This window comes from Quercus robur, chromosome 6 (genome assembly GCF_932294415.1).
Source record: "Quercus robur chromosome 6, dhQueRobu3.1, whole genome shotgun sequence".
Classification (NCBI taxonomy): Eukaryota; Viridiplantae; Streptophyta; class Magnoliopsida; order Fagales; family Fagaceae; genus Quercus; species Quercus robur.
In genome coordinates, this window is record NC_065539.1 from 45,846,362 (window position 1) to 46,134,719 (window position 288,358).

The 288,358-nt window shown below is 34.3% G+C and overlaps 13 protein-coding genes across 66 annotated transcripts; 3 read left to right on the top strand and 10 right to left on the bottom strand.

Moving 5' to 3' along the window:
* Window positions 1-7,270: 7,270 nt before the first annotated feature.
* Window positions 7,271-143,591, bottom strand: LOC126689032 (phylloplanin-like). Of its 47 annotated transcripts, XM_050384028.1 has the most exons (5): window positions 143,441-143,591; window positions 128,417-128,447; window positions 66,705-66,737; window positions 66,429-66,591; window positions 51,200-51,507 (listed from the first exon to the last, which is right to left on the bottom strand). In XM_050384028.1, exons 1-5 carry the CDS (start codon window positions 143,525-143,527, stop codon window positions 51,378-51,380), a joined length of 444 nt encoding a protein of 147 aa, XP_050239985.1. In that variant the 5' UTR covers window positions 143,528-143,591; the 3' UTR covers window positions 51,200-51,377. The 47 variants fall into 47 exon arrangements, 38 of the variants coding, with proteins under 38 accessions (XP_050239999.1, XP_050240002.1, XP_050239966.1 ...); XM_050384043.1 differs by lacking the exons at window positions 51,200-51,507; window positions 66,429-66,591; window positions 66,705-66,737; window positions 143,441-143,591 and adding exons at window positions 22,797-22,931; window positions 120,462-120,532; window positions 128,108-128,270 and having other exon boundaries at window positions 128,384-128,578; XR_007644403.1 differs by lacking the exons at window positions 51,200-51,507; window positions 66,429-66,591; window positions 66,705-66,737 and adding exons at window positions 43,348-43,497; window positions 127,950-128,270 and having other exon boundaries at window positions 128,384-128,447.
* Window positions 143,592-148,273: 4,682 nt separating this feature from the next.
* Window positions 148,274-149,641, top strand: LOC126690261 (probable 3-ketoacyl-CoA synthase 21). The gene has a single exon (XM_050385381.1). The coding sequence runs from the start codon at window positions 148,274-148,276 to the stop codon at window positions 149,639-149,641; it is 1,368 nt and encodes a 455-aa protein (XP_050241338.1).
* A 3,675-nt stretch (window positions 149,642-153,316) lies between these two features.
* LOC126689035 (eukaryotic translation initiation factor 2 subunit gamma-like) lies at window positions 153,317-159,196 on the bottom strand. Of its 2 annotated transcripts, none has more exons than XM_050384048.1 (9): window positions 159,032-159,196; window positions 158,111-158,330; window positions 157,893-157,954; window positions 156,855-156,967; window positions 156,672-156,774; window positions 155,784-156,011; window positions 155,479-155,697; window positions 154,681-154,941; window positions 153,317-153,929 (listed from the first exon to the last, which is right to left on the bottom strand). In XM_050384048.1, exons 2-9 carry the CDS (start codon window positions 158,214-158,216, stop codon window positions 153,627-153,629), a joined length of 1,395 nt encoding a protein of 464 aa, XP_050240005.1. In that variant the 5' UTR covers window positions 158,217-158,330; window positions 159,032-159,196; the 3' UTR covers window positions 153,317-153,626. The 2 variants fall into 2 exon arrangements, with proteins under 2 accessions (XP_050240005.1, XP_050240006.1); XM_050384049.1 differs by having other exon boundaries at window positions 158,111-158,240; window positions 159,032-159,193.
* A 1,747-nt stretch (window positions 159,197-160,943) lies between these two features.
* LOC126689036 (UDP-glucuronic acid decarboxylase 2-like) lies at window positions 160,944-169,134 on the bottom strand. 2 transcript variants are annotated; one of them, XM_050384050.1, is made up of 7 exons: window positions 168,381-169,134; window positions 167,241-167,387; window positions 166,551-166,630; window positions 166,177-166,260; window positions 165,960-166,034; window positions 162,331-162,423; window positions 160,944-161,384 (listed from the first exon to the last, which is right to left on the bottom strand). In XM_050384050.1, the coding sequence occupies exons 1-7, from the start codon at window positions 168,976-168,978 to the stop codon at window positions 161,175-161,177; spliced, it is 1,287 nt and encodes a 428-aa protein (XP_050240007.1). In that variant the 5' UTR covers window positions 168,979-169,134; the 3' UTR covers window positions 160,944-161,174. The 2 variants fall into 2 exon arrangements, with proteins under 2 accessions (XP_050240007.1, XP_050240008.1); XM_050384051.1 differs by having other exon boundaries at window positions 167,241-167,383; window positions 168,377-169,134.
* Window positions 169,135-170,829: 1,695 nt separating this feature from the next.
* LOC126689038 (protein pleiotropic regulatory locus 1) lies at window positions 170,830-179,476 on the bottom strand. The gene is made up of 17 exons (XM_050384056.1): window positions 179,256-179,476; window positions 179,124-179,148; window positions 178,925-179,030; window positions 178,155-178,236; window positions 177,654-177,716; window positions 176,962-177,046; window positions 176,484-176,576; window positions 175,842-175,905; window positions 175,638-175,723; window positions 175,450-175,551; window positions 175,240-175,323; window positions 174,860-174,920; window positions 174,652-174,718; window positions 174,426-174,503; window positions 171,717-171,781; window positions 171,362-171,439; window positions 170,830-171,260 (listed from the first exon to the last, which is right to left on the bottom strand). Exons 1-17 carry the CDS (start codon window positions 179,387-179,389, stop codon window positions 171,088-171,090), a joined length of 1,446 nt encoding a protein of 481 aa, XP_050240013.1. The 5' UTR covers window positions 179,390-179,476; the 3' UTR covers window positions 170,830-171,087.
* A 1,933-nt stretch (window positions 179,477-181,409) lies between these two features.
* On the bottom strand, window positions 181,410-190,137 carry LOC126689037 (putative E3 ubiquitin-protein ligase LIN-1). 4 transcript variants are annotated; one of them, XM_050384052.1, is made up of 17 exons: window positions 189,243-190,130; window positions 188,926-188,998; window positions 188,441-188,707; window positions 188,240-188,316; window positions 187,013-188,125; window positions 186,486-186,627; window positions 185,369-185,614; window positions 184,999-185,293; window positions 184,229-184,350; window positions 183,636-183,755; window positions 183,360-183,491; window positions 183,163-183,285; window positions 182,765-182,875; window positions 182,547-182,693; window positions 182,348-182,473; window positions 181,881-181,997; window positions 181,410-181,761 (listed from the first exon to the last, which is right to left on the bottom strand). In XM_050384052.1, the coding sequence occupies exons 1-17, from the start codon at window positions 190,034-190,036 to the stop codon at window positions 181,744-181,746; spliced, it is 4,023 nt and encodes a 1,340-aa protein (XP_050240009.1). In that variant the 5' UTR covers window positions 190,037-190,130; the 3' UTR covers window positions 181,410-181,743. The 4 variants fall into 4 exon arrangements, 3 of the variants coding, with proteins under 3 accessions (XP_050240009.1, XP_050240010.1, XP_050240012.1); XR_007644412.1 differs by lacking the exons at window positions 181,410-181,761; window positions 181,881-181,997; window positions 182,348-182,473; window positions 182,547-182,693; window positions 182,765-182,875 and having other exon boundaries at window positions 183,636-183,760; window positions 189,243-190,135; XM_050384053.1 differs by lacking the exons at window positions 181,410-181,761; window positions 181,881-181,997; window positions 182,348-182,473; ... (1 more) ...; window positions 182,765-182,875; window positions 183,163-183,285 and having other exon boundaries at window positions 183,404-183,526; window positions 183,636-183,760; window positions 189,243-190,137.
* A 10,965-nt stretch (window positions 190,138-201,102) lies between these two features.
* On the top strand, window positions 201,103-201,582 carry LOC126690262 (stigma-specific STIG1-like protein 4). The gene has a single exon (XM_050385382.1). The coding sequence runs from the start codon at window positions 201,103-201,105 to the stop codon at window positions 201,580-201,582; it is 480 nt and encodes a 159-aa protein (XP_050241339.1).
* Window positions 201,583-212,529: 10,947 nt separating this feature from the next.
* LOC126690263 (uncharacterized) lies at window positions 212,530-213,375 on the bottom strand. The gene is made up of 2 exons (XM_050385383.1): window positions 213,263-213,375; window positions 212,530-213,067 (listed from the first exon to the last, which is right to left on the bottom strand). Exons 1-2 carry the CDS (start codon window positions 213,373-213,375, stop codon window positions 212,530-212,532), a joined length of 651 nt encoding a protein of 216 aa, XP_050241340.1.
* A 4,057-nt stretch (window positions 213,376-217,432) lies between these two features.
* Window positions 217,433-218,260, top strand: LOC126689039 (uncharacterized). Its single transcript, XM_050384057.1, has one exon. It carries the CDS (start codon window positions 217,620-217,622, stop codon window positions 217,977-217,979), a length of 360 nt encoding a protein of 119 aa, XP_050240014.1. The 5' UTR covers window positions 217,433-217,619; the 3' UTR covers window positions 217,980-218,260.
* A 6,408-nt stretch (window positions 218,261-224,668) lies between these two features.
* LOC126689040 (chaperone protein dnaJ 49) lies at window positions 224,669-227,742 on the bottom strand. 3 transcript variants are annotated; one of them, XM_050384058.1, is made up of 3 exons: window positions 227,594-227,742; window positions 226,053-227,436; window positions 224,669-225,170 (listed from the first exon to the last, which is right to left on the bottom strand). In XM_050384058.1, exon 2 carries the CDS (start codon window positions 227,102-227,104, stop codon window positions 226,055-226,057), a length of 1,050 nt encoding a protein of 349 aa, XP_050240015.1. In that variant the 5' UTR covers window positions 227,105-227,436; window positions 227,594-227,742; the 3' UTR covers window positions 224,669-225,170; window positions 226,053-226,054. The 3 variants fall into 3 exon arrangements, with proteins under 3 accessions (XP_050240015.1, XP_050240017.1, XP_050240016.1); XM_050384060.1 differs by having other exon boundaries at window positions 226,053-227,395; window positions 227,594-227,680; XM_050384059.1 differs by lacking the exon at window positions 227,594-227,742 and having other exon boundaries at window positions 224,669-225,117; window positions 226,053-227,587.
* Window positions 227,743-240,826: 13,084 nt separating this feature from the next.
* Window positions 240,827-243,026, bottom strand: LOC126689044 (desiccation-related protein PCC13-62-like). Its single transcript, XM_050384065.1, has 3 exons — window positions 242,707-243,026; window positions 242,188-242,413; window positions 240,827-241,204 (listed from the first exon to the last, which is right to left on the bottom strand). Exons 1-3 carry the CDS (start codon window positions 243,024-243,026, stop codon window positions 240,833-240,835), a joined length of 918 nt encoding a protein of 305 aa, XP_050240022.1. The 3' UTR covers window positions 240,827-240,832.
* Window positions 243,027-247,269: 4,243 nt separating this feature from the next.
* Window positions 247,270-249,440, bottom strand: LOC126689041 (desiccation-related protein PCC13-62-like). Its single transcript, XM_050384061.1, has 3 exons — window positions 249,121-249,440; window positions 248,630-248,855; window positions 247,270-247,661 (listed from the first exon to the last, which is right to left on the bottom strand). The coding sequence occupies exons 1-3, from the start codon at window positions 249,438-249,440 to the stop codon at window positions 247,290-247,292; spliced, it is 918 nt and encodes a 305-aa protein (XP_050240018.1). The 3' UTR covers window positions 247,270-247,289.
* Window positions 249,441-268,319: 18,879 nt separating this feature from the next.
* On the bottom strand, window positions 268,320-272,790 carry LOC126690264 (MDIS1-interacting receptor like kinase 2-like). The gene is made up of 6 exons (XM_050385384.1): window positions 272,122-272,790; window positions 271,317-271,845; window positions 270,883-271,161; window positions 270,520-270,765; window positions 270,117-270,392; window positions 268,320-268,690 (listed from the first exon to the last, which is right to left on the bottom strand). The coding sequence occupies exons 1-6, from the start codon at window positions 272,788-272,790 to the stop codon at window positions 268,320-268,322; spliced, it is 2,370 nt and encodes a 789-aa protein (XP_050241341.1).
* Window positions 272,791-288,358: the final 15,568 nt, after the last annotated feature.

Genomic DNA, 288,358 nt, shown 5'->3' on the forward strand with positions numbered 1-288,358 from the left:
AAAAGAGATATTGAGCTGTAAAAACCTGTCGCACATTCTAGTATTCGACTAGGAAAAAGGGTAAGCGACATTATATTAAAGTGAATGTTTATTCAAAAAGCCAAAGGCTAGTTCTTTAAAGTGAAATATCATATATCACTCTCACAATGAGAGGTAATTGTCTCAAAGGATCAAAAAGATCAAATGTTATGATTAAAAGTGGAGTCAAATGTGAAGCTCCAAGATATGTTATCAAGTTTTGTGGGAGGTCATATATACATATTTCTATAATTGAGATGGATCACATGATCTAGTGCTAATTGTGTATGCCTTGGTTGAATTGATCATTGAAGCTTCACATTAGACTAAGGACTATCTCATTGTTGATATCCACACACAACACACAAGTTTATGTTCAATAAATACCATAATCATTTGTGTGATTGTACTTGATGAAATGTGTTTTCACATGCTCAATCTTTGTTAATTCAAGCACAAAAAGGTTTTTGAGTGTTTTAGGTGTTTTTGAAAAGTATTTTGTTTAAAAAATCTGAAAATTTCAAAAATCCTTTTTTGCCCTGTTTTGGCGACTCAGTCGCGGGTAAGTCAAGTCGCGAGCCTCAGTCGCCTCTTCGCGGGTCATTTTTGGCGACTTGTTCGCGAGTGGAAGGTCCAGTCGTGAGGGTTACTCAGAGATTTTGGCGGCTCAGCACGCAACTCTCTCGCGGGTAGACCTTCCAGTCGCGAAAAACACTTAGAAATTTTTTTTCAAACTTTTATCTTTGAGTGTTTTGGCAGCTTGAACTGGCGACTTTTTGACGACTCTCTTCAGTCGCGAAAAACGCTTGTTTGGCAAAAATAAGGGCAGTTTTTAAATCTTTTTCAGTTTTTCCCTCGAACTTTTGTGACTATTCATCTTCTCTCTCAACTGTCTCCTTCCCAAACACTCCGTGTACCCATTTTCAAACTCCATTGTTGCTCCATTTCTTCTTAAAATCATCTAGAAAAGGTATGGGTCTCGTTTTCCTCATCTCATTTTCCCTACTTAATGAATGTTTTTCTTCCCATTTGGATAGATTCTGTACTCGAAGCATTCCACTCTTTGTTTGATAGGTTTGGCTAGTTGTGTTTGTTGTTGATTTCATCCGTTTTCATGTTGATTGGTTACAATGTGTTTAATCTTTGGTCTGTTATTTGCCTGTTGTTGATTCTCAAACTCTTTTGTTAGATGGGTTTGGTATTTTTGTGACTTGCTCCTTTCACTTGTTTGTGTGTTGTAGTTGGCTTACGGCATTGGTTTACTGTGTTTTTATGATAACATAACGTGTGGATGATGGCATCTTGAAAGTATTCCTTTAAAACAACTTCTTTTTCTGAATGTTGTGTCTCACAGCCATGTGCTCTAGTTTGGGTGCTCTGATCCTTCATTTTGAAATTTTATGTGGTCTGTTTTATGCTATCCGTTCTTAATGTTCGAATGCTGTCTTTGTATGCATATCATGGTCACGGTAGACTGTCTAATTGACAGTTATTTTGGAATTTGTGTCTCTCTATGCTTTATTATTCTTTCACCATTTTGCTGCACCTGTCGTATTGTGCACTTTAGTATTGTTGGTGGTTTGTTTGGGTCTAAACTGTCTTAAGTTAGCATTTGTGTATTAATTTCTCTGGTTTTCACTCTTATTTGCATTGAATCATGTTGATATTTATCTTGTCTGGTGCTATTTTTGGTTCTTTGCTGTGGGCCTATTCTCTTGCAGATGTCTCGTCGATCCTCTAAGGGTAAAGACATTGTTGCTGACGATCCAGCAACCCCAGTTGCTAAAAGGACTCGACTCTCATCACAGTTATCTCAAGACTCCAATGAGGAGAGGTTTAGAACCCCGCTTACCTCACACATCTACTCAAACATCTTTGACAAGTCAACTCCTATAGTGGAGCGGGTGGTGGAGTTTAACACCTTAGGGACCACTTTTATCCCTCGAATCTTTGAGACACGAGATTGGGCAAACTTATTTGGGAACTTTGTAGATCCAATGGATGAATTGGTTAAAGAATGCTTCTCCAATGCAAGTGATCTTGGAGCTGAACATATTTTCTGGGTCAAAGGAAAAGAGTTTGGCATTTCCCCAAACTCCATCGCAAATGTTCTCGGCATCACTAGACCTCAGAATGTGGATCTAACTCCGTACGATGATCGAACTCCAGTGATTCAAGACATTCTACAAATCCTAGGATCCGATCATGAAGTATCCAATACAGGAACATCCATCAGCACCGCAAAGTTTGCACCAGAACTGACCACATTGAAGTTGATCATGTTCACTAATCTCTACCCACTGTCCAACACTACATTCATAAATCTTGGGAGAGCTCTATTCCTTTGTGATCTTATTACAGGAGCCCCCATTGATATATGTGCTCACATCTTTTACACCATGAGGAAGACCGCGGTTCGAACTGCAGCTCGAGGAATTATTCCATTTTGCAGTCTCATCATGAAGCTCATTCTTCGTGAAGGCATTGTTCCTCCCACCGATGGAAAAATGTTGACCCGTCAGCGTCCTATTTCCATGTACACTCTTCAAGCTAGCAGAAGTCACTCCTCTAAAATACCAAAGAGTGCACACATCTCTCCGGTTACTCCATCTGCCCCTGAGTCAGAGACACCTGCACATACCACACCTACTTCGCATGCTATTCCTGAAGTTCCACAAGCTAGCATTCCGTATGCACAGACTGATCCTCAAATTGATAGAGTGGGTAGTTTACTTGAAAATATTCAGAAACGCATTGATGAGATGGTGACATTTCTCTACTCCACAAACAACCATGTTCAAATGCGTCTCGAGACTATAGAGAATCAGCTAGACGCTATTCAACAAAAGTTGGACGACAGCCTTTAGCTATTCGTGCCAAAAAGGGGGAGAGCATTCAGTAAGGGGGAGAAAGCTCAAAGGGAAGTGTGCATAGAGATAGGGGGAGTACACACATACTCTTGTTTTAAGTCTTAACCTTTAAACTTATAGGTTTATATTTTTTTTTTTGTTTATACGAGTTGATACACTGTGGTTTTGGTGTATTTTTGTTTCTAACTCATAACTTACAATCTTGGTTTAATCTTTTATATATATTGTTGATGTTTTTCAAGATATATTGGGTTTGTACCCATGTGCTTATGTAAGCTTTTAGGGTTAATGTTTTTATGCATATTCTGTAGGCCTTATGGTTTGTACCTTGCTTAATGCAGCCTTTTATGCTTTGTTGAAATTAGTACTTCTATCTAAATGTCTTGCATTTTGATTTATGTACTGTCACTCTTGTGCCCTTGTAGGATTGTTCCTAGATGCATATACTTAGTGTATTATGCATTGGTTGAGTATTTGGCATACAAGAGACTTGCATTGAGCTTGTTAGCTTGTATGTCCTAGTGTTCATTCCAAGTGTGAATGAGCATTGTGGTCACTACCTTGTAGTAATTACTTGGTTGATCAAGCCATGTTTTGTTTCTTAACTCCATCTTTGCTGGATCACATACTGCCTGTTTCATATGCATTTCACCATTTTCTGCTTACAATGATCATGGTGTATTGTTGTGTTTCAGGAGTTTTATGTTCATATGATTTAAGTGCTTCACAGCTTCTAGAGTTAGGTGTGAGTGAGTTTTGCTCAACTGTTCTCAACTCACATGTTAAGTCTAGAGTCTGTTTTAGGGTTTTGTCATGAAATAGCCAAAGGGGGAGATTGTAAGGTTGAATTTATTCAACCATCTAATTGGCTTTATTCCGTGCCAAATTTACTTGTATTTTAACATTTAGTAACCCTGTATTTAGGTGGGCTTGTTGTAAGGGTAGTGAGTGAGATAGTGTGAAGTTTGCTCAAGAGTGTGCAAGAAAACAAAGACTCGCGGCTTGGCCTCACGGGTGACTCGCGGCTGCAAGCCGCCAGACGCAGCACACGTGCCAAGCATGCCAGAAGGTGAACAGTCATGCTAGCTGGAGCACTACAGGACAAAACAGGACAATTGGCCATACGGTTATCTCGCGATTGGATCTCGTAACTTAGTCAAGTCGTGAGGTCAAGCCGCGAGCCACCCTTGTTTAGTAAATCCTGACGTTTCACATTCCTCTCTTACTCCAGTATAAATACCCCTTTTACCCACAAATGAAAGAGAGCTTCCAGAGAGAATTTTAAGAGAGAAACCCTAAAGAAAAACAAGATTGATTCACCCACAATCTATACATTAGAGTCTCTTCAAATTCCTCAACTCTCTTCCTCTCCATTGTTAAATCCTTGGGAGGCATTTTGCCAAACCTTGTTCTCACCATATTCATCACTGTGAGAGGGCTGTTTGGATTTCTGGGAAGCAGTTAGGAAGGAATCAATCTACATTGGTTGATGCTACGGTCTAGTAGCGGAATCCGGGAAGCTAGAAAAGAAAAAGGTTTGGCGCAACCTCGTTGGAGCAAGAAGCTTGGAGGGCTTAGGTGCACTGGGTAGATTAGGCTTGGAGGGTCTATTGCTGTCCATGTATCCCAACTATATTTTCTAGTGGATTGTTTACCGCTTGGAGGGCGGCGGAGAGGTTTTACCCCGAGGGCTTCGGTTTCCTCTTCGATAACCATCGCATGTTGTCTTTGTGTTTGCATCTTCCTTCCCTTTTATCTTTGCCTTTTTATCTGCTGTGGGTTGTGATTTTAATTTGGCTTAGATAGTTTTTCCAATTCCATATTATAGCTTATGTTAATTTTTCGCACTCTAGTTGTTTGACATAATGCTTGAATTGGTTAAGTTGTAATTTAGGGGTCTAAACGTTCAAGGGTGTTTATACACATATTTGAACTTTCAAGGTTTTTATGAAACCCGCCCTGAACTCGGACCCGAACCCAACCCTGACCCGATTAAAATTAAAATTACCAAAAAACCATTTATATATATATATATATATATATATCTATATATATATATATATATATATATATATAAACTTATAAACCCTACCCTCACCCTCACATTTCACTCGGTCGCCCCATCCAATTTCCCTCACTTTCCTCTCCCACTGTAGCTCAATCTCACCCACCCTCAAGCTCTGTCACTGCCAACCATCGCTCGATCTCACCACCGGCCCTCCACCATTCTTTTCTCTCACATTTTCCTTTTCTCCAAACACCACTTATACTTTCTATTTTCAACACATGCATTAATCTTCTTCTCTATTTTTTGGATTTTTTTTCTTTTTTTAGCGATTAATTGTTCAAGTTTTTGCTAATCAATGACTCCTCCATCGGAAAATTGTGCTTGCTACTCAAATTTGAATATGAGAAAATACGCATTTTTTTTTTTGCTTGGGCCATGGTATAGGCTTCAATTCCATCCTTTTCTTTTATATGGCCACGGATTTTGCCCAAATCTAACCTGGCTAGACAAGGAGGGTTTGTGGCCTGAAAAAAGAAAAATTAAAAAAAAAAAAAAATTGATAGGCCACAAATTGAATGACCCCTTGTGATAGAAATTAATTAATTAATTAGCCAAGTTATTAATTAATCAATTTATCATGCAAAAACGTGGTAGCACAAACAAATCTCCAATAAACTAATTATGCAACAGAAAAATAAATAACACGGTGATTTGTTTACGAATGGGGAAAACCTAACAGCAAAAACCCCACAGGGTGATTTTCTTGTCACCACTACCGAAACTCCACTATTATCACAACAAGCGGTTACAAGTAAAGGAATCCCAAGTACCTTACCAACCTACAGTTGAACCCTTACACCAATACCCAATTGGACATGTTTTGTAGAGACAATTCCCCTTTCTGATGCACGACTCCCAAGTACGTGACTAATCAATTGCACGGATCCCTGTACGCAACTTTAATCACCAACTAACTAGGTTGTTGGTTGCAAAGTTATTCAGTTCATCCACACGATGAAGATCAAGAAGATGCTTGGTCACAAAACCCTACGGTGCACATATACAGCAACTTCTTCAAGAGAAAGAGATGAACTAGGGCAAGAACTTCGTCTTCGGTCACAATTTCCTTATACAGAGTTTGCTTAACACTTGTGCAACTTGTGAACCGTTTGACGGCCTTTAAAACAATCCTTTTATATGTCTAGGGTTAGGAGAAAAGAAAGCCCAAAGACATATTCACAGATCCCAAGAAAATCATATTTGAATTCTGAAATTCTTAAACCTCGACAGATAGGAGGTGTCGAGCACACCAGTTTTTGAACAACTTTCTTAAGCTCGATAGATGCAGCTGTCGAGCCAGCTGTCGAGCTTTAATGAATTTGCACTATCAACTTGTTTTCTTGGACAAACATGAAGGTTTCAACACTTGATCTTGAAACATGGTTTCTTGAAGTATTTAAACACATCCTAAATCTACCCAAATACGAGTACAGTGCGTTTTGTCAAAGGATAAGCCAATTACATAAAGTAGTGGCATATGTTCCTAACAAATGAAACACATATGTCCTAACAAAAAAAACTTGTTTATTAAACGAGCCGAGTTCAGGTAATGAGTACAAGTCCATGGAGCGGGTTCGGGTATAAAGAAACCCAGCCCGAACCCAACCTGTTGGCATTACCATTTCTGGTGCAGTCGACTAATAAAATTGTGCATGTCGCCCTGGGGATACAACAACTCAGCCACCTTGCTGATTATCCTTACAAGCCTACACAGCTTGTAGAATAGCTTTTCTTTTACCCAAAAATATAGTATATCGAAGGATATCTTATTTTCATGAGATTCGAATTTTGATTCAGCAAAAGTGTAGGTAGTTTTCTTTTTTACATGAAAATCGTGCCCATAAGAAAATTGATTTTCTCATCTAAAATCGGACATGTTGGCTGCATATTCATATTGGTTGAAGAAACATACAATAAAGATCAAGTTTATTTGGGTTTTAAATTTACTTGATTGTTGTTATAATTATCTTTAAAATGGATAGTAAATAGTAATTATATTGAATCATAATATATCAATGCCAACGGTAACATAAAAAGTGTACAAACTCAACCAATTAAAGATGATGGTTTAAAGCAATGAATTAAGATTGAATAATAGAAAAACGTTAGCCACTAACGTTTACTAGGCAGCCAACTCATAACAAATGGTTAAAAATAATAATAAATATAAAATATTATGATTTTTACAAAAATAATCCAACACTTAACCCCGTAGTTTACCAAATATTCTAAACGCTATAATTCTTTCCGGTTAAAATAAGTTTTGAAATTAAACTTTTACTTCCTTCATACAATAATACCAAAACGAACACCATCAAAAAGGCTTTTTGCCAATTAACATAGCCTTGATTATCATATACAAGTCAAACGAAATCCACAACGTAGTCCATATTCATTTGAAGGACATTAAAGGCTTTATTAATTATATATGGCGACAGGAGTACTCCTTAATTAGGAAAGGAGTTTACAGATTGGATGACAATCTTCATAACATTATTAAAGAGTTGGAAAGGAAAATACTATATCATTGGTTCAATTGACCTTATTCATGTAAATACTCTTCTATTCCTCAAGTTGAGGAACTGTAACGGAACCCAACTGGCCCAAAGGTGAGAACAATACGGAGCCCTAAAACACTGCTTCTAATGAACTGTATGCGCGATTCCAAGACTCCCACAGGAGGAAGCGTGGAGTTGCAGGTGGAGAGGGGTGTTGTAACCACTAGATTGCAAAGATTCAAGGGTACTGTTGGAAAGAGAGAAAGTCGTGTAGAATCCAAGGAAAATGAAAATACTCCACTGGCATTGGTTGTTGTACTAGCAACCACATTTCCAGCTCCACACCGCAGTTGTACTTGAGCATCTAGAAGTAAACATAACAAAACAATGGTGAGATTGAAGTACCTTATTAGCTGAGACTAATGTGTGTAGTCATGGTGCATTGGACTAACTGTAACAAATTCAGAGCAAACTTACTTGGGAAAGGTGGGGTGGCAGTAACATTCGCACCTAAACTGCAAGGCACAAAAGATGGCTGGACCTCAACCACAACAATAGTGCCTTTAGCTATTGGAAGTGCGAATGCAGCAATCATTACGGTAACAAAGAGAACTAATTTCAAGGCAATTTCTCAATCACAGTGTATTGCTCTATCGATAGTCGAAACTAGCTTGCAGTAGAAATGCCGGCCATTCAACCATTTTATAGGATAAGTGTGGCCAAGTTGTAGCCGATTTTTCTGACATAAATCACGAAGCTAGAGCTCTCTGTGCAAGTCAAGAGAGATAATAACTCTCTTGTTGTATGACATGAAGTTCACCTTCACCATGGATTCGAACTTTGTGGGGTTACACCTACTAGCAGGCAGCTTGATATAGTTTAAGGCTTAGTGCAATAAATTTTAGCGGAATTCCTTTCTTTCTTTCATATTTGAATTGGTAGCATGTTCATTAGTTCATGTTCATCTTATGCACAAATTAATTACAAATTACATATATATATATATATATATATATATATATATTATCACAACCTTCATAATAATAGTGAGTCACTTGAAATTCTATATTAACTAATATAACAAATATATTTATATATTGAGCCATTTAAAGCAATTAAAGACAAAATGTTATGTGGAAGTTTGTTAATATTATTTTATTATCTTTAATTATATATAATAAGTGAATAAAAATATATATTTTTTATCAATTTTTTGTTGACATGTGAGAATTTCATTAAAATCTTGTGCTATATTTTTTATGATGAGTAAAAATTTATCAAAAAATCCTATTTGAGATTCAAATAACAAATTTATCTCTATTTCATAAGTTTTTATATTAAAATTGATATTTTCTTGTAAACATTTATAATTAAAAAGAGTTTCAAATAAAAACGAACTATCTAGAATATAAAATATTTGAATGCAAGAGACGTAACCTTGGGATCCACCCCATTGAACGGGTTGAAGAAGTACGTTAATATCTCAATAAAATCAACTAATTATATATGCCCTCGTACATCGAGGGCTTTACATTGTATTACCCACTAATCTATTTAAATGTAAAAATAAGGAAATAATAACAACAAAGTAGTATATACATCGATATAAAACATATTGACAACAATTTAGGATCAAAGATTTGAATCTAATCTAGAGACCAAGTGATGCCATGGCCTTACCAGCCCCTAAGATTTTTTTTATTTATTTATTTATTTTTTTTTTTTTTGAATTGGGTTTTTAGTAAAAGTATGTAGCCTATACTTTGGAGACTTGTAAGTAACTTCCTCTCAAAATTTTAATTGGTCCCAAGAGGCCCAAAAAATATAAATAGCCAACTTGCCCATATGTAGTGTTTCTATATTGAAGGTAACAACTCATCTAGGACCACCAATGCCTCAAGGACCTCAACACTACCATAAATATGGGTTAGACAAAAGCTCTGACTTTCGTTCCTATAAGCATGCCCTCTCTTGGTGGAATTAATTTTACGAAAAGGAAGATTTCAAATTAATCATTATCAAAAAAAATATATATATACAAAAGGCTTAAATTTTTGAGTTTGAAAATATGCCATTTTTTTGTATTTTTTTTTTTTTTAGTTAATTTACTGAATTCAACTATTAGAATAAGAATTTGGAAAAATTATGAAAGTGAAGGCTAATTATGTTTGTATGTTTTGGTGTTGATGCAGTGAAAAAAACGAGGAATAGATTATTATATAAAAATTATCTCTTTCTCTTTTTGTAGTTTTGGTGAGTAAAACATAATGTTGTGAGTTTTGATAGAGTCAAAATGAAAATACTATTCTTGAATCAATTTTTTTAGTTTTTGGATTTTATCAAATTTATATCGGACATTTCCAACGGTTGCTATTTATGTTATCATATCATAATGAGATGAATGAAAAGAAAATTTATAGAAAATGTGATGCAACAATTAGATCAATAATAAAATATTAGAAACAATTAAAAAAAAACTACCAAAACAATTAAAATGTTAAAGAAATGGAGTTTATGACATATAAATGGGACAAAAAAGAGTAATGAAAAGTGGGAAAAGTTTAGTTCCAAACTTGATTGGAGATACCTTTTTCAACTTATTATGTGACAATTTATAAGACTATCTATGTGTATTACTTAAACAAGCCACATAATATATTAAAAGAGCATGTGACAAAAACTACACATGAATGGTCTCTTTAACCGTCATATAATAAGTTAGAGCAAAATAGCTCCAAATTAATATGTTTGGAGCCAAACATTTTCCATGAAAAATTTATATGAAAAATAAGATGGAAGAGAAAGAACTGTTGGAAGAATATTGCTTGGGTCCAAAAGAAGAGGGGGAGAATAAGAGTGAAAATGAGAAGAGGAAGAGTTGTACAAAATGTAATTGGAAGAATATAAGAAGTCATGAATGAAAGAATTGAAGAAAGCCTTGAGGGAATGGATTTGAAAAATCAAATATAAGTTCAAATTTATAAGAATTGAATTACACAAAGTTTATAAGTTCAAATTTTACCAAGTTTTTTCAATTTCATAAAATTTTATATAGTAATTTGAAAAATAATTATCAATGGACAATAAGATGATAATCTAGTTATAGAAAATTTGAATATAACATTTTATATAATCCTATTTTGCTTATAAAAATCATATTTATGATAGCTATGATCGAAAGAAATATACTCAATCAAAATATATCCAAAAGCAAGGTAGGGCTAGGGGGTCAATTTTAGTTATTAGTTATTACAGTTTGCAAGTCTTCCCTACATATATAATGTTATTAGATATTTTTCTTTTTCTTTGGTGAATATTCTTTATGCCTTCCTTTTTGATATAACAAATACACTATTCTCATTTATGTGTCTATGAATGTTTAAAATTTATAAAAGGAATACAATGGTAGGAAAAAAATTGCAAGAAGCAAAGTTTTAATAAAAGAGGAAAAAATATAAGAGCATTAGTGTTACCATTTCAAAGGTGATAAGAAATAACGATAATAAGATCTCAAATTATTTGTGTAATAATTATCATGGTTTGTGTCGATTGATATGTAATTTTTTTTTTTTTGGGGGTGTAATATAGCACCTTAAGAACAGTGCTTTTATAAGACACTATAGATAATGTATTTATATGGACACTCACAATAGTATTTTAACATGTGCTATTGAGGTTTTGAAGTTGGGCAAATTTGTTTATGGTTTCTAGGAATGTGCTATACTAATAGTACATTGGCCTATTTTGGTTTTTTTTTTTAGTTATTTATTTTGGGCTTAGTGGTAAAAACCCCAAGAGTTCAACTCTTATTAAGTTTTCAAGCCACTAGGTTTAGGTATTAGTCTTCTATCTATATAAGGCTAATGATTTTTATTTAAGAGTAGAAGATTGAATTATCTAAATTTTCAGAAGCTACAAAGTTTAATGAGCTCTAGCTCAACTAAAAATCTCCTCCCCTTATAAGTTCTGGGTGGGGAGAGAGAGAGAGAGGGTGGGGGGTGGTTTAGTTGATGTTGTGCATTGTTATCTTGTATTAGAATATGTCTACCATTCCTATAGATTCATTTTTGAATGTGAATGTAGCTTTGTGATTCCAGGTAGCTTGTCTCTCCCTTAATTGAAATCAGATACCAAAAGATGCAGTCTTTGTATAGTAATTGCAGTAGATCAAGCTTGCACTATATATGATCACGTACATGGTCTCAAGTTTTCTATCGGTTTCTTGCTATTTCTATATGTTGCAACTTGCAAAAGAGATGGTTTTAACTACAAGAACTTATATAACTGAAAAAAAAAAAAATAAAAAAAAAACTTTTAATAACTCAGTAAACCAATTTTATCATAACTCTTTTAGAGCGCCTAAGTGCCAAACCTATAGATGCTTACCCTGAAGCTTTTCTCCATAGTCACCGATCCAAATCCATAATCCCCATATGCCCAACAGATATCACCCCAGATGATGAAGATGAAGTAGAGACCCCTGCAAACCACAGACACCCACATCACAAAAAATCAACCACAAATGACTAGTCAGAAAGGTACACCCACAAAAAAAAAGAGACCTTTCAAACTATAGAATGAAAAATAAAAATATGGAGAATAATATATAAAGGACTACTAGTGCCGTTGGAACATATTAGTGCCTTTTTCCTCTCCTGAGAATGACTACAGAATTTTTGGAAGACACAATCGTTGAAATCCTCCATCTCTAACTAAACCCTTGATATATTTTAGGCCTGTATCTAAGTATCCCATAATTTCTTCAGATTTGGAACTGATCCTGACCATCTTCAATTTCATGTCACCTTGAAATCCTATAAATTGCAAGTATGAATTATACAATTATACTATTGTTTGATTGCTAGAGAAAGAATAGAATATTTTCTTTTGTTTCTCTGACCAGGAAATGAGTTTAATTCTTTTTTGTGCCCGTTGTCAGTTTTGTACTTATCTCCTTTAAAAATCCAATCATCGACACCATTGTGGTTATTGGATTTTATTGTGTTTTCTCCACTTTGGAATTGAACTTGCTTCAACCAATTTTTGGCTTGTTTGAGTATTTATAATTTAAAAGTAATTAATCAATACTATTTGGCTCTAGTGACTTACGACCATGGTTGTTGTATAGAAAGGGTCTTTTGCTCAATTTGTCATTAAAAGTTTAAGTCTACCACTATACCCTTCAACCTATTTGCCAAAATCTTAATTATGCATTTGTACACTATGTTGTAGCAAAATATATGCCTAACATTTGCCATGTAGGATGGACTAGATACTAATCAAGAAACTTGAATTAAGAAACTTGGCATGTCAAATTTTATAGTCCTCACCACAAATTTTATCTAAAGTGCACCGTGAGTTAATTGTCCTCCTCTCTTGCATTTTATCTTATGTAGAAAATAGGTGTGGAGGTCCTTCTTAAGCCATCTAGCCTAGGAAAAAAATGAAAAAAGAAAAAAAAAAAAGGGCTATAGTCGCGTTTAAAAACTCTGCTAAAAATATATCCTATAGCCACATTTAAAAAATGCGGCTATAGTTGTCACCTATAGCCACATTTTAAAGGCAGCTATAGCTTTCACCAATAGCCACGTTTTAAACACAGCCATTGGTCCTAGCCTATAGCTGCATTTGAAAAAGTGCGGCCATAGACCCCTCAGGCATACAGTCACAGGGTTTAGGCCACTTTTGAAAACGTGGTTTAAAAAAACGTGGCTATAGGCCAAATCGTCCTATAGCCACGTTTTTATGAGCTATAGCCGCGTTTTAAAACGTGGCTATAGAAATTTTTTTTGTAGTGATGTTATACACAAATTAATTACAAATTATATATATATATATATATATATATATATATATATACACATTATCACAACCTTCATAATAATAGTGAGTCACTTTAAATTCTAAATTAACTAATATAACAAATATATTTATATATTGAGCCATTTAATGTAATTAAAGACAAAATGTTATGTGGAAGTTTGTTAATATTATTTCACTATCTTTAATTATTTATAATAAGTGATTAAAAAAAATATATTTTTATGAATTTTTTGTTGACATGTGAGAATTTCATTAAAATCTTGTGCTATATTTTTTATGTTGTGGGTAAAAATTTATCAAAAAATCCTATTTGAGATTCAATTAACAAATTTATCTTTATTTCATAAGTTTTTATATTAAAATTGATATTTACTAGTAAACATTTATAATGAAAAATATTTTCAAATAAAAATGAACTATCTAGAATATAAAATATTTGATTGCAAGAGATGTAACCTCGGGATCCACCCCATTGAACAGGTAGAAGAAGTGCGTTAATATCTGAATAAAATCGACTAATTATATTTGCCCCTGTATATCGAGGGCTTAACATTGTATTACCCACTAATTTATTAAAATGTAAAAATAAGAAAATAATAATAATAAAGTAGTATATACATCGAAACAAAACATGTTGACAAAAATTTAGGATCAAAGATTTGAATCTAATCTAGAGACCAAGTGATGCCATGGCCTTCCCAGCCCCAAAGAATTTTTTATTATTATTTATTGGGGTTTATAGTAAAAATATGTAGTCTATACTTTGGAGACTTGTAAGTAACTCCCTCTCAAAAGTTAAATTGGTCCAAAGAGGCCTGAAAGTTCAAAAACGTGTACAAAACATCTTTGAATGTTTAGACCCCCAAATTACAACTTAACCAATTCAAGCAATATGTCAAACAACTAGTGTGCGGAAACTTAACATATGCTATAATATGAAATTGGTTAAAAACTATTTAAGCCATAACAAAATAAAACCACAGCAGATAATTAAAAGGCAAAGATAGAGAGGAAGGAAGATGCAAACACAAAGACAACACGCGATGTGTTATCGAAGAGGAAACCGAAGTCCTCGGCGAAAAACCTCTCCGCCGCCCTCCAAGCGGTAAGCAATCCACTAGAAAATACAGTTGGGATACAAGGACAGCAATAGACCCTCCAAGCCTAATCTACCCAGTGCACCTAAGCCCTCCAAGCTTCTTGCTCCAACGAGGTTGCGCCGAACCTTTTTCTTTTCTAGCTTCCCGGATTCCGCTACTAGACCGTAGCATCAACCAATGAAGATTGGTTCCTTCCTAATTGCTTCCCAGAAATCCAAACAACTGGCTCACAGTGATGATGATGGTGAGAACCAGGTTTGGTATAATGCCTCTCAAGGATTTGACAATGGAGAGGAAGAGAGTAAGGGAATTTGAAGTGACTCTAAGGTATAGATTGTGGGTGAAACAATCTTGTTTTTCTTTAGGGTTTCTCTCTCAAAATTCTCTCTGGAAGCTCTCTTTCAATCGTGGGTAAAAGGGGTATTTATACTGGAGTGGGAGAGGAATGTGAAACGTCAGGTTTACAAAACAGGGGTGGCTCGCGGCTTGACTAAGTCGCAAGATCCAGTCGCGAGTTAACCGTATGGCCAGTTGTCCTGTTTTGTCCTGTAGTGCTCCAGCTAGCATGACTGTTCATCTTCCAGCATGCTTGGCACGTGTGCTGCTTCTGGCGGCTTGCAGCCGCGAGTCACCCGCGAGTCCCAGCCGCGAGTCTCTGTTTTCTTGCACACTCTTGAGCAATCTTCACTCTATCTCACTCACTACCCTTACAACAAACCCACCTAAATACAGGGTAACTAAATGCTGAATTACAAGCAAATTTGGCACGGAATAAAGCCAATTAGATGGTTGAATAAATTCAACCTTACAAGGCCCAAAAAATATAAATAGCCAACTTACCGAGATGTAGTGTTTCTATAAATAGCCATTTAATGCAATTAAAGACAAAATGTTATGTGGAAGTTTGTTAATATTATTTTATTATCTTTAATTATATATAATAAGTGAATAAAAATATATATTTTTTATCAATTTTTTGTTGACGTGTGAGAATTTCATTAAAATCTTATGTTATATTTTTTATGTTGAGTAAAAATTTATCAAAAAATCCTATTTGAGATTCAAATAACAAATTTATCTCTATTTCATAAATTTTTATATTAAAATTGATATTTTCTTGTAAACATTTATAATTAAAAGTAGTTTCACATAAAAAGGAACTATCTAGAATATAAAATATTTGACTGCAAGAGCCATAACCTTGGGATCCACCCCATTGAACGGGTTGAAGAAGTACGTTAATATCTCAATAAAATCAACTAATTATATTTGCCCTTGTATATCGAGGGCTTTACATTGTATTACCCAAAATTTATTTAAATGTAAAAATAAGAAAATAATAACAACAAAGTAGTATATACATCGATATAAAACATGTTGACAACAATTTAGGATCAAAGATTTGAATCTAATCTAGAGACCAAGTGATGCCATGGCCTTCCCAACCCCTAAGATTTGTTTTTTTTTTTTTTTTTTGAATGGGGTTTATAGTAAAAGTATGTATCCTATACTTTGGAGACTTGTAAGTAACTTCCTCTCAAAAGTTAAATTGGTCCAAAGAGGCCCAAAAAATATAAATAGCCAACTTGCCCATATGTAGTGTTTCTATATTGAAGGTATCAACTCATCTAGGACCACCAATGCCTCAAGGACCTCAACACTACCATAAATATGGGTTAGACAAAAGCTCTGACTTCCGTTCCTATAAGCATGCCCTCTCTTTGAGGAATTAATTTTATGAAAAGGAAAATTTCAAATTAATCATTATCAAAAAAAAAAAAAAAAAAATCTTGAATACAAAAGGCTTAAATTTTTGAGTTTGAAAATATGCCATTTTTTTGTATTCTTTTTTTTTTTTTTAGTTAATTTACCAATTTCAACTATTAGGATAAGAATTTGGAAAAATTAAGAAAGTGAAGGCTAATTATGTATGTATGTTTTGGTGTTGATGCAGTGAAAAGAAGGAGGAATAGATTATAATATAAAAATGATCTCTTTCTCTTTTTGTAGTTTTGGTGAGTAAAACATAATGTTGCGAGTTTCGATAGAGTCAAAATGAAAATACTATTCTTGAATCATTTTTTTTGGTTTTTGGATTTTATCAAATTTATATCGGACATTTCCAACAGTTGCTATTTATGTTATCATATTATAATGAGATTAATGAAAAGAAAATTTATAGAAAATGTGATGGAACAGTTAGATCAATAATAAAATATTAGAAACAATGAAAAAAAAAACTACCAAAACAAGTAAAATGTTAAAGAAATGGAGTTTATGACATATAAATGGGACAAAAAAGAGTAATGAAAAATGGGAAAAGTTTAGTTCCAAACTTGATTGGAGTTACCTTTTTCAACTTATTATGTGATAATTTATAAGACTATCTATGTGTATTACTTAAACAAGCCACGTAATATATTAAAAGAGCATATGACAAAAACTACACGTGAATGGTCTCTTTAACCATCATATAATAAGTTAGAGCAAAATAGCTCCAAATTAATATGTTTGGAGCCAAACATTTTCCATGAAAAATTAATATGAAAAATAAGATGGAAGAGAAAGAACTGTTGGAAGAATATTGCTTGGGTCCAAAAGAAGAGGGGGAGAATAAGAGTGAAAATGAGGAGAGGAAGAGTTGTACAAAATGTAATTGGAAGAATATAACAAGTCATGAATGAAAGAATTGAAGAAGGCCTTGAGGGAATGGATTTGAAAAATCAAATATAACAAAAAACAAAAAAAGTTGCTAGTGGATTAGAGGAGATTCCTTTAGAACGGTTCGTTTGAAAAAATTTAGTGATCCTTTTTTCTTTCTTTTTTTAATCTTCGACTCCCTGAAAAAATTCTCGTTCTATTCTGCCCTTAATTGCCTTTTTGGGGAAATATTGGAGCTCTAACTCTATTTGAGGCTCATTGCTAGATGTACCCAGATCAAATTAATTGGTTTCTTACGTGGTCATTGATAACTACACCACTTCCAAAAGTCGTAAAACTTGTTTTTTCAACTCTTTTCTATGATCTCATGCTGTAGCCACATAAAGTTGCTTCTTATTGCGGACATTCGTTGTGGAATATGCATGCAGACCGTCACAGATTTGCATTGGCTAAGTGATAGGCCACAAACTGAATGACCCTTTGTGGTAGAAATTAATTAATTAATTAGCCAAGTTATTAATTAATCAATTTATCATGCAAAAATGTGGTAGCACAAACAAATCACCAATAAACTAATTATGCAGCGGAAAATAAATAACACGGTGATTTGTTTACAAATGGGGAAAACCTAATGGTAAAAACCCCACTGGGTGATTTTCAGGTTACCACTCTCGAAACTCTACTATTATCACAACAAGCGGTTACAAGTAAAGGAATCCCAAGTACCTTATCAACCTATAGTTGAACCCTTACCCCAATATCCAATTGGACTTGTTCTGTAGTGACAGTTCCCCTTTCAGATGCACGACTCCCAAGTACGTGACTAACCAATCTGGTGCGCGGATCCCAGTACGTAACTTACTCCTTTGCACAAATCCCAGTACATGACTAACTCCACAGCAACCTTTGATTGTTGTAGTTGATTTGCAGCAGCTTCACATGGAAACACCAATAAGATCTTCAATGTTGGTGCAAGAGATTTTGCTTGGTTACAGAACCCAAAGGCCTACAAGAAATGCAGCAAGAACTCTTTCTTCTGTAGGTGGAGGTTAGGGTTTGAAAAAGAAAACCTTATGAAGCTCTCTAGGTTTTTTTTTTTCTTTTTCCCACCTCCTTTAAATAGGGGCTTAATGGGCTCTCCTATTCTAAATAGGTTTATACAAACCTTGAGTTTTCCTAGTCCAATAAGTATTATACAAACCCATAAACAAATAGCCTTTCAGAATAAAAACATTGCTGGCTATTATCTGAAAACCCGTAAGCTCGATCGATCGAGGTATCTGTCAAGCTTTAATGAATCTCGACAGATTGAGATTCTATAGAGCAAGTATCGAGACCTGCAGATTTGCACTTTTCTTGAGTAGTCCTTGAGTAGTCTTTATGTCTTCAATTTAACCACTTGTAATGATTATCTTGAACCTACTTTGATTTACCAAAATACAAGTAAAGTGCGTTTTGTCAAAGGATATGCCAATTGCATAAAAATATGTCCCCAACAATCTCCCCCTTTGGCAATCCGTGACAAAACCACAAGAGTACATTGAATGCCCTAGAATACATTCTACTCAAGATTACAGAATAAATAAGCCTAGTGGAAAAGATCTAAACCTTGGAAGTTGCTGCAAGAAGAAGGTTCGGAATCTTGACTTGGCTTTAACTTGTCTTTCCTGAAAGGCACTAAACAGAACACATCAAGGTTCCATGTGGAAAATAATGGCAAGTTAAATAAATAAGAAACATGTGTATAATGAGAGAAAAGAAACAACACATGTGAGATAAAGAGTGAAACACATACATCATCATCAAATATAGAATCAACTCATGATGTACGTAAATGGTTAGAACACCAAAAGATACACAACACAAAAAAATATCAATATCAATGTGTATCAAACTAACTCTCCTCCTAAGTTAGTTACATCAAAAACATTCTTCCCTTTAACATGAAGTTCTCCCCCTAAATTTATTACTCCCCCTGAGGAAAGACATTCAGTTCTCAAATTTCTTCCCCTTTTTGACACGATTGTCAAAGGGCATAAAAAGCCAAAGGACATGACGGAGACAAACAGAAAACTAACAGAGAGGGAACGAGGAGAACAAGGAACCATAGACCTACAAGAAAAAGAAAAACAAGATGCTATGGACACAAAGGAAAAAAAAAATGCAAAACGAAGAAAAATGAAATGCATGCAAGGGAATCTCAATCGATCGAGAGGTGGCGAGACAGGTGTCTAGCATAATAGATGTCGACAGATGCAACTGTCGAGGATCTGTCGAGGGACAAATCAACAAAAGGCTAAAAGGATCTCGATCGATCCACTAGGTATCGAGAAGCTATCGAGGAGACAGGAGCTTTCTCGATCGATCCACCAGGTGTCAAGAAGCTGTTGAGATTGCGATAAGAAAAAGCTTAGAAGCTCGACAGATAGCTAGGTATCGAGGAGCTGTCGAGCCAGCTTTTTTAAAAACAGTTTTACCTTTGTCTATCCTAGCAATATTAGCCTTCAACTCTTCATTATTCCTTTTAAATGGAGGAATATAAAAATCCTTTTCTTTTGAGTTAGGCTCAACAAGAAGTTTGGCACTAGTTAATTTTTCAACTTCAATTTTCGATTCAACTAGTTGCACTTCCAAACTTTTAATTTTGTCCACCTGAGATGAAATTTGATTTTTAAAATTCTCGTTCAAATTTTTGGATTCATCCAATTTTGCAATCAAATCATCTTTTTCAAGCTTGATCTTTTTAAATTTAGCTTTTAATTTTGCAGAATATTCAAGCAATTTCATACAAAAATTATAAAGCTTGCAATAGGCATCTTGAATATCATCATCATCATTCAACATAAGATCATGCAAATCAAAAAAATCAAGAGTTTCCTTGACAACAGGGGTCAATGGATCACACAGCAAAGATTAACCCTAATCAAAGTGTGCCCAATCTGATACCACTTGATAGGCCACAAACTGAATGACCCTTTGTGATAGAAATTAATTAATTAATTAGCCAAGTTATTAATTAATCAATTTATCATGCAAAAACGTGATAGTACAAACAAATCACCAATAAACTAATTATGTAGTGGAAAATAAATAACTCGGTGATTTGTTTACGAATGGGGAAAACCTAACGGCAAAAACCCCACCAGGTGATTTTTAGGTCATCACTCCCGAAACTCCACTATTATCACAACAAGCGGTTACAAGTAAAGGAATCTCAAGTACCTTACCAACCTACAGTTGAACCCTTACCCCAATACCCAATTGGACTTGTTCTGTAGTGACAGTTCCCCTTTCAGATGCATGACTCCCAAGTACGTGACTAACCAATCTGATACGCGGATCCCAGTACGCGACTTACTCCTTTGCACGAATCCCAGTACGTGACTAACTCCACGGCAACCCTTTGATTGTTGTACTTGATATGCAGCAGTTTCAAATGGAAACACCAATAAGATCTTCAATGTTGGTGCAAGAGATTTTGCTTGGTTACAGAACCCAAAGGCGTACAAGAAACACAGCAAGAACTCTTTTTTCTGTAGGAGGAGGTTAGGATTTCAAAAAGAAAACCTTATGAAGCTCTCTAGGTTTTTGTTTTTCTTTTTCCCACCTCCTTTAAATAGGGGCTTAATGGGCTCTCCTATTCCAAATAGGTTTATACAAACCTTGGGTTTTCCTAGTCCAATAAGGATTATACAAACCCATAAACAAATAGCCTTTCAGAATAAAAACATTGCTGGCTATTATCTGAAAACCTGTAAGCTCGATCGATCGAGGTGTCTGTCGAGCTTTAATGAATCTCGACAGATCGAGATTCTATCGAGCAAGTATCGAGACCTGCAGATTTACACTTTTCTTGAGCAGTTCTTGAGTAGTCTTCATGTCTTCGATTTAACCACTTGTAGTGATCATCTTGAACCTACTTAGATTTACCAAAATACAAGTAAAGTGCGTTTTGTCAAAAGATATGCCAATTACATAAAAATAAGTCCCCAACACTAAGAAATACTACTGCATGAAGAGATCAATGCTAGTGTGGACATGTTCATTTTGAATTTGTCGAACTTAAAAAAAAATATATATAAAAAGTAACTCACAGTGTAAATAAGTAAAACCGCTTATATGTTGTTATGGCCTTACGGAATAGGCAAGGAGCAGTATTTAACAAGTAAACCAGATATAATCCGAGGAAACACTTGTAATCTTGATAAGTTAAGAGAATGGGAAATGCTAACGAATGTCCTTAGAGCATTGGTTAATAATCCATTTAAAGAAAGTTTTTATGGGGAAAAAAAGAACAATTAATATTTTGAGAATTTTTTTCATTTCCCACAAAAGTGGTGTCAAAACTTTCCTAAAATAGATTATTAACCAACGCACTAGGGGCACTCGTTCGCATGACCCTGAGAGTATTATTTAATATTTAACAAAGTAAACACATTTATAATTTTTACACTAATTCCCAATCCATCTTTATATGTACATCATTTATTACGGTCCATATACAAACATACTCAATTTCACACTTAATCTCACAACATATATAATAATGAATCTTTCATTACCCAAACCAATTTATTTATTACTTTGTTGAATTACATACATAATTCTTTATTACTTTGGACCCCAGCAAAAGAATTACAGCTAGATGTGACTTTGAGCATTGATACTTTAAAAATTTTAGCCACATATGAATCCAGATTGCGATCATTTAAGCAAACTTTGAGCATTTTTTTCCCTTTGATCAATATTGCATATGCTGACACAACACAAACTCATTCAATCCAATCCACACAATCTGAGACTTTCATAATTTATGTGAAATTTTTTGGGGAGATAATAATTTTTCGGTTAAGTAGTATCCTATATGTTACATTAAGGTTTCAACTAGACTATTCTCAAAGTCTTCTCCCCCCAACTAGTGATATTAGAACTAATTAATGATATGGCAAGATTATTGAAGTGCCATTCATAGTTGGAGTAGGAACAAGATGCGTGTTCTTAGAGTCTACACAGTATTTATCACACAAGGCATGCCCACAAAAGCCCATCCAAATTATCTTCAAAAAAATACCCAACAAAATTGAAAGTTCAGATTTATGCTAAAACACAAGAGCCTATCTAGACCCCCAAATAAAAAATATGGCTAGATTAATTTTACTCTAACTTAAACTAATTACGGAACAAGAGTAAATCAGTGCAATGAAACGATAACACTACCCTAAGCCATATTCAACAATAAAAAGAAAGCTTAAAGAGTAGGGAAGAGAGATGCAAAAACAAGATAACGCCAAGACGTGTTATCGAAGAGGAAACCGAAGAACTCGACGAAAAACCTCTCTGCGACCTTCCTAGTCAAAATCGATCCATTAGAGGATAAAGTTGAGCACACGAATAACAAAAGACCCTCCAAGCCTAGTCTTCCCCATGTATTTGAGCCCATCAAGCTTCTGCTACCAACGAACTTCTCGGAGTCTTGTCTTCTCTAGCTTTTCGGATCTTACAATTCAGCCCGATTGCATTGACCACTAAATTGCTCCCTCTAATACTTCTTAGCAACACCAAAATCTCACTTACCACTCAGAATGGGTGTGGTAAGGGTTTGGGCTAACAACCTCTCAAGGATCTAGAGATGGAGAGGTAGAAGTTGAGGAAAACAACAAGAAAATGTGCAGATAATTGTGGGCCCAACTATCTCTAACTCTCAAGTGTATTTGCTAGGGTTTTCTCTCTAACAGATTGGATGACAATCTTCATAACATTATTAAAGAGTTGGAAAGGAAAATACTATATCATTGGTTCAATTGACCTTATTCATGTAAATACTCTTCTATTCCTCAAGTTGAGGAACTGTAACGGAACCCAACTGGCCCAAAGGTGAGAACAATACGGAGCCCTAAAACACTGCTTCTAATGAACTGTATGCGCGATTCCAAGACTTCCACAGGAGGAAGCGTGGAGTTGCAGGTGGAGAGGGGTGTTGTAACCACTAGATTGCAAAGATTCAAGGGTACTATTGGAAAGAGAGAAAGTCGTGTAGAATCCAAGGAAAATGAAAATACTCCACTGGCATTGGTTGTTGTACTAGCAACCACATTTCCAGCTCCACACCGCAGTTGTACTTGAGCATCTAGAAGTAAACATAACAAAACAATGGTGAGATTGAAGTACCTTATTAGCTGAGACTAATGTGTGTAGTCATGGTGCATTGGACTAACAGTAACAAATTCAGAGCAAACTTACTTGGGAAAGGTGGGGTGGCAGTAACATTCGCACCAAAACTGCAAGGCACAAAAGACGGCTGGACCTCAACCACAACATTAGTGCCTTTAGCTATTGGAAGTGCCAATGCAGCAACCATTACGGTAACAAAGAGAACTAATTTCAAGGCCATTTCTCAATCACAGTGTATTGCTCTATCGATAGTCGAAACTGGCTTGCAGTAGAAATGCCAGCCATTCAACCATTTTATAGGATAAGTGTGGCCAAGTTGGAGCCGATTTTTCTGACATAAATCACGAAGCTAGAGCTCTTTGTGCAAGGCAAGAGAGATAATAACTCTCTTGTTGTATGACATGAAGTTCACCTTCACCATGGATTCGAACTTTGTGGGGTTACACCTACTAGCAGGCAGCTTGATATAGTTTGAGGCTTAGTGCAATAAATTTAAGCGGAATTTCTTTCTTTCTTTCATATTTAAATTGGTAGCATGTTCATTAGTTCATGTTCATGTTATGCACAAATTAATTACAAATTACACATACATATATATATATATATATATATTATCATAACCTTCATAATAATAGTGAGTCACTTGAAATTCTATATTAACTAACATAACAAATATATTTATATATTGAGCCATTTAATGCAATTAAAGACAAAATGTTATGTGGAAGTTTGTTAATATTATTTTATTATCTTTAATTATATCTAATAAGTGAATATAAATATATATATTTTTTATCAATTTTTTGTTGACGTGTGAGAATTTCATTAAAATCTTATGTTATATTTTTTATGTTGAGTAAAAATTTATCAAAAAATCCTATTTGAGATTCAAATAACAAATTTATCTCTATTTCATAAGTTTTTATATTAAAATTGATATTTTCTTGTAAACATTTATAATTAAAAATAGTTTCAAATAAAAAGGAACTATCTAGAATATAAAATATTTGACTGCAAGAGCCATAACCTTGGGATCCACCCCATTGAACGGGTTGAAGAAGTACGTTAATATCTCAATAAAGATTTGAATCTAATCTAGAGACCAAGTGTTGCCATGGCATTCCCAACCCCTAAGATTTTTTTTTTTTTTTTTGAATGGGGTTTATAGTAAAAGTATGTATCCTATACTTTGGAGACTTGTAAGTAACTTCCTCTCAAAAGTTAAATTGGTCCAAAGAGGCCCAAAAAATATAAATAGCCAACTTGCCCATATGTAGTGTTTCTATATTGAAGGTATCAACTCATCTAGGACCACCAATGCCTCAAGGACCTCAACACTACCATAAATATGGGTTAGATAGAAGCTCTAACTTCCGTTCCTATAAGCATGCCCTCTCTTTGTGGAACTAATTTTATGAAAAGGAAGATTTCAAATTAATCATTATCAAAAAAAAAAAAAAAAAAAATATCTTGAATACAAAAGGCTTAAATTTTTGAGTTTGAAAATATGCCATTTTTTTTATTCTTTTTTTTTTTTTAGTTAATTTACCAATTTCAACTATTAGAATAAGAATTTGGAAAAATTAAGAAAGTGAAGGCTAATTATGTATGTATGTTTTGGTGTTGATGCAGTGAAAAGAAGGAGGAATAGATTATAATATAAAAATGATCTCTTTCTCTTTTTGTAGTTTTGGTGAGTAAAACATAATGTTGCGAGTTTTGATAGAGTCAAAATGAAAATACTATTCTTGAATCAATTTTTTTGGTCTTTGGATTTTATCAAATTTATATCGGACATTTCCAACAGTTGCTATTTATGTTATCATATCATAATGATATGAATGAAAATAAAATTTATAGAAAATGTGATGGAACAATTAGATCAATAATAAAATATTAGAAACAATGAAAAAAAAAAACTACCAAAACAATTAAAATGTTAAAGAAATGGAGTTTATGACATATAAATGGGACAAAAAAGAGTAATGAAAAATGGGAAAAGTTTAGTTCCAAACATTATTGGAGTTACCTTTTTCAACTTATTATGTGATAATTTATAAGACTATCTATGTGTATTACTTAAACAAGCCACGTAATATATTAAAAGAGCATATGACAAAAACTACACATGAATGGTCTCTTTAACCGTCATATAATAAGTTAGAGCAAAATAGCTCCAAATTAATATGTTTGGAGCCAAACAGTTTCCATGAAAAATTAATATGAAAAATAAGATGGAAGAGAAAGAACTGTTGGAAGAATATTGCTTGGGTCCAAAAGAAGAGGGGGAGAATAAGAGTGAAAATAAGGAGGGGAAGAGTTGTACAAAATGTAATTGGAAGAATATAACAAGTCATGAATGAAAGAATTGAAGAAGGCCTTGAGGGAATGGATTTGAAAAATCAAGTATAACAAAAAAAAAAAAAAAAGTTGCTAGTGGATTAGAGGAGATTCCTTCAGAACGGTTCGTTTGAAAAAATTTAGTGATTCTTTTTTCTTTCTTTTTTTAATCTTCGACTCCCTGAAAAAATTCTCGTTCTGTTCTGCCCTTAATTGCCTTTTTGGGGCAATATTGGAGCTCTAACTCTATTTGAGGCTCATTGCTAGATGTACCCAGATCAAATTAATTGGTTTCTTACGTGGTCATTGATAACTCCACTTCCAAAAGTCGTAAAACTTGTTTTTTCAACTCTTTTCTGTGATCTCATGCTCTAGCCACATGAAGTTGCTTCTTGTTGCGGACATTCGTTTCGGAACATGCATGCAGACAGTCACAGATTTGCATTGGCTAAGTGATGGGCCACAAACTGAATGACCCCTTGTGGTAGAAATTAATTAATTAATTAGCCAAGTTATTAATTAATCAATTTATCATGCAAAAATGTGGTAGCACAAACAAATCACCAATAAACTAATTATGCAGCCGAAAATAAATAACACGGTGATTTGTTTACAAATGGGGAAAACCTAACGGTAAAAACCCCACCGGGTGATTTTAAGGTTACCACTCCCGAAACTCTACTATTATCACAACAAGCGGTTACAAGTAAAGGAATCCAAAGTACTTTACGAACCTACAGTTGAACCCTTATCCCAATATCCAATTGGACTTGTTATTTATTAGACTTTGCTTGCTACAAACCTCCTAACTCTTATAGGCTACCCAAGTCAAAGTTCCTAGAGGCTGTCTTTCTTAATAACATGGATCCTGACTGGATTGCTTTCTAGATGAAAATCTTAGAAAAATCAGGGTTCAGTGAGGAAACTTGCATTCCTCCTTCACTTGCTCGAGTACCAATTAGAAAAATCTCTCCCAAGAACAGTGTTTCCGACGTACTGTAAGGGCGAGGCCAAGCTTTCCACAGAAGGAAGAATGGCGTTGCAGCTGGAAAGGGGAGTGTTAACCACTAGATTGCACTTACTCAATTGTATTTGGAGAAGAACTTGGGAGGATTCGGGGGAATTGAAAATATTCTGGCGCTATTGGTTGTTGCACTAGCAGCCACATTTCCAACTCCATATTGCAGTTGTACTGGAGCATCTAGAAGTAAACATAACAAAACAATGGTAGAGTTGAGGCGTGGACCATGTCCCTGTCTTCAGATGAGACACATCGTCTATATTGTTGATGTTTTTCAGGATATATTGGGTTTGTACCCATGTGCTTATGTAAGCTTTTAGGGTTAATGTTTTTATGCATATTTTGTAGGCTTAATGGTTTGTACCTTGCTTAATGCAGCCTTTCATGCTTTGTTGAAATCAGTACTTCTATCTAAATGTCTTGCATTTTGATTTATGTACTGTCACTCTTGTGCCCTTGTAGGATTGTTCCTAGATGCATATACTTAGTGTATTATGCATTGGTTGAGTGTTTGGCATACAAGAGACTTGCATTGAGCTTGTTAGCTTGTATGTCCTAGTGTTCATTCCAAGTGTGAATGAGCATTGTGGTCACTACCTTGTAGTAATTACTTGGTTGATCAAGCCATGTTTTGTTTCTTAACTCCATCTTTGCTTGATCATATATTGCCTGTTTCATATGCATTTCACGATTTTCTGCTTACAATAATCATGGTGTATTGTTGTGTTTTAGGAGTCTTATGTTCATATGATTCAAGTGCCTCACAGCTTCTAAAGTTAGGTGTGAGTGAGTTTTGCTTAACTGTTCCCAACTCACATGTTAAGTCTAGAGTCTGTTTTAGGGTTTTGTCAGGGAATAGCCAAAAGGGGAGATTGTAAAGTTGAATTTATTCAACCATCTAATTGGCTTTATTCCATGCCAAATTTGCTTGTATTTCAGCATTTAGTAACCCTGTATTTAGGTGGGCTTGTTGTAAGGGTAGTGAGTGAGATAGAGTGAAGTTTGCTCAAGAGTGTGCAAGAAAACAGAGACTCGCGGCTTGGTCTCACAGGTGACTCGCGGCTGCAAGCCGCCAGACGCAGCACACGTGCCAAGCATGCCAGAAGGTGAACAGTCATGCTAGCTGGAGCACTACAGGACAAAACAGGACAACTGTCTATACGGTTATCTCACGACTGGATCAAGTCGCGAGGTCAAGCCGCGAGCCACCCCTGTTTTGTAAATCCTGACATTTCACATTCCTCTCTTACTCCAGTATAAATACCCCTTTTACCGACAAATGAAAGAGAGCTTCCAGAGAGAATTTTAAGAGAGAAACCCTAAAGAAAAACAAGATTGATTTACCCACAATCTATACATTAGAGTCTCTTCAAATTCCTCAACTCTCTTCCTCTCCATTGTTAAATCCTTGAGAGGCATTTTACCAAACCTTGTTCTCACCATATTCATCACTGTGAGAGGGCTGTTTGGATTTCTGGGAAGCAGTTAGGAAGGAACCAATCTACATTGGTTACTGCTACAGTCTAGTAGCGGAATCCGGGAAGTTAGAAAAGAAAAAGGTTCGGCGCAACCTCGTTGGAGCAAGAAGCTTGGAGGGCTTAGGTGCACTGGGTAGATTAGGCTTGGAGGGTCTATTGCTGTCCATGTATCCCAACTATATATTCTAGTGGGTTGTTTACCGCTTAGAGGGCGGCGGAGAGGTTTTACGCCGAGGGTTTCGGTTTCCTCTTCGATAACACATCGCGTGTTGTCTTTGTGTTTGCATCTTCCTTCCCTTTTATCTTTGCCTTTTTATCAGCTGTGGGTTGTGATTTTAATTTGGCTTAGATAGTTTTTCCAATTCCATATTATAGCTTATGTTAATTTTCCGCACACTAGTTGTTTGACATAATACTTGAATTGGTTAAGTTGTAATTTGGGGGTCTAAACGTTCAAGGGTGTTTATACACATATTTGAACTTTCAATTGGTATCAGAGAGGGTACATTTTTATTGGTTTCAATTCCATTGTGTGATCCTTGACTCCCTATTGAGATGGATCGGTCTCAATCCCTAAATGCACCTTCATATTTTGATGGTAGTAATTATGCTTTTTGGAAGGTTCGCATGAGAGCATTTCTTTGCTCAATTGATGAATCAGTTTGGGATGCTGTTGAGATTGGTTGGACCAGACCTGAGGCAGCCAAATCCACATGGGATAAGGCAGCACTCGCTGCATCTAATGCTAACAGTAAAGCACTCAATGCTATTTTCTGTGGTGTGTCTCCAGATGAATTTCACAGGATCTCCCACATTACCGTTGCCAAAGAAGCATGGGAGATATTGGAAACCACCTACGAAGGCACGAAGAAAGTGGAAGGCACGAAGAAAGTGAAAGACACCAAGTTGGAAATGCTGACCACTCGGTTTGAGGAGCTCAAAATGAGTGAGGATGAGTCCTTTGACTCTTTCTATGGGAAGCTAAATGAGGTGGTTGTCAGCAAGTTCAATTTGGGGGAGAAAACGGAGGATTCTAAAATTGTAAGGAAGATCCTTCGATCATTGCCGGAAAGTTTTCGTACTAAAGTGACAGTGATTGAAGAGAGTAAGGACCTTGATGACATCAAAGTCCAGGAACTAGTTGGTTCTCTTCAGACTTATGAGATGTCGCTGCCCAATCAACGGAAGAGTAAATCTCTTGCTCTTAAGACCATTAATGAGAAGGTAGAAGATCTAGACTCATCGGGAGAAGATGTGGTTGACAAAGATGTTCCATACCTTGTTAAAAATTTCAGAAAGTTCTTGAAATTCAAAAATAATGGCAAATTTGATGATAAAAGAAAATTCCAAAGTTCTGGAAGGGAGAAAAGGGAATTCAAAAAGAAAGATGGAAAAGAATCCCAACCTACACAAGGTGTCACTTGTTTCGAATGTAACGGGCATGGACACTTTAAGAAAGAATGTCCGAATTATTTGAAATCGAAAGGCAAAGTGTATGCCACAACATTGAGTGACTCGGATTCATCCAACTCAGAATCTGAAGAAAGCTGTGATGGAGAGGGGAACTACTCAGCTTTTATGACTATTGCTCATGTTGAGTCTTCAGACGAGTTGAATTTGCTTGTACGAGATTTTGGAGAACATAGTGATGAAGAATCACTGGGAATTGTTGAAGAATCAGATGCTGAAGAAGATGAAAGCACAGCCAATCTTTAAGAGAATTATAACTCACTCTTGGAGAAGTCGGGTGAGTACACAAGGGTGGCCAAGACTGCTGTGATAAAAATGAAGAAGGCAGAGGAGGACTATAAAAGTCTCCTAATCCGATATAGGGAGGCTAAATGTGAGATAGAGACACTGAATGGTGAGCTGTCAGAAGCTTACACAAAAGTGAGATTTCTTGAGCAAGAGGTTGTGCAAGCAAATGCTAAAATAGAGAGGGTCACCACCAAGAAGCTAGATGATGTTATTTCATCTCAAAAGAGTTTTTCAGACAAATCCGGATTGGGATATACCGGAGGAAGTAGCTCATCTGGAACTGTCACTAAAGAAGTGAAGTTTGTAAAGGCTAAAGATCCAGTTGAAGTTGACCTTACTGCTGAGAAGCTCAAGATGGAGGAGAAGAAGAATGTGGAGAACCAACGGTTGTTGAATCCCCGCAATCAGTATGTGGGCAGGTCTGAATCTCGTGCTAAGTCTCGTCCACGACCACAAAGAGGTCCTAGATCAACTTATGTGTGTCATCATTGCGGACTTCAAGGGCATACTCGAGCAAATTGCCAAAAGCTGAGAGCAAAGAATAGTGCAACTCCTCAAAGGTCAGGAGGACCTAGAAATGATAGAAGAAATTGGGCAGGTGAACAATCTAGAGATCAAAATGGTGATCCCGGAATGATGAACGTGATGAAGATGATTGGTGCATTCACCAACTGCTTGGAAAGCTTCTCACGAAGGTTTGAAAGCCCTAACTCCCGTACCCAATCCTATAAGGAAATCACCCCAAACGCAAGTGACGTGTGGGTGAAAAAGGGTACTCATGCATAAGCATTACAACATGTCCATGCATTAATACTTCCTATACTTTGCGACGATGTTTGTTTGTTTGCTTGTTGTTTTTGCCGATGGTTGTTTGCTTGTCTACTTGTGCATACTTTTAATTTTTTGTTGTTGTTTTTGATCAATCTTTTTCTTCTAGTGTCAAAAATCCAAAAATCACATAAAAATTAGAAAATCAAAAAGTTTGATTGACATTGTTGAGCTTTTGTCTCAAAACTTGTTTTGCCTTGTACCTTTGTGCTAATGGCTTTGTGCATTTTCGAGCATTACTTGTTTCTTTGCACTCATATCACTGTGGGAGAAATTTTGAAATCTATGTGATTGTTGTAAATAGATCTTCAAACTTGTCATGAATGATTAGTGAATGGTTATGTTGATCTTGAGACATGCATAGACTTGTGTCTATATATCTTCCCACTCTTTATTTTTGTTTTTGCTAAAAAGAGCTCACCAAATGTAAATCTCCAAATGAAAAGAGATATTGAGCTGTAAAAGTCTGTCGCACATTCTAGTATTCGACTAGGAAAAAGGGTAAGCGACCTTATATTAAAGTGAATGTGAAAGTTCAAAAACGTGTACAAAAACACTTTTGAACGTTTAGACCCCCAAAAATTAACTTAATCAACACAAGCAATATGTCAAACAACTAGTGTGCGGAAACTTAACATATGCAATAATAAGAAATTGGTTAAACAACTATCTAAGCCATAACAAAATTAAACCACAGCAGATAATGTAAAGGCAGAGATAGAGAGGAAGGAAGATGCAAACACAAAGATAACACCCGATGTGTTATCGAAGAGGAAACCGAAGACCTCGGCGAAAAACCTCTCTGCCACCCTCCAAGCGGTAATCAATCCACTAGAAAATACAGTTGGGATACAAGGACAGCAATAGACCCTCCAAGCCTAATCTACCCAGTGCACCTAAGCCCTTCAAGCTTCTTGCTCCAACGAGGTTGCGCCGAACCTTTTTCTTTTCTAGCTTCCCGGATTCCGCTACTACACCGTAGCATCAACCAATGAAGATTGGCTCCTTCCTAACTGCTTCCCAGAACTCCAAACGACTGTCTCACAGAGATGATAATGGTGAGAATCAGGTTTGGTATAACGCCTCTCAAGGTTTTGACAATGGAGAGGAAGAGAGTGAGGGATTTTGATGAGACTCTAAGGTAGGGATTGTGTGTGAAACAATTTTGTTTTTCTTTAGGGTTTCTCTCTCAAAATTCTCTCTGGAAGCTCTCTTTCAATCGTGGGTTAAAGGGGTATTTATACTGGAGAGGAGAGGAATGTGAAACGTCAGGTTTTTCCAAAACAGGGGTGGCTCGCGGCTTGACCTCGCGGCTTGACTAAGTCGCGAGATCCAGTCGCGAGTTAACCGTATGGCCAGTTGTCCTGTTTTGTCCTGTAGTGCTCCAGCTAGCATGACTGTTCATCTTCCAGCATGCTTGGCACGTGTGCAGCTTCTGGCGGCTTGCAGCCGCGAGTCCACCCGCGAGTCCTAGCCGCGACACTCTGTTTTCTTGCACACTCTTGAGCAAACTTCACTCTATCTCACTCACTACCCTTACAACAAACCCACCTAAATACAGGGTTACTAAATGCTGAATTACAAGCAAATTTGGCACGGAATAAAGCCAATTAGATGGTTGAATAAATTCAACCTTACAATCTCCCCCTTTGGCTATTCCGTGACAAAACCCTAAAACAGACTCTAGACTTAACATGTGAGTTGGGAACAGTTGAACAAAATTCACTCACACCTAACTCTAGAAGCTGTGAAGCACTTGAATCATATGAACATAAACTCCTGAAACACAACAATACACCATGATCATTGTAAGCAGAAAATTATAAATGCATATGAAACAGGCAATATGAGATCAAGCAAAGATGGAGTAAATAAACAAACCATGGCTTGATCAACCAAGTGAACACCATAAGGTAGTGATCACAGTGCTCATTCACACTTGGAATGAACACAAGGACATACAAGTTAACAAGCACAAGGCAAGACACTTGTATGCTCAACACTCAACCAATGCATAGCACACAAGGCATATGCATCTAGGAACAATCCTACAAGGGCACAAGAGTGACAGTACATAAACCAAAATGCAGAACATTTAGATTAAGGTACTGATTTCAACATAGCATAAAGGCTGCACTTAAGCAAGGTACATACCATAAAGCCTACAAACTATGCAAAAAACAAAAACCCTAAAAGCTTACAAAAGCACATGGGTACAAACAACAAATAACCTGAATAACAGCATCAAAATATATTAAATTTTAAACCAAGAGTATAAGTTAAGAGTTAGGAACATCTATACACCAAAACACAGTGTATCAAAACCATAAGTTTAGAAGATAAGACTAAAGACAAAAGTATGACAAAAGTATGTGTGTACTCCCCCTATCACTATGCACACTTCCCTTCCTTTGAACTTTTCTCCCCCTTACTGAATGCTCTCCCCCTTTTTGTCACGAATAGCTAAAGACTCTCGTCCAACTTTCGTTGAATCTCATCTAGCTGATTCTCCATAGTTTCGAGGCGCATTTGGACATGGTTTTTTTGTGGAGTAGAGAAGTGCCACAAGCTCATCAACGCGTTTCTGAATATGCTCAAGTACACTGCCAACTCTGTCAGTATGAGGAGCAGTTTGTGCTTGCGGAATACCAGCCGATGAAGCTTCAGGAACAGCACCTGATGCAGATGTGGTATGTGCAGGTGTCTCTGAGTCAGGGGCAGATGGAGTAAACGTAGAGATGTGAGCACTTCTTGGTGATTTAGAGGAGTGACTTCTGCTCGCTTGAAAAGTGAACAAGGAAATGGGACGTTGACGAGTCAACATTTTACCATCTGCAGGAGGAATAATGCCAGCACTAAGAATGAGTTTCATGACGAGACTGCAAAATGGAATGATTCCTCGAGCTGTAGATCGACACGCGGTCTTCCTCAAGTTGTAGTAGATGTGAGCACATATATCAATGGGGGCTCCTGTAATGAGGTCACACAGAAATATAGCTCTCCCAAGATTGATGAATGTAGTGTTGGACAGTGGGTAGAGATTGGTGAACATGATCAACTTCAGTGTGGTCAGCTCAGGTGCAAACTTTGCGGTGCTGATGGAAGTTCCTGCACTGGATACCTCATGATCGTGTCCTAGGATTTGTAAAATTTCTCCAACCTCTGGATTTCGTTCATCATAGGGAGTTAAATTCACATTCTGAGGTCTGGTGATGCCAAGAAGATCTGCGATGGAGTCTGGGGTAACACAAAACTCTGTTCCTCTGACCCAGAAAATGAGGTTAGGTCCAAGATCAGTTGCATTGGAGAAGCATTCTTTGACCAGCTCATCCATTGGATCATCAAAGTTTCCGAACAAGTTTGCCCAGTCTCGTTTCTCAAAGATTCGAGGGATGAAAGTAGTCCTTAAGGTGTTGAACTCTACTACCCGTTCCACTATAGTGGTTGACTTGTCAAACACATTTGAGTAGGCGTGTGAGTTAAGGGGAACTCTGAATCTATCCTCATTGGGATCTTGAGATGCCTGAGATGATAGACGAGTCCTTTTAGCAACTGGTGTTGCTGGTTCGTCAGCAACAATGTCTTTACCCCTGGAAGATCGACGAGACATCTGCAAGAGAACAGGCCAACAGAAAAGAACCAAGCAACAATACCCCACAAAAAGATTGTCAACAAGATTCAGTGTAAACAATATTTCAATATATAAACACAAACTGAAGATAGTGCAGACCCAACCAAAACTTCCAACAATACACAGAAGCACAACTAATACGTGTATCAAACTTGGTGAAAGTGCACCAAGACAAAGATAGACGGCACAACTGACAAAACTGTCATTGAGACAGGTTAACTTGACCATGATATGCAATAAGATACAGCATTTGAACATTTAGAGCAGATAACATAAATCACTCCATCAGAGGCATGAACATGGGGAAAATATTTCAATCATGAAGAAACCAAACATCCACACTGAAGCACGTGGATGAGAGACATACATTATGTTATCATAACCACTCAGTGACCAAAACCAAACACCAACAACAATACTCAAGCAAATGTAATGAGTAAGTCAAATAGACGCCAAACCCATTTCAGAAAAGATTCTCAGAAACACTAATAGGCAAAAATCAGAACAATGAAAAACACATTATGACTGCTCAGCATGAAAATAGGTGAGAACAATATCACACAAGACACTCCATACCCATTTCACATAGAGATAAGTATAACGAATACAATACCAGACCAAACAGTAACAGAAATATGCAGGAAAAAGAAAATGAGATTGAGAAAGCAAAACCCATACCTTTTCTTGATGATTTGGATAAGAAACGAAGCACCAAAGGGGTTTGAAAAAATGGATTCACGAAGTGTTTGGGAGGAAGAACAGTTTAAAGAGAAGATGAACAGTTACAAAAGTTCGAGGGAAAACTGAAAGAGGTTTAAAAACTGCTCCTGTTTCTGCAAAACACGCGATTTTCGCGACTGGATTAAGTCGCCACACAGTCGCCAGCTCAAGCCGCCAGAGCACTCAAGAACAAAATTTTGAAAAATTTTTCTAAGTGTTTTTCGCGACTGGAAGGTCTACCCGCGAGTGAGTCGCGAGCTGAGCCGCGAAAATCTCTGAGTGAACCTCGCGACTGGACCTTCCACTCGCGAACAAGTCGCCAAAAATGACCCGCGAAGATGCGACTGAGGCTCGCGACTTGACATACCCGCGACTGAGCCGCCAAAACAGGGCAAAACTGTATTTTTGAAATTTTCAGATTTTTCAAACAAAATACTTTCCAAAAAAAACACCTAAAACACTCAAAAATCTTTTTGTGCTTGAATTAACAAAGATTGAGCATGTGAAAACACATTTTATCAAGTACAATCACACAAATGAGTATGGCATTTATTGAACATAAACTTGTGTGTTGTGTGTGGATATCAACAATGAGATAGTCCATTGTCTAATGTGAAGCTTCAATGATCAATTCAACCAAGGCATACACAATTAGCACTAGATCATGTGACCCATCTCAATTATAGAAATATGTATATATGACCTCCCACACAACTTGATAACATAACTTGGAGCTTTTCATTTGACTCCACTTTAAATCATAACATTTGATCTTTTTGATCTTTTGAGGCAATCATCTCGCATTGTGAGAGGGATGCATAACATTTCTCTTTGAAAAACAGGCCTTTGGCCTTTTTGAATGAACAATCACTTTTACTATAAGGTCACTTACCCTTTTTCCTAGTCAAATACTAGAATGTGCGACAGGCTTTTGCAGCTCAATATCTCTTTTCATTTGGAGATTTACATTTGGTGAGCTCTTTTTAGCAACACAAAAATAAAAAGTGGGAAGATATATAGACACAAGTCTATGCATGTCTCAAGATCAACATAACCATTCACTAATCATTCATGACAAGTTTGAAGATCTATTTACAACAATCACATAGATTTCAAGATTTTTCCCACAGTGATATGAGTGCATGAAAACAAGCAATGCTCGAAAATGCACACAGCCATTAGCACAAAGGTACAAGGCAAAACAAGTTTTGAGACACAACTCAACAAAGTCAATCAAGCTTTTTGATTTTCTAATTTTTATGTGATTTTTGGATTTTTGACACAAGAAACAAAAAAAAGAATGATAAAACAAAATAAAGAAATATTCACAAGAGAATAATCAAACAACCAAAATCAAAAACAACAAGCATACCAAACAAACATAGTCACAAAGCATAGGAAGTATTAATGCATGGACATGTTGTAATGCTTATGCATGAGTACCCCTTTTCACCCACACGTCACTTGCGTTTGGGGTGATTTCCTTAAAGGATTGGGTACGGGAGTTAGGGCTTTCAAACTTTCGTGAGAAGTTTTCCAAGCAGTTGGTGAATGCACCAATCATCTTCATCACGTTCATCATTCCGGGATCTCCATTTTGCTCTCTAGATTGATCACCTGCCCAAGTTCTCCTATCAATTCTGGGTCCTCCTGACCTTTGAGGAGTTGCATTGTTCTTTACTCTCAGCTTTTGGCAATTTGGTCGAGTATGCCCTTGAAGTCCGCAATAGTGGCACACATAAGTTCCTCTAGGACCCCTTTGTGGTCGTGGACGTGACTTGGCACGGGATTCAGACCTGCCCACAGACTGATTACGATGATTCAGCATCCGTTGGTCCACCACATTCTTCTTCTCCTCCACCTCGAGCTTCACACCAGTAAGGTCAGCTACAACTGGATCTTTGGCCTTTACAAACTTCACTTCTTTAGTGACATTTCCAGTTGAACTACTTCCTCCGGTATATCCCAGTCCGGATTTGTCTGAAAAGCTCTTTTGAGAAGATATAACATCATCTAGCTTCTTGGTGGTGACCCTCTCTATTTTAGCATTTGCTTGCGCCACCTCGTTCTCAAGAAATCTCACTTTAGTGTAAGCTTCGGACAGCTCACCATTCAGTGTTTCAATCTCGCATTTGGCCTCCCTATACCGGATTAGGAGACTTTTGTAGTCCTCCTCAGCCTTCTTCATTTTTCTCACAGCAGCCTTGGCTACCCTTGTGTATTCACCCGACTTCTCCAAGAGTGAGTTGTAATTTTCTTGAAGAGTTGCTGTGCTTTCTTCTTCTTCAGCTTCTGATTCTTCAACAATTCCTAGTGAGTCATCATCACTATGTTCTCCAAGGTCTTGAACAAGCAAATTCAACTCATCCGAAGACTCAACATGAGCAATAGTCATGAAAGCTGAATAGTTCCCTTCTCCATCACAGCTCTCTTCAGATTCTGAGTCAGACGAATCTGAGTCACTCAAGGTCGTGGCATACACCTTGCCTTTCGATTTCAAATAATTCGGACATTCCTTCTTAAAGTGTCCATGCCCGTTGCATTCAAAACAAGTGACACCTTGTGTGGATTGGGATTCTTTTCCATCTTTCTTTTTGAAATCCCTCTTCTCCCTTCCAGAATTTTGGAATTTTCTCTTATCATCAAATTTTCCATTATTTTTGAATTTCAAAAACTTTCTGAAATTTTTAACAAGATAGGCTACATCTTTGTCAACCACATCTTCTCCCGATGAGCCTTGATCTTCCACCTTCTCATTAATGGTCTTTAGAGCAAGGGATTTACTCTTCCGTTGATTTGGCAGCGACATCTCATAAGTCTGCAGAGAACCAACCAGCTCCTGTACCTTGATGTCGTCAAGATCCTTGCTCTCTTCAATGGCTGTCACTTTAGCACGAAAACTTTCCGGCAATGATCGAAGGATCTTCCTTACAATCTTTGAGTCCTCCGTTTTCTCCCCCAAGTTAAACTTACTGACAACCACCTCATTTAGCTTCCCATAGAAAGAGTCAAAAGACTCATCCTCACTCATTTTAAGCTCCTCAAACCGAGTGGTCAGCATTTGTAACTTGGTGTCTTTCACTTTCTTCGTGCCTTCATAAGTGGTTTCCAGAATCTCCCATGCTTCTTTGGCAATGGTGATATGAGAAATCCTGTGAAATTCATCTGGAGACACACCACAGAAAATAGCATTGAGTGCTTTACTGTTAGCATTAGATGCAGCAAGTGCTGCCTTATCCCATGTGGATTTGGCTGCCTCAGGTTTGGTCCAATCAATCTCAACAGCATCCCACACGGATTCATCAATAGAGCATAGAAAAGCTCTCATACGAACCTTCCAAAAAGCATAATTACTACCATCAAAATATGGAGGTGCATTAAGGGATTGAGACCTATCCATCTCAAAAAAGGGAGTCAAGGATCACACAATGGTAATGAAACCAAACAGCAGTGTACCCACTCTGATACCAATTGAAAGTTCAAAAACGTGTACAAAAACACTTTTGAACGTTTAGACCCCCAAAAATTAACTTAACCAACACAAGCAATATGTCAAACAACTAGTGTGCGGAAACTTAACATATGCAATAATAAGAAATTGGTTAAACAACTATCTAAGCCATAACAAAATTAAACCACAGCAGATAATGTAAAGGCAGAGATAGAGAGGAAGGAAGATGCAAACACAAAGATAACACCCGATGTGTTATCGAAGAGGAAACCGAAGACCTCGGCGAAAAACCTCTCCGCCGCCCTCCAAGCGGTAATCAATCCACTAGAAAATACAGTTGGGATACAAGGACAGCAATAGACCCTCCAAGCCTAATCTACCCAGTGCACCTAAGCCCTCCAAGCTTCTTGCTCCAACGAGGTTGCGCCTAACCTTTTTCTTTTCTAGCTTCCCGGATTCCGCTACTACACCGTAGCATCAACCAATGAAGATTGGCTCCTTCCTAACTGCTTCCCAGAACTCCAAACGACTGTCTCACAGAGATGATAATGGTGAGAACCAGGTTTGGTATAATGCCTCTCAAGGTTTTGACAATGGAGAGGAAGAGAGTGAGGGATTTTGATGAGACTCTAAGGTAGGGATTGTGTGTGAAACAATCTTGTTTTTCTTTAGGGTTTCTCTCTCAAAATTCTCTCTGGAAGCTCTCTTTCAATCGTGGGTTAAAGGGGTATTTATACTGGAGAGGAGAGGAATGTGAAACGTCAGGTTTTTCCAAAACAGGGGTGGCTCGCGGCTTGACCTCGCGGCTTGACTAAGTCGCGAGATCCAGTCGCGAGTTAACCGTATGGCCAATTGTCCTGTTTTGTCCTGTAGTGCTCCAGCTAGCATGACTGTTCATCTTCCAGCATGCTTGGCACGTGTGCAGCTTCTGGCGGCTTGCAGCCGCGAGTCCACCCGCGAGTCCCAGCCGCGACACTCTGTTTTCTTGCACACTCTTGAGCAAACTTCACTCTATCTCACTCACTACCCTTACAACAAACCCACCTAAATACAGGGTTACTAAATGCTGAATTACAAGCAAATTTGGCACGGAATAAAGCCAATTAGATGGTTGAATAAATTCAACCTTACAGAATGTTTATTCAAAAAGCCAAAGACTAGTTCTTTAAAGTGAAATATCATATATCACTCTCACAATGAGAGGTAATTGTCTCAAAGGATCAAAAAGATCAAATGTTATGATTAAAAGTGGAGTCAAATGTAAAGCTCCAAGATATGTTATCAAGTTTTATGGGAAGTCATATATACATATTTCTATAATTGAGATGGATGACATGATCTAGTGCTAATTGTGTATGCCTTGGTTGAATTGATCATTGAACCTTCACATTAGACTAAGGACTATCTCATTGTTGATATCCACACACAACACACAAGTTTATATTCAATAAATACCATAATCATTTGTGTGATTGTACTTGATGAAATGTGTTTTTACATGCTCAATCTTTGTTAATTCAAGCACAAAAAGATTTTTGAGTGTTTTAGGTGTTTTTGAAAAGTATTTTGTTTAAAAAATCTGAAAATTTCAAAAATCCTTTTTTGCCCTGTTTTGGCGACTTAGTCGCGGGTAAGTCAAGTCGCGAGCCTCAGTCGCGTCTTCGCGGGTCATTTTTGGCGACTTGTTCGCGAGTGGAAGGTCCAGTCGTGAGGGTTACTCAGAGATTTTGGCGGCTTAGCACGCAACTCTCTCGTGGGTAGACCTTCTAGTCGCAAAAAACACTTAGAAATTTTTTTTCAAACTTTTATCTTTGAGTGTTTTGGCGGCTTGAACTGGCGACTTTTTGGCGACTCTCTTCAGTCGCGAAAAACGCGTGTTTGGCAAAAATAAGGGCAGTTTTTAAATCTTTTTCAGTTTTTCCCTCGAACTTTTGTGACTATTCATCTTCTCTCTCAACTGTCTCCTTCCCAAACACTCCGTGTACCCATTTTCAAACTCCATTGTTGCTCCATTTTTTCTTAAAATCATCTAGAAAAGGTATGGGTCTCGTTTTCCTCATCTCATTTTCCCTGCTTAATGAATGTTTTTCTTCCCATTTGGATAGATTCTGTACTCGAAGCATTCCACTCTTTGTTTGATGGGTTTGGCTAGTTGTGTTTGTTGTTGATTTCATCCGTTTTCATGTTGATTGGTTACAATGTGTTTAATCTTTGGTCTGTTATTTGCCTATTGTTGATTCTCAAACTCTTTTGTTAGATGGGTTTGGTATTTTTGTGACTTGCTCATTTCACTTGTTTGTGTGTTGTAGTTGGCTTACGGCATTGGTTTACTGTGTTTTTATGATAACATAACGTGTGGATGATGGCATCTTGAAAGTATTCCTTTAAAACAACTTCTTTTTCTGAATGTTGTGTCTCACAGCCATGTGCTCTAGTTTGGGTGCTCTGATCCTTCATTTTGAAATTTTATGTGGTCTGTTTTATGCTATCCGTTCTTAATGTTCGAATGCTGTCTTTGTATGCATATCATGGTCATGGTAGACTGTCTAATTGACAGTTATTTTGGAATTTGTGTCTCTCTATACTTTATTATTCTTTCACCATTTTGCTGCACCTGTCGTATTGTGCACTTTAGTATTGTTGGTGGTTTGTTTGGGTCTGAACTGTCTTAAGTTAGCATTTGTGTATTAATTTCTCTGGTTTTCACTCTTATTTGCATCGAATCATGTTGATATTTATCTTGTCTGGTACTATTTTTGGTTCTTTGCTGTGGGCCTATTCTCTTGCAGATGTCTCGTCGATCCTCTAAGGGTAAAGACATTGTTGCTGACGATCCAGCAACCCCTGTTGCTAAAAGGACTCGACTCTCATCACAGTCATCTCAAGACTCCAATGAGGAGAGGTTTAGAACCCCGCTTACCTCACACATCTACTCAAACATCTTTGACAAGTCAACTCCTATAGTGGAACGGGTGGTGGAGTTTAACACCTTAGGGACGACTTTTTATCCCTCGAATCTTTGAGACACGAGATTGGGCAAACTTGTTTGGGAACTTTGTAGATCCAATGGATGAATTGGTTAAAGAATGCTTCTCCAATGCAAGTGATCTTGGAGCTGAACTTATTTTCTGGGTCAAAGGAAAAGAGTTTGGAATTTCCCCAAACTCCATCGCAGATGTTCTCAGCATCACTAGACCTCAGAATGTGGATCTAACTCCGTACGATGATCGAACTCCAGAGATTCAAGACATTCTACAAATCCTAGGATCCGATCATAAAGTATCCAATACAGGAACATCCATCAGCACTGTAAAGTTTGCACCAGAGCTGACCACACTGAAGTTGATCATGTTCACTAATCTCTACTCACTGTCCAACACTACATTCATAAATCTTGGGAGAGCTCTATTCCTTTGTGATCTTATTACAGGAGCCCCCATTGATATATGTGCTCACATCTTTTACACCATTAGGAAGACCGCGGTTCGAACTGCAGCTCGAGGAATTATTCCATTTTGCAGTCTCATCATGAAGCTCATTCTTCGTGAAGGCATTGTTCCTCCCACAGATGGAAAAATGTTGACCCGTCAGCGTTCTATTTCCATGTACACTCTTCAAGCTAGCAGAAGTCACTCCTCTAAAATACCAAAGAGTGCACACATCTCTCCGGTTACTCCATCTGCCCCTGAGTCAGAGACACCTGCACATACCACACCTACTTCGCATGCTATTCCTGAAGTTCCACAAGCTAGCATTCCGTATGCACAGACTGATCCTCAAACTGATAGAGTGGGTAGTTTACTTGAAAATATTCAGAAACGCATTGATGAGATGGTGACATTTCTCTACTCCACAAACAACCATGTTCAAATGCGTCTCGAGACTATAGAGAATCAGCTAGACGCTATTCAACAAAAGTTGGACGACAGCCTTTAGCTATTCGTGCCAAAAAGGGGGAGAGCATTCAGTAAGGGGGAGAAAGCTCAAAGGGAAGTGTGCATAGTGATAGGGGGAGTACACACATACACTTGTTTTAAGTCTTAACCTTTAAACGAGCCAAGTTCAGGTAACGAGTACAAGCCCGCGGAGCGGGTTCGGGTATAAAGAAACCCAGCCCGAACCCAACTTGTTGGCATTACCATTTCCGGTGCAGTCGACTAATAAAATTGTGCGTGCCGCCCTGGAGATACAACAACTCAGCCACCTTGCTGATTATCCTTACAAGCCTACACTGCTTGTAGAATAGCTTTTCTTTTACCCAAAAATATAGTATATCGAAGGATATCTTATTTTCATGAGATTCAAATTTTGATTCAGCAAAAATGTAGGTAGTTTTCTTTTTTACATGAAAATGGTGCCCATAAGAAAATTGATTTTCTCATCTAAAATCGGACATGTTGGCTGCATATTCATATTGGTTGAAGAAACATACAAAAAAGATCAAGTTTAATTGGGTTTTAAATTTACTTTATTGTTGTTATAATTATCTTTAAAATGGAGAGTAAATAGTAATTATATTGAATCATAATATATCAATGCCAACGGTAACATAAAAAGTGTACAAACTCAACCAATTAAAGATGATGGTTTAAAGCAATGAATTAAGATTGAATAATAGAAAACCGTTAGCCACTAACGTTTACTAGGCAGCCAACTCTTAACAAATGGTTCAAAATAATAATAAATATAAAATATTATGATTTTCACAAAAATATTCCAACACTTAACCCCGTAGTTTACCAAATATTCTAAACGCTATAATTCTTTCCAGTTAAAATAAGTTTTGAAATTAAACTTTTACTACCTTCATACAATAATACCAAAACGAACACCATCAAAAAGGCTTTTTTCCAATTAACATAGCCTTGATTATCATATACATGTCAAACGAAATCCACAACATAGTCCATATTCATTTGAAGGACATTAAAGGCTTTATTAATTATATATGGCGACAGGAGTACTCCTTAATTAGGAAAGGAGTTTACAGATTGGATGACAATCTTCATAACATTATTAAAGAGTTGGAAAGGAAAATACTATATCATTGGTTCAATTGACCTTATTCATGTAAATACTCTTCTATTCCTCAAGTTGAAGAACTGTAACGGAACCCAACTGGCCCAAAGGTGAGAACAATCCGGAGCCCTAAAACACTGCTTCTAATGAACTGTATGCGCGATTCCAAGACTCCTACAGGAGGAAGCGTGGAGTTGCAGGTGGAGAGGGGTGTTGTAACCACTAGATTGCAAAGATTCAAGGGTACTGTTGGAAAGAGAGAAAGTCGTGTAGAATCCAAGGAAAATGAAAATACTCCATTGGCATTGGTTGTTGTACTAGCAACCACATTTCCAGCTCCACACCGCAGTTGTACTTGAGCATCTAGAAGTAAACATAACAAAACAATGGTGAGATTGAAGTACCTTATTAGCTGAGACTAATGTGTGTAGTCATGGTGCATTGGACTAACTGTAACAAATTCAGAGCAAACTTACTTGGGAAAGGTGGGGTGGCAGTAACATTCGCACCTAAACTGCAAGGAACAAAAGACGGCTGGACCTCAACCACAACACTAGTGCCTTTAGCTATTGGAAGTGCCAATGCAGCAACCATTACGGTAACAAAGAGAACTAATTTCAAGGCCATTTCTCAATCACAGTGTATTGCTCTATCGATAGTCGAAACTAGCTTGCAGTAGAAATGCCGGCCATTCAACCATTTTATAGGATAAGTGTTGCCAAGTTGTAGCCGATTTTTCTGACATAAATCATGAAGCTAGAGCTCTCTGTGCAAGTCAAGAGAGATAATAACTCTCTTGTTGTATGACATGAAGTTCACCTTCACCATGGATTCGAACTTTGTGGGGTTACACCTACTAGCAGGCAGCTTGATATAGTTTGAGGCTTAGTGCAATAAATTTAAGCGGAATTTCTTTCTTCCTTTCATATTTAAATTGGTAGCATGTTCATCAGTTCATGTTCATCTTATGCACAAATTAATTACAAATTACACACATATATATATATATATATTATCACAACCTTCATAATAATAGTGAGTCACTTGAAATTCTATATTAACTAATATAACAAATATATTTATATATTGAGCCATTTAATGCAATTAAAGACAAAATGTTATGTGGAAGTTTGTTAATATTATTTTATTATCTTTAATTATATATAATAAGTGAATAAAAATATATTTTTTTATGAATTTTTTGTTGACATGTGAGAATTTCATTAAATTCTTGTGCTATATTTTTTATGATGAGTAAAAATTTATCAAAAAATCCTATTTGAGATTCAAATAACAAATTTATCTCTATTTCATAAGTTTTTATATTAAAATTGATATTTTCTTGTAAACATTTATAATTAAAAATAGTTTCAAATAAAAACAAACTATCTAGAATATAAAATATTTGATTGCGAGAGACGTAACCTTGGGATCCACCCCATTGAACGGGTTGAAGAAGTACGTTAATATCTCAATAAAATCAACTAATTATATTTGCCCTCATACATCGAGGGCTTTATATTGTATTACCCACTAATTTATTTAAATGTAAAAATAAGAAAATAATAACAACAAAGTAGTATATACATCGATATAAAACATGTTGACAACAATTTAGGATCAAAGATTTGAATCTAATCTAGAGACCAAGTGATGCCATGGCCTTACCAGCCCCTAAGATTTTTTTTTTTTTTTTTTTTTTTTTGAATGGGGTTTATAGTAAAAGTATGTAGCCTATACTTTGGAGACTTGTAAGTAACTTCCTCTCAAAAGTTTAATTGGTCCCAAGAGGCCCAAAAAATATAAATAGCCAACTTGCCCATATGTAGTGTTTCTATATTGAAGGTAACAACTCATCTAGGACCACCAATGCCTCAAGGACCTCAACACTACCATAAATATGGGTTAGAGAAAAGCTCTGACTTCCGTTCCTATAAGCATGCCCTCTCTTTGTGGAATTAATTTTATGAAAAGGAAGATTTCAAATTAATCATTATCAAAAAAAAAAAAAAAATACAAAAGGCTTAAATTTTTGAGTTTGAAAATATGCCAATTTTTTGTATTCTTTTTTTTTTTTAGTTAATTTACTGGTTTCAACTATTAGAATAAGAATTTGGAAAAATTATGAAAGTGAAGGCTAATTATGTTTGTATGTTTTGGTGCTGATGCAGTGAAAAGAACGAGAAATAGATTATTATATAAAAATTATCTCTTTCTCTTTTTGTAGTTTTGGTGAGTAAAACATAATGTTGTGAGTTTTGATAGAGTCAAAATGAAAATACTATTCTTGAATCAATTTTTTTAGTTTTTGGATTTTATCAAATTTATATCGGACATTTCCAACAGTTGCTATTTATGTTATCATATCATAATGAGATGAATGAAAAGAAAATTTATAGAAAATGTGATGCAACAATTAGATCAATAATAAAATATTAGAAACAATTAAAAAAAAACTACCAAAACAATTAAAATGTTAAAGAAATGGAGTTTATGACATATAAATGGGACAAAAAAGAGTAATGAAAAGTGGGAAAAGTTTAGTTCCAAACTTGATTGGAGATACCTTTTTCAACTTATTATGTGACAATTTATAAGACTATATATGTGTATTACTTAAACAAGCCACATAATATATTAAAAGAGCATGTGACAAAAACTACACATGAATGGTCTCTTTAACCGTCATGTAATAAGTTAGAGCAAAATAGCTCCAAATTAATATGTTTGGAGCCAAACATTTTCCATGAAAAATTTATATGAAAAATAAGATGGAAGAGAAAGAACTGTTGGAAGAATATTGCTTGGGTCCAAAAGAAGAGGGGGAGAATAAGAGTGAAAATGAGAAGAGGAAGAGTTGTACAAAATGTAATTGGAAGAATATAAGAAGTCATGAATGAAAGAATTGAAGAAAGCCTTGAGGGAATGGATTTGAAAAATCAAATATAAGTTCAAATTTATAAGAATTGAATTACACAAAGTTTATAAGTTCAAATTTTACCAAGTTTTTTCAATTTCGTAAAATTTTATATAGTAATTTGAAAAATAATTATCAGTGGACAACAAGATGATAATCTAGTTATAGAAAATTTGAATATAACATTTTATATAATCCTATTTTGCTTATAAAAATCATATTTGTGATAGCTATGATCGAAAGAAATATACTCAATCAAAATATATCCAAAAGCAAGGTAGGGCTACGGGGGCAATTTTAGTTATTAGTTATTACAGTTTGCAAGTCTTCCCTACTTATATAATGTTATTAGATATTTTTCTTTTTCTTTGGTGAATATTCTTTATGCCTTCCTTTTTGATATAACAAATACACTATTCTCATTTATGTGTCTATGAATGTTTAAAATTTATAAAAGGAATACAATGGTAGGAAAAAAATTGCAAGAAGCAAAGTTTTAATAAAAGAGGAAAAAATATAAGAGCATTAGTGTTACCTTTTCAAAGGTGATAAGAAATAACGATAATAAGATCTCAAATTATTTGTGTAATAATTATCATGGTTTGTGTCTATTGATATGTAATTTTTTTTTTGGGGGTGTAATATAGCACCTTAAGAACAGTGCTTTTGTAAGACACTATAGATAATGTATTTATATGGACACTCACAATAGTATTTTAACATGTGCTATTGAGGTTTTGAAGTTGGGCAAATTTGTTTACGGTTTCTAGGGATGTGCTATACTAATAGTACATTGGCCTATTTTGGTTTTTTTTTTTTTTTTTTTAGTTATTTATTTTGGGCTTAGTGGTAAAAACCCCAAGAGTTCAACTCTTATTAAGTTTTCAAGCCACTAGGTTTAGGTATTAGTCTTCTATCTATATAAGGCTAATGATTTTTATTTAAGAGTAGAAGATTGAATTATCTAAATTTTCAGAAGCTACAAAGTTTAATGAGCTCTAGCTCAACTAAAAATCTCCTCCCCTTATAAGTTCTGGGTGGGGAGAGAGAGAGAGAGGGTGGGGGGTGGTTTAGTTGATGTTGTGCATTGTTATCTTGTATTAGAATATGTCTACCATTCCTATAGATTCATTTTTGAATGTGAATGCAGCTTTGTGATTCCAGGTAGCTTGTCTCTCCCTTAATTGAAATCAAATACCAAAAGATGCAGTCTTTGTATTGTAATTGCAGTAGATCAAGCTTGCACTATATATGATCACGTACATGGTCTCAAGTTTTATGTCGGTTTCTTGCTATTTCTATATGTTGCAACTTGCAAAAGAGATGGTTTTAACTACAAGAACTTATATAACTGGAAAAAAAAAAAAAAACTTTTAATAACTCAGTAAACCAATTTTATCATAACTCTTTTAGAGCGCCTAAGTGCCAAACCTATAGATGCTTACCCTGAAGCTTTTCTCCATAGTCACCGATCCAAATCCATAATCCCCATATGCCCAACAGATATCACCCCAGATGATGAAGATGAAGTAGAGACCCCTGCAAACCACAGACACCCACATCACAAAAAATCAACCACAAATGACTAGTCAGAAAGGTACACCCACAAAAAAAAGAGACCTTTCAAACTATAGAATGAAAAATAAAAATATGGAGAATAATATATAAAGGACTACTAGTGCCGTTGGAACATATTAGTGCCTTTTTCCTCTCCTGAGAATGAATACAGAATTTTTGGAAGACACAATCGTAGAAATCCTCCATCTCTAACTAAACCCTTGATATATTTTAGGCCTGTATCTAAGTATCCCATAATTTCTTCAAATTTGGAACTGATCCTGACCATCTTCAATTTCATGTCACCTTGAAATCCTATAAATTGTAAGTATGAATTATACAATTATACTATTGTTTGATTGCTAGAGAAACAATAGAAAATTTTCTTTTGTTTCTCTGACCAGGAAATGGGTTTAATTCTTTTTTGTGCCCGTTGTCAGTTTTGTACTTATCTCCTTTAAAAATCCAATCATCGACACCATTGTGGTTATTGGATTTTATTGTGTTTTCTCCACTTTGGAATTGAACTTGCTTCAACCAATTTTTGGCTTGTTTGAGTATTTATAATTTAAAAGTAGTTAATCAATACTATTTGGCTCTAGTAACTTATGACCATGGTTGCTGTATAGAAAGGGTCTTTTGCTCAATTTGTCATTAAAAGTTTAAGTCTACCACTATACCCTTCAACCTATTTGCCAAAATCTTAATTATGCATTTGTACACTATGTTGTAGCAAAATATATGCCTAACATCTGCCATGTAGGATGGACTAGATACTAATCAAAAAACTTGAATTAAGAAACTTGGCATGTCAAATTTTATAGTCCTCACCACAAATTTTATCTAAAGTGCACCGTGAGTTAATTGCCCTCCTCTCTTGCATTTTATCTTATGTAGAAAACAGGTGTGGAGGTCCTTCTTAAGCCATCTGGCCGAGGAAAAAAATGAAAAAAGAAAAAAAAAAAAAAAAGGGCTATAGCCGCGTTTAAAAACTCTGCTAAAAATATATCCTATAGCCACATTTAAAAAATGCGGCTATAGTTGTCACCTATAGCCACATTTTAAAGGCGGCTATAGCTTTCACCAATAGCCATGTTTCAAACGTGGCTATTGGATCGGAAAAGGCGGCTATAGCTTTCACCAATAGCCATGTTTCAAACGTGGCCATTGGTCCGATCCAATAGCCACGTTTTAAACACAGCCATTGGTCCTAGCCTATAGCCGCGTTTGAAAAAGTGCGGCCATAGACCCCTCAGGCATACAGCTATAGGGTTTTGGCCACTTTTGAAAACGTGGTTTAAAAAAACGTGGCTATAGGCCAAATCGTCCTATAGCCACCTTTTTATGAGCTATAGCCGCGTTTTAAAACGTGGCTATAGAAATTTTTTTTGTAGTGATGTTATACACAAATTAATTACAAATTATATATATATATATATATACACATTATCACAACCTTCATAATAATAGTGAGTCACTTCAAATTCTAAATTAACTAATATAACAAATATATTTATATATTGAGTCATTTAATGTAATTAAAGACAAAATGTTATGTGGAAGTTTGTTAATATTATTTCACTATCTTTAATTATATATAATAAGTGATTAAAAAATATATATTTTTATGAATTTTTTGTTGACATGTGAGAATTTCATTAAAATGTTGTGCTATATTTTTTATGTTGTGAGTAAAAATTTATCAAAAAATCCTATTTGAGATTCAATTAACAAATTTATCTTTATTTCATAAGTTTTTATATTAAAATTGATATTTACTAGTAAACATTTATAATGAAAAATATTTTCAAATAAAAATGAACTATCTAGAATATGAAATATTTGATTACAAGTGCCGTAACCTCGGGATCCACCCCATTGAACGGGTAGAAGAAGTGCGTTAATATCTGAATAAAATCGACTAATTATATTTGCCCCTGTATATCGAGGGCTTAACATTGTATTACCCACTAATTTATTAAAATGTAAAAATAAGAAAATAATAACAATAAAGTAGTATATACATCGAAAAAAAACATGTTGACAAAAATTTAGGATCAAAGATTTGAATCTAATCTAGAGACCAAGTGATGCCATGGCCTTCCCAGCCCAAAGAATTTTTTTTTATTATTTATTGGGGTTTATAGTAAAAATATGTAGTCTATACTTTGGAGACTTGTAAGTAACTCCCTCTCAAAAGTTAAATAGGTCCAAAGAGGCCCAAAAAATATAAATAGCCAACTTGCCCAGATGTAGTGTTTCTATATTGATGGTATCGACTCATCTAGGACCACCAGTACCTCAACGCTACCATCAATATGGGCTGGACAAAAGCTTTGACTTCTATTCCTCTAAGCCTGCTCTCTCTTTGCGAAATTAATTTTTTGAAACGAATGATTTTGAATTAATCGTTATTAATGATTTTTTTTTCTTGAATACAAAACGCTTAAATTTTTGAGTTGGAATATATGCCATTTTTTTATATGCTTTATTTATTCTTTTTTTTAGTTAATTAACCAATTTCAACTATTACAACAACTCAGCCACCTTGCTGATTATCCTTACAAGCCCACACCGCTTGTAGAATAGGAATCTCTCAATAGTACTTTTCTTTTACCCAAAAATATAGTATATCGAAGGATATCTTATTTTCATGAGATTCGAATTTTGATTTTGCAAAAATGTTGATAGTTTTCTTTTTTACGTGAAAATGGTGCCTATAAGAAAATTGATTTTCTCATCTAAAATTGGACATGTTGGCTGCATATTCATATTGGCAGAAGAAACATACAATAAAGATCAAGTTTATTTGGGTTTTAAATTTACTTGATTGTTGTTATAATTATCTTTAAAATGGACAGTAAATAGTAATTATATTGAATCATAATATATCAATGTCAACGGTAACATAAAAAATGTACAAACTCAACCAATTAAAGATGATGGTTTAAAGCAATGAATTAAGATTGAATAATAGAAAAACGTTAGCCACTAACGTTTACTAGGCAGCCAACTCTTAACACATAGTTAAAAATAATAATAAATATAAAATATTATGATTTTTATAAAAATATTCCAACACTTAACCCCGTAGTTCACCAAATATTCTAAACGCTATAATTCTTTCCGGTTAAAATAAGTTTTAAAATTAAACTTTTACTTCCTTCGTACAATAATACCAAAACGAACACCATCAAAAAGGTTTTTTGCCAATTAACATAGCCTTGATTATCATATACAAGTCAAACAAAATCCACAACTAAGTCTATATTCATTTGAAGGACATTAAAGGCTTTATTAATTATATATAGCAACAGGAGTACTCCTTAATTAGGAAAGGAGTTTACGGATTGGATGACAATCTTCATAACATTATTAAAGAGTTGGAAAGGAAAATACTATATCATTGGTTCAATTGACCTTATTCATGTAAATACTCTTCTATTCCTCAAGTTGAGGAACTGTAACGGAACCCAACTGGCCCAAACGTGAGAACAATACGGAGCCCCAAAACACTGCTTCTAATGAACTGTATGCGCGATTCCAAGACTCCCACAAGAGGAAGCGTGGAGTTGCAGGTGGAGAGGGGTGTTGTAACCACTAGATTGCAAAGATTCAAGAGTACTGTTGGTGAGAGAAAAAGTTGTGTAGAATCCAAGGAAAATGAAAATACTCCACTGGCATTGGTTGTTGTACTAGCAACCACATTTCTAGCTCCACACCGCAGTTGTACTTGAGCATCTAGAAGTAAACATAACAAAACAATGGTGAGATTGAAGTACCTTATTAGCTGAGACTAATGTGTGTAGTCATGGTGCATTGGACTAACTGTAACAAATTCAGAGCAAACTTACTTGGGAAAGGTGGGGTGGCAGTAACATTCGCACCTAAACTGCACGGCACAAAAGACGGCTGGACCTCAACCACAACATTAGTGCCTTTAGCTATTGGAAGTGCCAATGCAGCAACCATTACGGTAACAAAGAGAACTAATTTCAAGGCCATTTCTCAATCACAGTGTATTGCTCTATCGATAGTCGAAACTGGCTTGCAGTAGAAATGCCAGCCATTCAACCATTTTATAGGATAAGTGTGGCCAAGTTGCAGCCGATTTTTCTGACATAAATCACGAAGCTAGAGCTCTCTGTGCAAGTCAAGAGAGATAATAACTCTCATGTTGTATGACATGAAGTTCACCTTCACCATGGATTCGAACTTTGTGGGGTTACACCTACTAGCAGGCAGCTTGATATAGTTTGAGGCTTAGTGCAATAAATTTAAGCAGAATTTCTTTCTTTCTTTCATATTTAAATTGGTAGCATGTTCATCAGTTCATGTTCATGTTATGCACAAATTAATTACAAATTACACATACATACATATATATATATATATATATATATATTACCACAACCTTCATAATAATAGTGAGTCACTTGAAATTCTATATTAACTAACATAACAAATATATTTATATATTGAGCCATTTAATGCAATTAAAGACAAAATGTTATGTGGAAGTTGTTCATATTATTTTATTATCTTTAATTATATATAATAAGTGAAAAAAAATATATATTTTTTATGAATTTTTTGTTGACGTGTGAGAATTTCATTAAAATCTTATGTTATATTTTTTATGTTGAGTAAAAATTTATCAGAAAATCCTATTTGAGATTTAAATAACAAATTTATCTCTATTTCATAAGTTTTTATATTAAAATTGATATTTTCTTGTAAACATTTATAATTAAAAATAGTTTCAAATAAAAAGGAACTATCTAGAATATAAAATATTTGACTGCAACAGCCATAACCTTGGGATCCACCCCATTGAACGGGTTGAAGAAGTACGTTAATATCTCAATAAAATCAACTAATTATATTTGCGCTCGTATATCGAGGGCTTTACATTGTATTACCCACTAATTTATTTAAATGTAAAAATAAGAAAATAATAACAACAAAGTAGTATATACATCGATATAAAGCATGTTGACAACAATTTAGGATCAAAGATTTCAATCTAATCTAGAGTCCAAGTGATGCCATGGCCTTCCCAACCCCTAAGATTTTTTTTTTTTTTTTTTTTTGAATGGGGTTTATAGTAAAAGTATGTATCCTATACTTTGGAGACTTGTAAGTAACTTCCTCTCAAAAGTTAAATTGGTCCAAAGAGACCCGAAAAATATAAATAGCCAACTTGCCCATATGTAGTGTTTCTATATTGAAGGTATCAACTCATCTAGGACCACCAATGCCTCAAGTACCTCAACACTACCATAAATATGGGTTAGACAAAAGCTCTGACTTCCGTTCCTATAACCATGCCCTCTCTTTGTGGAATTAATTTTATGAAAAGGAAGATTTCAAATTAAACATTATCAAAAAAAAAAAAAAAAAAAATCTTGAATACAAAAGGCTTAAATTTTTGAGTCTGAAAATATGCCATTTTTTTTTTTAGTTAATTTACCAATTTCAACTATTAGAATAAGAATTTGGAAAAATTAAGAAAGTGAAGGCTAATTATGTATGTATGTTTTGGTGTTGATGCAGTGAAAAGAAGGAGGAATAGATTATAATATAAAAATGATCTCTTTCTCTTTTTGTAGTTTTGGTGAGTAAAACATAATGTTGCAAGTTTTGATAGAGTCAAAATGAAAATGCTATTCTTGAATCAATTTTTTTGGTTTTTGGATTTTATCAAATTTATATCGGACATTTCCAACAGTTGCTATTTATGATATCATATCATAATGAGATGAATGAAAAGAAAATTTATAGAAAATGTGATGGAACAATTAGATCAATAATAAAATATTAGAAACAATGAAAAAAAAACTACCAAAACAGTTAACATGTTAAAGAAATGGAGTTTATGACATATGAATGGGACAAAAAAGAGTAATGAAAAATGGGAAAAGTTTAGTTCCAAACTTGATTGGAGTTACCTTTTTCAACTTATTATGTGACAATTTATAAGACTATCTATGTGTATTACTTAAACAAGCCACGTAATATATTAAAAGAGCATATGACAAAAACTACACATGAATGGTCTCTTTAACCGTCATATAATAAGTTAGAGCAAAATAGCTCCAAATTAATATGTTTGGAGCCAAACATTTTCCATGAAAAATTAATATGAAAAATAAGATGGAATAGAAAGAACTGTTGGAAGAATATTGCTTGGATCCAAAAGAAGAGGGGGAGAATAAGAGTGAAAATGAGGAGAGGAAGAGTTGTACAAAATGTAATTGGAAGAATATAACAAGTCATGAATGAAAGAATTGAAGAAGGCCTTGAGGGAATGGATTTGAAAAATCAAATATAACAAAAAAAAAAAAGCTGCCAGTTGATTAGAGGAGATTCCTTCAGAACGGTTCGTTTGAAAAAATTTAGTGATCCTTTTTTCTTTCTTTTTTTAATCTTCGACTCCCTGAAAAAATTCTCGTTTTTTTCTGCCCTTAATTGCCTTTGTGGGGCAATATTGGAGCTCTAACTCTATTTGAGGCTCATTGCTAGATGTACCCAGATCAAATTAATTGGTTTCTTACGTGGTCATTGATAACTCCACCACTTCCAAAAGTCGTAAAACTTGTTTTTTCAACTCTTTTATGTGATCTCATGCTCTAGCCACATGAAGTTGCTTCTTGTTGCGGACATTCGTTGTGGAATATGCATGCAGACAGTCACAGATTTGCATTGGCTAAGTGATAGGCCACAAACTGAATGACCCCTTGTGGTAGAAATTAATTAATTCATTAGCCAAGTTATTAATTAATCAATTTATCATGCAAAAATGTGGTAGCACAAACAAATCACCAATAAACTAATTATGCAGCAGAAAATAAATAAAACGGTGATTTGTTTACAAATGGGGAAAACCTAACGGTAAAAACCCCACCGGGTGATTTTCAGGTTACCACTTCTGAAACTCTACTATTATCACAACAAGCGGTTACAAGTAAAGGAATCCCAAGTACCTTACCAACCTACAGTTGAACCCTTACCCCAATATCCAATTGGACTTGTTCTGTAATGACAGTTCCCCTTTCAGATGCACGACTCCCAAGTACGTGACTAACCAATCTGGTGCGCGGATCCCAGTACGCAACTTACTCCTTTGCACGAATCCCAGTACATGACTAACTCCACAGCAACCCTTTGATTGTTGTAGTTGATTTCCAGCAGCTTCACATGGAAACACCAATAAGATCTTCAATGTTGGTGCAAGAGATTTTGCTTGGTTACAAAACCCAAAGGCATACAAGAAACGCAGCAAGAACTCTTTCTTCTGCAGGTGGAGGTTAGGGTTTGAAAAAGAAAACCTTATGAAGCTCTCTAGGTTTTTTTTTTTTTTTTCTTTTTCCCACCTCCTTTAAATAGGGGCTTAATGGGCTCTCCTATTCCAAATAGGTTTATACAAACCTTGAGTTTTCCTAGTCCAATAAGTATTATACAAACCCATAAACAAATAGCCTTTCAGAGTAAAAACATTGCTGGCTATTATCTGAAAACCCGTAAGCCCGATCGATCGAGGTATCTGTCAAACTTTAATGAATCTCGACAGATTGAGATTCTATCGAGCAGGTATCGAGACCTGCAAATTTGCACTTTTCTTGAGTAGTCCTTGAGTAGTCTTTATGTCTTCAATTTAACCACTTGTAATGATTATCTTGAACCTACTTAGATTTACCAAAATACAAGAAAAGTGCGTTTTGTCAAAGGATATGCCAATTGCATAAAAATATGTCCCCAACAATCTCCCCCTTTGGCAATCCGTGACAAAACCACAAGAGTACATTGAATGTCCTAGAATACATTCTACTCAAGATTACAGAATAAATAAGCCTAGTGGAAAAGATCTAAACCTTGGAAGTTGCTGCAAGAAGAAGGTTTGGAATCTTGACTTGGCTTTAACTTGTCTTTCCTGAAAGGCACTAAACAGAACACTTCAAGGTACCATGTGGAAAATAATGACAAGTTAAATAAATAAGGAACATGTGTATAATGAGAGAAAAGAAACAACACATGTGAGATAAAGAGTGAAACACATACATCATCATCAAATATAGAATCAACACATGATGTACGTAAATGGTTAGAAAACCAAAAGATACACAACACAAAAAATATATCAATATCAATGTGTATCAAACTAACTCTCCCCCTAAGTTAGTTACATCAAAAACATTCTTCCCTTTAACATGAAGTTCTCCCCCTAAATTTATTACTCCCCCTGAGGAAAGACATTCAGTTCTCAAATTTCTCCCCCTTTTTGACACGATTGTCAAAGGGCATAAAAAGCCAAAGGACATGACGGAGACAAACAGAAAACTGACAGAGAGGGAACGAGGAGAACAAGGAACCATAGACCTACAAGAAAAAAAAAAAAAAAAGATGCTATGGACACAAAGGGAAAAAAAATGCAAAACAAAGAAAAATAAAATGCATGCAAGGGAATCTCAATCGATCAAGAGGTGGCGAGACAGATGTCGAGCATAATAGATGTCGACAGATGCAACTGTCGAGGATCTGTCGAGGGACAAATCAACAAAAGGCTAAAAGGATCTCGATCGATCCACTAGGTATCGAGAAGCTATCGAGGAGACAAGAGCTTTCTCGATCGATCCACCAGGTGTCAAGATGCTGTTGAGATTGTGATAAGAAAAAGCTTAGAAGCTCGACAGATAGCTAGGTATCGAGGAGCTGTCGAGCCAGCTTTTTCAAAAACAGTTTTTCGAGAAGTGAAAAACACAGACATGAATGCAATCCAACATGCAACTCAACCAATGATCCAATCAACATATTAAGCTCTCAAAATCATCTCTCAATAAAAATTTTAAGCACATGGATCCTCAAAAAGAAACACACACCCACACACTAAACAAGTCTAACCAATTTTATATTTCAAAAACAAGTCAAGACAGTTTAGTGAGCATACATTAACACATGTAAAACCTCGTGATGGCCAAATCACATTGTATTTGCACATGTATCAAGAATAACAAAGAATATTGCGTGTTGTGTGTGAAAAATATTGCAAGATTGCATAAGTGTATGCGTGTTATGACGATTTGAGAGATGAGAAAATCTTTAACTCACACATAATCATAACTGCTTGATGGGGACTATCACCTTTGAGGTACATCCTATAACTCCCACATCTCCTAGAATACATGCCTGCAATCATTTTTAAAGAATTTTTGATCTTTTTACTGTTGATTTTTTCTTTGTATATTTTTCTTTTAAACATATCATGCATGAGCGTATTAGAGAGAGAAAAGAAATACCCAATGATATTTGACTTTCCAATTTTGGTATGCCTAAGCACACAAATGTCATTGACACTGCACTTTTGCTATGCCGAAGCATACAGGTGTCATATTATGATTGACGGGTAACAGTGGTGAGATGGTTATTAATGCCTTTCTTTTAGGATTTTCTAGTCCTTCCCGTCAAAAAGAGTGATATGAGTGTTAAGTATAAGAGACAACTTAATCGTACTCATCACAAACACGAGTCACAAAACTCACTTGCTTAATTGTGCATAGAGATACTCATCTAAGCTACAAATGATACAAAGTTTAGAAGACTTTGTTTCAATGGCCATCCAAGGTACACAAGTATCAATGTACATAAAACACACAATGTTTTTGTATTTTCAAATTTAAAAAAAAAAAAAAAAAAAAAAAAAAAAAAAAAAAAAAAAAAAAAAAAACACAAGCAAAAATAACTGAAAAATAACCAAACAAAAACATGTTAAACAACCTGAAAGCGTGAAAGAAATATGCATATGCATGAAGACATGATAGAAGAGTGCAGATGCATGAAAGCATGATTCCAAAAGCAGATAAGAAATCAAGCAAAGAGAGTCCTACTGTAGATAGAAAGAATTAAAGTAGAGGACAAACAGAAAAGACAACTAAGTCTTAAGATTCTTTATCACCCACACAGCACGAGTCTTTGGCCGTGAAGATGAAAAGGCACATGTCCTAGTATGACTACTATAGGACATAGAGGAATTAGAATTCCCCTGAAATTGAGTTAAAGAGTTCAAAGCTTTTAATATCTCACCAAGAATAGGTACAGAGCCTTTAGACAAAGGATGAGACCTATTTAACACTCGCTTATGAGGAAACAATTTGAAACAATTAGGACGAGTGTGACCTGAAGCACCACAATGGTGACAAACATGAGTAGTTTTAGACTTACTCGATTTCCTAGAAGGAGGTCTAACCTTGGAGGATGACAGAGACCTTAACTTAGGACAATTTGGCCTAATATGACCAACAATATGACAATGATGACAAGTGGGGAAAAATTCAGAATTTTTATTCTTCTTAGGAGGAGTTTTAGACATAGGTTTAGAAACTTCCACGTTAACATTAGAATTTTTATCTTTGTCTATCCTAGCAATATTAGCCCTCAACTCTTCATTATTCCTTTTAAATGGAGGAATATAAAAATCCTTTTCTTTTGAGTTAGGCTCAACAAGAAGTTTGGCACTAGTTAATTTTTCAACTTCAATTTTCGATTCAACTAGTTGCTCTTCCAAACTTTTAATTTTGTCCACCTGAGATGAAATTTGATTTTTAAAATTCTCATTCAAATTTTTGGATTTATCCAATTTTGCAATCAAATCATCTTTTTCAAGCTTGACCTTTTTAAATTTAGCTTTTAATTTTGCAGAAAATTCAAGCGATTTCATGAAAAATTATAAAGCTTGCAATAGGCATCTTGAATATCATCATCATCATTCAACATAAGATCATGCAAATCAAAACAATCAAGAGTTTCCATGACAATAAGGGTCAATGGATCACACAGTAAAGATTAACCCTAATCAAAGTGTGCCCACTCTGATACAACTTGATAGGCCACAAACTGAATGACCCCTTGTAATAGAAATTAATTAATTAATTAGCCAAGTTATTAATTAATCAATTTATCATGCAAAAACGTGGTAGTACAAACAAATCACCAATAAACTAATTATGCAGTGGAAAATAAATAACTCGGTGATTTGTTTACGAATGGGGAAAACCTAACGGCAAAAACCCCACCGGGTGATTTTCAGGTCACCACTTCCGAAACTCCACTATTATCACAACAAGCAGTTACAAGTAAAGGAATCCCAAGTACCTTACCAACCTACAGTTGAACCCTTACCCCAATACCCAATTGGACTTGTTCTGTAATGACAGTTCTCCTTTCAGAAGCATGACTCCCAAGTACGTGACTAACCAATCTGATGCGCGGATCCCAGTACGCGACTTACTCCTTTGCACGAATCCTAGTACGTGACTAACTCCACAGCAACCCTTTGATTGTTGTAGTTGATATGCAGTAGTTTCAAATGGAAACACCAATAAGATCTTCAATGTTGGTGCAAGAGGTTTTGCTTGGTTACAGAACCCAAAGGCGTACAAGAAACACAGCAAGAACTCTTTCTTCTGTAGGAGGAGGTTAGGGTTTTAAAAAGAAAACCTTATGAAGCTCTCTAGGTTTTTGTTTTTCTTTTTCCCACCTCCTTTAAATTGGGGCTTAATGGGCTCTCCTATTCCAAATAGGTTTATACAAACCTTGGGTTTTCCTAGTCCAATAAGGATTATACAAACCCATAAACAAATAGCCTTTCAGAATAAAAACATTGCTGGCTATTATCTGAAAACCTGTAAGCTCGATCGATCGAGGTGTCTGTCGAGCTTTAATGAATCTCGACAGATCGAGATTCTATCGAGCAATTATTGAGACCTGCAGATTTGCACTTTTCTTGAGCAGTTCTTGAGTAGTCTTCATGTTTTCGATTTAACCACTTGTAGTGATCATCTTGAACCTACTTAGATTTACCAAAATACAAGTAAAGTGCGTTTTGTCAAAAGATATGCCAATTACATAAAAATAAGTCCCCAACACTAAGAAATACTACTGCATGAAGAGATCAATGCTAGTGTGGACATGTTCATTTTGAATTTGTTGAACTTAAAAAAATATATATATAAAAAGTAACTCACAGTGTAAATAAGTAAAACCGCTTATATGCTGTTATGGCCTTACGGAATAGGCAAGGAGCAGTATTTAACAAGTAAACCAGATATAATCCGAGGAAACACTTGTAATCTTGATAAGTTAAGAGAATGGGAAATGCTAACGAATGCCCTTAGAGCATTGGTTAATGATCCATTTAAAGAAAGTTTTTATGGGGAAAAAAAGAATAATTAATATTTTGAAAACTTTTTTCATTTCCCACAGAAGTAGTGTCAAAACTTTCCTAAAATAGATTATTAACCAACGCACTAGGGGCACTCGTTCGCATGACCCTGAGAGTATTATTTAATATTTAACAAAGTAAACACATTTATAATTTTTACACTAATTCCCAATCCATCTTTATATGTACATCATTTATTACGGTCCATATACAAACATATTCAATTTCACACTTAATCTCACAACATATATAATAATGAATCTTTCATTACCCAAACCAATTTATTTATTACTTTGTTGAATTACATACATAATTCTTTATTACTTTGGACCCCAACAAAAGAATTACAGCTAGAAGTGACTTTGAGCATTGATACTTTAAAATTTTTAGCCACATATGAATCCAGATTGCGATCATTTAAGCAAACTTTGAGCATTTTTTTTTTCTTTGATCAATATTGCATATGCTGACACAACACAAACTCATTCAATCCAATCCACACAATCTGAGACTTTCATAATTTATGTGAAATTTTTTGGGGAGATAATAATTTTTCGGTTAAGTAGTGTCCTATATTTACATTAAGGTTTCAACTAGACTATTCTCAAAGTCTTCTCCCCCCAACTAGTGATATTAGAACTAATTAATGATATGGCAAGATTATTGAAGTGCCATTCATAGTTGGAGTAGGAACAAGATGCGTGTTCTTAGAGTCTACACAGTATTTATCACACAAGGCATGCCCACAAAAGCCCATCCAAATTATCTTCAAAAAAATACCCAACAAAATTGAAAGTTTAGATTTATGCTAAAACACAAGAGCCTATCCAGACCCCCAAATAAAAAATATGGCTAGATTAATTTTACTCTAACTTAAACTAATTACGGAACAAGAGTAAATAAGTGCAATGAAACGATAACACTACCCTAAGCCATATTCAACAATAAAAAGAAAGCTTAAAGAGTAGGGAAGAGAGATGGAAAGACAAGATAACGCCAAGACGTGTTATCGATGAGGAAATCGAAGAACTCGACGAAAAGCCTCTCTGCGACCTTCCTAGTCAAAATCGATCCATTAGAGAATAAAGTTGAGCACACGAATAACAAAAGACTCTCCAAGCCTAGTCTTCCCCATGTATTTGAGCCCATCAAGCTTCTGCTACCAACGAACTTCTCGGAGTCTTGTCTTCTCTAGCATTCCAGATCTTACAATTCAGCCCGATTGCATTGACCACTAAATTGCTCCCTCTAATACTTCCTAGCAACACCAAAATCTCACTTAACACTCAGAATGGGTGTGGTAAGTGTTTGGGCTAACAACCTCTCAAGGATCTAGAGATGGAGAGGTAGAAGTTGAGGAAAACAACAAGAAAATGTGCAGATAATTGTGGGCCCAACAATCTCTAACTCTCAAGTGTATTTGCTAGGGTTTTCTCTCTAAAAATCACTCATTACAATCTGTGGGTAATGTGGGTATTTATAGTGTGGGTAAAGAATTTGGTAAAGCAACTTAACTTTTTGCCGAACAAAATGTTTCTTGGGAACTTTGTGGGATGGCCCTTCTCGCGAAACACTCGTGAATTTGACAGCCTGGCATGACTCTTCAACTTCCAGTCAAGTGCTTCACACTTGGCCTTTTCACGAGTTGCTTCTTGTGAGCTACTCGCGAACTAGTCGCGAATTGTACTAATTCATCTTTTGAACCTTGATTCTTCACCGATCTCTCACGTTCATCCCTTACAAATAAACCCACCTACATACAAGGAAAATGATTGTAGAAATTACAATCAAATTTGGCACGGAATTAAAGCCAACACAAGTTAGTTGGAAATAACAACTTTACAAAAATAATATTACAGATTATGCTAGATCAAAGAAGAATGATGTAACATAAGGTTCCTAGGGATGTGGACATACGGGTTCCCATAGACGTTTTGTAGGGTTGGCAATTGCCTTCCATGAATGACATACAAAAAGTTCATGGATGACGATAGAGGAAGAAAAAAGTAAGTACTTGTAATTCCTATTTTGCTAGTTTGATGAATTAGAAATTTGGATGAAAACTTGTTACTTATTATTAGTTTGACGCACCTGAGAATTTTAAAAATAAAAAATTAAAAAAAAATTTATGGGAATTTTTTTTTTTTGGAAAACATAGGAAGTTTAGCTCAAACCAATCTCACCTATGGGTTGGTTTGGTCCGGTTATTTTCATGATAATTGATTGGTTGGGATTGGCAATTTTTTAATGGAACGAGGATGGTTTAGATTGAAAATGCCCCAAAATAAACCAACCCCTACCTTTTAGGCCTTAATATGGCTCGGGCCTTAGAGAATCTCTGGAAGTGCTCGCTTCAGGCCCTGATGAAAATAATTAAATTAGGGGACCATTTCGCTACAACATGATTCCAAATTCAGCCCATAAGCATATATATACTTGTGCCCACATATTTACAAAACCATAAAGATATATAAACTCAACTATTCAATGCCCTATACATATTCCTCTCTTTCAATTTTCCACAAGCCGTTTTCTTTCTCCTCATGTGTCATGCTCTATCTCCAATATTCATACCCCATACCTCCTCAACCTTGAAACCCATATGCCAATCAGTGCAATGCAATGCATGCCAAACAAACTTAAATTAATTCAATTCTGTCAAGAACAAAAACAAATCTATACCTCCATCCATGGCAACAATGACCCTAAGACTTATCATTCCTGGCCTCCATGATCTAATTATCTAGAACACCTTGCACCATTTTGTGATGGTAGTAGTTGCAGGACTAGTTGTCCTATATCTTTAATACAAAAGAGAAGTCCCCATTTATTTATTAGACTTTGCTTGCTACAACCTCCCAACTCTTATAGGCTACCCAAGTCAATGTTCCTAGAGGCCGTCTTTCTTAATAACATGGATCCTGACTGCATTGCTTTCTAGATCAAAATCTTAGAAAAATCAGGGTTTAGTGAGGAAACTTGCATTCCTCCTTCACTTGCTCGAGTACCAATTAGAAAAATCTCTCCCAAGAACAGTGTTTCTGACGTACTGTAAGGGCGAGGCCAAGCTTTTCACAGAAGGAAGAATAGCGTTACAGCTAAAAAGGGGAGTGTTAACCACTAGATTGCACTTACTCAATTGTATTTGGAGAAGAACTTGTGAGGATTCGGGGGAATTGAAAATATTCTGGCGCTATTGGTTGTTGCACTAGCAGCCGCATTTCCAACTCCATATTGCAGTTGTACTGGAGCATCTAGAAGTAAACATAACAAAACAATGGTAGAGTTGAGGCGTGGACCATGTCCCTGTCTTCAAATGAGACACATTGTCTATGGGGTTTCCGGTTACGTATGGCAAAAAGTACCCGACCTGTGGGTATCTGGCCTAACTCGACCCTAAGGGGACGGGTTTTACCCGACTCATAAAACAATAGGGTCGGGTTTGAATTTTTAAAATAAAACCGGAAATAGGTCCAGGTTTTTATGAAACCCACCCTGAACTCAGACTCGAACCCAACCCTGACCCGATTAAAACTAAAATTACCAAAAAACCATTTACCAAAAAACCATTTACATATATATATATATATCTATATATATATATAAACTTATAAACCCTACCCTCACCCTCACATTTCACTCAGTCGCCCCATCCAATTTCCCTCACTTTCCTCTCCCACTGTAGCTCAATCTCACTCACCCTCAAGCTCTGTCACTGCCAACCATCTTTCGATCTCACCACCGGACCTCCACCATTCTTTTCTCTCACATTTTCCTTTTCTCCAAACACCAATTATACTTTCTATTTTCAACACATGCATTAATCTTCTTCTCTATTTTTTGGATTTTTTTTTTCTTTTTTTAGCGATTATTTGTTCAAGTTTTTGCTAATCAATGACTCCTCCATCGGAAAATTGTGCTTGCTACTCAAATTTGAATATGAGAAAATACAAATTTTTGTTTTTGCTTGGGCCACGGTATAGGCTTCAATTCCATCCTTTTCTTTTATATGGCCACGGATTTTGCCCAAATCTAACCTGGCTAGACAAGGCGGGTTTGTGGCCTGAAAAAAATTTTTTTTTTTAAAAAAAATGATAGGCCACAAACTGAATGACCCCTTGTGATAGAAATTAATTAATTAATTAGCCAAGTTATTAATTAATCAATTTATCATGCAAAAACGTGGTAGCACAAACAAATCTCCAATAAACTAATTATGCAACAGAAAAATAAATAACACGGTGATTTGTTTACGAATGGGGAAAACCTAACGGCAAAAACCCCACAGGGTGATTTTCTTGTCACCACTACCGAAACTCCACTATTATCACAACAAGCAGTTACAAGTAAAGGAATCCCAAGTACCTTACCAACCTACAGTTGAACCCTTACACCAATACCCAATTGGACATGTTTTGTAGAGGCAGTTCCCCTTTCTGATGCACGACTCCCAAGTACGTGACTAATCAATTGCGCGGATCCCTGTACGCGACTTCAATCACCAACTAAGTAGGTTGTTGGTTGCAAAGTTATTCAGTTCATCCACACGATGAAGATCAAGAAGATGCTTGGTCACAAAACCCTACGGTGCACATATACAGCAACTTCTTCAAGAGAAAGAGATGAACTAGGGCAAGAACTTCGTCTCCGGTCACAATTTCCTTATACAGAGTTTGCTTAACGCTTGTGCAACTTGTGAACCGTTTGACGGCCTTTAAAACAATCCTTTTATATGTCTAAGGTTAGGAGAAAAGAAAGCCAAAAGACATATTCACGGATCCCAAGAAAATCATATTTGAATTCTGAAATTCTTAAACCTCGACAGATAGGAGGTGTCGAGCACACCAGTTTTTGAACAGCTTTCTTAAGCTCGATAGATGCAGCTGTCGAGCTTTAATGAATTTGCACTATCAACTTGTTTTCTTGGACAGACATGAAGGCTTCAACACTTGATCTTGAAACATGGTTTCTTGAAGTATTTAAACACATCCTAAATCTACCAAAATACAAGTATAGTACGTTTTGTCAAAGGATAAGCCAATTACATAAAGTGGTGACATATGTTCCTAACAAATGAAACACATATGTCCTAACAAAAAGAACTCGTTTATTAAACGAGCCAAGTTCAGGTAACGAGTACAAGCCCGCGGAGCGGGTTCGGGTATAAAGAAACCCAGCCCGAACCCAACTTGTTGGCATTACCATTTCCGGTGCAGTCGACTAATAAAATTGTGCGTGCCGCCCTGGAGATACAACAACTCAGCCACCTTGCTGATTATCCTTACAAGCCTACACTGCTTGTAGAATAGCTTTTCTTTTACCCAAAAATATAGTATATCGAAGGATATCTTATTTTCATGAGATTCAAATTTTGATTCAGCAAAAATGTAGGTAGTTTTCTTTTTTACATGAAAATGGTGCCCATAAGAAAATTTATTTTCTCATCTAAAATCGGACATGTTGGCTGCATATTCATATTGGTTGAAGAAACATACAATAAAGATCAAGTTTAATTGGGTTTTAAATTTACTTTATTGTTGTTATAATTATCTTTAAAATGGAGAGTAAATAGTAATTATATTGAATCATAATATATCAATGCCAACGGTAACATAAAAAGTGTACAAACTCAACCAATTAAAGATGATGGTTTAAAGCAATGAATTAAGATTGAATAATAGAAAACCGTTAGCCACTAACGTTTACTAGGCAGCCAACTCTTAACAAATGGTTCAAAATAATAATAAATATAAAATATTATGACTTTCACAAAAATATTCCAACACTTAACCCCGTAGTTTACCAAATATTCTAAATGCTACAATTCTTTCCGGTTAAAATAAGTTTTGAAATTAAACTTTTACTTCCTTCATACAATAATACCAAAACGAACACCATCAAAAAGGCTTTTTTCCAATTAACATAGCCTTGATTATCATATACAAGTCAAACGAAATCCACAACGTAGTCCATATTCATTTGAATGACATTAAAGGCTTTATTAATTATATATGGCGACAGGAGTACTCCTTAATTAGGAAAGGAGTTTACAGATTGGATGACAATCTTCATAACATTATTAAAGAGTTAGAAAGGAAAATACTATATCATTGGTTCAATTGACCTTATTCATGTAAATACACTTCTATTCCTCAAGTTGAAGAACTGTAACGGAACCCAACTGGCCCAAAGGTGAGAACAATCCGGAGCCCTAAAACACTGCTTCTAATGAACTGTATGCGCGATTCCAAGACTCCCACAGGAGGAAGCGTGGAGTTGCAGGTGGAGAGGGGTGTTGTAACCACTAGATTGCAAAGATTCAAGGGTACTGTTGGAAAGAGAGAAAGTCGTGTAGAATCCAAGGAAAATGAAAATACTCCATTGGCATTGGTTGTTGTACTAGCAACCACATTTCCAGCTCCACACCGCAGTTGTACTTGAGCATCTAGAAGTAAACATAACAAAACAATGGTGAGATTGAAGTACCTTATTAGCTGAGACTAATGTGTGTAGTCATGGTGCATTGGACTAACTGTAACAAATTCAGAGCAAACTTACTTGGGAAAGGTGGGGTGGCAGTAACATTCGCACCTAAACTGCAAGGAACAAAAGACGGCTGGACCTCAACCACAACACTAGTGCCTTTAGCTATTGGAAGTGCCAATGCAGCAACCATTACGGTAACAAAGAGAACTAATTTCAAGGCCATTTCTCAATCACAGTGTATTGCTCTATCGATAGTCGAAACTAGCTTGCAGTAGAAATGCCGGCCATTCAACCATTTTATAGGATAAGTGTTGCCAAGTTGTAGCCGATTTTTCTGACATAAATCACGAAGCTAGAGCTCTCTGTGCAAGTCAAGAGAGATAATAACTCTCATGTTGTATGACATGAAGTTCACCTTCACCATGGATTCGAACTTTGTGGGGTTACGCCTACTAGCAGGCAGCTTGATATAGTTTGAGGCTTAGTGCAATAAATTTAAGGCTAATGATTTTTATTTAAGAGTAGAAGATTGAATTATCTAAATTTTCAGAAGCTACAAAGTTTAATGAGCCCTAGCTCAACTAAAAATCTCCTCCCCTTATAAGTTCTGGGTGGGGAGAGAGAGAGAGAAAGGGTGGGGGGTGGTGTAGTTGATGTTGTGCATTGTTATCTTGTATTAGAATATGTCTACCATTCCTATAGATTCATTTTTGAATGTGAATGCAGCTTTGTGATTCCAGGTAGCTTGTCTCTCCCTTAATTGAAATCAAATACCAAAAGATGCAGTCTTTGTATAGTAATTGCAGTAGATCAAGCTTGCACTATATATGATCACGTACATGGTCTCAAGTTTTATGTCGGTTTCTTGCTATTTCTATATGTTGCAACTTGCAAAAGAGATGGTTTTAACTACAAGAACTTATATAACTGGAAAAAAAAAAAAAAAAAAAACTTTTAATAACTCAGTAAACCAATTTTATCATAACTCTTTTAGAGCGCCTAAGTGCCAAACCTATAGATGCTTACCCTGAAGCTTTTCTCCATAGTCACCGATCCAAATCCATAATCCCCATATGCCCAACAGATATCACCCTAGATGATGAAGATGAAGTAGAGACCCCTGCAAACCACAGACACCCACATCACAAAAAATCAACCACAAATGACTAGTCAGAAAGGTACACCCACAAAAAAAGAGACCTTTCAAACTAGAGAATGAAAAATAAAAATATGGAGAATAATATATAAAGGACTACTAGTGCCGTTGGAACATATTAGTGCCTTTTTCCTCTCCTGAGAATGAATACAGAATTTTTGGAAGACACAATCGTAGAAATCCTCCATCTCTAACTAAACCCTTGATATATTTTAGGCCTGTATCTAAGTATCCCATAATTTCTTCAAATTTGGAACTGATCCTGACCATCTTCAATTTCATGTCACCTTGAAATCCTATAAATTGCAAGTATGAATTATACAATTATACTATTGTTTGATTGCTAGAGAAACAATAGAATATTTTCTTTTGTTTCTCTGACCAGGAAATGGGTTTAATTCTTTTTTGTGCCCGTTGTCAGTTTTGTACTTATCTCCTTTAAAAATCCAATCACCGACACCATTGTGGTTATTGGATTTTATTGTGTTTTCTCCACTTTGGAATTGAACTTGCTTCAACCAATTTTTGGCTTGTTTGAGTATTTATAATTTAAAAGTAGTTAATCAATACTATTTGGCTCGAGTAACTTACGACCATGGTTGCTGTATAGAAAGGGTCTTTTGCTCAATTTGTCATTAAAAGTTTAAGTCTACCACTATACCCTTCAACCTATTTGCCAAAATCTTAATTATGCATTTGTACACTATGTTGTAGCAAAATATATGCCTAACATCTGTCATGTAGGATGGACTAGATACTAATCAAGAAACTTGAATTAAGAAACTTGGCATGTCAAATTTTATAGTCCTCACCACAAATTTTATCTAAAGTGCACCGTGAGTTAATTGCCCTCCTCTCTTGCATTTTATCTTATGTAGAAAACAGGTGTGGAGGTCCTTCTTAAGCCATCTGGCCTAGAAAAAAAATGAAAAAAGAAAAAAAAAAGAGCTATAGCCGCGTTTTAAAACGTGGCTATAGAAATTTTTTTTGTAGTGATGTTATACACAAATTAATTACAAATTATATATATATATATATATACACATTATCACAACCTTCATAATAATAGTGAGTCACTTGAAATTCTAAATTAACTAATATAACAAATATATTTATATATTGAGTCATTTAATGTAATTAAAGACAAAATGTTATGTGGAAGTTTGTTAATATTATTTCACTATCTTTAATTATATATAATAAGTGATTAAAAAAATATATTTTTATGAATTTTTTGTTGACATGTGAGAATTTCATTAAAATGTTGTGCTATATTTTTTATGTTGTGAGTAAAAATTTATCAAAAAATCCTATTTGAGATTCAATTAACAAATTTATCTTTATTTCATAAGTTTTTATATTAAAATTGATATTTACTAGTAAACATTTATAATGAAAAATATTTTCAAATAAAAATGAACTATCTAGAATATGAAATATTTGATTGCAAGTGCCGTAACCTCGGGATCCACCCCATTGAACGGGTAGAAGAAGTGCGTTAATATCTGAATAAAATCTACTAGTTATATTTTCCCCTGTATATCGAGGGCTTAACATTGTATTACCCACTAATTTATTAAAATGTAAAAATAAGAAAATAATAACAATAAAGTAGTATATACATCGAAACAAAACATGTTGACAAAAATTTAGGATCAAAGATTTGAATCTAATCTAGAGACCAAGTGATGCCATGGCCTTCCCAGCCCCAAAGAATTTTTTTTTATTATTTATTGGGGTTTATAGTAAAAATATGTAGTCTATACTTTGGAGACTTGTAAGTAACTCCCTCTCAAAAGTTAAATTGGTCCAAAGAGGCCCAAAAAATATAAATAGCCAACTTGCCCAGATGTAGTGTTTCTATATTGATGGTATCGACTCATCTAGGACCACCAGTACCTCAACGCTACCATCAATATGGGCTGGACAAAAGCTTTGACTTCTATTCCTCTAAGCCTGCTCTCTCTTTGCGAAATTAATTTTATGAAACGAAAGATTTTGAATTAATCGTTATTAATGATTTTTTTTTCTTGAATACAAAACGCTTAAATTTTTGAGTTGGAATATATGCCATTTTTTTATATGCTTTATTTATTCTTTTTTTTAGTTAATTAACCAATTTCAACTATTACAACAACTCAGCCACCTTGCTGATTATCCTTACAAGCCCACACCGCTTGTAGAATAGGAATCTCTCAATAGTACTTTTCTTTTACCCAAAAATATAGTATATCGAAGGATATCTTATTTTCATGAGATTCGAATTTTGATTTTGCAAAAATGTTGATAGTTTTCTTTTTTACGTGAAAATGGTGCCTATAAGAAAATTGATTTTCTCATCTAAAATTGGACATGTTGGCTGCATATTCATATTGGCAGAAGAAACATACAATAAAGATCAAGTTTATTTGGGTTTTAAATTTACTTGATTGTTGTTATAATTATCTTTAAAATGGACAGTAAATAGTAATTATATTGAATCATAATATATCAATGTCAACGGTAACATAAAAAATGTACAAACTCAACCAATTAAAGATGATGGTTTAAAGCAATGAATTAAGATTGAATAATAGAAAAACGTTAGCCACTAACGTTTACTAGGCAGCCAACTCTTAACACATAGTTAAAAATAACAATAAATATAAAATATTATGATTTTTATAAAAATATTCCAACACTTAACCCCGTAGTTCACCAAATATTCTAAACGCTATAATTCTTTCCGGTTAAAATAAGTTTTAAAATTAAACTTTTACTTCCTTCGTACAATAATACCAAAACGAACACCATCAAAAAGGTTTTTTGCCAATTAACATAGCCTTGATTATCATATACAAGTCAAACGAAATCCACAACTAAGTCTATATTCATTTGAAGGACATTAAAGGCTTTATTAATTATATATAGCAACAGGAGTACTCCTTAATTAGGAAAGGAGTTTACGGATTGGATGACAATCTTCATAACATTATTAAAGAGTTGGAAAGGAAAATACTATATCATTGGTTCAATTGACCTTATTCATGTAAATACTCTTCTATTCCTCAAGTTGAGGAACTGTAACGGAACCCAACTGGCCCAAACGTGAGAACAATACAGAGCCCCAAAACACTGCTTCTAATGAACTGTATGCGCGATTCCAAGACTCCCAGAAGAGGAACCGTGGAGTTGCAGGTGGAGAGGGGTGTTGTAACCACTAGATTGCAAAGATTCAAGAGTACTGTTGGTGAGAGAAAAAGTTGTGTAGAATCCAAGGAAAATGAAAATACTCCACTGGCATTGGTTGTTGTACTAGCAACCACATTTCTAGCTCCAACCGCAGTTGTACTTGAGCATCTAGAAGTAAACATAACAAAACAATGGTGAGATTGAAGTACCTTATTAGCTGAGACTAATGTGTGTAGTCATGGTGCATTGGACTAACTGTAACAAATTCAGAGCAAACTTACTTGGGAAAGGTGGGGTGGCAGTAACATTCGCACCTAAACTGCAAGGCACAAAAGACGGCTGGACCTCAACCACAACATTAGTGCCTTTAGCTATTGGAAGTGCCAATGCAGCAACCATTACGGTAACAAAGAGAACTAATTTCAAGGCCATTTCTCAATCACAGTGTATTGCTCTATCGATAGTCGAAACTGGCTTGCAGTAGAAATGCCAGCCATTCAACCATTTTATAGGATAAGTGTGGCCAAGTTGCTGCCGATTTTTCTGACATAAATCACGAAGCTAGAGCTCTCTGTGCAAGTCAAGAGAGATAATAACTCTCATGTTGTATGACATGAAGTTCACCTTCACCATGGATTCGAACTTTGTGGGGTTACACCTACTAGCAGGCAGCTTGATATAGTTTGAGGCTTAGTGCAATAAATTTAAGCAGAATTTCTTTCTTTCTTTCATATTTAAATTGGTAGCATGTTCATCAGTTCATGTTCATGTTATGCACAAATTAATTACAAATTACACATACATATATATATATATATATATATTATCACAACCTTCATAATAATAGTGAGTCACTTGAAATTCTATATTAACTAACATAACAAATATATTTATATATTGAGCCATTTAATGCAATTAAAGACAAAATGTTATGTGGAAGTTGTTAATATTATTTTATTATCTTTAATTATATATAATAAGTGAATAAAAATATATATTTTTTATGAATTTTTTGTTGACGTGTGAGAATTTCATTAAAATCTTATGTTATATTTTTTATGTTGAGTAAAAATTTATCAAAAAATCCTATTTGAGATTCAAATAACAAATTTATCTCTATTTCATAAGTTTTTATATTAAAATTGATATTTTCTTGTAAACATTTATAATTAAAAATAGTTTCAAATAAAAAGGAACTATCTAGAATATAAAATATTTGACTGCAACAGCCATAACCTTGGGATCCACCCCATTGAACGGGTTGAAGAAGTACGTTAATATCTCAATAAAATCAACTAATTATATTTGCCCTCGTATATCGAGGGCTTTACATTGTATTACCCACCAATTTATTTAAATGTAAAAATAAGAAAATAATAACAACAAAGTAGTATATACATCGATATAAAACATGTTGACAACAATTTAGGATCAAAGATTTCAATCTAATCTAGAGACCAAGTGATGCCATGGCCTTCCCAACTCCTAAGATTTTTTTTTTTTTTTTTTTTTTGAATGGGGTTTATAGTAAAAGTATGTATCCTATACTTTGGAGACTTGTAAGTAACTTCCTCTCAAAAGTTAAATTGGTCCAAAGAGGCCCGAAAAATATAAATAGCCAACTTGCCCATATGTAGTGTTTCTATATTGAAGGTATCAACTCATCTAGGACCACCAATGCCTCAAGTACCTCAACACTACCATAAATATGGGTTAGACAAAAGCTCTGACTTCCGTTCCTATAAGCATGCCCTCTCTTTGTGGAATTAATTTTATGAAAAGGAAGATTTCAAATTAATCATTATCAAAAAAAAAAAAAAATTTGAATACAAAAGGCTTAAATTTTTGAGTTTGAAAATATGCCATTTTTGTTTTTAGTTAATTTACCAATTTCAACTATTAGAATAAGAATTTGGAAAAATTAAGAAAGTGAAGGCTAATTATGTATGTATGTTTTGGTGTTGATGCAGTGAAAAGAAGGAGGAATAGATTATAATATAAAAATGATCTCTTTCTCTTTTTGTAGTTTGGGTGAGTAAAACATAATGTTGCAAGTTTTGATAGAGTCAAAATGAAAATACTACTCTTGAATCAATTTTTTTGGTTTTTGGATTCTATCAAATTTATATCGGACATTTCCAACAGTTGCTATTTATGTTATCATATCATAATGAGATGAATGAAAAGAAAATTTATAGAAAATGTGATGGAACAATTAGATCAATAATGAAATATTAGAAACAATGAAAAAAAAAACTACCAAAACAATTAAAATGTTAAAGAAATGGAGTTTATGACATATAAATGGGACAAAAAAGAGTAATGAAAAATGGGAAAAGTTTAGTTCCAAACTTGATTGGAGTTACCTTTTTCAACTTATTATGTGACAATTTATAAGACTATCTATGTGTATTACTTAAACAAGCCACGTAATATATTAAAAGAGCATATGACAAAAACTACACATGAATGGTCTCTTTAACCGTCATATAATAAGTTAGAGCAAAATAGCTCCAAATTAATATCTTTGGAGCCAAACATTTTCCATGAAAAATTAATATGAAAAATAAGATGGAATAGAAAGAACTGTTGGAAAAATATTGCTTGGATCCAAAAGAAGAGGGGGAGAATAAGAGTGAAAATGAGGAGAGGAAGAGTTGTACAAAATGTAATTGGAAGAATATAACAAGTCATGAATGAAAGAATTGAAGAAGGCCTTGAGGGAATGGATTTGAAAAATCAAATATAACAAAAAAAAAAAAGCTGCTAGTGGATTAGAGGAGATTCCTTCAGAACGGTTCGTTTGAAAAAATTTAGTGATCCTTTTTTCTTTCTTTTTTTAATCTTAGACTCCCTGAAAAAATTCTCGTTTTGTTCTGCCCTTAATTGCCTTTTTGGGGCAATATTGGAGCTCTAACTGTATTTGAGGCTCATTGCTAGATGTACCCAGATCAAATTAATTGGTTTCTTACGTGGTCATTGATAACTCCACCACTTCCAAAAGTCGTAAAACTTGTTTTTTCAACTCTTTTCTGTGATCTCATGCTCTAGCCACATGAAGTTGCTTCTTGTTGCGGACATTCGTTGTGGAATATGCATGCAGACAGTCACAGATTTGCATTGGCTAAGTGATAGGCCACAAACTGAATGACCCCTTGTGGTAGAAATTAATTAATTCATTAGCCAAGTTATTAATTAATCAATTTATCATGCAAAAATGTGGTAGCGCAAACAAATCACCAATAAACAAATTATGCAGCGGAAAATAAATAAAACGGTGATTTGTTTACAAATGGGGAAAACCTAACGGTAAAAACCCCACCGGGTGATTTTCAGGTTACCACTCCTGAAACTCTACTATTATCACAACAAGCGGTTACAAGTAAAGGAATCCCAAGTACCTTACCAACCTACAGTTGAACCCTTACCCCAATATCCAATTGGACTTGTTCTGTAGTGACAGTTCCCCTTTCAGATGCACGACTCCCAAGTACGTGACTAACCAATCTGGTGCGCGGATCCCAGTACGCAACTTACTCCTTTGCACGAATCCCAGTACATGACTAACTCCACAGCAACCCTTTGATTGTTGTAGTTGATTTCCAGCAGCTTCACATGGAAACACCAATAAGATCTTCAATGTTGGTGCAAGAGATTTTGCTTGGTTACAAAACCCAAAGGCATACAAGAAACGCAGCAAGAACTCTTTCTTCTGCAGGTGGAGGTTAGGGTTTGAAAAAGAAAACCTTATGAAGCTCTCTAGGTTTTTTTTTTTTTTTCTTTTTCCCACCTCCTTTAAATAGGGGCTTAATGGGCTCTCCTATTCCAAATAGGTTTATACAAACCTTGAGTTTTCCTAGTCTAATAAGTATTATACAAACCCATAAACAAATAGCCTTTCAGAGTAAAAACATTGCTGGCTATTATCTGAAAACCCGTATGCCCGATCGATCGAGGTATCTGTCAAACTTTAATGAATCTCGACAGATTGAGATTCTATCGAGCAGGTATCGAGACCTGCAAATTTTCACTTTTCTTGAGTAGTCCTTGAGTAGTCTTTATGTCTTCAATTTAACCACTTGTAATGATTATCTTGAACCTACTTAGATTTACCAAAATACAAGAAAAGTGCGTTTTGTCAAAGGATATGCCAATTGCATAAAAATATGTCCCCAACAATCTCCCCCTTTAGCAATCCGTGACAAAACCACAAGAGTACATTGAATGTCCTAGAATACATTCTACTCAAGATTATAGAATAAATAAGCCTAGTGGAAAAGATCTAAACCTTGGAAGTTGCTGCAAGAAGAAGGTTCGGAATCTTGACTTGGCTTTAACTTGTCTTTCCTGAAAGGCACTAAACAGAACACATCAAGGTACCATGTGGAAAATAATGACAAGTTAAATAAATAAGGAACATGTGTATAATGAGAGAAAAGAAACAACACATGTGAGATAAAGAGTGAAACACATACATCATCATCAAATATAGAATCAACACATGATGTGCGTAAATGGTTAGAAAACCAAAAGATACACAACACAAAAAATATATCAATATCAATGTGTATCAAACTAACTCTCCCCCTAAGTTAGTTACACCAAAAACATTCTTCCCTTTAACATGAAGTTCTCCCCCTAAATTTATTACTCCCCCTGAGGAAAGACATTCAGTTCTTAAATTTCTCCCCCTTTTTGACACGATTGTCAAAGGGCATGAAAAGCCAAAGGACATGACGGAGACAAACAGAAAACTGACAGAGAGGGAACGAGGAGAACAAGGAACCATAGACCTACAAGAAAAAAAAAAACAAGATGCTATGGACACAAAGGGAAAAAAAATGCAAAACAAAGAAAAATAAAATGCATGCAAGGGAATCTCAATCGATCAAGAGGTGGCGAGACAGATGTCGAGCATAATAGATGTCGACAGATGCAACTGTCGAGGATCTGTCGAGGGACAAATCAACAAAAGGCTAAAACGATCTCGATCGATCCACTAGGTATCGAGAAGCTATCGAGGAGACAAGAGCTTTCTCGATCGATCCACCAGGTGTCAAGAAGCTGTTGAGATTGCGATAAGAAAAAGCTTAGAAGCTTGACAGATAGCTAGGTATCGAGGAGCTGTTGAGCCAGCTTTTTCAAAAACAGTTTTTCGAGAAGTGAAAAATACAGACATGAATGCAATCCAACATGCAACTCAACCAATGATCCAATCAACATATTAAGCTCTCAAAATCATCTCTCAATAAAAATTTTAAGCACATGGATCCTCAAAAAGAAACACACACCCACACACTAAACAAGTCTAACCAATTTTATATTTCATAAACAAGTCAAGACAGTTTAGTGAGCATACATTAACACATGTAAAACCTCGTGATGGCCAAATCACATTGTATCTGCACATGTATCAAGAATAACAAAGAATATTGCGTGTTGTGTGTGAAAAATATTGCAAGATTGCATAAGTGTATGCGTGTTACGACGATTTGAGAGATGAGAAAATCTTTAACTCACACATAATCATAACTGCTTGATGGGGACTATCACCTTTGAGGTACATCCTATAACTCCCACATCTCCTAGAATACATGCCTGCAATCATTTTTAAAGAATTTTTGATCTTTTTACTGTTGATTTTTTCTTTGCATATTTTTCTTTTAAACATATCATGCATGAGCGTATTAGAGAGAGAAAAGAAATACCCAATGATATTTGACTTTCCAATTTTGGTATGCCTAAGCACACAAATGTCGTTGACACTGCACTTTTGCTATGCCGAAGCATACAAGTGTCATATTATGATTGACGGGTAACAGTGGTGAGATGGTTATTAATGCCTTTCTTTTAGGATTTTCTAGTCCTTCCCGTCAAAAAGAGTGATATGAGTGTTAAGTATAAGAGACAACTTAATCGTACTCATCACAAACACGAGTCACAAAACTCACTTGCTTAGTTGTGCGTAGAGATACTCATTTAAGCAACAAATGATACAAAGTTTAGAAGTCTTTGTTTCAATGGCCATCCAAGGTACACAAGTACCAATGTACACAAAACACACAATGTTTTTGTATTTTCAATTTTTTTTTTTTTTTTTAAAAAACACAAGCAAAAATAACTGAAAAATAACCAAACAAAAACATGTTAAACAACCTGAAAGCATGAAAGAAATATGCATATGCATGAAGACATGACAGAAGGGTGCAGATGCGTGAAAGCATGATTCCAAAAACAGATAAGAAATCAAGCAAAGAGAGTCCTACTTTAGATAGAAAGAATTAAAGTAGAGGACAAACAGAAAAGACAACTAAGTCTTAAGATCCTTTATCACCCACACAGCACGAGTCTTTGGCCATGAAGATGAAAAGGCACATGTCCTAGTATGACTACTATAGGATATAGAGGAATTAGAATTCCCCTGAAATTGAGTTAAAGAGTTCAAAGATTTTAATATCTCACCAAGAATAGGTACAGAGCCTTTAGACAAAGGATGAGACCTATTTAACACTAGCTTATGAGGAAACAATTTGAAACAATTAGGATGAGTGTGACCTGAAGCACCACAATGGTGACAAACATGAGTAGTTTTAGACTTACTCGGTTTCCTCGAAGGAGGTCTAACCTTGGAGGTTGACAGAGACCTTAACTTAGGACAATTTGGCCTAATATGACCAACAATATGACAATGATGACAAGTGGGGAAAAATTCAGAATTTTTATTCTTCTTAGGAGGAGTTTTAGACATAGGTTTAGAAACTTCCACGTTAACATCAGAATTTTTACCTTTGTCTATCCTAACAATATTAGCCTTCAACTCTTCATTATTCCTTTTAAATGGAGGAATATAAAAATCCTTTTCTTTTGAGTTAGGCTCAACAAGAAGTTTGGCACTAGTTAATTTTTCAACTTCAATTTTCGATTCAACTAGTTGCTCTTCCAAACTTTTAATTTTGTCCACCTGAGATGAAATTTGATTTTTAAAATTTTCATTCAAATTTTTGGATTCATCCAATTTTGCAATCAAATCATTTTTGTCAAGCTTGACCTTTTTAAATTTAGCTTTTAATTTTGCAGAATATTCAAGCGATTTCATACAAAAATTATAAAGATTGCAATAGGCATCTTGAATATCATCATCATCATTGAACATAAGATCATGCAAATCAAAACAATCAAGAGTTTCCATGACAACAGGGGTCAATGGATCACACAACAAAGATTAACCCTAATCAAAGTGTGCCTGCTCTGATACCACTTGATAGGCCACAAACTGAATGACCCCTTGTGATAGAAATTAATTAATTAATTAGCCAAGTTATTAATTAATCAATTTATCCTGCAAAAACGTGATAGTACAAACAAATCACCAATAAACTAATTATGCAGTGGAAAATAAATAACTCGGTGATTTGTTTACGAATGGGGAAAACCTAACGGCAAAAAACCCACCAGGTGATTTTCAGGTCACCACTCCCGAAACTCCACTATTATCACAACAAGCGGTTACAAGTAAAGGAATCCCAAGTACCTTACCAACCTACAGTTGAACCCTTACCCCAATACCCAATTGGACTTGTTCTGTAGTGACAGTTCCCCTTTCAGATGCATGACTCCCAAGTACTTGACTAACCATTCTAGTGCGCGGATCCCAGTACGCAACTTACTCCTTTGCACGAATCCCAGTACATGACTAACTCCACAGCAACCCTTTGATTGTTGTAGTTGATTTGCAGCAGCTTCACATGGAAACACCAATAAGATCTTCAATGTTGGCGCAAGAGATTTTGCTTGGTTACAGAACCCAAAGGCATACAAGAAACGCAGTAAGAACTCTTTCTTCTGTAGGAGGAGGTTAGGGTTTGAAAAAGAAAACCTTAGGAAGCTCTCTAGGTTTTTTTCTTTTTCTTTTTCCCACCTCCTTTAAATAGGGGCTTAATGGGCTCTCGTACTCCAAATAAGTTTATACAAACCTTGAGTTTTCCTAGTCCAATAAGTATTATACAAACCTATAAACAAATAGCCTTTCAGAATAAAAACATTTCTGGCTATTATCTGAAAACCCGTAAGCTCGATCGATCGAGGTATCTGTCAAGCTTTAATGAATCTCGACAGATCGAGATTCTATCGAGTAGGTATCGAGACTTGCAGATTTGCACTTTTCTTGAGTAGTCCTTGAGTAGTCTTTATGTCTTCAATTTAACCACTTGTAATGATTATCTTGAACCAACTTAGATTTTCCAAAATACAAGAAAAGTGCGTTTTGTCAAAGGATATGCCAATTGCATAAAAATATGTCCCCAACAATCTCCCCCCTTGACAATCCGTGACAAAACCACAAGAGTACATTGAATGTCCTAGAATACATTCTACTCAAGATTACAGAATAAATAAGCCTAGTGTAAAAGATGTAAACCTTGGAAGTTGCTGCAAGAAGAAGGTTCGGAATCTTGACTTGGCTTTAACTTGTCTTTCCTGAAAGGCACTAAACAGAACACATCAAGGTACCATGTGGAAAATAATGACAAGTTAAATAAACAAGAAACATGTGTATAATGAGAGAAAAGAAACAACACATGTGAGATAAAGAGTGAAACATATTCATCATCATCAAATATAGAATCAACACATGATGTACGTAAATGGTTAGAAAACCAAAAGATACACAACACAAAAAATATATCAATATCAATGTGTATCAAACTAAGTCTCCCCCTAAGTTAGTTACATAAAAAACATTCTTCCCTTTAACATGAAGTTCTCCCCCTAAATTTATTACTCCCCCTGAGGAAAGACATTCAGTTCTCAAATTTCTCCCCCTTTTGGACACGATTGTCAAAGGGCATAAAAAGCCAAAGGACATGACGGAGACAAACAGAAAACTGACAGAGAGGGAACGAGGAGAACAAGGAACCATGGACCTACGAGAAAAAGAAAAACAAGATGCTATGGACAGAAAGGAAAAAAAAATGCAAAACAAAGAAAAATGAAATGCATGCAAGGGAATCTCAATCGATCGAGAGGTGGCGAGATAGGTGTCGAGCATAATAGATGTCGACAGATGCAATTGTCGAGGGACAAATCAACAAAAGGCTAAAAGGATCTCGATCGATCCACTAGGTATCGAGAAGCTATCGCAGAGACAGGAGCTTTCTCGATCGATCCACCAAGTGTCAAGAAGCTATTGAGATTGCGATGAGAAAAAGCTTAGAAGCTCGACAGATAGCTAGGTATCGAGGAGCTGTCGAGCCAGCTTTTTTAAAAACTGTTTTTCGAGAAGTGAAAAACACAGACATGAATGCAATCCAACATGCAACTCAACCAATGATCCAATCAACATATTAAGCTCTCAAAATCATCTCTCAATAAAAATTTTAAGCACATGGATCCTCAAAAAGAAACACACACACACACACTAAACAAGTCTAACCAATTTTATATTTCAAAAACAAGTCAAGACAGTTTAATGAGCATACATTAACACATGTAAAACCTCGTGATGGCCAAATCACATTATATCTGCACATGTATCAAGAATAGCAAAGAATATTGCGTGTTGTGTGTGAAAAATATTGCAAGATTGCATATGCGTGTTATGACGATTTGAGATATGAGAAAATCTTTAACTCACACACAATCATAACTGCTTGATGGGGACTATCACCTTTGAGGTACATCCTATAACTCCCACATCTCCTAGAATACATGCCTGCAATCATTTTTAAAGCATTTTTGATCTTTTTGCTTTTGATTTTTTCTTTGCATATTTTTCTTTTAAACATATCATGCAAGAGCGTATTAGAGAGAGAAAAGAAATACCCAATGATATTTGACATTCCAATTTTGCTATGCCTAAGCACACAAATGTCATTGACACTGCACTTTTGCTATGCCGAAGCAAACCGGTGTCATATTAAGATTGGCGGGCAACAGTGGTGAGATGGTTATTAATGCCTTTCTTTTAGGATTTTCTAGTCCTTCCCGTCAAAAAGAGTGATATGAGTGTTAAGTATAAGAGACAACTTAATCTTACTCATCACAAGCACGAGTCACAAAGCTCACTTGCTTAGTAGTGCATAGAGATGCTCATCTAAGCTACAAATGATACAAAGTTTAGAAGACTTTATTTCAATGGCCATCCAAGGTACACAAGTACCAATGTACACAAAACACACAATGTTTTTGTATTTTCAATTTTTTTTTTAAAGTAAAAAAACAAGCAAAAATAAATGAAAAATAACCAAACAAAAACATGTTAAACAACCTGAAAGCATGAAAGAAATATGCATATGCATGAAGACATGATAGAAGGGTGCAGATGCATGAAAGCATGATTCCAAAAGCAAATAAGAAATCAAGCAAAGAGAGTCCTACTTTAGATAGAAAGAATTAAAGTAGAAGACAAACAGAAAAGACAATTAAGTCTTAGGATCCTTTATCACCCACACATCACGAGTCTTTGGTCGTGAAGATGAAAAGGCACATGTCCTATTATGACTACTATAGGACATAGAGGAATTAGAATTCCCCTGAAATTGAGTTAAAGATTTCAAAGCTTTTAATAACTCACCAAGAATAGGTACAGAGCCTTTAGACAAAGGATGAGACCTATTTAACACTCGCTTATGAGGAAACAATTTGAAACAATTAGGACGAGTGTGACCTGAAGCACCACAATGGTGACAAACATGAGTAGTTTTAGACTTACTTGGTTTCCTAGAAGGAGGTATAACCTTGGAGGTTGACAGAGACCTTAACTTAGGACAATTTGGCCTAATATGACCATCAATATGACAATGATGACAAGTGGGGAAAATTTTAGAATTTTTATTCTTCTTAGGAGGAGTTTTAGACATAGGTTTAGAAACTTCCACGTTAACATCAGAATTTTTACCTTCGTCTATCCTAGCAATATTAGCCTTCAACTCTTCATTATTCCTTTTAAATGGAGGAATATAAAAATCCTTTTCTTTTGAGTTAGGCTCAACAAGAAGTTTGGCACTAGTTAATTTTTCAACTTCAATTTTCGATTCAACTAGTTGCTTTTCCAAACTTTTAATTTTGTCCACCTGAGATGAAATTTGATTTTTAAAATTCTCATTCAAATTTTTGGATTCATCCAATTTTGCAATCAAATCATCTTTTTCAAGCTTGACCTTTTTAAATTTAGCCTTTAATTTTGCAGAATATTCAAGCGATTTCATACAAAAATTATAAAGATTGCAATAGGCATCTTGAATATCATCATCATCATTGAACATAAGATCATGCAAATCAAAACAATCAAGAGTTTCCATGACAACAGGGGTCAATGGATCGCACAGCAAAGATTAACTCTAATCAAAGTGTGCCCGCTCTGATACCACTTGATATGCCACAAACTGAATGACCCCTTGTGATAGAAATTAATTAATTAATTAGCCAAGTTATTAATTAATCAATTTATCATGCAAAAACGTGGTAGTACAACCAAATCACCAATAAACTAATTATGCAGTGGAAAATAAATAACTCGGTGATTTGTTTACGAATAGGGAAAACCTAACGGCAAAAACCCTACCGGGTGATTTTCAGGTCACCACTCTCGAAACTCCACTATTATCACAACAAGCGGTTACAAGTAAAGGAATCCCAAGTACTTTATCAACCTACAGTTGAACCCTTACCCCAATACCCAATTGGACTTTCTCTATAATGACAGATCCCCTTTCAGATGCACGACTCCCAAGTACGTGACTAACCAATTTGATGTGCGGATCCCAGTACGCGACTTACTCCTTTGCACGAATCCCAGTTCGTGACTAACTCCACAGCAACCCTTTGATTGTTGTATTTGATATGCAGCAGTTTCAAATGGAAACACCAATAAGATCTTCAATGTTGGTGCAAGAGATTTTGCTTGGTTACAGAACCCAAAGGCATACAAGAAACACAGCAAGAACTCTTTCTTCCCACCTCCTTATGAAGCTCTCTAGGTTTTATTTTTTCTTTTTCCCACCTCCTTTAAATAGGGGCTTAATGGGCTCTCCTATTCCGAATAGGTTTATACAAACCTTGAGTTTTCCTAGTCCAATAAGGATTATACAAACCCATAAACAAATAGCCTTTCAGAATAAAAACATTGCTGGCTATTATCTGAAAACCTGTAAGCTCGATCGATCGAGGTGTCTATCGAGCTTTAATGAATCTCGACAGATCGAGATTCTATCGAGCAAGTATCGAGACCTGTAGATTTGCACTTTTCTTGAGCAGTTCTTGAGTAGTCTTCATGTCTTCAATTTAACCACTTGTAGTGATCATCTTGAACCTACTTAGATTTACCAAAATACAAGTAAAGTGCGTTTTGTCAAAAGATATACCAATTACATAAAAATAAGTCCCCAACACTAAGAAATACTACTGCATGAAGAGATCAATGCTAGTGTGGACATGTTCATTTTGAATTTGTTGAACTTAAAAAAATATATATAAAAATTTACTCACAGTGTAAATAAGTAAAACCGCTTATATGCTGTTATGGCCTTGCGGAATAGGCAAGGAGCAGTATTTAACAAGTAAACCAGATATAATCCGAGGAAACACTTGTAATCTTGATAAGTTAAGAGAATGGGAAATGCTAACGAATGCCCTTAGAGTATTGGTTAATAATCCATTTAAAGAAAGTTTTTGTGGGGAAAAAAAGAACAATTAATATTTTGAGAACTTTTTTCATTTCCTACAAAAAGTGGTGTCAAAACTTTCTTAAAATAGATTATTAACCAACGCACTAGGGGCACTCGTTCGCATGATCCTGAGAGTATTATTTAATATTTAACAAAGTAAACACATTTATAATTTTTACACTAATTCCCAATCCATCTTTATATGTACATCATTTATTACGGTCCATATACAAACATATTCAATTTCACACTTAATCTCACAACATATATAATAATGAATATTTCATTACCCAAACCAATTTATTTACTACTTTGTTGAATTACATACATAATTCTTTATTACTTTGGACCCCAGCAAAAGAATTACAGCTAGAAGTGACTTTGAGCATTGATACTTTAAAATTTTTAGCCACATATGAATCCAGATTGCGATCATTTAAGCAAACTTTGAGCATTTTTTTTTTCTTTGATCAATATTGCATATGCTGACACAACACAAACTCATTCAATCCAATCCACACGATCTAAGACTTTCATAATTTATGTGAAATTTTTTGGGGAGATAATAATTTTTCGGTTAAGTAGTATCCTATATGTTACATTAAGGTTTCAACTAGACTATTCTCAAAGTCTTCTCCCCCCAACTAGTGATATTAGAACTAATTAATGATATGGCAAGATTATTGAAGTGCCATTCATAGTTGGAGTAGGAACAAGATGCGTGTTCTTAGAGTCTACACAGTATTTATCACACAAGGCATGCCCACAAAAGCCCATCCAAATTATCTTCAAAAAAATACCCAACAAAATTGAAAGTTTAGATTTATGCTAAAACACAAGAGCCTATCCAGACCCCCAAATAAAAAATATGGCTAGATTACTTTTACTCTAACTTAAACTAATTACGGAACAAGAGTAAATAAGTGCAATGAAACGATAACACTACCCTAAGCCATATTCAACAATAAAAAGAAAGCTTAAAGAGTAGGGAAGAGAGATGCAAAAACAAGATAACGCCAAGACGTGTTAACGAAGACGAAACCGAAGAACTCGACGAAAAACCTCTCCGCGACCTTCCTAGTTGAAACCGATCCATTAGAGAATAAAGTTGAGCACACGAATAACAAAAGACCCTCCAAGCCTAGTCTTCCCCATGTACTTGAGCCCATCAAGCTTCTGCAACCAACGAACTTCTCGGAGTCTTGTCTTCTCTAGCTTTCCAGATCTTACAATTCAGCCCGATTGCATTGACCACTAAATTGCTCCCTCTAATACTTCCTAGCAACACCAAAATCTCACTTAACACTCAGAATGGGTGTGGTATGTGTTTGGGCTAACAACCTCTCAAGGATCTAGAGATGGAGAGGTAGAAGTTGAGGAAAACAACAAGAAAATGTGCAGATAATTGTGGGCACAACAATCTCTAACTCTCAAGTGTATTTGCTAGGGTTTTCTCTCTAAAAATAACTCATTACAATCTGTGGATAATGTGGGTATTTATAGTGTGGGTAAAGAATTTGGTAAAGCAACTTAACTTTTTGCCGAACAAAATGTTTCTTGGGAACTTTGCGGGATGGCCCTTCTTGCGAAACACTCGTGAATTTGACAGCCTGTCATGACTCTTCAGTTTCCAGTCATGTGCTTCACACTTGGCCTTTTCACGATTTGCTTCTTGTGAGCTACTCGCGAACTAGTCGCGAATTGTACTAATTTATCTTTTGAACCTTGATTCTTCACTGATCTCTCACGTTTATCCCTTACAAATAAACCCACCTACATATAGGGAAAATGATTGTAGAAATTACAATTAAATTTGGCACGGAATTAAAGCCAACACAAGTTAGTTGGAAATCACAACTTTACAAAAATAATATTACATATTATGCTAGATCAAAGAAGAATGATGTAACATAAGGTTCCTAGGGATGTGGACATATGGGTTCCCATAGACGTTTTGTAGGGTTGGCAATTGCCCTCCATGAATGACATACAAAAAGTTCATGGATGACGATAGAGGAAGAAAAAAGTAAGTACTTGTAATTTCTATTATGCTAGTTTGATGAATTAGAAATTTGGATGAAAACTTGTTACTTATTATTAGTTTGACGCACCTGAGAATTTTGAAAATAAAAAATTAAAAAAAAATTTATGGGAATTTTTTTTTTTGGAAAACATAGGAAGTTTAGCTCAAACCAATCTCACCTATGGGTTGGTTTGGTCCGGTTATTTCCATGATAATTGATTGGTTGGGATTGGCAATTTTTTAATGGAACGAGGATGGTTTAGATTGAAAATGCCCCAAAATAAACCAACCCCTACCTTTTAGGCCTTAATTTGGCTCGAGCCTTTGAGAATTTCTGGAAGTGCTCGCTCCAGGCCCTGATGAAAATAATTAAATTAGGGGACCATTTCGCTACAACATGATTCCAAATTCAGCCCATAAGCATATATATACTTTTGCCCACATATTTACAAAACCATAAAGATATATAAACTCAGCTATTCAATGCCCTATACATATTCCTCTCTTTCAATTATCCACAAGCCATTTTCTTTCTCCTCATGTGTCATGCTCTATCTCCAATATTCATACCCCATACCTCCTCAACCTCAAAACCCATATGCCAATCAGTGCAACGCAATGCATGCCAAACAAACTTAAATTAATTCAATTTTGTCAAGAACAAAAACAAATCTATACCTCCATCCATGGCAACAATGACCCTAAGACTTATCATTCCTGGCCTCCATGATCTAATTATCTAGAACACCTTGCACCATTTTGTGATGGTAGTAGTTTCAGGACTAGTTGTCCTATATCTTTTATGCAAAAGAGAAGTCCCCATTTATTTATTAGACTTTGCTTGCTACAAACGTCCCAACTCTTATAGGCTACCCAAGTCAATGTTCCTAGAGACTGTCTTTCTTAATAACATGGATCCTGACTGCATTGCTTTCTAGATCAAAATCTTAGAAAAATCAGGGTTCAGTGAGGAAACTTGCATTCCTCCTTCACTTGCTTGAGTACCAATTAGAAAAAACTCTCCCAAGAACAGTGTTTCCGACGTACTGTAAGGGCGAGGCCAAGCTTTCCACAGAAGGAAGAATGGCGTTACAGCTGGAATGGGGAGTGTTAACCACTAGATTGCACTTACTCAATAGTATTTGGAGAAGAACTTGTGAGGATTCGGGGGAATTAAAAATATTCTGGCGCTATTGGTTGTTGCACTAGCAGCCACATTTCCAACTCCATATTGCAGTTGTACTGGAGCATCTAGAAGTAAACATAACAAAACAATGGTAGAGTTGAGGCGTGGACCATGTCCCTGTCTTCAGATGAGACACATCGTCTATGGGGTTTCCGGTTACGTATGGCAAAAAGTACCCGACCTGTGGGTATCAGGCCCAACTCGACCCTAAGGGGATGGGTTTTTTCCGACTCGTAAAACAATAGGGTCGGGTTTGAATTTTTAAAATAAAACCCGAAACAGGTCCAGGTTTTTATGAAACCCACCCTGAACTCGGACCCGAACCCAACCCTGACCCGATTAAAACTAAAATTACCAAAAAACCATTTATATATATATATATATATCTATATATATATCTATATATATAAACTTATAAACCCTACCCTTACCCTCACATTTCACTCAATCACCCCATCCAATTTCCCTCACTTTCCTCTCCCACTGTAGCTCAATCTCACTCACCCTCAAGCTCTGTCACTGCCAACCATCGCTCGATCTCACCACCGGCCCTCCACCATTCTTTTCTCTCACATTTTCCTTTTCTCCAAACACCACTTATACTTTCTATTTTCAACACATGCATTAATTTTCTTCTCTATTTTTTGGATTTTTTTTTCTTTTTTTAGCGATTATTTGTTCAAGTTTTTGCTAATCAGTGACTCCTCCATCAGAAAATTGTGCTTGCTACTCAAATTTGAATATGAGAAAATACGATTTTTTTTCTTGCTTGGGCCACGGTATAGGCTTCGATTCCATCCTTTTCTTTTATATGGCCGCGGATTTTGCCCAAATCTAACCCGGCTAGACAAGGCGGGTTTGTGGCCTGAAAAAAAATATTTAAAAACAAAAAACAAAAACAAAAAAATGATAGGCCACAAACTGAATGACCCCTTGTGATAGAAATTAATTAATTAATTAGCCAAGTTATTAATTAATCAATTTATCATGCAAAAACGTGGTAGCACAAACAAATCTCCAATAAACTAATAATGCAACAGAAAAATAAATAACACGATGATTTGTTTACGAATGGGGAAAACCTAACGGCAAAAACCCCACAGGGTGATTTTCTTGTCACCACTACCGAAACTCTAAGTTTGTGTAAAGGAAAGCTCCTCTAGATCTCACAAGAGATTTACACAAACCACAATATGTGCAACACTAAAACGTGGCTAGGGTTTGCCTTTTATACTTAGGACAAATAAGAAACCCTAAAAACTTTTTAAAACAAGTAGGGCTGAGTTGGAAAATTCTTCAGAAAAGCGATCTGCCCGAGCTTCGACCGGTCGAGCCTAAGCTTCGATCAATCGAGCCAGGCCGAAAGCCACAGTGCTTCCTGCTTTACACTCGATTCCAACTTTACATTGACATACAACTTTGAGCTAGCTTTAAACACTTCTAAACACATTGTTTTGATCATGGTTTACCAACAATACAAATTAGAGTTCTAAATACACAAAGTCCTAAACTTTAGAACCTAACAGAATTAATTTTATGAAAAGGAAGATTTCAAATTAATCATTATAAAAAAAAAATAAAAAATAAAAAAAATACAAAAGGCGTAAATTTTATAAAAATAACATCTGCCATGTAGGATGGACTAGATACTAATCAAGAAACTTGAATTAAGAAACTTGGCATGTCAAATTTTATAGTCCTCACCACAAATTTTATCTAAAGTGCACCATGAGTTAATTGCCCTCCTCTCTTGCATTTTATCTTATGTAGAAAACAGGTGTGGAGGTCCTTCTTAAGCCATCTGGCCTAGGAAAAAAATGAAAAAAGAAAAAAAAAAAAAAAAAAAAAAGGGCTATAGCCGCGTTTAAAAACCCTGCTAAAAATATATCCTACAGCCACATTTAAAAAATGCGGCTATAGTTGTCACCTATAGCCACATTTTAAAGGCGGCTATAGCTTTCACCAATAGCCATGTTTCAAACGTGGCCATTGGTCTGATCCAATAGCCACGTTTTAAACGCAGCCATTGGTCCTAGCCTATAGCCGCATTTGAAAAAGTGCGGCCATAGACCCCTCAAGCATACAGTCACAGGGTTTAGGCCACTTTTGAAAATGTGGTTTAAAAAAATGTGGGTATGGGCCAAATCGTCCTATAGCCACATTTTTATGAGCTATAGCCGCGTTTTAAAAACGTGGCTATAGAAATTTTTTTTGAAGTGATGTTATACACAAATTAATTACAAATTATATATATATATATATATATATATACACACATTATCACAACCGTCATAATAATAGTGAGTCACTTGAAATTCTAAATTAACTAATATAACAAATATATTTATATATTGAGCCATTTAATGTAATTAAAGACAAAATGTTATGTGGAAGTTTGTTAATATTATTTCACTATCTTTAATTATATATAATAAGTGATTAAATAAATATATTTTTATGAATTTTTTGTTGACATGTGAGAATTTCATTAAAATCTTGTGCTATATTTTTTATGTTGTGAGTAAAAATTTATCAAAAAATCCTATTTGAGATTCAATTAACAAATTTATCTTTATTTCATAAGTTTTTATATTAAAATTGATATTTACTAGTAAACATTTATAATGAAAAATATTTTCAAATAAAAATGAACTATCTAGAATATAAAATATTTGATTGCAAGAGCCGTAACCTCAGGATCCACCCCATTGAACGGGTAGAAGAAGTGCGTTAATATCTGAATAAAATTGACTAATTATATTTGCCCCTGTATATCGAGGGCTTAACATTGTATTACCCACTAATTTATTAAAATGTAAAATAAGAAAATAATAACAATAAAGTAGTATATACATCGAAACAAAACATGTTGACAAAAATTTAGGATCAAAGATTTGAATCTAATCTGGAGACCAAGTGATGCCATGGCCTTCCCAGTCACTTGGAAGAATATTGCTTGGGTCCAAAAGAAGAGGGGGAGAATAAGAGTGAAAATGAGGAGAGGAAGAGTTGTACAAAATGTAATTGGAAGAATATAACTAGTCATGAATGAAAGAATTGAAGAAGGCCTTGAGGGAATGGATTTGAAAAATCAAATATAACCAAAAAAAAAAAAAAGTTGCTAGTGGATTAGAGGAGATTCCTTCAGAACGGTTCATTTGAAAAAATTTAGTGATCCTTTTTTCTTTCTTTTTTTAATCTTCGACTCCCTGAAAAAATTCTCGTTCTGTTCTGCCCTTAATTGCCTTTTTGGGGCAATATTGGAGCTCTAACTCTATTTGAGGCTCATTGCTAGATGTACCCAGATCAAATTAATTGGTTTCTTACGTGGTCATTGATAACTCCACCACTTCCAAAAGTCGTAAAACTTGTTTTTTCAACTCTTTTCTGTGATCTCATGCTCTAGCCACATGAAGTTGCTTCTTGTTGCGGACATTGGTTGTGGAATATGCATGCAGATAGTCACAGATTTGCATTGGCTAAGTGATAGGCCAGAAACTAAATGACCCCTTGTGATAGAAATTAATTAATTAATTAGCCAAGTTATTAATTAATCAATTTATCATGCAAAAATGTGGCAGCACAAACAAATCACCAATAAACTAATTATGCAGCGGAAAATAAATAATACGCTGATTTGTTTACAAATGGGGAAAACCTAACGGTAAAAACCCCACCGGGTGATTTTCAGGTTACCACTCCCGAAATTCTACTATTATCATAACAAGTGGTTACAAGTAAAGGAATCCCAAGTACCTTACCAACCTACAGTTGAACCCTTACCCCAATACCCAATTGGATTTGTTCTGTAGTGACAGTTCCCCTTTCAGATGCAGGACTCCCAAGTACGTGACTAACCAATCTGGTGCGCGGATCCCAGTACGCAACTTACTCCTTTGCACGAATCCCAGTACATGACTAACTCCACAGCAACCCTTTGATTGTTGTAGTTGATTTGCAGCAGCTTCACATGGAAACACCAATAAGATCTTCAATGTTGGCGCAAGAGATTTTGCTTGATTACAGAACCCAAAGGCATACAAGAAACGCAGCAAGAACTCTTTCTTCTGTAGGAGGAGGTTAGGGTTTGAAAAAGAAAACCTTATGAAGCTCTCTAGGTTTTTTTTTTTTTTTTCTTTTTCCCACCTCCTTTAAATAGGGGCTTAATGGGCTCTCCTATTCCAAATAGGTTTATAAAAACCTTGAGTTTTCCTAGTCCAATAAGTATTATACAAACCCATAAACAAATAGCCTTTCAGAATAAAAACATTGCTGGCTATTATCCGAAAACCCGTAAGCTCGATCGATCGAGGTATCTGTCAAGCTTTAATGAATCTCGACAGATCGAGATTCTATCGAGTAGGTATCGAGACCTGTAGATTTGCACTTTTCTTGAGTAGTCCTTGAGTAGTCTTTATGTCTTCAATTTAACCACTTGTAATGATTATCTTGAACCTACTTAGATTTACCAAAATACAAGTAAAGTGTGTTTTGTCAAAGGATATGCCAATTGCATAAAAATATGTCCCCAACAATCTCCCCCTTTGGCAATCCGTGACAAAACCACAAGAGTACATTGAATGTCCTAGAATACATTCTACTCAAGATTACAGAATAAATAAGCCTAGTGTAAAAGATCTAAACCTTGGAAGTTGCTGCAAGAAGAAGGTTCGGAATCTTGACTTGGCTTTAACTTGTCTTTCCTGAAAGGCACTAAACAGAACACATCAGGGTACCATGTGGAAAATAATAACAAGTTAAATAAACAAGAAACATGTGTATAATGAGAGAAAAGAAACAACACATGTGAGATAAAGAGTGAAACACATACATCATCATCAAATATAGAATCAACACATGATGTACGTAAATGGTTAGAAACCCAAAAGATGCACAACACAAAAAATATATCAATATCAATGTGTATCAAACTAACTCTCCCCCTAAGTTAGTTACATCAAAAACATTCTTCCCTTTAACATAAAGTTCTCCCCCTAAATTTATTACTCCCTCTGAGGAAAGACATTAAGTTCTCAAATTTCTCCCCCTTTTTGACACGATTGTCAAAGGGCATAAAAAGCCAAAGGACATGACGGAGACAAACAGAAAACTGACAGAGAGGGAACGAGAAGAACAAGGAACCATAGACCTACAAGAAAAAGAAAAACAAGATGCTATGGACACAAAGGAAAAAAAATGCAAAACAAAGAAAAATGAAATGCATGCAAGGGAATCTCAATCGATCGAGAGGTGGCGAGACAGGTGTCGAGCATAATAGATGTCGACAGATGCAATTGTCGAGGATCTGTCGAGGGACAAATCAACAAAAGGCTAAAAGGATCTCGATCGATCCACTAGGTATCGAGAAGCTATCGAGGAGACATGAGCTTTCTCGATCGATCCACCAGGTGTCAAGAAGTTGTTGAGATTGCGATGAGAAAAAACTTAGAAGCTCGACAGGTAGCTAGGTATCGAGGAGCTGTCGAGCCAGCTTTTTTAAAAACAGTTTTTCGAGAAGTGAAAAACACAGACATGAATGCAATCCAACATACAACTCAAACAATGATCCAATCAACATATTAAGCTCTCAAAATCATCTCTCAATAAAAATTTTAAGCACATGGATACTAAAAAAGAAACACACACACACGCACTAAACAAGTCTAACCAATTTTATATTTCAAAAACAAGTCAAGACAGTTTAGTGAGCATACATTAACACATGTAAAACCTCGTGATGGCCAAATCACATTGTATCTGCACATGTATCAAGAATAGCAAAGAATATTGCTTGTTGTGTGTGAAAAATATTGCAAGATTGCATAAGTGTATGCGTGTTATGACGATTTGAGATATGAGAAAATCTTTAACTCACACGCAATAATAACTGCTTGATGGGGATTATCACCTTTGAGGTACATCCTATAGCTCCCACATCTCCTAGAATACATGCCTGCAATCATTTTTAAAGAATTTTTGACCTTTTTGCTTTTGCTTTTTTCTTTGCATATTTTTCTTTTAAACATATCATGCATGAGCATATTAGAGAGAGAAAAGAAATACCCAATGATATTTGACATTCCAATTTTGCTATGCCTAAGCACACAAATGTCATTGACACTGCACTTTTGCTATGCCGAAGCATACAGGTGTCATATTATGATTGGCGGGCACCAGTGGTGAGATGGTTATTAATGTCTTTCTTTTAGGATTTTCTAGTCCTTCCCGTCAAAAAGAGTGATATGAGTGTTAAGTATAAGAGACAACTTAATCGTACTCATCACGAACACGAGTCACAAAGCTCACTTGCTTAGTTGTGCATAGAGATGCTCATCTAAGCTACAAATGATACAAAGTTTAGAAGATTTTGTTTCAATCGACATCCAAGGTACACAAGTACCAATGTACACAAAATACACAATGTTTTTGTATTTTCAAATTTTTTTTTTAAAAAAAAAAAACAAGCGAAAATAATTGAAAAATAACCAAACAAAAACATGTTAAACAACCTGAAAGCATGAAAGAAATATGCATATGCATGAAGACATGATTGAAGGGTGCAGATGCATGAAAGCATGATTCCAAAAGCAGATAAGAAATCAAGCAAAGAGAGTCCTACTTTAGATAGAAAGAATTAAAGTAGAGGACAAACAGAAAAGACAATTAAGTCTTAGGAACCTTTATCACCCACACAGCACGAGTCTTTGGCTGTGAAGATGAAAAGGCACATGCCCTAGTATGACTACTATAGGACATAGAGGAATTAGAACTCCCCTGAAATTGAATTAAAGAGTTCAAAACTTTTAATAACTCACCAAGAATAGGTACAGTGCCTTTAGACAAAGGATGAGACCTATTTAACACTCGCTTATGAGGAAACAATTTGAAACAATTAGGACGAGTGTGACTTGAAGCACCACAATGGTGACAAATATGAGTAGTTTTAGACTTACTCGGTTTCCTAGAAGGAGGTATAACCTTGGAGGTTGACAGAGACCTTAACATAGGACAATTTGGCCTAATATGACCAACAATATGACAATGATGACAAGTGGGGAAAAATTCAGAATTTTTATTCTTCTTAAGAGGAGTTTTAGACATAGGTTTAGAAACTTCCACGTTAACATCAGAATTTTTAACTTTGTCTATCCTAGCAATATTAGCCTTCAACTCTTCATTATTCCTTTTAAATGGAGGAATATAAAAATCCTTTTCTTTTGAGTTAGGCTCAACAAGAAGTTTGGCACTAGTTAATTTTTCAACTTCAATTTTCGATTCAACTAGTTGCTCTTCCAAACTTTTAATTTTGTCCACTTGAGATGAAATTTGATTTTTAAAATTCTCATTCAAATTTTTTGATTCATCCAATTTTGCAATCAAATCATCTTTTTCAAGCTTGACCTTTTTAAATTTAGCTTTTAATTTTGCAGAATATTCAAGCGATTTCATACAAAAATTATAAAGATTGCAATAGGCATCTTGAATATCATCATCATCATTGAACATAAGATCATGCAAATCAAAACAATCAAGAGTTTCCATGACAACAGGGGTCAATGGATCACACAGCAAAGATTAACCCTAATCAAAGTGTGTCCGCTCTGATACCACTTGATAGGCCACAAACTGAATGACCCCTTGTGATAGAAATTAATTAATTAATTAGCCAAGTTATTAATTAATCAATTTATCATGCAAAAACGTGTTAGTACAAACAAATCACCAATAAACTAATTATGCAGTGGAAAATAAATAACACGGTGATTTGTTTACGAATGGGGAAAACCTAACGGCAAAAACCCCACCGGGTGATTTTCAGGTCACCACTCCCGAAACTCCACTATTATCACAACAAGCGGTTACAAGTAAAGGAATCCCAAGTACCTTACCAACTTACAGTTGAACCCTTACCCCAATACAAAATTGGACTTGTTCTGTAGTGACAGTTCCCCTTTCAAATGCATGACTCCCAAGTACGTGACTAACCAATCTGATGCACGGATCCCAGTACGCGACTTACTCCTTTGCACGAATCCCAGTACATGACTAACTCCACAGCAACCTTTTGATTGTTGTAGTTGATATGCAGCAGTTTTAAATGGAAACACCAATAAGATCTTCAATGTTGGTGCAAGAGATTTTGCTTTGTTACAAAACCCAAAGGCGTACAACAAACACAGCAAGAACTCTTTCTTCTGTAAGAGGAGGTTAGGGTTTCAAAAAGAAAACCTTATGAAACTCTCTAGGTTTTTGTTTTTCTTTTTCCCACCTCCTTTAAATAGGGGCTTAATGGGTTCTCCTATTCCAAATAGGTTTATACAAACCTTGGGTTTTCCTAGTCCAATAAGGATTATACAAACCCATAAACAAATAGCCTTTCAGAATAAAAACATTGCTGGCTATTATCTGAAAACCAGTAAGCTTGATCGATCGAGGTGTCTGTCGAGCTTTAATGAATCTCGACAGATCGAGATTCTATCGAGCAAGTATCGAGACCTGCAGATTTGCACTTTTCTTGAGCAGTTCTTGAGTAGTCTTCATGTCTTCAATTTAACCACTTGTAGTGATCATCTTGAACCTACTTAGATTTACCAAAATACAAGTAAAGTACGTTTTGTCAAAAGATATGCCAATTACATAAAAATAAGTCCCCAACACTAAGAAATACTACTGCATGAAAAGATCAATGCTAGTGTGGACATGTTCATTTTGAATTTGTCGAACTTAAAAAAATATATATAAAAAGTAACTCACAGTGTAAATAAGTAAAACCGCTTATATGCTGTTATGGCCTTACGGAATAGGGAAGGAGTAGTATTGAACAAGTAAACCAGATATAATCCGAGGAAACACTTGTAATCTTGATAAGTTTAGAGAATGGGAAATGCTAACGAATGCCCTTAGAGCATTGGTTAATAATCCATTTAAAGAAAGTTTTTATGGGGAAAAAAAGAACAATTAATATTTTGAGAACTTTTTTCATTTCCCACAAAAGTGGTGTCAAAACTTTCCTAAAATAGATTAATAACCAACGCACTAGGGGCACTCGTTCGCATGACCCTGAGAGTATTATTTAATATTTAACAAAGTAAACACATTTATAATTTTTACACTAATTCCCAATCCATCTTTATATGTACATCATTTATTACGGTCCATATACAAACATATTCAATTTCACACTTAATCTCACAACATATATAATAATGAATATTTCATTACCCAAACCAATTTATTTATTACTTTGTTGAATTACATACATAATTCTTTATTACTTTGTACCCCAGCAAAAGAATTACAGCTAGAAGTGACTTTGAGCATTGATACTTTAAAATTTTTAGCCACATATGAATCCAGATTGCGATCATTTAAGCAAACTTTGAGCATTTTTTTTTCTTTGATCAATATTGCATATGCTGACACAACACAAACTCATTCAATCCAATCCACACAATCTAAGACTTTCATAATTTATGTGAAATTTTTTGGGGAGATAATAATTTTTCGGTTAAGTAGTATCCTATATGTTACATTAAGGTTTCAACTAGACTATTCTCAAAGTCTTCTCCCCCCAACTAGTGATATTAGAACTAATTAATGATATGGCAAGATTATTGAAGTGCCATTCATAGTTGGAGTAGGAACAAGATGCGTGTTCTTAGAAGTAAACATATGGTAAACAACTCCATATTGCAGTTGTACTGGAGCATCTAGAAGTAAACATAACAAAACAATGGTAGAGTTGAGGCGTGGACCATGTCCCTGTCTTCAGATGAGACACATCGTCTATGGGGTTTCCAATTACGTATGGCAAAAAGTACCCGACCTGTGGGTATCTGGCCCAACTCAACCCTAAGGGGACGGGTTTTACCCAACCCGTAAAACAATAGGGTCGGGTTTGAATTTTTAAAATAAAATCCGAAACAGGTCCAGGTTTTTATGAAACTCGCCCTGAACTCGGACCCGAACCCAACCCTAACCCGATTAAAACTAAAATTACCAAAAAACCATTTATATATATATATATATATATAGATATATAAACTTATAAACCCTACCCTCACCCTCACATTTCACTCAGTCGCCCCATCCAATTTCCCTCACTTTCCTCTCCCACTGTAGCTCAATCTCACTCACCCTCAAGCTCTGTCACTGCCAACCATCGCTCGATCTCACCACCGGTCCTCCACCATTCTTTTCTCTCACATTTTCCTTTTCTCCAAACACCACTTATACTTTCTATTTTCAACACATGCATTAATTTTCTTCTCTATTTTTTGGATTTTTTTTTCTTTTTTTAGCGATTATTTGTTCAAGTTTTTGCTAATCAGTGACTCCTCCATCGGAAAATTATGCTTGCTAATCAAATTTGAATATGAGAAAGTATGAATTTTTTTTTTTTTGCTTGGGCCATGGTATTGGCTTCAATTCCATCCTTTTCTTTTATATGGCCGCGGATTTTGCCCAAATCGAACCTGGCCAGACAAGGCAGGTTTGTGGCCTAAAAAAAAAAAATTTAAAAACAAAAAACAAAAAACAAAAAACAAAAAATATGATAGGCCAGAAACTGAATGACCCCTTGTGATAGAAATTAATTAATTAATTAGCCAAGTTATTAATTAATCAATTTATCATGCAAAAACGTGGTAGCACAAACAAATCTCCAATAAACTAATTATGCAACAGAAAAATAAATAACACGGTGATTTGTTTACGAATAGGGAAAACCTAACGGCAAATTACGAACAGGGTGATTTTCTTGTCACCACTACCGAAACTCCACTATTATCACAATAAGCGGTTACAAGTAAAGGAATCCCAAGTATCTTACCAACCTACAGTTGAACCCTTACACCAATATCCAATTGGATATGTTTTGTAGAGACAGTTCCCCTTTCTGATGCACGACTCCCAAGTACGTGACTAACCAATTGCGCGGATCCCTGTACGCAACTTCGATCACCAACTATGTAGGTTGTTGGTTGCAAACTTATTCAGTTCATCCACACGATGAAGATCAAGAAGATGCTTGGTCACAAAACCCTACGATGCACATATATAGCAACTTCTTCAAGAGAAAGAGATGAACTAGGGCAAGAACTTCGTCTCCGGTCACAATTTCCTTATACAGAGTTTGCTTAACGCTTGTGCAACTTTTGAACTGTTTGATGGCCTTTAAAACAATCCTTTTATATGTCTAGGGTTAGGAGAAAAGAAAGCCCAAAGTCATATTCACGGATCCCAAAAAAATCATATTTGAATTCTGAAATTCTTAAACCTCGACAGACAGGAGGTGTTGAGCACACTAGTTTTTGAACAGCTTTCTTAAGCTCGATAGATGCAGCTGTCGAGCCAGCTGTCGAGCTTTAATGAACTTGCACTATCAACTTGTTATCTTGGACAAACATGAAGGCTTTAACACTTGATCTTGAAACATGGTTTCTTGAAGTATTTAAACACATCCTAAATCTACCCAAATACAAGTATAGTGCGTTTTGTTAAAGGATAAGCCAATTACATAAAGTAGTGACATATGTTTCTAACAAGTGAAACACATATTTCCTAACAAAAAAAAACTTGTTTATTAAACGAGCCGAGTTCAGGTAACGAGTACAAGCCCGCGGAGCGGGTTCGGGTATAAAGAAACCTAGCCCGAACCCAACCTGTTGGCATTACCATTTCCGGTGCAGTCGACTAATAAAATTGTGCATGCTGTCCTCGGGATACAACAACTCAGCCACCTTGCTGATTATCCTTACAAGCCTACACTGCTTGTAGAATAGCTTTTCTTTTACCCAAAAATATAGTATATCGAAGGATATCTTATTTTCATGAGATTCGAATTTTGATTCAGCAAAAATGTAGGTAGTTTTCTTTTTTACATGAAAATGGTGCCCATAAGAAAATTGGTTTTCTCATCTAAAATCACACATGTTGGCTGTATATTCATATTGGCTGAAGAAACATACAATAAAGATCAAGTTGATTTGGGTTTTAAATTTACTTTATTGTTGTTATAATTATCTTTAAAATGGACAGTAAATAGTAATTATATTGAATCATAATATATCAATGCCAAAGGTAACATAAAAAGTGTACAAACTCAACCAATTAAAGATGATGGTTTAAAGCAATGAATTAAGATTGAATAATAGAAAAACGTTAGCCACTAACGTTTACTAGGCAGCCAACTCATAACAAATGTATAAAAATAATAATAAATATAAAATACTATGATTTTTACAAAAATATTCCAACACTTAACCCCGTAGTTTACCAAATATTCTAAACGCTATAATTCTTTCCGGTTAAAATAAGTTTTGAAATTAAACTTTTACTTCCTTCATACAATAATACCAAAACGAACACCATCAAAAAGGCTTTTTGCCAATTAACATAGCCTTGGTTATCATATACAAGTCAAACGAAATCCACAACGTAGTCCATATTCATTTGAAGGACATTAAAGGCTTTATTAATTATATACGGCGACAGGAGTACTCCTTAATTAGGAAAGGAGTTTACAGATTGGACGACAATCTTCATAACATTATTAAAGAGTTGGAAAGGAAAATACTATATCATTGGTTCAATTGACCTTATTCATGTAAATACTCTTCTATTCCTCAAGTTGAAGAACTGTAACGGAACCCAACTGGCCCAAAGGTGAGAACAATACGGAGCCCTAAAACACTGCTTCTAATGAACTGTATGCGCGATTCCAAGACTCCCACAGGAGGAAGCGTGGAGTTGCAGGTGGAGAGGGGTGTTGTAACCACTAGATTGCAAAGATTCAAGGGTACTGTTGGTAAGAGAGAAAGTCGTGTAGAATCCAAGGAAAATGAAAATACTCCACTGGCATTGGTTGTTGTACTAGCAACCACATTTCCAGCTCCACACCACAGTTGTACTTGAGCATCTAGAAGTAAACATAACAAAACAATGGGGAGATTGAAGTACCTTATTAGCTGAGACTAATGTGTGTAGTCATGGGGCATTGGACTAACTGTAACAAATTCTGAGCAAACTTACTTGGGAAAGGTGGGGTGGCAGTAACATTCGCACCCAAACTGCAAGGCACAAAAGACGACTGGACCTCAACCACAACACTAGTGCCTTTAGCTGTTGGAAGTGCCAATGCAGCAACGATTATGGTAACAAAGAGAACTAATTTCAAGGCCATTTCTCAATCACAGTGTATTGCTCTATCGATAGTCGAAACTAGCTTACAGTAGAAAGGCCGGCCATTCAACCATTTTATAGGATAAGTGTGGCCAAGTTGTAGCCGATTTTTCTGACATAAATCACGAAGCTAGAGCTCTCTGTGCAAGTCAAGAGAGATAATAACTCTCATGTTGTATGACATGAAGTTCACCTTCACCATGGATTCGAACTTTGTGGGGTTACACCTACTAGCAGGCAGCTTGATATAGTTTGAGGCTTAGTGCAATAAATTTAAGCGGAATTTCTTTCTTTCTTTCATATTTAAATTGGTAGCATGTTCATCAGTTCATGTTCATGTTATGCACAAATTAATTACAAATTACATATATATATATATATATATATATTATCACAACCTTCATAATAATAGTGAGTCACTTGAAATTCTATATTAACTAATATAACAAATATATTTATATATTGAGCCATTTAATGCAATTAAAGACAAAATGTTATGTTGAAGTTTGTTAATATTATTTTATTATCTTTAATTATACATAATAAGTGAATAAAAATATATATTTTTTATGAATTTTTGGTTGACGTGTGAGAATTTCATTAAAATCTTGTGCTATATTTTTTATGATGAGTAAAAATTTATCAAAAAATCCTATTTGAGATTCAAATAACAAATTTATCTCTATTTCATAAGTTTTTATATTAAAATTGATATTTTCTTGTAAACATTTATAATTAAAAATAGTTTCAAATAAAAACGAACTATCTAGAATATAAAATATTTGATTGCAAGAGACCTAACCTTGGGATCCACCCCATTGAACGGGTTGAAGAAGTACGTTAATATCTCAATAAAATCAACTAATTATATTTGCCCTCATACATCGAGGGCTTTACATTGTATTACCCACTCATTTATTTAAATGTAAAAATAAGAAAATAATAACAACAAAGTAGTATATACATCGATATAAAACATGTTGACAACAATTTATGATCAAAGATTTGAATCTAATCTAGAGACCAAGTGATGCCATGGCCTTACCAGCCCCTAAGATTTTTTTTTTTTTTTTGAATGGGGTTTATAGTAAAAGTATGTAGCCTATACTTTGGAGACTTGTAACTAACTTCCTCTCAAAAGTTTAATTGGTCCCAAGAGGCCCAAAAAATATAAATAGCCAACTTGCCCATATGTAGTGTTTCTATATTGAAGGTAACAACTCATCTAGGACCACCAATGCCCCAAGGACCTCAACACTACCATAAATATGGGTTAGACAAAAGCTCTGACTTCCGTTCCTATAAGCATGCCCTCTCTTTGTGGAATTAATTTTATGAAAAGGAAGATTTCAAATTAATCAGTATCAAAAAAAATATATACAAAAGGCTTAAATTTTTGAGTTTGAAAATATGCCATTTTTTTGTATTCTTTTTTTTTTTTAGTTAATTTACCGATTTCAACTATTAGAATAAGAATTTGGAAAAATTAAGAAAGTGAAGGCTAATTATGTTTGTATGTTTTGGTGCTGATGCAGTGAAAAGAACGAGGAATAGATTATAATATAAAAATTATCTCTTTATCTTTTTGTAGTTTTGGTGAGTAAAACGTAATGTTGTGAGTTTTGATAGAGTCAAAATGAAAATACTATTCTTGAATCAATTTTTTTAGTTTTTGGATTTTATCAAATTTATATCGGACATTTCCAACAGTTGCTATTTCTGTTATCATATCATAATGAGATGAATGAAAAGAAAATTTATAGAAAATGTGATGCAACAATTAGATCAATAATTAAATATTAGAAACAATTAAAAAAAAAAAACTACCTAAACAATTAAAATGTTAAAGAAATGGAGTTTATGACATATAAATGGGACAAAAAAGAGTAATGAAAAGTGGGAAAAGTTTAGTTCCAAACTTGATTGGAGATACCTTTTTCAACTTATTATGTGACAATTTATAAGACTATCCATGTGTATTACTTAAACAAGCCACATAATATATTAAAAGAGCATGTGACAAAAACTACACATGAATGGTCTCTTTAACCGTCATATAATAAGTTAGAGCAAAATAGCTCCAAATTAATATGTTTGGAGCCAAACATTTTACATGAAAAATTTATATGAAAAATAAGATGGAAGAGAAAGAACTGTTGGAAGAATATTTCTTCGGTCCAAAAGAAGAGGGGGAGAATACGAGTGAAAATGAGAAGAGGAAGAGTTGTACAAAATGTAATTGGAAGAATATAAGAAGTCATGAATGAAAGAATTGAAGAAAGTCTTGAGGGAATGGATTTGAAAAATCAAATATAAGTTCAAATTTTATAAATTCAAATTTATGAGAATTGAATTACACAAAGTTTATAAGTTCAAATTTTACCAAGTTTTTTCAATTTCATAAAATTTTATATAGTAATTTGAAAAATAATTATCAATGGACAATAAGATGATAATCTAGTTATAGAAAATTTGAATATAACATTTTATATAATCCTATTTTGCTTATAAAAATCATATTTGTGATAGCTATGATCGAAAGAAATATACTCAAGCAAAATATATCCAAAAGCAAGGTAGGGCTAGGGGGGCAATTTTAGTTTTTAGTTATTACAGTTTGCAAGTCTTCCCTACATATATAATGTTATTAGATATTTTTCTTTTTCTTTGGTGAATATTCTTTATACCTTCCTTTTTGATATAACAAATAAACTATTCTCATTTATGTGTCTATGAACGTTTAAAATTTATAAAAGGAATACAATGGTAGGAAAAAAATTGCAAGAAGCAAAGTTTTAATAAAAGAGGAAAAAATATAAGAGCATTAGTGTTACCTTTTCAAAGGTGATAAGAAATAACAATAATAAGATCTCAAATTATTTGTGTAATAATTATCATGGTTTGTGTCTATTGATATGTAATTTTTTTTTTTTTGGGGGGTGTAATATAGCACCTTAAGAACAGTGCTTTTATAAGACACTATAGATAATATATTTATATGGAAACTCACAATAGTATTTTAACATGTGCTATTGAGGTTTTGAAGTTGGGCATATTTGTTTACGGTTTCTAGGGATGTGCTATACTAATAGTACATTGGCCTATTTTGGTTTTTTTTTTTTTTTTTTTTTTAGTTATTTATTTTGGGCTTAGTGGTAAAAATCCCAAGAGTTCAACTCTTATTAAGTTTTCAAGCCACTAGGTTTAGGTATTAGTCTTCTATCTATATAAGGCTAATGATTTTTATTTAATAGTAGAAGATTGAATTATCTAAATTTTCAGAAGCTACGAAGTTTAATGAGCTCTAGCTCAACTAAAAATCTCCTCCCCTTATAAGTTCTGGGTGGGGAGAGAGAGAGAGAGGGTGGGGGGTGGTTTAGTTGATCTTGTATTAGAATATGTCTACCATTCCTATAGATTCATTTTTGAATGTGAATGCAGCTTTGTGATTCCAGGTAGCTTGTCTCTCCCTTAATTGAAATCAAATACCAAAAGATGCGATCTTTGTATACCAAAAGATGCGATCTTTGTATAGTAATTGCAATAGACCAAGCTTGCACTATATATGATCACGTACATGGTCTCAAGTTTTATGTCGGTTTCTATATGTTGCAACTTGCAAAAGAGATGGTTTTAACTACAAGAACTTATATAACTGAAAAAAAAAAAAAAAAAAAAAAAAAAAAAAAAAAAAAAAGCTTTTAATAACTCAGTAAACCAATTTTATCATAACTCTTTTAGAGCACCTAAGTGCCAAACCTATAGATGCTTACCCTGAAGCTTTTCTCCATAGTCACCAATCCAAATCCATAATCCCCATATGCCCAACAGATATCACCCCATATGATGAAGATGAAGCAGAGACCCCTGCAAACCACAGACACCCACATCACAAAAAATCAACCACAAATGACTAGTCAGAAAGGTACACCCACAAAAAAAAGAGACCTTTCAAACTATAGAATGAAAAATAAAAATATGGAGAATAATATATAAAGGACTACTAGTGCCGTTGGAACATATTAGTGCCTTTTTCCTCTCCTGAGAATGACTACAGAATTTTTGGAAGACACAATCGTAGAAATCCTCCATCTCTAACTAAACCCTTGATATATTTTAGGCTTGTATCTAAGTATCCCATAATTTCTTCAGATTTGGAACTGATCCTGACCATCTTCAATTTCATGTCACCTTGAAATCCTATAAATTGCAAGTATGAATTATACAATTATACTATTGTTTGATTGCTAGAGAAACAATAGAATATTTTCTTTTGTTTCTCTGACCAGGAAATGGGTTTAATTCTTTTTTGTACTTATCTCCTTTAAAAATCCAATCACCGACACCATTGTGGTTATTGGATTTTATTGTGTTTTCTCCACTTTGGAATTGAACTTGCTTCCACCAATTTTTGGCTTGTTTGAGTATTTATAATTTAAAAGTAGTTAATCAATACTATTTGGCTCTAGTGACTTACGACCATGGTTGTTGTATAGAAAGGGTCTTTTGCTCAATTTGTCATTAAAAGTTTAAGTCTACCACTATACCCTTCAACCTATTTGCCAAAATCTTAATTATGCATTTGTACACTATGTTGTATGAAAGTTCAAAAACGTGTACAAAACACCTTTGAACGTTTAGACCCCCAAATTACAACTTAACCAATACAAGCAATATGTCAAACAACTAGTGTGCGGAAACTTAACACATGCTATAATACGAAATTGGTTAAAGACTATCTAAGTCATAACAAAATAAAACCACAGCAGATAATAAAAAGGCAAAGATAGAGAGGAAGGAAGATGCAAACACAAAGACAACACGCGATGTGTTATCGAAGAGGAAACCGAAGTCCTCGGCAAAAAACCTCTCCGCCGCCCTCCAAGCGGTAAACAATCCACTAGAAAATACAGTTGGGATACAAGGATAGTAATAGACCCTCTAAGCCTAATCTACCCAGTGCACCTAAGCCCTCCAAGCTTCTTGCTCCAACGAGGTTGCGCCGAACCTTTTTCTTTTCTAGCTTCCCGGATTCCGCTACTAGACCGTAGCATCAACCAATGAAGATTGGTTCCTTCCTAACTGCTTCCCAGAAATCCAAACAACTGTCTCATAGTGATGATGATGGTGAGAACCAGGTTTTGGTATAATGCCTCTCAAGGATTTGACAATGGAGAGGAAGAGAGTTGAGGAATTTGAAGAGACTCTAAGGTATAGATTGTGGGTGAAACAATCTGGTTTTTCTTTAGGGTTTCTCTCTCAAAATTCTCTCTGGAAGCCCTCTTTCAATCGTGGATAAAAGGGGTATTTATACTAGAGTGGGAGAGGAATGTGAAACGTCAGGTTTTACAAAACAGGGGTGGCTCGCGGCTTGACCTCGCGGCTTGACTAAGTCGCGAGATCCAGTCGTGAGTTAACCGTATGGCCAGTTGTCCTGTTTTGTCCTGTAGTGCTCCAGCTAGCATGACTGTTCATCTTCCAGCATGCTTGGCACGTGTGCTGCTTCTGGCGGCTTGCAGCCGCGAGTCACCCGCGAGTCCCAGCCGCGAGTCTCTGTTTTCTTGCACACTCTTGAGCAATCTTCACTCTATCTCACTCACTACCCTTACAACAAACCCACCTAAATACAGGGTTACTAAATGCTGAATTACAAGCAAATTTGGCACGGAATAAAGCCAATTAGATGGTTGAATAAATTCAACCTTACAATCTCCCCCTTTGGCTATTCCGTGACAAAACCCTAAAACAGACTCTAGACTTAACATGTGAGTTAGGAACAGTTGAACAAAACTCATTCACACCTAACTCTAGAAGCTGTGAAGCACTTGAATCATATGAACATAATACTCCTGAAACACAACAATACACCATGATCATTGTAAGCAGAAAATTATAAATGCATATGAAACAGGCAATATGTGATCAAGCAAAGATGGAGTTAAGAAACAAACCATGGCTTGATCAACCAAGTGAACACCACAAGGTAGTGATCACAGTGCTCATTCACACTTGGAATGAACACAAGGACATACAAGTTAACAAGCACAAGGCAAGACACTTGTATGCTCAACACTCAACCAATGCATAACACACAAGGCATATGCATCTACGAACAATTCTACAAGGGCACAAGAGTGACAGTACATAAACCAAAATGCAGAACATTTAGATTAAAGTACTGATTTCAACATAGCATAAAGGCTGCATTAAGCAAGGTACATACCATAAAGCCTACAAACTATGCATAAAACATTAACCCTAAAAGCTTACAAAAGCACATGGGTACAAACACAAAACATCCTGAATATAAACTTAAACAATATAAATTAAAAGTGTATAAAGTTTCTCCCCTTCAAAGTGATGAGAAGCTGTGATGCACTTGGAACATATATACTTGTAACCTGAAACACTTGCACAAAACACATTAGACCCTCAAGGTAAAGCAAGTAATAAAAGGACAAGTATAATGTAATAAGTAAATTGCGATCAAGTAAATATGATGTGAAACATGTGAGCAACTTGATCATACACCAAAACAGTCAAATAGAAATGACTATGATGATCACATAGCAAAGCAAATGTTCATCTAAACATGCATTCAAAGGAGCACAATAGCATAGGGATATAAGCATGTTCAAAACAAAGACATGATGTGATGAGAACTACAAAGTATAACTCAAAAGCACCATAAAGCCAACAAGAAAACAAACAGAACAAAGTTTTCTTATGATCTCAATGTCTTCTCTCCCTTGGTATATGCATCTTCCCTATGGAATAACTCTCCCCCTACAAATGTGCATGAGAAATAGAATTTCTCCCCCTAAGGATGTGCACAAGAGTCATATAGAAATGACAAAACACTCCGGTATACTCTCTAGAGTATACTCTTCCCCCTTTTTGTCAGGAATAGACAAAGGGTCAAGGAGAAACGAGGGCAAGAGATGAAGGAACGAACAAAGATAATGATGCACGAGGGAAAAATGAAAATTTTTGAAAACAACTTTGAAAATAACCCTCAATATGCAAAACACGCGATTTTCGCGACTGAGTGAGTCACCACAAAGTCGCCAGTTCAAGCCGCCAAAATACTCAAAGACAAAAGATTGAAAATTTTTCTAAGTGTTTTTCGCGACTAGAAGGTCTACCCGCGAGAGAGTCGCGAGCTGAGCCGCCAAAATCTCTGAGTAACCCTCGCGACTGGACCTTCCACTCGCGAACAAGTTGCCAAAAATGACCCGCGAAGACGCGACTGAGTCTCGCGACTTGACTTACCCGCGACTAAGTCGCCAAAACAGGGCAAAACTGGGTTTCTTGAAAAATTTCAGATTTGTTTTAACAAAATACTTTCCAAAAACACCTAAAACACTCAAAAATCTTTTTGCGCTTGAATTAACAAAGATTGAGCATGTGAAAACACATTTCATCAAGTACAATCACACAAATGAATATGGCATTTATTGAACATAAACTTGTGTGTTGTGTGTGGATATCAACAATGAGATAGTCCTTAGTCTAATGTGAAACTTCAATGATCAATTCAACCAAGGCATACACAATTAGCACTAGATCAAGTGATCCATCTCAATTATAGAAATATGTATATATGACCTCCCACAAAACTTGATAACATATCTTGGAGCTTTACATTTGACTCCATAACATTTGATCATTTTGATCTCTTGAGACAATCACCTCTCATTGTGAGAGTGATATTTGATATTTCACTTTAATGAACAAGCCTTTGGCTTTTTGAATAAACATTCTCTTTAATATAAGGTCGCTTACCCTTTTTCCTAGTCGAATACTAGAATGTGCGACAGGCTTTTGCAGCTCAATATCTCTTTTCATTTGGAGATTTACATTTGGTGAGCTCTTCTTAGCAAAAACAAAAATAAAGAGTGGGAAGATATATAGACACAAGTCTATGCAAGTTTCAAGATCAACATAACCATTCACTAATCATTCATGACAAGTTTAAAGATCTATTTACAACAATCACATAGATTTCAAGATTTCTCCCACAGTGATAAGAGTGCATAGGAACAAGTTACGCTCGTAAATGCACAAAGTCATTAGCACAAAGGTACAAGGCAAAACAAGTTTTGAGACAAAACTCAACAACGTCGATCAAACTTTTTGATTTTCTACTTTTTATGTGGTTTTGGATTTTTACACACACAAACCAAAGACATAAAAGTAAGATCAAAACAAAAACAAAACAATGCATATAAAGATATGCATGATGCACAAATGCATGACAATGAAGCATCTAATGCATGACAATGAAGCATCTAATGCATGAAGGGTCCTACAAAAATCGAAAGAATTAGATCAAGGACCAAAGGAGCAAAAGCTCAACCATAGGAACCCTTCCTCATCCAAACAGAACAATTGTTTGGAATGAGTGTCTCATGAGAAGTGAGACGAGGGTTGGAAGAATGAGAATCGGAGATGCACATAGACAAGGAGTTAAGAGCATTAAACACTTTCTTTAACAACATGCTATTATCACTCAAATCCGGTTTATCCTTTTTAGCACAACTTCCAAGAAGCTCAAGTTTTTCTTTTCTTTTGATTCTTTTAAAAGCATGAAACTTAGAGCATTATCCTCATCCAAACAGAACAATTGTTTGGAATGAGTGTCTCATGAGAAGTGAGACGAGGGTTGGAAGAATGAGAATCGGAGATGCACATAGACAAGGAGTTAAGAGCATTAAACACTTTCTTTAACAACATGCTATTATCACTCAAATCCGGTTTATCCTTTTTAGCACAACTTCCAAGAAGCTCAAGTTTTTCTTTTCTTTTGATTCTTTTAAAAGCATGAAACTTAGAGCATTGAGGTCTTAGATGACCAAAGGCACCACAATGGTGACACACAATGTGTTTAGGTCCACTAGGCCTTTTGGGAAGGGATCTAGCAATATGGTTTTGTTCCCTCTTCAACTTATGACATTGAGGTCTTATATGACCAATCACACCACAATGGTGGCAAGTTGGAACAAACTTAGATCCATCCAAAGCCTTAGGTTGAGACCTAAACAGAGGCTTTGACTTAACAGCCTTTCTCTCCACATTTTGATTTCTTTTATGTGGAGGAACGTACACCGATTTGTCCTTAGAGGTAGAATACACATTAGGCACAAGATCGAGTACCACAACATGATTGCAACACATATTATCATCCATTTTATCAATGGGTTCAGCAATCAAACACTTGGCATGCATCTTAAGAGATTCATTTCCACATTTTAACTCATCAACAAGTTTGTTAGACAAAACAAGTTTAGCATCCAAGTTCATATTCAAACATTCAAACTCTTTTAGCTTTTCAAGAGAATCTTCAGCAAGTTTTTTATATTTCACAACCAATTTGTTGGATTCATTGAGCTTAGCAATCAAATCATCCTTTTCACAAAATAACTTGCTTAAATTCTTTTGAAACTTCTTAGCATTTTTCTTCAAGAGTTTGTCAGCAACACCCATAGATTCAAATAACATGTCATCACACTTATGAGGATTAACACTCATAGAGGCATTTTCACAAACACGTGGCATGTTACATTCATCACCAACCAAATCATGCAAAGAGGCATACAAAGCACAATCCATGGCAAATAAACACAAGGGGTCAAGGATCACACTTAGGTATTTAAACCACAACAAGTGTACCCGCTCTGATACCAATTGAAAGTTCAAAAACGTGTACAAAACACCTTTGAACGTTTAGACCCCCAAATTACAACTTAACTAATACAAGCAATATGTCAAACAACTAGTGTGCGGAAACTTAACACATGCTATAATACGAAATTGGTTAAAGACTATCTAAGCCATAACAAAATAAAACCACAGCAGATAATAAAAAGGCAAAGATAGAGAGGAAGGAAGATGCAAACACAAAGACAACACGCAATGTGTTATCGAAGAGAAAACCGAAGTCCTCGGCGAAAAACCTCTTCGCCGCCCTCCAAGCGGTAAACAATCCACTAGAAAATACAATTGGGATACAAGGATAGCAATAGACCCTCCAAGCCTAATCTACCCAGTGCACCTAAGCCCTCCAAGCTTCTTGCTCCAACGAGGTTGCGCCGAATCTTTTTCTTTTCTAGCTTCCCGGATTCTGCTACTAGACCGTAGCATCAACCAATGAAGATTGGTTCCTTCCTAACTGCTTCCCAGAAATCCAAACAACTGTCTCACAGTGATGATGATGGTGAGAACCAGGTTTTGGTATAATGCCTCTCAAGGATTTGACAATGGAGAGGAAGAGAGTTGAGGAATTTGAAGAGACTCTAAGGTATAGATTGTGGGTGAAACAATCTGGTTTTTCTTTAGGGTTTCTCTCTCAAAATTCTCTCTGGAAGCCCTCTTTCAATCGTGGGTAAAAGGGGTATTTATACTAGAGTGGGAGAGGAATGTGAAACGTCAGGTTTTACAAAACAGGGGTGGCTCGCGGCTTGACCTCGCGGCTTGACTAAGTCGCGAGATCCAGTCGCGAGTTAACCGTATGGCCAGTTGTCCTGTTTTGTCCTGTAGTGCTCCAGCTAGCATGACTGTTCATCTTCCAGCATGCTTGGAACGTGTGCTGCTTCTGGCGGCTTGTAGCCGCGAGTCACCCGCGAGTCCCAGCCGCGAGTCTCTGTTTTCTTGCACACTCTTGAGCAATCTTCACTCTATCTCACTCACTACCCTTACAACAAACCCACCTAAATACAGGGTTACTAAATGCTGAATTACAAGCAAATTTGGCACGGAATAAAGCCAATTAGATGGTTGAATAAATTCAACCTTACATTGTAGCAAAATATATGCCTAACATCTGCCATGTAGGATGGACTAGATACTAATCAAGAAACTTGAATTAAGAAACTTGGCATGTCAAATTTTATAGTCCTCACCACAAATTTTATCTAAAGTGCACCGTGAGTTAATTGCCCTCCTCTCTTGCATTTTATCTTATGTAGAAAACAGGTGTGGAGGTCCTTCTTAAGCCATCTGGCCTAGGAAAAAAAAGAAAAAAGAAAAAAAAAGGGGGCTATAGTTGCGTTTAAAAACCCAGCTAAAAATATATCCTATAGCCACATTTAAAAAATGCGGCTATAGTTGTCACCTATAGCCACATTTTAAAGGCGGCTATAGCTTTCACCTATAGCCACATTTCAAACGTGGCCATTGGTCCAATCCAATAGCCACGTTTTAAACGCAGCCATTGGTCCTAGCCTATAGCTGCGTTTGAAAAAGTGCAGCCATAGACCCCTCAAGCATACAGTCACAGGGTTTAGGCCACTTTTGAAAACGCGGCTTAAAAAAACGTGGATATAGGCCAAATCATCATATAGCCACGTTTTTATGAGCTATAGCCGCGTTTTAAAAACGTGGCTACAGAAATTTTTTTTGTAGTAATGTTATACACAAATTAATTACAAATTATATATATATATATATACACATTATCACAACCTTCATAATAATAGTGAGTCACTTGAAATTCTAAATTAACTAATATAACAAATATATTTATATATTGAGCCATTTAATGTAATTAAAGACAAAATGTTATGTGGAAGTTTGTTAATATTATTTCATTATCTTTAATTATATATAATAAGTGATTAAAAAAATATATTTTTATGAATTTTTTGTTGACATGTGAGAATTTCATTAAAATCTTGTGTTATATTTTTTATGTTGTGAGTAAAAATTTATCAAAAAATCCTATTTGAGATTCAATTAACAAATTTATCTTTATTTCATAAGTTTTTATATTAAAATTGATATTTACTAGTAAACATTTATAATTAAAAATATTTTCAAATAAAAATGAACTATCTAGAATATAAAATATTTGATCGCAAGAGCCGTAACCTCGGGATCCACCCCATTGAACGGGTAGAAGAAGTGCGTTAATATCTGAATAAAATCGACTAATTATATTTGCCCTTGTATATCGGGGGCTTAACATTGTATTACCCACTAATTTATTAAAATTTAAAAATAAGAAAATAATAACAATAAAGTAGTATATACATTGAAACAAAACATGTTGACAAAAATTTAGGATCAAAGATTTGAATCTAATCTAGAGACCAAGTGATGCCATGGCCTTCCCAGCCCCAAAGATTTTTTTTTTTCTTTTTAATGTGGTTTATAGTAAAAGTATATAGTCTATACTTTGGAGACTTGTAAGTAACTCCCTCTCAAAAGTTAAATTGGTCCAAAGAGGCCCAAAAAATATAAATAGCCAACTTGCCCAGATGTAGCGTTTCTATATTGAAGGTATCGACTCATCTAGGACCACCAGTACCTCAACGCTACCATCAATATGGGCTGGACAAAAGCTTTGACTTCTATTCCTCTAAGCCTGCTCTCTCTTTGCGAAATTAATTTTATGAAACGGAAGATTTTGAATTAATCGTTATTAATGATTTTTTTTTTCTTGAATACAAAACGCTTAAATTTTTGAGTTGGAAAATATGCCATTTTTTTATATGCTTTATTTATTCTTTTTTTTAGTTAATTTACCAATTTCAACTATTAGAATACGAATTTGGAAAAATTAAGAAAGTGAAGGCTTATTATATTTGCATGTTTTGGTGCTGATGTAGTTGAAAGAATGAGGAATAGATTATAATATAAAAATGATCTCTTTCTCTTTTTGTAGTGTTGGTGAGTAAAACATAATGTTGTGAGTTTTGATAGAGTCAAATTGAAAATACTATTCTTGAATCAATTTTTTTAGTTTTTGGATTTTATCAAATTTATATCCAAGATTTCCAGCAATTACTATCTATTATGTTATCATATTATAATGAGATGAATAAAAAGAATTTTTTTTTGAAAATGTGATGCTACAATTAGATCAATAATAAAATATTAGAAACAATTAAAAAAACTACCAAAATATTTAAAATTTTAAAGAAATGGAGTTTATTATGTATAAATGGTTGGGATGAGAGTAAAACAAGTAATGAAAAATGGGAAAATTTTAGTTCCAAACTTGTTTGGAGATACCTTTTTTAATTTATTATGTGACGATTTATAAAACTATCTATACGTATTATTTAAACAAGTCACATAATATATTAAAAGAGCATATGACAAAAAAAATACACATGAATGGTCTCATTAACCATCACATAATAAGTTAGAGCAAAATAACTCCAAATTAACATGTTTGGAGCCAAACATTTTCCATGAAAAAATTTATATGAAAAATAAGATGGAAGAGAAAGAACTGTTGGAAGAATATTGCTTGGGTACAAAAAAGGAGAGGGGAAGAATAAGAGTGAAAATGTGGAGAGGAAGAGTTGTAAAAAATGTAATTGGAAGAATATAAGAAGTCATGAATGAAAGAATTGAAGAAGGCCTTAAGGGAATGGATTTGAAAAATCAAATATTACAAAAAAAAAAAAAAAAAAAAAAAGTTGCTAGTGGATTGGAGGAGATTCCTTCAGATTGGTTTGTTTGAAAAGATTTAGCAATCTTTTTTTCTTTTCTTTTTATAATCTTTGACTCTCTGAAAAAATTCATGTTCTGTACTGCCCTTAATTTCCTTTTTGGGGCAATATTGGAGCTCTAACTCTATTTGAGGCTCATTGCTAGATGTACCCAAATCAAATTAATTGGTTTCTTACGTGGTCAATGATAACTCCACCACTTCCAAAAGCCATAAAACTGGTTTTTTCAACTCTGCTATGATCCCATGCTCTAGCCACATGAATTTGCTTCTTGCTGCGGACATTCTTTGTGGAATATGCACACAGTCACATATTTGCATTGGCTATGAAATACTACAGCATAAGGAGATCAATGCTAGTGTGGACATGTTCATTTTGAATTTGACAAACTTAAAAAAATAAAAAAAGTAACTCACAGAGTAAATAAGTGAAACTGCTTACATGTGGCTATGGGTTCATAATGGGTCATTGTCAGGGGCCTTATGGAATACGCAAGGAGCAATATTTAACAAGTAAAACAAATATAATCCGAGGAAACACATGTAATCTTGATTAGTAAGAGTATTATTTAATATTTAACGAAGTAAACACATTTATAATTTTTACCCTAATTCTCAATCCGTCTTTATATGTATATTATTTATTACGGCCTATATACAAACACATTCAAATTCACACTCAATTTCATAACTTATATAATAATGAATATTTCATTATCCAAACCAATTTATTTATTTCCTTGTTGAATTACATACATAATACTTTATTACTTTGGACCCCAATAAAAGAATTATAGGTAGAAGTGACTTTGACCATTAATACTTCAAAAATTTATAGCCATATATGAACCTAGATCACAATCATTTAAGACTCTTAAATTCCATTAATTTAGTCAAAGGTTTTTTTTCTTTGATCAATATTGCATATGCTCACGCAACACAAACTCATTCAATCCAATCTACACAATCTGAGAATATCATAATTTATGTGAAATTTTTTGGGGAGATAATAAGTTTTGGGTTAAGTATAATCCTATATGTTATATTAAGGTTTCAATTAGAGTATTCTCAAAGTCTTCTCTCCCCAACTAGTGATATTAAAACAAATTAATGATGGTGCAAGGCAATATGGCACGATTATTAAAGTGCCTTTCATAGTTGGAGTAGGAATAAGATGCGTGTTCTTAGAGTCTACACAGTATTTATCACACAAGGCAAGCCCACAAAAGCCCATCCAAATTATCTTTAAAAAAAATACCCTACAAAATTGAAAGCTCAGATTTATGCTAAAACACAAGAGTTTGTTCAAACCCCAAAATAAAAAATACGGCTAAATTACGTTTACTCTAACTTAAACTAAGTGCGGAACAAGAGTAAATAAGCGCAATGAACTGATAACACTAACCTAAGCCATATTCAACAATAAAAAGAAAGCTTAAAGAGTAGGGAAGAGAGATGCAAACACAAGATAACACAAAGATGTGTTATCGAAGAGGAAACCATAGAACTCAGCGAAAAACCTCTCCGCGACCTTCCTAGTCAAAATCGATCCACTAGAGAATAAAGTTGAGCACACGAATATCAAAAGACCCTCCAAGCCTAGTCTACCCCATGTACTTGAGCCCTTCAAGCTCATGCTACCAACGGACTTCTCAGAGTCTTGTCTTCTCTAGCTTTCCGGATCCCGCAATTCAGCTCGATTGCATCCACCACTAAATGGCTCCTTCCAATATTTCCTAGCAACACCAAAATCTCACTTAACACTCAGAATGGGTGTGGTAAGTGTTTGGGCTAACAACCTCTTAAGGATCTAGAGATGGATAGGTAGGAGTTGAAGAAAACCAAAAGAAAATTTGTAGATGATTGTGGGTATAAAAATCTCTAACTTTCAAGTGTATTTGTTAGGATTTTCTTTCTAAAAATCACGCATTACAATCCATGGGTAATGAGAGTATTTATATTGTGGGTAAAGAATTTGGTAAAGCAACTTAACTTTTTTCCAAACAAAATGTTTCTTGGGAACTTTGTGGGATGGCCCTTCTCACGAAACACTCGCGAACTTGATAGCCTGGCATGACTTTTCAGCTTCCTATCATGTGCTTCACACGTGGCTTTTTCACGGGTTGCTTCTTGCGAACTAGTCGCTAATTGTACTAATTCATCTTTTGAAGCTTGATTCTTCACCGATCTCTCACACTCATCCCTTACAAATAAACCCACCTACATACAGGGAAAATGATTGAAGAAATTACAATCGAATTTGGCACGGAATTAAAGCCAACACAAGTTAGTTGGAAATCACAACTTTACAAAAATAATATTACATATTGTGCTAGATCAAAGAAGAATAATGTAACATAGGGTTCCCATGGATGTGGACATACGGGTTCCATAGACGTTCTGTAGGCTTGGCAATCGCCTTCCATGAATGACATACAAAAAGTTCATGGATGATGATAGAGGAAGAAAAAGTAAGTACTTGTAAGTCCTATTTTGCTAGTTTGGTGAATTAGAAATTTGGAAGAAAACTTGTTACTTGTTATTAGTTTTATGCACCTGAGAATTTAAAATAAAAAAAATAATAAAAAAAAACTATAGGAAGTTTATTTTTTTTATTTTTTTGGAAAACATAGGAAGTTAATTTTCAATATAAGAGATAAATGAACCAATGGCTAGGACTAAAAAGCCTAGCTCAGTTAACTCAAACGAATCACCTATGGGTTGGTTTGGTCTGGTTATTTTCATGATAATTGATTGGTTGGGATTGGCAATTTTTTAATCGAACGAGGTTGGTTTAGATTTAAAATGCCCCAAACTAAACCAACCCCTCCCTTTTAGGCCTTAATTTGGCACAGGCCTTTGAGAATTTCTAGTAGTGCTCGCTCCAGGCCCAAATGAAAGTAGTTAAATTAAGAGACCATTTCATTACAACATGATTCCAAATTCAGCCCATAAGCATATATATACATCCATAAGCATATATATACATGTGCCCACATATTAACGAAACCATAAAGATATATAAACTCAACTCATAGATTATTTGTGATCACTAATAATTGTCACACATTTGCACAAAAATGGAATAGGGATGAGTGTTTGTTAAGATAATTTGGGCTCCCTCATTTAGCAAAGAAACCGCATTAGGAAAGAAATTGACCATTGCGTGCACAACTTGATACCTGAAACAAGCACCAAAAGGATGTTCAATGTCCTATACATATTCCTCTCTTTCAATTTCCCTCTGGCCTTTTTCTTTCTCCTCATGTGTAATGCTCTATCTCCAATATTCGTACCCCATACCTCCTCAACCTTAAAACCCATATGCCAATCAATGCAACGCAATGCATGCCAAACAAACTTAAATTAATTCAATTCTGTCAAGACCAAAAACAAATCTATACCTCCATCCATGGCAACAATGACCCTAAGACTCATCATTCCTAGCCTCCATGATCTAATTATCTGGAACACCCTACACCATTTTGTGATGGTAGTAGTTGCAGGACTAGTTGTCCTATATCTTATATACAGAAGAGAAGTACCCATTAATTTACTAGACTTTGCTTACTACAAACCACCCAACTCTTATAGGCTACCCAAGTCAATGTTCCTAAAGGCTGTCTTTCTTAATAACATGGATCCTAATAGCATTGCTTTCCAGATCAAAATCTTAGAAAAAACAGGGTTCAGTGAGGAAACTTGTATTCCTCCTTCACTTGCTCGAGTACCAATTAAAAAATATCTCCCAAGAACAATGTTTTCGTCGTACTGTAAGGGCGAGGCCAAGCTTTCCAGAGAAGGAAGATTGGCCATACAGCTAGAGAGGGGAGTGTTAACCACTAGATTGCAATTACTTAATAGTGTTTGGGGAAGAACTTGTAGAGGATTCAAGGGAATTTAAAATATTCTGGCGTTATTGGTTGTTGCACTAGCAGCCACATTTCCAGCTCCACATTGCAGTTGTACTAGAGCATCTAGAAGTAAACATAACAAAACAATGGTAGAGTTGAGGTATGAACCATGTCACTGTCTTTAGACGATACACATCGTCTATGGGGTTTTTGGTTAGGTATGGCAAAAAGTACTCGATCTGCAGGTATCTGGCCCGACCCGACCCGACCCTAAGGGGACAGGTTTTACCCGGCCTGTAAATCAATAAGGTCGGGTTTGAATTTTTTAAATAAAACCCGAAACAGGTCTAGGTTTTAGTTAAACCCACCCTAAACTCAGGCCCGACCTTGACCCCGACTCCTTTAAAACTAAAATTACCAAAAAACCATATATATATATATATATATAAAACTTATAAACCCTACCCTCACCCCCTCACTTCACACAACCGCCCCATCCCATTTCCCTCACTTTCCTCTACTACTGTAACTCAGTCTCACTTACCCTCAAGCACTGTCACTGCCAGCTATCGCTCGAACTCACCGCCGGCCCTCCACCATTCTTTTCTTTCACATTTTCCTTTTCTCCAAACACCACTTATACTTTCTATTTTCAACACATGCATTAATTTTCATCACTATTTTTTAGATATTTTCTTTTCTTTTTTTAGCGATTATTTGTTCAAGCTTTTGCCAATCTGTGACTCCTCCATCGAAAAATCGTGCTTGCTGCTCAGATTTGAATATGAGAAAATATGATTTTTTTTTTTTTTTTTTTTTTGCTTGGGCCATGGTATAGGCTTCAATTCCATCATTGGGCCGCGGTTTCTACCCAAATCTAACCTGGTTAGACAGGGCGGGTTTGGGGCCTAAAAAAATAAAAAACTCGTTTATTAAACGTGTCGAGTTCAAGTAAAGAGTACTAGCCCGCAGAGTGGGTTTGGGTATAAAGAAACACAACCCATTGACATTCCTATTTCTGGTGTAGCAAACTAATAACATTGTGCGTGCCGCCCTTGGGATACAACAACTCAGCCACCTTGCTGATTATCCTTACAAGCCCCCACCGCTTGTAGAATAGGAATCTCTCAATAGTACTTTTTGTAAGGTTGAATTTATTCAACCATCTAATTGGCTTTATTCCGTGCCAAATTTGCTTATAATTCAGCATTTAGTAACCCTGTATTTAGGTGGGTTTGATGTAAGGGTAGTGAGTGAGATAGAGTGAAGTTTGCTCAAGAGTGTGCAAGAAAACAGAGACTCGCGGCTTGGCCTCGAGGGTGACTCGCGGCTATAAGCCGCCAAACGCAGCACACGTGCCAAGCATGTCGGAAGGTGAACAGTCATGCTAGCTGGAGCACTACAGGACAAAACAGGACAATTGGCCATACGGTTATCTCGCGACTGGATCTCGCGACTTAGTCAAGCCGCGAGCCACCCCTGTTTTGTAAATCCTGACGTTTCACATTCCTCTCCCACTCCAGTATAAATACCCCTTTTACCCACGATTGTAAGAGAGCTTCCAGAGAGAATTTTGAGAGAGAAACCCTAAAGAAAAACAAGATTGATTCACCAACAATCTATACATTAGAGTCTCTTCAAATTCCTCAACTCTCTTCCTCTCCATTGTCAAATCCTTGAGTGGCATCTTACCAAACCTGGTTCTCACCATTATCATTACTGTGAGAGAGCTGTTTGGATTTCTGGGAAGCAGTTAGGAAGGAACCAATCTTCATTGGTTGATGCTACGGTCTAGTAGCGGAATCCGGGAAGCTAGAAAAGAAAAAGGTTCGGCGCAACCTCGTTGGAGCAAGAAGCTTGGAGGGCTTAGGTGCACTGGGTAGATTAGGCTTGGAGGGTCTATTGCTGTCCATGTATCCCAACTGTATTTTCTAGTGGATTGTTTACCGCTTGGAGAACGGCGGAGAGGTTTTACGCTGAGGGCTTCGGTTTCCTCTTCGATAACACATCACGTGTTGTCTTTGTGTTTGCATCTTCCTTTTTCTCTATCTTTGCCTTTTTATTATCTGCTGTGGACTGTGTTTTAATTTGGCTTAGATAATTTTTTACCAATTCCATATTATAGCTTATGTTAAGTTTCCGCACACTAGTTGTTTGACATAATGCTTGAATTGGTTAAGTTGTAATTTGGGGGTCTAAACGTTCAAGGGTGTTTATACACAAAATTGAACTTTCACTTTTCCTTTACCCAAAAATATAGTATATCGAAGGATATCTTATTTTCATGAGATTCGAATTTTGATTCTGCAAAAATGTAGGTAGTTTTCTTTTTTGCATGAAAATGGTGCCCATAAGAAAATTGATTTTCTCATCTAAAATCGGACATGTTGGCTGCATATTTAGATTGGCAGAAGGAACATACAATAAAGATCAAGTTTATTTGGGTTTTAAATTTACTTTATTTTTGTTATAATTATCTTTAAAATGGATAGTAAATAGTAATTATATTGAATCATAATATATCAATGTCAACGGTAACATAAAAAATGTACAAACTCAACCAATTAAAGATGATGGTTTAAAGCAATGAATTAAGATTGAATAATAGAAAAACGTTAGCCACTAACGTTTACTAGGCAGCCAACTCTTAACAAATAGTTAAAAATAATAACAAATATAAAATATTATGATTTGTATAAAATATTCCAACACTTAACCCCGTAGTTTACCAAATATTCTAAACGCTATAATTCTTTCTGGTTAAAATAAGTTTTAAAATTAAACTTTTACTTCCTTCGTACAATAATACCAAAACGAACACCATCAAAAAGGTTTTTTGCCAATTAACATAGCCTTGATTATCATATACAAGTCAAACGAAATCCACAACTAAGTCCATATTCATTTGAAGGACATTAAAGGCTTTATTAATTATATATAGTAACAGGAGTACTCCTTAATTAGGAAAGGAGTTACGAATTGGACGACAATCTTCATGACATTATTAAAGAGTTGGAAAGGAAAATACTATATCATTGGTTCAATTGACCTTATTCATGTAAATACTCTTCTATTCCTCAAGTTGAGGAACTGTAACGGAACCCAACTGGCCCAAAAGTGAGAACAATACGGAGACCCAAAACACTGCTTCTAATGAACTGTATGCGCGATTCCAAGACTCCCACAGGAGGAAGCGTGGAGTTACAGGTGGAGAGGGGTGTTGTAACCACTAGATTACAAAGATTCAAGAGTATTGTTGGTGAGAGAAAAAGTTGTGTAGAATCCAAGGAAACTGAAAATACTCCATTGGCATTGGTTGTTGTACTAGCAACCACATTTCCAGCTCCACACCGCAGTTGTACTTGAGCATCTAGAAGTAAACATAACAACACAATGGTGAGATTGAAGTACCTTATTAGCTGAGACTAATGTGTGTAGTCATGGTGCATTGGACTAACAGTAACAAATTCAGAGCAAACTTACTTGGGAAAGGTGGGGTGGCAGTAACATTTGCACCTAAACTACAAGACACAAAAGACAGCTAGACCTCAACCACAACATTAGTGCCTTTAGCTATTGGAAGTGCCAATGCAGCAACCATTACGGTAACAAAGAGAACTAATTTCAAGGCCATTTCTCAATCACAATGTATTGCTCTATCGATAGTCGAAACTGGCTTGTAGTAGAAATGCTGGCCATTCAACCATTTTACAGGATAAGTGTGGCGAAGTTGCAGCCGATTTTTTTGACATAAATCATGAAGCTAGAGCTCTCTGTGCAAGTCAAGAGAGATAATAACTCTCATGTTGTATGACATGAAGTTCACCTTCACCATGGATTCGAACTTTGTGGGGTTACACCTACTAGCAGGCAGCTTTATATAGTTTGAGGCTTAGTGCAATAAATTTAAGCAGAATTTCATTCTTTCTTTCATATTTAAATTGGTAGCATGTTCATCAGTTCATGTTCATGTTATGCACAAATTAATTACAAATTACATATATATATATATATATATATATAGATATATATATTATCACAACCTTCATAATAATAGTGAGTCACTTGAAATTCTATATTAACTAGTCTAACAAATATATTTATATATTGAGCCATTTAATGCAATTAAAGACAAAATGTTATGTGGAAGTTTGTTAATATTATTTTATTATCTTTAATTATATATAATAAGTGAATAAAAATATATATTTTTTATGAATATTTTGTTGACGTGTGAGAATTTCATTAAAATCTTATGCTATATTTTTTATGTTGAGTAAAAATTTATCAAAAAGTCCTATTTGAGATTCAAATAACAAATTTATCTCTATTTCATAAGTTTTTATATTAAAATTGATATTTTCTTGTAAACATTTATAATTAGAAATAGTTTCAAATAAAAACGAACTATCTAGAATATAAAATATTTGACTGCAAGAGCCGTAACCTTGGGATCCACCCCATTGAACGGGTTGAAGAAGTACGTTAAGATCTCAATAAAATCAACTAATTATATTTGCCCTCGTATATCGAGGGCTTTACATTGTATTACCCACTAATTTATTTAAATGTAAAAATAAGAAAATAATAACAACAAAGTAGTATATACATCGATATAAAACATGTTGACAACAATTTAGGATCAAAGATTTGAATCTAATCTAGAGACCAAGTGATGCCATGGCCTTCCCAGCCCCTAGGATTTTTTTTTTTTTTTTTTGAATGGGGTTTATAGTAAAAGTATGTATCCTATACTTTGGAGACTTGTAAGTAACTTCCTCTCAAAAGTTAAATTGGTCCAAAGAGGCCCAAAAAATATAAATAGCCAACTTGCCCATATGTAGTGTTTCTTTCTATATTGATGGTATCAACTCATCAAGGACCACCAATGCCTCAAGGACCTCAACACTACCATAAATATGGGTTAGACAAAAGCTCTGACTTCCGTTCCTATAACCATGCCCTCTCTTTGTGGAATTAATTTTATGAAAAGGAAGATTTCAAATTAATCATTATCAAAAAAAAAAAAATTTCTTGAATACAAAAGGCTTAAATTTTTGAGTTTGAAAATATGCCATTTTTTTGTATTCTTTTTTTTTTTTTTTTTAGTTAGTTTACCAATTTCAACTATTAGAATAAGAATTTGGAAAAATTAAGAAATTGAAGGCTAATTATGTTTATATGTTTTGGTGCTGATGCAGTGAAAAGATCGAGGAATAGATTATAATATAAAAATGATCTCTTTCTCTTTTTGTAGTTTTGGTGAGTAGAACATAATGTTGTGAGTTTTGATAGAGTCAAAATGAAAATACTATTCTTGAATCAATTTTTTTGGTTTTTGGATTTTATCAAATTTATATCGGACATTTCCAACAGTTGCTATTTATGTTATCATATCATAATGAGATGAATGAAAAGAAAATTTATAGAAAATGTGATGGAACAATTAGATCAATAATAAAATATTAGAAACAATTAAAAAAAACTACCAAAACAATTAAAATGTTAAAGAAATGGAGTTTATGACATATAAATGGGACAAAAAAGAGTAATGAAAAATGGGAAAAGTTTAGTTCCAAACTTGGTTGGAGTTACCTTTTTCAACTTATTATGTGACAATTTATAAGACTATCTATGTGTATTACTTAAACAAGCCACATAATATATTAAAAGAGCATGTGACAAAAACTACACATGAATGGTCTCTTTAACAGTCATATAATAAGTTAGAGCAAAATAGCTCCAAATTAATATGTTTGGAGCCAAACATTTTCCATGAAAAATTTATATGAAAAATAAGATGGAAGAGAAAGAACTGTTGGAAGAATATTGCTTGGGTCCAAAAGAAGAGGGGGAGAATAAGAGTGAAAATGAGGAGAGGAAGAGTTGTACAAAATGTAATTGGAAGAATATAAGAAGTCATGAATGAAAGAATTGAAGAAGGCCTTGAGGGAATGGATTTGAAAAATCAAATATAACAAAAAAAAAAAAAAAAGTTGCTAGTGGATTATAGGAGATTCCTTCAGAACGGTTCGTTTGAAAAAATTTGGTGATCCTTTTTTCTTTCTTTTTTTAATCTTCGCCTCCCTGAAAAAATTCTCGTTCTATACTGCCCTTAATTGCCTTTTTGGGGCAATATTGGAGCTCTAACTCTATTTGAGGCTCATTGCTAGATGTACCCAGATCAAATTAATTGGTTTCTTACATGGTCATTGATAACTCCACCACTTCCAAAAGTCGTAAAACTTGTTTTTTCAACTCTTTTCTGTGATCTCATGCTCTAGCCACATGAAGTTGCTTCTTGTTGCGGACATTCGTTGTGGAATATGCATGCAGACAGTCACAGATTTGCATTGGTATGTGATAGGCCACAAACTGAATGACCCCTTGTGATAGAAATTAATTAATTAATTAGCCAAGTTATTAATTAATCAATTTATCATGCAAAAATGTGGTAGCACAAACAAATCACTAATAAACTAATTATGTAGCAAAAAATAAATAACACAGTAATTTGTTTACGAATGGGGAAAACCTAACGGGAAAAACCCCACCGGGTGATTTTCAGGTTACTACTCCCGAAACTCCACTATTATCACAACAATCGGTTACAAGTAAAGGAATCGTAAGTACCTTACCAACCTACAGTTGAATCCTTACCCCAATACCCAATTGGACTTGTTCTGTAGTGACAGTTCCCTTTTCAGATGCATGACTCCCAAGTACGTGACTAACCAATCTGATGTGCGGATTCCAGTACGCAACTTACTCCTTTGCACAAATCCCAGTACATGACTAACTCCACAGCAACCCTTTGATTGTTGTAGTTGATTTGCAGCAGCTTCACATGGAAACACCAATAAGATCCTCAATGTTGATGCAAGAGATTTTGCTTGGTTACAGAACCCAAAGGCGTACAAGAAACGCAGCAAGAACTCTTTCTTCTGTATGGGGAAAAAAAGAACAATTAATATTTTAACAACTTTTTTCATTTCCCATAAAAGTGGTGTCAAAACTTTTCTAAAATAGATTGTTAACCAACGCACTAGGGGCACTCGTTCGCATGACTCTAAGAGTATTATTTAATATTTAACAAAGTAAACACATTTATAATTTTTACACTAATTCCCAATCCATCTTTATATGTACATCATTTATTATGGTCCATATACAAACATATTCAATTCCACACTTAATCTCACAACATTTATAATAATGAATATTTCATTACCCAAACCAATTTATTTGTTACTTTGTTGAATTACATACATAATTCTTTATTACTTTGGGCCCTAGAAAAAGAATTACAGCTAGAAGTGACTTTGAGCATTGATACTTTAAAATTTTTAGCCACATATGAATCCAGATTGCAATCATTTAAGCAAAATTTGAGCATTTTTTTTTCTTTGATCAATATTGCATATGCTAACGCAACACAAACTCATTCAATCCAACCCACACAATCTGAGACTTTCATAATTTATGTGAAATTTTTTGGGGAGATAATAATTTTTTGGTTAAGTAGTATCCTATATGTTACATTAAGGTTTCAACTAGACTATTCTCAAAGTCTTCTCCCCCCAACTAGTGATATTAGAACTAATTAATGATATGGCAAGATTATTGAAGTGCCATTCATAGTTGGAGTAGGAACAAGATGCGTGTTCTTAGAGTCTACACAGTATTTATCACACAAGGCATGCCCACAAAAGCCCATCCAAATTATCTTCAAAAAAATACCCAACAAAATTGAAAGTTCAGATTTATTCTAAAACACAAGAGCCTGTCCAGACCCCCAAATAAAAAATACGGCTAGATTACTTTTACTCTAACTTAAACTAATTATGGAACAAGAGTAAATAAGTGCAATGAAACGATAACACTACCCTAAGCCATATTCAACAATAAAAAGAAAGCTTAAAGAGTAGAGAAGAGAGATGCAAAAATAAGATAACGCCAAGACGTATTATTGAAGAGGAAACCGAAGAACTTGACAAAAAACCTCTCCGCGACCTTCCTAGTCGAAATCGATCTATTAGTGAATAAAGTTGAGCACATGAATAACAAAAGACCCTCCAAGCCTAGTCTTCCCCATGTACTTGAGCCCATCAAGCTTTTGCTACCAACGAACTTCTCGGAGTCTTGTCTTCTCCAGCTTTCCGGATCTTACAATTCAGCCCGATTGCATCGACCACTAAATGGCTCCTTCTAATTCTTCCTAGCAACACCAAAATCTCACTTAACACTCAGAATGAGTGTGGTAAGTGTTTGGGCTAACAACCTCTCAACGATCTAGAGATGGAGAGGTAGAAGTTGAGGAAAACAACAAGAAAATGTGCAGATAATTGTGGGCATAACAATCTCTAACTCTCAAGTGTATTTGCTAGGGTTTTCTCTCTAAAAATCACTCATTACAATCTGTGGGTAATGTGGATATTTATAGTGTGGGTAAAGAATTTGGTAAAGCAACTTAACTTTTTGCCGAACAAAATGTTTCTTGGGAACTTCGCGGGATGGCCCTTCTTGCTCTGATTAAACCCTAATCAAAGTGTTCTTGCTCTGATACCACTTGATAGGCCATAAACTAAATGACCCCTTGTGATAAAAATTAATTAATTAATTATCCAAGTTATTAATTAATCAATTTATCATGAGAAAACATGGTAGCACAAACAAATCACCAATAAACTAATTATGCAGTGGAAAAATAAATAACACAGTGATTTATTTACGAATGGGGAAAACCTAACGGCAAAAACCCCACCAAGTGATTTTCAAGTCACCACTCCTGAAACTCCACTATTATCACAACAAGCAGTTACAAGTAAAGGAATCCCAAATACCTTACCAACCTACAGTTCAACCTTTACCCCAATACCCAATTGGACTTGTCCTGTAGTGACAATTCCCCTTTCTGATGCATGACTCCCAAGTACGTGACTAACCAATTGCGCAGATCCCAGTACGCGACTTCAATCACCAACTAAGAAGGTTGTTAGTTGCAAAGTTCTTCAATTCATCCACACAATGAAGATCAAGAAGATACTTGGTCACAAAACCCTACGGTGCACATACACAAAAACTTCTTCAAGAGAAAGAGATGAACTAGGGCAAGAACTTTGTCTCTGGTCACAATTTGCTTGAACAGAATTTGCCCAATGCTTGTGCAACTTGTGAACTGTTTGACGGCCCTTAAAAAAATCCTTTTATATGTCTAGGGTTAGGAGAAAAGAAAGCCCAAAGACATATTCACGGATCCCAAGAAAATCATATTTGAATTCTGAAATTCTTAAACCTTGACAGATAGGAGGTGTCGAGTAGCTATCGAGCAGCTGTCGAGCACACCAGTTTTTGAACAGCTTTCTTAAGCTCGATAGATGTAGCTGTCGAGCTTTAATGAATTTGCACTATCAACTTCTTTTCTTGGACAGACTTGAAGGCTTCAACACTTGATCTTGAAAAATGGCTTCTTGAAGTATTTAAACACATCCTAAATCTACAAAAATACAAGTAAAGTGCGTTTTGTCAAAGGATAAGCCAATTACATAAAGTAGTGACATATGTTCCTAACAAGTGAAACACATATGTCCTAACAAAAAAAACTCGTTTATTAAACTAGCCAAGTTCAGGTAATGAGTACAAGCCCGCGGAGCGGGTTCGGGTATAAAGAAACCTAGCCCGAACCCAACCCGTTCTCATTCCCATTTCCAGTGTAGTAGACTAATAACATTGTGCATGCCGCCCTCACGATACAACAACTCAACCACCTTGCTGATGATCCTTACAAGCCTACACCGCTTGTAGAATAGCTTTTCTTTTACCCAAAAATATAGTATATCGAAGGATATCATATTTTCATGAGATTCGAATTTTGATTCAGCAAAAATGTAGGAAGTTTTCTTTTTTACATGAAAATGGTGCCCACAAGAAAATTGATTTTCTCATCTAAAATTGGACATGTTGGCTGCATATTCATATTGGCTAAAGAAACATACAATAAAGATCAAGTTTATTTGGGTTTTAAATTTACTTTATTGTTGTTATAATTATCTTTAAAATGGACAGTAAATAGTAATTATATTGAATCATAATATATCAATGCCAACGGTAACATAAAAAGTGTACAAACTCAACCAATTAAAGATGATGGTTTAAAGCAATGAATTAAGATTGAATAATAGAAAAACGTTAGCCACTAACGTTTGCTAGGCAGCCAACTCATAACAAATAGTTTAAAATAATAATAAATATAAAATATTATCATTTTTATAAAAATATTCCAACACTTAACCCCGTAGTTTACCAAATATTCTAAACGCTATAATTCTTTCCGGTTAAAATAAGTTTTGAAATTAAACTTTTACTTCCTTCATACAATAATACCAAAATGAACACCATCAAAAAGGCTTTTTGCCAATTAACATAGCCTTGATTATCATATACAAGCCAAATGAAATCCACAACCAAGTCCATATTCATTTGAAGGACATTAAAGGCTTTATTAATTATATATAGCAACAGGAGTACTCCTTCATTAGGAAAGGAGATTGCAGATTGGATGACAATCTTCATAACATTATTAAAGAGTTGGAAAGTAAAATACTATATCATTGGTTCAATTGACCTTATTCATGTAAATACTCTTCTATTCCTCAAGTTGAGGAACTGTAACGGAACCCAACTGGCCCAAAAGTGAGAACAATACGAAGCCCCAAAACACTGCTTCTAATGAACTGTATGCGCGATTCCAAGATTCCCACAGGAGGAAGCGTGGAGTTACAGGTGGAGAGGGGTGTTGTAACCACTAGATTGCAAAGATTCAAGGGTACTGTTGGTAAGAGAGAAAGTCGTGTAGAATCCAAGGAAAATGAAAATACTCCACTGGCATTGGTTGTTGTACTAGCAACCACTTTTCTAGCTCCACACCATAGTTGTACTTGAGCATCTAGAAGTAAACATAACAAAACAATGGTGAGATTGAAGTACCTTATTAGCTGAGACTTATGTGTGTAGTCATGGTGCATTGGACTAACTGTAACAAATTATGAGCAAACTTACTTGGGAAAGGTGGGGTGGCAGTAACATTTGCACCTAAACTGCAAGGCACAAAAGACGGCTGGACCTCAACCACAACATTAGTGCCTTTAGCTATTGGAAGTGCCAATGCAGCAACGATTACGGTAACAAAGAGAACTAATTTCAAGGCCATTTCTCAATCACAGTGTATTGCTCTATCGATAGTCGAAACTGGCTTGCAGTAGAAATGCCGGCCATTCAACCATTTTATAGGATAAGTGTGGCCAAGTTGCAGCCGATTTTTCTGACATAAATCATGAAGCTAGAGCTCTCTGTGCAAGTCAAGAGAGATAATAACTCTCATGTTGTATGACATGAAGTTCACCTTCACCATGGATTCGAACTTTGTGGGGTTACACCTACTAGCAGGCAGCTTCATATAGTTTGAGGCTTAGTGCAATAAATTTAAGCGGAATTTCTTTCTTTCTTTCATATTTAAATTGGTAGCATGTTCATTAGTTCATGTTCATGTTATGCACAAATTAATTACAAATTACATATATATATAAATATATATATATATATATATATTTATATTATCCCAACCTTCATAATAATAGTGAGTCACTTGAAATTCTATATTAACTAATATAACAAATATATTTATATATTGAGCCATCTAATGCAATTAAAGACAAAATGTTATGTGGGCGTTTGTTAATATTATTTTATTATCTTTAATTATATATAATAAGTGAATAAAAATATATATTTTTTATGAATTTTTTGTCGACGTGTGAGAATTTCAATAAAATCTTGTGCTATATTTTTTATGATGAGTAAAAATTTATCAAAAAATCCTATTTGAGATTCAAATAACAAATTTATCTCTATTTCATAAGTTTTTATATTAAAATTGATATTTTCTTGTAAACATTTATAATTAAAAATAGTTTCAAATAAAAACGAACTATCTAGAATATAAAATATTTGATTGCAAGATATTAGTTTTTAGACCCCTTAAAACACAATTGGATTAACCTAGTTAATTAGCCAAGTTGTTACTTAGTCCAAATTCCAAGTCTAGATTATCACAATCAAACAATCATATCATGCATAGCAGCGGAAAATAAATAAGACAATGATATGATCACCCAGGAAAACCAAACCGGTAAAAAACCTGGGGAGGATTTAACCTAGTTATCCTCAAGGTAAAAAGCAAATCCACTAGAAAGAATCGAAGTTCATACAATAAGACTTACAAGCCTCCACGCTCGACTTCTTATTGCTACCAACCAGTAGAACTTATTGACACGACCACGTGTAAGCTCCGAATCCACAGACTCCTTCTTTCTTTGGCCTTTGCAAAACACAAACACCCCCATTTGTGACTTTGAGATCCCACTCAAAGGTTTAGCAACACAAACTCTCCTGTTTGTGAATCCAAGACCACCCTTGAAGATTTAGATCATCAACACCTTTGATGACAAGAGAAGACAGCAACTTCTACAATACCAGATCTTGAGATTCCACAAGGAATAGCACCGGTAGAAGACATAAGAGAGCTTTTGGGTACAAAACCCTAGATCTACAAAAGAGGCACAAGATGCACTCTAATCTCTCTAAAAAACTCTCAAAACCCTAAATACAAAAGAGGCACACTCTTTTCTCTCTGAAAAGCCACATAAAAACGTGCTTAGAGTTTCCTTTATATATTGGGAGAAGTAGATTAGAAACCCTAATCCTAAATGGGCTTGAACTGCTGTTTGGGCTTAATTAAAATTCTGCAAATACGACTTTCGATCAGTCGAGCCTGTCTTTCGATCAGTCGAACCAGACATATTATGAAATCTTCTTCCTGCAACTTGTATGTTCTTGAATCTTGACTTGAATCACATTGAGCATTGTCTAATAAAACCTATAGACTCTAAGATCTATATCTAGATAAGTTTGTGTTCACGATTTGCCAATTGTTCTAAACATTTAGAACCTAACACAAGAGACGTAACCTTGGGATCCACCCCATTGAACGGGTTGAAGAAGTACGTTAATATCTCAATATAATCAACTAATTATATTTGCCCTCGTACATCAAGGGCTTTACATTGTATTACCCACTAATTTATTTAAATGTAAAAATAAGAAAATAATAACAACAAAGTAGTATATACATTGATATAAAACATGTTGACAACAATTTAGGATCAAAGATTTGAATCTAATCTAGAGACCAAGTGATGCCATGGCCTTACCAGCCCCTAAGATTTTTTTTTTTTTTTTTTTTTTTTTGAATGGGGTTTATATTCAAAGTATGTAGCCTATACTTTGGAGCCTTGTAAGTAACTTCCTCTCAAAAGTTAAATTGGTCCCAAGAGGCCCAGAAAATATAAATAGCCAACTTGCCCATATGTAGTGTTTCTATATTGAAGGTATCAACTCATCTAGGACCACCAATGCCTCAAGGACCTCAACACTACCATACATATGGGTTAGACAAAAGCTCTGACTTCCGTTCCTATAAGCATGCCCTCTCTTTGTGGAATTAATTTTATGAAAGGAAGATTTCAAATTAATCATTATCAAAAAAAAAAAAAAAAATACAAAAGGCTTAAATTTTTGAGTTTGAAAATATGCCATTTTTTTGTATTCTTTTTTCTTATATAGTTAATTTACCAATTTCAACTATTAGAATAAGAATTTGGAAAAATTAAGAAAGTGAAGGCTAATTATGTTTGTATGTTTTGGTGCTGATGCAGTGAAAAGAACGAGGAATAGATTATAATATAAAAATGATCTCTTTCTCTTTTTGTAGTTTTGGTGAGTAAAACATAATGTTGTGAGTTTTGATAGAGTCAAAATGAAAATACTATTCTTTAATCAATTTTTTTAGTTTTTGGATTTTATCAAATTTATATTAGACATTTCCAACAGTTGCTATTTATGTTATCAAATCATAATGAGATGAATGAAAAGAAAATTTATAGAAAATGTGATGCAACAATTAGATCAATAATAAAATATTAGAGACAATTAAAAAAAACTACCAAAACAATTAAAATGTTAAAGAAATGGAGTTTATGACATATAAATGGGGCAAAAAAGAGTAATGAAAAGTGGGAAAAGTTTAGTTCCAAACTTGATTGGAGATACCTTTTTCAACTTATTATGTGACAATTTATAAGACTATCTATGTGTATTACTTAAACAAGCCACATAATATATTAAAAGAGCATGTGACAAAAACTACACATGAATGGTCTCTTTAACCGTCATATAATAAGTTAGAGCAAAATAGCTCCAAATTAATATGTTTGGTGCCAAACATTTTCCATGAAAAATTTATATGAAAAATAAGATGGAAGAGAAAGAACTGTTGGAAGAATATTGCTTGGGTCCAAAAGAAGAGGGGGAGAATAAGTGTGAAAATGAGGAGAGGAAGAGTTGTACAAAATGTAATTGGAAGAATATAAGAAGTCATGAATGAAAGTATTGAAGAAGGCCTTGAGGGAATGGATTTGAAAAATCAAATATAACCAAAAAAAAATTGCTAGTGGATTAGAGGGGATTCCTTCAGATCGGTTTGTTTGAAAAAAATTTGTGATCTTTTTTTTCTTTCTTTTTTTAATCTCTGACTCCCTGAAAAAATTCTCGTTCTGTACTGCCCTTAATTGCCTTTTTGGAGCAATATTGGAGCTCTAACTCTATTTGAGGCTCATAGCTAGATGTACACAGATCAAATTAATTGGTTTCTTACGTGGTCATTGATAACTCCACCACTTCCAAAAGTCATAAAACTGGTTTTTCAACTCTTTTCTGTAATCACATACTCTAGCCACATGAAGTTGCTTTTTGTTGCGGACATTCGTTGTGGAATATGCATGCAGACAGTCACAGATTTGCATTGGCTAAGAAATACTACTGCATGAAGAGATCAATGCTAGTGTGGACATGTTCATTTTGAATTTGATGAACTTAAAAAAATTTATAAAATCTAACTCACAGTGTAAATAAGTAAAACCGCTTACATGCTGCTATGGATTCAAAATGGGCTATTGTCAATGGCCTTACGAAATAGGCAAGGAGCAATATTTAACAAGTAAACCAGATATAATCCGAGGAAACACATGTAATCTTGATTAGTTAAGAGAGTGAGAAATGCTAACGAATGCCCTTAGAGCATTGGTTAGTAATCCATTTAAAGAAAGTTTTTATAGGAAAAAAAAACAATTAATATTTTGACAACTTTTTTTCATTTCTCACAAAAGTGGTGTCAAAACTTTCCTAAAATAGATTTTTAATCTCACAACATATATAATAATGAATATTTCATTACCCAAACCAATTTATTTATTACTTTGTTGAATTACATACATAATACTTTATTGCTTTGGACCCAGCAAAAGAATTACAGCTAGATGTGACTTTGAGCATTAATACTTTAAAATTTTTAGCCACATATGAATCCAGATTGCGATCATTTAAGATTCTCAAATTACATTAATTTAGTCAAAGGTTTTTTTTTCTTTGATCAATATTGCATATGCTCATGCAACACAAACTCATTCAATCCAATCCACACAATCTGAGAATTTCATAATTTATGTGAAATTTTTTGGGGAGATAATAATTTTTCGGTTAAGTAGTATCCTATATGTTACATTATGGTTTCAACTAGAGTATTCTCAAAGTCTTCTCTCCCCAACTAGTAATATTAGAACTAATTAATGATATGGCAAGATTATTAAAGTGCCTTTCATAGTTGGAGTAGGAACAAGATGTGTGTTCTTAGAGTCTACACTGTATTTATCACACAAGGCAAGCCCACAAATGCCCATCCAAATTATCTTCAAAAAAATACCCAACAAAATTGAAAGTTCAGATTTATGCTAAAACACAAGAGCTTGTTCAGACCGCCAAATAAAAAATACGGCTAGATTACTTTAACTTTAACTTTAACTAAGTACGGAACAAGAGTAAATAAGCGCAATGAACCGATAACACTACCCTAAGCGATATTCAACAATAAAAAGAAAGCTTAAAGAGTAGGGAAGAGAGATGCAAACACAAGATAATGTCAAGATGTGTTATCGAAGAGGAAACCGAAGAACTTGGTGAAAGACCTCTCCGCAACCTTCCTAGTCGAAATCGATCCACTAGAGAATAAAGTTGAGCACATTAATAACAAAAGACCCTCCAAGCCTAGTCTACCCCATGTACTTGAGCCCATCAAGCATCTGCTACCAACGGACTTCTCGAAGTCTTGTCTTCTCTAGTTTTCTGGATCTTGCAATTCAGCCCGATTGCATCCACCACTAAATGGCTCCTTCCAATACTTCCTAGCAACACCAAAATCTCACTTAACACTCAGAATGGGTGTGGTAAGTGTTTGGGCTAACAACCTCTCAAGGATTTAGAGATGGAGAGGTAGGAGTTGAGGAAAACAACAAGAAAATGTGTAGATGATTATGAGTATAACAATCTCTAACTCTCAAGTGTATTTTCTAGGGTTTTCTCTCTAAAAATCACTCATTACAATCCGTGGGTAATGAGGGTATTTATAGTGTGGGTAAAGAATTTGGTAAAGCAAATTAACTTTTTGCCAAACAGAATGTTTCTTGGGAACTTCGCGGGATGGCCCTTCTCACGAAACACTCGCGAACTTGATAGCCTGGCATGACTCTTCAGCTTCCAATCATGTGCTTCACACTTGGCCTTTTCACGAGTTGCTTCTTGTGAGCTACTCGCGAACGAGTCGCGAATTGTACTAATTCATCTTTTGAAGCTTGATTCTTCACCGATCTCTCACACTCATCTCTTACAAATAAACCCACCTACATACAAGGAAAATGATTGAAGAAATTACAATCAAATTTGGCACAGAATTAAAGCCAACACAAGTTAGTTGGAAATCGCAATTTTACAAAAACAATATTACATATTATGCTAGATCAAAGAAGAATGATGTAACATAAGGTTCCTAGGGATGTGGACATACGGGTTCCCATAGACGTTTTGTAGGGTTGGCAATTGCCTTCCATGAATGACATACAAAAAGTTCATGGATGACGATGGAGGAAGAAAAAAGTAAGTACTTGTAATTCCTATTTTGCTAGTTTGATGAATTAGAAATTTAGATGAAAACGTGTTACTTATTATTAGTTTGACGCACCTGAGAATTTTTTTTTTTTTTTTTAAATTATGGGAAGTATAATTTTTTTCTTTTTTTTTTTTGGAAAACATAGGAAGTTTAACTCAATCCAATCTCACCTATGGGTTGGTTTGGTCTGGTTATTTTCATGATAATTGATTGGTTGGGATTGGAAATTTTTTAATCGAACAAGGTTGGTTTAGATTGAAAATGCCCCAAAATAAACCAACCCCTACCTTTTAGGCCTTAATTTGGCTCAGGCCTTTGAGAATTTCTGGAAGTGCTTGCTCCAGGCCTTGATGAAAGCAATTAAATTAGGGGTCCATTTCGTTACAACATAATTCCAAATTCAGCCCATAAGCATATATATACTTGTGCCCACATATTTACAAAACCATAAAGATATATAAACTCAACTCATAGATTATGTGTGATCACTAATAATTGTCACACATTTGCACAAAAATGGAATTGGGATGAGTGTTTGTTAAGATAATTTGGCCACCATCATTTAGCAAAGAAACCACATTAGGAAAGAAATAGACCATTGCATGCACAACTTGATTCCCGAAACAAGCACCAAAAGGTTGTTCAATGCCCTATACATTTTCCTCTCTTTCAATTTTCCTCAAGCCTTTTTCTTTCTCCTCATGTGTCATGCTCTATCTCCAATATTCATACCCCATACCTCCTCAACCTTAAAACCCATATGCCAATCAATGCAACGCAATGCATGCCAAACAAACTTAAATTAATTCAATTCTGTCAAGACCAAAAACAAATCTATACCTCCATCCATGGCAACAATGACCCTAAGGCTCATCATTCCTAGCCTCCATGATCTAATTATCTGGAACACCCTGCACCATTTTGTGATGGTAGTAGTTGCAGGACTAGTTGTCCTATATCTTGTATACAAAAGAGAAGTTCCCATTTATTTACTAGACTTTGCTTGCTACAAACCTCCCAACTCTTATAGGCTACTGTAAGATGGTGGGCTGTGCTAGTGGTGTTGGACTGCCTCCTGCTACACTAAGCCTAAGTTTTCTGGATAAGAGAGTCGGGACCGGCCCAGCTTCAGCTTAAGTTGGTCCGGCTTGTGCGCAAACTAGGCCAAATCTGCCATGGACATGTTCACGGCAGGCAAAACTGTTTCAGACAAATTGTGGTAGGCAAACATAGTAATAATAAAATAAACAGAAAATATCTAGCCACTTTAATGGGGAATTGACCAAATAGCCCTTAACATCAATTACAATAACAATACTATTTGTTTTCTTTTTACGGAAGAGATGGAAAAGAATATCAGAGAACATCAAATGTTTATAATCATGGGTTAATCGGAATACTAGAGGAATTCGACCGGAAATTCAATCCGCGGGAGCAGAACCACAAAAGGGAGAATGTCCCTCCTCAAAGCAGTCAATCTCTCAGGAAAGAGTCCTGCCATAGAGATTAACAGCCCTGAGGGAAACGGGCCTGAATGGTTTTCTGCGTAGGTGCTTTCGAGTTTTTTTTTTTTACAGAGGGCCGGATTTCATGAGGGAGAAAAGGGATTAATCTACCAGTGCATGCCCACCTTTCTAATTCTCACTATTTCTTTCTTTCTTCTCACTTTGTTTTCTTTACTATTTCTTTTAAGTTTTCTATTTCCTTCTCCAAGTTCCGTCGTTCCTCCCCTCTGTTCACGGCAAGACCCTCCTTTTATAGTGCCTGCCATGACCTGATTTTACTGTTTTAACCCTTAACTCCCTTTGTCTGGTCTGGGTGTACTGGCCGACCATCACTGTTCCGTCTGTGTGTCGTCCTCTCATCGCCAGACAAGGAAGTGTATTTTGTTTGCTAGTCTGCCGTGGCACCCTTTCCTACCACGGTCTGGGTTATTTCTCTCTCTCTATCCCTCATGGCATGCACCTAATGGTTCCAACTCAGCTTGCCTCTTTTGGGTAGTAAGCCATCCCAGCAGGACACCTCCCCGAAAGGGCCTGAGCCAGAACCATAAAAATAAATTTTCCCCTCTCCCCACCACCAAACCATGCCCTTTAATCTTCTAACCCCCCGACCTCACCATGCTCTGTATTGGCTGGGTATAGGCTGGTAGTGCCTGAGCCTTGCACGTGCCTTCATTCCATATGTGTCCAAAACTTGCCTACTGCCCATTCGTCTGCCGTGGTCTAGAGGCTCGCCGTTCGTGTTTTTTGACCTCTTATGTGGGCTGTTCTTTGTTTTTCCCGCTCCATTCAAAAGCTGGGCTTTGTCTGATGATGGGTCTTACATTTCTTTGGCCCATTCCTTGGTTTCCTTTATTTCTTGCAATGTCGTACTGTTATTCCTGCCATAATAACTTAATCCTGCTAGGCCTCTTTTAGGCCAGCCGTTTATTCCTTCTCTTAGTGGCTTGGCATGGTCACTGGTTTGCTTTTATTTATGGGCTCCTATGTCCCTTTTGACTTTCCTTTGGGCATCTTTGGCCCGTTTGCTTTCTTTGGGCTTCCTCGGTCCTTTTGCTAATTCCACACTCCCATGGGCTTTTTACTAACTTCATTGGGCTTCCCTGGCCCAATAACCTTATTCTCATCCTTGGGGTTTATGAGCCTACCATAAACCCCTTACTTTCTTAGTTTGCATTATCTTGGGCCTGCAGCAGCCCTTTCTCGCTTTTCTACCTCATACACTGCCCATGGGATGCTATTTCTTTCTTTCCGGGCTTCTTTGAGCCTACTTGCCTCTTCAAGACCCATTTGTTTATTTCTTGGGCCTGTGATCCATTATTCCTACCGCTTGGGCCTAATGGTTTTACTGTCTGCTTTGTCAATTCTTTGTTGCCCTTGTTATTGGGCTTTCTTTCTTTCTACTTGGATTCTCACAAATGGCCCTCAACAGCTACCCAAGTAAGTGTTTCTAGAGGCTGTCTTTCTTAATAACATGGATCATGACTGCATTGCTTTCCAGATCAAAATCTTAGAAAAATCAAGGTTCAGTGAGGAAACTTGCATTCCTTCTTCACTTGCTCGAATACCAATTTGAAAATCGCTCCCAAGAACAATGTTTCCGACGTACTGTAAGGGCGAGGCCAAGCTTTCCACAGAAGGAAGATTGGCGTTACAGCTGGAAAGGGGAGTGTTAACCACTAGATTGCAATTACTCAATAGTGTTTGGAGAAGAACTTGAGAGGATTCGAGGGAATTGAAAATATTCTGGCGCTATTGGTTGTTGCACTAGCCGCCACATTTCTAGTTCCACATTGCAATTGTACTACAGCATCTAGAAGTAAACATAACAAAACAATGGTAGAGTTAAGGCATGGACCATGTCACTGTCTTCAGACGATACCCATCGTCTATGGGGTTTCCGGTTAGGTATGGCAAAAAGTACCCGACCTATGGGTATTCGGCCCAACTCAACCCTAAGGGGACGAGTTTTACCCAACCCATAAAACAATAGGGTTGGGTTTGAATTTTTAAAATAAAACTCGAAACAGGTCCAGGTTTTAGTAAAACCTGCCCTGAAATCGAACCCGAACCCGACCCCAACCCGATTAAAACTAAAATTACCAAAAAACCATATATATATATATATATATATATAAACTTATAAACCCTACCCTTGCCCTCTCATTTCACTCAGCCGCCCCATCCCATTTCCCTCACTTTCCTTTCCCACTGTAACTCAATCTCTATCACTATCGGCCATCGCTTGATCTCACCGCCGGCCCTCCACCATTCTTTTCTCTCACATTTTCCTTTTCTCCAAACACCACTTATACTTTTTATTTTCAACACATGCATTAATTTTCTTCTCTATTTTTTGGATATTTTTTTTCTTTTTTTAGCAATTATTTGTTCAAGTTTTTCCTAATCAGTGACTCCTCCATCGGAAAATCGTGCTTGCTACTCAGATTTGAATATGAGAAAATACGAATTTTTTTTTGCTTGGGCCAAGGTATAGGCTTCAATTCCATCTTTTTCTTTTATTGGGTCACGGATTCTGCCCAAATCTGACCTAGCTAGACAGGGTAGGTTTGGGGCCTGAAAAAAAAAAAAACAAAAAACTCGTTTTTTATACGTGCCGAGTTCAAGTAACGAGTACAAGCCCGTGGAGCAGGTTCGGGTATAAAGAAACCCAACCCGAACCCAACTCGTTGCCATTCCTATTTCCAGTGTAGTAGACTAATAACATGGTGCGTGTTGCCCTCGGGATACAACAACTCAGCCACCTTGCTAGTTATCCTTACAAGCCTACACCACTTGTAGAATAGGAATCTCTCAATAGTACTTTTCTTTTACCCAAAAATATACTATATCGAAGGATATCTTATTTTCATGAGATTCGAATTTTGATTCAGCAAAAATGTAGGTAGTTTTCTTTTTTACATGAAAATGGTGCCCATAAGAAAATTGATTTTCTCATCTAAAATCGGACATGTTGGCTACATATTCATATTGGCTGAAGAAACATACAATAAAGATCAAGTTTATTTGGGTTTTAAATTTACTTTATTGTTGTTATAATTATCTTTAAAATGGATAGTAAATAGTAATCTATATATATATATATATATATATATGTATATATAAAACTGAAACCTCTGAAGCTCCCACAGTTTTCCACGTCAGCACAATATTAAAAAAAAAAAAAAAAAACTTTTCTAAAACCTGGCATTATTAAAAAGAAAAAAAACACCCAAAAATTTCAGCTAAAAAAAAAATAGCCAAAAGCCTAAAACCCAAAAATTTCCTTTTGCCCAAAACCAAAACCCGATTAAAAAAACACTCTCCCCCTTCAACGCAAACACAGTAACACAAACTCATCAAACTCCCTCTCTTCTTCTTCACGCAATCCCATCTCCTTCTTCAAACACACAATTTCCTCCATGCCTCTCTCTACATACATGTTCCCCTGCCTCCAGTCTTTTTCCCTTCTCTACCTTCATTCCAAGCTTTCTCCTGTCGTTCAAACCAATATCCTTTGTAAAGAATGGCCAGCCCATCAACATGAATCGAATTTAAAAAAAAAAAAAGGCAGTACCATGATAGGACTCTTTTAACCCAAGTCAGATGATTTGCCTTAGAATATATGAATAGAAAAGATCGTGAGAATAGATAGATTTCATTGGATCATGCTGACAAAGGGAAACTTTTGCATCTCGAGAAATTTTTTGATGAAATTTTGGTTTGTGATAATTGGTTTTGGTTCAATAGGGGCCATATTTGAAGGCAAATTTGGGTTTGAATTTGAGATTTTTCATCTGAATTCTGATTCGTTCAAAAAACAATTCTTGATTCAAGTTTTGAATTAAGGCAACCTCTGCTTCGTTCTTTCCAATAGGTATCCTATGAACCAAATCCTCTAAGCATTTGGCCTGAAATAATACGCATTTGACTATATATATATATATATATAACTAAATTATTTACATGTATTTACTATTTTTTGAATCCCAAGGGCTAGCGTGGATGAATTTGCTTTTGATGGAATTTACAATATCATGTTTGCATGTTGGTGGAGGAAAATTGTTCTATTAAAGGCTACCAACTTTTACGAACTATGTTAACAAAGGTTTTGTTAACCAGCAATGTTGGCCTGTTTTAGTTGTGTGATTGTTGCTCTCTTCATTGCGTCTGTCCTGCTTCTTTGTTATTGTTGTTGTTTTTATGTTTTTGTGTTTTTTTTTTTTTAAATGAAGTATGAGTTTTCAGGCAAAAAAGGTCTTTGTAATAATTTATTATGTATTTGTCCTACTTCATTTGCTTTGCTATGTTTTGGTGAGGCTTGAGGGGTTAATGGTCCTCTGTTTTGTTCGTTGGTATAGTTTTTGATTGTATAATATGTACTTACAAGTTACTTTTTTCTAATTCCTTAAAAGCTACTACTTGAAATGGCCGGGATGCTTCAACGGTTGCAGATGCGACGATGAATGTAAGGTCCAAATCTATCCACCTCTCGACCCAATTGATTAAGAAAGAGTTGATCAACTTAATCTACTGTTGTTAATTAATATGGGATTCTTTTATAAGAGACACAAGAGGTATGGAGATTCTGGCATTTTACCCTTAATTTAAAAAAAAAAATAATAATAATAATTTGGCAATATGCCCTTGTTTGCAAACTATATAGGGGCGTGCCCCTGTTTCAATACTCGATTACCTTAAAATTAAGTTCAATTAAATACTCAATTTGTAGAAAATCGAGTTATGCCCGATCAAACTTTAAAAAAAAAAAAATTGCATGGAACTCAAGTTTCAGGAAATCGAGTTCCATGCAAAAAAAAATTTATAAGTGTGATAGCCCCATATTCAGGGAGCCCTATAATGGCGTTTTTAAGCCCTATAGTGATGTTTTAAAGCCCTATAACGGCGTTTCCTGCAAATTTTTTTATAAGTGTGATTGCCCCATATTCAGGGAGCCTTATAGTGGTGTTTTTAAGCCCTATAGTAACGTTTTAGCCCTATAGCGGTGTTTTCCTGCAAAAAAAAATTTTAATAAGTATGATCGCCCCATACCAGGTTCAGTGAGCCCTATAGTGGCGTTTTTAATCCCTGTAGTGACATTTTAAATCCCTATAGCGGCGTTTTCCTACAAATTATTTTTTATGTGTGATTGCCCCATATTCAGGGAGCCCTATAGTGGCATTTTTAAGCCCAATAGTAACGTTTTAAAGCCCTATAGCGGCATTTTGGAACTCGATTTCCATAAACTCGAGTTCCATGCATTTTTTTTTTTTTTTTTTTTTAAGTTTGATTGGGCATAACTCGATTTTCTACGAATCGAGTATTTCATTGAAACTCAATTTTAAGGTAATCGAGTATCGAAACAGGAGCATGTCCCTATATAGTTTCAAAATAGGGGCATATTGCTAAATTTTTAAAAAACTGAGGGCAAAAGGCTAGAATTCCCCAAGAGGTATATTATATAATATATATGTTGATGGTTAAATATAAGTACATTTCAAGTACAAGGAGGGTAGAAAGCCAGGTTCATGATTAAACATTCAAGGTACCAATTATATGATTCATGGGCAGCTTCTACTTCAATTTGACGATGGATTTTCAATTTTAGAATTATTGCATGTGTTGCAAATCTATATTTAAAGTGAGAAAGTTTAATATAGAAAGATTTTTGGAATGATGATTAATTTTCTGTGGTTAAAATGAATCTCTTTATATAGAAGTTCAATAAATTCTCCACCTTTGTGACATGAAATAAATTTTTTTTTTAATGATTGGGAAGAGCACCAATCTATCTGTAACCAAAAGAAAAGGAGAATTAAATCGTGCGGATGGGTCTTTGAGTTTATTTCTACCCAAAATCAAAATAAAAGGTTTCTGATCTTTGTTTTTTTTTCTTTACTTTATTAATAAATATTATATTTGTATAATTAAAAGTGTTGAAAGGCAGAAGTTTGAAAAGCACCATAAGAAAAATTGATAGGTCTGCGGTGGTTTATTACGTTTGGCTTGAAATAAATGCTTGTGTATTTTGTAATAATGTCAAGTATGAGGCGGCATTAAGCCATTAAGGCCTTAGTTGAGTTTCCCATAATTGAGGGTTTTAGTTTGATTCTTTGTAAGTTTAGTTGTAGCAAAAAACACTTTAAAGTTGTCTTTCAATTTTTCAATTTATTTGAAATATTGATTAAGTAGTTCTTTAAACTTGTGTTTTATACGTTTTATGGATAATCGAGAATGTTAAAGATTTAATTATTCATTTTATTTTAAACTTAAGATTGATTTCTATTTTTCATTATGTAAATTAATGTTTCATATCAAGATTAATATTTCATATCAAGGATAGGAACTATAAGACTGGAATCCTAATGTACAATCAAAGAGGAAGAGAAAAAGAATAATTTACATCTTTATACACAATAGCTTTCCCGTGCATCGCACGGGTTAGCGACTAGTTATATTGAATCATAATATATCAATGCCAATGGTAACATAAAAACTGTACAAACTCAACCAATTAAAGATGATGGTTTAAAGCAATGAATTAAGATTGAATAATGGAAAAAACGTTAGCCACTAACGTTTACTAGGAAGCCAACTCATAACAAATAGTTAAAAATAATAATAAATATAAAATATTATGATTTTTATAAAAATATTCCAACACTTAACACTGTAGTTTACCAAATATTCTAAATGCTATAATTCATTCCGGTTAAAATAAGTTTTAAAATTAAACTTTTACTTCCTTTGTACAATAATACCAAAACGAACACCATCAAAAAGGCTTTTTGCCAATTAACGTAGCCTTGATTATCACATACAAGTCAAACGAAATCCACAACTAAGTCCATATTCATTTGAAGGACATTAAAGGCTTTATTAATTATATATAGCAATAGGAGTACTCCTTAATTAGGAAAGGAGTTTACAGATTGGATGACAATCTTCATAACAATATTAAAGAGTTAGAAAGGAAAATACTATATCATTGGTTCAATTGACCTTATTCATGTAAATACTCTTCTATTCCTCAAGTTGAGGAACTGTAACGGAACCCAAGTGGCCTAAAAATGAGAGCAATATGGCCCCTCAAAAGACTGAATCCAATGAACTGTATGGGCGATTCCAAGACTCCCACAGCAGGAAGCGTGGAGCTGCAGGTGGAGAGGGGTGTTATAACCACTAGATTGCAATTACTCAAGTGTACTTTTGCTGAGAGAAAAACTCGTGTAGAATCCAAGGAAAATGAAAATACTCCACTGGCATTGGTTGTTGTACTAGCAACCACATTTCCAGCTCCACACCGCAGTTGTACTTGAGCATCTAGAAGTAAACATAACAAAGCAATGGTGAGATTGAAGTACCTTATTAGCTGAGACTAATGTGTGTAGTCATGGTGCATTGGACTAACTGTAACAAATTCTAAGCAAACTTACTTGGGAAAGGTGGGGTGGCAGTAACATTCACACCTAAACTGCATGGCACAAAAGACGGTTGGACCTCAAACACAGGACTAGTGCCTTTAGCTATTGGAAGTTCCAATGCAGCAACCATTACGGTAACAAAAAGAACTAATTTCAAGGCCATTTCTCAATCACAGTGTATTGCTCTATCGATAGTCGAAATTGGCTTGCAGTAGAAATGCCGGCCGTTCAACCATTTTATAGGATAAGTGTGGCCAAGTTGCAGCCGATTTTTCTGACATAAATCATGAAGCTAGAGCTCTCTGTGCAAGTCAAGAGAGATAATAACTCTCATGTTGTACAACATGAAGTTCACCTTCACCATGGATTCCGACTTTGTGGGGTTACACCTACTGGTAGGCAACTTGATATAGTTTGAGGCTTAGTGCAATAAATTTAAGCGGAATTTCTTTCTTTCTTTCATATTTAAATTGGTAGCATGTTCATCAGTTCATGTTCAAGTTATGCACAAATTAATTACAAATTACATATATATATATATATATATATATATATTATCACAACCTTCATAATAATAGTGAGTCACTTGAAATTCTAAATTAACTAATATAACAAATATATTTATATATTGAGCCATTTAATGCAATTAAATACAAAATGTTATGTGGAAGTTTGTTAATATTATTTTATTATCTTTAATTATATATAATAAGTGAATAAAAATATATATTTTTTATGAATTTTTTGTTGACGTGTGAGAATTTCATTAAAATCTTGTGCTATATTTTTTATGTTGAGTAAAAATTTATCAAAAAATCCTATTTGAGATTCAATTAACAAATTTATCTCTATTTCATAAGTTTTTATATTAAAATTGATATTTTCTAGTAAACATTTATAATTAAAAATATTTTCAAATAAAAACGAACTATCTAGAATATAAAATATTTGATTGCATGAACCGTAACCTCGGGATCCACCCCATTGAACGGGTAGAAGAAGTGCATTAATATCTCAATAAAATAGACTAATTATATTTGCCCCAGTATATCGAGGGCTTTACATTGTATTACCCACTAATTTATTTAAATGTAAAAATAAGAAAATAATAACAACAAAGTAGTATGTACATCGATATAAAACATGTTGACAACAATTTAGGATCAAAGATTTGAATCTAATCTAGAGACCAAGTGATGCCATGGCTTTCCTTGCAGCCCCCTTTTTTTTTTTTTTTTTTTTTTTTGAATGGGGTTTATTGTAAAAGTATGTAGTCTAGACTTTGGAGACTTGTAAGTAACTTCCTCTCAAAAGTTAAATTGGTCCAAATAGGCCCAAAAAATATAAATAGCCAACTTGCCCATATGTAGTGTTTCTATATTGAAGGTATCAACTCATCTAGGACCACCAATGCCTCAAGGACCTCAACACTACCATAAATATGGGTTAGACAAAAGCTCTGACTTCCATTCCTCTAAGCATGCCCTCTCTTTGTGGAATTAATTTTATGAAAAGGATGATTTCAAATTAATCATTATCAAAAAAAAAAATTTAAATTTTTGAGTTCGAAAATATGCCATTTTTTTCTATGCTTTTTTTTTTTAGTTAATTTTCCAATTTCAACTATTAGAATAAGAATTTGGAAAAATTAAGAAAGTGAAGGCTAATTATGTTTGTATGTTTTGGTGCTGATGCAGTTAAAAGAACGAGGAATAGATTATAATATAAAAATGATCTCTTTCTCTTTTTGTAGTTTTGGTGAGTAAAACATAATGTTGTGAGTTTTGATAGAGTCAAAATGAAAATACTATTCTTGAATCAATTTTTTTAGTTTTTGGATTTTATCAAATTTATATCGAACATTCCAACAGTTACTATTTATGTTATCATATCATAATGAGATGAATGAAAAGAAAATTTATAGAAAATGTGATGCAACAATTAGATCAATAATAAAATATTAGAAACAATTAAAAAAAACCACCAAAACAATTAAAATGTTAAAGAAATGGAGTTTATGATATATAAATGGGTAAAAAGAGTAATGAAAAATGGTAAAAGTTTAGTTCCAAACTTGTTTGGAGATACCTTTTTCAACTTATTATGTGACAATTTATAAGACTATCCATGTGTATTACTTAAACAAGCCACATAATATATTAAAAGAGCATGTGACAAAAACTACACATGAATGGTCTCTTTAACCGTCATATAATAAGTTAGAGCAAAATAGCTCCAAATTAATATGTTTGGAGCCAAACGTTTTCCATGAAAAATAAGATGGAAGAGAAAGAACTGTTGGAAGATATTGCTTGGGTCCAAAAGAAGAGGGGGAGAATAAGAGTGAAAATGTGGAGAGGAAGAGTGGTACAAAATGTAATTGGAAGAATATAAGAAGTCATGAATGAAAGAATTGAAGAAGGCCTTGAGGGAATGGATTTGAAAAATCAAATATTACCAAAAAAAAAAAAAAAAAGTTGCTAGTTGATTAGAGGAGCTTCCTTCAAATCAGTTTGTTTGAAAAAATTTAATGATCTTTTTTTCTTTCTTTTTTTAATCTTTGACTCCCTAAAAAAATTCTCGTTCTGTACTGCCCTTAATTGCCTTTTTGGGGCAATATTGGAGCTCTAACTCTATTTGAGGCTCATTGCTAGATGTGCCCAAATCAAATTAATTGATTTCTTACGTGGTCATTGATAACTCCACCACTTCCAAAAGTCGTAAAACTGGTTTTTTCAACTCTTTTTTGTGATCTCATGCTCTAGCCACATGAAATTGCTTCTTGTTGCGGATAGTCGTTGTGGAATATGCATGCAGACAGTCACAAATTTGCATTGGCTAAGAAATACTATTGCATGAAGTGATCAATGCTAGTGTGGACATGTTCATTTTGAATTTGACGAACTTAAAAAAAAATATAAAAAGTAACTCACAATGTAAATAAGTAAAACCACTTACATGCTGCTATGGATTCAAAATGGGCCGTTGTCAATGGCCTTACGGAATAGGCAAGGAGCAATATTTAACAAGTAAACCAGATATAATCCGAGGAAACACATGTAATCTTGATTAGTTAAGAGAATGGGAAATGCTAACGAATGCCCTTAGAGCATTGGTTAATAATCCATTTAAATAAAGTTTTTATGGGAAAAGAAAAAAAAAATTAATATTTTGACAGCTGTTTTCATTTCCCACAAAAGTGGTGTCAAAACTTTCCTAAAATAGATTGTTAACCAATGCCCTAAGAGCACTCATTAGCATGACTCTAAAAGTATTATTTAGTATTTAACAAAGTAAACACATTTATAATTTTTACACTAATTCTCAATCCATCTTTATATGTATATTATTTATTACGGTCCATATACAAACATATTCAAATTCACACTTAATTTCACAACATATATAATAATGAATATTTCATTATCCAAACCAATTTATTTATTACTTTGTTGAATTACATACATAATACGTTATTACTTTGGACACCAACAAAAGAATTACAGCTAGAAGTGACTTTGAGCATTAATACTTTAAAAAATTTTGCCACATATGAATCTAGATCGCGATCATTTAAGATTCCCAAATTATATTAATTTAGTCAAAGTTTTTTTTTTCTTTGATCAATATTGCATATGCTCACACAACACAAACTCATTCAATCCAATCCACACAATCTGAGAATTTCATAATTTATGTGAAATTTTTTTGGGAGATAATAATTTTTGGGTTAAGTAGTATCCTATATGTTATATTAAGGTTTCAACTAGAGTATTCTCAAAGTCTTCTCTCCCCAACTAGTGATATTAGAACTAATTAATGATAGTGTAAGGCAATATGGCAAGATTATTAAAGTGCCTTTCATAGTTGGAGTTGGAACAAGACAAGCCCACAAAAGCCCATCCAAATTATCTTTAAAAAAATGCCCAACAAAATAATATTACATATTATGCTAGATCAAAGAAGAATGATGTAACATAAGGTTCCCATAGATGTGGACATACGGTTTCCCATAGATGTTCTGTAGGGTTGACAATTGCCTTCCATGAATGACATACAAAAAGTTCATGGATGATGACAGAGGAAGAAAAAGTAAGTACTTGTAATTCCTATTTTGCTAGTTTGATGTATTAGAAATTTGGATGAAAACTTTTTACTTATTATTTGTTTTGACTCACCTAAGAATTATTTATAAAAAAAATTATAGGAAGTTAAAAAATTTTTTTTTTTTTTTTTTTTTTGAAAACATAGGAAGTTTAATTTCAATATAAGAGATAAATGACCCAATGGCTAGGACAAAAAAGCCTAGCTCAATTAACTCAAACCAATGGCAATTTTTGAATCGAACGATGTTGGTTTAGATTGAAAATGCCCCAAACTAAACCAACCCCTACGAAGGGCTCGCTCCAAGCCCTAATGAAAGTAATTAAATTAGGAGACCATTTCGTTAAAACATGATTCCAAATTCAACCCATAAGCATATATATACTTGTGCCCACATATTTATAAAACCATAAAGATATATAAACTCAACTCATAGATTATGTGTGATCACTAATAACTGTCACACATTTGCACAAAAATAGAATTGGGATGAGTGTTTGTTAAGATAATTTGGCCACCATCATTTAGCAAAGAAACCGCATTAGGAAAGAAATTGACCATTGCGTGCACAACTTGATTTCTGAAACAAGCACCAAAAGGATGTTCAATGCCCTATACATATTCCTCTCTTTCAATTTTCCTCTTGCCTTTTTCTTTCTCCTCATCTATCATGCCCTCTCTCCAATATTCATACCCCATACCTCCTCAACCTTAAAACCCATATGCCAATCAATGCAATGCATGCCAAACAAACTTAAATTAATTCAATTCTGTCAAGACCACGAACAAATCTAAACCTCCATCCATGGCAATACTGACCCTAAGACTCATCATTTCTAGCCTCCCCGAGCTCATTATCTGGAACACCCTGCACCATTTTTTAATGGTAGTAGTTGCAGGACTAATTGTCCTATATCTTAAATACAAAAGAAAAGTCCCCATTTATTTACTAGACTTTGCTTGCTACAAACCTCCCAACTCTTATAGGCTACCCAAGTCAATGTTCCTAGAGGCTGTCTTTCTTAATAACATGGATCCTGACAGCATTGCTTTCCAGATCAAAATCTTAGAAAAATCAGGGTTCAGTGAGGAAACTTGCATTCCTCCTTCACTTGCTCGAGTACCAATTAGAAAATCTCTCCCACTTGCCGTGGAAGAGGTTGTGACAGTTATCTTTTCTGTGGTCTCGGACTTGTTTAAGAAAAACAGTATCAACCCCAAAGCTATTGACATTGTAATCTCTAACGCTAGTATGTTTTGTCCTACACCATCTCTCAGCTCTATGATAATTAATAAGTTCAGAATGAGAAGCAATGTCATGAGCTTCCATCTCTCTGGCATGGGATGTAGTGCTGGAATCATATCTGTGGGGCTAGCTAAAGACTTGTTGAGAGTGCACTGTAACTCTTTGGCTCTAATTGTCAGCACAGAGAGCCTACACTTGAATTGGTACACTGGCAAAAACCCACCCATGTTGTTAACCAATTGTCTCTTTCGAATGGGAGGTGCAGCTATATTACTATCTAGCCGTAAAGAAGACAAGAGCAAGGCAAAGTATGAGCTACAACACCTTGTTCGAACAAACAAAGCACAAGATGATGTATCCCATGCTTGTGTCTATCAGGATGTGGACTCTGAGAACAAGGTTGGGGTATCTATATCAAAGGGTATACTACATGTGGCTGGAGCTGCATTGAAAGCAAATATTGCTGCACTAGGACCATTGGTTTTGCCATTCAAAGAGAAACTTAGATATGGGTGTTCCATAATATGCCACAAGATGTGGCCTACAAGGAGAACAAGCATTTACATACCTGATTTCAAGAAGGCTTTTGAGCATTTCTGTATACATGCAGGAGGGAAAGCTGTTATTCAAGCAATTGAAAAGAATCTACACCTGAGAAAACAAGATGTTGAGCCCTCAAAGATGACTCTTTATAAATTTGGAAATACTTCATCTTCTTCAATTTGGTATGAACTCGCTTACATAGAAGCAAAAGGGAGGATGAAAAGGGGGGATAGGGTCTGGCAAATTGCCTTTGGGAGTGGGTTTAAGTGTAATAGCGCAGCGTGGAAGTGTGTTTATGATTCAAAGTTTGAGATAGCCAATGCATGGAGTGATATCTCCACTTATCCAGTAGAAGCACCTGATTTTGTAAAAATTAGTGAGTGATTATATGAACTTACAAACTGATGTGTCATATTGTTGTTGATCACCAAAAAAAAAAAAAAAAAAGTTATTTATGTATTTATTTGTTATGTTGTTGAAATGATACCAATTATATTCATTATAATGTCAGTTTTTTTTTTTTTTTTTTTTTGGTTGAGAAATAGTTAGTTGGTAAGTCTTTATAGAAAAATTGGTATAATAACTTTACTATCTTCATAGTGAACTTTTGAAACCATATGAAATATCTATTTGGTTGTGTTGTTTAAACAACAGTTTTCGTTATTTAAATAATACAACACGTATTTTCACAACATTTTTTCACCTATATGTATTTCCACAATACTTAAACAACATTACTAGAATAACATTATCAAACGGGAACCACTAGAATTTTGTCATCCCAACTTCTTCCATGAAATTTCAAACTATTTCCATTTCAATAGTAGTGGTAGCTAAAAAAGTGAATAATCTTGAAGTGGCATTTAGAGTGTGTTTGGGGACAGCTTTTAGCTTTTATGTACAGCTTTTATGTACAACTTTTTAAGAATCTTACTTTTTCCCGTCTTTTCTTAGTTATTCAAATATTTTCAAGATACAAATATTCATTAGCACACTTTCAATAAAAAATTAAACATGTTATTCCCAAACAAACACTTTAGTCAACCCAAGTGTGCAAGCGCAAAAATGGGGCAAATCAAAAGCTCATAAATGAGAGTTAAATTGGAAAATTCAATACAGAAGCAGAACATAAAGTGTGTGTTTGGCTCTATATTAAAAAGGCAATTTATTTTACTATTCAGCTTATTTTTGCTACTATTTATGGGCTCCATTGCACTTTTTGGTATTATTCATAGGTCTCACCCTACTATTTCAACTAATTTTTACCTTTATCTACAATATTTTTAGTAAAAAGTTTTCAATTTCAGCAAAATAAACGGATCCCAAACAAAATAAGACCAACAAAGTTATAAAGCACTTTTTGAACAAAAACAACAAAAAGACCTTAGTTTCAAATCTTTTGGGGTTGGCTAATCCACAAACTAATAGGACTACACATTTTTGTCATCCTATCATCTAAAAAACCATACTATATTTTAATCTCCTTAATTAACATGCTTTTCTTTTTCTTTTTCTTTTTCCTTTTCTTTTCTTTTTTTTTTTTTTATATTTTGATTTCAAAAAATGTTCAAACTTTATTTTCCTATCCTCAAATGGACCAAGATGCTCTTTGAACTCAAGTAATTCATGCAAATAATAGCATTCATTTCAGGGGTCTTATGTTATTTGTTCACTAATTAGTCGAATCATACTGTTTCATGATTCATAAGAACCTCTAGTATTACTTTTTTGTTTTCAAACTAAACTAGACTCTGCCATTTAGCCTCTCCTTGCAGGACCTTGTCAAGGTGATGAGGAGAATCTCCTCTTTGGGACTTTGCAGCAACTGATAGGATACAATTAGAGAGCTATTTTGATCTCTAATCAGGCCACTGGAAGTTTAGAACCGACCATCCCTACTAACTGGGCTTCAACCAACGGATTTCTATCTCGACTTGCATCAAGTTCACTTAGCTCAAAATCCTCTTAGAGCTTAGGCGCAAAGCACACGCATCACGCATCAAGCCTTTTTTGATAAAATGAGCATTTATCTAATAACCTCTTATAGAAATATTGGTAAGATATGGTAAAAAAAAATTATCAACTCTCAAATTTTTTATATTTTAAATTTTACCCATTATGTTAGTGCAATTGTATAATGTTTGTAGGTTCAACTTTTACATTAGTTTCTTAAAAATTTTATTTAGTTAATTGAAAACAATTGTTAATGGATAATATCATAGTTTAAACATAATATTTTCTATAATTATGTTGTGCTTTATAAAAATACAGAACCATGATAGTTAATGTATATGATTCAATCAACATATATCTAAAAAATCAAAGACCAAAAAGCACAAGAAAAATAAATTAATCTTGTTAGTATCTATAAACATATAAATAAAAAAACAATAATAATTGTTTGTGTAATACAACACCTTTATAATAGTGGTTGTATAGTAAATCATTAATCCATATCATTTCTTTCAAAATCAAGCAATTAATTTTGATGACTCATATCCTTTTTAGCAATAAAATAAATAAATAAAAAAAGCATGCCTAAAGTGTGTTGCTTTAAATGAGCTTTTGTTTTGTCAAACAAAGCGCTCAAACCTTGGGGCTTTGAACTTTCAAGATCAAGCAATTAATTTTGATGATTTCTATCAGTTTTAGCAATAAAATAAAATAAAAGCACAACCATGCATGCTTTGTGCTTCTTCAAAAAGCGCCAAAAAAACATGTCTAAAGCATGCTTCATTAAATGAGCTTTTGTTTTGCCAAACAAAGCGCTCAAACCTTGGGGCATTGAGCTTTGAGTTTTAAGCACACCTAAGTGTGCTTTTAACAACGCTAATCTGGCCTAGACTGCCTAGTCACCCTTCCAAATCACAATACTTAGCTTAAATGCTTGTGGAAAGTTCCCACCTATCGCATGCAATCTTTCTTATGGTTGTACTTCTTACAAAGAGGTTTTAGGCTACATGCTTATCATTCAAGGGAATACAAACTAATCCAATTTGTCCCATGTGTGGCAGCATTATTGTATCATTAATTCATCTCTTTTAGATTATCCTATGGCTTGACTACTGGAATGTTTTGGAACAAGTTTTTCTTTCCAAGTTCTCTCGACATTGAATATGGAGATTGAAATTGAATCCCACCTATACTAAAAAGAAACTAATAGGTGTATTTCTCTAATAATATAAAATAATAAAAAATGTTATAGGTTCAAATCCTATCATATTAATAAAAGAATTTCCCTACAGGATTGGCTTCATGTCAATTGCAGATCTTCTGAAATCTTCCATGTACACTCTCCATAGAGTGCTTCCAACGGCTATCTGGTTATTAACTTATTATGACTAGGTTCTAGTTGGGGAAGTTTTTTTCCATCAAGGACCCGTTGCTATGTGAATCTCTAAAGCTGTGGTATTTCATTCAATTTTGAACCACCAGAGAGTGAAACGGTTGTGCATTGATACTCCAGTAGTCAAGTGGAGTATCTAGACTAATAGCCCCCCAGATCCCAATATAGATTGGTTTAAATCCAACAGACAGTAGCTTCCTCTTTGGGTAACGTACCTTGGTCCAGAGGCAGTGGGCATGGCTACAAGTTGTTCTGGCTAAGCATTGTCAGTGCAAAGTGGTTCACAATTAGCTACATCTATGCAGTTATAATTTCTCGTGGTGGAAATAGATGCTAAGGTGGTGTTTGGTTTGCTTAAAAATCCAACTTTGTTTGCAGTTCTTTTGGTGTCTGTAGCGACTACAAATGGTTAATGAGTCAACTTCACTAGTTCTAGCTGTAAAGAACCAAATCTGTAGCATTTTTTTTTTTCATTTTCTTTTACCTCAAATAGTAAATGAGTATCTACAATGAACCGTATTAATCACTTTTTTTCGGTCTATTGGGTGTTTTTTTTTTTTTTTTTTTTCAGTCTATTGGGTGTTAAGCCGTTATTATTACTGCTAAGGCTGTCAACAACAGCTTGGGGGTAAAAATATCAAGTATTGTCCTTGGGAGTATAATTATCTACCTGCCTAAGTAGATGACCAATGTCCATTTCTAGAAATTACAGATTCGCAAAGAAACCATCCTCCAATATTGTATAAGAGAATTTCACAAGAATGCGATGTCTGACTGTGAGGAGGTCCATAAGAAACAGCCTCATAAAAAATACTCTAGTCCAAAACTCAAAAGAAGATATCAGCACAAAGTAACACAATCCCATAGGAAAAAAGAAACAAAACAGGGAACAGCAATGCAAGCACTGTTTTCTTCTCCACCTAACAAAAATGGTTCCCAACAAATGTCCATCTTCCCACATCTTCCTTAATTCTCTTTTAAAGATTTGACTGGTTGTTCTTTCTACCTGTTTAGGGATTTAACTCAAATAGGGCGAGGTGGGATCTCAAGAGTGGTTCCAGCTTGAATCTGACCCCAACCAATAAGCCGCCAGTGCTTCTCAACTCGCCGACTAAGGGCAATCTTCTCACCTTTGCTAGTGCACACTGGAGATGTGAGTTGCAACTTTGCCAGATCGTTCTTCACAGCCATAACTCTTGCCCCTGTAGACATAGAACCTATGTTCAACATTAAAATCTCGGACTTGGTCAGCTTAGTGACCTTTCCCTGCCTTTCTGTGCCCTTAGTCCTGACACCTAGAAGCCTCCGCAGCAAGAAAAAATTAACCTGCAAAATCATAGTAACAGAAGTTTAGCATAAAAGGATTGTCTGAGAACACATGAAAGAGCATTCCATTTCATCCTTGACCAGACTCTATATAAATGGTTCCCTAAGGCACACGAATCAACAGAATGGTCCAAAAAAATACGAGTTACTTAAACCCAAAAGAAAGGGGACTAGCACAAGAAGAAACCAAGAAAGGAAATTCCAAAAAGAACTTAACTGTCACTTATTAAAATCAGAAAAAAGAACGCCGAGCAGTCATGTAGTTCATTCCAAATGCTCTAAAAAACAGGCATTATATAATGCACAGCAATAGACATTCCTTGTTTTTTGAAAACACAGATATAGTAATTATTTCTACTAATATTATATGCCTTGCCCCATTTAAAGCCAGACCAAATCCATCAATCCGACATGAGAGAAAAGCATTTGAGTTATACTAAGGGGTGCTTGCATATCATTTAAATATTTCTATATATTTATAATAAATAAATAAACAGAACAAAACAAACAAACAAAAAGATTTTTTCTCAATGATAAAACCTTATTCCAATAATTGTTAGTCACACAAACCAGTGGGTCCTCATCCACCACCTTTCTCTTACAAGAGAAGGTACCGTTTGAGCTAGAATTAATTGAGTTTCCTCATCGATACAACTATCAAGTTTAATCAAGTGAAGAGACTAACTTATCCAAAAATAAAATAAATCCAGTCAAGGGACTAATAAAAGAAACTTCCAGATTAGCCCTTTACCTCAAGCTCAACAAAAACTTCGGGGAGTGATCCAACTTCACCAAGAACTTGACCCACCAACCTATCAGCACGTGTCAAAGTGGGGTCCATGGTTGTGCCAACACCAATGAGACCTCCAGGCACAGCAAATTGCAGCTCATTTTGCTCAGCATATAAAGAAACAATTCTGGAATATATCGGGGTGCATTTGATGCCCCCACTCTCATCTTTAACAACAATCCCAGGACGAACCTCAATAAATTGGTTTACCTTCAAAACACCCTACAAAGTACGAAGCTTAGAATGAGGCCTTGACATAAAATAAATTTCATGTACCAACCGATAAAATCATGAATATAATTAATTTTCATATACCAAGTTTCTATTATATATGTCATCAAATAATCAATGGTCCAAACCAAGGCTTAGAGAGGCCCACAGGATATCAATTTTCTAGCTTCCTTGAAGTAATCACCAACTAACACAATGTTGATTAACAGATTATAGAAACAAAAAGTGGGACGAATTGACAGGAGGAACCCAATCCCAAAGGAATAAGCAAACCGGATAAATGTAAAATGTTTCTTTAGGCTCTTTGGCCTTCTGGTGGAATTTAATTGTTTGAAACAATACCAAAGACACATCCATGTGCACATCAGTTGCATGCATGATTCAACCAATGATGTGGAATAGCATGAACCATCATTCTTCAGAGAATTCCATATTAAAAGCAGTTAACAACCATGTGCCAATAGCAGGAATGAATGGCACTTAAAATGGTTCTTAATTTTTGCACAAATTCATATGGAAGAAACATACCCTGAGAATACTTCCACCAGCCACACCTCCTCTTATTTCATCAACCTCATAACCAGGCTTATTGACATCAAAAGACCGGATTACAATCATATTAGGAGGTGACACAAAGTCCCTTTCTGGAATGGGGATTTTCTTCACAATATACTCACACACAACATCAATATTATACTTCAGCTGAGCAGAAATTGGTACCACAGGTGCTCCATCAGCAACAGTTCCCTGATAAACAAAGAATCAAGCAAAAATATTCAGCACACTAAATAATGAACTATGTTGTGCATCAAAGATGGTCTAAAAGAACTTACCTGAATAAACTTCTGGATTGCTTCATGCTGGTTGATGGCTACATTTTCCTGAATGAGATCTACTTTATTTTGAAGGATTATTATATGTTGGAGGCGCATAATCTCAACAGCAGCAAGATGCTCAGAAGTTTGTGGTTGGGGGCAGCTTTCATTTGCAGCTATTAGAAGTAGAGCTCCATCCATAATTGCAGCTCCATTAAGCATTGTAGCCATGAGAATATCGTGACCCTACAGAATAGGTTAAGAAACAATCATATCAACATAAGTTTAAGATGAGATACATCAAGATTTAGCATTATAATATTTGAGTGCAAGCACCATACTTTATTCAGAAAATCATCATAGAATAAAGAGAAACGTGCCTCCACAAACTCTCTTTCTTAATTCCAGACATTTTTTTATAAAGAGGCAGTACCTAATATCCATGACATGTACACAGTGCCCCTAAAGAATTACATTATGGAAAAGTTGCATTCTAAAAGAATTACAAACTGACAGATCTAACACATTATGAACCTTAAGAAAGAATCTCTTAAATACAGGCCTAAGTCTGTTCAAGAGTTTCAAAAGAACTTTCAAATCACAAACTTCAGGATGACTAGAGGATCAAAGACTAGGTACTACATGCAATAAAATGAGTGTCCCTAATTATAAAGAGAAAATCAATGGTTTGATAGATACAATACTAGTAAGAACTAAATAGTAAAGAAAAATCAAGATAGAACATTGCCTAAGCCAATGTCACTTCAACTTTAAAGGACAACCCAATCTCTGTACCTAATGCCTATAACACCATCTATACAATACATCATGGAACCTAAATGAATTGACATATATTCTACCTAGTCATAAAACCACAATATCTAATAAAAAGCACTTGAACCTTACCGGGCAATCCACAAAAGAGACATGTCTCAGCAATTTCATCCTGCAGTTTTCATATCCCAGCACATCACACAGAGGATTATCTTCCTTCCCACTTCCATAAGCCCTACATGAACATTGCAACATATTAATGACATGTTGCTAGCTAAATAAAGATATAATTGGATTTGTTGAATAGTTACCCACTTGTAGCACATAGGTCTAGGGCACCGTTCCTCTTCACATTTGTAGATCTTTGCATTAGCATAACCAAGCTTGATAGTGATGTTGCGCTCCAACTCATTTTTAAAACGAACAGTCTGCAGATGAGTGACAAAACGTTGAGGTTCAAGTAAAAATTTAATGTGTAATTCTTCTGCAAAAGAAAATGTAAAAATACTATGTTCCACACTAACACAATTTGCCCAAATTAATTTTTCCTATCCATTTACAAGCTTTAACAAATGACAATAAAGCCAAGGTTAGTCTCAATTGAAGGAAAGAAATTGCACCAGTGGCAGCTCCATAGTGGCTACCAATTAACACTACCGAGAAACCTTTGGTTAATCAATGACCTTTAATTAATCTAAGTAAATATAAAGATAACCAACTCTCCAACTCAATGTTGAAAGATTTAGGGCAGTAATATACAAGGACCTTTGGGCACCAAACATGTTTTCCAACCCATTACGTGGCAAATTATAAGACTATTCATGTGTATTATTTAAACAAGTCACATGACTCATTAAAAAAATCATGTGCCTAAAGCCACACATAGTGAAGAAAATTTAAGAGTCAATGATCTTTTGGAATTAGCATAAATAAATTAATAAGGTGATTTTCATGTCCAAAATTACTAGCACTTGCCCCATATACTGGATAGCATATAGTTTTATGGACAGAATTTTCTCCAAACCTCCACCCAGCCATGTGGCAATTGAAATGAACATCCACATGTATTTTTAATCACATTGCCTATTTAATAATCATGTGACTTGTTTAAAAGATTTGATGAATCACGTGGTAAAATTACAAGTGGAAGGCCATCTGAAACAATGTATAATAGGTTGGAGGATATTCCTCCAAACCGGTTTAGAGGAGAACTTTGTCTCTGTTCTATAGCCATGTAAAATGAATAAAATACATTATTGCTACACTGCAGCTATACTATAACTCAAAACATTAATAGCAGTGCATGCATCCAATAAGAATGCATTGAAAATTGTAAAAGAAAAAACAAATCACCTGAACACCGGATATTGCTTTTACGACTGTTGACTTTCCGTGTGCCACATGACCAATGGTGCCTGATGCAATAAGTTAAATTCCAAATCATCAGCTTCAACAAAAACTTAGGAGCACCAGAAAACCACCAACTAGAAGTGTGAAAAATTCAATAAGCTCAAGTGTTGCAATGACCATGTGAAGGAGGTTTAAGCAGTTCAATAGCGAACAAAGCTTACCAATATTTATTGTAGCCTGCCGAGATATAACTTCAGGGGAGAGTGGATGTAACGTTGTTACATCCAGTTTACTCAGGTCTTGCTCCATCAAACCCTTCCGCGACATTTTTGGTTGTTTCTTAGTGACCCTCTAAATGAAAGAACTTTCTGTTTTGGTTATTCCGCAAAAATCCAACTAAGAAAGAATCAACAAATGTTTCTCTCAACAAACACAAGAAAACTGCACAAACCAAAAGCTATCAAATCAATTACCACACTCAGCACACTACTCTGCAAAATTGGAAATTCACAAATGCACCAAGATTACAATCTGGAATACCTGATAATTTCCATTAAATAAAAAAAATAAAAAACTTTCTTTATAAATCACTCTAAAGAGACCCCACAATGAAAAAAAAAAGCATTATTAAGCATAGAATCTTATTCTATTACTAAAGGCAACAGTGAAACCATAAAATTCGATTGTTATTCCCTAATCTCCATCTAAACCCAAAAGAGAAAGAGAAATCCAAGCAAAAACAAAAGCCCAAATAAAACTATACCCAAATTGTTTAGCTAAAATATCAAAAACAAAATAAAAGAAAAACCCTACAAAACCCCCCCCCATAAAGGCCAAGCATAAAAATGGGTCTTGATTTCACCATCGTCACAATCGTTATCTTAAAGCATTTTATAGAAAAAAAATCCAATACCCACAAAAAGAATTATCAAAACCCTAAATAAACCCAGACTCGGATTGATATTCCAAAACCCTAATCCCCCAAAGTTCATTCCCACATATAAATAATTAAAAAAAAATAAAAATAAAAAAACCTAATGGTAAACAATAATCTAAACAAAAACAAGCACGAATCAAAAATCTGAAAATCGAAACTGAAAAACAAACCACAAATTAGACAGAAATGAGAGAGAGAGCCGGACCTGGTTGGTTCAGCTCGTACGCAAAACCGGGTCGGGTTGGGTCGGTTTTGAGGGCGAGCCGACAAGAGCGAGTGAGTGAGAGAGAGAGAGAGGGGTTTGTGTGTTAAAAGCCGAGAGAGAGAGCACAGATTTGTAGAGGAATTTTGGTGTAGCTAATGCTATATATCAATACCATGTGATTTTTTTTGCTAGGGGAACATGGTGAGGCTATTTTCGTAATTTTGCAGCGTGACCCGGATTCGGACTAAGCCTGCTCGTTCTTACTTGGGCTTCGGCCCATGTTTTTGAAGTTCTTCTCCAAGTAAACAGAGTGTTATTGGTTTAACCGGCATTGAATTAAGAAATATTTTTGAAATTTTTATAGAAAAAGAGAATAAACTAACTTCTTTTTATTTTTATTTTTTTAATATTTCACATGAAAGTTATATTAAAACTTTTCTAAAATAGTCAATTAACAAATGTCATTTGTTCTTCCTCAAAAAAAAAAAAAAAAAAAAACAAATGTCATTTGTTAACCGGACCCAACTTAAATTATTGGTTTATAATAAGTTTTAATGCATGTGTGTTCTAATAGCTCAATTTTTAAAGTTTTTTTCTCCTTTTATTAAGAGATTTATGGTTTAAATCCTTACTACACCAAAAATCAATTGATTATTAGAATTGTGTGGTTAAATAATTAAATTTACAATATCTTAATAGTTTAAAAATTTTTGAAATAATCGATAATTTATCATTGATATCTTAAATCTGATAATAAGGAAAAATTATAATAAGCCAAAGAAAACATTTTACGTAAAACAAATAGAGTATCTTTAAGCCATACCAATAAAAATGGGTCTGGGTATGGTTATCTATTTGTGCCCATGATTGATGAATCCGAAATGTCAAATGTGGGATCCGGGCCAATTAGTAAATAGCCGCTAGGCACGCCAAATATCCAACGGAGTTTCGAACTTATCAGCAACTAGCCCATTAGCAAAAATTGCTCTTGGGTCATGAACAATTCTCAAGGGAGTTTCAGATACAGACTGAGAAAGAAAAGAAATGACAGGTTTCTAATAAATAGAATTTTTTTTTACCATCGTTTTCTTAGATCTCCCTTTTATGGTGTGGATAGAACTCTAATATATCTCAGATTATTTTGTTAAACTGGCTCAAGTAACGTAAAAGAAACATCAAAATATATATATATATATATATATATATATATATAAAAGTGACTTGGATGTTCTGCATTTTTCAATTGTGGAATTTCTTAACTTTGTCCTTTGCTTGTTGGAATGTATAGTGAGATATTCTTTTGCAAAACGCATTTTAATGTATTATTATTTGCATCAATGGAATAATGCACTATTTTGTATAATGGAATGTCCTTTCACAAAGTGAGATGTCTTTTTGTTATTGATTTGTAATCCTCAATTCACCACATTTATATATTTAAGAGGCAAAGGAATCAGAGTTCAATAACCCCCTTTATGGGAGGAATTTGCCAAGAAGCAAGAATAAGCCAGCAGGATGCTGAAATTGAAAACAGCATAATTTTGCTACTGCTCAGTTCCTATGCTTCAGGGGCAACAGTACGTTTAGCACTTTGAATTCAAGGGAAAAAGAAAAGGAATTAATCGTGTTTAACACTTTAACCCCTTAAAACAAATATGACATTCCTCAATGTTACAAATAGCATACCTATAACATATGCATGTAATTGGATTACATTTTTGCTGATTTATCTATAGGCATAATGTTGAATTGTTGTTTTAACACCTAACTCAATCATGCCAATACCATCACAAAATTGTTCTCTAAAGCTCTACAGATATTAAGCCCCAATTAGTCGACCTTGAAAATTGGCATAACATTTAACAATGACCAAGTATAATTTAATGATACTGAGAACTTGCAAATATAAAAGTGATAACAAAAAAACTATTTTACTATATATTGGTAAAGAAGATTGATCTACACACTCAAAAAAGATTGCTCGCTCTACACTCTCATAATTAATAATCTCTCCCTCCCAGGCCTGTTCATGTGAGTAACAGTGACAGAAAGGTGTAGATATTCATAAAGATTATCCCTCTTATTCAATTTTTATTTTCACTAATTTTTTTCTCAATGCCCCTCAACAATACATACATAAAACTTATGCGCCAACACTGTCTTTTTTGTCACCAAATATACGTTGCTTGAAGTCTTCAACCATGAGAGGAAGTCCATTGCGAAGAGACACAGTTGGGTGCCACCCAAGAAGCTCTCTGGCCTTGGTAATATCTGGCTTTCTCTTATGTGGGTCATCCTCAGTATTGGGCCTGAACTCTATCTTTGCAAAAGGGTCTATAGTTTCTTGTACCACCTGCACAAACCCAAGTCCAATTCCCTCTTCTTAGCTTTATTCTTCTTCTTTTTTTTAATCAATAAAAAAGAAAATGGAGTGAGGCCCAAGAATGTAGGAAAGAAAATGGAGTGAGGCCCAAGAATGTAGGAAATAAACTAAGGACACTTCAAACTAAGGACACTTCAAATAAGAAAAAGAAAACAAAAATTAAGCAAGATACAAGCTATCCAAGGATGCTAAAACATCTTAATCGAAATCAAAAGAAGGCCAATTACCTTTGTTCCTTTCTTTTGAGTTAATCTTTAAGAAAATATGTAACTTGGTTATATTTCATCTCTTTAATAAGTTTAGTAATAACTAATGAGTATAATGGTCCTATTATCTCATAACAGTTCTCATTCTTCTACCATTTCCAGAGAGTTAATGACTATTTGTAGTTATTATTTCAATGTCAAAATAATAATTTTGCACATAAATATTACATATTTGATTTCATTCATAAATCTATTTTTTACTCTATGAGTTTTAGTGTCATAAACATGCTATTTTTTTAACTTTGATAATTTAACTAGGGTTGTGCCCGTTAAGAAATTGCTTATTTCAATTTTTTTTGCTATATATCATATTCTTTTATACTATTTTTATAGGATATGAAACGGGTGGGGTTACTTTATGAGTTTCACTTATCATTTCATTCATATTTTCAACCCCTCATCAGTTCATGTCAATCATTTATAAGTTGAACTCTACAATAATTTATCATCAATGGTCACCATACAGTATCCAATAACATTTTCCATTTAACAATTAAGGAATAAAAAATTTAAATTGTGGACATCTCAATTAAAAATACCAAAATATAGCAATTATTATATTAATAAACCACGCAACTTCATTTAAGTATAACATAGAGAAATTGTCGGAAAAAGAAGTACAACATAGAGAAGTGGAACAGAAATTTTACCTGAGCAAGTTCAAGCATGGTGAATTCACTAGGATTGCCAAGATTGAAAGGACCCACATGATCACCTTCCATCAGCCTTATCAGACCCTCCACCTGTCATTGTTGGATAGTATGTAAAAGTTAGAAAAATTATTAGGTATACAAGGAGAATTGCTGACATGGTCCTTCTTGATCTCCTAACCAATAAAATGTTGTTATTTATGCAGATATGATATCATTTGGTAATTTTTATTTTTTATTCCTTGCGCTAATTAGAAAACTTACACATATATTTGTATAGATGGTATCATCTCATTAGTTAGGGAGGACAATAATAATTTCCACCCAACCTACCTACATTTCCCACAATCTTAATTCTCACCATTTTCACCAACTAAACAGGCACAGGGAAGAAACATAAAGAGACCACCAAAAGGAAATGTCTACATGTCACTTTATTATTTGAGTATATACATTACTGATTAGAATTCTCATAAAGAGAAAAGGTAAAGACTATTATATAATTATGTCCAAATCCAAATCCTTGGTGGTGATGTTAAGTGTCATTTTAATATTTGTACTTCCTATTTGAATAATAAACCCTCCAAGACTTTTGGTTTGTGACAAATCTTAAATTTAAATTATCTGTTGATAGCAAGGTAATAACTACATTACAAAGTTATTAAAAATGTGGAACAAATATGTATAAACTAAGTGTGTAAACTTTAAATCAATTAATTTTATTGATAACCAATTTAAAACTCCTACTTCTTGTTGGAAAATAATAACTGAATGTTTGATTCATTACAAATTTATTGTCAGAAGGTTAATTATTTAAATCAAAAGCAAATTTGCACTTATTTCAAAGTTCAAGATGATATTTATTATTATAAAAAAATAAAAAATAAAAAATAAAAAAACACTTAACACTTTGTTTAGAAACAAGAGAAGATGAGAGAAAAGAAGGGATTAGGATGGAAATGATCCAATTTCCAATGTTTGGTTACAAAGGTAGGAAGGGAAAAGAATGAAAATTGAGTGATTGATTTTCTTTGAGGCTCACATTTTTGTGTCCTCCCAAAATGACGGAATGAGGAGAGATAACAGAAATGATAGTGGATTAATTTTAAAATAAAATAAATGAATTTACTGAAATATCCTTAACCTTTTTAGAAACAAATTCCAAAATTCAAACACTACTCTACATAGAAAATTCAATAAGGACATAAATATAAAAATGCACGAAAAATTATTAGGTACTCCCGGAGAATCATAAATGTATATTCTCCCCTCTCACATAAATGGTAAGTCCCACCATGAATTTAATTAGTGGGATCTACCATTCATGTGAGAGGAAAGAGTACACATTTATGATACTCCAGGAATACACAATAATTTTCCAAAATGCACATACATCATTTCTTTTTCCTTTATAAACCAAACAAATTCCATATAAGAAATTCTTTCATTTCTTTCTTTCCTGTATCTAAATTTTTCCCACCCTTTCTTTTCTCTTTCCCTTCCCTCTTTCTCTTCCTTTCTCTTCCCTTCCCCTAATTACAACCAAACAAATTGTGAGTTTTAGTTGGGTGCCTGATAGAGCACTTCAGAAAAATAAAACACTTTTTTTTTAATGAAAATTAGAACACATTTAAGATAGATTTTATTAGAAGAAAGTTGGAAGTGGTGGCCTTTGAGCTCAGGAGACTCACATGTTTTGCTGACACTGGATGGAAATGATTTTGATTGATATTATTTCATTTTCAGAATGTCAAACTCAAAATAATGAAACATCAACAGAAACATAACAAATTCGTACAGAAGTCTGTTAGTGTCAGCTGCATCCCGATTCCCCAAGTTATGTTTTTACAAACACAAAGTGACACTTTTTTCCATTGTTTCCTGTCTGATTTTTATCGAAATCCAAACAATGACTGGTTTTTTTTTTTTTTTGAAGGGAAACAATGACTGGTTGATTACACATTACATTCAGATCCCTCCATTTTTATCAAAAGGGAAAAAATAAGTTGTTTGCTCGAATACTTGTACACAAGTTAAGGCTACATTGCCTCAAAAATTATTTGATAAATCCGAACCAAGACTTCTGAATTCTGATGATAACGCTGTTACCAAATAATATATATTAATACATATAACATGTGATATGTTATATCTTCTACAATTATTTCTAAGGACAAGAGGTGGACCCAAAAAAAAAAAAAAAAGCTACCAAGATAAGTTTTTAAATCTGCTAAAACAATGGTGACCCTACATATATACCTCTCAAGAGACATCAAATTTTCAATACCTCCTTATCGTGTCTCATTAAAAAATAAAAATTGTATGAAAGAAAATAAATTTTAAAAAAAAGACCATATATATAGGCTTGGATGAAAGTCAAAGATTTAGAAACCATGAATGGCTTCAGTGCTTCACCATATAAACTACCACAATAATCACAATTGAGACCCCATGACAACCTTCACTAGAAATTGCCATGAATTTGATTGACATTATCAACTAGCAGAGAACAAAAAAAAAATCTATAGCTATCCCAAATGATAGTGGTAATCATTTTTGGCAACAATATATATATGTAGCAATCAGATTTTATGATACTGATTGGGCATTATCTGGTCCAGGTAATAACTGAGACCCCATGACAACCTTCACTAGTTAAGCCACATTAGTACTATATGGTTATGATTGATATTTTCAAAACACTGACATCTTTAATTTGTATTATGTACCAACAGTTTGCTAGCTAGATATGGTGGCTCTTAAATTAGGACATAAAGTGTACAATTATCTGCCACATATTTTGAAGCAATTTGATAGATGTAGGAGTGGATTATAGTAGATTAGAGAAAGCTAAGGTTTCACAGCAGCCAAATTGTACTTAAAAAATCAAAACCAAAAGAAGCAATTTGATAGATATCGGAGTTCATCTTGTTTATTAGACTAAAATAAGAACAAAACTTAAAGCCATTAGGTATTGTGGTTTAGATTAATTAGTGTGTAACCCCGTGTATATACACGGGTACATTTAAAAACAATCACAATTATATATAAATATATATATATGATTTAGAATCTAATTAGATCTAAACTTTTTGATTTTTACACCTAATAATTCGATTGTCACAAAAATTAAAAAATTGGATGGGACACATGACGCAAAATTGAACTCCAATTAAAATTGAATTTAGACCCTTTGATTTTTACATCTAATAATTCACTTGACACACAAATTTAAAAATTAGATAAGACATGTGACACAAAATTACACTCCTATTTATAAATTAATTGAATTTTCCCTCAGCTTTGATTATATATATATATATATATATATGTGTGTTAAATTCAACCACATGCAATATTAATCAATATATCACAAACGGTATTATTTTTTTCTAACGACAATTAAATTAAACTATATGACATATTAAATAATACAATCATATAGTTGAATTTAATTCGGAGACATAAAAAATTGTAGTTTAACAGATGGATTTGAACAATTTAAATTAATATGAGAAATGAAGTAACTAAACTATATATAAAGCTTTTTAAGTATGCTTGTTGCAATATTTAAAAAAATAAAAAATAAAAGAGAGAGAGAGAGAGAGAGAGAGAGAGAGAGAGATTACCAGGTCGGAAACATATTGAAAGCTTCTTGTTTGCTTCCCATCACCATAAACAGTCAATGGCTCCTTCCTTAATGCCTATGTAGTTTAACCATTAACAAAAGAATCCCAAATAGAACTAGAATTAGGCACTTTAAACTTTGCTATTTATTTAAAAATAAAGAGACAAAGAGAAGAAAGAACAAATGAAAACTGATTAATATAAATAAAAGTTAATTACCTGAGCAACAAAATTGCTAACTACACGACCATCGTCTATGCACATACGTGGTCCATATGTGTTAAAAATTCGAGCAATCCTCACCTACAAAACATTATAAGATCATTTATATTTCTCTTAACAGTCTATCAATTAATTAATGCACCTAGTGTTAAATTAAAATGCTGTAACTCTTTTACCATAATAAAATTGTAATTTTAAAAAAAAAAAATTTGATAAACAAGAATGGAGAATTTGAATCTAAGATATCTTTGTTGGAAATACTAAAAAATATCAATTGAATTACAAGACTTTTAGCATTTTATTAAAAATGAAATTTAAGGAAATGAAGTAAAGTAAAATTGTAAAGTAATTTAAGATAAATTAAGCTTGACCTCAATGCCATGGCCTCTGTGATAGTCCATGGTCAAGGTCTCTGCCGTACGCTTCCCCTCATCATAACAACTCCTTACACCTGCCAAGATGCACGTGTGGGTCAAGAGTTAAGACCCAATGAGAGAATTGCTCTTTGGTCAATTATTCAAGAGGGCTATATATAGTGAAATCCACTACTAATATTATTATAAAATGTGTTTAATATATGGGTTAGTATATGTACTAACCCATATATTAAACACATTTTAACTATATAATATATATTTATAATGTATTTAAAAGTTAACATATCAGTTTATAAAATTAGAGTAAAGTTTAGCTCTAAACTCTTCTAACCATTTGCATTTTTATTTATATAGGTATTCATGTGTATTATTTAAACAAATTATATGACTTATTACAAAAATTATTTGACAACAACTATATATGAGTAATATCTTCAATCGCTATATAAATTTTAACCAGTTTGGAGTTTTTTTTTTTTTTTTTTTTTTCTTTCCTCATAAAATTTGTAATAGTCTTAATATTTACTCTAAACCTTCAAAGTTTAGATAATTAAATAGGATTTTTTAAAAAAAAATTAAATAAAAAAGAAAGTCTATTTCATAATTTTAAACATAAAATAGTTAGAAGTTTAAAATTTTGACCTATAAATGTATCTATTAAAAATAATAAAAGGTGTCACTTACCAATGGGGTTAACATTGCCCCAGTAGGTTTCAACCTGTGGGTGTTGCAGAGGATCACCGTACACCTCACTGGTGCTCGTTACCAAAAACCTTGCACCGACTCTTTTTGCCAGTCCAAGCATGTTCATTGTACCCACCACATTGGTTTTGTGGCCCCCTGGAATACAAAGTCAAGGACTCCAAACAGGACCCACGTGTCTAATAATAGGTGAAAAATTAGATTTAAAATGTTCGTATTCTTTATTATTCTCTCATTTTGGCATTCAAATCCAATGGATTGGATAATTCCACATGGAAAAATTATTTTATACGTTCGATTTACTGAACCTCACTGGCTGATTAAAAAAAAAATGTAGAACCCAGAATATAGATTAATTTCACATCAACCTGATTATTAATTAGTAATAATAATACCAAATCCTTTGTAAATGCATACAGAAGTAGGTGTCAAAAAATTGAAAGGAAAAGGCGACATGGATTAAATGGTATATCATTATGATGGGTCTAATGAAACTAAATACTTAACCTAATCTAAGTCTATAATAAATAGGAATAATTGTCGAATGGACCTCTTTCCTAAGATTCCACGAAATGAAAACAACACCCAAAAATACCAAAATCCTTCAAAATTGGCAAGAAAGTTTCCAGTATATTAGAATCATCCAAATTTTCTTATGAAATAAGTACTTAGATTCTGATCATTTAACTCTAGTGTGAGTATTCAATTTCGTCTATAAATCAATTTAATCCTTAAAGTTTTAAAAATTATCTAATAATTCAACATTTAGTTAACTTTAGGCTAAATTATAAAAAAGAAATACTTGTGGTACACAAACTGTTTTACACACAATCTAAAATCAAGGGAATAATTTTTACTTGAAAAATGTTTTTTAAGTCATGTATGGTTGTGTAAAATCATTTGCGTCTAATAAACACAATCGAAGTATAAAAAATCAAATACTCTGTTTTAGTTCAAAACACTAGCTTTTTTTTTTTCTAATTAGTAACTAAATTAACCCAAAAATAGACGAATCCTTTAATTCAAAGACTGAGTCAAAATGTTAAATCCTAGTATATGATCAAGGAATTCATGAAAAAAATAATAATAATAATAATTTGAGGAAAATAAAAATGAAGGATATGATGGTCTTGACCGGGTTGTACTTGTAATGAACCGGAGAAGCAGGGCAAGCTAGATGGTAGATCTGATCAACTTCCAATAGAATCGGCTCAACGACGTCGTGTCTTATGAGCTCAAACCTCGGACTCCCAAAGTGCTGTACCAGGTTGTCCTTCCTCCCCGTGAAGAAATTATCAACGACGATCACAGTGTCTCCTCCTTTGATCAGACGGTCCACAAGGTGGCTCCCCACGAACCCGGCCCCACCAGTCACCAATATTCTCAGGCCCTTCTTCTTCAACCCCAGTGGCACTTTCCCACCAACGCTAAAATGCACATCATGGTGTGATGAGTGTGACGACGTCGTCTCGTACAGCACGTGCCGAGTCTGGAGCTGAGCCGACTCGGACTCAGACTGTCGCTGTGAAAGTGGTGGTGTTTTACTTACAGGGTCGAAGAATTTGAAGAAAAAAGTGGCTATGGCGATTCCAATGAACGTGTAGAGTAATGGGTCTTTGGATTTTTTAAGAAGATTTGTGGGTTTTGGTGCCTGGTGGATAGTGTCATTGGGTTTCGGAGTTTTGCTAGTTTGGGTTCTGTGAATCAGCTCAGAGTTCATTTTTTCTTAAGGAAAAGAAAAAAATCTGGGTTTTGGAGAGAGAGAGAGAGAGAGAGAGTGAGCGTTTTGGTTAAAGAGGGAGGGATTTTCATGCATGAAATATTGGCACTATAATCGCTCCAAGGTGCGTGGTTTCAGGTTTGTGCTATTTTGCGGGTTTGGCATTATATAGTAAGGGCACTTTGTTATATTCATCTGGATAGTGGTCACACTTTTTTTTTACAGTTACGTAAATGTATGTGGGTAACGTATAGTACTATGAAATAGGGGAAAAAATGTGAAGTTAATTAATGTTGGGTGCACATGGTTAATGATTAAATTAGGTAGCACTAGCTGCTTTAAGTTTTTATTAAATAATTGCAAAGTCAACTAACTCAATGCCTAACAGATATAATAACAATGAAAATAATGGTTAATTATTAATTATAAATATGATGGTGGGAGTGGGATTAATTTTTTTTAAAGAAAATCTACATCATATTATAATACATACATGTGTCATGTGTGTGTTTTTTGGGTAAAAATAGTACATCTATAACTTATAACAGAGGTGGCAAAGTTCATTCTCCTTCAAATTCAAGCGCTATTGAAATTGTAATTGATGCTAACTTTGTTGTAGGCTTGCACACAAATAATGAAACCTCATGTGCTAAATATGCACCAATTGTTGATGATTGCAAGAACTTGTTGAACTAGATCCCTCGATGGAAGATCAAACACTGCTATAGGGAAGTCAGCTCTTGTTCTAATTCTCACGCAAAGATGGTTGTCCACGTGCAACAAGATTACCACCCAAAAAAAAATCACTTTTAAGTGAAATGACAATAACATCATTTGATCCAGGGTAACACTGGTTGCACACAAGTTGTTATACACAATTTTACATGCACCTCATTTTGACCTAGAACTATAACCTGAAGTCACAATTTCTAAGTTCAAAATTATGACTTCAAGTCACGATTTCAATTCAAAAATAAGGTGTGTAAAACTGTATAACAGTTTGTAATCTATATATCCTAGTTCATGGTGGCCACAAGTCTTTGGGGGGGGGGGGGGGGGGGGGAGACCAAATATGGATTGTACAAGTGGACCCATTAAGAAAGGCTGTAATCCTCGTCAATTTGTGGTAGTTCAACCGTGTAGCTGGAAAATTGAGCAACTGGTCAGATTTAAAAAGGGTGGTAACTCTGAGTTTGGACATCGTATAAAACTTTGACCGCTATAATCCTCAAGTGTCTGACCACTTTGGGTCTCTGAAGATGATGAAAGAAAGGAGATGAATTAACAGTCGGGGAGCAAAGAGGATAGAGATGTACATGACTAACATGAGCTTGTGAGTGAAAACGTCAAAAAAAGAAAGAAAGAGAATGAATATAGAAAACTGTAACGTTTCCTTTAACCGCTAAGTGTGGCAGAATTGACGCTTGCCTAGTGAAAACCATCATTGGTCTGTGGACGGCACCAAGACGCTAGTGCATTTGTTGGAAACGGGCCGACCTTACTATATTGTCTCCAAAGAAAAGGAGAGCCAAGCCAGGTGTAAACATTTCACATGCAACAGAAATTATTTATTGCTGGGAGAGTATAAAAAATTAGCTTAATTGCTTCAAATTAAAAACTACATAGGTCGAATCAACTAGTAAGGTTAGGTGCTACCGTCCCCAGTGAACCCAACCATGTGCCTGTTGACAAGTGAAATCCCTTCGTCAACGCAGACCGAAGTTCGGCTGCCCAAAATGGAACTCTATCAACCTGACTTTAATCCCCAAAACTTTTTGGGTCAACTTTATCTAACACTTTGAAAACCATATATTTGAATTCTTTATCTAAACTTTGAGACACATCAACCCCGAAGAAAACTGTTTTAACATTTGGAATTACTCTTAACTAGAACAGCCAATTTTTCTAATTGGTAACTTCTATTAAAGATTACAAAACTGTATTTCCCACACATCCCTTCGTCTGTGGTTAACAGAAGCAACAGGCAGCGTGTATGACTAAAAGCTTTTATCCACATTAAACGACTAGTTTTCATTTTACATTTGCAAAATCAATGTGAAACAGCATGACACATGACCAATCAGAGCATAGAGCCATAGAGGATGACCACTAGAACCGCCGAATATCTTTTGGTGGCTTGAAATTAAGGGGATGAGTTTCTGGTGTAGCAGTCTCATCTTGTTTCCACATTTTAATTGTCTTGTCAGCTTCACAAGTAACAAGCCTTGAACCAGTTAAATCATAGGAGAGAGCATAGATACCAGCTTCACTATCCAATGAGCCTGAAAGCAAGTATTAAGCAGTAATTAGTGCTGACCCCACTTATGGTCACTTCCACCCCCACAACCATAAAGAACAAATAGAAAATGCACAAAATACATACCAGGCTGTACAATTGTTTGGGATTGCTGAAAATTGTGACCACTCTTCCAATCCCAGAACCACATACTCCCGTTGTCACCTTGCATAAACAAAAGGAGGGAAGATAAGAAAGATGTAACTAGTTATTCTAGAAACCAATTGTCAACCTCAGTGTGGAGTTACAGGCAAGCATCATTTTTTACTTCCAGTCCAGAAAAACAAAGAGGGAATCATTTTTTACTTCCAGTCCAGAAAAAATAAAATAAAATAAAAAACTCTTATGCAAAAGTAAAATGCAGATGGTGTGCCTTGACATCAGACACCAAACCTATTCGAGATAGAAGTTAATTCACAACCAGAATGTATAAAATCCCTACCTCCTGTAGCCATCACACCCTCCTCGTTGACAGCCATTGCATTAATTATAGTTTTCTGCTGAGACCTGCTCAAAAATACCAAAAGCGTTGGAATATCAGTTTATCATCAGACTTGGTATATAACCACTACTTGAAAACATAAAATAAATTGGACAGAATACATCATGTAGTTCCCAGAGTGAATATATGACGTTTTATTTCAAACTAAAATAAAAAATCAAGAGACTAATCCAAAACTTAAAGAAGATGGACCTAATTACACAGAATCACCTAAATAAGACATCCAAACAACTAATGACTCTAGACCAATCTTTGTCAAGCTCCTAAGCAAGTTTAAAGCAAAAGATCCATGAAAATCATGTAAAGAAAAACTTAAATACCTAAATTTGGTGGGGCACTTTGTAAATGCCAATTTTATTTAAGTGTCACATTACAATTGTTAAATAGTTATTGATTCCAGATCCTAGGAGTCTATCACTAGCAACAAAATGTAAAATGCTTATCATCAGCCTCCCAGATTAGAGGGGTGTTGTGAACTCCATTTCATTGGATGCGCAGAGTGGGATTTTATGAAATGATTTTTAACTGATTGCAGCCAAGTTAATTATAGAAGAGTAGTAAGCCTAAAATAGATGCTCACAAGGTACTATATTACCTGCAATTCAGTTCCCTACATTTTTCTGCAACACTAATTGGTCCATCTGGAGAATAGTGAATACCACATCATCTAAAACCATAACTCAGCATATGGATAAAACTCAACCATGAGGCTGGCTATTCACTCACTTTTTCCTGCTAATGTGCAGCGTTGAGAAGGCAACTGACCTATGGTGTGTTCCAGAAAACTCTGCTATAACCGTTTTTATATCTACTCTTCTTCTTTTTGATAAATATACATTCAATCTACTCTACAGAGTTGAACATAATAAAATAAGAAATTGAAAGATTTCATTGAAATTGCTCCTTTGGAAATTTCTCAATGCTGGGATCTTGGGTAGAAACAGGCAATATTTTAGTAGGTAAATTAACAGCTTAAATGGCGAAGAAATCGTAGTGTGCCCTAGAGGACAGATTATTATGAGCCATACTTGGCATTCAGGTATCCTCTTCAAAAGAAGTTTGTCTAAAACTACCTATAGGTGGTAGGGGTCAAGTTATTGATGTGAGGTTCTGATAAATTATTTAATCCCTCCCTTTGGTAATGTGTGAAGGGAGGGTCCCCAGACTATACTTCTAAGCACTCTCAGAATTTTCGTGTTTCTTTTCCCATTAATCTTGTTATGCTTGACGTTTCTTCAATTCCAACTACAAACCCATATCAAGAACTATCATTCGAAACCTTGGAGATAGTAGGCTGAAGGAAACAATTTGTGATATATGCAAGCGGTCATCAAAGGCATCAATTTGGTCAAACAAGGGGTTCCCAGTTTCGCATGGTCTGAACAGCTTGACTAGTATAGAAGTATCTCTCTCTCTCTCTCTCTCTCTCTCTCTCTATGATAAGTAAAGTCCATACTCCATACCCTCTCTTGGAGAGATCAAAACTAGATCTGGAATTTTTTAAGTAAAGGTAGGTGGGGTTGGTTTGGCTGTAATGGTTCTTTCAAACCAAATCAACTACACAAAAATAACAAAACTAAACTAACCTATAGATGACTGGCCATGGGTATCAGTTGGAACCAGTATTGTTTTCCCAATTCAGGACCTTCTAACATAGCATGAATTGTAGCCTAAAGCCTACATCCAATATCTTACACAACAAGATAGTAAAAAGTACATAAAATTACTAAGAGAGCCTAACATTATCTATTAATAACAACATAGGAGATGATAATTGCTTATGACATTCATATTGTGGATTTGACATGGGAGATTATAACTGGTCATAATCATTGTATTGGTGGATTCAACTGTTGTCTACAATGACCCCCTCAGTCCACATTATAAAAGAGAGAGAACTAAAACTCCCCTTGACCCTGCCAAGACACCAGTGGATCTATTAAAAAAATCATATTTGCGTGCTTCAAAGGAGTAAATGGCCAAACAGCCTTTGCAACTCCTTCCAATCAACCATCAAATATGGATTTCCAGAGATGAGATGAAGTCATATAGAACACCAACCAATTTAACAAATGAATTTTACTCATTTGCTTGTTGTAAATTTTAATTAACAAATAATTCTCTGATTGGAACAGCTGGTGAATTGTAGGGAACTTAATAGCTGTTATATGATCCCATGCTTACAATAGAAGTAGGTGCATCATTAAATCTTGTAGACCAACATCTTACAAGAGAAAAGGTTGTGAAAGTTAAATGGATTAATAACTTGTAGCTTGGGGACTCGCATCTTTTGACTCCATCCCTTTGTTCATAAGTTCTCTGCTTTTTTGTAATTAATTTTCTGTTTTTTTCCTTCTTCTTTTTGCACTTTTTGACTACTTTGTGCTTTTCCTACATATTGTAGTGTCTTTAATAAATAATTTTTTACCTATCAAGACAAAAATAAAAAACTTGTAGCTTTCGCTTAGCTGAACTTTATTAAAAAATGGGTCATTTATGTAGTTTTCAATTATCACCCAAAAAAAAGGAAAGAAAAGAGCATCACAATCTCACTCATACTAAAGAAAATGACACGATATTAATACCTTACCAAGGAGGAGCAAATTGTCTACAAATAAACATAAAGAGAAAAGTAGGCAGAAAACTCACAGCATGTTGTGTAAAAATTCCCCTCTTGGAAGGTTAAATTTCTTGATGTTATCAGCTGATGCAGATGCAAAACAATTCCTGAAAATTAAAAGTGATAAATGTTTTTTTAGTAAAAGCATGATATTACAAACCATAGCTGTGTTATTTCGTAAGAAATATATATATATATATATATATATATATATATATATATATGAGAGAGAGAGAAAGAGAGGAATGCACATACTCTGTAGGATGCTGTGCCATTGCTCGCACCGACTTTTTATGGTGTGTGAGAGTTGACATCGTTTTTCCTGCAAAGTAATAACTGATAAGTGAAACGTGGAAAACAGAAAACAGAAAAACCACCCAATAATTAATAAAAAAACCAAAATAGCAATATTGAAATTATGATATAGTAATAGAAATCAATCATCAAAACGCAAATTAATTACCAAATCTGAGGTCCCAGAACTTGATGGTTGTATCATGGGAGCCAGTAACAACTTGTGGATCCTGAAAATATGAGAAACATAATTTCATTACATAACCCAAATCTAACCCATTGATGTATAAAGCCCCATATCCATATCAAAATATTAACAAACAAATCTACCCACATCCTATGAAAGAGTTACACCCCCCCGCCCCCCCAACTCAGAAAAAGAAAGAAAAAAAAAACAACAGAAAATGTGGATGGCCCTCATCTAAATATAGAATCAGCTAGCAAATATACAAACATACATGCATACGAATTTTGGTAGGAAACATACAACCCTAGAATCAAATATCAAATTAAAAAAGATATTATAAAGCAGAAAAAGGATCCACATACCGTAGGTCGAGTAAACACTGAGCAAACAGTGTTGTCATGCCCAGATAGAGCATAAATTTGCTGCTTGCTACGAATATCCCAGACCTAAACATTGTTGCATCAAAACGAATAACATCAGAAATGAAAAACTTACTATGTTGAGAAGCAAAAATAGTGAATCTGTTATGATATTGCAGAAAGTACTTTTTATTGTACTGAAAATTTCCATACCCGGCAGACAGAATCACGTCCCCCTGTCAGCAAAACATCAATTGTGGGATGAAGAGCCAAACAATAAACGCCACTTAGATGACCGTGATAAGACCGAATGACCTGAAGAGCAATTAAAATGTCCTTAAGAACCAGAGTTGCTAATACAATAGAGAATTGAACACTCGGATTACTTAAGAGGTTCTGACCTTATTCTGTTCAAGGTCCCAACATTTTACTTGTTTGTCATCACCAGCAGAAAACATGTACGTATGCTTGCTGCTGACAGCAAGGCCTACAATCAAAACAACAAATTTTTTTACCATGTTAATAACTGGTCAACATGGCCATTATCTACATCATTGTTAGCCAACAGAATTTGATGTATCATCAATAATTCATTGGAGACCAACCTCGTATTTGTTCAATGTGTCCCGTTAGTGTGAGTTTTAGCCTTCCACTTGCCACATCCCATATCTGATAAAGCAAAAATTACAAGGTTAAAACACAGTAGTAAATTCCTTACTAAGAGATGCCTAGAAAGGAGAGAAACAAACTAATGACAGAGAGATCAAAAGGTATAAAATGTTGAAGGACATCAGGGTTGTACCATCATAATCCTTTGTTTTCAAATCTCAGAAATATTGCATACTTAGAGCCCTGAGTTGGCAAACCTCAGAAATACTATCTCTTGATCCATCCATTCTCGCAATAACTAAGCTTTGGTATCAACTTTCTTTTAGATTACTTTGCTCAATTTTGTAAAATTTTACCAAATTTTCTGCCCAAGCTTCAACGATACATTTTATAATAACAAAAGTTCCCCAAAACTTTTCCAAGTTTGCAACAAGTAATGGCTGGATCATCTAATCAGGACCACATGTGAGAGATTAAATATTTGTTGCTATAGAGAACAGGAACAGAAAATTTAATAACACAAAAACCAGAAGGAAAATTATAAAGGGTTCAAAATTAAGCCCAAATGAGTATGATGGCACATCATCAGAAAAAAATCTCTATGACTAATTTGGATGAACTGAATTGAAGATGGATACCTTGATAGTGCGATCTGCAGAGCCAGTACAAAACCACGTATTACTCGGATCAAATGCAATAGATCTCACCCATCCCAAGTGGCCACTGATGACCTACAGAATTAAATTGTGGGCATTTTAAAATGGCTTGAAAGCAAAGGTGCAGCAACAAAGTAATGCATTCATATATACATAGAGGTGCAACCAACCCTATCTCGTATAACAGGAAAGGCCAAACCAAAGAGGATAAGTATTTATTATATCTAGTATGCCCCACCCCTTTCCCAAAAAAAAAAAAAAAAATCATATATGTTTCATCTTAGCTGAGCTGTGTGTAGAAATCCTGTGTAGACGAGGTTCCCTTCTTTACAATTAAATACCTTAAATATTATATATATATATATATATACACTATTTAATAAAATACCCTTCCACCATTGCCCTGCCACCCACAGCCTATCAATCAATAATTAAAAAAGGAAAAAGAAAGAAGGCTTACCCTGTAGGTCTTCCATGGTGCATGCCATAGAGGACGTGGCCATTTGCTTGGGATTCTTTCCATTATAGCAGCTGTAGATAAATTCCTACAAGAGGAAAACCGAAGCACTTTTAAGACAAACCAAAGAACAACATTTATATGCAAGATAATGCAGCATAGAATGACAATGTTCTATTGACCTTCAATTGTCTAATGGCATCTTAGAGATGCTATGAAGACAAATTAATTTTCAATGCTCCCTAAGTGCATTTCCAGAGGATACTATACAATAACAAATTATGATGTGCATCTGTGCATAATGCATGTGAATGTCGAAAAATGGCATACATGCCAAAATACTATAATAGAATGAAATTAACCAGATGATAATGGTCTTTAAACATCTCAAAGGATTTCAAACTGATGTCAGACATATCAATGTCAAACATATCAAAGCAACCGCAATGTGAAAAATACACAAAGAATAATTCCACACTTCAATCATATCAAACTCATCTCCATTCACAGCTATACAGTGTAGAGAGCATTCCTTTAAAAAAATTACTACATGGCTGCAAAAACTGTTAAGACTCTATCAAAAGAGAATGCCAAGTAGAATAATTAAATGAGAGGTGCAAGCTATTAAGAATGAATTAATGGGAGAATACAAAATCTGTATCTCACAAACATAATATATAAGAAGAATATAAAACCTTTCAGATGACCCTGAAGCAGAAAAGGCTGTAATGCTTTTGCTGGGTAGACCACCATCATTCCTGGCAAAACCATGAATCATCAGCACAAAATACAACGGCAAAGATTTGATAAATAAATTAATAAAAGGAGGTTAATGTGCATTGGAGGTGTGACACAATTCAATATTACCATTCCTAAATCCAACGTTTATTAGATCTGATTACCATTCAGGGTATTATTCAACCCCCCCCCCCCCCCTTCCCCAAAAATACAAAATAAACAAGTCTTTTATGAAGAAAAGAATACTAATAGCAACCAGTTATAGTAAAGTGGTGAATTTAGAAATTATTAAACCTCAATGTTAACTGACCTGCTATGAGGGAAATGCAAAAACTATTTGATAAGGGCACAAGCAAAATAGGGGCAGCATGATAGGATAACTGAAAACATGAATACAATGAGTGTATATGTCTGTGTTTTTGGAGCTCAACAGTGACAAAGTTAGAGAGAATACTTACGGTGCCTTTGACTGAATAGATGGACCGACAACTAGCGCATTTTGAGCTCCTCCCTTCTGGCGATCACTAGAATCTTCGAGACCTACAAAACCCAATAAAAACATATTTCAATATATCATTCCTGGTTGCAATGCCAGAGCACATATCACCAAGAAAAAAAACCAGTTTCATTCCACCAAAAATACTACACTTACAACTCTCTTTCTATGTATATATATATTTTTTTTTACTCACTCACCAAAAGGAAAATTATTTTTACACTTACAATTAAGATCTTAATTTCTTGAACATCACATATTAACACTCTTTGATGAAAGAAATCAACAATGGGGTATAATTAATACAATTCTAAAGTCACATCCATGGTCAAGTTGTAATGTTAGCAACTAAAACTTCTACACTCATATGAGTCAACAGCTCTACCACTTACATACTAATTTCCGCATAAAACTAAATACAATCTTGAAATTTAATCGTTACTGTAAAAAGATATCAAGGCCCATGTGTGTTATAGAACTCAATCCCAATCCTACTTGTAGTGCAAGCATCGTAAACCACGGTTTAGTCTATAGTTAGTCTAGGATTATGTTTACCATAAAATTATAAATACCCACCAATGAATTCATTGTAATACACAAAACTTAACAGTAAAAAATGTCTGCCTTCTTTATTTTCTTCTTTATGTTTCCTCATGCACTTTATTTCGTACTCTTCAGTACCATGTTTTATCTTTTTTTAATAATTACAATACCAAAAATATATATATATACCTGGGAGAGCAAGAGCATTGGAAGCCACTGGAGTTTGAGCAACAGCATTAGCTTGACGAGGAGGTTGATTCGCCGCGGCGTTGATTCCTCTATACTCAATGTTTACCTAAAAACCCAAATCATAAAATTTTAATTCAAAACCCATCAAAAATCAGAGTCTCAAAAAATAAAAATAAAAATGGGCGAAATTTTCACTAACCTTGTGGCTAATTCGAATTCTTTTACTGCAGTAAAAAGAAAAAAGAAAAAAAAAATCGATTAGAATTTAGAGAGAGAGAGAGAGAGTAATAGAGAAATTGAGGAATTAGGGATTGTAAAGAAAAATTAGAACCTTTCGGGGTCAGGAGGAGCGAGGTGAGAATGGAGAGGAGAGAAGAGATCGAGAGCACGTTTGAGGGATTTGAAGCTGAGCTTCTTCAGTGACTGTGGTTCCACTGCTTCCATCTCTACCGTTGGCCCTGGCATCTCAGTTTCTCTCTCTCTCTCTCTCTCTCTCTGAAATTGAATACGAGGGTTTTACAGACAAAACAAAGAGAGAGAATGAGAGTTGGGTTTAAGTTTTCAATGTTTTATATATATATATATATATGTTTAAGGCGGTGACTCAATTTTATTTTTTTATTTAAGAGTTTTTTTTTAGGTAAACTCAATTATTTTTTATTTATAAACTTATAGTATATTTGTACTTAATTTTGTCATATTATCAATGACTTAAATATAAATATAAATTTTCCATATATATAATATAAATTTTTATAAAAAAATAAATATAGAATCTAAAATTATGATTGTGGAGAAATGAACCTGTCTCTTAGAAGATATTGTTCGCTTTGGGAATTGGCGTAAAGCTAATGTCACCCTCACAAATTTGTTCTGTCTTATATCGGGGAGGGACACTTCTCACCCGCTACACTAATTTTTTATTTTTTTTTTGTAGAAATTTCTACACTAATTTTAAAATTAAATGATAGGATTACAGAAACTCTATAATAAAGTGACTTTGAGAATTTTAGTGGATTTTAATCCCTAATAACTAAAATTCTATTATTAAAAGGCTATGAAATTTAAAATATATTTTTTTTATACGTGGTGTTTGCACCAAATGAATTAATGTTATATATAAAGTTAATGTGTTTTTACCTTATGGCTCATTTTTTTTAATAATTATTTTTGTTAATTTTTGCAAAATAATTTTTAATTAATCTGTATATTGCATAGGCATACTATTAATCACAATTAAAAATCGCTCTCAACTTTCTCTACATTTTAAAGAGTGCTAAATTGGATCCAATTATCTATTTCATATTTAGATTAAACAAAATCACCACATTATAGGTGTAGTGTTTTATAGAATTTAAATTATAACACAATAACCAGTTTTGAACTATCTAAAATTCCTTCATTTTTATTCATTCATTTCAATGCTTTTATAAATATAAGTTTTTGATTTGGTTTATGTGATTTCTTTTAACTTTCGTGTGATTTATTTGTCAAGGATGGGATCTCTTTTGTTTGAACTTTGCCAAATATTCAACATGCTTTCATTTTCAATCGATCTTTATATGATGGAACTTTTTATTGACAGATTTTTGGTACATAGGGTTTGTTCAATCTATGTAACAGTTAGTCATTGTTTTTTGATAAAATTATACATTTTATACGTTCATGAACAAAACTATACAACACACATGACTTCAACTAGTACTAGTAGTAATAAAAATTCGGTTCTAAAAATTGTTGTGGCTATATTCATTTTAATTATTAAATGAATTAATTTATCTAATTAATTATTGTGATAATTTAATTTAACTGAACTCTATTTCTTACAAAAATTAAGAACTCTTCTTAAACTAAAATTCTATTACTTAAATTAGCTATAATTCTATTATATAAAGTTCAAGAAAATTTAACTTATTTCCCCCCCCCCCCAAAAAAAAAAAGATTTTAAACTTATACTCGTGAATACTACATTATACTAGTGATCTTATAAAAAAAAAAAAGTACCATTTAGTAAAAAGAGAGATCTATAACAAAGGTTAAAATTTTAAATTAAAAAAAAAAAAAAAAAAAATCTTGAAATTATGCATAGGATCTCTAAATAGAATTCAATCCAACCTTATCCCACCTCCTTTGTCCCACGCTTTGAAGCTTCGCATTCAATTTTACAAAATAACTAACACCATTGTTGCCCATTGCACACCATTTGCAATTTCGACCAAGACTAAATAATAAATATCATGCCTCAGAGCAGTTTGTTATAAATTGATCAAGCACAAGTTCAGAAAAAAAGTTGGGGTGGATTCGAATCCAGTTATTCACATGAGAGACTAGACAGTGCCACCAAGCTACAATGCATAGTATAATGGATATAATTATCTCTGTTATTAACTCAGCCCATTTTCTTTTAACATTAGAGAGAAATTTTATAAAATATTGAACTATGGTCATTAAATTGTCAAACCATATATATCATGTAGAGTGCAGCTCACGAATCCCACAATTTATATTCAGCAAAAAAAAAATCCCAAAATTGATAGCCGAAGCCTACAATGTTACCACATTTTATACACTAATATTATTGATCTCCTTCTTTGTAGTAAACGCACTATACCTTTTTATTTTCTTCTTGGAATGGTATACGCACTATACAAATGATAGGAATCAATGATACAATAGTTCAATTCCTATCTAAGATATACATTTTACACTATAGCTTATTACATTGTAATGTGAGTAAATCAAGCAAACCCTTTTTTATGAAGCATAAATGCTTTGGCTGTTGATGATGGTACTGAAATTTTGTTGTCAAAACTCTTGTGCTACAAGGGGATCCAGCCCTGTAGATATTGGGAATTGGAAGGTTAGGGTGAAAATCATCATTAATTTAAACAAATTTAGAGTATAGTAACTTTTTAGAGTTTAGTAACTTGAAGCTAGATGAGTTGAATGTGCCCACCTTGATTAGGCCGGACTCCGTACCACATAGTAGAATGTCATTGGCAGTGAGGAGGCTTGTTATCCTGCTGCCTGCTGAAATCCTCCCCACATTCTGCTGCGCCCCTCTCAACCATATCTTTGTTGCACAAAAGTATGTCAGAATTCATTGAGATATTAGTAGCCCTTTGAATTTTTACTTATACAAAACTTCATTTCTTATTAGTTAAGTATTCACAATTTTTTTAATGGCACAAGTTTTGTCAACTATTCAGTATACTTGAAATCATAGTACACGTTTGTGGGATCGATGTGTTATGTATCCCACATACATGTGAGAGAAGTGTTGCATTCATTCATTCAGCATAGGAATAGACCTTATTCTCTGTGCATTAAAAGATCATGCCATGGGTAATACCACATGGAAACCACACCTAATATTCTTATCCTGTTAATTGAGTGTTGCTTTTGAGAGATTAGATCAAGTACCTGAATGTTGTTAGTTGATGAGTTGCAGTTTAGGTATATGAAGTCTTCCACTACTCCCATTGCCAGCACATTGCCTCGTTTACCAGTTGCTATTGACATTTGGGGTTTGCTTTTTCTTTTCCATTCCTACTTCATTTTACCATTCAGTGAAAGGATCATCCATGGTATATGATATATGATTATAGTTCTTAGTTCTTACCTTTAATTTTGAACCTTCAACATTTACACTTGCAACATAAAGCCAATCTTTATATGTGACAATTGAATTTATAGGCCTTTTTGGCCTCTTCCAACTCTTTGCTGGTACTTTGATTTCTTGCTCCCGGTTGTTTGTTATAGAAAACTCCTGAAACGAGTGATATTTCATGTGTTTCAGTTGGTGCATGAATTTCTAACAAACATGACTCTTAAACTAACCTTTATGCTTGAGTTTGTGCAGCCCACGTAAATCTTCTCCTGAACCACCCTCATGCACTTCATCTTCTTGCTCTCGCAAATATTTTTGATCGTTCTTGATGCATCACATACCTGGAGAAAGAAAAACTCTATTTAGCTAAATCATCATCATGAAACTGATTTGGCATGGGATTTTTTTTCCTGTAATTTTCCCCCATCTGAAAGGTATTTGAAAGTTTTGCAGTTTTGATTTTCTCCGTAAATAACTTCATTATATTGAACTTTGAGCTTCACTGTGTGTGTTTTCTGTGCACTCAAGTGTCTCCTGAATATAAAGTGCAAGATGCATTGCAAAGAATTACCTTCATCACAATTATCATCTCTATTACTACTAATACTACAGTTATCGTTTTTGTTACCTTCAACTCATGGCTATTGGTAACTACAATAATCATATTTCCATATGCATCTAAGTGTTGAATTGGTTCCTTGATTGATATTACTTCAATGCACTCCAGTTTCTGGTGGAGCATTTGCCAAACCTGTAGAAGGAAGGTGCATTTTTAATGATCATCCAGATGAAGAAAGTGGTCACTACAACAGAACTTTACCATACCCTAATGGTTCTATCGATGGAACCACTTAAAAGGCTATCTCCTTCCTCAGAAAGTGCAAAACATGTAACTGCCTTCTCATGCTCCTTCATATCCCATACAAGTATGGCTGATTGCCCCCTGATGTCCCACACCTATTCAGCATTCCAGATATCATCATTTACATTTTCTGTCACACATAATATTTCTTTCATTTTGATTTTCCACACTTTATGTTTTCTGTGTACTACTGTACCATAAAATAGGCAATGACCTTCATATTTTAACATATTCCTTACCTTAATTGAACCATCTGAGTATCCACTGTAAAGCAGTCCCTTGTAGTAGATGAGGGCACATACAGCTCCACTGCATTTGAGACCTGCCTCCAGGATTTGTGTGTGAACACAAGAAATACGCTGCTCTTGCAAATGTGATGATTTTGGCAAGTCAGTGAATCAACATCCATTACTGATGGTAAATATAGGCATGTTGTGGTTGAAAAATATACTAGGGCATATTATGATAGGGCTCTTCTTATGCGAGTCATTCGAAATGTCAAACACAAATTAGCCTTGTTTAGTTGGTTAGCAATGTATGCTCTCTTAGTTGCATCTGCTTGATGATAACTTTTCACTTTATTATACACGCTTTGAGAACATCATCTATAATGCTTTTACAAATAATATTATTTAATGCTATCAATTGTCAGCTGAAATGTGTCCGATTCCTTTTCTTTTAAAGGCAACATATCTGGAAAATTTTGATTTTGAAATGAGAGATTCATTGTTAGGTTGCTTCTGAGTAAGAAGATAAGAAGAAGAGGGAAAAGGAGACCACATAGTAAGCTATTGGGTTAATTCTGCAACTTGGACTGTGCTGGAGTACTCACTGATTTGTTTGGCAGGTAATAGTCTGCTACTTGATGTAATTCCTCTGCCATCCAGGTTATACTTGAAAGGCGTCTTAGTGACTCTCTTACTCCTTCTGAGAAATGAATTAGTTTTTGCATCCCTACACAAGGAAAAACCATTTAAGTTTGCATGGGAAAAATTGCATTCTTTACCTTTATCTTACTCACACTTCTGCAGAGGAGATGGGACAAGGGTTAGTTGTATATAATCCACCTATATCATGTCATATAAATATGTACGATTAGCCTGCTTGCAGGGGGTACCTAGTCAATTAGTCTATTAAGGGGCATGTGTCCTTGAAGCCGATTATTGGAGAGAATCCAACATCTATTAAGTTAAAAGCTTAGTTCAAGACAGTATTTTGACATAATTTTTTCATTCAGGGTATTTGGACATTGGGGATAAATTTATTCCATTTTGGCTTCCATAGCATATGATGTATACACTATTCAGAATCTAACAGAATGATAGGGCTGTTCCTCTGGTGATAAGCAAAATGTACTTCTCACGTAATGTGGAAAATAATTCTCTCTATAATTCTCAAAGAAGGTGCTATGAAGACAAATGGTGTAGTTTTTTTTTGCATAAACCCAACATAAAATTTCATGAATTGTCCTAACTGATGATTGAGTATTCATTCATGTCAATGATCATTTGCACATGTAGCAGAGATGAATCTTAAATCTTTTGTGCTTTGTGATACTGCAAAATGGTTATTACATAGAGATGTTTAAGTTAAAGGCATTACCTTTGCCAGAAGCATAGTTATAGATGCAAAGACATGCTAGAAGCCTATCTTCAAGCTCCGATCCAGGATGCAAAAATTGCTCAATTTCACTTAGTAAGATCTCACATGCAGAATATCTTATACTATTTGGGCACTTTGTTATTTCACATCCAAGCCATGCAATGGCTGTTAGACAAGCTGTAGACACCCTTCTTATTTTGCTCTTTAGTCCCTTCTCTAATGCATGGAAGATAGGATTCCCAATATTAATGATGCCTCTAGCAACCTTGCTGCACCAAGGGTCTGTGGAAGTATCCTGCAAATCCATGAAATTTTCTTTGTCAGTACCTTTATTACCATAAAAACCAATAGATTTTTTCTTATATCTCACCTGTAGGCTTTTATCCAACCAGTTAAAATTTCTTATCATATTCCGATGATATGGAGAGGTTAAACCGGCCTTTTTAACCAACCATGCTATGGTATATGGTTCCCCTGTCCAAGCATATGTTCCACCAAGATTTGATAGGATGAATGCAGATAAATGCTGCATACCAGAACTTTCTTCAGGTGCTAGATACTTCAGAAGGACTTGCATAGCCTCTTCTCTGAACACAGTTTGGCCATGTGAATTACCCTACACATATTAATAGCCTAACTATGTTAGTTAAAGCTTCTTCTGAGGCTTAGAGTTAAAATTGATTCATATGATATAAAATCCTTACTTGATAGTAAGCAACTAACAATGATATGAAGCAACTAATTAACCATGCTTACGCTACAAGGTTATACGACCTTGAAGTTCTATTGCCTAAGTCGAATTTATCCATCAGATCTTAATCATGCAGCCTATCATATCTGTTTGCATGCAAGGACAAGTACAATGAGTTTCTTGAAAAAGTTAATAGTCATACTGATAAAGTTGGTATAGTTTTGATTTGTAAGTTCCCTTTGTTGAGAATTCCTAACATATTTGGTCCTAAGTTGAGCATCTATGGTGAATCAAGATTCCTACATCTGTGGTGAATTAAGATTCCTCAACAATGGAATCTCATTACCTATCTTGAAACAATCATTCCTTTGAATGCATCTTAGTACTATATATAACAATTCAAGCCTCATATTCAATTGCATAAACATGAAGGAAGAAACATATTATCATCTTCATCATCTACCTAATTTGCTTGTTTATTATTGGTTTTAAATGTATGAATCACCTATGGAGACACTGCAGTGAAAAAAAGGGGTAAGCTATAGCACTTATAAGTAATTCTAACTTAGCTTTCTTATGGTGCCAAATTTTTGGTCTTCAATTTAAAAACTTTGATGACCTCATAGATGTTATAGTTGGCTACAGTTCTACAGGAATTGCAATATCTATGCCCATGGATCCTGACTTGGTCTGTCAACAACTAAAAATGCAGAATACTATATTATATTCAATCATTGACAGCCTTGTTCTAAATTTGGGTCTAGTTCTACTGTGCCTTTGGAAATAGAAGCCATACCAGTGTGTCCAATTGAAGCAGTAAATCTGCTGCCATAATTTGGTAATCAGGTTGCAATTGTTGGATACAATTCATTAGTTTGTGCATGATATTGATGCTTCCTTCTTTTTGTATTTTCTGCAATAAGCTTATGGCTGATGACCTGAAAAATTGAGAAATGGATGTTAGAAGACCTTCATAACTGGGATTGTGAAAAGGCTAGACTAAAGAACTCTATGAGCAAATCCTTGCAAATGGATGGGATGCAAGGTTGTCTATGACATGCATGTAAGTTGATTCACTTCTCATTTCATTGACAGAATAATGCTCTAATAAATCCATATGAGGAGGTTAATTGATTTCCATGTCTCATCTATGGACCAATTTTTAGTTTTTTCTGAAATTTAGAAGATAAGATTTGAGTGTGTGCTTCCATTGTCACCATACCTAACCTTTTTAGGCAAACATCAACTGCATAGCTCTCTAAAAATTATATTTAAAAACCAAATAACATGTAAAAATAATGAATTTGAAGCAAGTTTTCCTACCTTGGTATGCGAAGGATCTCATGAAAGAACTCTAGTGCTATGAACTTTGCCCGTTTCTCATCACTTTGTAGAAGACAAATAAATGGAGCCACAGGAGTAAATTTCAATATATATTTTCTGCATTGCCCATCAAATTTCATGCACTTTACAAGTATAGTGGCCAAAGAGATAAACTCATCCTGATTATTAATTCTTGCTATACCTAGGAGCCTGCAAAGAACACGGGGAGAGTTGATAGCAGCCAAGTGCATGTTATTTGTGGCGTAGTCATATGCAGTTACTAATACTTCTATAATCATCAGTGATGCTCCAGGAGGTGTCAGCAGAAGTGATGCCATCCTACCCTTATCACTGTCCGAATTGCACACAACCTCCACAAGTGCTGGTAAGATTTCTAAGGTCTTAATTTCTGCAGGAGATGGATTTATTAGATAGATTAGAATTGCAGCTTCATGCACATTTTGCTTCAGAGCACTTGCCAAATCACGCAACCTTAAACCTTTTTTCTTGATGTCATCTATAACTGACTTGTTTGCTGAAATGATCGTTGTTAATATAGTTACTGATGCTCTAACTACTCTTTCCTCTTTGGAAATTGAAATAGCTGCAAGCAGCTGATCCAGAATTACATCCTTCAACATAGCATATTTTACTCCTGTTTTGTTGTTCAACATCTCATAAATTTTTGTAACTTCTACTGCATAGTCTTCATCACTTTTTCCAAATCCTTCTGAGAAACACAGCTTTGAAATTGTCTTTTCAATTATCCCCAATATTTCACTTGTGGAATCTTTTCCAGAATGTGAACAAACTTTATTAAAGTTTTTCTGGCTACTAGAGTTCTGTTTATTTCTTGCAGCACTTCCTTGGTGATCCATCAGGGTGGTCCTACTTTTCTGAAGAGATGTACAAGATGATATATGATCAAAGAGCTCGAATTTCTGTGTTGATTCATTCTCTACATGGAAATTCCAAAGAGTATTTCTATCTTGCAAAGTGGCTAAACGTAATTTGTTGATGGATTCATTGGTTGGCATTGGATTCTGGGGAGCATGTGGCAAAGATATTACTCCAAGCTCTGGGTCTGATGTGGAGCAAGGAGCCAGCAGCTTCCTGTGCAAGTCAGTGCAATAAATTTAACAAAATAATTAATATTCTGATATCTAGTTGTCAATAGTAGGTTTAACTATCAAAAGAAAAGTAATATATTGTGATTGATCACTAAACTGATCACAAATTTCTTTCTGTGGATCCTCTGCATTTATTGGAGTTCTCATTGAGCATTTAGCATCATCCATATCTGCCTGATTCATAAAGAGATGAGTGAGCATTAAGCAACCATAATACAAGAAAGAGGAATGCTTATTGTAGTTATATTCAAAACAACAAAATCCTTGGCAATATTGCAATGTTTTTTTGAACAATTACCATGTCACTGTCATACACAGAATCGTTGTAGCATGAATCTACTGAAGATTGTGTATCTGACTGGGACTCCAGCATATCCTGTAGGCGTCTGATACTAGAATTTCTTTTAAGCTCTCCACTGTGAACTTGAAATTTTGAAAGTTGATCCAAACATCTACTGCTGGCTTTCCTATGATCTTCAAATTCTGGAACTTCATTGGATGCCTTAGGTTTCTTTTCCATTTCATCTATTACGTCTTGAGGATCAAGTGGGTGCACCTTCTCATACTATATTCAGTTTCATATCATACAAATTAAATGAACAACACATTAATTAGTCAATGCAAGTTACACATAATATAAGTGTGTAGGTATATCTAATTCTGAAGCTTAACTTAATATTGAGCATCTGCAGAGAACATATGAGAAATTTTGCTTGCAAATACTTGAAAAAGAGTCAGACAAACTGCATGGTGATGATGAAGGAAAAGTAAGTTAAGGCTTACATTATAATAATTCTGCAAGTTGTTTCCATGCTCAATTGAATTTGAAGATTCAGTTCTGGTGGATATTGTATGCCTGCTTATGAATAGTGAATCATTATGAGACCTTATGGAATGCCAATTGAGCTTTGAGGCCCATGTTCATTGAAACTATTGTTAATTCTCTGCTAAATCTCTCTCCTTTCCATGCTTACAATATTCCAAATTTTCATTTTTAAATACAAGGTTAAACTTTCAAATTTCCAATTGCAGTTATGATTTGTATCTGGTCTTTCCATGTAAATGTTTCAATGATAGATAAGCACAAAGGAAGAACTTACGAAAAATATTGCAACTCATTGTCAGGGGATGAACTATCCCTGCTACCACAGTGCCACAAAGGAATCTCTCCTATTAACATGACCTGATAATAGATTAACCAGTCTTTGTATCTCCTTGCCATCTGCCTCATTGCTCCATTACAATCACCCTCTATAGACTCCACGAGATGTATAGATCCGAAGCTTCTTCTCCTTCCATTTGTTTTCTTTTTTTCATGCATGTTACATGAAGGAAAAAGACTTTCACAAAGGTCTGGTGCAAATTCTGTTCCAATAAGTTTTGGAGACACCAATAGTGCTTGGATAAAATGCAGTGCAGCCTGCCACTCATCCTTTTGGAGGTTCTTTACTGCTGAGAGGTAAAAGTAGGAGCAACACACCATATAATGGTTTGGAATTCCAGCCGTGATTTCTTGCTCATCAAGCAACGCCGGGACTTGAAGCATTCGCTCTGAGTTCCTCAGCCTCTCGTCTCTCTCTTCCTGTGATTTTGTTTGAATTGCAGTTTCAATGCTGTCAATGCCCCAGTAAAAATTTGCCAGCACTGATTGCTCAGAGAATTCAAAGAATTCCTGCTTTTGATATTTTAGCTTTGAGGTGCATCTCAGTTTTAGAGAACTCCTGGTGTCAGCATTTGCTAAGAGTTCAGTAATGTACTTATTGATTGAAACAACAATTACCCTTATGGATTTGAGGTCTAGCCTCTCATAATCATTGGATAAAACCATAGAGTTTGAAGAAGAAGAAGAAGAAAAAGAAGGATAAGACATAGGAATTATGGAATTACTAGACATACTGATTCCTTGAGAAAGGTGTACTGTCTGTAGTGCTTAGGAGGAGGAAAGAGATTTTATAGTGTTGAAGAGTTGTGAAGGGTCAGTAACAATTTCCCGTGACTGCTTTTGTAATTGGAGCCAAATTTATAAACTTCAGTGGCCCCTAGCTTCTCTAGGCTTCAGACAAAAATGGACCGTTGCTTCTTAAGCAAGGCAAAGAGGAGAAAGAAAACAAAAATTCTTGTGCTGAAGTTCACATGCTTGCCTTCTTATCATATCACTTTGGTTCTTTTCTATGTTTACTGATGATTATGCTTACAATTATTTGGGAAAACAGTAACTGTGATTATTTATAGTTTTTGGCTTTACTAGAAGCTTTGCATGGATTAATTTAACTATATTAAAACATATGATGTATTAACTGTGTTGGATCTTGTTGTTTAGGCGTGAATGCAAACCATCCTGGTTGAAGCAATGCTAGGTGAACAGTGAACTATCACTTTCTCACTATAATTATTTCATTTGTTTTCTCACCAAAGGATTATTTAATATACAAGAACAACTAACCAAGGGCTTAGTATATCAAATCTTATATTTCACAGACACTTTAAAAGTAATTTGTTAAGTGCACTTTTTTTTATTATTTTTTTTATGAGAAGAAGATGGAAAATTTTATAAAAAAAACTCGGCCAACATTGGCTAAAGTTACAAAATTGAGGTGTGGAGGAACATTTTTCATCCACACCAATAAACCGCTAACATGTCTAGAATGCCTAGCCAAGTTATGACGATGATTTGTATGTTAGCAATTATCATACTTGTATTTCGAAAGGTATATTGTTTTCTTTTTTTTTTTTGCTGGGTGAGTTTGCGGTTCACTATATGGGTAATATATGTTAGGAACTCAAAAGTTGTTACAACCTTTTTAACAACCATATAATATAGTAAGTTGTAATTGGAATATTCTCCCTTGGCCTGGTCTCATAATGGCTCCACTTTTATTACACAAATCACATGTTGTCACGACAATTTTGAAAAGAATTATGAAATTTGTTGTGCTGCTAGATTTACCATCGTCTGTTGTTTGGACGAATATATGTAACAATCTCAAAACCTTTTTGTATTATTTGTTTCAATTTTCTATGAAACTATTTTGGAAATATTAAAGCGCAAAGTTGTTTCTATTATTCTTCCTACTTAGATAGATGCCTTGACAACTGTGCACGCCTACTTGCACTACAGAGAACATGTTGACTTGGCAGAACAAATTCCTATCATATTTTATATGATTTGGAGTTTTGGACCATATGATCTCTCTTTTATATTTATTTAACCTTTTGCTCTAATAATATCATTTACCAGAGGGTTGCAACTTGCAAGTGAATTTGTAATTTTCCAAAATAAAATATTATTTTGCTAATGCTCAAGTTTATCTCAGAAATAAGAAAAGTTAAGGAATTAGCTTCACTTGAATCGAAGTATTTCAAGTTTTCAACAATATTTCTTTCTTTCACTCATAACTATCAAAATCTAAAATGCCAAGTGATTATTCTCAATGTGTGGATATATCAAATATGATAGGCCAAATCTTGTGCCGTGTGCGGCCGCTTAGAAAAGGACTTGGCCTGAAGCAGAAACAAAAGCCCATGCCATTGGTAACTTCCTTTGTTTAGCCATTTTGTTTTTTTGCTTTCTAATCATATTATGTGATTCTTACTCCAAAAAAAGAAAAAAAGAAACTGTGATTCAGGTAAGATGTGTGATTTGAGATTAGCAGAAGTGCATTTACATGTATAAGAAATCCTATATCTACAAGCAACAATGACCAAAATCCAAATTCTCTATCAACTATAAGGATTATAACCGTTCATAATCAAACCTTACAAACCGAATTCAAGTACTCTCACACCCATGCTTACAAATCTCACAAATAACACTAAGAAGGGGGAAACCGGCCCATCATCATCCTTATAAAGACCCACTGGGGATGGAAGAGATGGGTTGGGGTCTCTAAGTTAACAATGAGATTAAACCTATTATTTTGAAAATCCACTAATATTCTGCTAGAGTGTTTTTCTCTCTCTCTTTATACGGAAAGGTAAAAACCATTATATTAATAGAAATCTTCTGTATCTGTGGGGAAGGAGGGAGTGTTAAGTGCTGTATTTGGTGTATTAGTCACAAACTTATCCATTTTATTATCGACATCTCTTTCTTTGCTTTTCATCCTTTTCCTGAAAAAGTCATGAGCTTATCTCTAGATTCTGGGCCGTAAGCTAGATTTTCTACAAAGATTAAATAGATATTATATCAAGGTTACATGAAATATTATTAGCTTTTGATACTATATAAGCTGATGTTTGAATAATGTAGGCACATTACACAGATGGATTGGACCCTTGTCTGTCACGGGCAGACTATTATGTAAGTGTACAATGTTTTCAACGAGGGAATAATATATCTAAATCACATCACATGAAGCCTCAAGCCTGTAATCTAAATAATAATAATAACAATAAAATAAAGAGAAAACAAATTATTTGGTATATATCAACTATTAAACAGCATGGAGTTCTTCTAAACATTCAAATCATGTTTGTGAACAGAACCCACTTAATACATGCCAAAGCATGCAAGATTTAAACAAAACCAAAACAACAAAAGTCAAGAACAAGAAGAACTGAAGAAGCATTGGCACAAGTATATATATATGTATTTTTTTTTTTGAATAATATATTTATATTGATCATGGTTTTTAATAATAGTTCCAAGTTTATGAATCATTTAGAGGCAAGGTTTTGTATACTATAAATGTGTCTGAAGGCTGAGAATCAGGGTCCACATTAATGTATGTTTTGGACCGTGACTTGCCTGGCAAATTTGTATCGTAATATTCAGTGCTGATGAGTCCTGGCCCAGTAGGCAATGTCAGTTGGGACCGTGTCCATTGTCGTCCACAATATGTGTTTTCGTTGAACTTCTTATCACATTCATGGAAATTCAGTGAATCTCATCTCCCTATATAATTCTAAATGATTGCTGTTACCAAAGCCATGAGCTCAATAGGTCATTTCAAGCATATGTTATAGGAAAAAAGAGATCACGAGTGAGCTAATTCTATTGCCGTCCATGATCTTTTTCTTTTCTCATTATTGATTCAATCATTGTGCATATAACAATGACGTTCACTACCAGTTGAATTCTAGAGAAGTTCAGTTTTATACGGTAGTTGAAGAGTTGACAAGCCAATGTCTTGGGATAGTGATCAGTGAGCCTACACCTTTTGTATATAGAATTGACCTTAAACAGTTTTAAGTAAGAATATTGTCGACTAAGGGTCTGTTTGCTTTCAACTTCTGCGTTTGGAGCTGCGTTTTGTTCCTTTCTTCTTCTTTTTTTTTTTTTTTGGTTTTCACGCGTTTTGGTTTTCACGCGTTTTGCGGTTACTGTTCAATGAACAGTAACCGCAAATGTTGACTTCCTACCGTGAACAGTGCATATATGCACTGTTCATGGACCCACAAATTTCATTTTTTATCAATTTTTTCATTAAAAATGGGTCCCACAGTACTATTCACACATTTAAAAATTATTTTGCTACAGTGTTTTCAGTTTTCAGTTTTCAGTTTCAGCAAAATAAGTTCTATCCAAACACACACTAAGTCACAAGCTATTTTGCTCCCAAAAATAAAAAATAAAAAAAGTCACAGGCTATTAAGAAACTAGTTGTAGACGTGCGCGATGCGCATAAAAAATTGACTATTTATTTTTTAATTTAGAGAAAAATGAATAGTATATGAGATGCGTGTTTTTTCCAAACCCTTTTTAAACCGATGTTATTATTTTTTAATAAAATATAGTTGATATAATATTTATATTTTCTAAATTAAGCTATCTATATTTATAATTTGAAAGTGTTATAAATTTTGTAAGTATTTTTTTTAAGGAAATATGATGCGTTTTACATTCAATTACTATATAATGAGAGATATTTTGTAAATAATATAATGTGTGGTTAAAATTTGTTTCTAGAATTTCTTACAAACGGTTCATCTTTTATCAAGAGCTTACCAACATTATGTTAAGAATGTAATATAATTGTCAATAAAGCAGTTCATCTTTTTACACAAACCTCGCCCTCTCCACCCAAAGCATCAACGAAGTGGATCAAATGTATTGAAGTGACTAAATAGACCGAAGTGAAGCGAATGGATAGAAATGGTCCAAAGTGGATTGAATTAATGGACCAAAATTAATCGAGATGCTACGTTGATATGACTCAACAATAAGATGGTAACAATAATGTTACGCTTAAGCTTTTAGATATTTTATAAACTAGCCGCGAACCCGCGCGTTGCGCGTGATGATTATTTTTATGGTGATTTTATTAAAAAGAATTTTACAATTTAAACTAATCTAATAATGAGTAATGTATTTCATAATTATATTTTTATTTATTATAGGAACAATCATAAATGTAATATAGGAACAGTCCAAAACACCAAAAAAACGTAAACTAAAAAAATTAATAAAACTTAACAATGATTAATTGAACCAATATTATGATAAAATTTTATTTTTGATAATCTATTAAGGTTATTTTCTTTGTAGAAATTATAATTTTGGCCACTAAAAACATATTATCAAATAAACAATTATTAGCAAAATCTAAGAATTAAATTTCTATACATACATTGTTATAAAATTATAATAATAAAAATAAAATTGCAAAAATTAAAATTTGTCACCTATCTGATTATTTTCGTTTGGCTAACCTTTGCTTTTCTTTAAATAAATGGCATTATAGAGTACTTCTAATACAACTATTTAGAGTACTTTGTCCACCACAAAGGATTAGAAAATAAACAAAAATTAGTAAGGTCTCATAGTTTAACATCTAAATTGAGTACTATAAAAAATGATGCTATGTAACAGAATAAATACTAAATTATCCAAATCATGCTATGTAATAGAATAATATTATATTTTTATATGCTATATTTAATTCTTTAGAACGCAATAGGATAACATTTAACCAAAAAAAAAAAAAAAAAAAAACAAACTAAATCACAATTTAAAAAACAAAACTAAATCGCATTAACCCAAAATAGAGTTTTAAAGAATATAAAAAATTATCAACCTAAAGTAGAGATGCAAGAAAAGTAAAAAAATCCACCAAAAAATTTATAGAGAGAGAGAGAGGGAACCTTTTTTTTTTTTTTTTTTGTGAGGGAAAACTATGCGTAGAATAGAAGAGATAGTGTCAAATTTATAGTAAGAGGATGTAAATAAGAAGAGACAAAAATAAAGGAAAATGAAGGGAAAGAGGAAGAATGATATTAATGTAGAGGGTAGTGGGGAGATGAAAAGGTAAGGGGGGGAGAAAGATTGAAAAAGTAGTGGGGAGATGAAATGGTAAGGGAAAGAGAAAGGTTGGAGAAATGTAAATATTAAAAAAATAAATGTTAAAAACAATTATAAGGAAAAAAAAAAAAAAAAAAACCTAAAGCTTCAAAGGCTTCAACGTTTTGTCTTTTTGTTTTTTGTTTTCTTCTTTCTTTAAGCTGAAAAGGCTCACACAAAACCCTAAAACTGAACTAAAAAGGTTTTGGGTTGGGCTTGATAATGGAACTAAATAAATAAGAGGTGGGCTAGATTAATTATACAAATTTATTATAGGGTGATAATGGAAGTAAATAAATAAGTAGTGGGCTGGATTTATTATAGAGTGATAATGAAAGTAAATAAATAAGTAGTAGGCTGCATTTATAGGGCTGAAAATTGTAAAAATCATTTTAAAATTATAGGACAAATTATATTTTAAAAAAGAAAAGAAAAAAAAGGATGACGTGGCAACTGATGTGGCGCAACGTGAGGACAGCAGCATTAAACGCTTAGGATAACATTTAACAATGAAAGAGAATAAAAAATAAATAAAAAAACAACAACAACAATTTAAAAAACAAAACTAAATCACAATTTAAAAAATAAAACTAAATCGCATTAACCCAAAATAGAGTTTCAAAGAATATAAAAAATTATCAACCTAAAGTAGAGATGCAAGAAAAATAAAAAAATCCACCAAAAAATGTATAAAGAGAGAGAGAGAGAGGGAACCTTTTCTTTCTTTTTTTTGTGAGGAAAAACTATGTATAGAATAGAAGAGATAGTGACAAATTTATAGTATGAGGATGTGAATAAGAAGAAACAAAAATAAAGAAAGATGAAGGGAAAGAGGAAGAATGATATTAATGTAGAGGGTAGTGGGGAGATGAAAAGGTAAGGGAGAGAGAAAGATTGAAAAAGTAGTGGGGAGATGAAATGGTAAGGGAGAGAGAAAGGTTAGAGAAGTGTAAATATTAAAAAAATAAATGTTAAAAACAATTATAAGGAAAAAAAAAAAAAACACCTAAAGCTTCAAAGGTTTCAACATTTTGTTTTTTGTTTTTTTTTTCTTCCTTTAAGTTGAAAAGACTCACACAAAACCCTAAAACTGAACTAAAAAGGTTTTGGGTTGGGCTTGATAGTGGAACTAAATAAATAAGAGGTGAACTGGATTAATTATACAGATTTATTATAGGGTGATAATGAAAGTAAATAAATAAGTAGTGGACTAGATTTATTATAGGGTGATAGTGGAAGTAAATAAATAAGTAGTAAACTGCATTTATAGGACTGAAAATTGTAAAAATCAATTTAAAATTGTAGGACAAATTATATTTAAAAAAGAAAAGAAAAAAAAAATGACGTGGCAGCTAATGTAGCGCAACATGAGAGCAGCAGCATTAAATGCTACCTTTCAGCTTTTAGTAATATATAGATTAGTAAGAATATTAATAAATAAATAAATAAAAAGGGAAGAAGAAGAAGAAAAAGAAGAAGAAGAAGAAGGAATAAGTAAGGATATGAGCTTGAAAGTGTTTAAGCTATCTTAGAAATTAGAGTACTAATTTTCAATGTTTAAATTGGAATTTAAAATTTTCCTTGATGATTTTTTTTTTTTCCCATACATAACCATATCAAGTTCAGGGGCCTCCTTCTCAAGAAAAAAAAAAGTTCAGGGGCCTCATCCATGATTGCGGAACTAGATTTTTTAATTGGCATTTTAGTAGTGATTGGTCACATATCACAATGTCACATATTATTTTCATGTATAATAATTATTACTGTTGTTATAATTTTGGGATCAATTTTGTTGCTTTGTTACATGTCAATTTTTTATTGGCTTGCCCCTTGGACATGGGTTAAGTCAAGGAGTAAAAAAATTTTTTTTTGAGAGTGAGTTTTAACCTATGACGTCTGCTTCTGATAATAGTTCTTTATCATCAGACCACGACACTAATCAGTTTTTGGTGTAGGTGGGGATTAAACCTCAGATCTCTTGTACAACCATTAGAGACTTTACCAGTTGAGCTAACTGGAACTCACGTCAATTTTGCTACTTATGTCAACACAGAGGGTGATGAAGACTAGCGATGCATCTTGGAATTGCACATAAACTATTATCCTACAAAGAAATTAAGGATTAGAACAAATACCAACTAACTAATTTGCATTTAAAGTCATAAAGGATGGCAAATTTGGGACTAGGTGAGAAGTGAGAAGGATGGTATCCTGCTCATGCTAATAGACACAAAGGGAACTCATTTTACCAACTATTATATGTGATACTAAGGGCTTTTGTGAAGAATTAACAAGAGTTTTGAGATTGGGCGAACTAATTTAATACTCAAACTTGATGTGCTCTTATAACAACTTAAGGGTATGTATAAACCCTGAGGATTGTTTTTTCTTAATGAATTTTGGGGCAATTAGAGCTTTGAGTAGTGGGATTAGTGGCACAGTGAGCTAGTCTGGTTACTAATTAGGGAAATTATGTTGAACTAATCTTATTTGGTTTGTTTCTTTGAAAGAACCGGTGTTTCTTGAAGCTACTAAATTTGTGAGATCATGTCATTTTGCATTATTAGTGATTGAGCTGACATTTATTATAGATTTGAGATTTGATAGGAGAGTGTATTTCATGAGACCACCCTGTCATAGCATGTGATACTCACACATGCTATGAGAGAAATTTCTCATGAGATAATCTCTTAAGATACTCGCTTATGCATAGTTCACCACCATTCATGTCATGTTTATTGCAAAAGCTCCCAAACCCATTTGTAAGCATGTCTCCTGAGACCAAAAATATATGAAGAAAATTCCTCTATTACCCTCCAATTCACAACTCCCCAAATTTCTCATGGGCTTGGATCACATGGAGAGAGAAAGACAAAAGTCATAGGACCAGCCCACTTGGCAGGCACTCTTAATGAGATGCTATTTTTTCTTTTCCTTTCCTGGGTCCAATTGTCTTGGCTGTCAAAATAAAAGGGCCCCAAAAACACTAGAACCAAGGATTTTTATTTTCTTTTGGATGGGAAACCAAGGAATTTTTTATTTAATGGTATAACACCGAAACAGCCCACATGGACAAGCAATTTTATGCCTGGCTCTGTTTCCTCCGCCATTGACCTTTCGATGAGCATTAGAAATTAAAAAATAAAATAGCTAGAAAACAAAATATGACACTTTATTTATTTATTGATTGTTTACTTAGATTTGACGATGATGATGAGACTATGATTCATTTTTCTATGGTTGTGAAGATGCTGCGTTTTGATTGGCTGGAACCCATGATCAATGAATGTTATTTTATTATCACACTTCCCTTTTGCAATTTGAGATTTGTGCTCACAATCCTTCTTTTAGGCTCGAGATCATGTGATCAATATCCCAGTTCTTTGATAAGATTACGACAATGCCCTCCCAACAACTAGAGCAGAATCACTGATATACACTGGACATGCTCTACGGTTCTACATGCACCTAGTACGTAACGAGATGTACGGTACTCTATCCACAACTAGCCAGAGTAGAGAAATTTCTTAGGACTTGGAATAACAAAAACAAAGTAAGTTGATATAGTTTTATGTTTTGGACGAACTTCAGTGAGTGAATGTACCATACGTATTTGTTGGAACAGTACTAGGGCCAAATATGTGTGACATTTTTTTTTTTAAAGCAATATGCAGAACTAAACATGAGGTGATTTGGGTATTTTCCAATCTTGTCAAAGATGGCTGTCCTGTTTGGTTTGTGTTGATGAGCCACTTGGTGTCACTGTCATGGTTATCACAACAGCACCGTACCAATGGCTAAATTTTGTTTTTTTTAGAAAAAAAATAAATCAATAAGTTTTCAGTTTACTATTAAAACCAAATTTATAATAAAATCAACAAGATAACTATGCTTGAGGCACGCAATATATAATTATCTAGTCAGAAATAGTCCATAATCTTTAACTTATACTGATATTATTAGTAATTTATTCATCCTAAAAACATGTTATCCTTGGAAACAATTATACTTCATTTCTCATCGTTGTTTTGGAGAACATCAATAATTGCACTTCTCAGTTTAACATGGAATGGTACTTCTGTGGCGGTACCCCACAAAAAAGAAAGAAAAAAAAAAACAGCATATGCAAAGAGGAATAAACAATATTAATAATTATTAGTTTTCCAGTAACAGTTTTATGGAATTTTGGTATGATTTTTAGTGACTTGATCTCTTTTTGTTTGCTTCTTTGAGAAAGACATGGCACTCAATATATGTACATTCACATTAATGCTTAATAGGACTTACTCATCTTCCTTTGTAAGGTTTGAAACACTTTTGCTACTTTAATCTTTGTAAGGTTTGAAACTCTTTTGCTACTTTAATCTTTGTAAGGTTTGAAATTCTTTTGCTACTTTAATCTAGATAGAATGATAGATGTAGGAAAATGGAACTTGCCAGCAACCTTTTTCTCCCATCCAGGACTATGTCTTTTTACTATCATTTATGGTTAATTATCAATGTCAACTAAATAATTAATATGTTGCACCTTGGGTGCTAGTTTTCAATATTGGGCTCTTCACAACAGTGTTTCATCATGAAATTGTGGCTTTGTGAAGTACATTGTAATTATGAAATATCTACAGGCTCTTCCCCCTTTCCAGTTGTGAGTTGAGCTTTGTCAATAACATGGAGGCTGCAGTTTGTCCATTGCTTAGCCAGGATGCATGTGTTGTATTTCTTCTGTACACAGTTTCATACAATTTTATGGGTTTGCTTGAACTATAGGTGAACTACTATATATGAGAGTTTACTCGATTAGAAAATACTACATTCTTACAGACATACTAGCTCAGCCTAGTTATGGCAACAATTTCTAGCATCTGAAACTCTATCTCAAATTAAGTTCTTATGATAAGTGATGCTATAGGTATTACAATATTTACTACATAAGTTTTACAAATTGATTTATTCATTTTATAACACAAAAATAAAAGAAGTAATTCAAAAATGTATTTATTATATTATTGATGTAACACTAATCACGTTAATTGTTATGTTAATTTATTAACTTTTATGGTCAAATTAGTAGTAGTTCTAGCATTTTCTTATGAGAAAAGCTAGTTTGCAGACAATTTAAACCCCCCCCCCCACCCACCCCACCCACCCCCCCCCCCCCCCCCCCACCCCACCCACCCCCCAAGTTCTCCCTTCACAAGAGGAATTCACAAGAGGAAAAGAGAAAAAAAATGTTGAACAGTTGACACTTATTATGTAGTACCTAAACTATTTTTCAATCCATTGAAGTAAATGATTATTCTGTGATCTTGGACACACTTTCAATTTTGAGGTCATTGAAAAATGATTAGTTGAAAGAATCTCATTGACCAACATATTGAAGAAAATTATTCATGTTTCCCCTAGTCATATTCATGTCTGTTTCGCTCATCTACTCAATAATAGTTTGTTATATTCATGTCTGTTTCACTCATCTACTCAATAATAGTTTGAGAGATGTTAGGTTGATACATCACGTAATGGTTGTGTTTTAATGTTACAATTTTGACAAAGCTCACCAACCAAAACAAATACCAATCGAATAGTGAAGTGCATGTCTTCTTTGATGCTTTCTTAACCCAGGAAGTCTTTCTCATTCAATAAGCTACAAATCTCATGTGCTTGAGTTTGTTATATGATCTTCCATGGTTTTGGCATACTTCAAAACCAAAAATGCTGGTAATCTCTTTCTATTCAATGCCACTATATACTGCTATTATTGGCCCTTCACCCTCTTTGTGTTAATAGTTACTTCCAATGTGGTTTCTGCAACCCACCAAACTGGTTTGCAACGCTCAGATGCTCCAACTCACTTGAACTTTTTCCGTTCTGCTTTAAGGGGAAGGCAAAGGGTACTGTCCTGTGCCAATGACCCAAGTGTGTGCTTAGACCGTGAGAAGAACCCTTGGGGTGGTACCACATGTTGTTTCCAAAAGTTTTGCAAGGATACCATGAGGGATAGGAACCATTGTGGAGCTTGTGGTTTGGCATGTGCTTATGGGCTTTTGTGCTGTGATGGGAAGTGTATTGATGTACAAAATGATCCACAACACTGTGGGTCTTGTTTCGAGGTGTGTCCTAGACAATCTAGGTGCTCCTATTCTATGTGTGATTATGGTGGGTGATTGATCAATAAAACTCTTATAAGCATTCATTTTCCTGTAGCATTGATTATGTTTTACTTGAAAATTTTCCTTTCTTTCTTGCCTACGTAACTTATGGACAAGCATCCTCTTCAGTTCAGTCAAGTGAAAGTAAAATCTTTCCTTTTTATGGTTAAGATTTTACATTCCATATTTAATGGTGCATATAATTTCATGTCATTTTAAAAATTTTAAATGACACATTTAGATTTATGGATTATTGATGGTGGATTTGCAGTCAACACATGCTAATAAGTGTCTTTAGAGTATTGGTTAACAATCTAGTTAAAGAAAAATTTTTATGAAAAAAGAAAAAAAATTAAATATTTTGACAATTTTTTTCATTTCCCATAAAAGTGGTGTCAACACTTTCTTAAAATGAATTATTAATCATTGCCCTAAAGAGACTCATTAGCATAACTTCTTAGGCCCAGATACACCGTACGTAGAATCCTTAACAGGTGATGATTACCATACAGGCAACCACCGTAATCAAATATTCATTGGATTATTGAGGACACGAGGGGATGTACCATTGAACCAAGTCTAGACACACGTAGCTAAGATCATAAAATAGATCTATAGGGATCGTCAACGTCTTTCGAACTATATCTCATAACCGAAACTCCCCCTTTTTCTGACTAGGATTAGCTCCGATAATAAAAACATCAAAAGGTAGAAGTGAACTAGTTTATCCGCCCACACATCTCTCTTCATGATCATCTTTCGATGAAAAGACGGAATGCATCTAGGAATACCAGACCGGTTTAGTGACACTAGAAAGGGAAGGGGGATCTCACCCGATGGTAGAGGTTGATCCCTTATCACCTTCGGTGCCTCCTTGTGATCCTTCTCTTTAGCTTTTCCTTGGGCTTTAGAGCTAGTTGTTGTATAACTCCTTGAGAATCATGTCATTTGCCTGTCACGTGTTGCCACCAGAGTCATAAATACTTGAAGTAAGCTCATGGCTTACTCCAATTTGGAGTTTTTTTGCCGACCAAAGCTAAACAAAACTTACTAAGACCATTCTAACTAGTTTTGACTTGCCCGTTGGCTCGATTTTCTCCCACAATCGACATTGGCAATTTAGCTATTTATCACTCATGGGATTTGAAAAGCAGCTATAGCCAATCGCCCTAATATATTATATATAATAAAAAATAAATTATGCTTAAATGGCGTTGTCTATTTTTCCCTATAAATAACATAAAACAACATGATTTCACTCAACAAAATAATGGGAAAAATTAATATAAAGCAATGTTGTTTTGTTTTGTTTAGAGGAATAAAAATAAAAAATGAAACGATTTGGAAGCCCTCACTAGTCACCCTCATAATTGATGCGTTTACCTGCTAGATGTTGAGGGCCGACACGCACAAGTCCAGCCCACACTCTTTGTCAAAGTTCATTAAATGAACCTGTTAAGAGAAAGCTTGTCAAATGAAATCAGATTTTATGTGCAAAAGTCAAGCCATATTTATGAAAGATGTATCAATTGTCTTGTGCGTGTTCTACAAGCTAGAGAAGAAAATAATAAAAGTTAAAGAATAAATAAATGAGGCCATTCGGCCAGTGAGTAAATGAGGTAGTTCTAGAGAGACTGAGAGCAGGAGAAAATTGTGAGAGATAAACAATAAGGAGGAGAGTTGTGAGTGAAAGGAAAATAAGAATTTTTATTTGCTCAACATGTATTTTTTAAGTTTTGTAATACCTATTTAATATAATAAAATTATTCAAAATTTGTCTCGTAATTTTTCATTTAAAGGAGAAAAGGGTATTTTTATGTAAATCATTATGTTTTTGTGTGATTATGTGCTAAAATTTATACTCATTTATATAGAATTTTTCCTAACACTAGACGCATTGTTGTTATCATTGCTTTGCACCTCTTACAGCTTTTTGCACGCTTGCTGAGCCACCGATCAAACTGTTGTTTGTAAAGCCAACGAGCCAATATTGGTGTGACTCAGCCTTTCCCCTCCACCAATATGGAGGCGGTTTGCATTTTAGGGAAACCATTGGGGGCGTTGCAATGGGAAAACTCTCCCAAAAATCAGCTTATTTTAAGGATGAACATTTCAATATGTATTACTCAATTTGAACCATAAAATGAATTCATAATTTTCCACGAAGACAAGTCTAAGATCGATGCTTCCAATCAAGGAATATATTGTTGATGCTGCCAATCAGTGAATATATTCATGCCAAAACTCTTCTCATATTTCTGTTTATGGTATTGAGAAAAGACTAATGATTCCCAAATAAAATAAATTGAAGTTCAATACTAAAAGATACTCAAAGAAAGAAGAAATTAATTAGTAATTTAATAAAATAAAGTTCACTTACGTCTGTTTAGCACTTTAGGATAGCTAATTTCTGGATTGATTCGATTCAGTTGACATGAAGAACTTCAAAAATTTTCTTTATTCAAAATATCAGGCTGCTACCAGCTACATATTCTAGGAGACTTTATTAATATTATTATGAACGACTCATAAATAATAAGCTTTTGCGGCCTATAATTTTACTGTTTGGTTCCGATTAATTTGTGTACTTAATTATGTGAATCTCTGAATTGTGAAATGCATGTGCTACCTAAACTCTTCGAAGCATTCAAGGTGCAAAATTCATGATCAAATTTTAATAATTTCTTGCCGTTTATTTTTCCCAACTGTTTCATAGAAAACAATATCATTGCTTCTTCTGGAAACTATAATAATTTGTTTAATATGTCTCATCATAGAGGAAGACTAGAACACTTGGACTCATCGACTGAGACAAAAACAATGTGACCTCAACAATTTTATTTTGGTAATAGCTTAAAAGATGAAACAAAATATTTTACAGTTTGGATCTACTGTAGTACTGTTGTCAAAAGGAATTTTCCCCAAAACAAGAACCCCTGCCGACATTTTCTTGTATTCTTTTAAAAATATGATTTGGGAAAATAATTTATGATTGTTTGAGATTGTCCTTGAGAACCTAGCTCGGGCAGTGACTTGCAATTGATTTTTACATCCTCAAAAGTTAAGAACCATATGATGCTACTAAAAACTACTCCTATCATAATGTTTAAAGCTTAATGTTTTTTTGCATAAATAGGAGATTTATATTACATAAACAGAAGTCATACAAACATAAATATTACAACAGGACTATAGTACAACAAAACACATCAGCACAAATTGACTGAAGCAAACTAAACACAATCCGACCCTACTAGACTGAAGAGAGGAATAGCTGAATCTAAACAAAACATCACTAGACCCTTATTATCTGCGACGACCCTGGGATGAAACAAAACCCATGAAGTCCCAATATAAACATCGACACAAAAAAGTGGGGCAAGTATCATACAACACATCCCTTTCTGTTTGGGAAGCACCCTTCTTTGCTAGTATATCTGCACAACTATTTGCCTCTCTTCATATATGCTCAACACACACCTCCCAGTCCTTGTTAAGGAGACACCTGTAATCCAAAACCAAGTTAGAAAATTCCATAGGATAATCAACATTAGTATTCAACCAGTTGTACGCAAGAAGAGAATCAGTTTATAGACAAACTCGGTGATGGCCCTCAACCCAAGCTCAAGCCAATGCCTCTCTAATACCCCATAGTTCAACCATAGTATTGTTGGTGACTCCCAGATGTAATGAGAAGCCCTACAACCATTCTCCATTGGATGAGTGTGCCACGCCCCCTGCACCAAGTTTTCTAGGGTTACCAAGTGAGCTGCTATCTGTATTAATAGTGACGTAAGGGGAAGGAGCTTGACTCCACCTAATATATTTGATGGACAACGGAGCTGAATTCCTTGAATAAACGGTGCTAAGAAAAAAGAACTTCGTGGCATGAGAAATAGCGTTTTGTTTTAGAATATGAAAATGAATGAATGTTCCTGAAAAAATTAAAGAATTTCGACCCAACCAAATTGCCCATAAGGTAAAGGCAAAAATAATGTTCCATGGAACATAGCCTAAAGGAGAGTGTAGTTGAGAATTACTTTTGCACCAATCATGTAACTCAAGTCTGAAAAAATCCGAAGTAAGTAAATGTATCGGGAAGGAAGACCAAATATTTCATGCAAATTGGCAATCACGCAAAACATGAATAGGTATTTCAAGCTCATTGCAACGGGAACACACTTGGTCACTCAGCAGCTCAGGTCAGCATGTGGGAAAATGACCGATTTGGTGGGAATACAATGATGTGCACATTTCCACAAAAACGGTTGAATTTTAGGTGGTATTTTTAGCTTCCAAATCCAAGACCATTTTACCGATGTCTGCCCTATAATCTCTTTGGGTTTTGATAAAAGATAGCGATAAGTGGATCTTACTGAACAAACACCCGCATGATGATCCCAAACACGGTCATCCATCAGAGTATCAGGAGAGCCATGGATGGGCAATGGTTGAGCATAGATAAATTGGGTTATTGTTGAAGGCAAAACCATACAAAGAGGTGTAAGGTCCCATTGGTGAGTGGCAATAATCAATCTAGCCACCATAATCTCATACTCGTGAGGAAGTAGGGGGCCATGAATAAGACCGCGGATCGGTCCCGAAGACAACCAATGATTTGTCCAAAAAGTTATTTTACAGCCATTACGAATAATCCACCGTAAACCACCCTACAAGAGGTTCCTCCCCTGCAATAGGGCCTTCCATGAATGAGACCCAGTATTTGAAGCAGCCTGTAAGAAGTCAATTTTTCGATAATGCTTTTGGGATAGAAATTTGGCCAATGGGGAATGCGGGTTCCACCATATACGCCATGCCTGATTCATAAGAAAATCATCATTGGTAGTTTTGGACTCTCTAATACCTAGTCCACCACAAGACTTGGGCTTGGTGAGCATGTCCCATTTAATAAGATGCACATGCCGTTGTGTCGATGTGTCACCCCATAAGAAATCCCTAATGGACTTGTCTATGTTGCATGTAATGTTCCTAGGAAGGACAGTCGTTTGTATTTGATAATAAGTAAGAGGGGAAATGACAGATTTAATCAATGTTAGCCTACCCGCCTGGGAGAGAAGCTTAGATTGCCAGGCACGTATGCAGGTGTGTGTTTTTTCCAACAAGGGTTGGAAGGCCAAGGACGACTTTCATTTGGTAAGAAGAGGCATGCCCAAATATTTACCAAGATCTTGGACAATAGGCATGTTTGTTAGGGAAGAAATGCTACGCTGGGTCTCCGAAGAAGTATTCCGTGAGAAGAATATCTTAGATTTAGACACACTACAAATTTTCCCCAACGCCTCACTAAAGTGTGAAAAAGGATTAAAGAGGGTCATGCAATCTTGAATATTTGCCTTAGCAAAGAGGAAAATGTTATTCGCAAATAGGATATGATTGAACCCAATGGGGCGACAACCAACTCGTATAGGGGATAGTTGTTTGATATGGATTGCCTGGTCTAAAGACAATGACAAGTGATTTAGGCAAAGAATAAAAAGTTACGAAGATAATGGATCTCCCTGCCTAATACCACGGGATGGACAGAAAGGTGTGCTCGCCACTCCATTCCATAGAATAGAAATTGATGAGGATGAGATACATGCCATGATTAAATCTATAATTGGAGTGGGGAAATGATAGAACATCAATGTATATTTGACAAAAGGCCATTCCAATTTATCGTATGCTTTTTTCAGGTCAATTTTGGCAGCCAAGAGATTAGTTTTCCCTTACTAGTGGTGGATAAAATGTAGAAGTTCTTGCGCAAGGATGTAATTATTTTAAAGCTATAATGTTCCTTCTAGAGTTTCAATGCTAGGGCATTGGCATTGGAAAACTCATTTATGCTATTTGCCCCCCTTGTGTTTGAGGGAATTTTGGATATATATTAGAACCCTTGGAGTCCATAGGTGTTGTAAGCCTAGGATAAATTACCTAGTCTTACTGAGACTAGAATATGATTAGGCTAAATTTCTTATAAATACTTAAAAAAAAAAAAAAAAAAAAAAAAAGACTATGAATTTCATTAAGTAAAAGATGATGTCATATCGAAATAGTTTAATTAAAAGATAAGATGAGCCACTCTTATATAAATACTTTTTGATGTATAACTTTGCCTTTCTATATTATTAGCACATTATTTTATAATTTTATCCCTCCCCCCTCCCCCCTCCCCCCCCCCAAAAAAAAAAAAAAAAGTATTATAAGTTGTAGGTGGCCTGCTAGAAGAAGCTTGACTTATAAATATTTAACTAATACTGGCCATGGTTAAACTCAAGACTCAAGCCCCCCTTTTTCTTAGGTGATGCTGTCCCCTTATCTTCAGGTCAGTTTTGCGTAGGGTTTCCGTTAAATATGTGATGTAATATAATGGCACCACTAAGTTTACCAACATCTCTTCTAAAAAAATATCTTAAAAATTCCCCAACATTAATACATGTTATTATTGTTAAATTTGTTTTTCCATTAATGGGTATCTTAAGAACACATGTTCAACTATTGGGCAAATACATTTTAAACCTTCTATTTTAGAATTGGTTTCAAATTACACCTTATAGTTTCAAAAGGTAATTATAATATTAAAATTGATATAAAGTAGGCTTTATAATTTAACCAGTTTCAAATTTGGTCTTAAAATTTTAAAATCATATAACTTATTGGAGTTTGATTTGGGGTTATGATTTTCAGATTTGATAGATGGTTTACATTGATACGACTTTAAAAATTCAGAGTTCAATTTAAAATTAGATGGAACTATATGATTTAATTTGTAACAACCTTAAGTTTTAAGGTTTGACTTAAAATCGCCTTTCTTTTTTCCTGATGATTCGATAATTAGGAAAAGGATTTGATTCTTTTTTTTTTTTTTTTGAGAAGGGATTTGATTCATTTGAACCATATACACTTATTTGTAACAATCTTAAGGTGTCAATTGAACTATATTACTTTTGATTATTAAAAATTGAAATCTAAAATTTAATTTGTCCTAAAACACACTTATTGGTATAAATTATAAAATAGTAGTAATAATAAACCTATGTAAGGTCTCACACTTGATGCTGAGATCCCATCGCCTGACAAGTGACAACTAATAATTCAGTCTGAACCTAAACCATAGTGTCCCTAGTTTATGAGTAAGTGGCCATTATCCTACTTAACCGTTTTCTACGAAAAATAAAAAATGTCATTATCTTTCAAAAAGGTTTATATACGTCTTGAACACATGAAAATGGAATCCGATCAATAATTTTGTCTGAACCTAAGCACTAGGATCTCCATTTCTCTTAAGTGTAGTGCCCCTTTGCCATTCTAGAGGCCATAACTCATAAACTCGCTAGAAGATTGCATTTCTTTCTCTGCTAATTTTAATTTTTACCTAACAAAGTTACAAAGAGTCCTTAGAGCATCTCCAATAGTGTAGATAAATGCATAAAAATCTCTATAATAGAAAATGATACCATAAAAATAGTCTCCAAAGGACTCCCTATACTCGGAATTTTTTTTGGCTCATGAACATTCATCAAGTCTGATAGACTACTGTTCATTCTTTAAATGTTTTTTTTTATATTATAATAATCAATTATTGAATAAAAAAAATGTTGGAAGATGTGTAGTTGTTAAAAAAAGAATAAATAATGAATGAAGAAATAATATTTAAATGAGATAGAGAATTTGTTGAAAAGTGTATTTGAAAAAGTGGATAATTAAAAGATAAAAATCACTATTCATTCTCCAAACAGTACAAAAATTTACCTAATCTGATAGAAATGCTCTTACCCAACTGCCTTTGCATGCTTTTACAACCCTCTCCAAAGCAAGAAAGCCTGAAAATCCTACCAACCAATGTAGGTGGACAAAAATTTCATCGTTTGTAATTTTTTATGTTATGTTTTCATCTTTTAGTAAATGTTGGAATTTGAATGATAATTATTGTAAATTAAAAAAATTCATTGATCCAATTGCTACTCTTTAGCTTCCCAGAAAAAAGAAAAAAGAATCATAAACAAGAATAAATAAGTACATAAGTTGCTACGCAAATATTAAAAAAAATATTGCTAAGCAAAAATGAATGATAATTATTAAAAAAGAAAAAAGAAAAGAAGAGGCAATTCATTAATCCAATTGCTTACTCATTAGCTTCCAAGAAAAAAGAATAAATAAGTACATAAGTTGCTAAGCAAATTGTACCAAAAAAAAAAAAAGGTTGCTAAGCAAATATTATATAAAAAAAAAAAAGTTGCTAAGCAAATATTATAAAAAAAAAAAAAAAAAAAAAATGTTGCTAAGCAAATGTTATTTGGTAATTAAGAAAAAAAGTATTCTTAAATTTCGTCCACAATAACCGAGAGCTTACAGTTAAACAAAGGATCTTGATTTTTGCACCAAAAAGAAGATCCTCTCAAGTTTCTTCATTTTTTTTTTTTTTTTTTTTTTTTTTTTGCTGAATAGATCCTCTCAAGTCTCAACCCTGCTTTGCCGACTCCCTCACACGTTTTCAGACCTGAAAGTCAAAAAATACCTTTTTTTTGCTTTGTTGACTACAGTCTAAAATCTAAATGCCGTTGGGCCCGTCCAATAAAGGTTGATCTTATTTTAGGGCCACAATTTTAGTTTTTAGTTTTTACTCTATTTTGTTTTTAGGTTGAGTGCGTGAAATTTCAGTTCTTAACAAGAATTGTAGTAAATGGTCTTATAGGCAAATATTTTTAAGATTATGTCCATCAACTAGTAACTACTAAAAGTAGTAACTACTAACAACCACTAGCAGTCCCAATTCTGGTTTACAAAAATAGCGGATACTTAAAAAACATGTTATTTATCAATTTTCTAATTAAAAAAAAAATATTACGTTTACAATATTTTCACAACAAATTATAGTGTTAAGTTGTTATTAGTTCTAATTTAAATTTATAGCTAAATTAATTTTTCCCTACCCATAACAACCAATTAAAACTTACCATTTAAGATTTATTGTAAAAATACTGTGAACATAGCATTTTTCTATAAAAATAAATAAATAAATAACCGATCAATTTTCTAATTAAAAAAAAAAAATGTTACAATCACTGCCCTATATATTGAAAGATGGGAACTCACCAAGGTCAAAAGGAACTTTTTCTAAACTTGCTTTTTGGATTCAAACCATAGTTTTTCCAAATGAAAAATACTAATGCCATTGAGTCGTAAATTCTTGACAATGATGATGCCATTGATGAGCCTGAATTCAAAAATTTAAGATTCAATTATATCATCAAACTTGACTGCCCATAACACCTTCCTACTAACTTCCATCATTAACGCGTATAGTATACATTAAAAGACCCCTAAAGCATAGGAAGTGCCTTCCTTGCCACGGGTGTTCCCATTTTCCATGCTTTTCTGTTTTCACGGTTTGTGCCCAACCCGAGATCGACCTGATAGAATCGAGTTGAGGAAATCCTGACCCGTTACCGACCGACAAGGGAGTCGGATCTGCGCGATCGGTTTTGCGCCGGAAACACGGTAAGTTCGGTTGGAACCATCCACAGTAAAAATCGGACCAAAATAGTTGATTTCAGGCGAAAAAATTCCAAATCCGGCAGAGATCTTACCGGATCTAGTGAGATCCCGCTAGATCCGGTGAGATTTCACTAGATTTGGATGAAAAATCACTAGATCTACTTGATAAGTCGCCGAAATATGAAAATTTGTTACTAGAATCTGAAAATTTGAAGTCGGAATCTGGAAATTTGAGGCCGAAATCTGGAAATCTCATCGGAATCTGGAAAATTTCGTCGGATTCTGGAAAATTTCACCGGAATCTGGAAATTTTTTGCTAAAATTTCTTAGTACATCGATCAAATCGGGTTTTTTTCGAGTTTTGGGGAGGGAAACCGAGACCGACTTGCCGGAGTTGGTTTTTGGAACAAATTACCCGCCGCCGACCGGTGAATTGATCGGGTCGGTCGGTTTTTGGGTCGAGTCCGGTCGGAACCTTTGGGTGGGTCGGGTTGTCGGATTGGATGGACAGCCCTATCCATAGGTGTTGTAAGCCTATGATAAATTACCTAGTCTTACTGAGACTAGAATATGATTAAGCTAAATTTCTTATAAATACTTAAAAAAAAAAAAAAAAAAAAAAAAAAAAAAAAAAAAAGACTATGAATTTCATTAAGTAAAAGATGATATCATATCAAAACAAAGAGTTTGTTCTAAGAAATAAGGATTCTCTTCAACCCAAGTAAAAAAATCAAGAATGCCTACAACATGTTTAATTAAAAGATAAGATGAGCCAGTCTTATATAAATACTTTTTGATGTATAACTTTGCCTTTCTATATTATAAGCACATTATTTTATAATTTTAGCGCCCCCCCCCCCCCTACACACACACACACACGTAGGGTTTCCGTTAAATATGTGATGTAATATAATGGCACCACTAAGTTTACCAACATCTCTTCTAAAAAAGTATCTTAAAAATTCCCCAACATTAATACATGTTGTTATTGTTAAATTTGTTTCTCCATTAATGGGTATCTTAAGAACACATGTTCAACTATTGGGCAAATAACATTTTAAACCTTATATTTTAGAATTGGTTTCAAATTACACCTTATAGTTTCAAAAGGTAATTATAATATTAAAATTGATATAAAGTAGGCTTTATAATTTAACCAGTTTCAAATTTGGTCTTAAAATTTTAAAATCATATAACTTTTTGAAGTTTGATTTGGGGTTATGATTTTCAGATTTGATAGATGGTTTACATTGATACGACTTTAAAAATTCAGAGTTCAATTTAAAATTAGATAGAACCATATGATTTAATTTGTAACAACCTTAAGTTTTAAGGTTGGACTTTAAATCGCCTTTTTTTTTCCCTGATGATTCGATAGTTAGGAAAGGGATTTGTAACAATCTTAAGGTGTCAATTTTTTTTTTTTTTTTTTTTGGAGAAAGAAGACTACTAATATCATAAAAATCAACCAGGTTTGGCAAAAAGTACATCAACTAAGTGTGGTGGGACATCCTCAACCCACACCGACAAACCTCTGACATTTCTTGCATGTCTAGCTAGGTTGTGGGCTATTCTATTACCACATCTACGTACATGGGAGAAGCTGATACCAGTCATTGGGCCGAGTAAAGATTTTGCTGACTCCAATAGGTGGCCAAAAGAAGAAAAGGAGATTTCGTTGCTACGTAGAGAGTTGACCACTACCTCAGAATCTCCTTCCAGAACAAATTCAGTTATCCCTAGTTCTTGTGCAAAGATCAACGCCCTTGCTGCTGCCATGGCTTCCACGATATCCGATGAGAATGGCAAAGGAGCTTGTTCAGACAATGAGGCGATCATACTTCCTTGACTATCATGCACGACCACACCCAGTCCAGCCTTACCTAGCTCCGGAAAAGAGGCTCCATCAAAATTCAGTTTAAAGCAGTTTGGTGAAGGCGGGCACCACCGTGTGCGAGGCTGGGTTCGCTGAGTTGCTGAAGGTTGACTGAGGGACTGTTGGCTGTGTTGGAAAGTAGACAACGCCTGAGTAGCTTGTTAGATGACCTGTGATCGTGGAAAATCAATGGAGCTGACACGTAGCTGGTTGCGTCGATGCCAAATCGTCCACATGACCATGGTCATTAGTTCCACGTTTTTCCTTTTCTCATGAAACACGCTAATCAGGTCTTTGGTGCTTGAGATTGCATGTTGTCACCGGCTTTCAAAACCTGGAACGGCCTCCCATATTACATCAAGCATAGCACATTCCCAAACAACATGAAGTGCTGTCTCAGACTCCACACCACAGTGCTCGCATTTGTCTTCCATTAAGATCTTCTTCCTCATCAGATTGTGTTTTGCTGGTACAGCTTCCTTGCATACTCTCCACATGAAATGCCGCACCTTATTAGGAACATTAAGGCCCCAAATCTGCTTCCAAAGACCACTTTGCTACTGCTGGTTGGTTGTAGGAACCTGCACAGAATTGAGTTTAGTTAGAAATTTAGAACCGAGTTTACAGTATACTTACCTAAGGAGGTGAAGGGCCAAATGATCTTATCCTCCACCGGAGTACGACTTAAAGGAATGCTAAGGACTAGAGCAGCTTCTTCTGGTAACAGTAGTCCATGGACTAAGTGTGAGTCCCATGTTCTTGTGAGTGGGTTGATGAGGTCGAAGACCCTCCCCCCTTCAAAGCCTGGAGTGATATCAGATAGGACTCTTGGATGCTCCACAGATGGTAACCATGCATCGTTCCATATGCTAATTTGTCCTAAAACACACTTATTGGTATAAATTATAAAATAGTAGTAATAATAAACCTATGTAAGGTCTCACACTTGATGTTGAGATCCCATCGCCTGACAAGTGACAGCTAATAATTCAGTCTGAACCTAAACCATAGTGTCCCTTGTTTATAAGTAAGTGGCCATTATCCTACTTAACTGTTTTCTACGAAAAATAAAAAATGTCATTATCTTTCAAAAAGGTTAATATACGTCTTGAACACATGAAAATGGAATCCGATCAATAATTTTGTCTGAACCTAAGCACTAGGATCTCCATTTCTCTAAAGTGTAGTGCCCCTTTGCCATTCTAGAGGCCATAACTCATAAACTCGCTAGAAGATTGCATTTCTTTCTCTGGTAATTTTAATTTTTACCTAACAAAGTTACAAAGAGTACTTAGAGCATCTTTAATGGTGTAGATAAATGCATAAAAATCTCTATAATAGAGAATGACACCATAAAAATAGTCTCCAAATGACTCTCTATATCCAGAATTTTTTTTGGCTCATGAACAGTAACTCATCAAGTTTGATGAGCTACTGTTCATTCTTCAAATGTTTTTTTTTTCCTATTATAAAAATTAGTTATTGAATAAAAAAATGTTGGAAGATGTGTAGTTGTTAAAAAAAAATAATAATGAATGAAGAAATAATATTTAAATGAGATAGAGAATCTGTTGAAAAGTGTATTTGAAAAAGTAGATAGTTAAAAGATAAAAATTACTATTCATTCTCCAAACAGTACAAAAATTTACTTAATATGCTGGAAATGGCCTTACCCAACTGCCTTTGCATGCTTTTACAACCCTCTCCAAAGCAAGAAAGCCTGAAAATCCTACCAACCAATTAGGCAGCAACCAATGTAGGTGGTAGGTACACCATATGTACAAAAATTTCATCGTTTGTAATTTTTTATGTTATGTTTTCATCTTTTAGTAAAAGTTGGAATTTGAATGATAATTATTGTAAATTAAAAAAATTCATTGATCCAATTGCTACTCTTTAGCTTCCAAGAAAAAAGAAAAAAGAATCATAAACAATAATAAATAAGTACATAAGTTGCTAAGCAAATATTAAAAAAAATATTGCTAAGCAAAAATGAATGATAATTATTAAAAAAGAAAAAAAGAAAAGAAGAGGCAATTCATTAATCCAATTGCTTACTCATTAGCTTCCAAGAAAAAAGAATAAATAAGTACATAAGTTACTAAGCAAATTCTACCAAAAAAAAAAAAAGGTTGCTAAGCAAATATTATATATATAAAAAAAAAAAAAAAAAGTTGCTAAGCAAATATTATAAAAAAAAATGTTGCTAAGCAAATGTTATTTGGTAATTAAGAAAAAAAGTATTCTTAAATTTCGTCCACAATAACCGAGAGCTTATAGTTAAACAAAGGATCTTGATTTTTGCACCGAAAAGAAGATCCTCTCAAGTTTCTTCTTCTCTTTTTTTTTTTTTTTTTTTTTTTTTTTTTTTTTTTTTTTTTTTGCTGAATAGATCCTCTCAAGTCTCAACCCTGCTTTGCCGACTCCCTCACATGTTTTCAGACCTGAAAGTCAAAAATACCCTTTATTTGCTTTGTTGACTACAGTCTAAAATCTAAATGCCATTGGGCCCGTCCAATAAAGGTTGATCTTATTTTAGGGCCACAATTTTAGTTTTTAGTTTTTACTCTATTTTGTTTTTAGGTTGAGTGCGTGAAATTTCAGTTCTTAACAAGAATTGTAGTAACAAGAATGGTCTTATAGGCAAATATTTTTAAGATTATGTCCACCAACTAGTAAGTACTAAAAGTAGTAACTACTAACAACCACTAGCAGTCCCAATTCTGGTTTACAAAAATGGCGGATACTGAAAAAACATGTTATTTATCACTTTTCTAATTAAAAAAAAAAGTATTACGTTTACAATATTTTCACAACAAATTATAGTGTTAAGTTGTTATTAGTTCTAATTCAAATTTATAGCTAAATTACTTTTTCCCCCATCCATAAAAACCAATTAAAACTTACCATTTAAGATTTATTGTAAAAGTACTGTGAATATAACATTTTTCTATAAAAAAATAAAAAATAACGATCAATTTTCTAATAAAAAAAAATATGTTACAATCACTGCTCTATATATTGAAAGATGGGAACTCACCAAGGTCAAAAGGAACTTTTTCTAAACTTGCTTTTTGGATTCAAACCATAGTTTTTCCAAATGAAAAATACTAATGCCATTGAGTCGTAAATTCTTGACAATGATGATGCCATTGATGAGCCTGAATTCAAAAATTTAAGATTCAATTATATCATCAAACTTGACTGCCCATAACACCTTCCTACTAACTTCCATCATTAACGCGTATAGTATACATTAAAAGACCCCTAAAGCATAGGAAGTGCCTTCCTTGTCACGGGTGTTCCCATTTTCCATGCTTTTCTGTTTTCCATTATGCCATAATATTCTCGACCCTGGCAAGCACAAGGAAACTAACCTCGAGACTTAACTCAAACATGCATCTCACGCTGCCCTTGAATGTAATTATCTATAGCCTATAAGTCTATCTCTCCATTCGGGGGACATTAATTAATCCATGAATAATTCTATTACCATAAACTAAGTCATAATTATTTTACGACCGACTCACAAACACGTGAATGATTATGTCAAAAATTATGGCTTAGTTTTTGGTACTAGAATTTTTGCGAATTCGTATATATGAAAGGTTAAAGGCTACTCAACTTTTCTAATATACAGATAGAGTAATTATGCCAACAAATAATATAACTTGTTAAGTAAACATCTCATAATTTAGTCTTAAACAGCAAGTAGTATTTTTTTAAGGAAAACAAAAGAATAATTATTCAATTTTTTAACTAACTGATTTTTTTATACATTGCAAATCACATGTATTTGTACATTGATTGATCTTGAATATTGATCAAATAATAAATTTTAGTCAGGTCCATGAATCTAAGCCACTTTAAAATTTGAAATATGTTTGAATCATGTTAACAGTAGCGCAATGATTAACAAACTATTTAAGAAAATTTTTTATATTATTTTTATGAGAAATTGAAAAAATTATTAAAATATTATTTTTTTTTTCTCGTACAAAATTTTTTAAAAATAGTTCATTAACAAATACTTTTAAAAAATTCATTAAATTTTTTCAATATATTTTTTAATTTTTAAAATACAAAGTATTTTTTTCTATAGACAAAGGGTATTGTCATATTTTGTCTGTATCAGTGTATTCTCCAAGGACAAAGTGAGGACGCTATCAAGTCTACAGTACTAAATACAATCTAGATCCGAAGTTCCAAACAATGGAAAGCCCTTTTACAAAACCCAAGTAAACTCTAATATATAAATACATGAAATATGGTCTTTTGTATTCTTTTGATGACATTTAATAATTCATTTAAAGTAATATTTTATGAAAAAAATAATTAATATTTTGATAATTTTTTTTATAAAATAATATTAGATTTTTTAAAAATAAATTATTAGCTAATATCCTAAAGATAAGGGCACTCGTGTATAAATACACAGAACAAGGCCTTTTGTATTCTTTTAATGAGATTTAAAAGTTATACCCCATTCTTAATTTCTTTTAGGCATACGCGTCTCAAACCCCTATTTTAAGACCATGATGCACCTCTCCCACTCACTCTTCCTGAAAACCAAAACAAAAACCACATAGAAAGAAAAAAAAAAAACCACACCCAATAAACCAAAACTCACAAACCCTCCAGACCCAAACCCACAACAACAACAACAACAAAAACAAAAATGATAGAAGAAAGACAAGCTGGTGCACCCTATGGTGTCCTACTAGCTGTAGTTGTGGCCATGATACTAGCTGTGCCACTCCTTGTTGGTGAGCAAGGTGAGGCCATCACTGAAGCCATTTCTGAGCTCTTGAGCCCAGTTGGGCTTCTTCTCCTCCCAATAATCCTCCTCCTCACAATCCAGTTCCTCTCCTCAGATCGTGGCTCCTTCATCTCTAGCTTCTTCTCAACTGGTGAGCCTGACACAATCCATAGGGTTAGTGGGTCACCCTTTGGGGTTGCACTAGTCTTGGTCCTCATTTTGTTTCTCTTGTACAATCGTTTCTCAATCTTTGGTGGTGGTGATGATTCCGGTGATTAAACATGGTGTATGGATCTGGGTTTAATTTTTGAGGCTGTACTTTCCTTTTGGTTTTTTTTTTTTTTTTTTTTTTAATTTTTTATTTTTGTTGTATACGGTATAATAGGTACGTAGATATTTTGACTTTTTCTTTTGTTTTTTTTGTTTTTAATTTAAATTTTATGTATGAACATGGATATGGGGTGGTTTGTAATTTTAGGTAGATTTATCATGTATTATTCTGATCATTGAGAAATTTATGTAGTGTTACAAAATTACCCTTGATGAATTTGTTATGTTAATTATTATGTTCCTCAAAAAAAAAAATATATATATATATTATGTTTATTATGAGTGAAGGGCATTACTGTCTTGTTGATTTGAATTTGTACATAAAGTTACGTACAGGGCTGAGTGTGAAATGACATGTGGTGGTCAGCGGAGCCACTGTCGGTGCTGTTGGCGCAGTGGTGGCTGTGACTCTCTCTCACTCTCTCTCTCTCTGTTTCTCATTGCTTTTTGTCGTTTGTTGACGCTCCTTGACCGCTTTTGTTGGTTTTTTGTTCAACCTGGCACGTGGCCCCACCTTATTTTGCTGAATTTTGATATAAATAATAATTAAATATGTAATCAGTCCACCAAAACAAAACTACTCAATATTGAAATATTTATATATAAAAAAATAATTTTTAAAAAAATAAATAATTAAATAGTTGTAGTAGTTAGTACAAAAGTGGGTGAGGGAAAACAGTGAGAAATGGTGGCCTCTCAAAGCCAGAAATAATGTCACCGTACTGCAGTGAAGACTGAGGAGTGAAGACATCAATTTTTTTTATGAAATATTAAAATATAATAAATGTCATAAAAAAAGTGTCGCGTAAATAACAATGTAAATAAATTAATTAATTATTTTTTTTATATTTAAAGTTAATGCAATTTATAAAAAAAATGTATACAAACTTCTTTGTCCAAAAATTTATATTACCGCTCAAAACAATCCTAAACAAAATTTTACTTTTTTTTTCCCTTCCTGCGTTCTGTTATAACTTGATTGAAGAAGGTTTTACTATAAAAAATAACAATAAAACTAAGAATATTAAATTAATAAATTTTCAAAACTGTTATTATAATTTGTAGGGATTGGAATATGAGAAAAAAACACACTAACAATAAAATAATGTGAAAGCAATGCTGTTACTTTTCAAAAATAATCAATATTGACTGGTTAATGTGATGGACTTTGTGGAAAATAATAAGTCTAAGATGTTAAGGCCACTATACTAATTATTAAGGTGGCAAATTGTGAACAAAAAAATTATATAAAAAATGATTTTATATTAATTATAATTTGTAGCTATTCCTCTTCACTTGCCAAAAATTGTGTTTTTAGTATCAATAACCCACGTACTCAATTTTATGACATCTTATAAGGTGTTAAAATATAATTAGAGCAACATAACTTTTTTGTGAATATATCATTGATAGATACTATTTTTATTTTTTATCATGCATTAACATCTAAGGGTTTTTTTTTTTTTTTTTTTTTTTTTGATATTGAATGAATACTTATACTTAAGGGCAAATTATAACTTATCCACTTATAATTTGTCCGAAATTTAAGTTACCTACCTGCAGTTTGAAATTCGATACTTTATCTATATGAGGATCATATGATGCAAGTGTTTTTGAAAAAAAAAAGACATAAAAGTAAAACAAAATTTCATATTAAACCCTATTTTTAATAAAAGTGAGTTACGAAATTCTATTTAAACTAATATCAAATGATTAAAGTATCAAAAAGTGAGTTACGAAATTTCAAACCAGTAGTAATTTACCTTATAATTAACAACTTAGGCTGTGTTTGGTTGCCGTAAAACGTTTTCCGGAAAATACATATTTTCCGGAAATGCTAATTTCTGGAAAAGGAAAATATTTCTGTGTTTGGTTGCATTTCAAAAAATTTTCCGGAAAATATTTTCTAGTGTTTGGAAAAGAAGAAAGGAAAACACAAATCAGAAAACACATCCAGAAAACCCGCCGGCGCGAAGGCGATCTCGCCGGCGCGATCGCGTTCGCGAGATCTCGCGAAGGCGAGATCGCGCGAAGGCGAGATCGCGATCAACGTCGCGATCTCGCGACGGCGCGATCTCGCGTTCGCGAGATCGCGGTCGATGCTTCGCGAGATCGCGCTGTCGATCTCGATCCGGCGCGATCTAGAGAAGGCGAGATCGCGATCGACGGCGCGATCTCGCGAAGCGTCGATCGCCGTCGTCGGACTGCTCTTATCCTCTCGCGCGCATGGACTGGAGCTCGGACTGGTCTTCTCCTCTCGCACGCGCGCGCTCTCTCTCTCTCTCTCTCTCTTTTTCCAGAAATCCTTTGAAGTGAAAATGAAGGCAGAAATTCATTTCCGTGGTCAAAGCTGAAAATTTCGGTCAAACAGAAAATATTTTCCGAAAAATAATATTTTCCGTAACAGCCAAACGCCCTCTTTTCCAAAAATTGATTTCTGAAATGCGTTTGAAGCCGATTCAAACGCACCCTTATTGTTTTAGCATTAATGTGTGAAAAAATATAGGAAAATGCCCCTCCTCTTTTGTTGTATAATGTCATGTCATCAAGGGTGAGGAAAGAGGGTTTTTTGCTTTGTTCGAAAAAGGGAGGAGGCTGGGGGTCGCAGTCAATCCAATTTCTCCATTCATCCGAGAGAAAAAAAATGTTGCTGTTAAAATGGGATCCGCAGAGACTTGATTCTATTTTTTTTTTTTGCAGTTGAGCAAAGCAGAGATTTGATTCTTTGGGTAGTAAAATGACAAAAGTGAAAGATGTCAAGTTGGGAGCAGGTCTGAGTTCTGACTCCTCAAATAAACTGAAGCACTTCCCACGAGGCATGAGCATGACTCATATTTCTATGGCTTCACATGATTAAAATATGAAACATATATCACCCCTGGCCCTGAGTCCGGACCCTTTACATCACATCAGTGATCAGTCACTCCTCTCTTGCATACGGCATCCGCGTGCCATTTGTAGGTTGATATACTAACTCACACTACTAGGCTTTTGTTTGGTAGGGCGGACAGGTGTACAAGATTTAGAATTTAAAATAAGATTTTATTAATGTGTGTTCTTTTATAATTCAAAATATAATTATACTAATGTGTATGGATACACATTAATTTATATTTTTTTAAAAAATTTCTCGAAAATTAAAAAAATAATAACAGTTTTTTCAATTCTCAAAAAAATATTTCTAAAAATAAAAAGTTTAATGTATGTCATAAAGACATATATTAACCGAATCCTTCAAAATATACATATTAACCAATTACTATTATATAATGTATTCTCATCATGAAGCGTTGTAAAATAATGTCATTTTAATGTATAAAAAAAAAAAGGCTATTTTATTATTTTAACACATCAACTAAAATCAACCAATTACTATTATAAATATTGCCACAAGCACCAAGAGATCGAAAGAGAGATCGACATGGTGGAGAGAGGAGACATCAGCGGCTCCAAACGAGACGGCTCCAGGCGAGGCAGCTTCAGGTGAGATCAACTTCAGTGGCTTGAGGTGGCTTTAGGCGAGATCGACTTCAATGGCTTGAGGTGGTTCTAGGCGAGACCGGCTTCAAGTGACTTGAGGATGAGAGAGGAAGAGAATGAGAGTGAAGAGGGAGAGAGGAAGGCAGCCAGGAGAAAGAGCTTTAGAGGTATGAGAGGAGAGAGGAGAGAGGAGAGAGGGAAGAGTTGATTAAAAATAGGAAAAAAAAATTCCCACATTTGTCTGGTCCATCAACGAATAAAAAAACAGTAAAAGTTTTGCAAACAGTACGCTTCCAAATTTGATAAAGTGGTCATCTATGCCAAATATTTTGGCATTTAAAACACTTGATGTAAATGATTTTTTGGTGTTAGGTGTGTCAAATGTCAAATATTTGATATTTGACACCCCTGATAGAAATGCTTTATAAGAGATAAGAACACACAAAAAGAAAAAAAGAAAAAAAGAAAAAAAAAGAGAGAGATAAGAAACTTGAAGAGAAGGGAATGTTTAATTAATTCATAAAATTAGTATTATAATTTTTAGAAGGTTTTTTATTTTTTATTTTTTTATGTTCTCATAATTAAATATTAATTTCTAATTTACAAAGATAAAATAATAAACTAATTTTTAAATATTTTATTTATTTTCCGTTATTTTTTTTTATTTACCTCTGAACACACATAGGAAAACATTTTATCCCCTCCTCACCATTTTTTTTTTTCTCTTCCCTCCCCTCTAGTGTTAATAAAATGAGTTTACTAGGGGGATTGAGAGTGGTGTAATATACGGTATCGTATTAGAGCAATTGAATTCCAAATTAACTTTTTTCTTCTATCAATTGATTAAATACAAAAAAGTTAACAAAGTATTTAAAACCTTTTCTTCTTCTTCCATTAAATCTCAATCCCGCCAACGAAAAAATCATAATTCCTTTACCATTCAGTTTACTTTAAGATCTATTAGGGATCTGTTTACTTTGTTAAAACTGAAAACTTTTTACTGAAAGTATTATAGATAAATGTAAAAGTTAGTTAAAATAGTACAATAAGACCCATAAATAGTACCAAAAAGTGCGGTAGAGCCCATGAATAGTATAAAAAAAAAAGTTGAATAGTAAAATAAGTTATCAAAATTAATCATGTGAAACAGACACTTTTAGTCCCACTACAATACAACAACAAAATTATTCGATGCTTTTTTGGATAAATTTTACGTGCCTCTAGACTTTTTGAAACAGAGTATGAAACCAAGTAAACAAAAATGGAAAAGTCTGGATCTTAAGGGTAAGGAAAAGGAAAAGAAAATATTTTCCTTTGTAGACTTAATTGTTTTGATTCGAAAAATGTTTTTTTTTTTTTTAGGTAAGAATAGAAACTTATGATATCTACTTTACAATGATTGTTTTTTACTATTAAATCAAGACAAAAAAGAAAAGAAAAAAAAGACACCAATATGTTTTTCTTGGTCTAAACGAGATTCAAACTCAAGTATTTCATTTAATTATACGAGACATTACCAATTATGATAATTAAAATTCATATTTGTTTTCACTCTCTTTCAAGTATCTTTTTAATCACATGTTAAAATTTACCGTAGATTTTATCATGTGAGTAAGAATTATGTGGAATCAATAATTATCAATCTAAAAATAAGATTTTTGTATTGATTTAAAGACCCAAATAATGACTTTCAAGGTAACATAGGTTATATTTCGTGTCTCTAACTTTCTTGTATCTTGTTGCGCTAAGACAAATTTCTTGAAAAGTGATCAATTGTCAAAAAAAATAAGGAACATCTAACTAATATGCATAAAGTCCATAGAAGTCAAACTAATTAAGTGTATAGCTTACAATCTCATAGATGATTAGTAAATGTGATTACTTTCAAGGCATGTTGGGCTATACTCTCTCTTAAGATTATATATAAATATATATAAATATATATATATATATATATCTAATAGCTTGTTATTGAATTAAAATTTTGAAAATCCCATTATTGAATTATATGTTTTATATGTTCTTAACACTCTTGCCAATTTTTATATCAATTAGATATTATTTATTATTCGATTCATAAATTCATATTTTATGCATTATTTTAAACTACAAAAACTTGAATTTTAACAATTGATTGATGACATAGTTATGAATTTTTTATCACTATGAAAATTTGCAAGTATGGAGAATATACAAAGATAATGTAATCTAACGGTGGATTTGTCAAAATTCGCATCCAATTAAAAAATATTGAGTGATGTAACATTATTTAAAGTTACACAAGGTGTAACTTGAACCCAACCTTATATATATATATATATATATATATATATATATATTTTTTTTTTTTTGGTTATATGAGCATCTCTTAAGATTATCTTTTTTGGTCTACTAGAGGTCAATTGTACATATGGACACAGAATAAAGGATAGTACCCTTCCTTTCCTCAAGAATCTTCAATTCAATCCCTAATAAACTGTGAAAGATATGTTGGACTTACGGGATACACAATAAGAAATGATCATCTCCCTTACCTTAAACCCTTCATTTTTTAGTGTAGGCAAGATTTGATCCTTGACACCTTTGTTAAAGATATGTTGACACAACTGTCATATACTACATGTTTTAAGAGTTGTAACTTAAATAGTTAGACATATACTATCTGTTTTAAGAGTTGTTAACTTAAATAGTTAAACCATTTAGCCACCCAAAAAAAAAAAAAAAAACCTTAAAATAGTTAAACCAAGCCGAAGAAACTTAGGGTCAATCTTGTATTGTCAAACTCAGTTCATGGGCCTCCGCTTAATTACCCAGCCTCTCTCCATGAAAGTTCTTGCGAAAGTTCTCCATGAAAGTTCTTTTCAAACTCAATTCATCTACTGCGATGAATTATGGTTTCCATGTCATTCTTTTCACGTGTGCATCTTCTGTATAGCAAACTAAACCTTTTTTTAGATGAATCACAAAAGGGAAACTTCCTGACTTTCAAAACTTATTCATCAGCTTCTGCTTAATTACCCAGCCTCTCTCCATGAACATTCTTTATCGGGCCTCTACTGTGATGAATTATGGTTTCCATGTCATTATTTCCATGAAGGAATTTTCTGTATAGATTCAATAGAATGCTAAACCACAAGAGTCAAGACAGAAACTTCAGATGTCAAAAAGCTCAGGAAAGCCTATGCATAGGTTTTGGGCATATATGCACACCTATCAAATGTTTATACATTAACATAATCTGAGAAAATTCACACCCAAAAAAAAAAAAAAAAAAAAAACACTTGTTTGACTTCCATTATTCTTTATAACCATTCTCAGTCTACTAGGAGTGTACAATTTTTATATTGCACTACTGTATCACATTTCCTGAAGAGCATAGTTTCATGACATGATAAGGGTATTGAAAATCCTCATAAATAACAATCCCGGACCACTTGGCGAACTGATTCATGACCAAACAGTGGTCTTCAAATAAAGAAGGAAATCTCAGTAACATCCATGGAATACAACCCCACGATCAGCCACATCCACCAACCATTACCATTGAGTACTGGCTCATCATCATAAACTATCATTGAAGCTCTCTCCCAGATTTTACCAATATATCCTAATCATTAGAAAACAGATGGAAGCATTATTTCAACTGGTACATCATCATACCTACAAGCACAAGCACACAGGAGATTCACCATTTCTTGACACCAGTGTAGAGAGAGATGCAACTTTTGCAGAATATTTTACCATCCAAAATGACAAGAAAATTTAACACATGCATAATGCAATCTTAAGTGACAGGAAACCATGTAACTCAAACTTGTTAAGAATTCACAATGATCCTTAATGTTTTAATTCATCAGGGTTGATATCGAGCACCAAGGAGAACAAGCTCCATGGCATAATTGCTTCATTAACAACATAATTTTATTTAATAAAACTAGATCAGTTCCATGTTTAGACAATCAACAGAGACCTTAGTATCTAAATGATTTAGGTTGAGAATGGCTATTAAATATGTTATGGAGGACCACAATATTAGCCATTTTTATCTTGGATTTGATTATGCACAAATCAGGGTAGAAAGAGGCAGCCATTGCCAATAAATTAAGGTAATGGATGAAGTGAAAATGTTAATGTGAAGCACGGCATAAAATAGTGCCTATCAATTTTTATTTATATTCAAGAACCTAGTTTGAGTCAATAGTCATAGGTGGAAGAGTGGAAGGTGTATTATGTAATAACAGGAAAAAGAAAAAGAAAAAACTAAATAAAACAAAATTATAGGAAAGAAATCTGACTCAAGAGAACATCAATTCTAAAATAATTCTTTGTCAAGTAAATATAGTTATGCTGTCCATATGGGAATAAATTTAGTCATGCTGTCAATATGACAGCAGAAAGCATATGTCCCCTTCGTGCAGATAATGTTGAAAAAAGTCACCACAATTTAGCAAAACCAAGACATGTATAGTCGACAACACAGAACTAATAACAATATAAGTATATAACCATCTGCCACTCAGAAAAGAGAGCACTTTAGTTTACCTTCATGCTACTCCAAAGTTACGTAGCTTATCACAGTGAGGAATTGGCAGCTTTCTATTCCAATGATGCCTCTGGAGCTCTATGTGACAGTAGCGGCCAAGCATATTTTTGTAATCCCTGATCACATTGTCCTCAACGTTATCTCGGGCAGGACTTCCAAGAGGATATTTATTCTCAAATGCTGATGATTTGACAAAAAATTCCACTTCATGTTTTTCAGTCATCTTAGGAATCTGGTAAGAGTAATTCTTATGCAAAGAATAGTCGGGCTCGGAAAAAGGCAGATATGCAAGCAAGAAAATTATCAGAAATGGCAATAATTGAAGGAGGATAAAAAAATTAGGTCCTCGTTGCAAATTCTCCCTCTGATGACCATCCATTCCTCTAGTCCTATAAACACGGCTTCCTCGAAACATGTCTCCCTGACCAAAAAAAGCCCTGAATATCTCATCAGCATCAATATCGTCATCAAACAAGTCATGTGCCGTTCTCCTCCTTCTCCGCCTAACATTGTATTGCTGGTTGTGCTCAAATTCCTCAACCAAACCCGTCTGATCATACTGTCTCCTCGAATCACTTTCACTTAAACACTTGAACGCCTTGCATACTTTCTTAAATGCCTCTTCAGAACCAGGAGCCTTATTCTTATCAGGATGAACTTTCAACGACAATTTCCTATATGCCCTCCTAATCTCCTCAACCGCACAATTCTTTTCCACACCAAGAATATCATAATAATCCTTATTCCTCTTAATCTGCCTAATCAATTCAACATGTTCTTCAGTATAACTGCGCTCCCCATTTAATCCCTCATCAGATTTCGCTGGACCAAACTCACTCCTATCCTCAGTGACAACTTTTTTATCCACAGAAGACACAGGAGAACCTGAATCAAGCTTCTCACATGCAGCCAAAAGCTCATCTGCTTGCAAATTCTGGTTTAAGCGTTGTGCAATCTTAATAAATTTCAGTGCACGCTCTTTATCACCAGACGCAATTGCTTCTTCAGCAATACGAACACATCTCAATGCTTCATCCTTATTACCCTCCATGGTCAAAAAACACACTTCAGTTATAACTCAAACACCAAAATTTCAATTCCAAAACATCTAGACACAAAAATTCATAATCCCAACAAGGTGAGTCTCAAAATTCCTGCTCCAATCCAACAAAACCCAGTTCACCAAAATCGCCAAATATTCGATCCCAACAAAATTCACAGTTTAAAAGAATCAGAATTCCCGACTACATAAAAAGCTCACAATTCATATCCCAATTACCAAATCAACAAACCCAGTGCCACCAAAATCCAAAAATTCGTGTTCTGAATCAGAAATGAAGATCTGGGTTCGAAAAAATTCGAACCCTTTAATAGGAAAGTCACCTAATTGATAAAAAAGGACATGTAAACTAGGGTTTTTGATCTAAAAGCCTAAAACAATATAGATTAATATTAAGTATACTGTATATAACATTCCTATAACACAAATTTGAACTAATAAAGTTAAGAATTTTAATTCATTGAGAGAAAAAAACAATACCAGAGAGATGGCTGGAACAGAGATCGAATTCCTTTGCAAATTCACAGATAGAAAAAAAAAAAATAATAAATAAAAAATGTAAGTCTTCGTTTTTCAAAGATGTGCAAAAACGTTGTCGTTTTTTAGATAAGGGTCTGAGTGGGCTCAAATTTTTATTTTTTTATTTTTTGGATAAGAGTGGGCTCAATTTCATTTTTGATAGTAGTGGCCCAAATTCTGATAGTCTATGTGAAATCTTATTTATTATGTGAATAATTTTTAGGTGAAATTGTGCAAATTTGAAACATTTTATTTATTTATATATATATTTTAAAAAATCAATATACTAATTGATGTGAATACTTGGGAGTGTAATGAGATGTACCAAAATTAACTTAACACGCCCAAAAACACATACATGTCATGACAAACCTAAGTGTATCAGTTATTAAAAAACACATAAATCCCATTGTCGACTACATAAACCCCTAATCGAGATAAATGAAACGTAATATTTGTTTAAAAAATATAGAAAAAATTCTAAGCACATGCAACACATGTGCAAAGAGACTAGTATAGATTAAAATCAATGATAATGAGAGATTCTTTAATCGTAATTGGGTTTTAAAAAGTTTTATTAGTACGTGATTGCTCAAGCTCTTATACCTTTTTTTTTTTTTTTTTTTTTTTTTTTTTTAATTTATTTTATTTCCATCTTTTCAATTTAACCTGTGTGGGGTTCGAGGATCGAGGAGTCCTAGTCGAGGATCAGTGTGCCTAATCCAGGTCGAGGAGGATAAGTGAACTTCGAAAATTCCGCCTACCCGAGGAGAGTAAGAAAACCAGGACAATGGATATCCCTTAAAAACCCAAGGAAAGGAGAAGAGACAGCAATGAGGGTAAGGATGGTTGGGGGGGGGGGGGTGGGGGGGGGAGTTTCCTGAAGGATATGCATCTCGCCTCCACATTCAATGCCTTACACCAACCTTATCAACTACATTAATGTGGAAATGACCCTTGAACAGTAGCTTTATAGCTAGCAACTCCTTCTACCACCTTCAACAGGGTCTGGCTGGGACAAGTATCTTGAGAAATGCTTTGAGACATATAGGTGGAGGGCAGGGATGTAGGGAAAAAGGCTATAAAAGGAAAGGAACCCCTTAGAAAAAGGGGATGAACATTTTTTCTAAGGACCAATATAATAGGAAAGAGAAAAGTGGATTGCCTTGTGTAAAACTTGAGCTATACTTATATACAAGAGATTGATCCTCGGACTTGCCCAAGGAGGACATTATCCTCAATTGCTGTTTAAATTGCACATATCTGTTACTCTGGGCTCTTCAGCCTTAGACTTGGACTTAGCTTAGAATTGCACTTGAGTTAGTTTCTTACTCTCTTTAAAAATTCTATTGTTTAGGCCTGATTTAAAGGACAAGGTATCATTGATCTAAGTGAACTTGGGCCTTTATTTTTTGAGTCCTTACAATTGGCGCCGTTTGTGGGAATCATTTGTAGTCTTCTTCTTCCAAGCCATGGCTAACTCCAGACAGAATAGATAGGAATCTGTTGGCTCACAGTGTGTGGACCACCTTGTTAGTCTAGAGCAGAGGAAAGATCGAGAGCATGATTGAACTCCAAGCGTTAGGGTGGAAACGTAGCGTATGAAATGTACCAGTAGGAGCTACTCAAGAATTGGAAGTCATGTGTCCCATGAGCAAGAGACTTGAAATCTCAGGTCGAAGATTGATTATCTGTGCAAAAAATTGCATCGTAGGGCGCATTATAGGGGGGGGGGGATCAAACTCCCCCATTAAGCTCAGGGTCTGAAGATGGTAGTTACAGACCAAGGTCAAGGACTCCCCCTAGTGAATCTTTCTCTGCATCTTCACACTTGGATAGGGTGGAGAAACATAGTAAAAGGCAAGGTGAGAGCTCATTCCCTAGGAGCAGGGGAAATGATGCATTGAGCAAAGCTTTACGCCAAATCTCTAAGTCACCCTTCACGTAAAGAATTGATAGGGCTAAGCTCCCTCATCGTTTTACTCAACCTACTTTTACTATTTACAATGGAAGATTGATCCCGTGGAACATGTGAGTCATTTTAACCAAAGAATGGCCATCCATTCGAGAAATGAGACCCATTCAAACGGAATCAAAGTCTTTACTATCAATATCATCAAGATAGAGGACACACAACCGAGGATCGTAGGACCTTGCGAGATCATCTGAACCAATCGGTGAAAGCTGGGAAACCGAAGCAGTTCATACACTAGTCTTCCTGGCAAGTGAGTCAGATTGGAACAGGGTACCAAAGGGAAATTCCTACTCTACTGTCCTTGGGAACAATCAATGTGATCATTGCCACTCCTAGCCGTGATGCAAGTTCATTTTTGAGACCTATCAAAGTATAGGCTAACTACCAACCTATACTTGTTTGGTATGTTATTACCCTTCTATTAATTAAGCATTAACTTAATCCTTGAGCTTTCCTAATGTCAAATTGCATTATTTACTTTGTAAATCTAATGCAGATTCCATTCACACTATTCATTTGTATGTTCAACAAATTAATACTCATAAAAGTTCCATTAGTTAAGCATTGACTTAATCCCTTGAGCTTTTCTAATGTCAAATTGCGTTATTTACTATGTAAATTTGACGCAAATTCTATTCGTGTGGTTAATTTGTATGTTTAGCAAATTAATACCCTTAAAAGAAAATATATTCTATTGAAGAATTGAAACGGATACAAGGGAGAGACAAAGACAAGATAAATGTGCTAATTTTGATGTTGTTGAGTGAGATACAATTGGAGAAGAACATCATCAACTTTGCCAAAGCTAAAATTGGACATTAGGTGTTTAGTAGAGGCTAGCTACCAACCTATACTTGTTTTGTATGTTGTTACCCTTCCATTAGTTAAGCATTAACTTAATCCCGATGCAGATTTTATTCACACTTATTTGGTAGCTGAAACTTGGAGGACTCAAATACATTGGATAGTTTAGGCTTGGAAGGTCTTTGTGTACTCTTGCACTCCAAATTATTTACTAGTGGGTTATTTTTAGTTTGGAAGGCTGCCAAGAGGTTTTTATGCCAAATTTTCCAGTTTTCATCTTTGATAGAACATTAGGTATTATCTTGGGTTTTCATCTTTTTCCTAATTTCCCTTTACATTATTGCATTATTCAATTATATGTACATCCATGCAATTGTTTGGTGGTTAGGTCAATTAATTGGCTAATTATGTGTATTTTGCTTTAATTGTGTTTAGCCTAAAATTAATTAACCAAAATTAAAATTGGGGTCTAAAAGACTAAAACATCTAATAATTAGGCTAAGTGCACTTTCAAGCTTCAATTTAGAAACCACCCACTTGTGAGAGAATTACTTCACCTTTGTTCGATGTTCATGGTGGGTGGTAGAGGTGTAGATGAAGATGCTAAAGGGAAACTCATGGTCGATTTTATAGAAATTGGACCTCAAGAAAGGCATATTTGCATCGAGAAGCATATCAAACACATCAAAAATGATTGTTAGGTATGTAATAAATATTACACTCACATATTAGTTATACATATTTAAATTTAGTCTTCACATGAAATCTACACATGATTTGTTTATAATAATTCTTTGAAATAAATATTCACATGATATGTTATATGTAAATAAATATTACATATATATGTATATATATATAGATATCTGTGTGTGTATATATATATATATATATATATTTATTTATTTATATATAGGGGTGACAAATTGGACATGACTCGCGAACTCAATACAACACAAAATTAGCAATTTATGAGTTGAGACTTAATGAGTTCGTGTTATATTTGGGTTGACATGACTGACCTGTTTAATAAATGGGTTGGATTAGTGTTCAATACATGGAACTCCTTTGAATTGTCTGCCCCATTTAATTAAATGATATTTTACCAATATACCCTCTAAACCCAAGGTATATAAACTTATTAGTTGTTGTGATTTATTTTCTTTGACATATTGTAATTAATTATTTGTGATATTGGGACATGCTTTAGTTTTGAATGATTATTTGTGATGCAGTTACTCGTTAGTTTTGAATTTTATATTAAAAATATTTATTTGTTTGTTTTTTCATAAATTTTTTTTTTTTCATTTTGATAGAATCTGGTAAACAGGTCGACATGATTGATTTGATTAATAAATGGGTCGTGTTAGGGTTGAGGAATCTTGATCTGTTTAATAAAGATGTTAGGTTAGTGTTGATTTATATAGTTGAATACATATGAGTTGACACGACACGAACCCGACACGTGAACACGAATTGCCACCCATATATATATATATATATATATATATAGTTTGTGCAAAAATCAAAAATCAAAAACCAAATGCCAAATATCTAAAATTTTTCACTGAAAAGTTAACGTTGGAATTAAAATTAAAATAGCATACTATCCTTTGGATAGGCAGTGTGGGGTGTCTAACACCTTTCCCACCCATAACCGAACTTCCAAGTCCAAAATATTTACTTCAAGACTTTGGTTTACCTTAATTAATTAGGGCCTGTTTGGTAAGAGAATTTAAATATAGTTTTTTTTTTTTTTTTTTTTTTTTTTTTTTTTTGCAATCCATAAAATAGTGGAGCCCACACTTAAATCTATTGTTTAGCTGATGTTCTCTAAATATAGTTTTCAGAAAATTTTATCATATTTTCCTTATTCAAAATAGGATTTTGAAAACGAGAGAGAGGATGTTTTCAAGATACAAAAACTATTTTTAATGGCATAGTTGTAAATAAATTGAAAACAGTAAACCTCACATATTTGTCCAAACTCTTCTATCTCTTAAATTAAGGAGCTTATCTTTACCTCAAAAAGAATTCTCACACTTCAAATTTAAGACTTATCATTATTAGAAACAAAAGTACATGAATTCTATTCCCTTATTATTATCCACAAAAAAGTAATTTAGGGCATGTTTGGTAAGAGTATTTAAATATAGTTTTTTGTTTTGCAATCCATAAAATGATAGATCCCACACTTGAATTTATTATTTGGCTAATATTTTCTAAATTCAGTTTTCAAAAAACAGTATCCTATTTTCCTGGTTTAGAATAGGATTTTGAAAATGGCTAAGCGGGTGTTTTAAGGATACAGAAAATATTTTTAATGATATAGTTGTAAATAAATTGAAAACAGTGGACCCTACATAACTCTTTTATCTCTTAAATTAAAGAGTTTATCTTTATCACAAAAAGAATTCACACTCTTCAAATTTGAAACTTATCATTAAAAAAAAAAAAGTACATGATGAGCTCTATTGCCTTATCATTACCCAGAAAAAAAAGTAATTTACAAATTCTATACGTTACTTTTTGTAAATATATATTTTTTAAATCTCAAAAATATAAATGGTCTCCCAAACAATTATTTTTTGTTTTAAGTATTTGGAAAATTGTTCTTAAATGTGGGAGCCAAACACGTAAAATATAAAAATTATTATCTGAAAACTAGTTTCAAGTTCAATTTTTTTAAAATTGTTTTTATATTGTTTTGAAAAAAAAAAAAAAAAAAAACTCTCCTACAAAACAGGCCTTTACAAATTTTACGCAATACTTTTTGTAATTTTTTTTAAATCTCAAAAATAGAAATGGTCTCCCAAACAATATAAATATATATATAATATATTTTTTTAGTATTTTGAAAATTGTTTCTTAAAAGTGGGAGCCAAACACCTATAATACAAAAATTATTATTTGAAAACTAGTTTCTATTTTAATTTTTTGAAAATTGTTTTTGTATTGTTTTGAAAACAAAAACAAAAATCCTTCTACCAAACAGGCCCTTGTTGGTTTTTAGTTAATTAAGTAACTAACAATAAAATTAGACAAATAGGTGACTAATCACACCTAATACAAAACCAATGATTAATGGCAACTTCTAGCCAAGGACCCAATGTGCAATAAACCAAAAAGCTTTTACAAGAGTTTTTTGGGGCGTCCACAGATGGGAAAGTAAAAAAGATTAACAAATTCCCTAATTGATTAACAAAACTAACCAATAAGATGAAGCCACCTATCATCTATTTCTCCTATGACTAAATAATTGAATAAACGTAGCAGCTACGACTTGTATTTTATATTTACAATAGAGGAAAATGACATTCTTGTAGAAACTTCATCTTGATTATGCGCTGCAACTCCATTTTGTACTTGCTAATTCACTCTTCAATCTTGGTATATCTTGATACTCCCAGGAGCATATATATATGAATGCCCGTTTTGGAAAGGAGATTGAAGAACTTAACTGATGATGCCGAAAAAATCACCAATAGGTCACACAGCACTCGCGCACTCAAAGTAGACCTGCATAACAAAATAATAGAAGACCTCACAGAGAGCACTAGTGTGGTGCCGGCCAAATACTCTCCAAAGGTCAAGTTAGAATTATTCTCACAACTCTAGAGTGCTAGAGAGGGTAAATTACGCATACCTTGAGTTGTGAGGGTATTGGGGCTTTTATAGTAGTAGAAGGTCGGCTTTTCCTCCTTGGTGTAGAAGTCTTTTCCTTATAGAACTTTACTTGAATATTTCCGAACGTGGTGAGCAAGGTCTTTCCTTGTAGAGGAGATCTTCCATTGGTGTGCGTATCTTCTAGAACCCCCTTTGTGCTAGGATTTCGATTTTTGGATTCTAGGGTGATTCGGGCATAAGCAGCAAAGACTCCATATTCAGGGCCTTTACTGTATCTACCAACGATGGGCTTTAACGAGTGTTGGGCCAACTCCCTGTTGGCCCATTGAACCAGATCTGTCAGGCCCATCACAACAGGTCCGTCAAGCCATATTTTATCCTCTTCATTAACCTTTCCTAGAGGTTTAGTAAATAGATCCACAAGCTGGTGTTTAGTTGGGATGTGAAATGTCTTAAGAACTCTTGCTTGGATTTTTTCTCTGAAAAAATAACAGTCCAATTTTGATGTAAGACAAAATTTACAAATTAATTTTTTGTAATTTTTTTTTAATTTTGGCAATTTATGTAATTTTCATAATTTTAGGATTAGAGTTATTATTTCATTAATTTTAAGTGCCTCTAATGTTGTTTAGTCAAATTAGGGTTTTGATGTTTTCTAGCACTCTAAGTTTTCTTTTACTATTTAAATTCATTGTAGTCTCTAGGGCAATTTAGTTTTTTAGATTAATAAAAATTTAGAGTTTTTTCCTATTATTTTTCTAGTGGATTCCAAACTTCTTACTTTGTGGATTAAATGAACCTCTCATGGATTCAAGATTTACTACCATTAACTAATAGTTTAATTTTTGTTCTATCAAGAGAGTATCGTGTGTGCTTTCTTTAGACTTCCGTGACATTAGTTGGTATCAGAGTCTTGAATTACCCTAGTTTGATGGCTAACCGGCGTGATGGTAGCCACCACAATGATGATAATGAAGTCGAAGACATAGTCCCCACTAGGGCTGAGTTCTACCAATTTCGTGAAAAGATTCAATAGTTTTGTGAAGAGGGACATCAAGATATGCATGAAATTCGGCAAGTGATTGCTACTCTTCTTGTTAGGAAATCATCTCACAACAACACTGATTAATATATTTAAAGACGCTTTCTTAAGTACAAGAAAATTCCATTCTTTGATGGAGATGCATAAGTTGGATTTTATTGATTGCTTCTTGATTTGGAAAAATATTTTAATTTTTGGAAGATTTGTGATGAAGAAAAAAAAAAAAACCAATTTGTGTTTAATAAATTGGATGGTGAAGCAGGAATGGTGGGAAGACATTCAATTCGATAGAAAGCGTTGAAGTAAGCATCCAATTCGCTCTTGGCAAAGAATGAAAAAGGTGTCAGTTGATTTATGGTTTCCACCTGATTATTATGATATACTAGCTTATTCAAGTGTTAATTATAGATCTATATATTCATATGAAGAGGAATATATTCAAAACATGAAAGGCAAACCACAAAACCAAAATGATAACATCCAAATCCATGTGTCAAGAAAAGAAAAGGGTTTGAGGGTTGACAAGATGTAGTCAATTTCTAAAGAAAATTTTAAAGTGGCAGAAAAAGATCAAGACTTGCAACAATTTGGTGAATTGAAGCTCGAAGATACCACTTTTCAAAATATTGATGATGAGGTCAAAGAAAAGAAGGTTGAGTTGATTGTGGATAATGGTGAAAATAAAGAGATGGTAACTATTGAGAATATTATGGAAGATCCAGTTTAGGACAAATATGAAGATGAGTTCATGACCCACAATCTTAGTTCTAGTTGATTTGCTGAAAATGATGACTACACAATCTGTTGATTGTCTTAAAGTATAAAATTTTAATTTTATTGTCAATCCTTTGTTAATTGATGAGGCAAATAAATTGAAGGCAATTGAGAAGAAATTTTATGCTACACTATATGAAGGATATAGGTTTCAAAATCGGATCAAGTTACTAAGGCATTTGAAGTTTTATTATTATTATTTGGAATAGAAGATTTCAAGTCTCAAATATCAACTCGATGGTGAGATTTTATTTTTATTTTTTTTAGCACAGGGATCTGATGTGGGACATAGTCTATAAATTAATTTTTGTAATTTTTCATTTTTGATAATTTATGTAATTTTCAGAGTTTAAGGACTAGAGCTATTGTTTCCTTAATTTTAAGTTCTTTTAATGTTGTTTAGTCAAATTAGGTTTGACATTTTCCTAGCAGCCGTAAGTTTTCTTTTACTATTTAAACCCATTGTAGCCTTAAGGGAAATTCAATTTTTCTGATTAATAAAAATTCAAAGTTTTTCTCTGGTGAATTATGGATCTATCACTTTGTGGATCTAAGGAACCCTTCTTGGATTCGAGGATTACTAGTAGAAACTAACATTTTAGTTTTTGTTCTATCAAAGAGAGCATCTTGTGTACTTTTTTTAGGCTTCCATGTTATCAAATTCAATATGCTTCTTCCTCTCATGAAAGACTGGATTGGCATCAATATGAAGAGTTGTATTGCTATAGCAATAGAGAGAGGCAGGCTTTTTGTGTTTGATTGTGAAAACCTTAGAAGAGCAATTAACCATCACTTATGACAATGGTCATAGATCGATACCTTGATTTAGCGGAAGATTGAGACACCACCTGTTGTTTCTTGCATTTCCAGGATATCAAAGAATCACCCAAAAATATGCAAAAACTTGAAATGGATCTTTTTGCCTATGGACAACTTCCTCATCAGCATCACAATATGACTTAAGCTGTAAACTTGAATTTTCTGATAAAAACAAAGCCTTGTCCTAGAATGCTCTTTGGATACTTGAGAACTCTATAAGCATATTGCGAATGAGGAACCTTTGGACAAGACATGAAATGACTTAGTTTGTGAATACTATAGCTAATGTTGGGTCTTGTTATATTGGAAATATGGCTAAATAAACAAGTTTTGATTTAACAATACAAACCGTAAAAATTAGCAATGACAAAAATAAATAGATAGAGTTAGAAAGATCTCACAAACTATAGAATCACGCAAATGCGTTGTCTTTAAAGGTTGATTAGTGCCACCTGGAGTAGAACTCGGTGTGAATGGTTCTCTTGGCCGAACAACCCCCTAAGATTAGACTATAGTAATTTCTTCAAGTTACTCTTGCCTTTCCTTTCCTTAAAAAAAAACTGAAGCTGAAACTGTGCAGCAAAACAGAGCAAAGACAGAGATTATGCGGCTGGAGAAGAGGAAGAAAATATGATGTATGAATAGTGTGAGTTGTAGGGTTTATAAGCTAATGAAGTGAAGGCTGATGGGTTGAACCAACGGACACTGTGCAAGCCAACGGGCAGCACATTTAATACCCCAACAGGCTGCTTATTTAATGCCCAACGGACAGAACAAAGATGGGCTGAAAGCAAAAGATAAGGAAATGGAATGAGGTCCCAGAGAGACAAACTTAAGTCCAACCCAAGCCCAACTCCAACCCTTAGCCCATTGTCTTTCAAGCAATCACTTAAGAGCTACAAAGGTTTATAAACATATATGCAAACTCATCTCTAACCAATTTTGGACACAAGCATAACTTAAGAGTTTGAAACACGCATAGTCCAACATGTTAATGTAAAATAGAGGAATTTCGCCTCAAACCTTCTGTATAAGGAAGGGTCAGCTAGAAGAGGTCCTCTAGAAGTAGTAAGCGTCAAGTGTCGCCCCATGGGTGTATGAACTAGTTTGCTACCCAATAAACTTGTTTAAGATAATAAGAATTCTAAGGTGTATTTTCTTTGACATAGAGAAATATGCTTGCCACCTCCATTCCTAGAAAGTATTTCAAAGGAGCAAGATCTTTGAGCTTAAACTTATCATTTAGGAATTGTTTGAAAGCATTCAATGTTGCTACATTGTTGCTGGCAGTAAAAAATATCATCAACATATACTAAAATAAGGATGATTGAAACTTCCTAAACTTTGTTAATGACAGAGTAATCTACCCCGGAATGAATGAACCCTTGATGAAGTACGGTAGTACTAGTAGACAGTTTTGAAAACCAGTGTCTACTAACCTTCTTAAGTCCATATAGGGATTTTGTAAGTGCACACTAGATTAGGCTCCCTTTGCTACCGAATTCAGGAGGAGGAAGCATATAGACCTCTTCATCCAAGTTCCCAGGCAAAAATGCATTATTCACATCTAACTGTGTGAGATGCTACCCTTGTATAGCTACCAATGCAAGAATTGTTCAAATAGTAACAAAATTTAACAACTGGTGAGAATATCTCACAATAATCTAGGCCCTCAATTTGGGTATATCCTTTGGCCACCCACATGCTCTTATATACCTTTCAATTGAACTATCTACTTTAAGCATGATTTTGTAGACCCACTTACACCCAATGGGATGTTTACCAGGTGGTATTTTGGTCATAACTCAAGTGTGATTGGCCTTTTAAGGGAAGAGATTTCAGCATCCATGAATTGCCTTTGTTGAGTTTATAAGGGAGGCCAAAATCAAGGGAACATGTCAAAAACTTTATGATTCCATCAGCTTCGAATTAGTGTAGTCAGTGTGGAGTTTCCTATTGAATTACCTGCTTGCAAGTGTCCTCTTCATGATTTTGTGATGCATACACAGTAGCTTGAGATAGCAGGCGGCGGAGCCAAGAATTTTTCTTAGGGGGCCAAGCTAATTATAATAAAGTTCTTAGGTTGAAAAAAAAAAAATTCATGATTAAAAAGTAAAATCAGTGTTTTATTTCATAAATTAACTTTAACTCAACAAAGTTACCTTATCTTCTTTTATGCTACTGAAATCATTAATAATTGATTTCTAGACTCGGATTGTTTTTAATCCTAACTTCTATTTTAATATGGTTCTACTTTGAAATGTTCAACAATTTGATTAATGAAGATATTAGTAGTTGTAATCCAAGATCACATTTTAAGAAAACAATATCTATTTCTTTAGGTTCACAACTTTGACTCTTTCTAGGGGTTTCAATAATTGAAATTTCAGCATTTGAAATATATGAAAGTGATAACCTTCAAATCTTGAACACTTTTTTTTCTTCATATATGAATATGTCTACACCAATTATAAAATCTAAATAAAATTTTATAATCTAGTTATATAGTCTTAAAAGAAAATTGTAGAACTAAATAGTTCTCAATAATATTTGAACCTAAAGAAATAAGCCAATCAATATGAGCCAATCAATATGATCAAATTTGGAATATAAATAAAATATAATAAATTTTTTTTGTGTGAAGACAATGAACTTACTTCAGTGCTTCATAGAAAAATAAAAAGCTAAAATGTGTTAAACCTAACCAAAAAACAAGTCAATGGAAAAAAAGTTCAGTGCAAACTAGTTGTAACCCATTTACCGCTTTTATTAATAATAAAAAATCTAGAAACTACAAAAGTTAAAACTTAACACTAAAAGTTAGTAAACTTAGATAATATTGCCAGATCTAAAGACTCTAAAACATACCCACTGGCGGCAGAGAGAGAGAGAGAGAGAGAGTTGGGCTGAGGCTAGAGTCGCCAGCCATCTTTGCTATGGGTTTCCATTCAACTAGAGCTGAGAGGATAACATGAGGCTCACTTTTTATTTTTTTAAATGGCTAAAATGCGAAACTAATCTTCTAAGTTTCTTCAGATTTTATTTTAGTAGTCTAATTTTATTTTCATTCATTTTAGTCTTCTAAGTTTCAAATATATTCAATTAAGGCATTTCTATCAACTTTTATTAAAATTTTTTGAAAAGAAAAAATCAGAAAAATATTTTTTAATCATTAGTTGAATTTTTTTAATTTAAAAAATTTGAAGAAAAATTTAAAGAATTGAAAAATTAACCACAATATTTAACAAAAGATGATTGAAAAGCCTTAATTGAATAAACTTGAAAGTTAGTGGACAGAAATGAAATGAACGAAATCAAGGTTAGAGCACAAAAATAAAATTTGAAGAAACTTAGAGGGTTAGTTATGCATTTTACCCTTTTTAAATTTATTTTTAGTTTTTGTTTTCGAGTAAACAACAACTATTAGCTATAGCTATAAGGATTTTTTTTTTTCGTATTTGGAGGAATCCTAATACATTGAATAGAGTCCTAAACATTTAGGTTTATTTTTGTTATTTTTAGTTCTTAATATATATGGAATTTGGAGAGGTTTTGTCGCCAAGGAATGGGTGGGTGTTATTTCTTTTCTAGATTTTTCCGAACAAAATTTTAAAATTTGAAAGAGACCAAATGGAATTTTGAAAGGGCATAATTTGTTTTGAATTTTTTCTCAAAATATTAGGGGGGTGCTGGCAAGTAATTTTACAGATCAAATATGGTTTTGTTACTACTATTAGTGAAAATTTTGAAAAGCTAGGGGAGGCTATGGCCCCAATGTAGCTCCGCCTATATATATGGCATATTTCAAGCTCACCTTGTGTATGCATGCACAAACAGTCTTTGGTTATAATTCATTATGGTTTCAAAGACATTACTCGTTGAAGCTCACTATTCAAATTAGAAAGTTTAAAACCTTTTTTTTAATGATATGATAGGATTTGACCTAATAACGTCCATTCTATTTGGAATCCACAGAAAGTGTAAGCTTTCGAACAAACTTGATAAAAGCTTAAAATGACAATTTTGTCACATATATATTACTTAATAATAAAGACTCACAAAATTTTTATTCATTATTAATGCAACGGGCACATAGCTTAAACAATGAACCAGAAAACACTGAAGCTAGTTTTCTTGTAATAAAGTTGTGTGCATATAATTAAAGTAGATGAGATCTGGCAATGCGACCATTGCCTCCTTTTGGATAGAATCCACCGGGTTTTTTCTCATCACCAGAGCCATACACAATCCTCAATATCTCTTCTGCAGTCCTATCAAATGCAACAGAGTCTACATCTCCAGCAAGCACGTTTCCATTGATCTTTCCCTCAGCACCTTCAGTTAGAGGAACCACAAGGCCTTCATCTTTGTGACCTTGATGTCCAAGCCTATCTCTTAGTTCTGAAAAGCGATCTGTAAACTCTCCCACAGTTATTCCATATGGTGACACTATCTCCTTTGCATGCTCGTATAGGTATGCTCGAATAACAGCATCTTGGCCTGATTCCACGCCTAAAAGGCCTGCAACAAGCTAAACATATACAAGTCGACATTGTTAGAATAACGGTTTGATAATTTTTGGACAAGTAGTAATTTATTATGATACTAAAGTAAGTGTTGTGAATGTACTCCTGTTTCTATACTCTAACGATCTACTTCTCAAATAATAAAAAGGGTTAGGTTTACATCAAATTTGGTGTAACTTTTATCAATGTTACACTACTCAATAACTATATATATTAAATGTGAATTTTGAAAAATCCACTGTTAAATAACTTGAATTACATTATCTCCTTTTATCTTATATGTATGCAAAACATAAAGATGATAAGAGATTAATTATTATCTCACTTATGAAATGCTTAAAATTCAATTTTTTTTTAAATTTTAAATTTTAAATTTTTACTTTAAAAATAGTTAAAAAAAAATGATACTGCTAATTAAAAAGTAAATTATATCTAGTTGATACCAAATTTGGCTTGTACGATAAAAATATAGGAAACATATATAATTCAATGATAGGATTTTTAAAATTTTAATATAATAGAAAAATTATTAGGTGAGTTATATGAAATATAACTTGATTATGGACCATTAAAAAAATTACAAATTTCATTTGTCAAGCTTTATTACTGTTTGTATGTTCAAATAAGTATTACTGTTTCCTAAAAAAAAAAAAAAGAATGTCTATTCCACATTGGTTGTGTGTGTTAGAGTTTCAGTCCTTATAACCCCATGCTACTACTACAAAAGTTAGACTCTTTTGTAGTGGTACTCTGATTATGTAATATATAATAAGCCTATTTAAAAATAAGTTATTACTGTTTCCTCTTTAAAAAAAAAAAAACTTTATCATTTCTTAGCAAAAAAAAAAAAATGTTTATTCTACCAAAAAAAAAAAATGGTAGTATATAACTGTGTATATATACACACACATGCGCATAGAAGCAATAGATTATTGATACTGTCTGTTTTGTAGAACATTACTATGGATCAAGTTTAAATGTTGATTACCCTTCTAGAACTAGGGGCTTTGAGTTTTGGAATTGTTCCAACGTAGCCAGTAAGTCCAACATAAGGAATAAGGTAAGATGCAAGGAGGAAGTGAACTCCACTGTAATAAGGATCAAAAGGTGGGGACAACTTTTTCCCTATTGCAGCATCGACTGTTTTTGCAAATGATTCTTTACTTAAATCTAATAATGGTCTTGGAAATCCTTTAACGACTTTTTGAATGGCCCTGCATCAAGAATTTAATAGTTAGTACCATGATAATTTTGATTATAAAAAAATTACCATGATAAATTAAAAAAAAAATTATAGCTATGATAGGATTTAAAATCTAGAGTATCTACATTATGATAATTTTTTATCATTATGTTAAGACATCAATGTGTTTCTATTCAATATATATAAGTGGTATTCAAACCCAAATCCCTTATTTAAGCCAAAAATATTTATCAATCAAACTAACTGGAACCCATTAGCCATTAAACCCAAACAAAAAATCCCAAAAGAAATTAAAAGAGAAACCTCAAGTGTCCAACTTCTTGGTAAGCAAATTGCAGGATAACATCTTGGGTAAAATGATCTAAATTTGCCTTTTTAGCACCAAGGGGTGTTGGGCCTCCCTTGGTTAGATTTGGAGCAACTTTATCTAAGCCATAACCCAAAGCGCCATACAAAAAGAATTCAGCTTCAAAGAATTCTAAATTTAGAGGAAATTCCAAAAGATCCACGTCTGCTTTTGCAAAACGTATATGGGTGAAATCAGAAGAATAAATTTTGGGGAAGAAGAAGAGGGAGATTAGTAAAGTGGTGATGGTGGCTGTGCTAGTAGCAGTTAGTGCCATCGTTTTTTTTTTTTTTTTGGAAGGCTATTTTTGTTAGCTAGTGGTAGATATGTTTTTTTTTTTTTTTTTTTGGTTCTTTTGTTTTTTTTTTTTTGATGCTAATGTTTGTATTTATATATAATCTCTAGATAGTTATATTTAGCAAAATTCCACATGGCTAAGTAACATTATTGCTTATATTTAGATTAATTCCACATGGCAATCTAACTTATCTACAATCGTACTATTCTAGCTAGATAATACGATTGTAGATAAGTTAGATTGATGCTGATGCTATTGTTTATATTTAGAATAATATGGACATTGTCTTTGCATGGTTAGGTGGCTGTTGAATGGGGGGTGATTTGAAAAGGTAAAACTAATTCTGTATTATTTGAGTTGTGAACTAATGATTTATTGATGCTAATGTGGACTTTGTAAGAACCAACTCTAAAAGCTAAATCAGCCCTTGCATCATAAATAAAAAATACATAATTTCATAAAGGACATGTATATTCTAGATTCAAATCCTATTAGTAGTAATCTGTGAAAAAAAGAGAAAAAGATGGACTCAAATTAGTAACAATTTGTTAAAAAAGAGAGAGAGAAAAAGATGGATTCAAATTCTATCAGTAGCAATTTCTTAAAAAAGAGAGAAATATATGGATTAAAATCTTATCAGTAACAATTTGTTAAAAAATAAAGAAAAAGATGGATTCAAATCCTATTAGTAACAATTAATAACTTTCAGGTCCCATACATGATTTGGTTACCACCAATTGATGGAACAAGTAGGTTCTTCCTTACGGTGTAAGTCTAATAATAACCAATTCTACCATATTCAAATCCTATTAGGCTCCCTTTGCTACCAAATTCAGGAGGAGGAAGCATATAGACTTCTTCATCCAAGTTCCCAGGCAAAAATGCATTATTCACATCTAACTGTGTGAGATGCTACCCTTGTACAGCAACCGATGCAAGAATTGTTCAAATAGTAACAAAATTTAACAACTGGTGAGAATATCTCACAATAATCTAGGCCCTCAATTTGGGTATATCCTTTGGCCACCCACCTACTCTTATATACCTTTCAATTGAACTATCTACTTTAAGCTTGATTTTGTAGACCCAGTTACACCCAATGGGATGTTTACCAGTTGGTATTTTGGTAATAACCCAAGTGTGATTGGCCTTTTAAGGGAAGAGATTTCAGCATCCATGAATTGCCTTTGTTGAGTTTACAAGGGAGGCCAAAATCAAGGGAACATGCCAAAAACTTTATGATTCCATCAGCTTCGAATTAGTGTAGTCAGTGTGGAGTTTCCTATTGAATTACCTGCTTGCAAGTGTCCTCTTCATGATTTTGTGATGCATACACAGTAGCTTGAGATAGCTGGTGGCGGAGCCAAGAATTTTTCTTAGAGGGGCCAAGCTAATTATAATAAAGTTCTTAGGTTGAAAAAAACAATAATTCATGATTAAAAAGTAAAATCAGTATTTTATTTCATAAATTAACTTTAACTCAACAAAGTTACCTTATCTTCTTTTATGCTATTGAAATCATTAATAATTGATTTTTAGACTCGGATTGTTTTTAATCCTAACTTCTATTTTAATATGGTTCTACTTTGAAATGTTCAACAAGTCGATTAATGGAGATATCAGTAGTTGTAATCCAAGATCACATTTTAAGAAAACAATATCTATTTCTTTAGTTTCACAACTTTGACTCTTTCTAGGGGTTTCAACATCTGAAATTTCAGCATTTGAAATATATGAAAGTGATAACCTTCAAATCTTGAACATTTTTTTTCTTCTTAATATATGAATATGTCTACACCAATTATAAAATCTAAATAAAATTTTATAATCTAGTTATATAGTCTTAAAAGAAAATTGTAGAACTAAATAGCTCTCAATAACAATTACACAGGCTAGTATTCGAATATAATAATATAAGCCAATCAATATGATCAAATTTGGAATATAAATAAAATATAATAACTTTTTTTTTTTTTTTTGTGTGAAGACAATGAACTTACTTTAGTGCTTCATAGAAAAATAAAAAGCTTAAATGTGTTAAACCTAACCAAAAAACAAGTCAGTGGAAAAAAAGCTCAGTGCAAACTAGTTGTAACCCATTTATCGCTTTTAATAATAATAAAAAATCCAGAAACTACAAAAGTTAAAACTTAACACTAAAAGTTAGTTGATAAAGGTAATTTTGTGGTTTTAATAAAGTCGTCCATATTGGGCAAAAGTGACGGTCCTAATGAACTCATCAGCCTCCCTTGTACGTTTACGGCCTAACAACAATAGAATAAAGTTGACGGTTCCACTTCAAAGCTAATGGTTGCACCTTGAGGACAACAAACACTTGAACAAGACGACTAGAATATATAGACGGGATATGAAGTTGATGGAGGGAAGCTGAAGAGGATAAGCGAACATTTGACGAAGCTGACATGGCCTCACTTGGCCTCCATGCATAAGCATATAGGAAATATCTTATGCCTTACGTTTAACTCTAATATAGAGAGTCCTATAAGAAAAGGATTCTGTAAGATACACGAATTAAAGAAGATCTCTCTTACAAGGAGGGATCTTCTAAGCTAAGGAACGAATGTCAACCCCATGCTACTATAAAAACCTCAAGACTCTCACAAACTAAGCTACGCATAATTCCCCTAACTCTGGTACTCTAGAGTTATGAAAGTTCTCTAACTTAACCTTCGGAGGGTTTTTGGTTGGTACCACACCAATACTCTCCTAAGATCTTCTTTGTTTTTGTTTCGCAGGCATTTTCTCGAGCACATAAGGACCGTGTGACTTACTAACAATTTTCGGCATCATCATTAGTAAACTTAGATAATATTGCCAGATCTAAAGACTCTAAACATACCCACAGGCAACACAGTTAGAGAGAGAGAGAGAGAGAGAGAGAGAGAGAGAGAGAGAGAGAGAGAGAGAGAGAGAGAGAGATACTGCTAGAGTTGGGCTGAGGCTAGAGTTGCCTGCCATCTCTGCTGTTGGTTTCCATTTGACTAGAGCTGAGAGGATAACATGAGGCTCACACAATGAATCAGGGTTTTAAGCCCAGCAGCAATTGTGCCACAAGGAGGATTTTTTATTTTATTTTTTATTTTTTTATTTTTTAATGGCTAAAATGCGAAACTAACTCTCTAAGTTTTTTCAGATTTTATTTTAGTCCTCTAACTTTATTTTCGTTCATTTTAGTCTTCTAAGTTTCAAATTTATTCAATTAAGACTTTTCCGAAGAAAAAAAAATCAGCAAAATACTTTTCAATCATTAATTGAATTTTTTTAATTTAAAAAATTTGAAGAAAAATTAACCACAATATATAAAAAATGATGACGAAAAAGCCATAATTGAATGAACTTGAAAGTTAGAGGACTGAAATGAACGAAATCAAAATTAGAGGACTAAAATGAAAACTGAAAAAACTTAGAGGGTCAATTTTGCATTTTACTGTTTTTAAATTTATTTTCAGTTTTTGTCTTTGAGAAAACAACAACTATTAGCTATAGCTATAAGGATTTTTTTTCCCGTATTTGGAGGAATCCTAATACATTGAATAGAGTCCTAAACATTTGAGTTTTTTTTTCGTTTATTTATTTATTTTTTAATATATATGGAATTTGGAGAGGCTTTGTCGCCAAGGAATGGGCGGGTGTATTTTCTTTTTTAGATTTTTCCGAACAAAATTTTAAAATTTGAAAGAGACCAAATGAAATTTTGAAAGGGAATAATCTGTTTTGAATTTTTTTTTCTCAAAATATTAAGGGGGGGCCGGCAAGTAATTTTAAAGATCAAATATAGTTTTGTTACTACTATTAGTGGAAATTTTGAAAAGCTAGGGGAGGCCATGGCCCCAATATAGCTCCGCCTATATATATGGCATATTTCAAGCTCACCTTGTGCGTGCATGCATACACAGTCTTTGGTTATAATTCATTATGGTTTCAAAGACATTACTCATTGAAGCTCACTATTCAAATTAGAAAGTTTAAAACCTTTTTTTTTCTAATGATATGATAGGATTTGACCTAATAACGTCCATTCTATTTGGAATCCACAAAAAGTGTAAGCTTTTGAACAAACTTGATAAAAGCTTAAAATGACAAATTTGTCACGTATATATTACTCAATAATAAAGACTCACAAAATTTTTATTCATTATTAATGCATAGGGCACATAGCTTAAACAATGAACTAGAAAACACTGTAGCTTGTTTTCTTGTAATAAAGTTGTGTGCATATAATTAAAGTAGATGAGATCTAGCAATGCGACCATTGCCTCCTTTTGGATAGAATCCACCGGGTTTTTTCTCATCACCAGAGCCATACACAATCCTCAATATCTCTTCTGCGGTCCTATCAAATGCAACAGAGTCTACATCTCCAGCAAGCACGTTTCCATTGATCTTTCCCTCAGCACCTTCAGGTAGAGGAACCACAAGGCCTTCATCTTTGTGACCTTGATGTCCAAGCCTATCTCTTAGTTCTGAAAAGCGATCTGTAAACTCTCCCACAGTTATTCCATATGGTGACACTATCTCCTTCGCATGCTCGTATAGGTATGCTCGAATAACAGCATCTTGGCCTGATTCCACGCCTAAAAGGCCTGCAACAAGCTGAACATATACAAGTCGACATTGTTAGAATAACGGTTTGATAATTTTTGGACAAGTAGTAATTTATTATGATATTAAAGTAAGTGTTGTGAATGAACTCCTGTTTCTATGCTCTAACGATCTACTTCTCAAATAATAAAAAGGGTTGGGTTTACATTAAATTTGGTGTAACTTTTATCAACGTTACACTACTCAATAACTATATATATTAAATGTGAATTTTGAAAAATCCATTATTTTTTTTTTTGATTGTAAAAAAAAAAAAAACTTGAATAACTTGAATTACATTATCTCCTTTTATCTTATATGTTTGCAAAACATAAAGATGATAAGAGATTAATTATTATCTCACTTATGAAATGCTTAAATATAATTTTTTTTTTACTTTAAAAATAGTTAAAAAAAATGATACTGCTAATTAAAAAGTAAATTATATCTAGTTGGTACCAAATTTGGCTTGTACGTTAAAAATATAGAAAACATATATAATTCAATGATAGGATGTTTAAAATTTTGATATAATAAAAAAATTATTAGGTGAGTTATATGAAATATAACTTGATTATGGACCATTAAAAGAATTACAAATTTCATTTGTCATGCTTTATTACTATTTGTGTGTTCTAATAAGTATTACTGTTTCCTAAAAAGAAAAAAAAGAATGTTTATTTCACATTGGTTGTGTGTGTTAGAGTTTTAGTCCTTATAACCCTAGGCTATTACTACAAAAGTTAGACTCTTTTGTAGTGGTACTCTGGTTATGTAATATATTATAATCCTATTTAAAAATAAGTATTACTGTTTCCTCTTAAAAAAAAAAAAAAAAAGCTTTATCATTTCTTAGCAAAAAAAAAAATGGTAGTATATAATTGTGTATATATACAAACACATGCGCATAGAAGCAATAGATTATTGATATTGTCTGTTTTGTAGAACATTACTATGGATCAAGTTTAAATCTTGATTACCCTTCTAGAACTAGGGGCTTTGAGTTTTGGAATTGTTCCAACATAGCCAGTAAGTCCAACATAAGGAATAAGGTAAGATGCAAGGAGGAAGTGAACTCCACTGGAATAAGGATCAAAAGGTGGGGACAACTTTTTCCCTATTGCAGCATCAACTGTTTTTGCAAATGATTCTTTACTTAAGTCTAATAATGGTCTTGGAAATCCTTTAACGATTTTTTGAATGGCCCTGCATCAAGAACTTAATAGTTAGTACCATGATAATTTTGATTATCAAAAAAGTACCATGATAATTTTTTTTAAAAATTTATAGGTATGATAGGATTTAAAACCTATAGTAACTACATTATGATAATTATGATAATTGTTTATCATTATGTTAAGACATCAACATGTTTCTATTCAATATAGGTGGTATTCAAACCCAAATCCCTTATTTATGACCGAAAGAAAAAAGCCCAAAAGAAATTGAATAATGATTTTAAAAGAGAAACCTCAAGTGTCCAACTTCTTGGTAAGCAAATTGCAGGATAATATCTTGGGTAAAATGATCTAAATTTGCCTTTTTAGCACCTAGGGGTGTTGGGCCTCCCTTGGTTAAATTTGGAGCAACTTTATCTAAGCCATAACCCAAAGCGCCATACAAAAAGAATTCAGCTTCAAAGAATTCTAAATTTAGAGGAAATTCCAAAAGATCCACGTCTGCTTTTGCAAAACGTATATGGGTGAATTCAGAAGAATAAATTTTGGGGAGGAAGAAGAGGGAGATTAGTAAAGTGGTGATGGTGGCTGTGCTAGTAGCAGTTAGTGCCATCGTTTTTTTTTTTTTTTTTGGTTTGTGGTAGGCTATTTTTGCTAGCTAGCTAGTGGTAGATATGGTTTTTTTGTTTTTGTTTTTTGGATGCCAATGTTTTTATTTATATATAATCTCTACATAGTTATATTTAGCAAAATTCCATCTGGCTAAGTAACATTATTGTTTATATTTAGAATAATGACATTGTTTGTATCTAGAATAATACGATTGTAGATAAGTTAATTAGATTGATGATGATGCTATTGTTTATATTTAGAATAATATGGACATTGTCTTTGCATGGTTAGGTGACTGTTGAATGCAGGGTGATTTGAAAAGGTAAAACTAATTCTGTATTATTTGAGTTTTGAGCTTATGATTTATTGATGCTAATGTGGACTTTGTAAATTGTAAGAACCAACTCTAAAAGCTAAATCAGCCTTTGCATCATATATGAAAAATACATAATTTCATAATGGACATGTATATTCTAGATTCAAATCCTATTAATAGTAATCTGTTAAAAAAAGAGAAAGATGGATTCAAATCCTATTAGTAACAATTTGTTAAAAAAGAGAGAAAAAGATGGATTCAAATTCTATCAATAACAATTTGTTAAAAAGAGAGAGAAATATATGGATTCAAATCCTATCAGTAATAATTTGTTAAAAAATAAAGTAAAAGATAGATTCAAATCCTATCAGTAACAATTAGTAACTTTCAGGTCCCATACATGATTTTGTTACCACCAATTGATGGAACAAGTAGGTTCTCCCTTACAGTATAAGTCTGATAATAACCAATTCTACCATCTTCAGTCAAACCTAGTAGACGATAGATTTTGATATTTTATTTTATTGTTAATTTATGACTTCTTTTAAATGGAACTTAATGGACTTTAGAAATTTGTTCCCATCTTATTGGGACTTAGAGAAATGGACTTTAGAAATAAAAATTCTTAATAATGTTGTATCAGATACAAACATACAATCTTCCTCAAAAAGATACAAACATACAATGGGAGCACCTAAGTGTAAATGAGCCCTAGGTAAAGGCTTTGTGATTATGTGAGAAAAAAAAAAAAAAGGAAGCGATCGACTCCTAAGGTAATGCTCCATTTATAAGCTCGAATAATTTGTTATAAAGAATGTAATTACTAATTAGGCATTTTTAATTAATTAATTTATAACTTTTATTTTTGAAGCCGGAACCAAATGAATATCATTAATGAAGAATACTAGAATTCAAATACAGAGCATTAGATACTGGTGGAGGATCCTTCTCTAACCATATAGTTTCATTATCAGATAGTCTAGCAAATCTAGCCAACGCATGAGCAACACCATTGGCACTACACCTAACACAATTGATTGAAAAGGATCTAAAACTTGTAATCAAGCACCAAATATCTTCATAAATGAACCCAAGCCGAGCTAGATCTGGTTGAGCCTGTGCCACTGTCTTCAACACCCTTGCGTTGTCACTTTCCAAAATCACCTCCATAAACCCAGCATCTATAGCAAATTCAAGAGCCTTATGGCAAGCCAGCACCTCCACCTTTTCACTATCCCTCACAGCCTTGCCCTTAGTCGAAATAGCAGCCATCACTTCACCATTCCCATTGCAAACCACAGCCCCATAGCCTGAATCAACTCCGTTATTAAAACATGCTCCATCAAAGTTCAGCTTGAAGAAATCTCCTTGTGGTGGCTGCCATGCCTGACTTGTTGAAACCGGAACTGTCACAGCTACACTTAGATGCTCCTATGCCTTATGAAACTCACTCAAATAATCCAAAGCTCGCTTGTATGACCGTGATGGATGTTGAAAAGCACCCCCATGCAAGCCCAAGTTCCGTTGAAGCCAAATTTGCCAACAAATCACCCAAAATAAATCTAGCTCCTTATGTGACAACCTCAGCATGAGACTAGCAACCAACTGCCCAAAATCCACTTGCACCATACCAAATTTTTGAAACCTGATTGCACTGCCAGCCCAAACGTCCTGTGCTGCCCCACACTCCCAAAGTACATGCAGCACCGATTCATCAACTTTATGATAGAAACATCACCGAGCATCCTCCAACACCATTTTTTCACCAAATTGTTTTTCATAGGCAGTATATTATGACATGCTCTCCATGAAAAAATTCTGATTATTTGGGACCCTAGCCTTCCATATCCGTGACCATAAAGAAATATTTGATGGTTGCACTGAAGCCTTTTCATTATTATTCTCCGCCAACCTAAGTTGCTTGGCCATATGGTACTCGGACTTCACATTGTACCTACCATTCTCTGTGAAAGACCAAGCCAAGACATCCTGCACCACCTGCCTACTTAAGGGAACTTGGAGGATAGCATCAGCATCATATGGGTGGAACAAAGCACGGATTCGATCTTTATCCCACTGGTGGTTCTACCAATCAATCAAATCTGAAACTTTCCACTCCCAAATTTCCTCCTCAAGTTGGAAAAGAACTCCCTTTATTGGCTGATTAGGTAGCCAAAAATCCTTCAAAACATGGATAGAAGCACCATTCCCCACTCACCAATAACACCCTTTCCTCAATATCGGTTAAGCAGCTAATAAGCTCTTCCAAACTTAGTAGCTGTTTTAACAATCCTTTGCCTCAAGGAATTCACACTGTGGAAAGTACTTTGCCTTAAAGCATCTATACAAAAGAGAGTTTTTGTCTTGCAACAATCGCCATCCTTGTTTAGCTAGCATAGCTAGATTAAAAGCTCGAATATCTCAGAATCCCATCCCTCCCTCCTTTTTCAACTGCATCAGAAAACTCCAACTCTTCTAGTGAATTTCCTTTCCTCACCAATTTGGCCCCACCAAAATCTAGAACACATAGCATCCAATTCATCACATAATTTTCCTAGCAATTGAAAAACCCCCATCGTATAAGTGGGAATAGATTGAGCCACAGCTTTTGTCAAAACCTTCTTTCTAGCCCTTGAAAGCAACTTCCCCTTCCAGCCTTGAATCTTTTTCCAAACCCTTTCCTTAATGAAAGCAAAAGTGTCATATTTCCTTTTTCCAATCAAAGTTGGCAACCCTAGATAAGAATCAAACTTTGCCACCTCCTTCACCTTTAGTTGGTCAACAATCCACGCTTTCTACTCTACCTGCACATTGCTATTGAAATAGGCTGAAGACTTCTCAAGATTGATGCATTGACTAGAGGCATCAGCACATAGCTGTAGAGTATCTGATACAACTTGCACTTCATCATTATTAGCTTGACAAAAAATCAAAGAATCATCAGCAAAAAGCAGATTAGTTATACGAGGAGCATTCCTGTAGACTGTCGCCCCATGCAACCTCCCATCTAATTCTGCTTTAACAAGGGGCGATGTGAAACCTTCTGCATAAATAAAAAACAAATAAGGGGACAGTAGATCTCCTTGCCGAATACCTCTAGAAGGCTTGATATTTCCATATGCTTTTCCATTAATTCGAACTGAAAAGGAAGATGTAGAAACACATTTCATAACCCTATCCACCCAAACCTCCGGAAAGCCCAATTTAATCATCATACCCTTAAGGAAGCCTTATTCCACCTTGTCATAGGCCTTACTCACATCCAATTTAAGAGCTAAAGCTCCCTTTTTGCCCTTTTTTCTAATATGCATGGCATGCAAAGTCTCATATGCTACTAGCAAATTATCAATAATAAGGCGGCTAGGTACAAAGGCACTTTGAGAAGGAGAAATAATTTGTGGCAAGATTAGCTTTAATCTATTCGCCAAAACTTTTGAAATAATTTTATAGATCACATTACAGAGACTAATCAGTTTGAAGTCAGCCATTTTTTCTAGTTTCTTTACTTTAGGGATTAGTACTATATGAGTATAATTAATATCAGGCTCCATATTACCAGAATGTAAAAAATCTAACACAGCATTAGTCACCTCATTACCCACAATATGCCAAAGTTTTTGATAGAAAAGTGCATTCATACCATCGGGTCTAGGAGCCTTTGTTGGTCCCATATGAAACATCACTACTTTAGCTTCATCACTACTAAACGGCTTGGATAGCACCTCCAGCATCTCATCTGTAATTTTATGATTTACTGTGCTGAGACATTCCTCCATTCTGTCACAAGTGCTTGAATGAAAAATATTCATGAAACAATCAGACGCCACCTCAGCCACAGCCTTGACTTCCTCCACCCAAACCCCATTAGCATCTTAAATTCCTTCAATATAATTCTGCCGCCTTCTTTGGGAGGCTGTGGAATGAAAAAAATTTAGTATTCCTATCTCCATGTTTTAGCCATGACACTCGGGATCTCTGACGCCAAAATATCTCTTGCTTCAACAGTAGGTCATCAAGTTGCTTACTTACACGCAGAAACTCACTTCTACTCTCTTCGGTCAGCTCACATTCATTCATCACCTCCAAATTATATATGTTCTTAGAATTTGTTAGGTTTTGAGTTTGTAATGTTGGCAAACCATGACAAAACATGACAAAAACTAAGTCTCTTTAGTTTAGAATGGTCTACATTGAAGCCCGAGACAAAAATCTCAAGTTCAGGAAAAAAAAAAAAAATTACCTGCTGGTTGGTTCGATTGCTACTAGGGATTTTCGATTGATCGAAAATCGCATATCAGCAAAATCTGCAAAACGTAAAAAGGCCATAATTTATTCGTTTGAAGCCCAAATCGCAAGCCGTTTTTTCCAGTATTTAAAAGACATTATAAGCTAACCCTAGGAGGGGTTTTGAGAGTTTTTTAGAGAGATTAGAGTGCATCTTGTGCCTCTTTTATAGATCTAGGGTTTTGTACCTAAAAGCTCTCTTATGTCTTCTACTGGTGTTATTTCTTGAAGAATCTCAAGATCCAGTATTGTAGAAGTTGCTGCCTTCTCTTGTCATCAAAGGTGTTGATGATCTAAACCTTCAAGGGTGGTCTTGAAGTCACAAACAGGAGAGTTTGTGTTGCTAAACCTTTGAGTGGGATCTCAAAGTCACAAACGGGAGTGTATGTGTTTTGCAAAGGCCAAAGAAAGAAGGAATCCGTGGATTCGGAGCTTGCACGTGGTTGTGTCAGTAAGTTCTCCTGGTTGGTAACAATAAGAAGTCGAGCGTGGGGGCTTGTAAGTCTTATTGTATGAACTTCGATTCTTTCTAGTGGATTTGCTTTTTACCTTAAGGATAGCTAGGTTAAATCCTCCCCAAGTTTTTTACCGGTTTGGTTTTCCTGGGCGATCATATCATTGTCTTATTTATTTTCCGCTACTATGCATGATATGATTGTTTGATTGTGATAACCTGGACTTGTTTAATTGGACTAAGTAACTACTTGGCTAATTATCTAGGTTAGTCCAATTGTTTAAGGGGTCTAAAAACGAATAAGTGGTATCAGAGCGGGTTGCTCTTTTGTTTTAGATCTTTTGATCTAAGAGCTGATCCTTGACCCCTGTTGTCATGGATAATTTGAAGTGTCTTTCTGATCATGTTTCTGCTCATGCTTCTGTTGATTTTATTGATGCCTGTGAAACTCTTCGTAAGGAATTATTGAAATCCATGAAAATTGCTAAGAAATTCAAGGAAGAGTTAAAATCGGCTAATCTTGAAAAAGATGAATTGATTGTTAGATTAGATGAATCTAATAAAAAGAATGAATTTTTGAGAAATCAAATTTCCTCTCAAGATGAGAAGATGAAAAGCTTGGAACAAAAGTTAGTTGAATCTAAAACTAAAATTGAAAATTTAACTTGTACCAAACCTGCTATTGATAACAGAGTGTTTTTGCTTCTCTTAAGCCTAAAATTGAGAAAGTTTATATCCCTCCTTTTAAGAGGAATAATAAAGAGAAGGCTTACTTTGCTAGGTTAGACAAAGGTAAAAGTTCTGATATTAACGCTGATGTTTCTAAACCTCTGTCTAAACCTACTGTTAGAGAGCATAATAAATCTGTTTTTGTGCCCACTTGTCACCTTTGTGGTGTTGTTGGTCATATTAGACCAAATTGTTCTTTGTTGAGGCAAGAACCAAAGCATGTGACCGGAAACCTCACTAGGAATACTGATATTCCTAAATTTGTTCCTGTTTGCCACTTTTGTGTTGTCCGTGGTCAAATTCGTCCTAACTGTCATAAACTGAAATTTAAGCATTATGTGTTTCAGTCTAGGATTTGTGATGATATTTCTCCTGCCATAAGTCCATATAAATTGTTTCATATTTTTTTGAAAAATTTGAGCTTGTTGGCTTGTAAAAGGAATTTGCAGGATTTTAGTCTTTCTCAGAAGATTGGTGTAATTCCTCAAATACACTCTGCTTCTCATGGGTTTTCACCTACAAAGCCGAAGACTCGTGCTATATGAGTGAGAAAAAATTCTCTAAGGTGAGTGTTGTTGACTTGTCCCTAATTTAATTCTTTTAATTGTTTGTGGACATGTCTTGTTTTTGTTTTCGGTTGTTTTGTTTCTTTTAGATTTTTTTTAATAAAAAAAAAAATCCAAAAACATTGAAAAATTTTCAAAAAGACAAAAATATTTTATTTTGAATCTTGTTTTATTTTTCTTGAGGATTACATGAATTATGATATTTCTCTTGATTTAGAACATGCTTGACACTATGGAGAAACTTGAATAGTATGTGTTATATAAGTGCTAAGCTATTTCTGATTTGTGTGAGTATGTACTAGTTTGTACATGTACTCAAGGGTTAATTAAGAAATTGATATTTCTTGTTTGTGTACCCTCTATAGCTTAGTTAAGCACTGTCATGCATTGCTTTTGCATTGTTCATTTAGCATAATGTATGCTTTTTATTTTTGGTCATAAATTTTTTTAAAACCAACAAGATTATTGTGTTTTGTATTTCACATCTTGGATTTATAATCAAGGATTAGCCATATTATCTTTACATAACAAGTTTATGTACCTTGTTTAGCTTTGATGAACTTTTATTGCACTTTACTAGTTTGAGCTTTGTAGTGCAAGTTGTGTGGGAGATGTTTATAGTTTTTGATCAATTTGTTTTGATCTTGAAGTCACATGTCTTTGACTGTCGGACTTGAACTTTTAGAGAAAGGTATAAATAACCATCTCACCATTGTTCACTAGCCAATCATGAACACCTTAGTGCATATCGTAAAATTTTGTGCTCGAGAAAGTGTAGCACACGCACAAAAAGAACATAAGGTGTAGCCTCGGTTTAATTGCTTAATGCTTAAAATTGGTATGTACTATTAGGCTTGATGCCAAATCACATAATTAAAATTGGTGTGTATATTATGAGGCAAAATTCAAGAAACTTACATGATTGCAAGCTTATGTTCTAGGAGATGTGAGAGTTATATGATGTAACTCTTTAGGTGATAGTCTCTTTTAAATTTTATGTGATGAATTTTGTAGACTTTGTGATTGATTGCTATTCACATATCACCTCACATGTATCTCAAGCTTTTACTAGTTGCACACACTACACAAGTTACTCTTTGCTAAACTTGGTACATTATATTGTGTGTGATCTTGTTATGGCCATCCAAGATTAAAGTTTCTTGATTTTGATGCAAAATGTGCTTATTATTTGCATTTTTGAAACAAATTGGTTGAAAAACTTGTTTTTGGAAGATCTAGGTTGAATTCAAGTTTTTTTGAAAAACTTTTAATCTCATACTCATGCATTTCATTCATGAAATATTGTGCTTTGAGGAGTTTCTACATTAAATTGCTCTATTTTTCCAAATTTTGATTTTTTTTTTTCATGCATCATTTGTGTTTAGGATTCACATGCATTGCATTGTTTTTGTATCCATCTTGCAGTTTTGCAAGTCATATCTCTCATTGATTTCACACATAACATGCATACACTTTGCTAAATTAGGTACTCAACTTGATCAAGAAATTGATTGATTAATTTTTGAGTTATGTACTTTCTAGTATATGCTATTTTTATGTGTGAATTGTAGAAAATTATTTTCTTAAGAGTTATGATGGATAATTAATGTGCAAATATTTTCTCATCTCATGCAACTGTTTATGGGTCACATAGTGCCATGTTTGCATTTTATTGAAACAGATAATATTTTTTCTTCATGTGTATCCTCAACTTAGTTTTTTTTTTTTTAAAAAAAAAAAAACTTGGGTTGTATCTTTTTATTTATCCCAAACCCCTTTATTTTCCCCGAAACTGTTTTTCCTCAAAACTTGTTTTGTTTTTTTCCTATTTTTATAGGGGGAGAAATTTTTTTTTAACCTTTGTGGTTCTTAGAGGGAGTTATTGCTCTTCCTAGGGGGAGTTGTCTCTATTTTGTCTTACTCTGTTGCGTATATTTTCTGTCTATCTTTTGATTAGGTAGTCTTCGTCAATACGTGACAAAAAGGGGGAGACATACATGACCTGTTTGTTTTGTTTAAGGGGAGAATATAAAAACTTTTTGATATATCTAACTTAGGGGGAGAGTTAGTTTACTTTTGTTTTGTTTTGTTTTGTTTTTTTTTTTTTTTTTTTTTTTTTTTTTTTTTAATATTCTATTTCATATTATTGTTTATATGTCTTTCTTTCCACACATGCAGTGATGTGTTTGTTGAGTGTTTCAAGAAAGACAGGTGCATTCTGATCAAGACCTTTTATCTCTTCTTGCAACTTCTAGGTTAGGAGTCTTAGATTGGGATTTGTGATGTATTTGGGTATTTTATTGTATATGGGCATTATGCTGTATGTGTGTTTTGTCACGGATTGCCAAAGGGGGAGATTGTTAGGTTTTGAGTTTGTAATGTTGGCAAACCATGACAAAACATGACAAAAACTAAGTCTCTTTAGTTTAGAATGGTCTACATTGAAGCCCAAGACAAAAAACTCAAGTTCAGGAAAAAATAAATAAATTACCCGCTGGTTGGTTCGATTGCTGCTAGGGATTTTTGATTGATCGAAAATCGCATATCAATAAAATCTGCAAAACGTAAAAAGGCCATAACTTATTCGTTTGAAGCCTAAATCGCGAGCCGTTTTTTCCAGTATTTAAAGGACATTATAAGCTAACCCTAGGAGGGGTTTTGAGAGTTTTTTAGAGAGATTAGAGTGCATCTTGTGCCACTTTTATAGATCTAGGGTTTTGTACCCAAAAGCTCTCTTATGTCTTCTACTGGTGTTGTTCCTTGAAGAATCTCAAGATCCGGTATTGTAGAAGTTGCTGCCTTCTCTTGTCATCAAAGGTGTTGATGATCTAAACCTTCAAGGGTGGTCTTGAAGTTACAAACAGGAGAGTTTGTGTTGCGAAACCTTTGAGTGGGATCTCAAAGTCACAAACGGGGGTGTTTGTGTTTTGCAAAGGCCAAAGAAAGAAGGAGTCCGTGGATTCGGAGTTTGCACGTGGTCGTGTCAGTAAGTTCTACTGGTTGGTAGCAATAAGAAGTCGAGCGTGGGGACTTGTAAGTCTTATTGTATGAACTTCGATTCTTTCTAGTGGATTTGCTTTTTACCTTGAGGATAGCTAGGTTAAATCCTCCCCATGTTTTTTACCGGTTTGGTTTTCCTGGGTGATCATATCATTTTCTTATTTATTTTCCGCTACTATGCATGATATGATTGATTGATTGTGATAACCTGGACTTGTTTAATTGGACTAAGTAACTGCTTGGTTAATTATCTAGGTTAGTCCAATTGTTTAAGGGGTCTAAAAACGAACATAATTTTTATTTTATATATATACATATTTATTTATTTATTTATTTATTTTGATGGAATGTTCTAAGAATTTTTGTTAAAGAACTTTTGAATTATAGGTTTGGGTTTGGGTTTGGGCTTAAGTCGGTTTGGCTAGGAACCAATTCTAATATGAGATTTGAGAGAGTTGAGAAGGATTAATATTTAATACATATATGTACACTATAAAAGTTGTAGGTTGCCTCCACTTAGTACCATCACAAATCATAGTACTAGCTTTTCCTTGAAGAAAGAAGAATAAAAAAATGTAGTCCGCTGTTAATGCAATACACAGGTAGTCTTTGTCTTTGTCTTTTTTATTTTTTAATAAATTTTTTCCTTCTCTCTGTCACTCTTTGTCTGTATTTTATTTTCTTAGCAAAAACATACTAGTAGTTAAAAGTAATTTAAACAAGAAAATAAAAACATATAAGATGGATCTCGAGAAAGAAGTTCTCAGGTAGGGACTTAGTTCTCCACCTGTAGCATAGGAATCCCTCTCCTTGGAGGAGGACGTGCTTGTTTCTTCTTAGCAACATAGTTGCTAGAAGGCTAGTGGGTTTGTTTTTTCAGGGTCACGGGGAAACAGTTTTCATGGAGGAGATCTCTAAAAGGTGGCAAAAACTCTCTCTAACAGACACGGAGGGAGACAAATTTGATTTATCTAAGGAAAAGAAAATACCAGAGTTTGTTCTTGCGGGGAAGTTCTTCACATGGAGAGCGATTAACATTGAGGCATTGGCAAAAACGTTCCGGCCTTTATGGAGAACATGACGAAACTTTGAGGTAAGGGCAATTGGTGATAATATAGCACTCTTCGCTTTTGAGTTAGAAGCAGATGTGGAAAATGTGCTGCATGGTGAGCCGTGGACTTAAGAAAGGCACTTGGTGGCATTGGAGCGGTATGATGGTCGGAAGCTGGTGACAGAACTCAGTTTCCACAACATGACTTTTTGGATACAGATCCATGACCTCCCCTTTTCATTGTTGACAAAGGAGGTTGCTTTGAGCTTAGGGGCGATGCTAGGCAAAGTGATCCAACCAGCGGACAACTCCGAACTGCAATGAGGAAACTTTGTATGGGTACGTGTAGTGGTGGACTCGTCTAAGCCGTTAAGCAGGGGCCGGCTCAAGTCATGGGATAAAGATAAGGACGGATGGGTCTCCTACTAATACGAGAGACTACCAAACCTGTGTTATTGGTGCGGTAGCCTCACCCACGACAATAAGGACTGCATGGTATGGCTTAATAGCAGAGGCAGCCTTTCCACGGAAGACCAGCAGTACGGACTGTGGCTTCGTGCTCCTTAGTTCAACGGTGCGAAGAAAGTAGTGGTGGAGGTTCTCAATTTTGACAAACCTGAAAGTGGTAGAGTTCACAGTATGCCATCATCGGAGCGTCAAACAAAGGACACGGTCACAGCAGCAGGGGAAAAACAATACATGGAAGTAAGTGCAGACAACGGCCAGGCCGAAAACAAGGAGCAGTTCGCCCATACCTCCATGGACGCCGAGAGCAGTGGTGACATCCAGTCCGGCGATGGTATGGTAAGGCTTGAGGTGACAACAGCTTAGCGACAAAACCCGGGTTTTGAGGCATGTATTAGGGACATTGATGACGCTTTAATCGCTACCCCGATGATCACGCATTCAGTTGATGATAATCCTGATTCACACGCTGTCAAGTTAGGAAAAAATTTGATCTCCAACGGCACCATATCTCAACTTTTGATTTCTGAATCTGGTGAACATGATTTACGGAGTGAAAAGATATTTATGGGAGTGATAAGGGAGAACTTTATGATGTCAGTAAAGAGGGTAGTGTTTCTCCAGAAACATCCTTTGTGGTGGGCTGGGTTGATAACAAAAATGAGAACGTAGTGGGCTTGAATAGGCCCAACCGAAATAAAAATAAGAGTAAGGGGCCTTTGAAAAATAAAACTGGGCCTTCTCCAACCAAGCCTACACCAGCCATAAGGAGAAGCCCACGTAAAGGTATTCCATTAAATACACAGGAAGGGGCACGTGAGCAAGGGGGTGCCATGCAGTTAGATAATGAGTACGTAGCAAAAAAAAAACATGAGTATGTATGTATGTCGTGTGATGAAAGCATAGAGATAAAAAAGAAGATATGTATGGAGGAGGAAACTAGACAACTTAGTGCCTTGTTGGCTGAACATTTGGGATCGGCGGAGGTTGCTGGGTAGCCCCGCCGAGCACAATGAGTCTGATAAGTTGGAACTGTTGGAGGCTTAGGAACCTCATGGAGACAAAGTCAGGCAAGAAGAATTGGATCGATATGGTGAAGGACAAATGCAAGATGAAGGATGACCTGTTTTTTCCGAGCATTGGGAAGAGCGAGGTCTGGCTTTGTTCTGGAAGGAAGGAGTTACATGATGGTTCAAACGTACTCTCAAACACACATTAATGCATTAGTGGATGGGGGTGCAGATGTTGGGTGTGGCACTTCACTAGTTTTTGTTGGAACCCGGACATAGCCAAATGTCTTGAGTCCTGGGCAAAACTCAAATATCTCAAAGGAACTTCAACTCTACCTTGGTTGACAATTGGAGATTTCAATGAGATCACTGGGGCATCAGAGAAGGAGGGTGGTAGTGACAGAACGAGACAACAGATGATGAACTTCATTAAGACTATAAATGCCTGTGGGCTTCGTGACTTGGGGTATAATGGACCTAAGTTTACTTGGAACTATGAAAGGGTAGATGGTGTGCAGATACGAGAGAGGCTGGATAGAGTGCTAGCAATACTTGAGTGGATCAGCTTATTTCCTTTAGCAAAGCTATACCACTTATCATTATCGATCTTAGACCATGCTCCCTTAGTGCTACGTATGACACAAAAACCGAGGAGTAGACGACAAAAGAAACTTTTTTGGTTTGAATCAATGTGGTTGAAAGACCAAAGATGTGAGTAGGTGGTGATTGACGCATTGGAAAAAAGGTCGGTTTTGAGCAAAAGGACATGTTCTACAGAATTGTTTAGATCAATGTAGGTCTAGTCTAGATGATCAGAATAAAAAGGTATTTAGCCATGTGGATAAAAAGGTGGCGGAACTCCAAAGGAAAGTAGAATGGCTAGAGCTTTAATCATCCTCAACTATGACTAATCAGGCTCTGAGAAGTACTCAGTCCGAATTGAATAGTTGGCTTGATAAGGAGGATGCAATGTGGAGACAACGATCACAGCTAAACTGGTTCCAAGTGGGGGATAGGATCACAAGTTTTTTCCATGCAAAGGCATCTGCAAGACAAAAAAAGAATCTCATTACAGGCTTGCTAGATGATGAGGATGTGTGGCAGGATGAGGAGGGAAAGGTAGAGGAAACTGTAGTGGGATATTATCGAACTCTTTTCTGGACAAATAACCCCACGGATTTCACGGAGTTGCTAGTTGCTATCCAAAGGAAGGTTACCCCTGTCATGAATCAACAGCTCACCAGAGAATATAGTGAGCAGGAGGTGAAGGTTGCTCTAAAGCAAATGTAATCACTCAAAGCACCAGGTCTGGATGGGATGCCCCCCCTATTTTTCCAACACTTTTGGCCTACCTGTGGTGACGTGGTCTCTAAAACGGTTCTAGACTTCCTAAACCTAGGTATCTCTCCGCCCAACTTCAATGAAACTCATATTGTGCTAATCCCAAAAATTAAGGAACCTAAACGAGTGACTGATTATAGGCCCATAAACTTGTGCAATGTTACTTATAAGATTGTATCCAAAGTTATTGTAAACAGGTTGAAAAAGATCCTACCCTCTATCATTAGTGAAACCCAAAGTGTGTTTGTGCACGAAAGGTTAATCACTAACAATGTACTTGTTGCTATTGAAACTACGCATCATATTAGCAATAAGAAGTTTGGGAAAGTGGGGGAGATGGCGCTTAAACTTGATATGAGCAAGGTATATGATAGGGTAGAATGGGGGTGTTTGGAGAAAATCATGGAGAAGTTAGGCTTTGAAGAAAGATGGAGGGAGCTGGTTATGAGGTGTGTGAGGTTTGTAACTTATTCTATCAAAATTAATGGCAGTCCTAGGGGTCACATTATTCCTTCAAGGGGCATCTGTCAAGGTGACCCCTTATCACCATATCTTTTCTTGTTGTGTGCAGAGGGGCTTTTAGCTCTTATAAAAGCTTCAGTGACTAGAGGTGACATGAAAGGAGTCTCTGTGTGCCGTGGGGGTCCCACTTTATTTCACCTATTTTTTGCAAATGACAGCCTCATATTCTGTAAAGCATCCCTTGAAGAATGCGATGCACTTCAGAAGGTCTTGCAAGTGTACGAGGAAGCCTCAGGTCAACAACTGAATAAAGCAAAAACCTCCCTCTTTTTCAGCAGCAACACCCCCCCACTATCAAGGAAGAAATAAAAGGGAGATTTGGAGCACAAGTAATCAAACAACATGAGAAATATTTGGGCTTACCTTCCTTGGTGGGTAGGAATAAACGAAACTCTTTCAACGACATAAAGGAAAAAGTGGGCAAGAAGCTAGCAGGTTAGAAGGAGAAGATGTTATCCAAGGCGGGTAAGGAGGTCTTGATCAAGGCAATGGCACAAGCAATCCCTACTTACACGATGTGCTGTTTCAAAATTCCAGACTCTCTTTGTGACGACCTTACTAGCATGATAAGGAATTTCTAGTGGGGCCAAAAGGTAGAAGAGAAGAAGATTGATTGGCTAAGTTGGGAGAAAATGTGCGAACCAAAATCAAGTGGAGGAATGGGCTTCAAGAAGTTGAAATAGTTCAACTTGGCCTTATTAGCCAAGCAAGGGTGGCGGCTGCAAATGGATCACTCTTCCTTGGTTTATAAGGTACTCAAGGCCAAATACTTTCCCAGATGTGAGTTCATTGAAGCGTCTATGGGAAACAACCCGTCATATATGTGGCGAAGTATCATGGCTGCCTAACACATAGTTAGGGAAGGGATCAAATGGAGGGTTGGCAATGGTAACAACATTCAGATATAGGTTGACAAGTGGCTGCCTTCAACCCCAACTCACAAAGTAGCTTCTCCCAGGTCATTTTTGCACCCAGATACACTAGTGGGGGGGCTTATAGACCATGAAAATGTCCAGTGGAAAACAGAAGTCTTAACTGTCTTATTCCTTCCATATGAGGTTGACATTATACAAAGCATACCATTGAGCTCCCATTTTCCAGAGGATAAGCTAATGTGGGCCGAAACATCAAATGGAAAGTTTAGTGTTTGTAGTGCTTATATAGTAGCAACGACCCCAACAGTGGCACTAGCTCGGATATGGGTCCAAGTCGGCAGTTTTGGAAAAGGTTATAGGCCCTTTCCCTCTTACATAAGACTAGACACTTCGCATGACGAGCATGCCACGACATACTTCCCACCAAGGTAAACCCCCTAAAGTGTAAGGCAGTGCAAGATAGTCTCTATGATGGTTACAGGTTGGAGGTTGAAACAATAGGTCACACTTTCATCTCTTGTCCGAGGGCACGTGAGGTGTAGGCATGCTCAAAAATAGTATTGCCAGGTGGAGCTTTTTCTATGAGTTCCTTTTATGATCTATTGTGGAGGATGGTTATGGTTGACCAAGTTGATGTGGACATGGTGGCACGGGTGGTCCTTCTAGCATGGGCAATGTGGTATTATAGGAATGAAGTAAGAGTAGGAGCCTAGAGAAAGCCAGGTAATGCGTTGGTTAGTTGGGCAGCATCCTATATGGAGGAGTATAGTGCTGCTATAGTAGCACAAACAAACCTGGAGCCTATAATCTAGAGAGCCATGACTTGGTCCCCGCCACCAAATTTTTTGTTTAAAATAAATGTTGATGGTGCGGTAGATAAAGCTACTGGGAAGGCAGGTGTGGGTGTGATTGTCAGAGACGAATTGGGTAGGGTGGAGGTTGCGATGTGCAGAAACTTGGATGCGCCCTTGGGTGCCATTGAAACCGAATCCAAGGCTATTGAGGTAGGGCTATTGTTTGCACAAGATATTGGTATTCAGGACATTGTGGTGGAAAGTGACTACTTGATCATGATCCAAGCTCTGAAAGGTACCTTTGCTCCTCCACCCATGGTCTCGGTAGTTACACAAGGCATTCCAGATCTCAACATGGGCTTCAATAGGGTGGAATTTTTCCACGTTAAAAGACAAGGGAACAGGTCGGCTCATGTGTTAGCAAAACATGCTCTGGGCATTATTGATTTTATTGCTTGGATTGAAGAGACACCTTGCTTTTTAGAGCAAGCTCTTATTCACGATGTAACGTTCTAAGTGTAATAATAATATTATTCTTAGTATTCCTATCAAAAAAAAAAAAAAAGAAGTTAAAAGTAATTTAGTTTATTAAGTAAACAAACATTAATGGTTGAGAAGAATGAAAAAAAAGTTTCAAATCTAGTCGTATTTATGTAAAAAAAAAAAAAAAAAAAACAAGGGTGAATTCATCAACGAAACAATCATAGTCCTATTGGTTGGGCCGTTATGAGAAAATTTTTCCTTTCAATTAGGGCTTAGGAATTTTGTTTTTATTTTTATGGGAATTAGGACTTAATTAGAATTAGAGTATACTTTATTTAAAAAAGAAAAAGAAAAAAAGAATTAGTGTTTGCTATTTTAACAACAGTAACATAATTGCCCAGTTTGTTATGTAATATCAATGAACCAGACAAAGAATGCATATTTGTATTAAATTTTATTGTGTCAATTTTTCATTTAAAAACAAGTTTAACTTTTTTTCATCGAATTAACATTCTGATTTTTTTGCCATTGAATTATTATTTTTAAGAGTGTTCTTTCTTATTACCTTTCATCACTCCTGTAGCCCATCCTACACATATAGTGCTTATATTGTCTGCAACTCGCACCATGTTTAAATAGTTACTATGATTCAGCCAAGCAAAAAAAAAGTTGATATGAGTCTCAAAATTATTAGCATAACTTCTTGTTAACTCGTTCAATGCGCGAGAACTATAACCAAAAAAAAAATAAATAAATAAAAAATAAAAATTATATGATACTATATGCTTGCATATTATTAAGATTAGTCTTCAACACAGTTTTGAAAAATATAACCGGATACTTTTTGTTAGTCACAACTACGTTGTAATTTGTACTCTTACATACTATCTTATAGGAGATTATTTGATTCATCCCAGCCACTCAGAATATTTATGAAAGGTTTAACAAAGAACAAATACAAGCACACTCTTATTTGTTCATGAAAAATACTTATACACGCATTGCTAATGAATAATTCAATTTTCTTGACGTCTGTAAATAAGGCTTTATTTGTAACGTATATATCTCTTTCAGATCTGAATCAGAATGGGCTTATCTTCCAGTACCCGTTCTTAATTTGATTCTACACAAGTTGTCGGAACCCATATACCATGCTTGGTTTGCTCATGTTTGTAAACAATGGTATCTAGTTGCAAAGGACTAAAGTAAGGCAAAGCAGAATTTGCATAAGGCACTTCCAGTGCTTATGATCTCCATTAACAGGAAACCCAATACAAAGCGAGCTATATATGAGATAACTGAAGGAAAAATATTCAATAACTCATCTCCATCTGTTTTGACTTTACAACAAGTACAGTTATTGCCTTTTGTTTTAACATTAGAAATAGTAAAGTGTGGCCATTTGATTGGTTAATTTAATGGTACAGTACAGTATTGTATTATCTAATAAGTCTGTGGTGTGGGCCTGTGGTTTTGTCTTTTAGTTGAGATTCTTATGAAATATAAAAACAGAGACAAAACACATATATAACAATAACAACGATAGCAGACAAAATCTTAGTCATCAATTACAATAGAGATTGGTGTCGGGTTCTCGGTTGAACTGGACAGTTCGGTCTGATTTTTAAAATAATAGTCGTGCGTGAAACAAATTAGTGAGCAAGTTACAAAAATATGTGAGGTAGCTTAGGAGATTGGACACATCATCAAATACAATATCATAATAGTTTGATTGACGCTACTATCTAAAGAGTTACATTATAGAACTCCACATTTCCTATATGTCATTTTTAAAGGTATCAAAAGTGCATCCTATGATTCGTAATTTTTAGATCAAGCATAGTTTTCGAGAGTTAACCCTTTTTGTGTGTAGTGTACCACATTTTACTTAGTTTTGTGATACTGATTTTTTCCTATAAGTACACGGATAATTGTAATATATAGATTGGTGGTGAGATGGTTATATATATGTGTGTGTGTGTATATGTCTTATTGTAATATATAGATTGGTGGTGAGATGGTTATATATATGTATGTGTGTATGTCTTTCTCCCATAATTAATTTTTAGAGTATCGTCAAAATAAGTGAAATGACATTTAGGTCACATGATCGATTGCGGTCCAATACTCCCACAATTCTACAACTTAACTAATTTGCTAGGGCCTGAAAGTGCTCAAGTCAAGCTACACTAGGTACAACACGAACAAATTGTTCTATGGTCAACCAATGGTACAATGCATAACAAAAAATTGAAAAATTGAAAAATAATCTATGTTATGTTCTTTATTTTAAACCAAAAACAAAAGGCGTACATGCACTATGCTAAATAAATAAATGCATAAGTAATGCATGACAACAAGAGTGTACAAAGGCTCCTAGGATATTGATGTGGAACGATATGCAGGCTGTGTAAAAAAAATGTCCTACTTTAAATGGGAAGTGCTCAAATAGTGACAAATAAAATGATACTCAAGTCTTGGGATCCTTTTAATTTGCACCCATGTAGCAAAAGTATTTGGCTGTGAAGGTGAAAAGGCATGGGTTCTACAACGTCTATAGATCAGAGGCTGAGAGGAAATAACATTTCCCAAAAACTATGTTAAAATTTAAATAACTCAAGGCTTCTAATAACTAAGTAAAGTCACATGACCTTGAAACTTCAATTTTAAAGAGCTCATCCCGAATCTTTCTCTTGATCTTGAAATGCAATATTTTGACACTACAAAACATACAATTTGGCACAAATATATATATATATCTCCAAACTAAAAAGACCCTCAAGCAATGTATTGAATATACTAAATATTTATGGATCAAATAAAAACCCTTCTTGGTTTTATTATTAGCGAAATTCTCAATTTTGCATTTAGACTAATACAGCTTGCCAATAAAACATAATATAGTAAAACAAGATAAATAGTTTACTAGATCAGGGATTATATGTGAAGAAATAGGGGAACGACAATGGGAACACAAACAAAACAAGCTATTAGACAGTTGAGCCTCCGAGATCAACTACTTCTCCTAATGTGATCGTGAATAATGTATTAGGCAAATGTGGTTTTTGAGTTGAAAGCACTTGAGAAACTTGTTGCATTGTTGGGCGAGATTGGGGAATAGTGTGCAAGCTAGCAATTGCAATCTTTGCAATGGAGAGCACTTCCCTTGCAACTTGATTTATTGGAAGTGAAAGGCATTGGTCCAACACATCCTTCAATAGCATATCTCGGGTTGTAAATGTTGATGATGAGAGAGATAAGATCAAATCCCCAGGATGCTTTCCCATGATTATTTCTAAAGCCAACACTCCAAAGCTAAAAACATCACACTTCTCATTAATTTCCATTGTGTAGGCAAGCTCTGCAAGGGAAAAGAATTGATATAGGTTATAGCAACAACATTATTAGTAATAAAATCTAAACACTAGAATTTGACCCATGCATAAGAAAATTGTAAATATATCAATTTTATTGATATCATATGATTGGAACTTGGATCCATTCACAGGACTTATGCATTGAACAAAATCTTTAGCTTTATGAATTGGCTGAAATAGGGAGGGACATGTGCTAGTTTCTCGTTTAATTTTATTATCTTTAGAATCAAAGGTATACTGCATGATACATATGATATGCTACTACATTTACTACAATCAACTTAAAAACTCTTTCTCAAAAAAAAAAAAACTTAAAAACTGATTTTCCATATTAAAAAAATAAATAAATAAAAAAAAGAAACTTAAAATTGATTTCACCTCTTAAAAAAACTTTAAAAACTAGTTGAAACCGAGAGAGGGGGGGGGGGACATGTGCTAGTTTCTCGTTTAATTTTATTATCTATAAAATCAAAGGTATACTATGCTACATGTTACATATGATATAGTACTACATTTACATCAACTTAAATTTGACTTCACCTTAAAAAAAAACTTAAAAATTGACTTTGCACTTTTTAGTCATTTCTAGAACTAAACATAATAGTTGATTAGTCTGCGATGTGATAACTTGTCTATTATGTGGTAAAAATGTAGCAAAATTTGTATTAAGTGACAATTGAGCATATTAGAATTATTTAAAGGTTTACATCCAGAACAAAATAACCTTGCAAGTGGCTATATTTTTTTCTATACGAATTTATTTTTACGATGGACACAATCATGGTATAAATAATAATTAATCTTAAACTAACTTTAAACAAACCCTACGATTTTAACAAAGTTAAGTTGCTTACTCTATAAGTAGATAGACCTGGGTATGAACTTTAATATGTAATAATAGGAAAATAGCTGAAAATCTTAGAGTAGTTGCCTTAGATTTGCTAAAATAGCATAAGGCCTAAAATTTTGCCAATAAAACTTAAAAAACACACTCATCTGGTTATGAATCCATATGACAAAATAAGATATTGCTATAGTGGTTGTCTAAATTTAAGAGGAATTGTTGTTTATGCAATTTATTATTTTATTCAATTTTTGGTTGGTAATTATTGTGAGTGAAGAGAGAAAAATTTTAAAAATTTAAGAAAATTAATATTTTAATAAAATATAGTATAGAATAAATAATAAGCTATCAGTGTTTTGAAAAGTAGTTAGCTAAAATAAAAATAATTAATTTTATTCTAAAATAGGTTGTAATAACTTGGGAAATTGGTTGTTTGGTGTCCATGTTGGCCATGATAGATGTTCTCCTAAATTAAGCTTGGAAAATATTTTACGCTATGATATTGGGTGCTGCCTACATAAGCTTGGAAAACTTTTTATGCTATAGACAACAACAAAGAAACTAACCTAGAGCCATGCATCCATAGGTGTTTGCAAGTGACGTCCAATTGGATGAATTAGGCTTCAAAAGCCTAGCAGTGCCAAAGTCAGAGCTGTGAGCCTCATATTCTAGATCCAATAGAACATTCTTACTTGATATATCACGATGAATTATAGGAGGTGAGCAATCATGATGCATATAAGATAAAACATTTGCCACTCCTTTTACCACATTGGCTCTCTTAATCCAATCAAATGTTTTTGCTTCCTCCTCACTGTTTAATAACTTCACCAAGCTTCCTCCTTCAAAAAACTCATAAACCAAAAGAAAGTGTTTTGGATGTGAACAAAAACCATACAATGTTACAATGTCTTATTTCTGTTAAGGCATGAATCTCGCTCACGAAAGCTTTTTGATTGGATATCTTGCCATCAGGTAGTGGGTGAAGTTTCTTCATAGTAACAACTTGGCTTGCTAGCAACTCAGCTTTGTAAACACTTCCAAAACTTCCCACTCCAATGCAATATTTGGAGTCGAATTCTTCTGTGGCTTTAATAATGTTTTGGTAGACCATTTTCCCATCATAACTCCATATTCCAAAAAGATTATCGTTACGCACTTCTCTTGGCTTGTCTTTGGTTTTCTTCACTCTTTGGCAAAGAAGAAGTGAAACTCCTACAATGATAAATATAAAAAACAGTGTGCCCAAAAGAGAGATTAAAATTATTACCAAAAATTGGTTGTACCTCTTAGATGGAGGATTAGGAATCATTTTTGGGCAAGTCTTCAAACCAATAACATTACCACACAAGCCTTTGTTATTTTTCAGTGTTGCAATTGGAGCCTTGCGGAAGGCCGTGATGTTAGGAATAGGACCCTCTAACTCATTGTAGGATATATCAATGGATGTCAAGCTTGCACTATCACCAAATGTGGATGGGATGGAACCAGAGAGATTATTGTGAGAGAGATTCATTATTTCCAACTGTTTCATGCCTCTAAGCTGTCGTGGTATATCTCCTACCAGCAAATTATGACTAAAATCAAGCCTTTGAAGAGACTGCAGGCTTCCTATATCAGAAGGAATGCTTCCATGGCACTCAGATTCAAGAACAACAATTTTGAGCATTGTCCAAGTTCTTTGGCGATTAAGCCACTGAGATTGTTTACTGCCAAATTAAAATGTGTTAAATCATATAGCATTCCAATTTCTAAAGGAAAGTTACCTGAAAGTTCGAGCAATAACTTTAGGCGCCCCAATTCCTTTGGAATATGTTCCATTAGATGGTTTGAAGAGAGATCAAGGACATGTAGCATATTTGCCTCACCAAGTTCAGGTGGTATCCTACAAGAAATCTTATTGTTGGAGATTTTTAGGCTTGTCAAATTATTGCATTGCCCCCACTGCGATGAAAGTTCACCATATAGATTATTACCACTCAAATCGATATAAATCAAGTTCGGATGAATGCTAAAATCTTCAGCTATATTTCCTCTTAGTTGGTTTCCATCAAGCCTAACTCGAACGAGGCAATGACAATTTTTCAAGCTTTCTGGGTCAAGGCCTGTAAAATGGTTATCAACAGTACCAAAATGTTGTAGTGCTCTAGCATGGTATATCTGCTTAGGCAATGGCCCGGTAAATTTGTTGAAACTTAGTTCCAATTTTACGAAATTGGTAAGATTATTCATTTCGAGTGGAATAGAACCACTTAGAGCATTAGCATTGAAGCATGCTAATGCTATATCTAAGGCCTTTTTAGCATTTCAGAGCTCAAAAACCTTTGCATCAAAAAATGGTATACCTTACTATTGCAAATTTTTTTGCAATGGTAAAAAAAAAAATATATTTTATTCATCCCTTTTTCATTGGAATCAAATCCTTGGCTGAAAAAAAGTGATGATGTGAAAGAAATAATAAAGAAAGATTAAAAAATAATATTTTAATAAAAAAGTAAAATAATAGAGTTTTTGGATGTAGGGTGTATTGTAAAATGGTATGGTATAATCGATAAAGTAATTTTTTGAGACGATAAAATAGGATAGAGTAGCATTCTTCAATGCTGATGCTTTTAGTTCATTAATGAACAAAGATAAAATGGCAAGCTTGGTCAAATTTCCAATTGTGGTTGGAATTGATCCAGAAGGGTTGTTTTGATAAAGTGTAAGATCATACAATTTAACCAAATTTCCTATGGAATCTGGGATTGGACCAGTGAGTTTATTACTTGATGATTGAACTACCCACAGATGTTTAAGCAATCCTAATTCCTCAGGTATGGAACAAGAAAGACTGTTGAAATAAAGGTAAAGTTGTTGTAACTCGCTCAAGTTTCCAATGGAAGAGGGAATTGGACCAATGAGAAAATTAGATGACAAATCAAGGTTAGTGAGAGATCTCATCATTCCAACTTCTTGAGGTATAGAACCAGAAAAGTTGTTATTTAAAAGGAGTAGTGTGACTAATTTGCCCATCATTCCAATTTCCTGAGGAATAGATCCCGAAAGTTCATTGTTTTGAAGGTCCAGAGAGGATAAATTGGCCATCTTTCCTATTTCGGGAGGAATAGATCCCGAAAGTTTGTTGTGTTGAAGATTAAGATTGGATAAATTGCGCATCTTTCCTATTTCGGGAGGAACAGATCCTGAAAGTTCATTGTAATGAAGGTAAAGAAAGGATAAATTGCTCAAGTTTCCCATAGAAGCTGGGATGGGGCCTATGAGACTATTTCAATCTAAAGAAAGAAAAACTAATTCTCTCAATGCTCCTATTTCTTGAGGGATGGAACCATTGTGCATATTAGTGGAAAAAAAAAAGTTTGAAGACTTGTTAATTGGCATATCTCGGGTGGAATTCCCGAGATATTATTGCGAGACAGATGAAGAAACAGGAGTTTGGAAAGGTTACCAATCCTGGGAGTAATGGTGCTAGAAAGATTATTGTCAGCCAAGTCAAGATGGGTCAGATTGGAAAGGTTGCTAATACTGTCAGGAATGGTTTCATAAAACGAGTTTTTTGATAGATCAATAGTAAGGAGGTTGGGAAAGGATGAGAAAGTAAGGTTGTAAAGCGTACCTTTCAAACCAAAACTCGACAGGTTTAGGCGAGTGACACCCAACTCCAAGTCATCGCAAGTAATTCCAACCCAATTAATGCATGGGCAGTCTCCAACCCATGAAGATAGGAGAGATTTGTTTTGATTGTCAAGACTGGCTTTCTAGTTTAGAAGAGCTTTTGCTTCCTTATAAAATGCTTTGCCTTCTTTAGTTGTAGCAGCCACAGGAAGGAGTTGTGGAGGAAGCAAAAGTAGCAAAACGGAGAAAGGAAACCAACAAAACTACAAGGCTACAGAACAAGACTCTGAATGCCATGACTTTGGTAACTGTCGGTTATTACAAAATTAAACTCGAGATGGAGAGGGATATTGCATGTGTGTTTACTGCGAGCATGGGTTGATGAAGAAATTTTGGGTACAGGTGTAAGGAATTTATAGATAGAACTAGTCGTTAACCCGTGTGATGCACGGGATAATCAGTTAAATAACTAATACAAATAGTTAAAAAAAAAAAAACATGTTCTTTGATTACAAATGTAGGATATTTCACATAACACATAAAGGCCACACCTTGGTAGCTTTATAGCAATGAAAACATTATTACCAACATTCCAATAGCTCATAAGTCATAGCTTCAAACACAGATTTGGGCACAAGATGAGAGTAGGACCTGTAAAATAAGTATTATTAAGTTATTAATATGTAAAGGGAATAATTTATAACAATAATAGTTTTATACTGATTTTTTTTTTTTTTTTTTTTTTGGTTTAGCAATTATTAGTAGAACATAATTAGTTTAAATTTCTTTATTAGTTCTATCATTTCAGTCAAATAAAAAAAATCTTTATTAGTTGATTTAAATTTCTTTATTAGATAAGAAAAGAAAAGCGAGAGTTATAAATTAATCTAAACTTTGTGATTGGTTTTATATAGAATAGTTATTTTAAATTTCTTTATTAGATAAGAAAAGAGAGTTATGTATTAATCCAAACTTTGTGTTCGGGTTAAACTTATCTAATACAATATTCTTTAAAATTGGATAGATTGGATTGTTATAAAAAATTTAAAGTTATTTTGTTAAATTTATTTTGGTAATAGGTGGGAAAAGGATAAGATGATCCAGAAAAAAAAGGCGGAGTAACCTTGAAAGCTAATTTTTACATTGCAAATACTAACTGATAAGCTTAAATAGAACAAAATTTAAAATAAGAACAATAGTATAAGCCTTAATATTGTGCACATTTGTTTCTTTTCCAGTATAACTCCAGCAACAAATGAAGCATCAAATTAATAACCTTTCCACACATTTTTTACTATTTAGTTTGATCCTAAAAAAAAGGCGGAGTAACATTGAAAACAAATTTTTAAATTGCAAATACTTTGAAGGGATAAGCATAAGTTTAATCATGATAACTTATAAGCTTACCAAGCATACAATTTAAAATAAGAGCAATAGTAAAAGCCTTAATATTGTTCACATTTATTTCTTTTCCAATACAATTCCAACAACAAATGAAGCATCAAATTAATAAGGTTAACAGTTTTATTGATTAGTATAGGGCTAAACTTGTTGCAAAGTAGTTTCATCAAGTCAGTGACCTTGTTCACGATAAGAATGGCTACTATCTGAAGCCAAAATAAAATAAACTCATCATTGCATCATCACATCATATTCACAATAAAAAATACTACTACCCTAAGCTAAAATAAAGATATTTATCACCTATCATGACATTATCATAAAGATGAGGGGTGATGTCATGCATTTTGAAATGAAAGGAGAAAGACTTTCCAAGCATAACAGATAAGTGAATAGAAGGAAAAAAAGAATAATTGTTTATAATATTTTGTTTTCTGCATCAAATAGGGAAATAAACACCAAACACCAAATTTATTTTAGAAAACAACAAAGCTTTCTGCATCAAATAGGGAAATTAACACCAAACAACAAATTTATTTTAGAAAACAACAAAAGTAATGTGAAAAATGTCAAGGAAATTTATATATGTTATTAAAAAAAAAAAAAAAAAAACAACAACAACAACAACAACTCACACAAACAAAGAGGGAAAGGCTTACCTAACAACAATATGCAGGATTTGTTATAGAAAGAAGACTCTCATTGGAGTTCTCTTCGAGAAATCTTCTCTTAAGGTATTCTTTACTTGATCTTCAAGATGCAGAACTTACATGAGGTTTGTTTAAAGCAGCAACAATAATAGCAAAATTTCAAAATTGTCTAAATGCTTATATAACTTAATAAGGATAACAATATGTTTGAATGCTTACGTGCCAAATTGGTATAGCTTATTTTTCAGCTTTTGGAAAATGGGGTTATTTGAAAAGGCTGTTCTTAAAGAAAAAGTATTCTGAAAAGGTTACTGCACAATTACATGGCTTAATAATGATAAGAATATATCTAAGCATATCAGAAAGTGGTAGACCCTCTGACCTCATTGATCACTTGAATATCCAATATACATTATATGTTGCTCTCATTTAAATTCACACAATCACCATTGCAGCTTTCTTTGGCTGACTACAAAGGCATGAAACATTACTTTGATTTAGAATGATTTAATTCAAATTAAAAGATGATCTATATGCTAGCTTAGGTATGTGCAGTAGAATGAATAGAACAAATGAAGCAAGATGAGACGTGGCATACCTTATGGAGTTCATCTAACATAAGTATCAACTGGCCGAATGAGATTCTTGAATTATCATCAACAAAATCATCCGTCTTAGGGTTCCCAGGTGCGTCCTTGATAAAATGTTGAAATGCACATCTTTAATTTGAATAGAAATAGAAATCTAAAAACATTAAGATTAGAAGATTGCATTTTCCTTTGCCTATTCTGAGACTTAACAGAACAAATAAATTTCTACCACAAACCTTAACAATAAATGTAGAAAGTTTGCAAATTAGTGTATATGTGATTTGATAGACCTACTGCAAGGTATTCATTTAGTTTTCATGTTTTTGTTTCAGGTGCTAATGAAGATGAGTTAAAGAAAGTGAAGCATGCGGTACAGTATGGAGTTTCATCATGTATTACTTGGCCGTAGAGACTTATTTTCTTCAGTGAACCGTGAAGATCCAAAAAATGTCCGTATTTTAGATTTTCCTTCATCACTTAGCTATACATAAACTTGCTTACAAAATGGTTTCTAAAAATAAATAAATAAATTGCTAACTGAATTATACCCTCATATTCAAATTCAGCTCCAGTTGCATTACCTGCATCAAAACCAAGCTTGGCTCAATAGACAGATAACATAATATATTACACATTGCCTGAAGGAACTTTCAAAATAGGCCAACTAACACAATAGAGTTTGGTCAGTATAAGTAAAGCAGCAAATAGTTTTAAGTCCCTACCAAGTGAGCAAAAACAACCTTACCATGTGGCTGAGGACCATTCTAAGCAGTAGGAAGTAAAAAGAAATAAACAAACCAAAAATTAATGGTCTTTTTGTAAAAGAATCAAGATGCAAACAAACACCAAAGTTGACATTCATCAGGTTTTAGTGTGTGAACTGTACAAACCTTACCATAACTAACAAATAAAATTCGTAGATTAAAAATCAAGATTAGAATTACCATAACTTACAATGGTGTACCTATTTCCATTTTTGACATTCATCAGGTCTTTTCCATTTATATCCTGTGGGGTTTTTAATAAGATTTAAGCTTTCCCACTCTCCTCTCATTCACCAGGGGCTGTTGAACCACTAAGCTATCCTTAGCAATGGGTTTGAAATTATGACCATGATAACCAAGAGTCTTCCCATATATATATATATATATATATTAAAAAGACAGTTTTATATATGATCCCAATTAAGCACTTTAAGATACATGATGCACAAATTATTCTTGATAGTTAAAAACCAATCAAATTAGACCCAAATTCACAAACTCTAATCTCAATGCACAAACTTACTGTGAAATAAATCAATAAAAAATCAAACCCACTTCTCAATATCCCTTAAATTTTCAAATTGATAATCTTAGAGACCATTGTGATTCAATTAATCTCCTTTCTACTATATAAACCTAGCTCACCATCAATATCAATCCCAATATCTAACATATAAATCATAAAAAATTCAAACCCCTAGCTCAATTTCCACTAAAATTTCAAATACACAATCTCAAAGAATCAAAATTTAAAATTCCTAATGAATTTCGAATTTATATCTAGAATTAAAAGGCTCATAGATCAATGCCTACAGAGAAACTATACACTAAAATCAAGTTTCTAAGTGGTAGCCACATGAACCTAGATAAGAATTTACAAAATTAAATCCAAAAAAAAAAAAAAAAAAAAAACCTAACAATACCCAACAACAGTATTAGTAAAAGAATTGAATAGAAAATCAAAATATTACTTACGCAACGACAGTAATTCAGTCTAGGAATCAAAAAAAAGAAGCAAAGCCAATGAACATTAAAAAACAAATATTTAGAAAGAGAAAGCGAGAGGGAAAGATTAGATACATGATATTAAGAGCATCTCACCTACGTAACTAGGCCTGCGACATTGGAGATTTTGAGATGGCTATGATAGGTAACAGCTCAGTCATGGGTGGGAGAGATGGCTATAGTGGACTATCAGGGATATAGAGAGAACGGCTTAGAAAGGCAGAGAGAAAGGTTGGTTTTAGACTTTTAGGGTTTTGATAATTGAGAGAGGCAAAGGCAAAGAGGCTTACCGGAAAAACATAAGCTTTTTTTTTTAAATGTGGGAGCTTCAAAACCTGACAGAAGTATACAAAGAGAGTGAGACTGAGAGAACAAGGATGCTCTGCGTTTAAGCCAAAGAGAAACTAATGAGGGGCAGCATGAAGAGAGAGAAAAGTATTTGATTAAAAAAAAAGAAAAAGAAAGAGATAAGTATTAGGTTTTGAAAATAGTGTTTTTAATTTAATTTTTAATTTTTTAAATATTGTGTTGTTTTGATGTAGAAAATTGTGGTGCTAGCAGAGGCTTCTGTTATATATATATATATATATATATGTATATGTATATTATGCCAAGTCATGTGATGTAGAATTTTTCAATTTTAGAAATTTTCAATTTTTCTTTTTTTGATGGGATTCAAACGGTAGCAAGTTCTAAAAATGAAGAATAATGCTACCGTTCTTAGCGGGTTGATTTAACTCGAATTAATAGTCCCTATCATTATATAAATGCCCTTGTTTTCTCTTTGACTGAATTCTGAATAGATGCCTTTGTTGATTTTTCGAATTAGATGTTAACAGTTTCTGTTATTTTATATAAAGTATCCTTGTTGATTTAACTTTACAACAAAGTTGTAGGAAATTATTTTTTGTTACTGACTAGTAAGCGGCTGTGATTGATTCAAGGGAAAAAAAATGGTACTAAGCTAGGGCTAGGGCCCCTTGATTGACAGAAAAAAATGGTACCAAGCTAGGTCTAATCTAGCTAGTTTACAATATTTTTACAAAATGTTGATGTGATTAACTTTTTATTGATTTTTAGCTAGTTTACAATATTTTTACAAAATGTTGATGTGATTAACTTTTTATTGATTTTCATCTAAGTTGGTTGTATTATTACCCCTACCATGTACAACGCTATAATTGGCCACCATATATTTCAAAAGGTACTTTACTCAAATGAAAGAATGAGCACAAGTTCATGCATTTTGGGAAAGTAGGTGGTATAGTTTTAACTTTGCATGAACTACTATTATACAGAGTGATCAAAAAGTGAGTCAAACGAAGTCTTCGTTCCCACTAGCTAGCTATAGTACATATATATCTTAAGCCAGATAATCATAGTTATCTAAAAGACTAAAACTGTGATTTGCTAGCAAAAGAATTCCTCAAATGTGTGGTGGCCACCTGACTCCATTCTCTAAGTTAGATGTATTAGGGTTCATCACTTCATTGGGTCAAGGTCTTGTTTATTTATTTATTTTTTTTGGATGAACATTGGGTCAAGGTCTTGTTAATCCAAATACTTTTGTAAGTCTGTATTTTCAGGACAAAGTAACCTAATCATACTAGGATCATGATAGAGTTAGGCTAGATTCTCTAAAAATACTATAACTGTACAATAAAATCAATTTAATTTGTTATCTTCTTAGAATAAATTGTTAGGCTAAGTTCCCTGTAAAATTTATCGACCATGTAGTATTGTAAAGTAAAATCAATTTATTTTGCTCTCCTCTCATATTGTGGAAAAAAAGAAGTTTATAAACTTTTTTTTTTTTTTTTTTTTGCTATTATTAACATGATCTGTTTTAATTTATGCATAATAAATTCATACAAAATGATATTATTCAATCATAGTATATATTTATTGCAAATATAGCAAGTTGTAAAAGAAAAAAGTATGGCATTACTAAAAAGGAAAGAAAAAAAAGAAAAAGAAAAAGAAAACATGACCTCCTAATCAATGAAGAAGTAAATTGATAGGACTAAGAATTTTTTATTTTCGTATAAATTTTTTTTTTTTTTTTTGACAAGATAGCTAGGAGTAAGAAGTTTAATGTGGTGTTTCTGTGTTTTCTCATCTGTCCATTAATGAGTTAGATAGGTTGCCCTATCACCGAGCCATCAACAAAGTGTGTGGCACCCCCACCCTGAAGAGCCTCTATAATATTACGTCTGATTCGGTGCCAATTTTCCATTGAAATTTGAAAGATCTCTGCAAAGAAAGAAAAAGTGGTGTGTGTGTGTGAAAGATAGAGAGAGAAAAGTAGAGTGTTCGTATGCATATGTCAAACTGTCAGTATGTGCATATGTGTGACACATCCTAACTGAGCATTCCCATTAAGCATGGTATATGCTAAAAGATGCTTTTCTTTAGCATTTATAACCTAAAAACGTGCTCTATCAAATATTGTATATGTTAAAAATTTTGCAATATTGTTACAGTGCGCTCTCATTTTTAAGACCGCATTGTAGCACTATGCTATAATTTTTTATTAATTTCTTTCTCTCTCACTTTCGTGTTTGTCTCCTTCCAGTCTCTTCTCTCTCCTCTCTCACTTCTCCTCTGTCGCTCTCTCTTGTGCTCTCCGTTCCTCTCTCCTTCTGGTGTCTCTCTCTCAAGCAAGCCCTCCATAGCTCGCCAAAACATGCCGTCACCGTTATTCTCCAAACCATTGTTGGGATATTACAAAAGGTAATAATGGAAGAACAAGATTAACATAAAATACAAACAAAAAATAAATAACTTGGAGGCACTATGTCGTTTTCCTTAGACAATATTTGCCCCCCACACTTTTGTTGCTAAAGGGTTATCGCAAATTTGTCCCCAAGATACAACCAAGATGTTGGGTTCTACAGATAGCAATTTTGGAGAATGACCACAGGATTTCTTGTGTTTCTTGTGCGTTTTTTCAAGTAAACAAAAGTCTCTATTTATACCCACAAGGTTATGTTTCATAAAAAGGCACGTATAGAGAATTAATTATTTTTTCATAAAACGATTAACAAAGATTGAAACCTCTTCAACCTTTTTGAACAATCATTAGAAAATTCTACAGAAAATTCCAAAAAATTCATATTTTCGAATTTTCACTTTATGAAACCATAATCTCCAAACTCAAACATCATTATTACAATCTATCCTTGTATATACCTATATATACAATAATCCCCCACTAAGTTGTAATAATATATGTCTCACTTGATTGACATCCTATCATGTATAATGGAAGGTGTCTTTCAACTTAAACCCCCCTTTAGTGTAATTGCTCAAGAAATCAACAGAGTTAATAGTGGCTTGGTGCTTAAACCAAAACTCTTATGTGTTGAAATCGGAAACAACACACACATGAGAATATCCACAACACATTTAGAAATCCAAGTTGTTAGCACTATTATGGCCTTGTGCGCTTCCCGATTCAGTGAACATTTACAAGAGAAAACCCTTTTACTTTTACTAGAAGCGGCACCACTCCTATGTTCACAAAGGTGAAGTTCCTTCTTATGTCCCTATTACACAGACATTTATAATTTATGAACTTCATTAAGAGTTAAAAACTCATCCTCAATTTCATCGTAACAATCTGCACTAATCCATCCTGAATGAGACATAAATTTAGTGCTCTTACTAACCACGTATCAATAGCTTGTTATTACCCTTTAAACCTCTTAGATTTAATCAGTTCGAGGTTGGGTTCCCACTATTGGTGATTCTCTTAAAAGAAGGGTTTTAGTCCCATTCCAATGGATGTTATCCTTACTAAGTCTCAAGACACACTTCGGTAAATGACCTATTTTATATATAGAATTACGTAGGCAATGGACTAGTCCAACCACACTTGACTTGCCTTACGTATTCTTGTCTTAGACTTTTAAGTCTAACTTCACATTGTATACAACTCATGTATACTATACACATTGTGGTTTCACAATTACAATACAAGGAATGGCTTACTATGGTCGTGGGCACGACACTTTATTAAAACTTTAGCCATTTTCTTTCCTTGCCCGTTACCATTATTATTAGTGCTCTCAATTTAATTCTATGGTAAATTAAGAAATACACCTTATTTCTTTAATGCTTACACATAACATCCCCACATTTAGTGATTATCTAACTAAACATAGATATTATCACTCACATCAATAATATAATTAAACTTGAATATTCTATATAATAGATATTCATCACAATTAAGTACTTTCTATTGATCAACCTCAAGTTTTAAAAATTTTGAAAGTCTATGTATAGTGAAGGCATCAACCTCAAATTTTGAAAGTCTATATACAGTGAAAGCAATGTCTAGTTTAATTCCATACATGATATGTAACATGTACTTAATTCACTAGCAAACTCGAGCTGTGCATCTGTCCTTCTAGTAATTTCTTTATTTATTATGTGAATCAGAGTGTCTTTGCCTCTTTAAAGATATTAAAATCTAAGAAGCAAGTTCTCAAAGATTACTCAAATCTCAACAAAATGAGATATCATAAATCTAAAAATGAGATTAATATAGTGCACATCTCCACTATATTTCTTTACTTGATTCTCATTCATAAAAGACTTTCATTTAATTAATTAAGGAAGTACAAACCCCCAGGTCTTTTAAGAAAACTTCCTTACCAAGATCACTTTTTTTTAAGAAAGTCACTTCTCATCTATATGATGCATACTCAAATTATATGTGGAGACACAATCCAATATTTCATTATTGATCCTTAAATGTTCAATTAATGAACTCACTTGTACTCTCTTTATTTCATAAAGAGTTACTTTCAAAATAGGATCACAAAATGTGCTTGTTTAAACTCGAGACATCTACCACATATGGCAGACTTTAATCACAATGAATTTAATATCTCTCGATGTTAATTCTCAATACCTTTATCAAGCACATCTTTGATGCACATTAGCATTCTTATGAGTCCATGACTCATTTAAGGGTTATACCCTCGCACTTTCTTGGATATCATAATACCTCAATTTGAGTTTCTAAATCCCAAAATTTGGATTCTCAACCATTCCAAAATTCACATATATGCACACACTATAATTACATATATCAAAATGCAATAATAGAATATAGTGAATTTCTTTAAAATTATAAGAATGCTTTTAAAGATATCAAACTAATAACACAAATAGTTACAAGTGTATAGATATCAAAGATCCATCTTTTTCCCTTTGTTTCAAACCTTTTACTATTAAACTTAGACCAAAAGATTTTATATCTTATTCTAATACCCACTCACAACCAATTGGTTTTAAAACTAGAGGTAGATCCATTAAGACCCAATTATTATTAAATAATATCGAGTTTATCTCATTATTAATAGCTTTTACAATAGAAAGCCACATCTTTTTAGAAGCACAAAGCTTTCTCAAACTTTAGGATCACTTCCCTCAAAGAATACCATGGGTATTTCATTAGGACAACACTTTTATTACCTTTAACAAGGTAAACAAGAGCTTCACATGAAATAAAATTTGGATTAAAATCCCTTTTATTTCTTACACTTTGACTCCACCTTTGTTCACTTGGTGAACCACATTTAAATTTTTAATAGGCGTAAATGCACTTTTAGTCCCTACATTTTGGCTTTTTTTCATTTTGGTTCTTACATTTTATTTTTTCCACTTTTAGTCCCTAAACCAATTAATGCGTGTTATTTTCGTCCTTTCTGTCAGTCAACCAACGGAAATAGCTGAGGTGGCAGTTGGAGGAATTAAAATATTATAAAAATGCCACATCACCCATGACACATCATCATATAAATTTAAAAAATTAATTTATTAATTTTAACAAAATTAAAAAACAAACATAAAAACAAAATTTAAAACATAAAAATACATCAGATTTGAATCAAACACACAAAAAACCCAGAATTTTTCTTTAGAAACAAACACACAAAAACTCAAAATCTCTACCTCACCTCCACAAAAACCCCAAGGCCCTACTACCTCCTCATCTTCTTCGACGCCACCCAGCTCCACGACAAGTCGGAGCTCCAGCACAAAACCCTTCACATCTACCTCGTCGCTCCGCACTAGTCCTTGAAGCAATCGGAGTAGATGGACTAGGGCGTTTTTCGTGACTCGCCGAGTCGATGGCCGATTTCGTCCAAGCCAAGACCAAGCTCAATGTCTGTCCGATTCACCGGCCTCCGTTCCTCTCCACCAGGCAATTGGGCTTCATCATGGTCACGACCTTGGTTTGGATCCCCTTCGCGATCAAGAAGATCGTGAAAGGTGAGACCTTGCTTCACAATCCCAAGCTCTGGCTTGCCGGCTCGGTTTTCGTTTACTTCTTCAGCTTTCTCTTTGGATCTGGGTTTTAAGAAAGAGATGGTGGGTGCTAGGTTTGCTGGGATCTGGGATTTCTCTTTGGCTTTGATCGGTGATCGTTGGTGGGTTTGACTGGGTTTGATCGGATCTGGGTTTAGAGAAAGAGATGTTGGTGGGTGCTGGGTTCGACTGGGTTCGTTGGTTGGGATTGCAGTGTTTGTTGTTGTTGTTGGTCTGATCGATGATCGTTTCTACACATTTGGGGTTTGGGGTTTGCTGGAGATTTGGTTTTGGCATTTGTTGGGAATTTCACATTTCGAAATTTCTTTTTGTTTTCTGAGTTATTATCTTATTGTGGTATTCAAAATTTCTTTGATTATGGTTTGGTTTGGGAGTGGATGAGTTGTTAGGTTGATGTTCATGTTCTTCGAAATTTCTTTGCTCTTTGATTTGGTGATGTTCATTTTTTTTTCCTGTAGTTTGATGTTCATGTTCTTTGATTCTGGGTTTGATGTTGTTGCTGGGTTTATTTCTTGATTTAAGAAGAACATTGAAGAATAAGTTCTTATGTTCTTAGATCTCAATTATAACATTGTATTTTATGTTTTAAATTTTGTTTCTATGTTTTTTAATTTTGTTAAAATTGATAAATTAATTTTTTAAATTTATATGCTGATGTGCCATGGGTGATGTGGCATTTTTAAAATATTTTAATTCCTCCGGCTGCCACCTCAGCTAATTCTGTTGGTTGACTGACGGAAAGGACGAAAATAACACGCGTTAATTGGTTTAGGGACTAAAAGTGGAAAAAATAAAATGTAGGGACCAAAATGAAAAAAAGTCAAAATGTAGGGACTAAAAGTGCATTTACGCCTTTTTAATACCACTTAATGTGATATTTAACATCGGAGTCATTTACTTGTGTTTAAGTAGGTATCAATATATCCTTAAAATCATCTTTGAATTTAAACTTAATAAATTCAATATCCTTTGATTTCGCTCTTATATTAGACATTAAGTCTAATAAACTACATACCCTCGAATTTACTTAAAACCTACATATACACTTAATGTAGCTCTTTGACAAATTAGTCCTCTTTGGTCTATCATTTACAAAAGGTTAAACACCCCCACAATTTAAAATGATAAGCATTTGATCACTTTCTCATTTCATAACACATATGAAATACCTTTGAGATGAAACTCTATTATGCACATAGCATACACTAAGCAAAGCTTCTTCCTATTGATCAGATAGGAACTTAGTTGATTGCACTCAAGTTTATGGCATTCATCATATCAAATAGAGTTCTCTCTTTTGACCAAACAATTTTATTATGGTGTATAAGGGACTACACTTTGGTGTATTATAACCTATTCCTCACAAAGAATAATATATATTTAGAAATATTCATCATTTCTAGTTAATACACCATTCAATTCAAATCATCATACTTATATAAATTATATCATGCTTTGACATAAATTTTAAGAATTTGAAATTTAAAAGTCTCAATCTATCAAGCCACAAATAAAGAATCAACAATATAAGCACAACCAAAACATATTGATAAATAACACTCAGATAGTAGCATATCCATTGCCTACTAATATCCCATTCTTGGACAAGACCATTCTTAAATAACGGATTGGCTTTTCTTAATATTAGGTACATGAAAATATAGCATTGGTTAAGAGAGCTTCTTGCCAAAACTCAATTTCACTTCAACAATGCACTTTCCATGAACTTTTGCCTTACTGTGGATGTCCACAAGCACTTCTAGTTCTATGGAAGAGTCCTCATAAGTCTTGAATTGTGCCTTGTAGTTGCACACATGCAGCATTGCACTTGAATCAAAACACCAATTGGAAGGATTTTTAATTATAGCCATATGAAATATAGTGATTTTTATTACATACATCACTCGCCATAGCAATAATGTCCTTAATGACAATTGCTTCATTGGTATTTCCATCTTCATCCTTCTTATTCTTTAAGAACTTACATTCTCAAATGTAATGGTCTTTCTTTCCACAAAGGAAACATGACATTCTACTTGTTATTATTGGGATCCTTAGAGTTGTTCTTCTAAAACAATTCACACTCGTATTCACATTCAAGTGTTTATTGTTCTTACTAGAACTTTCTATTTCAACATTGTTCACATTCACCTTAGAATCGGTGTTAGATACACCTCTAACCAGACTTTCCTCTTCAATTCAATGATGTGGTCTGAATTGATCTAAAGTGAGATCTTTTGACATGTTCCTTAATGTCTTCATATAGTTTAGAAAATCACTTAGGAAAATATTCATATACTCTATCACTTTAAGAGTTTAAATTCTCATCCTTTAGATTTTCTACTCCACTTTATAACATTTAAACATGTTAAAATTTCATTCTTATATCTCAATTCAAATAAATTCACAACACATGCAAATATTCTAACAAAGAAACTCATCAATCAATTTGAAATTCAAATTGCCCATGAACAAGAAATTCGTACCTTCAATGTTCAAACTATGAACATGGCTTTTAATGCATTCACAATGTGAAAGAATCATCACCTTGTCTTGCCAACAAAGAAACTTGTTTCTTTAAGCCTTATTCCATTGAATCTTCTTTAGTGATTTCATTGATGTGTAGAGATCATAGAGATGATCCAAAAGAGTATTGTAAATATGCCCTCTACATATCAATTTATCTTTGGGTCCAAGACATAGAAAAGTTTCAATGCAGTAAGTAGGAATTTCATCTTGTCTTTCCATCGAGAGAAATTGGTTCCATCAAAGCGATCCAATTTCACCAACTCATGATTCAACATCTTTAACGCTGAAACATTACTTGTTCCTTCCATTGTAGGAATTATTGTCTAAGATTGTTCGGATATTACACAAGTTAATAATGGAATAACAAGATTAACATAAAAGACAAACAAAAAAATAAATAACTTGGAGGCACTATATCATTTTCCTTAGAGAATATTTTCCCCCCACACTTTTGTTGCTAAAGGTTATCGCAAATTTGTCCCCAGGATACAACCAAGATGTTGGGTTCTACAAATAGCAATTCTGGAGAATGACCACAGGATTTCTTATGTGTTTTTTTCAAGTAAACATAAACCTCTATTTATACCCATAAGGTTATGTTTCATGAAAAGGCACGTATGGAGAGTTAGTTATTTTTTCATAAAACGGTTAACAAAGATTGAAACCTCTTCAACTTTTCTGAATAGTCACTAGAAAATTCTAGAAAATTCCAAAAAATTCAAATTTTCGAATTTTCACTTAGAAAATTCTAGAACTTGAATTTTCACTTTATGAAACCATAATCTTCAAACTCAAACATCATTATTACAACCTATCCTTGTATATACCTATAAATACAATATAAATTATCTATACCACTTTTTTTGTACTTTATACTTCGCTAATAATAATTTACTATGTATTTATTTTTCTTTTTTCATAAAATAATTAAAATTTAAATGGAAAGAAAAAAATGTAATACATGACAAGTTATGACTTGTAATTAGTAGAGTATTAAGCCCAACTAAAAAAAAATTAGTACAAAGGATTTTTTTGAGGAGTACAAAGGATTCGTAATTGAACCAAATCATATGTTTTCAGTTTTCATGGTTTGGGGCGCAAAAGGTGTTGTTGCTCATAATTGGCCTAAGGCCCTAAGTGTATTGTACTAGCCGCTGGGTTATATCCAGGGATTAAATGATCATGCGTTGTGTCTGTCCAAGTAAACTATGAGTCGGTCGGGTCTAAGCTAAATCCACGCTGTACACGTGCATGAAACACACAAGTTTGAGCTAATTATGCTTCCTTGGCCATTATATTTTACTCTTTAAGAATGGATCAAGCATGGAAAGAGACGTTGACTTGACTCCCGATTGTCAGTTGACCAAAACTATGATAGGAAATCTTTCAAAATATTGTATGGTTACTCTTGAGAAAGAAATTGCTTGTAGGGGTGTCCATGAGTCAAGTATGGGTCTAGATTGAACAGCTTAACTGCTAGATATATCATGGCCTAAGTGACCTAAACCATTTCATGGCCCTAGAGACCTAAATCCAAACCTATTGTAAGCTCATAGAACAAGCAAACTAACCCAAACTTAATATAGGTTTAGCCTAAAAAATTTTAGAATATAAACTCTATCCATTAGGCTCATTTAAAAAAAACAAATTCAATGGCAAAGATTAGCTCTCAAGGAGTTTTTGCTATGGACATAGGTCATTAAGTCGAACCACATTAAAATATTGCTTACACTCTTTATTTACTCTCTCATCTCTTTCAATAATTCAACAACTGTTACATGTAGCACGTTTTGATTGATTTATTATTATTTTTTTTAATTTTTTTTGCGGAAAAAAAAAAGGGGGCTTATGCATGTGGTCACGGTTCCTTGTCCACTTAAACCCCATTGATAAATGACAAGAGATCGCC

Excerpts from the sequence above, each read along its gene's own strand:
- LOC126690261 (XM_050385381.1), top strand. The coding sequence starts at position 148,274 with ATGGCAATACTGACCCTAAGACTCATCATTTCTAGCCTCCCCGAGCTC.
- LOC126689040 (XM_050384058.1), bottom strand. The coding sequence starts at position 227,104 with ATGGAGGGTAATAAGGATGAAGCATTGAGATGTGTTCGTATTGCTGAA.
- LOC126689035 (XM_050384048.1), bottom strand. The coding sequence starts at position 158,216 with ATGTCGCGGAAGGGTTTGATGGAGCAAGACCTGAGTAAACTGGATGTA. Across the intron at positions 156,968-157,892 it reads AAGCAATATCCGGTGTTCAG|ACTGTTCGTTTTAAAAATGA; the intron begins GTGATTTGTTTT and ends ACTCATCTGCAG. Across the intron at positions 155,698-155,783 it reads CAATCCAGAAGTTTATTCAG|GGAACTGTTGCTGATGGAGC; the intron begins GTAAGTTCTTTT and ends TTTGTTTATCAG.
- LOC126689038 (XM_050384056.1), bottom strand. The coding sequence starts at position 179,389 with ATGCCAGGGCCAACGGTAGAGATGGAAGCAGTGGAACCACAGTCACTG. Across the intron at positions 177,717-178,154 it reads TCTATTCAGTCAAAGGCACC|GAATGATGGTGGTCTACCCA; the intron begins GTAAGTATTCTC and ends TGGTTTTGCCAG. Across the intron at positions 175,906-176,483 it reads CTGCAGATCGCACTATCAAG|ATATGGGATGTGGCAAGTGG; the intron begins GTATCCATCTTC and ends TTGCTTTATCAG.
- LOC126689036 (XM_050384050.1), bottom strand. The coding sequence starts at position 168,978 with ATGAACTCTGAGCTGATTCACAGAACCCAAACTAGCAAAACTCCGAAA. Across the intron at positions 167,388-168,380 it reads CAACCCGGTCAAGACCATCA|AAACCAATGTGGTGGGTACA; the intron begins TATCCTTCATTT and ends CAGGGGGCCACA. Across the intron at positions 166,035-166,176 it reads TTAGCAATTTTGTTGCTCAG|GCATTAAGGAAGGAGCCATT; the intron begins GTAATTAACTTT and ends TAAACTACATAG.
- LOC126690264 (XM_050385384.1), bottom strand. The coding sequence starts at position 272,790 with ATGGGAAACTTGAGCAATTTATCCTTTCTTTACCTTCATTACAATGAA. Across the intron at positions 271,846-272,121 it reads CTACTCTATCCTATTTTATC|GCCTTAGATATAGCATTAGC; the intron begins GTCTCAAAAAAT and ends AATGCTAAAAAG. Across the intron at positions 270,766-270,882 it reads CTTGTGTGGTAATGTTATTG|GAGTTTCACTTCTTCTTTGC; the intron begins GTTTGAAGACTT and ends TTATCATTGTAG.
- LOC126689032 (XM_050384042.1), bottom strand. The coding sequence starts at position 143,527 with ATGGCCTTGAAATTAGTTCTTTTTGTTACCGTAATGGTTGCTGCATTG. Across the intron at positions 43,965-143,409 it reads TTTTGTGCCATGCAGTTTAG|GTGCGAATGTTACTGCCACC; the intron begins GTGTGAATGTTA and ends CTTGCAGTTTAG. Across the intron at positions 7,819-43,931 it reads TGCCACCCCACCTTTCCCAA|ATGCTCAAGTACAACTGCGG; the intron begins GTAAGTTTGCTC and ends GTTTACTTCTAG.
- LOC126689037 (XM_050384052.1), bottom strand. The coding sequence starts at position 190,036 with ATGTCTAGTAATTCCATAATTCCTATGTCTTATCCTTCTTTTTCTTCT. Across the intron at positions 188,126-188,239 it reads CAGAAAGAAATTTGTGATCA|GAAGCTGCTGGCTCCTTGCT; the intron begins GTTTAGTGATCA and ends TGACTTGCACAG. Across the intron at positions 183,286-183,359 it reads CCATCGATAGAACCATTAGG|GTTTGGCAAATGCTCCACCA; the intron begins GTATGGTAAAGT and ends TTCCTTCTACAG.
- LOC126690263 (XM_050385383.1), bottom strand. The coding sequence starts at position 213,375 with ATGGAAGACAAATGCGAGCACTGTGGTGTGGAGTCTGAGACAGCACTT. Across the intron at positions 213,068-213,262 it reads GTTCCAGGTTTTGAAAGCCG|CCAACAGTCCCTCAGTCAAC; the intron begins GTGACAACATGC and ends TTTCCAACACAG.
- LOC126689041 (XM_050384061.1), bottom strand. The coding sequence starts at position 249,440 with ATGGCACTAACTGCTACTAGCACAGCCACCATCACCACTTTACTAATC. Across the intron at positions 248,856-249,120 it reads CAAGAAGTTGGACACTTGAG|GGCCATTCAAAAAATCGTTA; the intron begins GTTTCTCTTTTA and ends TTCTTGATGCAG. Across the intron at positions 247,662-248,629 it reads AAGCCCCTAGTTCTAGAAGG|CTTGTTGCAGGCCTTTTAGG; the intron begins GTAATCAAGATT and ends GTATATGTTCAG.
- LOC126689039 (XM_050384057.1), top strand. The coding sequence starts at position 217,620 with ATGATAGAAGAAAGACAAGCTGGTGCACCCTATGGTGTCCTACTAGCT.
- LOC126690262 (XM_050385382.1), top strand. The coding sequence starts at position 201,103 with ATGGTTTTGGCATACTTCAAAACCAAAAATGCTGGTAATCTCTTTCTA.
- LOC126689044 (XM_050384065.1), bottom strand. The coding sequence starts at position 243,026 with ATGGCACTAACTGCTACTAGCACAGCCACCATCACCACTTTACTAATC. Across the intron at positions 242,414-242,706 it reads CAAGAAGTTGGACACTTGAG|GGCCATTCAAAAAGTCGTTA; the intron begins GTTTCTCTTTTA and ends TTCTTGATGCAG. Across the intron at positions 241,205-242,187 it reads AAGCCCCTAGTTCTAGAAGG|CTTGTTGCAGGCCTTTTAGG; the intron begins GTAATCAACATT and ends GTATATGTTTAG.